Source organism: Somniosus microcephalus, chromosome 4 (assembly GCF_052327205.1).
Source record: "Somniosus microcephalus isolate GS21.2 chromosome 4, FLI_Smic_1.0, whole genome shotgun sequence".
NCBI lineage: Eukaryota > Metazoa > Chordata > Chondrichthyes > Squaliformes > Somniosidae > Somniosus > Somniosus microcephalus.
The window spans coordinates 90,426,520-90,714,877 of record NC_140990.1 but is presented as its reverse complement, the minus strand read 5'-3'; the positions used below and the strand labels follow the sequence as shown (position 1 = coordinate 90,714,877).

Sequence of the window (288,358 nt, the reverse complement as noted above, 5' to 3'; positions counted from 1 at the left end):
CGGGCGGGCCATCCTACAGTTGAGTGACGTGATGATTGACCAATCCTACAGTTCAGTGACCTGACGGTTGACCAATCAGTGCGTGTGTGGCCGGCCTTATCATTCTGAACCGAGGTGAGTGGCCGCCATCTTGATTCCAAACTGTTCATTTCTTTTTCCCACTTTCTGCGTGTTTCTTTTCAAATTTACATTTCCAGCAAAAAAAGAAGTTGCTTTTAAAACACAAATTGTTTTTAAAAAAAGTTAATTAATTTGTAAATCTTTTCTCTAACATCTAGAATTTTCCTATCTTTCACCGTTATTCCAGGCCTGTAAGCCTGGGCCTCTGTTGCTCAGCCACGCCCGAGCTAGGCACCTCCCGTTGCGCTCAACAAGCGGCTCGCCACCGCCGCCATCTCAGTAAAGGCGGGTGGGGCAGGAGTCAGCGAGCGCAACTTGAGTCAGGCTGGGCCTCACACGATAGGTTGCGCGGGCGGCGTCTCTCTCTCTGCTCTTGAAGCCGGCTCGGGTGGGGAGCGGGGCTCGGGAGATCGGGGTTTGGCAGATCGGGGCTGGGGGGCGATGCGGGGCTCGGGGGGGTGCGGGGCTCGGGAGATCAGGCCCTGGGAGATCGGGGGGGGGGGCGAACCTCGGGAGATCGGGGGGGCGGGGCTCGGGAGATCGGGGGCGGGGCTCGGGAGATCGTGGGGGCGGGGGCTCGGGAAATTGGGGGGGGCGGGGCTCGGGAGATCGGGGGCGGGGCTCGGGAGATCGGGCCTCGGGAGTTCGGGCCTCGGGAGGGTGGGGGGCGGGGCTCGGGAGACCGTGGCTCGGGAGATCGGGGGGCGGGGCTCGGGAGATCAGGGGGCGGGGCTCTCCCCCTTCTTCCCCCCTCTCCCCCCCTCCCCCCTCCCTCCCTCCCCCTCCCCCTTCTTCTCCCCTCACCCCCCTCCCCTCCCTCCCCCTTCTTCCCCCTCTTGCCCCCTCCCTCCCCCCCTCCCTCCCCCCTCCCCCTTCTTCCCCCCTCCCTTCCTCCCCCCTCTCCCCCTTCTTCCCCCCCTCCTCCTCCTTCTCCCCTTCTTCCCCCTCCTCCTCCCCCCTCTCCCCTCACCTTCCCCCTCCCCTTCTTCCCCCCTCCCCACCCCCTTCTTCCCCCCCTCCCCCTTCTTCCCCCCCTTCTTCCCCCTCCCCCGCCCCCTTCTTCCCCCTCCCCCCTCTTCCCCCCTCCCCCCTCTTCCCCCTCCCCCCTCTCTTCCCCCCCCTTCTTCAACCCTCCCCCTTCTTCCCCTCTCCCTTCTTCCCCCTCCCCTCCCCTTCTTTCCCCACTCCCCCTCCTCTTCTTCCCCCCTCCCCCCTTCTCCCTCTCCCCCTCCCCTTCCCCCTTCCCCCCTCCCCCCTCCCCTCCCCCCTTCTTCACCCCCTCCCCTCCCCTTCTTCCCCCCTCCCCCCCTTCTTCCCCCCTCCCCTCCCCCCTTCTCCCCCCTCCTTCCCCCTCCCCTCCCCCTCCCCCCTCCCCCCTTCCCCCTATCTTCCCCCCTCCCCCTCCCCCTCCCCTCCCCCCTTCCCCCCTTCCCCCATCCCCCTTCTTCCCCCTTTCCTCCCCCTCCCCCTTTCCTTTCCTCCCCCTTTCCTCCCCTTCCCCCTCCCCCTTTCCTCCCCCTCCCCCTTTCCTCCCCCTTCCCCTTTCCTCCCCTTTCCTCCCCCTCCACGTTTCCTCCCCCTCCCCCTTTCCTCCCCCTCCCCCTTTCCTCCCCCTCCCACATTCCCCCCTCCCCTCCCCCGCCCCCTTTCCTCCCCTCCTCCCCTCCCCCCCTTTCCTCCCCCCCCTTTCCTCCCCCTTTCCTCCCCCCTCCTCCTTTCCTCCCCCGCCTCCCCCTTCCCCCCTTCCCCCAGTCGCTCTCTCTCTTCCCCCCGTCGCTCTCTCGCTTCCCCCCAGTCGCTCTCTCTCTTCCCCCAGTCGCTCTCTCTCTTCCCCCAGTCGCTCTCTCTCTTCCCCCCAGTCGCTCTCTCTCTTCCCCCCAGTCTCTCTCTCTCTTCCCCCCAGTCGCTCTCTCTCTTCCCCCCAGTCACTCTCTCTCTTCCCCCGTCGCTCTCTCGCTTCCCCCCAGTCGCTCTCTCTCTTCCCCCCGTCGCTCTCTCGCTTCCCCCCAGTCGCTCTCTCTCTTCCCCCCAGTCGCTCTCTCTCTTCCCCCCAGTCGCTCTCTCTCTTCCCCCCAGTCACTCTCTCTCTTCCCCAGTCGCTCTCTCTCTTCCCCCAGTCTCTCGCTCTCTTCCCCCCAGTCTCTCGCTCTCTCTCTTCCCCCAGTCTCTCGCTCTCTCTCTTACCCCCATCGCTCGCTCTCTTCCCCCCAGTCGTTCTCTCTCTTCCCCCAGTCACTCTCTCTCTTCCCCCAGTCGCTCTCTCTTCCCCCAGTCGCTCTCACTCTTCCCCCCAGTCTCTCGCTCTCTCTCTTCCCCCCAGTCGCTCTCTCTCTTCCCCCAGTCGCTCTCTCTCTTCCCCCAGTCGCTCTCTCTCTTCCCCCCAGTCACTCTCTCTCTTCCCCCCAGTCACTCTCTCTCGCTCTTCCAACAACAACATGCCCTCAAAAGACCCTCGGCACCGCCGGGCACTTCAGCTAGTATATAATAAAAGGATCGATCTGTCTGTCTGTCTGTCTGTCCGGGCATCACTCAAAAGTTATAGAGCATACCTACACATATGTTATATCAAAAGAAAGGTTATGATTAGTGGAGTGTCCTAGGTATATTTACTTTTTGGTCAGACAAAAATTGTTCGGACAGTAGACAAAAAACTTTCAAAAAACGGAAAAGAATCCGCTCATTAGCAGTTGACCAATCCTACCGCTCATTAGCGTTGAGTGACGTGATGGTTGACCAATCCACATGCTGCATCACGGGGGGCATTTCATGGTGTTTGTGGGTGGGGCCTAATCCTTCATACTGCCGTTAGTGAGGTGAGTGGCGGCCATTACTGACCGGCCGGGCCTGAAGCTAAAAAAAATTCTCTCTCTCTCTCTCTCCTTCCCCCCCTCTCTCTCTCTCTCCCTCTCTCCTTCCCCCCTCTCTCTCTCTCTCTCCTTCCCCCCCCTCTCTCTCTCTCTCTCTCCTTCTCTCTCTCTCTCTCTCTCTCCTTCCCCCTCTCTCTCTTGCCATGAGTGCAGGACCGGCAAAACCGGGGCTTTCACACGAGCCATCCCCGACCGAAATCGGACACGGGAGTCCGCAGTGAAAGGCGTTCCACTGCCGCCCGGCCAACCGGGTCCAAAGGCCCACCGCGTTAACCATGAGGAACCCCGGGCTCGCTTCGGAGCGATGGCCACCCGGCCTCCCGGTGTCGGACAGACTCCGTTCTGGTACCGAGGTGAGTCGGGTCCGGGGCTCGGGCCGGAGCGGCAGCTCAGCAGAGGTGAGTCGGGCCTGGCCTCAAACGCTCCTTCCCCCCTCTCTCTCCAGGCTAATCCCGGCAGTCTCTCTCTCTCCCCCCCCGTCTCTCTCTTCTCCCCCCAGTCTCTCTCTCTCTCTCTTCCCCCCAGTCCCTCTCTCCCCCCCATCTCTCTCTTCTCCCCCCAGTCTCTCTCTCCATCCCCGGGCCTCTCTCCCCCCCAGTCTCTCTCTCTCTCTTCTCCCCCCAGTCTCTCTCTTTCTCTCTCCTTCCCTCCCTCTCTCTGTCTCTCTCTCGCTTCCCTCTCTCAGTTCAGTTCAGTTCAAATGCTTTATTGGCATGAAAGTTTACAGAGAACCATATTGCCAAAGCTTACATTGCAAAAAGGTACAGTTTTCCAACATTCTGTAGGTGTCAATTGATTTGACATTTGTTGGGTATATACAATATTACTTTTAAACAATATTAATTTTAAACAGTCTTTCTACTTCATTTGGTACGTTCAATATTAATTTTAAACAGTCTTACTTTTAAACAGTCCTCAGGTTGTGACATGTTGTTACATATTTAGCCCCAAGGTATGGTCTGTCTCCTTCTCCTAGGACTAATCTCAATTTTGACAGATCATCCAATTCCTTGAAATCTGGGGTTGTTTGGCTTAGCTTGTTGAATAATATGTTTCTTGATGTGTTGAATTTTTCGCATTTTAGGAGGAAATGCATTTCTGTTTCAACCTCGCCAGCCAGACATTGATCGCATATTCTATTCTCTCTAGGCTGCCAGGATTTCTTGTATCTGCCTTTTTCAATTTCCAGTTGGTGGTCGCTTAGTCTGTACCTGGTGAGGGTCTGTCTCTGTTTTGTGTCTCTGATGGTCGTGAGGTAGTCTGCCAGTTTATATTCTCTTTTTAGGGCCCGGTAACATTCTAATCTGCTTTGGCTTTCGGTTATTTTGTTCCAATGTTCCAGGTAGGTTTCTTTGCATTTTTTAATGATTTGGTTCACTCGGATTGGTGTTTGGACGGCTGTGTTGGTCTGGGGCTGGTCAGGGTCCGGCTGAGTACTTAGTTTCAGTAGCAGCTGACTCAGGGGACTCTTTTCTGGGTTTAGCTCTTGGGTCTGAAAGGCTTTGAAATGAAGGGTGTCTGGGGAGCTAGATTTGAGGTGATTTAGGAAGTTTAGTGCTCGTTTTTGGATGTTTATTATCAGTGGGTATCTGCCTAGTTCGGCTCTGCATGCATTTGTTGGCGTTTTTCTTTGGGTGCGAAGGATGCTTCGGCAGAATTCTGCATGTAGGGCTTCTATTGTGTGTTTTTCCCATTTAGTGTAGCTTTGGTGATTTAGCGGGCCCCATACTTCACTACCGTACAGTGCAATGGGCAGGATTATGCTGTCAAAAATTTTGAGCCAGATTTTGATTGGGATTTGGATGTTGTAGAATTTTCTTTTTATTGCATATAGGGCTCTTCGGGCTTTTTCTTTTAGTGCATTCACTGCTATGCTGAAGCTCCCTGATGCTGTAATAGTTAGACCAAGGTAGGTGTAGCTCATAGTGTGTCCTATAGTGGTATCACTGAGGGTAAACTGGTATTTGTTTTCCTGACATCTGGGTCTTTTCTGAAAAATCATGATGTTGGTTTTCTTTAGATTTACTGTTAGAGCCCAATTTTGGCAGTATTTGTCGAGTAGGTCTAGTTGTTGCTGTAATCCCTGTTCTGTGGGAGACAGCAGAACCAGGTCGTCTCTCTCTCTCTCCTTACCCCTCTCTCTCTCTCCTTCCCCGCAATGTCAATCAACAAGGCACAGGGGCGGACTTTGCACCGGCACCGCCGGGCACTCCAGCTAGTAATAATATATTTACAGGAGTGTTATGCCCAGTCACAAGCGTTGTGTTATTATAATATATTTACAGGAGTGTTATCCCCAGTCACACACGGTGTGTTATTATATAATATATATATAGGAGTGTTATCCGCAGTCACACAATGTGTGTTATTATATAATATTATTACTTGCCACGTGTCAGCCCAAGCCTGAATGTTGTCCAGTTCTTGCTGCAAGCAGGCATGGACTGCTTCATTATCAGAGGATTTGCAAATGGAACTGTGCAATCATCAGTGAACAACCCCACCTCTAATGTTATGATGGAGGGAAGGTCATTGATGAAGCAGGTGAAGATGGTTGGGACTAGGGCACTGTCCTGAGGAACGCCTGCAGCGATGTCCTGGGGCTTTGATGATTGACCTCCTACATCCACAACAACCTTCCTTGTGCTAGCCAGTGGAGAGATTGCCCCCAATTCGCATTGACTTCAATCTTACTCGGGCTCCTTGTTGCTACACTCTGTCAAATGCTGCCGGTAAAGTGATGTCAAGGGCAGTCACTCTCACCTCATCTCTGGAATGTTACTATATATAATATATATATACAGGCGGTTAGAGGGACCTCCCCAGATACAGGAGTGTGAGAGGGGGGTTAGAGGGACCTCCCCAGATACAGGAGTGTGAGAGAGGGGTTAGAGGGACCTCCCCAGATACAGGAGTGTGAGAGAGGGGTTAGAGGGACCTCCCCAGATACAGGAGTGTGAGAGGGGGGTTAGAGGGACCTCCCCAGATACAGGAGTGTGAGAGAGGGGTTAGAGGGACCTCCCCAGATACAGGAGTGTGAGAGGGGGGTTAGAGGGACCTCCCCAGATACAGGAGTGTGAGAGAGGGGTTAGAGGGACCTCCCCAGATACAGGAGTGTGAGAGAGGGGTTAGAGGGACCTCCCCAGATACAGGAGTGTGAGAGGGGGGTTAGAGGGACCTCCCCAGATACAGGAGTGTGAGAGAGGGGTTAGAGGGACCTCCCCAGATACAGGAGTGTGAGAGAGGGGTTAGAGGGACCTCCCCAGATACAGGAGTGTGAGAGAGGGGTTAGAGGGGCCTCCCCAGATACAGGAGTGTGAGAGAGGGGTTAGAGGGACCTCCCCAGATACAGGAGTGTGAGAGAGGGGTTAGAGGGGCCTCCCCAGATACAGGAGTGTGAGAGGGGGGTTAGAGGGACCTCCCCAGATACAGGAGTGTGAGAGAGGGGTTAGAGGGGCCTCCCCAGATACAGGAGTGTGAGAGAGGGGTTAGAGGGTCCTCCCCAGATACAGGAGTGTGAGAGAGGGGTTAGAGGGACATCCCCAGATACAGGAGTGTGAGAGAGGGGTTAGAGGGACATCCCCAGATACAGGAGTGTGAGAGGGGGGTTAGAGGGTCCTCCCCAGATACAGGAGTGTGAGAGAGGGGGTTAGAGGGACATCCCCAGATACAGGAGTGTGAGAGAGGGGTTAGAGGGTCCTCCCCAGATACAGGAGTGTGAGAGAGGGGTTAGAGGGACATCCCCAGATACAGGAGTGTGAGAGAGGGGTTAGAGGGACATCCCCAGATACAGGAGTGTGAGAGGGGGGTTAGAGGGTCCTCCCCAGATACAGGAGTGTGAGAGAGGGGGTTAGAGGGACATCCCCAGATACAGGAGTGTGAGAGGGGGGTTAGAGGGACCTCCCCAGATACAGGAGTGTGAGAGAAGGGTTAGAGGGACATCCCCAGATACAGGAGTGTGAGAGAGGGGTTAGAGGGGCCTCCCCAGACACAGGAGTGTGAGAGAGGGGTTAGAGGGACCTCCCCAGATACAGGAGTGTGAGCGAGGGGTTAGAGGGACCTCCCCAGATACAGGAGTGTGAGAGAGGGGTTAGAGGGACCTCCCCAGATACAGGAGCATGAGGGAGGGGTTAGAGGGACCTCCCCAGATACAGGAGTGTGAGAGGGGGGTTAGAGGGACCTCCCCAGATACAGGAGTGTGAGAGAGGGGTTAGAGGGACATCCCCAGATACAGGAGTGTGAGAGAGGGGTTAGAGGGACCTGCCCAAATACAGGAGTGTGAGAGAGGGGTTAGAGGGGCCTCCCCAGACACAGGAGTGTGAGAGAGGGGTTAGAGGGACCTCCCCAGATACAGGAGCGTGAGGGAGGGGTTAGAAGGACCTCCCCGACCAGGAGCATCTGAGCACTCTGAGAGAGGTACTACAGAGATTGGAGAGGGCAGGGTTCCGGCTCAAGAGAAGTAAGTGCACTTTCCTGGGCAATGAGGCAGTGTTCCTGGGACACAGAGTGGACACCACCGGGCTCCATCCACTCAAGGAGAAGGTACAAGCACTGCAGGACGCCCCTGCTCCAACAAATGTGGCTGAGTTAAAAGCTTACCTGGGACTGCTGAACTATTATAACAGGTTTTTACCAAACTTGTCAACTGTGTTAGCACCTCTTCACAAACTACTGCACAAGGAGACACAGTGGCAGTGGGGAGAGGAGCAGGGGGTTTCATTTGAACAGTCCAAGAAACTGATGCTGTCGTCGGATGTGCTGGTTCACTACAATGCAGAGAAAGACATCATTCTCTCTTGTGACGCTTCACCTTACGGGGTGGGGGCAGTTCTTTCACACTGCATGGAAGATGGAACTGAAAGGCCAATAGGGTTTATGTCCCGAACTCTAACACCAGCGGAAAAAAACTATTCCCAATTAGACAAAGAGGGGTTAGCGGTAATGTTTGGGTTACAGAGGTTCCACAAGTACATATATGGCAGGAAGTTCACCATATGCATCGATCATAAACCTCTTCTCTCTCTTTTCAACGAAATGAAAGCAGTTCCACAGATGGTGTCACCCCGGATCCAGAGGTGGGCAGTGATGTTGAGGGCATATGAGTATGTCATCGTCTACATGAGGGCAAGTACCATGGGAACGCAGATGCCTTGAGCCGTCTTCCACTGCCAGGCACACCTATCCGTGCAGCTCCAGAGGACAGAGTTTTGATGTTGGAGGACACTGACACGGCACTTGTGACTGCAGAGCAAGTAAGAACATGGACAGGTAAAGATCCAGTACTGTCTAGAGTTTGAGAATATGTGGTGAGGGGATGGCCACAGCATCCGGAAGGGGCTGACTTCACACCCTACAGTGTCAGGAAAACAGAGCTGAGTGTGCAGGATGGTTGCGTGTTGTGGGGAGCACGAGTGATTATTCCACAGCCAGCACGACAGTCTATCCTAGGGCAACTACATCAGTGTCATCCTGGGGTCTCACGTATGAAAGCCTTGGCTAGGAGTTACTTGTGGTGGCCAAAGCTAGATGAGGAGATAGAAAATCTAGTCAAGACATGCAGCACTTGTCAGGAACACCAGAAGGCACCAGCAGCGGCTCCTCTCCACCCCTGGGAGTGGCCGGATAAACCATGGAGAAGATTGCACTTAGATTATGCGGGTCCATTCATGGGGAAGATGTTCCTCATAATCATTGATGCGCATTCCAAATGGATGGATGTTTATCCTGTAAATTCTGCTTCCGCCACTACTGCTATAGACTGCCTGCATCAGAGCTTCAGTAATCAAGGGCTACCGGAGATCGTGGTAAGTGACAATGCCACTTGTTTTGTGAGTACAGAGACATAAGAGTTTTTGAGAAAAAATGGCATAGTGCAGGTGACCTTGGCTCCATATCATCCGTCCTCGAATGGACTTGCGGAGAGAGCCGTACAAACATTTAAGGAGATGATGAAAAAAAGTGCAGAAGGGAGTTTAGCAGCCAAAGTGTCACGGGTTCTCTTCAGCTCCAGAATAACACCTCAATCCACCACAGGACTCTCTCCTGCTGAGATGTTATTAGGTCGTAGACTACGCTCCACTCTTGACCTTGTCCACCCAGACCTAAAAAGGAAAATGGAAAACAGACAAAACAAACAAAAAGAGAACCATGATAAAAGAACAAAGAGTCGAAGTTTTGGAGAAGGAGATGCGGTCCTTACCAGGAATTTCAGTTATGGACCAAAGTGGATTCCTGGCTTCATAGACTCAATGACAGGTCCAGTATCGTACAAGATCTTGTTGGGAGATGGTAGGGTAGTACGCAGACATGTAGATCAGATACTTCCCAGACAAGGGGAAATTGAAATGAAGGTTCCAGATGCAATGACTGAAGACAGGGTTGCCCCCAGTTATCCAAGTGCATCTGTGGTGCCACCACCAGGGACAGAGATAATTCCACAGGAACCTATCCGTCAAGAGGAAACCATCGTTGCAGAGTCAGATACTCTGAGCACTGCTCAGGAGCAGCTGGTGGTTTCACCACAAACAAGCAGGGACTTTACTGTTAGACATTCACAAAGGCCTCGCAAGCCACCAGAGAGATTGATACTGAACTCTTAGATTCGTCAAGTAGGGAACATGATGAATGGAGACTCCTTATGTGACCCTCAGGAATGGTTGTTTGTTAAGAAATTCATACTGAAATCTTAATGGAGGAGGGATATAGTAATCTGAGATGTTGTGATTAAGGTTATCCACCAGGTGGTGCTGTAGCCAATGCTGCTACTAAGGTCAGAGGTTTGCTTCCTGTTAAGGTCAGAGGTTTGCTTCCTGTATAGGTCAGCACAAGGTGGAATGCCAGGATGCTGATGCAGGCTGTCTGTAAACGTATTTCCCAGTTGTTAATAAAGTACTCATGTTAATTCTGCGATATCGCATCTTTGAGTCGTTGTTCCACTTAATGGATTTATCACAGAGGGGTTAGAGGGACCTCCCCAGATATAGGAGTGAGAGAGAGGGGTTAGAGGGACCTCCCCAGATACAGGAGTGTGAGAGAGGGGTTAGAGGGACATCCCCAGATACAGGAGTGTGAGAGAGGGGTTAGAGGGACCTCCCCAGATACAGGAGTGAGAGAGAGGGGTTAGAGGGACCTCCCCAGATACAGGAGAGTGAGAGAGGGGTTAGAGGGGCTTCCCCAGATACAGGAGTGTGAGAGAGGGGTTAGAGGGACCTCCCCAGATACAGGAGTGAGAGCGAGGGGTTAGAGGGACCTCCCCAGATACAGGAGTGAGAGAGAGGGGTTAGAGGGACCTCCCCAGATTCAGAAGCGTGAGAGAGGGGTTAGAGGGGCCTCCCCAGATACGAGTGTGAGAGAAGGGTTAGAGGGGCCTCCCCAGACACAGGACTGTGAGAGAGAGGTTAGAGGGACCTCCCCAGATACAGGAGAGTGAGAGAGGGGTTAGAGGGGCCTCCCCAGATACAGGAGTGTGAGAGGGGGTTAGAGGGACCTCCCCAGATACAGGAGAGTGAGAGAGGGGTTAGAGGGGCCACCCCAGATACAGGAGTGTGAGAGAGGGGTTAGAGGGGCCTCCCCAGATACAGGAGTGAGAGAGAGGGGTTAGAAGGACCTCCCCAGATACAGGAGTGCATGAGAGAGAGCAGTTAGAGGGACTTCCCCAGATACAGGAGTGTGTGAGAGAGAGGGGTTGGAGGGACCTCCCCAGATACAGGAGTGTGAGAGAGGGGTTAGAGGGACCTCCCCAGATACAGGAGCGAGAGAGAGTGGTTAGAGGGATCTCCCCAGATACGAGTGTGAGAGAAGGGTTAGAGGGGCCTCCCCAGATACAGGAGTGAGGGAGAGGGGTTAGAAGGACCTCCCCGGATACAGGAGTGCATGAGAGAGAGCAGTTAGAGGGACTTCCCCAGATACAGGAGTGTGACAGAGGGGTTAGAGGGGCCACCCCAGATACAGGAGCGTGACAGAGGGGTTAGAGGGGCCTCCCCAGATACAGGAGTGTGAGAGAGGGTTTAGAGGGCCCCCCCAGATACAGGAGTGTGGGAGAGGGTTTGGAGGGACCTCCCCAGATACAGGAGTGTAAGAGAGGGGTTAGAGGGGCCATCCAGATACAGGAGTGCGTGACAGAGAGGGGTTAGAGGGACCTCTCTAGATACAGGAGTGTGAGAGAGGGGTTAGTAGGAACTCCCCAGATACAGGAGTGTGAGAGAGGGGTTAGATGGGCCTCCCCGGGTACAGGAGTGTGAGAGAGGGTTTGGAGGGTCCTCCCCAGATACAGGAGTGTGAGAGAGGGGTTAGACGGGCCTCCCTGGATACAGGAGAGTGAGAGTGAGGGTTTAGAGGGACCTCCTCAGATACAGGAGTGTGAGCGAGGGGTTAGAGGGGCCTCCCCAGATACAGGAGTGTGAGAGAGGGCCTAGAGGGACCTCCCCAGATGCAGAAGTGTGAGAGAGGTGTTAGAGGGAACTCCCCAATACAGGAGTGTGAGAGAGGGGTTAGAGGGGCCTCCACAGATACAGGAGTGTGCGAGAGAGGTTAGAGGGTGCTCTGCAGATACAGGAGTGTGCGAGGGAGGTTAGCGGGACCTCCCCAGATACAGGAGTGTGGGAGAGGGGTTAGAGGGGCCTCCCCAGGTACAGGAGTATAGGCGAGAGGGTTGGAGGGGCTTCCCCAGATACAGGAGCGTGATAGAGGGTTAAGAGGGACCTCCCCAGTTACAGCAGTGTGAGAGAGGGTTTAGAGGGACCTCCCCAGATACAGGAGTGTGAGAGAGGGGTTAGAGGGGCCTCCCCAGATACAGGAGTGTAAGAGAGGGGTTAGAGGGACCTCCCCAGATACAGGAGTGTGAGAGAGGGATTAGAGGGATCTCCCCAGATACAGGAGTGTGTGAGAGGGGGTAAGAGGGACCTCCCCAGATACAGGAGTGTGAGAGAGGGACCTCTCCAGATACAGGAGTGTGAGAGGGGTTAGAGGGGCATCCCCAGATACAGGAGTGTAAGAGAGGGGTTAGAGGGACCTCCCCAGATACAGGAGTGTGAGAGAGGGATTAGAGGGATATCCCCAGATACAGGAGTGTGTGAGAGGGGGTTAGAGGGATATCCCCAGATACAGGAGTGTGAGAGAGGGGTTAGAGGGGCCTCCCCAGATACAGGAGTGTAAGAGAGGGGTTAGAGGGACCTCCCCAGATACAGGAGTGTGAGAGAGGGACCTCCCCAGATACAGGAGTGTGAGAGAGGGATTAGAGGGATATCCCCAGATACAGGAGTGTGTGAGAGGGGGTTAGAGGGATATCCCCAGATACAGGAGTGTGAGAGAGGGATTAGAGGGGCCTCCCCAGATATAGGAGTGTGGGAGACGGGATAGAGGGACCTCCCCAGATACAGGAGAGTGAGAAAGGAGTTAGAGGGACCTCCCCAGATACAGGGGTGTGAGAGAGGTACCTCCCCAGATACAGGAGTGTGTGAGATGGGTTAGAGGGGCCTCCCGAGATACAGGAGTGTGTGAGAGGGGTTAGAGGGACCTCCCCAGATACAGGAGAGTGAGGGAGGGATTAGAGGGACCTCCCCAGATACAGGAGCGTGAGAGAGGAGTTAGAGGGGCCTCCCTGGATACAGGAGAGTGAGAGAGGGTTTAGAGGGGTCTCCCCAGATACAGGAGTGTGAGAGAGGAGTTAGAGGGGCCTCCCCAGATACAGGAGTGTGAGAGAGGGGTTAGAGGGGGCCTCCCCAGATACAGGAGTGTAAGAGAGGGGTTAGAGGGCCCTCCCCAGATACAGGAGTGTGAGAGAGGGATTAGAGGGATCTCCCCAGATACAGGAGTGTGTGAGAGGGGTTAGAGGGATATACCCAGATACAGGAGTGTGAGAGAGGGGTTAGAGGGACCTCCCCAGATACAGGAGTGTGAGAGAAGGGTTAGAGGGACCTCCCCAGATACAGGAGTGTGAGAGATGTGTTAGAGGGGCCTCCCCGGATACAGGAGTGAGAGAGAGAGGTTAGAGGGATCCCCCCAGATACAGCAGTGTGAGAGACAGTTGTAAGAGGGACCTCCCCAGATACAGGAGTGAGAGAGAGGGGTTAGAGGAACCTCGCCAGATACAGGAGTGAGAGAGAGGGGTTAGAAGGGCCTCCGCAGATACAGGAGTGTGAAAGAGGGACCTCCCCAGATACAGGAGTGTGTGAGAGGGGTTAGAGGGGCCTCCCCAGATACAGGAGTGTGAGAGGGGGGTTAGAGGGACCTTCCCGATACAGGAGTGTGAGAGAGGGGTTAGAGGGGCCTCCCCAGATACAGGAGAGTGAGAGAGGGGCTAGAGGGACCTCCCCAGATACAGGAGTGTGAGAGAGGGGTTAGAGGGACCTCCCCGATACAGGAGTGTGAGAGAGTGGTTCGAGGGACCTACCCAGATACAGGAGTGTGAGAGAGGGGTTGGAGAGACCTCACCAGATACAGTAGTGTGAGAGAGGGGTTAGAGGGAGCTCCCCAGATACAGGAGTGTGAGAGAGGGGTTAGAGGGGGCTCCCCAGATACAGGAGTGAGAGAGAGGGGTTAAAGGGACCTCCCCAGATACAGGCGTGTGAGAGAGGGGTTAGAGGGGCCTCCCCAGATACAGGAGTGTGTGAGAGGGGTTAGAGGGATCTCCCCAGATACAGGAGTGTGAGAGAGGGATTAGAGGGATCTCCCCAGATACAGGAGTGTGTGAGAGGGGTTAGAAGGATATTCCCAGATACAGGAGTGTGAGAGAGGGATTAGAGGGACCTCCCCAGATACAGGAGTGTGAGAGAGGGGTTAGAGGGACCTCCCCTGATACAGGAGTGTGAGAGAGGAGTTAGAGGGACCTCCCCAGATACAGGAGTGTGAGAGAGGGGTTAGAGTGACCTCCCCAGATACAGGAGTGTGAGAGAGGGGTTAGAGGGGCCTCCACAGATACAGGAGTGTGCGAGAGAGGTTAGAGGGTGCTCTGCAGATACAGGAGTGTGCGAGAGAGGTTAGCGGGACCTCCCCAGATACAGGAGTGTGGGAGAGGGGTTAGAGGGGCCTCCCCAGGTACAGGAGTATAGGCGAGAGGGTTGGAGGGGCTTCCCCAGATACAGGAGTGTGAGAGAGGGTTTAGAGGGACCTCCCCAGTTACAGCAGTGTGAGAGAGGGTTTAGAGGGACCTCCCCAGATACAGGAGTGTGAGAGAGGTGTTAGAGGGGCCTCCCCAGATACAGGAGTGTAAGAGAGGGGTTAGAGGGACCTCCCCAGATACAGGAGCGTGAGAGAGGGATTAGAGGGATCTCCCCAGATACAGGAGTGTGTGAGAGGGGGTAAGAGGGACCTCCCCAGATACAGGAGTGTGAGAGAGGGACCTCTCCAGATACAGGAGTGTGAGAGGGGTTAGAGGGGCATCCCCAGATACAGGAGTGTAAGAGAGGGGTTAGAGGGACCTCCCCAGATACAGGAGTGTGAGAGAGGGATTAGAGGGATATCCCCAGATACAGGAGTGTGTGAGAGGGCGTTAGAGGGATATCCCCAGATACAGGAGTGTGAGAGAGGGGTTAGAGGGGCCTCCCCAGATACAGGAGTGTAAGAGAGGGGTTAGAGGGACCTCCCCAGATACAGGAGTGTGAGAGAGGGATTAGAGGGATCTCCCCAGATACAGGAGTGTGTGAGAGGGGGTAAGAGGGACCTTCCCAGATACAGGAGTGTGAGAGAGGGACCTCCCCAGATACAGGAGTGTGAGAGAGGGATTAGAGGGATATCCCCAGATACAGGAGTGTGTGAGAGGGGGTTAGAGGGATATCCCCAGATACAGGAGTGTGAGAGAGGGATTAGAGGGGCCTCCCTAGATATAGGAGTGTGGGAGACGGGATAGAGGGACCTCCCCAGATACAGGAGAGTGAGAAAGGAGTTAGAGGGACCTCCCCAGATACAGGGGTGTGAGAGAGGGACCTCCCCAGATTCAGGAGTGTGAGAGAGGGACCTCCCCAGATACAGGAGTGTGTGAGATGGGTTAGAGGGGCCTCCCGAGATACAGGAGTGTGTGAGAGGGGTTAGAGGGACCTCCCCAGATACAGGAGAGTGAGGGAGGGATTAGAGGGACCTCCCCAGATACAGGAGCGTGAGAGAGGAGTTAGAGGGGCCTCCCTGGATACAGGAGAGTGAGAGAGGGTTTAGAGGGGTCTCCCCAGATACAGGAGTGTGAGAGAGGAGTTGGAGGGGCCTCCCCAGATACAGGAGTGTGAGAGAGGGGTTAGAGAGACCTCCCCAGATACAGGAGTGTGAGAGAGGGGTTAGAGGGGCCTCCCCAGATACAGGAGTGTAAGAGAGGGGTTAGAGGGACCTCCCCAGATACAGGAGTGTGAGAGAGGGATTAGAGGGATCTCCCCAGATACAGGAGTGTGTGAGAGGGGTTAGAGGGATATACCCAGATACAGGAGTGTGAGAGAGGGGTTAGAGGGACCTCCCCAGATACAGGAGTGTGAGAGAAGGGTTAGAGGGACCTCCCCAGATACAGGAGTGTGAGAGATGTGTTAGAGGGGCCTCCCCAGATACAGGAGTGAGAGAGAGAGGTTAGAGGGACCTCCCCAGATACAGCAGTGTGAGAGACAGTTGTAAGAGGGACCTCCCCAGATACAGGAGTGAGAGAGAGGGGTTAGAGGAACCTCGCCAGATACAGGAGTGAGAGAGAGGGGTTAGAAGGGCCTCCGCAGATACAGGAGTGTGAAAGAGGGACCTCCCCAGATACAGGAGTGTGTGAGAGGGGTTAGAGGGGCCTCCCCAGATACAGGAGTGTGAGAGGGGGGTTAGAGGGACCTTCCCGATACAGGAGTGTGAGAGAGGGGTTAGAGGGGCCTCCCCAGATACAGGAGAGTGAGAGAGGGGCTAGAGGGACCTCCCCAGATACAGGAGTGTGAGAGAGGGGTTAGAGGGACCTCCCCGATACAGGAGTGTGAGAGAGTGGTTAGAGGGACCTACCCAGATACAGGAGTGTGAGAGAGGGGTTGGAGAGACCTCCCCAGATACAGTAGTGTGAGAGAGGGGTTAGAGGGACCTCCCCAGATACAGGAGTGTGAGAGAGGGGTTAGAGGGGGCTCCCCAGATACAGGAGTGAGAGAGAGGGGTTAAAGGGACCTCCCCAGATACAGGAGTGTGAGAGAGGGGTTAGAGGGGCCTCCCCAGATACAGGAGTGTGTGAGAGGGGTTAGAGGGATCTCCCCAGATACAGGAGTGTGAGAGAGGGATTAGAGGGATCTCCCCAGATACAGGAGTGTGTGAGAGGGGTTAGAAGGATATTCCCAGATACAGGAGTGTGAGAGAGGAGTTAGAGGGACCTCCCCAGATACAGGAGTGTGAGAGAGGGGTTAGAGGGACCTCCCCAGATACAGGAGTGTGAGAGAGGGGTTAGAGGGGCTTCCCCAGATACAGGAGTGTGAGAGAGGGACCTCCCCAGATACAGGAGTGTGAGAGAGGGATTAGAGGGATATCCCCAGATACAGGAGTGTGTGAGTGGGGGTTAGAGGGATATCCCCAGATACAGGAGTGTGAGAGAGGGATTAGAGGGGCCTCCCCAGATATAGGAGTGTGGGAGACGGGATAGAGGGACCTCCCCAGATACAGGAGAGTGAGAAAGGAGTTAGAGGGACCTCCCCAGATACAGGGGTGTGAGAGAGGTACCTCCCCAGATACAGGAGTGTGTGAGATGGGTTAGAGGGGCCTCCCGAGATACAGGAGTGTGTGAGAGGGGTTAGAGGGACCTCCCCAGATACAGGAGAGTGAGGGAGGGATTAGAGGGACCTCCCCAGATACAGGAGCGTGAGAGAGGAGTTAGAGGGGCCTCCCTGGATACAGGAGAGTGAGAGAGGGTTTAGAGGGGTCTCCCCAGATACAGGAGTGTGAGAGAGGAGTTAGAGGGGCCTCCCCAGATACAGGAGTGTGAGAGAGGGGTTAGAGGGGGCCTCCCCAGATACAGGAGTGTGAGAGAGGGATTAGAGGGATCTCCCCAGATACAGGAGTGTGTGAGAGGGGTTAGAGGGATATACCCAGATACAGGAGTGTGAGAGAGGGGTTAGAGGGACCTCCCCAGATACAGGAGTGTGAGAGAAGGGTTAGAGGGACCTCCCCAGATACAGGAGTGTGAGAGATGTGTTAGAGGGGCCTCCCCAGATACAGGAGTGAGAGAGAGAGGTTAGAGGGATCCCCCCAGATACAGCAGTGTGAGAGACAGTTGTAAGAGGGACCTCCCCAGATACAGGAGTGAGAGAGAGGGGTTAGAGGAACCTCGCCAGATACAGGAGTGAGAGAGAGGGGTTAGAAGGGCCTCCGCAGATACAGGAGTGTGAAAGAGGGACCTCCCCAGATACAGGAGTGTGTGAGAGGGGTTAGAGGGGCCTCCCCAGATACAGGAGTGTGAGAGGGGGGTTAGAGGGACCTTCCCGATACAGGAGTGTGAGAGAGGGGTTAGAGGGGCCTCCCCAGATACAGGAGAGTGAGAGAGGGGCTAGAGGGACCTCCCCAGATACAGGAGTGTGAGAGAGGGGTTAGAGGGGTCTCCCCAGATACAGGAGTGTGTGAGAGGGGTTACAGGGATATACCCAGATACAGGAGTGTGAGAGAGGGGTTGGAGAGACCTCCCCAGATACAGTAGTGTGAGAGAGGGGTTAGAGGGACCTCCCCAGATACAGGAGTGTGAGAGAGGGGTTAGAGGGGGCTCCCCAGATACAGGAGTGAGAGAGAGGGGTTAAAGGGACCTCCCCAGATACAGGAGTGTGAGAGAGGGGTTAGAGGGGCCTCCCCAGATACAGGAGTGTGTGAGAGGGGTTAGAGGGATCTCCCCAGATACAGGAGTGTGAGAGAGGGATTAGAGGGATCTCCCCAGATACAGGAGTGTGTGAGAGGGGTTAGAAGGATATTCCCAGATACAGGAGTGTGAGAGAGGGATTAGAGGGACCTCCCCAGATACAGGAGTGTGAGAGAGGGGTTAGAGGGACCTCCCCTGATACAGGAGTGTGAGAGAGGAGTTAGAGGGACCTCCCCAGATACAGGAGTGTGAGAGAGGGGTTAGAGGGGCCACCCCAGTGATGCGCTATCAATTACTCAAAAGACTGAGGTTAAGCGAGTAACTAACAGGCTTTTATTAACAAGAGAATGAAGGTGTGCCTCGAGTGGTCGACCAGTCCAGAATACAGAGGGACTGTGGAGCAGTCACCTTTATACCTGGACTCGTGGGAGGAGTCAGCCGAGGCATGTACAGACATGTACACAGTGGAATACAAACACACACACAGGCAGGTATAACAGTGGTTTACCACATTCACCCCTTGTTTAAAAATGAGTCCGGCGGCGTGAAGTGTATTAAAAGTTTGTGTATTGGAGTCTCTCCGGAGGTCTTGTCTGCTGCTGTGGTCGACGTGGCGACAGCAGGTGTAGTGAAGCTTCCGGCGTCGAGTCCCGCGTACGCTGGTGCACTGGTGTGTAGTCCTCGTGGGTGTCGAGCGGGTCGCGGGGCCCAGGTGTACCGTCTGCTGGGGTTGGATATTGGATGGTGGGGGGGGTGTGGTAGTGGGTAGTGGGTTACTGGGGCCCCCGAGGGTGCGAGGTCTCGTATGGAGACTGTGTCCTCCCGCCCGTCCGGGTACGCAATGCAAGCATACTGGGGGTTGGCGTGGAGGAGGTCGACCCTCTCGACCAGGGGGTCCGTTTTATGGGTCCTCACGTGTCTTCTCAGTAGGACCGGCCCTGGGGACATCAGCCATGGCAGTAGCGATGTCCCCGATGTGGACTTCCTTGGGAAGACAAACATTTTCTCATGAGGGGTGGCATTAGTGGCAGTGCAGAGCAGTGACCGAATAGAGTGGAGCACATCGGGGAGCACATCCTGCCAGCGCGAGGTCGGAAGGCCCCTAGACTTTAAGGCTAGCAGGGCGGCCTTCCAAACTGTCGCATTCTCTCTTTCCACCTGTCGGTTCCCCCGGGGGTTGTAACTGGCGGTCCTGCTTGTGGCAATACCCCTAGCGAGCAGGTACTGACGGAGTTCGTCGCTCATAAACGATGAGCCCCAGTCGCTATGGGTATAGCTGGGGAAACCGAACAGGGTGAAGAGGTCGTTCAGACATTTAATGACCGTGGCACTGGTCATGTCCTGGCAGGGGATGGCGAACGGGAAACGGGAGTACTCATCAATAATGTTGAGGAAGTACACATTGCGGTCGGAGGAGGGGAGAGGCCCTTTAAAATCAATGCTCAGGCGCTCGAAGGGGCGAGTGGCTTTTATCAGGTGAGCCCTGTCTGGTCTATAAAAGTGCGGTTTGCACTCAGCGCAGACTTGGCAGTTCCTGGTCATGGTCCTGACCTCCTCAATGGAGTAAGGCAGGTTGCGGGCCTTGATGAAGTGGAAGAACCTGGTGACCCCCGGGTGGCAGAGGTCATTGTGGAGGGCCCGCAGTCTATCGATCTGCGCGCTGGCGCAGGTGCCACGCGATAGAGCATCCGGGGGTTCATTGAGCTTCCCGGGTCGGTACAAGATCTCGTAGTTGTAGGTGGAAAGTTCGATTCTCCACCTCAAGATCTTGTCATTTTTGATTTTGCCCCTCTGCTTGTTGTTAAACATAAAAGCAACTGAACGCTGGTCAGTGAGCAGGGTAAATCGTTTTCCGGCCAGGTAGTGCCTCCAATGACGCACAGCCTCCACAATAGCCTGGGCCTCCTTCTCAACAGCGGAGTGTCTGGTCTCCGGGCCCTGGAGGGTTCGTGAAAAGAAGGCCACGGGTCTCCCCGCCTGATTAAGGGTAGCGGCCAGGGCAAAGTCGGACGCGTCGCTTTCCACCTGGAAGGGGATGGATTCGTCCACTGCATGCATGGTGGCTTTGGCAATGTCTTCCTTGATACGGTGGAAGGCTAAGCGGGCCTCTGCCGTCAAGGGAAAAGAGGTGGACTTGATCAGCGGACGGGCCTTGTCCGCATAGTAGGGGACCCACTGGGCGTAATAGGAGAAAAACCCTAGGCACCTCTTCAGGGCCTTGAGGCAGTGGGGCAGTGGGAGTTCCATAAGGGGACGCATCCGGTCGGGGTCAGGGCCGATGACTCCGAGTTCCACAACACAGCCAAGGATGGCGAGGCGGGTTGTGCGGAATATGCACTTCTCCTTGTTATACGTCAGGTTCAGGAGTTGGGCGGTGCAGAGGAATTTTTCGAGGTTTGCGTCATGGTCCTGCAAGTCATGGTCACATTGTCCAGATATGGGAAAGTGGCCTGCAACGCATTTTGATCGACCATCCGGTCCATCTCCCTTTGGAAGACAGAGACCCCGTTGGTGACGCCAAAGGGAACCCTAAGGAAGTGGTAGAGGCGGCCGTTTGCCTCAAAGGCAGTATACTGGCGGTCCTCAGGGCGGATAGGGAGCTGGTGGTACGCTGATTTCAGGTCAATGGTTGAGAAGACGCGGTACTGCGCGATCTGGTTGACCATATCAGCTATGCGGGGGAGTGGGTAAGCATCCAGCAGGGTGTAGCGATTTATTGTCTGGCTGTAGTCGATGACCAGGCGCTGCTTCTCGCCGGTCTTAATGACTCGCCAGGGGCTGGTGCTGCCCTCAATAATCCCCTCCTTCAGGAGCCGCTCCACTTCGGTTTTAATGAAAACCCTGTCCCCGGCACTGTATCGCCTGCTCTTTGTGGCGATGGGCTTACAGTCGGGGGTGAGGTTAGCAAACAGTGGGGAGGGGGGGGTGACTCTGAGTGTGGAGAGGTTGCACCTGGTGCGCGGCGGGCAATTTGGAAGCTGCTGGCTGCGGACTGTGAGTGGGGGGAGGGGTCCACCGTACGCCATCGTAACACTTTTAAGGTGGCACTGAAAATCTAACCCCAGTAGAACGGCAGCGCAGAGGTGGGGCAGGACCAGAAGTTTAAAATTATCGTACACAGTCCCGTCTACTAAGAGTGTCACCACGCAGTAGCCGCCAATGTCCGCCGACTGAGACTCGGAGGCCATAGAAATCCGCTGGTGCACAGGCAGGACTGGGAGAGAGCAACGCCGCACCGTGTCGGGGTGGATGAAGCTCTCCGTGCTCCCAGAGTCAAAAAGGCAGGTTGTTTCGTGACCATTTACCTTACTGTCCATTGTGGACCGGGCCAGTTGGTGCGGTCTCGCTTGGTCCAGCGTAACGGAGGCCAGCGTAGCAGTCGGTGTGTCGCTGTGGGTATCAGATGAGGCGGTGTTGGGGGCCTGCTGCGTCCCGGCTGGCGTCCAAGATGGCGGCGTCCATGATCCCCATGTGGCTGGAGGCATCCAAAATGGCTGCTGTTCCGGTGGTTCGCACATGGCTGGGGAGGCCCAAGATGGCGGCCCGCACGGCCCACACGCGGCGCTGCTGGGGTTCGGGGTGGCTTTGGCCCTGCAGACGCTGGCGTAGTGTCCCTTCTTCCCGCAGCCCAAGCAGATTGCATTTTTTGCCGGGCAGCGCGCTCTGGGGTGTTTGGCCTGGCCACAGAAGTAGCATTTCTGGCCTTGGGACACTGCTGCGGTAATTGGGCCGTTGCTGGGATGTGGCTGGGGTGGCACGGCGCTATGAGATGGTCCTACCGTGTCCCAGGCTGTCGTTCCCCGCAGCATCCACGGTGCAGAGGAGTAGGCATCCATGCCCCGGTAGGCTGCATCCAATGATAGTGCGAGTTCAGAGGCCTTGTTGAGGTCGAGGTCACTCTGCTCCAACAGTCGCTGTCGGGTGTAATTGGACCTGTGGCCCGCAACAAAAGCGTCCCGGATAAGTTCCTCTGTGTACACGGCGGCCTTTACATCCTTGCAACCACAGGCCCGGTCAAGCACAGACAGTGCCTGAAGGTATTCCTCGGTCGATTCCCCAGGTTGTTGTTTACGACTCCCCAGGAGGTGCCTGGCGTACACCTCGTTCACTGGGCGCGTGTACTGGTCCTTGAGGAGCTTGAGAGCAGCCGTGTACGAGGTCGCGTCCTGGATGACCGAGTACGCTCGGTGGTTCACTTTGGAGGTCAGGACATCCAGTTTGTCCTCATCCGATTTGACCGTTGCAGCGGAGGCGATCAGGAATCTTTCAAAGCACTTAAGCCAGTGAGCAAACTTGCTGGATGCGTCCGCCTCCCGATGGTCTAAGTCCAGGCATACTGGTGTGAGCATTTTCTCCATTGTAAAAAATCTTGTTAATAAAATTGATGCGCTATCAATTACTCAAAAGACTGAGGTTAAGCGAGTAACTAACAGGCTTTTATTAACAAGAGAATGAAGGTGTGCCTCGAGTGGTCGAACAGTCCAGAATACAGAGGGACTGTGGAGCAGTCACCTTCATACCTGGACTCGTGGGAGGAGTCAGCCGAGGCATGTACAGACATGTACACAGTGGAGTACAAACACACACACAGGCAGGTATAACAGTGGTTTACCACACCCAGATACAGGAGTGAGAGAGAGGGGTTAGAGGGTCCTCCCCAGATACAGCAGTGTGAGAGAGAGGAGTAAGAGCGACCTCCCCAGATACAGGAGTGAGAGAGAGGGGTTAGAGGGACCTCCCCAGATACAGGAGTGAGAGAGAGGGGTTAGAAGAGCCTCCGCAGACACAGGAGTGTGAGAGAGAGGAGTTAGAGGGACCTCCCCAGATACAGGAGTGAGAGAGAGGGGTTAGAAGAGCCTCCGCAGACACAGGAGTGTGAGAGAGAGGAGTTAGAGGGACTTCCCCAGATACAGGAGTGTGTGAGAGAGAGGGGTTGGAGGGGCCTCCCAAGATAAAGGAGTGTGAGAGAGGGGTTAGAGGGACCTTCCCAGATACGAGTGTGAGGGGTTAGAGGGGCATCCCCAGACACAGGAGTGTGAGAGAGGGGTTAGAGGGACCTCCCCAGATACAGGAGTGTGAGAGAGGGTTTAGAGGGCCCCCCCCCAGATACAGGAGTGTAAGAGAGGGGTTAGAGGGCCCGGCCCAGATACAGGAGTGTGAGAGAGGGGTTAGAGGGGCCATCCAGATACAGGAGTGCGTGACAGAGAGGGGTTAGAGGGACCCCCCAGATACAGGAGTGTGAGGGAGGGGTTAGTAGAAACTCCCCAGATACAGGAGTGTGAGAGACGGGTTAGAGGGGCCTCCCCAAGTACAGGAGTGTGAGAGAGGGTTTGGAGGGTCCTCCCCAGATGCAGGAGTGTGAGAGAGGGGTTAGACGGGCCTCCCTGGACACAGGAGAGTGAGAGTGAGGGTTTAGAGGGACCTCCTCAGATACAGGAGTGTGAGCGAGGGGTTAGAGGGGCGTCCCCAGATACAGGAGTGCGAGCGAGGGGTTAGATGGACCACCCCACACGCAGGAGCATGAGAGAGAGGGGTTAGAGGGGCCTCCCCAGATACAGGAGTGTGAGCAAGGGGTTAGAGGGACCTCCCCAGATACAGGAGTGTGAGAGAGGTGTTAGAGGGACCTCCCCAATACAGGAGTGTGAGAGAGGGGTTAGAGGGGCCTCCCCAGATACAGGAGTGTGCGAGAGAGGTTAGAGGGACCTCCCCGATACAGGAGCCTGAGAGAGGGGTTAGAAGGGCCTCCCCAGATACAGGAGTGTGAGCAAGGGGTTAGAGGGACCTCCCCAGATACAGGAATGTGAGAGAGGTGTTAGAGGGACCTCCCCGATACAGGAGTCTGAGAGAGGGGTTAGAGGGACCTCCCCAGATACAGGAGTGTGAGAGAGGGGTTAGAGGGGCCTCCACAGATACAGGAGTGTGCGAGAGAGGTTAGAGGGTCCTCCCCAGATACAGGAGTGTGCGAGAGAGGTTAGCGGGACCTCCACAGATACAGGAGTGTGGGAGAGGGGTTAGAGGGGCCTCCCCAGGTACAGGAGTATAAGCAAGAGGGTTGGAGGGGCTTCCCCAGATACAGGAGTGTGAGAGAGGATTTAGAGGGACCTCCCCAGTTACAGCAGTGTGAGAGAGGGTTTAGAGGGACCTCCCCAGATACAGGAGTGAGAGAGAGGGGTTAGAGGGACCTCCACAGATACAGGACTGTGAGAGAGGGGTTAGAGGGGCCTCCCCAGATACAGGAGTGTAAGAGAGGGGTTAGAGGGACCTCCCCAGATACAGGAGTGTGAGAGAGGGATTAGAGGGATCTCCCCAGATACAGGAGTGTGAGAGAGGGATTAGAGGGGCCTCCCCAGATATAGGAGTGTGGGAGAGGGGTTTAAAGGGACCTCCCCAGATACAGGAGAGTGAGAGAGGGGTTTAGAGGGACCTCCCCAAATACAGGGGTGTGAGAGAGGGACCTCCCCAGATACAGGAGTGTGAGAGAGGGGTTAGAGGGACCTCCACAGATACAAGAGTGTGAGGGAGGGATTAGAGGGACCTCCCCAGATACAGGAGTGTGAGAGAGGAGTTAGAGGAGCCTCCCTGGATACAGGAGAGTGAGAGAGGGTTTAGAGGGGTCTCCCCAGATACAGGAGTGTGAGAGAGGAGTTAGAGGGGCCTCCCCAGATACAGGAGTGTGAGAGAGGGGTTAGAGAGACCTCCCCAGATACAGGAGTGTGAGAGAGGAGTTAGAGGGGCCTCCCTGGATACAGGAGAGTGAGAGAGGGTTTAGAGGGGTTTCCCCAGATACAGGAGTGTGAGAGAGGAGTTAGAGGGGCCTCCCTGGATACAGGAGAGTGAGAGAGGGTTTAGAGGGGTCTCCCCAGATACAGGAGTGTGAGAGAGGAGTTAGAGGGGCCTCCCCAGATACAGGAGTGTGAGAGAGGGGTTAGAGGGGCCTCCCCAGATACAGGAGTGTAAGAGAGGGGTTAGAGGGACCTCCCCAGATACAGGAGTGTGAGAGAGGGATTAGAGGGATCTCCCCAGATACAGGAGTGTGTGAGAGGGGTTAGAGGGATATCCCCAGGTACAGGAGTGTGAGAGAGGGGTTAGAGGGACCTCCCCAGATACAGGAGTGTGAGAGAGGATTAGAGGGACCTCCCCTGATACAGGAGTGTGAGAGAGGAGTTAGAGAGACCTCCCCAGATACAGGAGTGTGAGAGAGGGGTTAGAGAGACCTCCCCAGATACAGCAGTGTGAGAGACAGTTGTAAGAGGGACCTCCCCAGATACAGGAGTGAGAGAGAGGGGTTAGAAGGGCCTCTGCAGATACAGGAGTGTGAGAGAGGGACCTCCCAAGATACAGGAGTGTGTGAGCGGGATTAGAGCGGCCTCCCCAGATACAGGAGTGTGAGAGGGGAGTTTGAGGGACCTCCCCGATACAGGAGTATGAGAGAGGGGTTAGAGGGGCCTCCCCAGATACAGGAGAGTGAGAGAGGGGCTAGAGGGACCTCCCCAGACACAGGAGTGTGAGAGAGGGGTTAGAGGGACCTCCCTGATACAGGAGTGTGAGAGAGGGGTTAGAGGGACCTACCCAGATACAGGAGTGTGAGAGAGAGGTTAGAGGGACCTATCCAGATACAGGAGTGTGAGAGAGGGGTTAGCGGGACCTCCCCAGATACAGGAGTGTGAGAGAGGGGTTAGAGGGGGCTCCCCAGAATTGAGAGAGAGGGGTTAGAGGGACCTCCCCAGATACAGGAGTGTGAGAGAGGGGTTGAGGGGCCTCCCCATATACAGGAGTGTAAGAGAGGGGTTAGCGGGACCTCCCCAGATACAGGAGTGTGAGAGAGGGATTAGAGGGATCTCCCCAGATACAGGAGTGTGTGAGAGGGGTTAGAGGGATTTTCCCAGATACAGGAGTGTGAGAGCGGAGTTAGAGGGACCTCCCTGTATTGATTTCTTTGTGGGTTGAATGACGAGACATTTATGAAAGAGAATGACTTTTAATCTAAAGCTTGTTCAACTCTTTTATACAGCTTTTACAGGAGACACGATGCTTGTGATGCATCTAGAACGAAACTGAAACTAAAACTAACTGCCTTGCTTATCTCGGTCACATGCCCTCTGCTGGTCAGGCACAAGCAATCAATACATGCAAACATGCTATTAAGGCATCATAATCGAACAGGCAAATACCACCTCTATTTGCTGATATCATTACATCTCCTTTTCTTAAAACAAAAGTATTTTACTTTTAACTAACAACATGTTTTCTTTGTATTAATCTGCATTTTAACTGTAACACTTAATGAACTTACATTATCATTATCATGATCAAGGTTTTTTAACCTTGCTTTGTGTGTTCACATGAAATATGTCAATACACTAGAGCTTGAAGAAAGAATAAGATAACATTACTTCCTTCTATAAAAATATTCCTTAAATTTGCTCAATGAGTCTCTCAGGAGGCTTCACGTGTCTTGAGGATTTTCTGATTGATTGTCCTTGAATCTGAGTTGTTGCCTCAGATGATTGGTTCTCAGCTGTGTGATCAGGTTGTTCAACAGTATCAGTCTCTTGACCTGCTGTGTGATCAGGTTGTTCAACAGTATCAGTCTCTTGACCTGCTATGGCTGGTCCCATGAGAAGATCTCGACGATCTCTTCTCAGAACAGCACCCTCATCTGTCTGAATGGTGTATGATCTTGGTTGAACTTCACTCAGGACAGTTCCCTTCTGAGTCCATGTGTTTGTTTTGTCTTTGAACCTTACTTGGTCACCAGTGTGGAGTTCAGGTAGGTTTTGTGTTCCTCTGTCATAGTAGTACTTTTGCTTTTCTTTCTGTTGCTCTTTGAACTTCCTCACTTTCTCCCCCTCGTTCGTTTTCAAGAGGTTCTCCGGGATGGGTAGGTTTGACCTTAGCCGACGTCCCATCAGGAGTTGGGCTGGTGACATACCACACTCGAGCGGCGTTGTGCGGTATACAAGCATGCTCTGGTATAAGTCAGTTCCACTGTCTTTTGCCTTGTACATCAGTCTTTTCACTGTCTGGACCGATTTTTCCACTAGACCATTGGACTGTGGAAAGTGAGGACTTGACGTTGTGTGGACAAAGTCCCACCCTTTGGCAAAGTGTCGGAAACTTGCATTGTAAAACTGGGGTCCGTTGTCTGTGAAGACCTCGCTTGCCACGCCATGTCTGGAGAATATGGCTTTCATACATGTTATCACAGCATCTGCAGTGGTGGTGTACAGTCTACAAACCTCTGGATACAGGGAGTAATAGTCTGTGACTACAAGATAGTCCTTCCCTTGACATACGAATAGGTCAGCGCCTACCTTCTGGTAAGGTCTGTCTGGCGCTGGGTGTGGCTTTAGTGGTTCTACCGGATTGCTTGCTCGATATTTCAGGCATATTGTGCAGTTTGACACCTCATTTGTCACATCTTGGTTGATTCGTGGCCAGTACATCACCTCTCGTGCTCTTTTCTTACACTTTTTGATTCCCAGATGTCCTCCATGGATCTTTTTTAACATCTCTTTTCTCAGACTCTTTGGGATAACTATTTTACTTCCTTTGTAGATGATGGCCTAGAAATTCACTGGCCTTAGCGCCGCTTTTGAGGCGCTAGAAGGCCTAGCGCCGAAGTTATGGCCAGTTTAGAAATTGACAGGGGCCCTAAATCGGCGTTAGGCCGGTAGCGCTGCGCCGGCACCGATGACGTCATCGGTGTGCGCAGCGTCCCGGTTGCCATGGTAACCCGCCCGAACTCGGAAATTGAGTTGCGGCCGCCTCGCCCGTGGCAGCCGCAAGCAACGTTCTGGCAGAGGTGCCTTACAGAACTTTGCGCCGGCGCATTAAAGGCCCCGCGGCGGCCGGCCGCTTTCCCGCCGGCCGCCTGGCCGCAGCTCCCTCCCCGGACTTCCCCCGCTCCCCCCCCCCTGGAACAGAAGCAAGCCCGGCACTTGTCCGAGGTGCCGGGCTCATTTTTGAAAAGATTATCGCGGGCCGCGGCCGGGTGCAGGCAGCTCCTCCTTAACGGAAGGAGGAGGCCTGCACTTCCCGAGCCTGCCGCACCGCAGCGGGCGCCGCAGCGCCGGAATAGCGCCGCAATGCGGCGCGTGGCGCCAGTTTTGAGGCGCTGAGACCCCTCAGTAGCGCCGGCAGCCGTTTGGGCGCGGCGCTACTGAATTTTTGGCGCGCGCAGGGGGACTTAGCGCCGGCACTAACTTCCGGCGCTAAAGCCCTCGCTGCGCCAAAACCGAATTTCTAGGCCGATGTCTTCGACCACTGATAGTTCCGCCCTGCAGTTCCAGTACTCTGCCATGTCAGGTGAGCAGTCTTGCTTCATGTTGGGCCATCCATCCAAGATGCTTTTCCTCAGTCGTCTCATTGTTTCATCTTTGTTTGTCTCAGTCTTTATGAGCTTCATTTTTGCATCTGCTATGGGCAGTGCACTTGTGATCATGTCCACGTAGGCGTTCACTTTTTCATCCATTGTGGTGTTTGCGGGCTCACTTGGGTCAACAGCTCTGGACAACGTGTCTGCTGTATACATCAGCTTACCCGGTGTGTACGCAACATTCAGTGTATAGCGTTGCAGCCTGATCATCATTCTTTGTATTCTAAGCGGACAGCTATTTAGTGGCTTTTGGAACAATGCAATCAAGAGCTTATGGTCAGTCCCTATACTGATTGCTTGTCCTGCCACAAACTGGTGAAATCTTTCACAGGCGTATGTGATGCTGAGCAGCTCCTTTTCTATTTGAGCATATCGCGTCTCCGCGTCTGTCATTGAGCGCGATGCATATGCAATAGGTTGCCAGTAGTCATATTGTTGCAGAAGAATGGCACCGAGCCCACTCTGTGATGCATCTGATGATATCTTGATGGGTCTCGCTGGGACCTAAAACCTCAGAACTGGTTCCTCTGTGAGCAGTTTCTTTAGATCGCTCCATGACTTCTCATGCTCATGATTCCATTCCCATTCTATGTTCTTTTCAGTTAGTCTTCTCAGTGGCACCATCTTTTCTGAGAGGTTGGATATGAATTTACCCATGTAGTTGATGATTCCATTAAACCTCTGCACGTCCTTTTTGCATTGTGGCCTTGGCATATTCTCAATGGCGGACACCTTTCTGGGATCTGGTCTGGTGCCCTCACTGCTAAGGATATCTCCCACGAATGTCAGTTCTGTCACCCCGAGCTGGCATTTCTCTCTATTCAGCTTCAGGTTTGTTTTCCTTGTTGCTTCCAGCACTTTTTTCAGTCTCTCGTCATGCTCAGTTCTCGTGGTTCCCCACACTATGATGTCATCCATTGATGTATCAACTCCCTCCAGGTGCTCATAGATCATATGGATTGTTTTGTGATACACTTCAGGAGCTGAGGCAATGCCAAATGGTAACCTTAGGAATCTGTATCTGCCAAATGGACTGTTGAACGTGCACAGTCTTGAACTTGCTTCGTCCAGCTTCATCTGCCAAAATCCTGATGATGCATCTAACTTGCTGAAATATTTTGCGTTTGCAAACTGTGCCATGATTTCCTCACGTGTAGGAAGCTTGAAGTGCTCTCTCTTTATTGCTCTGTTTAGATCTCTTGGATCCAGGCAAATTCTGAGCTTTCCATTCTTTTTGTCCACTACGACGAGGGAACTCACCCACTCAGTTGGCTCATCTATCTTCTGAATCACGTTCAGGCTTTCCATCCTGTCCAACTCTGCCTTCAGTTGCTTTTGAAGAGCAAACGGAACTTTTCTGCATGGATGTATGACCGGTGTCATACTTTTATCTACTCTGATCGTGTGTTCTCCTGGAATGCAGCCTAGACCCTTAAATAGGTCTTTGTACTCTTTCATGAGTTCATCATAGATTGTCTCTCCTTCGCTTTCCACAACAAGGACTCTCTTTACCAGGTTAAGTCTCTCACAGGCTTTTAAACCTAGTATGGCTTGCACATCCTTTGGCACCACGATTAATGCTAGCGTGTGCTCTCTGTCCTTGTGTGTTACTTTGACAATGCATCTTCCTTTCACTGGTATATCAGTAACTGAGTATCCTGTCACTTTCACTTTGATTCCATGTATCTTTGGTCTGGGTCTAATTTTCTTAAAATCAGTCTCTGATATCACATTAACTTGTGCTCCAGTATCCAATTTAAATGGAATATGTATGTCATTCACTTTTAGTGTCAACATCCAGTCTCTTTCTTCTTTTTTGTTTTCAGACACAACATCTACATAGAACTCCTCTATCTCGCTTTCATCTACTGTATGGACCTTGCTTTGTTGCGCTTGGTTCTTACAGCAACGGGCATAATGGTTGTTTTTGTTGCAACTATTGCATGTTTTACCATATGCTGGACACTTTCTTGGTGGATGCTGTGTACCGCATCGAACACATGTCTTTCGATTGTCCCTTTCATTTTCGTTCGCTGGCCACGCCTCTTTTTTCACATTGGCGCTCTTTTTGTTAAACGGTTTATGTCCGTTCATTCTCACTGCATCCACGTTGCAGCTACTGTCACTGAACAGCTCCTTTGCCTGCAACTTCACAGTCTCTGTAGCCCTACACAGTGCTATGGCTTTTCCCAGGTCTAGATCTTGCTCTCTTAGCAGTCTTTCCCTTAGACCATTATTCGGAATACCACACACCAGTCTGTCTTTTATCAGCGAGTCTGTCAGTCCCCCAAATTCACACGATTTGCTTCTGTTTCTCAGTTCAGTCACATACTGGTCAATAGTCTCACCCGTTTTCTGAAGACATGTGAAAAATCTGTGCCTCTCAAACGTCACGTTACGTTTAGTTATGCAGTAGGCCTCAAACTGTTCCATTATATTATCTAGTTTCATTTTGTCTCCATTAGCAGCGAATGTGAAGTTATTATACACCTCCAGCGCTTCATCACCCACGACATGTAAGAACACTGACGATTTCTTATTATCACTTTTCTCGTCAGCTCCGATTGCTGATAAATACAACCCCAAATGTTGTTTGAACCTCCTCCAATTTTCAGCCACATTACCTGTCAACTGACGCGTCGCCGGTGAGAGTAAACCTTCCATTTTTCACTTCGTTAGCTATTCTCTAATGGGAAGCAACGATGTTCTCTTTTGGCTTGCTAATCTGTGGAGAGCTGATTTAACTTCAGATTTTTTCTCTTCATCTCTTTCAATCACTTCTGACACCATGTATTGATTTCTTTGTGGGTTCAATGACGAGACATTTATGAAAGAGAATGACTTTTAATCTAAAGCTTGTTCAACTCTTTTATACAGCTTTTATAGGAGACACGATGCTTGTGATGCATCTAGAACAAAACTGAAACTAAAACTAACTGCCTTGCTTCTCTCGGTCACATGCCCTCTGCTGGTCAGGCACAAGCAATCAATACATGCAAACATGCTATTAAGGCATCATAATCGAACAGGCAAATACCATCTCTATTTGCTGATATCATTACACTCCCCAGATACAGGAGTGTGAGAGAGGGGTTAGAGGGACCTCCCCTGATACAGGAGTGTGAGAGAGGAGTTAGAGGGAACTCCCCAGTTACAGGAGTGTGAGAGAGGGGTTAGAGGGGCCTCCCCAGATACAGGAGTGAGAGAGAGGGGTTAGAGGGACCTCCCCAGATACAGCAGTGTGAGAGAGAGGAGTAAGAGCGACCTGCCCAGATACAGGAGTGAGAGAGAGGGGTTAGAGGGACCTCCCCAGATACTGGAGTGAGAGAGAGGGGTTAGAAGGGCCTCCGCAGACACAGGAGTGTGAGAGAGAGGAGTTAGAGGGACCTCCCCAGATACAGGAGTGAGAGAGAGGGGTTAGAAGGACCTCCCCAGATACAGGAGTGCGTGAGAGAGAGCGGTTAGAGGGACTTCCCCAGATACAGGAGTGTGTGAGAGAGGAGTTAGAGAGACCTCCCCAGATACAGGAGCGAGAGAGAGGGGTTAGAGGGACCTCCCCAGATTCAGAAGCGTGAGAGAGGGGTTAGAGGGACCTCCCCAGATACAGGAGTGTGACAGAGGGGTTAGAGGGGCCTCCCCAGACACAGGAGTGTGAGAGAGGGGTTAGAGGGACCTCCCCAGAAACAGGAGTGTGAGAGAGGGGTTAGAGGGGCCTCCTCAGATACAGGAGTGTGAGAGAGGGTTTAGAGGGGCCCCCCAGATACAGGAGTGTAAGAGAGGGGTTAGAGGGGCCGGCCCAGATACAGGAGTGTGAGAGAGGGGTTAGAGGGGCCATCCAGATACAGGAGTGCGTGACAGAGAGGAGTTAGAGGGACCTCTCTAGATACAGGAGTGTGAGAGAGGGGTTAGTAGGAACTCCCCAGATACAGGAGTGTGAGAGAGGGGCTAGAAGGGCCTCCCCAGGTACAGGAGTGTGAGAGAGGGTTTGGAGGGTCCTCCCCAGATGCAGGAGTGTGAGAGAGGGGTTAGACGGGCCACCCTGGACACAGGAGAGTGAGAGTGAGGGTTTAGAGGGACCTCCCCAGATACAGGAGTGTGAGAGAGGGGTTTGACGGGCCTCCCTGGATACAGGAGAGTGAGAGTGAGGGTTTAGAGGGACCTCCTCAGATACAGGAGTGTGAGCGAGGGGTTAGAGGGGCCTCCCCAGACACAGGAGTATGAGCGAGGGGTTAGATGGACCACCCCAGACGCAGGAGCATGAGAAAGAGGGGTTAGAGGGGCCTCCCCAGATACAGGAGTGTGAGAGAGGTGTTAGAGGGACCACCCCGATACAGGAGTGTGAGAGAGGGGTTAGAGGGGCCTCCCCAGATACAGGAATGTGCGAGAGAGGTTAGAGAGACCTCCCCAGATACAGGAGTGTGAGAGAGGGGTTAGAGGGGCCTCCCCAGATACAGGAGTGTGAGAGAGGGGTTAGAGGGACCTCCCTAGATACAGGAGTGTGAGAGAGGCGTTAGGGGGGCCTCCACAGATACAGGAGTGTGCGAGAGATGTTAGAGGGTCCTCCCCAGACACAGGAGTGTGCGAGAGATGTTAGAGGGACCTCCCCAGATACAGGAGTGTGGGAGAGGGGTTAGAGGGGCCTCCCCAGATACAGGAGTGTGAGAGAGGGGTTAGAGGGACCTCCCTAGATACAGGAGTGTGAGAGAGGGGTTAGGGGGGCCTCCACAGATACAGGAGTGTGCGAGAGATGTTAGAGGGTCCTCCCCAGACACAGGAGTGTGCGAGAGATGTTAGAGGGACCTCCCCAGATACAGGAGTGTGGGAGAGGGGTTAGAGGGGCCTCCCCAGGTACAGGAGTATAAGCGAGAGGGTTGGAGGGGCTTCCCCAGATACAGGAGTGTGAGAGAGGATTTAGAGGGACCTCCCCAGTTACAGGAGTGTGAGAGAGGGTTTAGAGGGACCTCCCCAGATACAGGAGTGAGAGAGAGGGGTTAGGGGGACCTCCACCGATACAGGAGTGTGAGAGAGGGGTTAGAGGGACCTCCCCAGATACAGGAGTGTGGGAGAGGGGTTAGAGGGACCTCCCCAGATACAGGAGTGTGAGAGAGGGGTTAGAGGGACCTCCCCAGATACAGGAGTGTGAGAGAGGGGTTAGAGGGGGCTCCCCAGATACAGGAGTGAGAGAGAGGGGTTAGAGGGATCTTCCCAGATACAGGAGTGTGAGAGAGGGGTTAGAGGGATATCCCCAGATACAGGAGTGTGAGAGAGGGGTTAGAGGGATATCCCCAGATACAGGAGTGTGTGAGAGAGGGATTAGAGTGGCCTCCCCAGATATAGGAGTGTGGGAGAGGGTTTAGAGGGGCCTCCCGAGATACAGGAGTGTGAGAGAGGGGTTAGAGGGGCCTCCCGAGATACAGGAGTGTGTGAGAGGGGTTAGATGGACCTCCCCAGATACAGGAGTGTGAGAGAGGGGTTAGAGGGGGCTCCCCAGATACAGGAGTGAGAGAGAGGGGTTAGAGGGACCTCCCCAGATACAGGAGTGTGAGAGAGGGGTTAGAGGGACCTCCCCAGATGCAGGAGTGTGAGAGAGGGGTTAGAGGAGTCTCCCCAGATACAGGAGTGTGAGAGAGGGATTAGAGGGGCCTCCCCAGATGCAGGAGTGTGAGAGAGCGGTTAGAGGGACTTCCCCAGATACAGGAGTGTGTGAGAGAGAGGGGTTGGAGGGACCTCCCCAGATACAGGAGTGTGAGAGAGAGGAGTTAGAGGGACATCCCCAGATACAGGAGTGAGAGAGAGGGGTTAGAGGGACCTCACCAGATTCAGAAGCACGAGAGAGGGGTTAGAGGGGCCTCCCCACATACAGGAGTGTGAGAGAGGGTTTAGAGGGGCCCCCCAGATACAGGAGTGAGAGAGAGGGGTTAGAGGGGCCTCCCCAGATACAGGAGTGTGAGAGAGGGTTTGGAGGGACCCCCCCAGATACAGGAGTGTAAGAGAGCGGTTAGAGGGGCCGGCCCAGATACAGGAGTGTGAGAGAGGGGTTAGAGGGACCATCCAGGTACAGGAGTGCGTGAGAGAGAGGGCTTAGAGGGACCTCTCTAGATACAGGAGTGTGAGAGAGGGGTTAGTGGGAACTCCCCAGATACAGGAGTATGAGAGAGGGGTTAGAGGGACCTCCCCAGATACAGGAGTGTGAGAGAGGGGTTAGACGGGCCTCCCTGGATACAGGAGAGTGAGAGTGAGGGTTTAGAGGGACCTCCTCAGATACAGGAGTGTGAGAGAGGGGTTATAGGGGCCTCCCCAGATACAGGAGTGTGAGCGAGGCATTAGAGGGACCACCCCAGACGCAGGAGCATGAGAGAGAGGGGTTAGAGGGGCCTCCCCAGATACAGGAGTGTGAGCAAGGGGTTAGAGGGACCTCCCCAGATACAGGAGTGTGAGAGAGGTGTTAGAGGGACCTCCCCGATACAGGAGTGTGACAGAGGGGTTAGAGGGACCTCCCCAGATAGAGGAGTGTGAGAGAGGGGTTAGAGGGACCTCCCCAGATACAGGAGTGTGAGAGAGGGGTTAGAGGGACCTCCCCAGATACAGGAGTGTGCGAGAGAGGTTAGAGAGACCTCCCCAGATACAGGAGTGTGAGAGAGGGGTTAGAGGGGCCTCCCCAGATACAGGAGTGTGAGAGAGGGGTTAGAGGGACCTCCCCAGATACAGGAGTGTGAGAGAGGCGTTAGAGGTGCCTCCACAAATACAGGAGTGTGCGAGAGAGGTTAGAGGGTTATCCCCAGATACAGGAGTGTGCGAGAGAGGTTAGCGGGACCTCCCCAGATACAGGAGTGTGGGAGAGGGGTTAGAGGGGCCTCCCCAGGTACAGGAGTATAAGCGAGAGGGTTGGAGGTGCTTCCCCAAATGCAGGAGTGTGAGAGTGGATTTAGAGGGACCTCCCCAGTTACAGGAGTGTGAGAGAGGGTTTAGAGGGTCCTCCCCAGATACAGGAGTGAGAGAGAGTGGTTAGAGGGTCCTCCACAGATACAGGAGTGTGAGAGAGGGGTTAGAGGGGCCTCCCCAGATACAGGAGTGTAAGAGAGGGGTTAGAGGAACCTCCCCAGATACAGGAGTGTGAGAGAGGGGTTTGAGGGGCCATCCCAGATACAGGAGTGTGAGAGAGGGATTAGAGGGACCTCCCCAGATATAGGAGTGTGGAAGAGGAGTTAGAGGGACCTCCCCAGATACAGGAGAGAGAGAGAGGGGGTTAGAGGGACCTCCCCAGATACAGGAGTGTGAGAGAGGGACCTCCCCAGATACAGGAGTGTGAGAGAGGGGTTAGAGGGGCCTCCCGAGATACAGGAGTGTGTGAGAAGGGTTAGAGGGACCTCCCCAGATACAGGAGTGTGAGAGAGGGGTTAGAGGGGCCTCCCCAGATACAGGAGTGTGAGAGAGGAGTTAGAGGGGCCTCCCCAGATACAGGAGTGTGAGAGAGGAGTTAGAGGGACCTCCCCAGATACAGGAGTGTGAGGGAGGGATTAGAGGGACCTCCCCAGATATAGGAGTGTGAGAGAGGGTTAGAGGGGCCTCCCCAGATACAGGAGTGTGAGAGAGGGGTTAGAGGGACCTCCCCAGATACAGGAGTGTGAGAGAGGGGTTAGAGGGACCTCCCCAGATACAGGAGTGTGAGAGAGGAGTTAGAGGGGCCTCCCCAGATACAGGAGTGTGAGAGAAGGGTTAGAGGGACCTCCCCAGATACAGGAGTGTGAGAGAGGGGTTAGAGGGGCTTCCCCAGATACAGGAGTGTGAGAGAGGGATTAGAGGGGCTTCCCCAGATACAGGAGTGTGAGAGAGAGGTTAGAGGGACCTCCCCAGATACAGGAGTGTGAGAGAGGGGTTAGAGGGACCTCCCCAGATACAGGAGTGTGAGAGAGAGGTTAGAGGGACCTCCCCAGATAGAGGAGTGTGGGAGAGGGGTTAGAGGGGCCTCCCCAGGTACAGGAGTATAAGCGAGAGGGTTGGAGGTGCTTCCCCAAATACAGGAGTGTGAGAGTGGATTTAGAGGGACCTCCCCAGTTACAGGAGTGTGAGAGAGGGTTTAGAGGGTCCTCCCCAGATACAGGAGTGAGAGAGAGGGGTTAGAGGGACCTCCACAGATACAGGAGTGTGAGAGAGGGATTAGAGGGACCTCCCCAGATATAGGAGTGTGGGAGAGGAGTTAGAGGGACCTCCCCAGATACAGGAGAGAGAGAGAGGGGGTTAGAGGGACCTCCCCAGATACAGGAGTGTGAGAGAGGGACCTCCCCAGATACAGGAGTGTGAGAGAGGGGTTAGAGGGGCCTCCCGAGATACAGGAGTGTGTGAGAGGGGTTAGAGGGACCTCCCCAGATACAGGAGTGTGAGAGGGGGGTTAGAGGGACCTCCCCAGATACAGGAGTGTGAGAGAGGAGTTAGAGGGGCCTCCCCAGATACAGGAGTGTGAGAGAGGAGTTAGAGGGACCTCCCCAGATACAGGAGTGTGAGGGAGGGATTAGAGGGACCTCCCCAGATATAGGAGTGTGAGAGAGGGGTTAGAGGGGCCTCCCCAGATACAGGAGTGTGAGAGAGGGGTTAGAGGGACCTCCCCAGATACAGGAGTGTGAGAGAGGGGTTAGAGGGACCTCCCCAGATACAGGAGTGTGAGAGAGGAGTTAGAGGGGCCTCCCCAGATACAGGAGTGTGAGAGAAGGGTTAGAGGGACCTCCCCAGATACAGGAGTGTGAGAGAGGGGTTAGAGGGGCTTCCCCAGATACAGGAGTGTGAGAGAGGGATTAGAGGGGCTTCCCCAGATACAGGAGTGTGAGAGAGAGGTTAGAGGGACCTCCCCAGATACAGGAGTGTGAGAGAGGGGTTAGAGGGACCTCCCCAGATACAGGAGTGTGAGAGAGAGGTTAGAGGGACCTCCCCAGATACAGGAGTGTGAGAGAGGGGTTAGAGTGACCTCCCCAGATACAGGAGTGTGAGAGAGTGGTTAGAGGGACCTCCCCAGATACAGGAGTGTGAGAGAGAGGTTAGAGGGACCTCCCCAGATACAGGCGTGCGAGAGAGGGGCTAGAGGGACCTCCCCAGGTACAGGAGTGTGAGAGAGGGGTTAGAGGGACCTCCCCAGATACAGGAGTGTGAGAGAGGAGTTAGAGGGACCTCCCCAGATACAGGAGTGTGAGAGAGGGGTTAGAGGGACCTCCGCAGATACAGGAGTGTGAGAGAGGGTTTAGAGGGACCTCCCCAGATACAGGAGTGTGAGAGAGTGGTTAGCGGGACCTCCCCAGATACAGGAGTGTGAGAGAGAGGTTAGAGGGACCTCCCCAGATACAGGAGTGCGAGAGAGGGGTTAGAGGGACCTCCCCAGATACAGGAGTGTGAGAGAGGTGTTAGAGGGACCTCCCCAGATACAGGAGTGTGAGAGAGGGGTTCGAGGGACCTCCCCAGATACAGGAGTGCGAGAGAGGAGTTAGAGGGACCTCCCCAGATACAGGAGTGTGAGAGAGGGGTTCGAGGGACCTCCCCAGATACAGGAGTGTGAGAGAGGGGTTAGAGGGACCTCCCCGATACAGGAGTGTGAGAGAGGGGTTAGAGGGACCTCCCCAGATACAGGAGTGTGAGAGAGGGGTTAGAGGGACCTCCCCGATACAGGAGTGTGAGAGAGGGGTTAGAGGGGCCTCCCCAGATACAGGAGTGTGAGAGAGGGGTTAGAGGGACCTCCCCAGTTACAGGAGTGTGAGAGAGAGGTTAGAGGGACCTCCCCAGATACAGGAGTGTGAGAGAGGGGTTAGAGGGACCTCCCCAGATACAGGAGTGTGAGAGAGTGGTTAGAGGGACCTCCCCAGATACAGGAGTGTGAGAGAGAGGTTAGAGGGACCTCCCCAGATACAGGCGTGCGAGAGAGGGGCTAGAGGGACCTCCCCAGGTACAGGAGTGTGAGAGAGGGGTTAGAGGGACCTCCCCAGATACAGGAGTGTGAGAGAGGAGTTAGAGGGACCTCCCCAGATACAGGAGTGTGAGAGAGGGGTTAGAGGGACCTCCGCAGATACAGGAGTGTGAGAGAGGGTTTAGAGGGACCTCCCCAGATACAGGAGTGTGAGAGAGTGGTTAGCGGGACCTCCCCAGATACAGGAGTGTGAGAGAGAGGTTAGAGGGACCTCCCCAGATACAGGAGTGCGAGAGAGGGGTTAGAGGGACCTCCCCAGATACAGGAGTGTGAGAGAGGGGTTAGAGGGACCTCCCCAGATACAGGAGTGTGAGAGAGGTGTTAGAGGGACCTCCCCAGATACAGGAGTGCGAGAGAGGAGTTAGAGGGACCTCCCCAGATACAGGAGTGTGAGAGAGGGGTTCGAGGGACCTCCCCAGATACAGGAGTGTGAGAGAGGGGTTAGAGGGACCTCCCCGATACAGGAGTGTGAGAGAGGGGTTAGAGGGACCTCCCCAGATACAGGAGTGTGAGAGAGGGGTTAGAGGGACCTCCCCGATACAGGAGTGTGAGAGAGGGGTTAGAGGGGCCTCCCCAGATACAGGAGTGTGAGAGAGGGGTTAGAGGGAACTTCACAGATACAGGAGTGTGAGAGAGGGGTTAGAGGGGCCTCCCCAGGTACAGGAGTGTGAGAGAGGGGTTAGAGGGAACTTCACAGATACAGGAGTGTGAGAGAGGGGTTAGAGGGACCTCCCCAGATACAGGAGTGTGAGAGAGAGGTTAGAGGGACCTCCCCGATACAGGAGTGTGAGAGAGGGGTTAGAGGGACCTCCCCAGATACAGGAGTGAGAAAGAGGGGTTAGAATGACCTCCCCGATACAGGAGTGTGAGAGAGGGGCTAGAGGGACCTCCCCAGATACAGGAGTGCGTGAGAGGGGTTAGAGGGACCTCCCCAGATACAGGAGTGTGAGAGAGGGGTTAGAGGGACCTCCCCAGATACAGGAGTGTGAGAGAGGGGCTAGAGGGACCTCCCCAGATACAGGAGTGCGTGAGAGGGGTTAGAGGGACCTCTCCAGATACAGGAGTGTGAGAGAGGGGTTAGAGGGACCTCCCCAGATACAGGAGTGCGTGAGAGGCCCAAGGATGGTTTGAGGCCCTTGAGGATTTTGTGTTATTGTGAGGAGTTTTTCGGAGCATTCCAGAGCGCTTCATGCTCTGTTGGGTTTTTGTCTGTTATAATGAATTCTCTTAGGCGCTGTTGAACCGGAAAAAGGAAGGGCAAAAACCTGCCGCCCTCTTCATTATCCCTCTCGTCTTCCTTTGTAGCCTGCAGGGAGCTGGGGAGGCCTCGCTCACTGGAGTCGTAGGTCACCAGCTCCACCTGGGTCAGAAGTCACCATGCAGCTTGTTTCCTGTCGAGGGACGATGGAGGAAACAGCGTGCCGTCCGGGTCTTGGTGACTGCCCACGGTTTTGTCCTTGATTTACCTGACTGAGTCCGTTCCCCCTCATTTAAAGAGACACTGTCGATATACAAAACAAAACTCCACTTCAGGAGAACTGAAAGAAAGAACTTGCATTCAAATAAACTCAAGGGTTCAATCCTAAAAGGGTTGTAGGAACAGAGAGACCTGGGGGTATATGCACACAAATCATTGAAGGTGGCAGGGCATGTTGAGAAAGCTCGTTAAAAAAGCATACGGGATCCTGGGCTTCATAAATAGAGGCATAGAGTACGTAAGAACATCAGAACATAAGATGTAGGAGCAGGAGTCGGCCATTCGGCCCTTCGAGCCTGCTCCGCCATTCAATAAGATCATGGCTGATCTGATCTTGGCCTCAATTCCACTTTCCCGCCCCCTCCCCATAACCCTTCACTCACTTACCATTCAAAAATCTGTCTATCTCCACCTTAAATATATTCAATGACTCCAGCCTCCACAGCTCTCTGGGGAAGAGAATTCCAAAGATTCACGACCCTCTGAGAGAAGAAATTCCTCATCACCGTCTTAAATGGATGCCCCCTTATTCAGTTCTAGATTCCCCCACGAGGGGAAACATCTTCCCTGCATCTACCCTGTCAATCCCCCTCAGAATCTTATATGTTTCAATAAGATCCCCTCTCATTCTCCTAAACTCCAATGAGTAAAGGCCCAGCCTGCTCAACCTTTCCTCATAAGACAACCCCTTCATCCCAGGAACCAACCTCGTGAACCTTCTCTGAACTGCCTCCAATGCAAGTATATCCTTCCTTAAATGAGGAGACCAAAACTGTACGCAGTACTCCAGGTGTGGTCTCAGTGCAAAAGCAAGGAAGGTATGATGAACCTTTATAAAACACTGGTCCAGCCTCAACTGGAGTCTTGTGTCCAATTCTGATCAAAGAAAGACTTGCATTTATATAGCGCCTTTCACGGCCACCAGACATCTCAAAGAGCTTTACAGTGAAGTACTTTTGAAGTGGAGTCGCTGTTGTAATGTGGCAACCAATTTGCACACAGCAAGCTCCCACAAACAGCAATGTGATAATGACCAGATAATCTGGTTTTTGTTATGTTGGTTGAGGGATAAACATTGGCGATAACTCCCCCCTGCTCTTCTTCGAAAAAGTGCCATGGAATACTTTACATCCACCTGAGAGAGCAGACGGGGCTTCGGTTTAGCACCTCAACTGAAAGTCAGCATCTCCAACAGTGTAGAACTCCCTCAGCAGTGCACTGGAGTGTCAGCCTACCTTTATGTGTTCAAGTCCCTGGAGTGGGACTATGAACCCACAACCTTCTGACCAAGAAGGCGAGAGTACTACCAACTGAGCCACACCTGAGACCGCACTTTAGGAAGGATGTGAAGGCCTTAGAGAGGGTGCAGAGGAGATTGACCCGAATGGTTCCAGGGATGAGGGACTTCAGTTACGCGGATAGACTGGAGAAGCTGGAGTTGTTCTCCTTCAAGCAGAGAAGGTTGAGAGGAGATTTGATAGAGGTGTTCAAAATCATGAGAGGTCTAGACAGAGTAGATAGAGGGAAACTGTCCCCATTGGCGGAAGGGTCGAGAACCAGAGGACACAGATTCAAGGTGATTGGCAGAAGAACCAAAGGCCACATGAGGAAAAACCTTTTTACGCAGCGAGTGGTTAGGATCTGGAATGCATGGCCTGAAAGAGTGGTGGAGACAGACTCAATCATGGCTTTCAAAAGGGAATTGGATAAGTACCTGAAGGAAAAAATGTTCAGGGATACGGGGAAAGGGCGGGGGAGTGGGACTAGCTGAAGTGCTCTTGCAGAGAGCCAGCACAGGCTCAATGGGCCAAATGGCCTCCTTTGGTGCTGTAACCATTCTAAGAACATAAGAACATAAGAAATAGGAGCAGGAGGAGGCCATTCGGCCCCTCGAGCCTGCTCCGCCATTCAATGAGATCATGGCTGATCTTCTGCCTCAATTCCATACACCGGCCCTATCGCCATATCCCTTGATGCCCTTACCAGTCAGAAATCTATCGACTTCTGTTTTGAATATACCCAATGACTGAGCCTCCACAGCCCTCTGGGGTAGAGAATTCCAAAGATTCACCACCCTCTGTGTGAAGAAATTTCTTCTCATCTCAGTCCTGAATGGCCGACCCTTTATCCTGAGGCTGTGGCCCCTGGTTCTAGACTCCCCAGCCAAGGGAAACATTCTCCCAGCATCCACCCTATCAAGCCCTGTAATAATTTTGAATGCTTCAATGAGATCCCCTCTCATTCTTCTGAATTCAAGAGGATACAGGCCTAGTTTACTCAATCTCTCCTCATACGACAGTCCCGCCATCCCAGGAATCAATCTCGTGAACCTTCGTTGCACTCCCTCTATGGCAAGTATATCCTTCCTTAGGTAAGGAGACCAAAATTGTACACAGTACTCCAGGTGTGGTCTCACCAAGGCCCTATATAATTGGAGTAAGACTTCTTTACTCCTGTACTCAAATCCTCTTGTAATGAAGGCCAGCATACCATTTGCCTTCCTAATGGTTTGCTGCATCTGCATATTCTATGATTCTATACAGCGCCTTTCACGATCCAAAGATGCTTTACAGCCAATGCAGTACTTTTTTTTGTGACGTGTAGTCACTGCTGTAATGTAGGAAACGCGGCAGCAAAACTTGCGCACAGCATGATCCCAGAGACAGCAATGAGCGAAAGACCAGATCATCTGTTTTTTCATGATGTTGGTTGAGGGATAAATATTAGGCCCCAGGAGAGAACTCTGCTGGTCTTCTTCCAATAGTTGCTTACGGGATCACCCGAGAGGACAGACCAGGGGGGTGGTGCCCTCGGTTTAACCTCTTGTCTGAAAGACGGCACCTCCGACAGTGCAGCGCTCCCTCAGTACGGGCACCGGGAGTGTCGGCCCTGGATTGCGGGGCTCGAGTCTCCTCGGGTGGTGGCTTGAACCCACGGCCTTCTGATTCCGAGGCGAGAGTGTGAGGCCCACCGAGCCACAGCTGACACTTTGCCAAGCTAAGGAAGATAGGCGGGTAATCAGCATTCACATCCGTCCGAACTCACTGTTTTATCAACAACAACAGCTTGTATTTATATAGTGCCCTTTAACGTAGTAAAACATCCCAAGGTGCGTCACAGGAGGGATTATCAAACTAAATTTGACACCGAGTCACACATAAGGAGATATTAGGACAGGAGACCAAAAGCTTGGTCAGAGAGGTAGGTTTTAAGGAGCATCTTAAAGGAGGAGTCATAGACTCATACGGCACAGAAGGAGGCCATTCGGCCCATCGAGTCCGTGCCGGCTCTCTGTAGAGCAATCCAGTCAGTCCCATTCCCCCGCTCTATCCCCGTAGCCCTGCCAGTTTATTTCCCTCAAGTGCCTGTCCCGTCTTCCCTTGAAAACATTGAGGGCTGAAAATTCGGTGGCGCTGCGTTTGGGGCGCCAAGCTCGCCTGGGCGCCGGAAGTCCCGCCCCGGACAGAGCCGGGAGCGCCAGCCCAACATTCAGTTTGAGCGCCCCAAGAGGGACGCGGGGCGCTGCTCGAGGCACCCCGCGTCCCTCTTGGGGCGCTGAAACTGAATATCGCAGCGCAGCGCTGCGGCACGGCACGCTGCGGTACTGCAGGCCTTCCTCCCCTTCTTAAGGGGGAGGGGCCTGCACCAGTGCGATCACCGATCGCGAGTGCCGGCAAAAGAGCCCGGCACCGAGAAGTGCCGGGCTCTCAGGACACAGCCGGCACTGCCCAGGGGGGGGGATCAGGAGGCCGGGAAGGGCAGCGCGAGGAGATGCTGGCAGGCGGCCACTGAAAAAAATGGCCGCCCCGCACCTCCACCTTAATTTGCACCACTACCGCCACAGGTAGGCCCCCCTGAACCGGTCGCGATTTGCGACCAGCGCTACAGGGAGGGGCGCGACCCAATATCGCATTCGGGGTGGTAGCGGGGCGCTGCGCGCACCGATGACGTCATCGGTGGCGGTGCAGCGCTACAGGCTAATGCCGCCATTAGCGCCCCGCCAAATTTCGCGGGAGGCATGGCCAGTGGATCTAAAGCCACTGAGTGCCCTCTCTAGGCGCTAACTGGTGGTGCAGCCCACCGAATTTCTAGGCCTGAGTGTCTCCGCTTCCTTCTTCTTAGTTCTTCCCACGTCCGTTGGCAGCGAGTTCCAGGTCCTCACCACTTGCTGGGTAAAAAAGTTTTTCCTCCCATCCCCCCTGTATCTCTTGCCCAAAACCTTAAATCTGTGTCCCTTAGTCCTTGTACCATCAACTAGTGGGAACAGCCTTTCCCCGTCTAGCCTATCCAAACCCATCATAATCTTGTACACCTCTATCAAGTCACTCCTCGACCTCCTTTGCTCTAATGAAAAAGAGAGAGGTAGACAGGCGGAGAGGTTTAGGGAGGGAATTCCAGAGCTTGGGGCCCAAGCAGCTGAACCCACAGCCGCTGATCGGGGGATGCGCAAGAGGGCAGAATTGGAGGAGCGAGGTGGTAGGGCTGGAGGAGGTTACAGAGATGGGGAAGGCCGAGGCCACATAGGGATTTGAACATGAGGAAAATAATTTTAAATTAGAGGTGTTGCCGGACTGGGAGCGAGTGTTGGTCAGCGAGCACAGAAGTGATGGGTGAAGGCCCAGTCTGCCCTCTTGGGTGGACGTAAAAGATCACGCGACAACTCTTGGAAGAAGAGCAGTGGAGTCCCCCCGATGTCAAGGGCCTATTATTAATCCCTCAACCAACATCACTAAAAACAGATTATCTGGTCTTTACCTCATTGCTGTTGGTGGGATCTTGGGATGAGTTAGGATACGGGCAGCAAAGTTTCTTTTATTCGTTCACGGGGTGTGGGTGCCATTGGCAAGGCCTGCATTTATTGCCCATCCCTAATTGCCCTTGAGAAGGTGGTGGTGAGCCGCCTTCTTGAACCGCTGCAGTCTGTGTGGTGAAGGTACTCCCACAGTGCTGTTAGGGAGGGAGTTCCAGGATTTTGGCCCAGCGACGATGAAGGATCGGCAATATACTTCTAAGTCAGGATGGTGTGTGACTTGGAGGGGAACTTGGAGGTGGTGGTGTTCCCATGCGCCTGCTGCCCTTGTCCTTCTAGGTGGAAGAGGTCGCGGGTTTGGGAGGTGCTGCCGAAGAAGCCTTGATGAGTTGCTGCAGTGCATCTTGTAGATGGTACACACTGCAGCCACGGTACGCCGGTGGTGGAGGGAGTGAATGTTTAAGGTGGTGAATGGGGTGCCAATCAAGCGGGCTGCTTTGTCATGGATGGTGTCGAGCTTCTTGAGTGTTGTTGGAGCTGCACTCATCCAGGCAAGTGGAGAGTATTCCATCACACTCCTGACTTGTGCCTTGTAGATTGTGGAAAAGCTTTAAGCCCGGCACTAAGCTCATGGTCTACAGAGCAGCAGTGATACCCGCCCTGCTGTATGCCTCAGAGACATGGACCATGCACAGCAGGCACCGCAAAGCACTGGAGAGGTACCACCAACGCTGCCTCTGCAAGATCCTGCAAATCCATTGGCAGGATAGGCGCACCAACGTCAGTGTTCTCGCTCAGGCCAACATCCCCAGCATCGAAGCTCTGACCACGCTCGATCAGCTCCGATGGACGGGTCACATTGTCCGCATGCCCGATACGAGACTCCCAAAACAAGCGCTCTACTCGGAGCTCCGACACGGCAAGAGAGCCCCAGGTGGGCAGAGGAAACGCTTCAAGGACACCCTCAAAGCCTCCTTGAAAAAGTGTAACATCCCCACCGACACCTGGGAATCCCTGGCCCAAGACCGCACAAAGTGGAGGAGAAGCCTCCGGGAAGGCGTCGAACACCTGGAGTCTCTTCGCCGGGGGCAAGCGAAGCCAAGCACAAACAGTAGAAGGAGCGCACGTCAACCCAAGCACCCCACCCACCCACCCCTTCAACCACCGTCTGCTCCACCTGTGACAGAGACTGTAGGTCCCGCACTGGACTCATCAGTCACCCGAGAACTCATTGTTAGTGGAAGCAAGTCATCCTCGTTTCCCAGGGACTGCCTAAGAAGAAGGGAAGGCTTTGGGGAGTCAGGAAGTGAGACACTCAGTTTTGGATGAGCTCAAGTTCATGGAGAGTGGAAGACAGGAGGCCGGCCAGAAGTGCATTGGAATAGTCAAGTCTCAAGGTGACAAAGTGCATGGATGTGGGTTTCAGTAGCAGTATTACTGGAATACTGTGTGCAGTTCTGGTCACCACACTTTAGAAGGGATGTGATTGCATTGGAGAGGGTGCAGAGGAGATTCACCAGGATGTTACCTGGGCTGGAGCGCTTCAGCTATGAAGAGAGACTGGACAGGCTGGGGTTTTCCTTTAGAGCAGAGAAGGCTGAGGGGGGACCTGATTGAGGTGTACAAAATTATGAGGGGCATAGATAGAGTAGATAGAAAGGAACTTTTCCCCTTAGTAGAGGGGTCAATAACCAGGGGGCATAGTTTCAAGGTAAGGGGCAGGAGGTTTAGAGGGGATTTGAGGAAAAACTTTTTCATCCAGAGAGTGGTTGGAATCTGGAACTCACTGCCTGAAAGGGTGGTAGAGGCAGGAACCCTCACAACGTTCAAGAAGCATTTAGATGAGCACTTGAAACACCATAGCATACAAGGCTATGGACCAAGTGCTGGAAAATGGGATCAGAATAGACAGGGCTTGATGGCCGGCGTGGACATGATGGGCCGAAGGGCCTCTTTCTGTGCTGTATAACTCTGTGACTCTATGGGGGAAAAATTCAGTTGGTTGCGCCTCCCGTTAGCACCTTAAGAGGGCGCTAATGGGACGCAACGCAACTAGCGCCCAGGCATAGCACTGTCCACGCCTCCCGCAAAATTCAGCGGGAGGTTAGTGGTGGCGCTAACCGGTAGCGCCCTGTATTGGATCCGTGATTCTTAGCGTATGATGTTTTCCAATAACTACACGGAGGCTGTAACTTAACAATCAACAGGTGTTTACTGGAGTAGGGTAGTCTCAAGACTGGGGGTACAGAGGCATGCTCAAGGCTTATATACAAGGGTGGTCACTGCCGGTACTACAGTATACAGGAGCTGTAAAAGTAGTTCTCTCTTAAAGGTACATACACTACAATTCCTCCCCTTTTAGATTAGCAGTACCCGTAATATTCAAATAACAATTAACACTTTAACATGCACATTAAAACAGAAATAGTCCATTTATAGATTCAGTCTTTGGGGCGGCTTCCTGATCCTTTCTGGATAGCGCCTTTCCTAAGGTTCTTGTTCTTGGTGCGGAGGCGATTCTGGCCCCCTTTCGTCGGTTAGTTCATCAGTTTCCACTGCTACTGTTTCTGAGGTAGATGCTACCAGTATGTCGGGTTCATCCCCAGGTAGACGAGACATGGGGTTGACTCGTTCCTGTGACGCTAAGATCTGGTCGACGTGGCGTCTCACAATGTTCTCCCCGACATCCACTGTATACATTAATGGCCCCTGCCGTGTGCATATCGTTCCGGGTTGCCATTTCTCTGTTCGGTAGTCACGGGCCAAGACTGGTTGTCCTACATTGAAGTTCCTTGTCGGCTTCTCATTGATGTGCTGGAATTGTTTGTCCTCAACATTTCTTCGCACATTTGGTCTGAGCAAATCCAGACGTGATCTCAACCTTCGGTTAAAGAACATCATGGCCGAGGTCTGGTTGGTAACTGCATGTGTCGCATTTCTGTAGGCTAACAGGAAATTGTCCACCTTATGCTGCAGTGGAATTTCATCATCGCACATGGCCTTTATCGCCTTTTTAAAGGTTTGTACGAACCTCTCAGCCAATCCATTTGTGGCTGGATGATACGGGGCGGATGTGTAATGCCTTACCCCATTCCTTCTCATAAATTTCCGAAACTCTTCGGACACAAACTGTGGTCCATTATCAGAGCAAATCTGCTCTGGCAAGCTGTTCCTGGCAAATATGGTCCGTAGGACTGCAATCGTTTTCTCTGTAGTGGTTGAGGACATTTTTATCACCTCAGGCCATTTCGAGTGAGCATCCACTGCTATTAAGAACATTGAGTCCATGAATGGACCAGCAAAATCAATATGCACCCGTTGCCATGGAGAGGAGGGCCACTCCCATGGGTGTAGAGGGGCATGTGGTGGTGCATTTTGGACCTTCTGGCATCCTGAGCAGCTCTTGATTAGGTCCTCGATTTGTTGATCGATCCCCGGCCACCACACATAAGCCCTAGCAAGGCTTTTCATTTTCACTCCTCCCAGATGACCTTCGTGAAGCTCATTTAGCACTCTCTCCCTTAACTTGGGTGGAATTACCACTCGGGATCCACACATCACTGTCCCCTGGCATACTGACAGCTGTTCTCTTCTGGATGAGAATGCTGGCAACAGTGAGTCGCCATGTGTTGGCCATCCCCTCACCGTCAAATCATATAGCCGAGACAGTGTCGGATCATTGCAGGTCTCCTTCTCTATATCCGAGTTAGTTACTGGCAATCGTTCAATTATTGACGAATAAAATATCTTGATAGGGTCCACTGCTGGTGCTTCCTCCACAGTAGGCAGTGGCATGCGTGATAGCCCATCAGCGTTTCCGTGCTGTTTCGTGCCTTTATATTCTATTTCATATTGGTTCGCCCCTAGAAAAAGGGATCGTCTTTGTAACCGTTGTGCAGTCATCACCGGAACGTCCTTCTTTGGATTAAAGATGGAGACAAGTGGTTGGTGGTCAGTCAGCAAGGTGAACTTCTGCCCGTGCAGATAGTGGTTGAATTTTTTTACTCCCCATACTAGGCTGAGGGCCTCCCTGTCAATCTGGGCGTAGTTGCGCTCGGCTGAGGTTAGTGACCGAGACGCAAAAGCTACTGGCCTCTCCAACCCGTCTGGGAATTTGTGCGACAGCACCGCTCCAATACCATAGGGTGATGCATCACATGCCAAACGAATTGGTAGCGCTGGGTTGAAATGGGCCAACACCTCTTTTGATGTGATCAATTCTTTACGCTTCTGGAAAGCTCATTTACGTTCGTCATTCCACTTCCATGGTACCCCCGTTTGCAGTAGGGTGTTCAGTGGGTGTAGTACTGTAGACAAATTTGGTAAGAACTTATGGTAGTAGTTCACCAGCCCGAGGAACGACCTCAGTTGTGACACATTTTTCGGTGCTGGAGCCTTGACTACTGCCTCAATCTTTTCAGGGGACTTATGTAACCCCTCTTCATCAATAACATGGCCACAATACGAGATCTGCTTCTGGAAAAACTCGCACTTGTGGCGATTAGCTCGTAGCCCATATTCCTTTAATCTAATGAGCACCTTCTCCAGGCTGGCGAGGTGATCACTGTCATTTTTGCCCGTGACCAGGATGTCGTCCAAATAACACTGGGTCCCTGGAATCCCTTGCAGGACTTGATCCATCGCCCTTTGCCAAATAGCCGGAGCCGATGCTACCCCGAACACCAGCTGGTTGTGTTGGTAGAGACCTTTATGAGTGTTGATCGTGAGGTATTGTTTCGAGGCTTCTTCTACCTCCATTTGCAAGTACGCCTGGGCTAGATCAATTTTGGTGAAGCGTTTACCTCCAGATAGCGAGGCGAAAATATCCTCAATCCGTGGAAGCGGATATTGTACCGTGTGAAGGATTGGGTTCACTGTCACCTTAAAATCCCCACAGATGCGGACCTTCTTTGGTTCCCCAGGCGTATTACTCAACGACCTCTTCATTACAGGAACGATGGGTGTAGCCCACTCGCCCAGTCTACTTTGGACAGTACCCCTGAATGTTCCAACCCTTCCAGCTCTGCTTCGACGGCTGGTCGGATCGCATAAGGCACTGGTCTGGCCTTAAAAAACTTTGGGTTTGCATTTTCCTCTATTTTAATCGTTGCTGTTATGCCTTTTAGTGTTCCGAGTCCCTCCTGGAACACTTCTTTTGCATCAGTTAGCATTTTTGACAGTCGTCCAGGTGTGACATCGTCATCCTTTTTGGCCTCAACCTTCAGTGCCTGTATGGAATGCCAATCTAATTGTATCTTCTGGATCCATTCACGTCCTAGTAGTGGTGGTCCTCCATCTGGCAATACATATAGGTCCATTTTAGGTATTTCCAGGCCTTTGTATATCACTTTCACCCTTATTTTTCCTTTGGGGTAGACTTTTTGCCCCGTGTACGTCTTCAAGACAATCTCTGTAGCTTTCAAGGGTATATGTGAAAATAGCCGCTTGTAGTCCCTTTGGTTTATGACTGTTAGGGCTGATCCTGTGTCCAATTCCATTTTCACTTGGACTCCATCTATCTTGAGTGTGACCCAGATAGTCTGGTGATCCTCCATTTTGGTTACCTTATGTAGTTTCAGACAACCCAGCTCCTTGCTTCCGGAGTCTGTATCACTTTTCTGTTCGTCTGAACTACTGTCCATCACCTTATGTACCTTTTTGTACTTCCCCTGTGAAGATTTCTTGCTGTTGGCTTTCTTCCCTGACCTGCAGACTCTTGCTATGTGTCCTGCTTTTCCACACTGTCTGCACACTTGGTCCTTAAACCAACAATCCTTCTGGTCATGTGTTGTTCTGCCACAGCGATATCACTTCCCTGCTCCATATGACATTTCATTGGTGCCATATTCTTGCGGTCTCCATTGTATCTCTGCAGCGCCCCTTGCGGCTGCTTCATGTGATACTGCCATGCTGAAAGCCTTGTCCAGCGTAAGATCCTTTTCTGATAGAAGCCGTTTCTGGGTTCCTTCACTTTGAAGCCCACACACAAACTTGTCCCTTAACGTATCTGCTAGTCCCTCTCCAAACTGGCAGTGTTTCGATAGCTTGCGCAGTTCCGTTAAGTACTCAGCATTACTTTCGTCTTTATGCTGGTTCCTTTTGTGGAACTTAAATCTTTCTGCTATCAGCAGCGGTGTGGGGTTTAAGTGGTCCTGTAGGATTTCTACTTTGCTTCCGAAATTCTTATCCATGGGCTTCTCTGGGGTTATTAGGTTTCGCAGTAAGCCATAAGTTTTTGCACCCATGGAATTTAACAAAACCAGTGCTTTCCTAGCATCTGGCACTTCATTCGCCCTGCAGTACACCTCAATGCGCTCCACATATGTCGCCCAGTCTTCGACTTCATTGTCGAACGCAGAGATACTGCCACTCTTCAGCATCCCTGGGTGTGATTTAACTGTCAAAAATGGCGTCTCCCACGCTCTCCCTTCTTCTCCGCTGGCACGAAATGGCATCTCCCGCGCTTTCCTTTCTTCCCGCGCTCGCCCTTCTTCTCCGCTGCGGCTTCTAAAAATGGCGTCTCCCGTGCTCTCCCTTCTTCTCCGCGGCTCAATGGCGTCTCCCGCACTCTCCCTTCTTCTCCCCGCGGACGCTGTTCAGCCCTTGAGCCCTGGCTGTGCTCTGCGCATTCTCCTGTGCGCCTTTCCCGTTTCCGCCGCTCAGTCCTGAACCCGGCTGCTGCTTTACCCTCTCTCTCTCTGTTTTTGTTTTTCCTCGACGCCGCTCGGTTTTCAACCCCCGGCTGCGCCCTGTGCGCTTCACCCTCTCTCTTACCCCGTCGACGCTGCTCGGCTTTTTCTCTGCCGTTGGTCGGCTCCAGCCGCCGCTGTCCGGGAAGGGTCTGCGCTGTACCTGTTGCCAGTCTGTTGCTGGATCGTCGTGGCTGGGGAACCAAGCCCGGCTCTCAACAGCCTCCCCTGCGATGTTCACTCTCTGCCGGACGACTGGGCGGTTGCTCATGGTCGACGCCCGTGCTTCTGGCCTTGACTTTCTTCCACCGCCCTCCTGGAGCGAATCCTTGAAGGGAAATGCAGAGTTGCAGGTAGATTCGAATCGACCTCGTCGCCACTGTTGGGTCTGTGATTCTTAGAGTATGATGTTTTCCAATAACTACACGGAGGCTGTAACTTAACAATCAACAGGTGTTTACTGGAGTAGGGTAGTCTCAAGACTGGGGGTACAGAGGCATGCTCAAGGCTTATATACAGGTGTGGTCACTGCCGGTACTACAGTATACAGGAGCTGTAAAAGTAGTTCTCTCTTAAAGGTACATACACTACACCCTGTGGCGCTGTGCCGCTGGCGATGACGTCATTGGTGTGCGCAGTGCCCCGCTGACGCCCCAGCCATGATCTTTGGGAGCGCCCCCTGACTTACCGCCGGACGCTATGTTTGACGGGGTCAGGGGGGCGTACCTGCGGCCGGGGAGGTGCAATTTAAAGGCGAGGTGAGGGGCGGCCATTTTTGTTGCTGGCCGCCTGCCAGCACCTGCCCGCACTCCCGTCCCAGACCTCCTGAAATGCCCCCCCAGAAGTGCCAGATGCTAGGAAAGCACTGGTTTTGTTAAATTCCATGGGTGCAAAAACTTATGGCTTACTGCGAAACCTAATAACCCCAGAGAAGCCCATGGATAAGAATTTCGGAAGCATAGTAGAAATCCTACAGGACCACTTAAACCCCACACCGCTGCTGATAGCAGAAAGATTTAAGTTCCACAAAAGGAACGCGGAATGCCGGCTGCGCTCCAAGAGTCTTTTGCCTGCACTCCCAATCCCCGGGGGCCCAGCTGGGCCCGAGGTCGCGCTGCACAAGGCCCCTCCCCTTTAAGAAGGGGAGGAAGGTCTGCAATACCGTGGTGCGACGTGCCACAGTGTGTAGCGCTGTGGCACATAACGCCGCAATATTGACTCGCAGCACCCCAAGAGGGATGCAGAGCACTTCCAATAGCGCCCCGCTTCCCTCTTGGGATGCAACCACTCAATTTCCGGCGCGGGGGTGCTAATTTTTCTGGGGCGCCCCGGCGAAGTTAGCGCCCTCAATTTTTAGCCCTCTGACTCTATGAGGTGGAAACAGGCGGTCTTGGTAATGGAGTGGATATGTGGCCGGAAGCTCAACTCGGGTCAAATGGGATGCCAGGGTTGTGAACAGTCTGGTTCAGCCTCAGACAGTGGCCAGGGAGAGGGATGGAGTCGATGACTAGGGGCCGGAGGTTGTGGTGGTTTTGCTGGTGGAGAGTATATCAGGTTGGTTTACACACAGGCAGAGCAGCAACGCATCAGCCGTGTGTTCAGCCTCAACGACAGCAAGAGACTGGGTCCCGAATCCAACTGGAGCAGCCAAGCGATTACTCCCGAGCTATCAATGAACAGAGTGCATCGCATAGTGGGACAGAGAGGGACAGGGAAAAAAAGAGAGTGAGAGAGAGACAGAGAGGGTGTGTGTGTGAGAGAGGGACAAAGAGAGAGAGAGAGGGAGACAGAGAGAGAGAGACGCACACACAGAGAGTAAGAGAGAGTCGGAGTGAGAGAGACAAACAGAGAGAGAGACAAACAGAGAGGGAGAGAGAGACAGAGAAAAACAGTGTGAGAGAGACAGAGAAATTGAGAGAGACAGATTGAAAGAGAGACAGAGAGAGAGAGACAGATAGAGGGAGTGAGACAGAGAGACAGAGAGAGTGAGACAGAGAGAGAGAGTGTGAGAGAGACACAGAGATTGAGAGAGAGAGAGACAAATTGAGAGAGAGAGAGACAGATTGAGAGAGAGACAGATTGAGAGAGAGAGACAGAGGGAGTGAGAGACAGAGATACAGAGACAGAGAGAGATTGAGAGCGAGACAGAGAGAGAGATTGAGAGAGAGACAGATTGAGAGAGAGAGAGACAGATTGTGAGAGAGAGACAGAGAGAGAGATTGAGAGAGAGAGACAGATTGAGAGAGACAGAGACAGATTGAGAGAGAGAGACAGAGAGAGTGTGAGAGACAGACAGAGAGAAACATAGAAAATAGGAGCAGGAGTAGGCCATTCGGGCCCTCGAGCCTGCTGCGCCATTTAATGAGATCATAGCTGATCATCCAAATTCAGTACCCTGTCCCTGCCTTCTCTCCATATCCCTTGATCCCTTTAGCCTTAAGAAATATATCCAACTCCTTCTTGAATATACTAAATGAACTGGCCTCCACCGCCCTCTGTGGCAGAGAATTCCACAGGTTCACCACTCTCTGGGTGAAGAAATTCCTCCTCATCTCAGTCCAAATGGCTTACCCCTTATCCTTAGATTATGACCCCTAGTTCTGGACTCCACGGCCATCGGGAACATCCTTCCTGCATCTAGTCTGTCCAGGCCTGACAGAATTTTATAGGTTTCGATGAGATCCCCTCTCAATCTTCTAAACTCCAGGGAGTATAAGCCCAATCAACACAATCTCTCCTCATACATCATTCCTGCCATCCCAGGTATCAGCCTGGTGAATCTTCGCTGCACTCCTTCCATGGCAAGAACATCCTTCCTCAGATAAGGCAACCAAAACTGCACACAATACTCAAGGTGCGGTCTCACCAAGGCCCTGTACAACTGCAGCAAGACATCCTTGTTCCTGTATTCAAACCCTCTCGCTACGAAGGCCAACATACCATTTGCCTTCTTAACCGCCTGCTGCACCTGCATGCTTACCTTCAGCGACTGGTGCACAAGAACACCCAGGTCTCTTTGCACTTCCCCTTCTCCCAATCTATTGCCATTCAAATAATAATCTGCCTTCCTGTTTTTGCCACCAAAGTGGATAACCTCACATTTATCCACATTATAGTGCATTTGCCATGTTTCTGCCCAATCACCCAACCTGTCCAAATCGTACTGGAGTTTCACGACATCCTCCTCACAGCACACCCTCCCACCCAGCTTTGTGTCATCTGCAAATTTGGAGATATTACATCCAATTCCCTCGTCCAGATCATTAATATATATCGTGAACAGCTGGGGTCCGAGGACCGATCCCTGCCATACCCCACTAGTCACTGCCTGACACTCGGAAAACGGCCCGTTTATTCCAACTCTTTGCTTTCTATCTGCTAACCAGTTCTCTATCCAAGTCAATACCTTGCCCCCAATCCCATGTGCCTTAATTTTGCACGCTAATCTCTTATGCGGAACCTTATCGAAAGCCTTCTGAAAGTCCAAATACATCACATCCACTGGTTCTCCCTTATCTATTTTACCAGTTACATCCTCAAAAAATTCCAGTAGATTAGTCAAGCACGATTTACCTTTTGTAAATCCATGTTGACTTTGTCCGATCCTGTCACTGCTTTCCAAGTGCTCTGCTATTACATCGTTTATAATGGACTCTAGCATTTTCCCCACCACCGATGTCAGGCTTACCGGTCTATAATTCCCCGCTTTTTCTCTACCACCTTTTTTGAATAGTGGGGTAACATTAGCTACCCTCCAATCCATGGGTACTGTTCCAGAGTCTATTGAGTTCTGGAAGATGACCAGCAATGCATTTGCTATTTCTAGGGCCACTTCCTTAAGGACCCTAGGATGTAGATTATCAGGCCCTGGGGATTTATCGGCCTTCAATCCAGTCAACTTCCCCAACACCATTTCCTTACAAATACTGATTTCTTTCAATTCCTCCCTCTCATTAGTCCCTATGTTCCCCGACATCTCTGGGAGGTTATTTGTGTCCTCCTTTGTGAAGACAGAACCAAAATATGTATTTAATTGGTCTGCCATTTCTTTGTTCCCCATTATAAATTCCCCTGATTCTGACTGCAAGGGACCTACGCTTGACTTCACCAATCTTTTTCTCTTCACATATCTATAAAAGCTTTTACAGTCAGTTTTTATGTTCCCTGCCAGCTTACTTTCATAATCTATTTTCCCCCTCTTAATTAATCCCTTTGTCCTCCTTTGCTGAATCCTGAACTGCTCCCAATCCTCAGGTTTGCTGCTTTTTCTGGCCCATTTATATGTCCTCTCCTTGGATCTTATGTTATCCCTAATTTGCTTTGTTAGCCACGGTTGAGTCACCTTTTTTGATTTATTTTTATGCCAGACTGGGATAAACAAATTCTGTAGTTCATCCATGCGATCTTTGAATGTTTGCCATTGCCTGTCCACCATCAACCCTTTGAGTGCCATTCCCCAATCAATCCTACCCAACTCGCGTCTTATACCATCATAGGTCCCTTTATTTCAATTCAGGACCTTAGGCTCTGAGTCAACTACTTCACTTTCCATCTTAATGAAGAATTCGATCATATTATGATTGCTCCGACCCAAACGGCCTCGCACAACGAGATTGCTAATTAATCCTTTCTCATTGAATAATACCCAGTCTAAGATGGCCTGATCCCTAGTTGGTTCCTCAACATATTGGTCCAGGAAACCATCCCGTATACACTCCAGGTATTCCTCCTCCACAGTATTGTTACTAATTTGGTTAGCCCAATCTATATGTAGATTAAAGTCACCCATGATGACTGCTGTACCCTTATTGCACGCTTCTCTAATTTCCCTTTTAATGCCATCCCCAACCTCCGTATTACTGTTTGGGGGTCTATACACAACTCCCACTAATGTTTTCTGCCCCTTGGTATTTCTCAGTTCTACCCATACAGATTCCACATCATCAGAGCCAATATCTTTCCTTACAATTGTGTTAATCCCTTCTTTAACTAGCAATGCTACCCCACCTCCCTTTCCTTTTTGCCTATCTTTCCTGAATATTGAATACCCCTGTATGTTGAGTTCCCAGCCTTGGTTCCCCTGGAGCCATGTTTCCGTAATCCCAATCATATCATATTCATTTACCTCTATTTGCACTGCTAATTCATCCACCTTATTACGAATGCTCCTCGCATTAAGACACAAAGCCTTCAGGCTTGTTTTTTTAATGCTCTTAGACCTTTTAGAATTATTTACTGTGGCCATATTTGATTTAAACCTTTGATTTTGCTGACTGCCGCCTTTGTTTTTCTCCTTCCTGTCTTTTGCTTCTATCCCTGTTTCCCTTTCCTCTGTCTCCCTGCTCAGGTTCCCAACCCCCTGCCATTTTAGTTTAAACTCTCCCCCAGAGCTCTAGCAAACACTCCCCCAAGGACATCGGTCCTGGTCCTGCCCAGGTGCAGACCATCCTGTTTGTACTGGTCCCACCTCCCCCAGAACCGGTTCCAATGTCCCAGGAATTTGAATCCCTCCCCCTTGCACCAGAGAAAGAGAGAAATAGAGAGAGAGACAGAGAGAGAGACAGAGAAACAGAGAGTGCGAGAGAGACAGAGAAATTGAGAGACAGAGTGAAAGAGAGAGAGACAGAGAGATTGAGAGAGAAACAGAGAGTGAGAGAGAGACAGATTGAGAGAGAGAGACAGAGAGGGAAAGATTGAGAGAGACAGACAGAGACAGAGAGAGAGAGACAGACAAAGTGAGTGAGAGAAACACATACAGTGAGAGAGTGTGTGTGAGAGAGAAAGAGGGAGAAAGACAGAGAGAGACACATACAGATTGAGGGACAGAGAGAGAGACAGAGAGTGTTGTGTTGGTACCTTTCTACCTAGACACAATTTAGGACTCAGAACTCAGAGATTCAAACATGAAGTGCTTTATTGGAAGGTAACATCTGTGGTAGGTAAAATACTGGAGTCCATTATTAAGGAGACAGTAACAGGACATTTGGATAATCATAATTTAATAAGACAAAGTCAGCATGGTTTTATGAAGGGGAAGTCATGTTTGACAAATTTGCTGGAGTTCTTTGAGGAAGTAACATATAGGGTGGATAAAGGGGAACCAGTGGACGTAGTGTATTTAGACTTCCAAAAGGCATTTGACAAGGTGCCACACAAAAGATTATTGCTTAAGATAAAAAATCACGGGATTGGGGGTAATATTCTGGCATGGATAGAGGATTGGCTATCTAACAGAAGGCAGAGAGTTGGGATAAATGGTTCATTCTCAGGCTGGCAATCAGTAACTAGTGGTGTTCCACAGGGGTCGGTGCTGGGTTCCCAACTCTTTACAATCTATATTAACGATTTGGAGGAGGGGACCGAGTGTGACATATCAACGTTTGCAGATGATACTAAGATGGGAGGGAAAGTAGTGAGTGAGGAGGACATAAAAAACCTGCAATAGACAGGCTAAGTAAGTGGGCAGAGATTTGGCAGATGGAATACAATACTGGAAAGTGTGAGGTTATGCACTTTGGCAGGAAAAATCGTAGAGCAAGTTATTATCTTAATGGCAAGAAACTGGAAAGTACTGAAGTACAAAGGGATCTGGGGGTCCTGGTGCACGAAACTCAAAAGGTTAGTATGCAGGTGCAGCAAGTGATTAAGAAGGCCAATGGAATGTTGGCTTTCATTGCTAGGGGGATAGAATATAAAAATAGGGAGGTATTGCTTCAGTTGTACAAGGTATTGGTGAGACCGCACCTGGAATACTGCATACAGTTTTGGTGTCCATACTTAAGAAAAGACATACTTGCTCTCGAGTCAGTACAAAGAAGGTTCACTCGGTTAATCCCGGGGATGAGGGGATGGACATATGAGGAGAGGTTGAGTAGATTGGGACTCTACTCATTGGAGTTCAGAAGAATGAGAGGCGATCTTATTGAAACATATAAGATTATGAAGGGGTTGGATCGGGTGGATGTGGGGAAGATGTTCCCGATGATGGATGAAACTAGAACTAGGGGGCATAGTCTTAGAATAAGGGGCTGCTCTTTCAAAACTGAGATGAGGAGGAACTACTTCACTCAGAGGGTGGTAGGTCCATGGAATATGCTGCCCCAAAAAGCTGTAGAAGCTACATCATTACATAAATTTAAAACAGAAATAGACAGTTTCCTAGAAGTAAAGGAAATAAAGGGTTACGGGGAGCGGGCAGGAATTTGGACATGAGTCTAGGTTCGGATCGGACATGGCCCTGTGGGTAGCGGAGCGGGCCCAGGGGCCGTGTAGCCTGATCCTGCTCCTATTTCGTGTGTCTAATTCTGTTAGATTCAGGAGATGGTTCTGTGATAGTGGATTGGCGGTTAGGATCAGATCAGCCATGATCTTATTGAATGGCAGAGCAGGCTCGAGGGGCCGATTGGCCTACTCCTGCTCCTATTTCTTATGTTCTTAGGACATAAGGGGGAATTTCTACCCAAAATTCATAAAAATATACCCTGAATTCAAAAATTTGAATGAAGACCAAAAACTCCCATACCTACTAGGGGAACAGAGAAATTGCGTAACCTTAGCAGCAAACTATGTTACAGCTTGCCATAAGCAGAGGGACAACCACTAAACCTAAGAAAAGATTCTATGCAAATTATATGAGTGTATATTTATACACACAGGGATATATCTGTTTATACACTGTATGGATAGATCTGCGTTTATGTGTTCAACCATAAATGTTTTTTCGGTGCTTTGGCAACATAAGATGTACCTTGTCATGCCAATAAAGCAATTTGAATTGAATTGAATTGAATTGAGAGAGAAACAGAGAGAGACAGATTGAGAGAGAGAGACAGACAGAGAGAGAGAGAGAAACACACATAGATTGAGTGACAGAGAGAGAGACAGAGAGAGTCAGAGAGAGATGGAGAGAGAGAGAGTGAGAGAGACAGACAGAGAGAGAGAGAGACAGATAGAGGGTGTGAAACAGAGAGAGACAGAGAGAGAAACAAAGTGTGAGAGAGACAGACAGATTGAGAGAGAGACAGAGAGAGTCAGAGAGAGATGGAGAGAGAGTGAGAGACAGACAGAGAGAGAGAGAGACAGATAGAGGGTGTGAAACAGAGAGAGACAGAGAGAGAAACAAAGTGTGAGAGAGACAGACAGATTGAGAGAGAGACAGATTGAGAGAGAGACAGAGAGAGTTCAGAGGGGACTCCTTAGGGAGACTCACATATTCCTCAACTCTTGGGTCTAGTGTGGTGGATTATACAATCACTGACCTGGACCCCTGCGATATCAACGCATTCACTGTCAGGCAGCAATCCCCCCTCTCAGACCATAACCAAATAAATGTGTACCTTAAACTTTCTGCCCAAACTACAGACACAAAAAAGGAACCCAGTAAGCTACATAAAATAAACCAGACATACAGATGGGCCCCAGACAGTGGAGATAAATTCATCACAGCACTAAATTCACCTGATCTCACAAGTAAAATTTCAAAATTTAAAGAAAATCTATATGAGATCACCAGAGATGGGGTAAACATGGCCATAGAGGATATAAATATGATCTTTCATGAGGCAGCTGTAAAAGCCGACCTCGTGAAACAGAAGAGGAAGAGTCACAAAAGACAAAATAAAAATAAGAAATGGTTTGACCACGAATGCAAAAATGCCAGAAAAGACCTGAGAAAAATATCAAACCAAAAGCATCGCCAACCAAACAATCCGGACCTACGTACTAGATACAATGAAACCCTCAAAAGATATAAACACACCATTAGGAACAAAACACAAAACTATACCCACAAAATACTAGAAGAAATTGAAAACTCCACCAACCCAAAACAATTCTGGGAAATGTGGAATAACCTGAGTACAACACAATTGCAAGCATTACCAATCCAAGATGGCGACATCTGGAGAACACATTTTGAAAACCTCTACAAAGACATCCCAATAAACGAAACAAACCCAAGTCAACATCAGGTCACAGAAAAACTCCACACATTAGAAGCAACAATCAAAGACAACCAAAACCCTCTAGACTCCCCAATCACATGGAAAGAAATGGCCACAAAAACAAAATCTCTCCACCTAAAGAAAGCCTGTGGCCCAGACAACATCAAAAATGAAATGCTCAAGTTCAGCAATATGGAGATGCAGGGTGCGGTACTCAAATTATTCAACATCATATTACGTTCAGGCTGTTTTCCCGATATCTGGTGCCAAGGACTAATCTCCCCCATATATAAAAGCGGAAACAAATCAGACCCAAATAACTACCGCGGCATCTGTGTCAACAGTTGTCTAGGGAAGTTATTCTGCAGTATTCTAAATAGTAGATTACTTGATTTTCTTAACAAACATAATATCCTCAGAAAAAACCAAATAGGCTTTCTTCCAAAACACCGCACCGCCGACCATATCTATACCCTTCACACCCTCATTGAAAAACATATACACCAAACAAAAAATGGGAAAATATTCGCCTGTTTCATCGACTTCAAGAAAGCCTTTGACTCTATATGGCACGAAGGGCTCTATTATAAACTTCTTCAATGTGGAATAGGGGGCAAAGTCTATGACCTTATTAAATCAATGTATCTGAAAAACAAATGCGGGGTCAAAATTGGAGACAAACGCACCGATTTCTTCACCCAGAGAAGAGGCGTCCGGCAGGGCTGCAATTTGAGCCCGACCCTGTTCAACATATACATAAATGAATTAGCAGACATGCTGGAGCAAAGCGAGTCACCAGGTCTCCGTCTCCTAGATGGAGAAGTGAAATCCCTGTTCTATGCGGACGACCTGGTTCTGCTGTCTCCCACAGAACAGGGATTACAGCAACAACTAGACCTACTCGACAAATACTGCCAAAATTGGGCTCTAACAGTAAATCTAAAGAAAACCAACATCATGATTTTTCAAAAAAGGCCCAGATGTCAGGAAAACAAATACCAGTTTACCCTCAGTGATACCACTATAGGACACACTATGAGCTACACCTACCTTGGTCTAACTATTACAGCATCAGGGAGCTTCAGCATAGCAGTGAATGCACTAAAAGAAAAAGCCCGAAGAGCCCTATATGCAATAAAAAGAAAATTCTACAACATCCAAATCCCAATCAAAATCTGGCTCAAAATATTTGACAGCATAATCCTGCCCATTGCACTGTACGGTAGTGAAGTATGGGGCCCGCTAAATCACCAAAGCTACACTAAATGGGAAAAACATACAATAGAAGCCCTACATGCAGAATTCTGCCGAAGCATCCTTCGCACCCAAAGGAAAACGCCAACAAATGCATGCAGAGCCGAACTAGGCAGATACCCACTGATAATAAACATCCAAAAACGAGCACTAAACTTCCTAAATCACCTCAAATCTAGCTCCCCAGACACCCTTCATTTCAAAGCCTTTCAGACCCAAGAGCTAAACCCAGAAAAGAGTCCCCTGAGTCAGCTGCTACGGAAACTAAGTACTCAGCCGGACCCTGACCAGCCCCAGACCAACACAGCCGCCCAAACACCAATCCGAGTGAACCAAATCATTAAAAAATGCAAAGAAACCTACCTGGAACATTGGAACAAAATAACCGAAAGCCAAAGCAGATTAGAATGTTACCGGGCCCTAAAAAGAGAATATAAACTGGCAGACTACCTCACGACCATCAGAGACACAAAACAGAGACAGACCCTCACCAGGTACAGACTAAGCGACCACCAACTGGAAATTGAAAAAGGCAGATACAAGAAATCCTGGCAGCCTAGAGAGAATAGAATATGCGATCAATGTCTGGCTGGCGAGGTTGAAACAGAAATGCATTTCCTCCTAAAATGCGAAAAATTCAACACATCAAGAAACATATTATTCAACAAGCTAAGCCAAACAACCCCAGATTTCAAGGAATTGGATGATCTGTCAAAATTGAGATTAGTCCTAGGAGAAGGAGACAGACCATACCTTGGGGCCAAATATGTAACAACATGTCACAACCTGAGGACTGTTTAAAATTAAGACTGTTTAAAATTAATATTGAACGTACCAAATGAAGTACAAAGACTGTTTAAAATTAATATTGTTTAAAAGTAATATTGTATGTACCCAACAAATGTCAAATCGATTGACACCTACAGAATGTTGGAAAACTGTACCTTTTTGCTATGTAAGCTTTGGCAATATGGTTCTCTGTAAACTTTCATGCCAATAAAGCATTTTAATTGGAATTGGAATTGGAGTGAGAGAGACAGAGAGATTGAGAGAGACAGATTGGGAGAGAGTGAGAGACAGAGAGAGATTGAGAGAGAGAGTGTGAGAGAGAGACAGAGAAAGAGACTGAGAGAGAGAAACAGAGAGACAGATTGAGAGAGAGACAGACAGACAGGCAGAGAGAGAGAGTGAGAGTGTCTGAGAGAGAGGTAGAGGGGCTGAGACACACAGATTGAGAGACATATAGAGAGACGGAGAGAGACAGACAGACAGAGAGAGTGAGAGAGACATATAGAGTGAGAGAATGTGTGTGAGAGAGAAAGAGGGAGAGAAACAGAGACACACATAGATTGAGGGGCAGAGAGAGAAAGAGAGAGAGAGAAACAGAGAGAGAGAGATACAGAGACAGATTGAGAGACAGAGAGAGAGAGAGAAACATAGAGTGTGAGAGAGACAGAGATATTGAGAGAGAGACACAGATTGAGAGAGAGACAGAGAGACAGATTGAGAGAGAGACAGAGAGTGAGAGACAGAGAGAGAGTAAGATACAGAGAGAGATTGAGAGAGGAACAGAGAGTGAGAGAGACAGAGAGAGATTGAGAGAGAGTGAGACAGATTGAGAGAGAGACAGAGAGGCATACTGAGTGAGGGTGTGTGTGAGAGAGAAAGAGGGAGAGAGACAGAGCGAGACACACATAGATTGGGGGCAGAGAGACAGAGAGATTGAGAGAGGGAGAGAGAGAGACACAGAGATGAGAAAGACAGATAGAGTGAGAGAGACAGATAGAGGGAGTGAGACCCACAGAGAGGCAGAGAGAGAGAGACAGTCAGCGAGAGACAGAGGGAGTGAGAGAGACAGAGAGAGAGAGAGACAGAGAATTAGCGAGAGACAGAGAGAATGAGAGAGACGGAGAGAGACAGATTGAGAGAGAGAGACAGAGAATATAAACTGGCAGACTACCTCACGACCATCAGAGACACAAAACAGAGACAGACCCTCACCAGGTACAGACTAAGCGACCACCAACTGGAAATTGAAAAAGGCAGATACAAGAAATCCTGGCAGCCTAGAGAGAATAGAATATGCGATCAATGTCTGGCTGGCGAGGTTGAAACAGAAATGCATTTCCTCCTAAAATGCGAAAAATTCAACACATCAAGAAACATATTATTCAACAAGCTAAGCCAAACAACCCCAGATTTCAAGGAATTGGATGATCTGTCAAAATTGAGATTAGTCCTAGGAGAAGGAGACAGACCATACCTTGGGGCTAAATATGTAACAACATGTCACAACCTGAGGACTGTTTAAAAGTAAGACTGTTTAAAATTAATATTGAACGTACCAAATGAAGTAGAAAGACTGTTTAAAATTAATATTGTTTAAAAGAAATATTGTATATACCCAACAAATGTCAAATCGATTGACACCTACAGAATGTTGGAAAACTGTACCTTTTTGCTATGTAAGCTTTGGCAATATGGTTCTCTGTAAACTTTCATGCCAATAAAGCATTTGAACTGAACTGAACAGAGAGTCAGTGAGAGACAGAGAGAGTGAGAGAGACGGAGAGAGACAGATTGAGAGAGAGAGAGACTGAGAGACAGACACAGAGAGTAAGAGACAGAGAAAGTCAGAGTGAGAGAGACAAACAGAGAGAGACACAGAGACAGTCAGAGAGACAGAGAGAGACAGATAGGGAGAGAAACACAGAAAGAGAGAGAGAGACAGAGAAACAGAGTGTGAGAGATAGAGAGATTGAGGGAGAGAGAGAAACACATTGAGAGAGACATAGAGAGAAACAGGGAGAGAGACAGAGAGAGAACAGAGTGTGAGAGAGAGAATGTTTTTCGATGCTTTGGCAACATAAGATGTACCTTGTCATGCCAATAAAGCGATTTGAATTGAATTGAATTGAATTGATTGAGAGAGAGACACATTGAGAGACAGAGGCATAGACAGGGGAACCCGCTAATATATCATCCCTCCTTACAGCAGTAATTGATTCCTTAATTAATATTGCAACACCCCCTCCCCTTTTACACCCCCCTCTGTCTCGCCTGAAGGCAGCAGCAGCCAGCTTCCTGGCACTGGGGGTGCTCCTGCTGCCCAGGAGGGGAGGAAAAAGAGTGGGAGAGCAATAGTCGTAGGGGATTCTATAGTAAGGGGAACAGATAGGCGTTTCTGTGGCCGTAGACGTGAATCCAGGATGGTTTGTTGCCTCCCTGGTGCCAGGGTCAAGGATGTCACTGAGCGGCTGCAGGGCATTCTGGAGGGGGAGGGTGAACAGCCAGAGGTCGTGGTCCACATTGGTACCAACGACATAGGTAAAAAGAGGGATGAGGTCCTGCAGCAAGAATTTAGGGAGCTAGGGGCAAGATTAAGGAGCAGGACCTCAAAGGTTGTAATCTCTGGATTACTCCCGGTGCCACGTGCTAGTGAGTATAGGAAAAGGAGGATAGAGCAGGTGAATGCGTGGCTAAAGGGATGGTGCAGGAGGGAGGGCTTTAGTTTCCTGGATCACTGGGTCTGCTTCTGGGACAGGTGGGACTTGTACAAGTCGGACGGTTTACACCTGAACCAGAGGGGAACCAATATCCTTGCGGGGAGGTTTGCTAGCACTGCTGGGGGGGGTTTAAACTAATTCGGCAGGGGGATGGGATACAGAGTGGAGCTATAGTAGGGGGTGATGTACAGCCAAATAAGGAGGAAAAAACAAGTCAGCAGGGAAGGCAGAGCAAAGATGTGAAGGCAAAAGGGAATATGGCAGGGCTGGAAGGCATTTATTTTAATGCAAGGAGTCTTGCAAATAAGGTGGATGAACTGAAGTTGTTGTTGAACACATGGGAGTACGATATTGTTGCTATCACGGAGACATGGTTGAGGGAGGGTCAGGACTGGCAGCTAAATATTCCGGGGTATAGAATCTTCAGGCGAGACAGAGTGGGGTGTAAAAGGGGAGGGGGTGTTGCAATATTAATTAAGGAATCAATTACTGCTGTAAGGAGGGATGATATATTAGCGGGTTCCTCTAATGAGGCCATATGGGTAGAACTTAAAAACAAAAAGGGGTCAAGCACCTTGCTGGGAGTGTACTATAGGCCCCCAAACAGTCAGGGGGAGATAGAGGAACAGATATGCAGGCAGATATCAGAAAAGTGTGAAAATAATAGGGTAGTAATAGTGGGGGATTTCAACTTCCCCAATATAAATTGGGATAGTCAGAGTGTGAAAGGCTTGGAGGGAGCAGAATTCTTAAAGTGCATCCAGGAAAGCTTTTTGAGCCAACATGTAGAAAGTCCTACAAGAGAGGGGGTGGTACTGGACCTAATTCTAGGGAATGTAGCCGGGCAGGTGGTGGAAGTGTCAGTAGGAGAGCATTTTGGCGATAGTGACCACAATTCGGTGAGATTTAAGGTGGTCATGGAAAAAGACAAAGACGGCCCGGAAATCAGGGTTCTAAATTGGGGGAATCCCGATTTTAATAAGATAAGACAGGATCTGGCAAAAGTGGACTGGGAGCAGCTACTTGTAGGAAAATCCACATCAAAACAGTGGGAGGCTTTCAGAAGGGAAATAGAGAGAGTACAACACCAACATGTTCCTGTAAAGGTCAAGGGTGGGACCAACAAGCAAAGGGAACCTTGGATGACAAGGGATATACAAAAATGCATTAGGAAAAAAAGGGGGGCTTTTGGCAGTTACAAAAGACAAAAGACGGTGGAAGCCCTAGAGGAGTATAAGAGGTGCAGGAGCATACTTAAAAAGGAAATTAGGAGGGCGAGGAGGGGCCATGAAATAACACTGGCGAGCAAAATAAAGGAAAATCCTAAGATGTTTTATAAGTATATTAAGGGCAAGAGGATAACCAGGGAAAGGGTGGGGCCCATTAGGGACCAAAGTGGCAAGCTGTGTGTAGAGCCAGATGAAGTAGGTGGGGTTTTAAATGAATTTTTTGCCTCAGTGTTCACTATGGAGAAAGACGATGTAGACATAGAAGTCGGGCAAGGGGACTGTGACATACTTGAACATATTAGCATCGAGAGGGAGGAGGTACTAGCGGTTTTAGCAGGCCAAAAAGTGGATAAATCCCCAGGCCCGGACGAGATGTATCCCAGGCTGTTGTGTGAGGCAAAGGAGGAGATTGCAGGGGCTCTGACACAAATTTTCAGAACCTCTCTGGCCACAGGGGATGTACCAGAGGACTGGAGAACAGCTAACGTAGTACCATTATTCAAGAAGGGTAGCAGGGATAAACCAGGGAATTACAGGCCAGTGAGCCTAACATCTGTGGTAGGGAAATTATTGGAAAAAATTCTGAGGGACAAAATTAGTCTCCACTTGGAGAGGCAAGGATTAATCGGGGATAGTCAGCATGGCTTTGTCAAGGGTAAATCATGTCTGACCAATCTGATTGAATTTTTCGAGGGGGTGACTAGGTGTGTGGATGAGGGAAATGCTGTGGATGTGGTTTACATGGACTTCAGTAAAGCTTTTGACAAGGTCCCGCATAGGAGACTGGTCAAGAAGGTAAGAGCCCATGGGATCCAGGGGGCCTTGGCGCGTTGGATCCTAAACTGGCTGAGTGGCAGGAGGCAGAGGGTGATGGTCGAAGGTTGCTTTTGTGACTGGAAGCCTGTGTCCAGTGGGGTACCTCAGGGATCGGTGCTGGGTCCCTTGCTGTTTGTGATCTACATTAATGATTTGGATGAGAATGTAAAGGGTATGATCAGTAAGTTCGCGGATGACCCGAAAATTGGTGGGGTGGTAAATTGCGAGGAGGAAAGCCTCAGGCTACAGGACGATATTAACGGGTTGGTCAGATGGGCGGAAAAGTGGCAAATGGAATTTAACCTGGAAAAGTGCGAGGTGATGCATTTTGGACGGACAAATAAGGCAAGGGAATACACAATGAGTGGTAGGACCCTAGGAAGTACAGAGGGTCAGAGGGATCTTGGTGTACATGTACATAGATCTCTGAAGGCAGCAGAACAGGTAGATAAGGTGGTTAAAAAGGCTTATGGGATACTTGCCTTCATTAGCAGAGGCATAGAATATAAGAGCAGGGAGGTTATGATGGAGCTGTACAAAACGCTGGTGAGGCCACAGCTGGAATACTGTGTGCAGTTCTGGTCACCACACTATAGGAAGGATGTGATTGCTTTGGAGAGGGTGCAGAGAAGATTCACCAGGATGTTACCTGGGATGGAGCGTTTCAGCTATGAAGAGAGGCTGGACAGGCTGGGGTTGTTTTCCTTGGAGCAAAGGAGGCTGAGGGGGGACCTGATTGAGGTGTACAAAATGATGAGGGGCATAGATAGGGTAGATAAAGAGGAACTTTTCCCCTTAGTAGGGGGGTCAATAACAAGGGGGCACAGATTCAGGGTAAGAGGCAGGAGATTTAGAGGGGATTTGAGGAGGAACTTTTTCACCCAGAGGGTGGTTGGAAGCTGGAACTCACTGCCTGAAAGGGTGGTAGAGGCAGGAACCCTCACAACATTCAAGAAGCATTTGGATGAGCACTTGAAACGCCACAGCATACAAGGCTATGGACCAAATGCTGGAAAATGGGATTAGACTGGACAGGGAGGGATGGGCGGCGCGGACACGATGGGCCGAAGGGCCTCTTTCTGTGCTGTAAAAACTCTATGACTCTATGACAGAAAGAGAGAGAGAGATTGAGACAAATTGAGAGAGAGATTGAGAGAGAAACAGAGAGTGAGAGAGACAGATTGTGAGAGAGTTTGCAAATGGGACAAACACCCAATTGAGATCCTACATGCAGAATTCTGTAAAAGTATCCTCCGGACTCAAAGGAAAACAGTAAACAACGCATGCAGGGCAGAACTAGGCCAATATCCATTAATAATCACTATCCAAAAAAGAGCCACCAAATTTTGGAAACACCTAGAAATGAGCAACCCCCACTGCTATCATTACGAAGCCCTGAAATGCCAAGAGAGGACCATAAAGAAGAATACCCTCAGTCAACTAGTCCTGGGACTCAGTGAAGTAACTACTAACACTACTAACAATAACCAGCCCCAGGACAGTGACAGCGTAACACAAAGAATTCGACCCAACACAATCGTCGCTAAGCAAAAGGAAAAATATCTGTCATATTGGGCAGAAACAACAAAAACCCAAAGCAAACTCAATTGCTACTTGGCCCTAAACAGACAATACAACATGGCTGATTACCTGACCATGGTAAAGGATAGCAAACTGAGAAAAACTTTGACAATGTACAGACTTAGTGAACATAACCTGGCGATCGAAAAAGGTAGACACAGGCAGACCCGGCTACCAAGAGAGGACAGGATATGCTCTCACTGCAGTCAGGGAGTGGTGGAGACAGAGATGCACTTCCTCACAGCTTGTAGAAAATATCAGGGCATAAGGGAGAATTTCTACCCAAAATTCACAAAAATATGCCCAGAATTCAGAAATTTGAATGACGACTAAAAACTCCCATACCTACTAGGGGAAGAGAGAAATTGTATAACACTAGCGGCACACTATGTTACAGCTTGCCATAAACAGAGGGACAACCACTAGATATAAGAAAAGAGTATATATAAATTATATGAAAGTATATTTATACACTCAGGGATATATCTGTTTATACACTGTATGGATAGATCTGTATTTTTGTGAACAAACATGAATGTTTTTCGATGCTTTGGCAACATAAGATGTAACTTGTCATGCCAATAAAGCGATTTGAATTGAATTGAGATAGTGTGTGAGAGAGAGGTAGAGAGACAGAGACACACACAGATTGAGAGACAGAGAGAGAGAGATGGTAACAGAGAGAGAGAGACATACACCGATTGAGGGACAGAGAGACAGAGAGTGAGAGATGGAGAGAGAGAAACTGTACCTTTTTGCTATGTAAGCTTTGGCAATATGGTTCTCTGTAAACTTTCATGCCAATAAAGCATTTGAATTGGAATTGGAAAATTGGACAGAGATTGAGTGGCAGAGCCCTGTGTGATGGAGACCACTTCCTGTGGTGTGTTGTCTTTAAGTCAGTAACTATCCTGTCTCCGGTAGCGATCGATAGTGGGCCCCCCTCCCGAGTTGTGCTCCTGGAGCCGATCGATATGAGCTGGCCACATTAGCAGACTCCATTAGTGGCAGGAGTAAGTGGCAGGCGCCCAACAGGTCTGTGAAAGCTTGTTAATGGAGCAGCAACCGTGCAGGGTCAGCGCTCCACGCTGTCCTGTGTTAACGATGCCTGGTGCTCAGGCGAGGGGGAGGCGGAGGGGGCGAGGGGAGGCGAGGGGAGAGGAGAGGGGGGAGGGCGCACTGGAAGGCACTGAGGCCTGTTGAGGAAGCACCTGGGAGTACTTAACCGCCACTTGGAAAGCTTTACCGGGATATCGCTTCTGTGTCCTGGGGCCAATATTTATCCCTCAAATAAACATCACTTCCACAATAAACAAACCAGACGATCAGGTCGTTATCACATTGCCGTTTATCACTCTGGTCTCTGGACCAGATGGTTGTGGGTTTAAATCCAAGCCCAGAGACTTGAGCACAAGTGTCTCGGCTGAAGCTCCAGCGCAGTGCTGAGGGAGCGCCGCGCTCCCGGGAAGCGCCGTATTTTCGTCTGAGACGTTAAAAACCGAGGCCCCCGTCTACCCTCTCTCGGGTGGACGGAAAAGATTCCACGGCCACTATTGGAAGAAGAGCGGGGCGGGGGGTGGGGGGAGTGAGTTATGGGGCCTAATATTTATCCCTCAGCTCAACATCGCTAAAACAAAAACACCAGATTGCTGTTCGTGGGATCTTGCTGTGCGCAAATTGGCTGCCCGCGTTTCCCGCATCACAGCGGTGACTGGGCTGGGAAAATACTTCATTGGCCCGAAACCGCTGTGGAAATGCAGGTCTTTCTTTCGGTTTTTTTTTGTTGGAAAATTGCTCTTTTTTGGGATCTTGCTGTGCGCAAATCGGCTGCTACGTTTCTCCGCAAGGTTGACCACACTGCCAACAAAGCACTTTCGATTGGCTGCAAAAAAGAAAAAGCGCTCCGGGACGTCCTGAGGTTATGAAACGCGTTGCCCAAAGAAAAAGTCTCTCGATTCTGTTCGCTTCTTGCCTTTCTCCGCCTCTTCCACTCCACTCAATGTTTCCGCAGTCCCATTGATAGCATCGCCTGCTATTTCGAGCTCACTTCCTCAAATCATGCTTGCCTGACCAGAAAAACCAGCTTGGCAACTTTATTCTGACTGCAGGGAGTTTTCAATCAGAGACAGAGACTCACGCAATAGAAACACACACACACAAAGTCACAAGAGTCTTTATTCTTTTCAAGAACTCACCTGTCTCGACATCATATCAGACCGAGCCCCTCCCCACCCTCACTTGGTCAGACACCCGCTGGATCGGATTCTACACCTGACGTCCCCCCACCATCGTCCCGACTCCAGGATTTATCACAGCTCATTCGCAGAGGACTCGCTTGTCTCCTTCTGGTATGTAACTAATTGTTCCAGCAATTGTGAGTTGGTGGGCCAAGCCCTTCATTGGAGCTGATCGTGTGGTCACATTCAGTGCAACCCAGCGACTGCGACAGGTTAGTGCCAGAGAGAGAAACGAATGGGCACCCGGGAGTGAGTTACAGGCTGGAATCTAATCGAGGGGTTCAGGTGGTTTATATATAGAATAACAGATACCCGGGAGTGAGTTACAGGCTGGAATCTAATCGATGGGTTCAGGTGGTTTATATATAGAATAACAGATACCCGGGAGTGAGTTACAGGCTGGAATCTAATCGAGGGGTTCGGGGTGGTTTATATATAGAATAACAGATACCCGGGAGTGAGTTACAGGCTGGAATCTAATCGATGGGTTCAGGTGGTTTATATATAGAATAACAGATACCCGGGAGTGAGTTACAGGCTGGAATCTAATCGAGGGGTTCGGGTGGTTTATATATAGAATAACAGATACCCGGGAGTGAGTTACAGGCTGGAATCTAATCGATGGGTTCAGGTGGTTTATATATAGAATAACAGATACCCGGGAGTGAGTTACAGGCTGGAATCTAATCGAGGGGTTCGGGGTGGTTTATATATAGAATAACAGATACCCAGGAGTGAGTTACAGGCTGGAATCTAATCGAGGGGTTCGGGGTGGTTTATATATAGAATAACAGATACCCAGGAGTGAGTTACAGGCTGGAATCGAATCGAGGGGTTCGGGGTGGTTTATATATAGAATAACAGATACCCGGGAGTGAGTTACAGGCTGGAATCTAATCGAGGGGTTCGGGGTGGTTTATATATAGAATAACAGATACCCGGCAGTGAGTTACAGGCTGGAATCTAATCGAGGGGTTCGGGTGGTTTATATGTAGAATAACAGATACCCAGGAGTGAGTTACAGACTGGAATCTAATCGAGGGGTTTGGGGTGGTTTATATATAGAATAACAGATACCCGGGAGTGAGTTACAGGCTGGAATCTAATCGAGGGGTTCAGGTGGTTTATATATAGAATAACAGATACCCGGGAGTGAGTTACAGGCTGGAATCTAATCGAGGGGTTCGGGTGGTTTATATATAGAATAACTGATACCCAGGCGTGAGTTACAGGCTGGAATCTAATCGAGGGGTTCGGGGTGGTTTATATATAGAATAACAGATACCCGGGAGTGAGTTACAGGCTGGAATCTAATCGAAGGGTTCAGGTGGTTTATATATAGAATAACAGATACCCGGGAGTGAGTTACAGGCTGGAATCTAATCGAGGGGTTCGGGTGGTTTATATATAGAATAACTGATACCCGGGAGTGAGTTACAGACTGGAATCTAATCGAAGGGTTCACGTGGTTTATATATAGAATAACCGATGCCCGGGAGTGAGTTACAGGCTGGAATCTAATCGAGGGGTTCGGGTGGTTTATATATAGAATAACAGATACCCGGGCGTGAGTTACAGTCTGGAATCTAATCGAGGGGTTCGGGTGGTTTATATATAGAGTAACAGATACCCAGGAGTGAGTTACAGGCTGGAATCTAATCGAGGGGTTCGGATGGTTTATATATAGAATAACAGATACCCGGGATTGAGTTACAGCCTGGAATCTAATCGAGGGGCTCAGGTGGTTTTTATATAGAATAACAGATACCCGGCCGTGAGTTACAGGCTGGAATCTAATCGTGGGTTCAGGTGGTTTATATATAGAGTAACAGATACCCAGGAGTGAGTTACAGGCTGGAATCTAATCGAGGGGTTCGGATGGTTTATATATAGAATAACAGATACCCGGGAGTGAGTTACAGGCTGGAATCTAATCGTGGGTTCAGGTGGTTTATATATAGAATAACAGATACCCGGGAGTGAGTAACAGACTGCAATCTAATCGAGGGGTTCGGTTCGTTTATATATAGAATAACAGATACCAGGAGTGAGTTACAGGCTGGAATCTAATCGAGGGGTTCGGGGTGGTTTATATATAGAATAACAGATACCCGGGAGTGAGTTACAGGATGGAATCTAATCGAGGGGTTCGGGGTGGTTTATATATAGAATAACAGATACCCGGGAGTGAGTTACAGGCTGGAATCTAATCGAGGGGTTCGGGTGGTTTATATATAGAATAACAGATACCCAGGAGTGAGTTACAGGCTGGAATCTAATCGAGGGGTTCAGGTGATTTATATATAGAATAACAGATACCCGGGAGTGAGTTACAGGCTGGAATCTAATCGAGGGGTTCAGGGTGGTTTATATATAGAATAACAGATACCCGGGAGTGAGTTACAGGCTGGAATCTAATCGAGGGGTTCGGGTGGTTTATACGTAGAATAATAACAGATACCCGGGAGTGAGTTACAGGCTGGAATCTAATTGAGGGGTTCAGGGTGGTTTATATATAGAATAACAGATACCCGGGAGTGAGTTACAGGCTGGAATCTAATCGAGGGTTTCAGGTGGTTTATATATAGAATAACAGATACCCGGGAGTGAGTTACAGGCTGGAATCTAATCGAGGGGTTCAGGTGGTTTATGTTGTATCTGTGTGTTAATGAAGACCCGGAAAGCAGGAGTCGATTTAACAAGTGTTTACTGAACAAACTCTGGAGGTGAACTAAACTATACAAGACGCTATACAGGCTTATATACCCGAGTGGTCACTACCGGTACCACAGTACACAGGGGCCTCAAAAAAACATAGTTCCTCTTAAAGGCACATACACCACAATTCCTCCCCTTTTAGATAAACAGTACATAATATTTTAAGTAATCATTAATTAACATTTTTACCAGAACAATAATCTACACATTTGCTGAAGTTAATCAATTACAAATTCAGTCTCTCTGGAGGCTTCCTGACTTGGTACGGATAACGCCTCAGTGGTGTAGTAGGTTTCGGTGGTGTAGTAGGTTCTTTTGGCAAGGTCGATTCGGCTTGAATGCCAGTGTCGGGTTCATCTGGTTCCAGTATCACCGGATCGGAGGTAGATACTATGGGGATCTCTGCTTCATCATTAGGCGTATAGAGTTGTGGTGTAGGTTGTCCCTTTTCGGAGGACTCTATGATCTGGTCAGCATGGCGCCTTATTATGCTTTCTCCAATGTCCACGGTATACATCAGCGGTCCTAGTCGTGTGCAAATAGTTCCAGGCTGCCATTTCTCAGTACGGTAGTCCCGGGCCAAAACTTGTTGACCTATCTGGAAGGTTCTAGTTGGCCTTTCATTCATGCCTTGAAATTGCCGGTTCTCTACGTCCCTTCTGATGTTTGGCTTGATCAAATCCAGCCGGCATCTTCGTGTTCTATTGAAAAACATCATGGCGGGGGTTTGGTTTGTAACCACATGTGTTGCATTCCTGTACGCAAACAAGAAGTTATCTACCTTATGTTGTAGATTTATGTCTTCATTCCCCACGGCTTTTATGGCCTTCTTGAAGGTCTGGACAAACCTTTCAGCTAATCCATTGGTGGCGGGATGGTATGGGGTGGACGTGTAGTGCTTAACCCCATTGTTTTTTTAAGAACTTCCTGAATTCTTCGGATACAAATTGCGGTCCATTATCAGAACAGATCTGTTCAGGCAGCCCATTCCTGGCGAATATGGTCCTTAATACTGTGATGGTTTTTTCCGCGGTGGTGTAGGACATCTTTATTACCTCCGGCCACTTGGAGTGTGCATCAACCGAAATTAAGAACATTGAGTCCATAAATGGAAAGCAAAGTCGATATGTACCCTTTGCCAGGGAGATGAGGGCCACTCCCATGGATGTAGAGGGGCTTGTGGTGGGGCGTTTTGGACCTTCTGGCATCCTAGGCAGCTCTTGGTCATTTCTTCGATGTCTCCATCGATACCTGGCCACCACACAAATGCTCTGGCTAAGTTCTTCATTTTCACTCCACCCAGATGCCCCTCGTGAAGCTCCTTTAGCACTTTATCCTGGAGTTTGGGTGGAATCACCACTCTGGATCCACACATCAAGGTTCCTCGGCACACTGACAGCTGTTCTCTTCTTTGCGAGAATGCTGGTAACAGTTGTTCGCCATGTGCTGGCCACCCCTTCACCGTTAAATCGTAGACTCGTGAGAGAGTTGGGTCATTTCTCGTTTCCTTTTCAATGGTAGAATTTGTCACTGGTAGACATTCAACTATGGTTGAGTGGAACATCTCAACTGGGTCCACTGTAGGTGCCTCTTCTACCATTGGCAATGGTAGGCGCGATAAACCGTCAGCATTCCCATGTTGTTTTGTTCCTTTGTATTCTATGTCATGTTGGTGTGCCCCTAGGAAAAGGGACCACCTCTGTAGCCTTTGCGCTGTCATAATGGGAACGCCCTTTTTAGGGTTGAATATGGAGACGAGGGGTTGATGGTCAGTCAACAAGGTAAATTTTTGTCCGTGTAGGTAATGGTTGAATTTCTTCACCCCCCACACCAGGCTGAGTGCCTCCCTGTCGATCTGGGCATAGTTACGCTCAGCTGAGTTCAATGAGCGTGACGCAAAAGCTATCGGCCGCTCCGAGCCATCAGGGAATTTATGCGATAACACCGCTCCCACGCCGTAAGGGGATGCACCGCACGCCAGTCTGATTGGCAGTGATGGGTTGTAATGAGCCAACACTTCCTTGGACGTGATCAAGCCTTTGCATTTATGGAAGGCACGTTTACAGTCTTCGCTCCATTTCCAAATTATTCCCGTTTGTAGCAGTGCGTTAAGAGGGTGCAGAACCGTTGACAAGTTCAGTAAAAATTTATGATAGTAATTTATTAATCCCAGGAACGACCTTAATTGTGAGACATTTTCAGGCGCTGGGGCTTTTACGACCGCTTCAATTTTTTTTCAGGTGATTTATGCAACCCTTCTTCGTTAATGATATGGCCACAATATGATATTTGTTTCTGGAAAAATTCGCACTTGGGGTGATTTGCTCATAGGCCCCATTCTCTCAGCCTCGTGAGCACCTGCTCCAAATTGGCAAGGTGCTCGTTGTCATTTTCTCCTGTTACAAGGATGTCGTCTAGGTAGCATTGAGTCCCTGGAATCCCTTGCAGTACTTGCTCCATAGCTCTTTGCCAGATAGCTGGAGCGGATGCTACTCCGAAAACTAGCCGATTGTACTGGTACAGGCCTTTGTGTGTGTTTATCGTGAGATACTTTTTAGAGGTCTCCTCAACCTCCATCTGTAGATATGCCTGTGCCAAGTCAATTTTGGTGAAACATTTCCCTCCGGATAGTGAGGCGAAAATATCTTCTATCCTCGGAAGAGGATACTGTACCGTATGAAGAATCGGGTTTACAGTCACCTTGAAGTCCCCACAGATGCGAATTTTTCTTTGTTCTTATCATTATTCAATGTTTTCTTCATGACCGGGATGATGGGTGTTGCCCACTCGCTCCAATCTACCTTGGATAACACGCCTGCTTTTTCCAAATTCTCCAGCTCTGCCTCGACTGCTGGACGAATTGCATATGGCACCGGCCATGCCTTAAAAAACTTGGGAATTGCCGCATCTTCTACTTTTATTGAGGCGGTGGCGCCTTTCAGGGTTCCTAGTTCCTGTTGAAACACTTCTTTGGCGTTAGCCAAGATTTCTTTTAATCGTCCAGGGATGATGTCATCATCATTTTTTTTCTTACTGGTCACCGTCAGTGCCTGAATGGAGTGCCAGTCCAAACGTATCTTTCTGATCCATTCACGTCCCAACAATAGTGGACCACCATCTTGCAGAACGTATAAATACAACTTCTGTATTTCCTTGCCGTTGTATACAACAGGCACCCTTATTTTCCCTCTGGGGTATACTTTCTGCCCCGTATATGTCTTCAAGATAATGGATGTGTCTTTCAAAGGTATATGCGGAAATAGCCGCTCGTAATCCCGTCGACTTATGACGGTCAGAGCTGATCCTGTATCTAGCTCTATTTTAACTGGGGACCCCGCTATTGTGAGGGTAACCCAATCTTCTTTGGCAATTACATTATGTAATTTGAGACAGCTCTTCTGGTCTTTGGAGCTACTGTCTGTCATCATTTGTACCTTCCTGTACTTTTCCTTATTGACCTTTTTACTGTCAGCGGATTTTTTTTCAGATCGGCATACACGTGCAATGTGTCCCATCTTTCCGCATTGCCTGCATGCTTTGTCCTTGAACCAGCAGTCCCTCTGGTCATGGGTGGATCTGCCGCAGCGATAACATCTCTCGAAATCCCGTGTCATTTCATGGGTGCCGAAGTCCTGTGGCTTTTGCTGTATCTCTGCAGCTCCTCTTGCTGCTGCTTCGTATGATACAGCCACACTGAAAGCCTTGTCCAGTGTCAAATCTTTCTCAGAAAGTAGTCTTTTCTGTGTTCCTTCGCTTAGGAGACCACAGATGAATTTGTCTCATAGAGAATCTGCCAGTCCTGCCCCGAATTGGCAGTGCTTTGACAGCTTTCGTAATTCGGTGAGGTAATCAGCGTTACTTTCATTCTTGTGCTGATTCCTCCTGAAGAATTTGAATCGTTCCGCTATCAGCAGCGGTGTTGGGTTTAAGTGCTCCTGTAGGGTATCAACAATCTCCTTAAAATTCTTGTCCATTGGTTTGGCTGAAGTGATCAAGTTTCGTAACAGCCCGTATGTCCTTGCGCCCATCAGATTTAGAAGTACCGATGCCTTTTTATCATCCGCTACTTCATTCGCCTTGCAATATACCTCCACTCTTTCCACATATGTGGTCCAATCCTCTATACCACTATCGAAAGCAGTAATATTGCCAGTCTTAGGCATCCTGAAAATCAAAAATGGCGCCTCCCGCGCTTTCTCTTCTTCCCTGTCACGTCAAGATGGCGCCTCCCGCGCTTTCTGCCGCTGCTGCCAACGCTGTTCTCCGCGTTTTTTAAAATTACATATATATTTTTAAACAGTTTCTCCGTCACTCCGTCGGACTCTCTGGGACTTTCCCCTCCCTTTGCTTGGTCCGAACGTCGACCTGCTTTGCAGCGCCGGCCGTGTCCTGAGTGCTCCACCCTCTGTCTCTGTTTGCTTCTGCCTTATGACTCGCTGACCGGCCCCGCTGCAGAGCTACCCGATCGAGCCGCAGCCCACCGCCCAGGAAGGATTAGTGCAGTACCTGCCACCAGCCCGTTTAGCTGGTGAAACCACAGTTTTTTTTTTTCTTCGACCTTCGTCTGAGGAATTGATCTCCTTGAGGTGCTGCCGAATTGCAGGTAAGTTCGTTTCTAACTCGTCGCCACTGTTGTATCCGTGTGTTAATGAAGACCCGGAAAGCAGGAGTCGATTTAACAAGTGTTTACTGAACAAAGTCTGGAGGTGAACCAAACTATACAAGACGCTATACAGGCTTATATACCCGAGTGGTCACTACCGGTACCACAGTACACAGGGGCCTCAAAAAAACATAGTTCCTCTTAAAGGCACATACACCACAGTTTATATATAGAATAACAGATACCCAGGAGTGAGTTACAGGCTGGAATCTAATCGAGGGGTTCGGGGGGTTTATATATAGAATAACAGATACCCAGGAGTGAGTTACAGGCTGGAATCTAATCGAGGGGTTCGGGGGGTTTATATATAGAATAGCAGATACCCGGGAGTGTGTTACAGGCTGGAATCTAATCGAGGGGTTCTGGGGGTTTATATATAGAATAGCAGATACCCAGGAGTGTGTTACAGGCTGGAATCTAATCGAGCAGTTCGGGTGGTTTATCTATAGAATAACAGATACCCAGGAAACTAATTACAGGCTGGAATCTAATTGAGGGGTTTTGAATGCCAATATGTAAATGTTGGAACACATGGGAGTGTATCTGTCTCGAACTGGAGGTGCTGAAATTCTTAATAGCCTCAATGCAACTGGTGCCATGTGTCTGACTGTAACTTGGAAGATCCTGACAATTAATGGTCTGTCGGAAATGTCTAAACTCTCCCGTCCTTGTGTGTCTGGAGCTTAGAATCTGAGCAGTGAGGCGGAGTCAGGCAGATGTGGTTGGGGTCACATCTGGATGGGAGTATCGGGCGAACACTGACTGCCAAGGCTACCAGATGATGTGGGCATCCGGTTTGACACCTTGTCTTCCTCTCTCACTCCATTCCCACCCCCAGCCCTCTGCGTATGCCCTGCAATCAACCACACACAGGCATATTCCCTCCCGTCTGATACCGACTCCTCCCCTATCTCAACTCAGCTGCTGCTGAAACCCTCGTCTGTGCCTTTGTTACCTTTCGACTCGCCGATTCCTACGCACTCCTTTTTAAAAATTCATTCATGGGATGTGGGCGTCGCTGGCAAGGCCAGCATCTATTGCCCATCCCTAATTGCCCCTTGAGAAGGTGGTGGTGAACCACCTTCTTGAACCGCTGCAGTCCGTGTGGTGAAGGTGCTCCCACAGTGCTGTTAGGTAGGGAGTTCCAAGATTTTGACCCAGCGACGATGAAGGATCGGCGATATATTTCCAAGTCAGGATGGTGTGTGACTTGGAGGGGAAGTTGGAGGTGGTGGTGTTCCCATGCGCCTGCTGCCCTTGTCCTTCTAGGTGGAAGAGGTCGCGGGTTTGGGAGTTGCTGCCGAAGAAGCCTTGGCGAGTTGCTGCAGCGCATCTTGTAGATGGTACACACTGCAGCCACGGTACGCCGGTGGTGGAGGGAGTGAATGTTTAAGGTGGTGGATGGGGTGCCAATCAAGGGGGCTGCTTTGTCCTGGATGGTGTCGAGCTTCTTGAGTGTTGTTGGAGCTGCACTCATCCAGGCAAGTGGAGAGTATTCCATCACACTCCTGACTTGTGCCTTGTAGATAGTGGAAAGGCTTTGGGGAGTCAGGAGGTGAGACACTCACCGCAGAATACCCAGCCTCTGACCTGCTCTTGGAGCCACAGTATTTATGTGGCTGGTCCAGTTACGTTTCTGGTCAATGCATTCCAGGCCAGCCACTCATCTTCCACCCTCCATAAACCTGAGGTCATCCAAAACGCGACTGCCCGTGTCCTAACTCACACCAAGACCCGTTTACCCATCATCCCCTGTGCTCGCTGACCTACACTGGCTCCCGGTCCGGCAACACCTCGAATTTGAAATTCTCAGCCTTGTTTTCAAATCCCTCCCTGGCCTCGCCCCCTCCCTATCTCTGTAATCACCTTCAGCCCCACAACAACCCCCCACCCCCCCGAGTAATCTGCGCTCCTCTAATTCTGCCCTCTTGAGCATCCCCAATTAAAATCGCTCCACCATTGGCGGCCGTGCCTGGGCCCTGAGCTCTGGAATTCCCTCCCGAAACCTCTCCGCCTCTCTCCTCCTTTAAAATGTTCCTTAACACCTACCTCTTTGACAAGCTTTTGGTCACCTACCCTCATATCTCCTTATGGGGCTCGGTGTCAAAAGGTTCGGTGTCAAATTTTGTTTGATAACAGTCCTGTGCAGCGCATTAGGTCATTTTACTGCGTTAAATGTGCTATATAAATGCAAGTTGTTGTTGTTATACGGCCCGTGTGTGTCTCAGTGTCAGCTCCTGTACATGTACAGTACACAGCGGGTAAAAGGGAACGATTCACTCCCGTCTGGTACTGTACGGCCCGTGTGTGTCTCAGTGTCAGCTCCTGTACATGTACAGTACACAGTGGGTAAAAGGGAACGATTCACTCCCGTCTGGTACTGTACGGCCCGTGTGTGTCTCAGTGTCAGCTCCTGTACATGTACAGCACACAGTGGGTAAAAGGGAATGATTCACTCCCGTCTGGTACTGTACGGCCCGTGTGTGTCTCAGTGTCAGCTCCTGTACATGTACAGTACACAGTGGGTAAAAGGGAACGATTCACTCCTGTCTGGTACTGTACGGCCCGTGTGTGTCTCAGTGTCAGCTCCCGTACATGTACAGTACACAGCGGGTAAAAGGGAACGATTCACTCCCGTCTGGTACTGTACGGCCCGTGTGTGTCTCAGTGTCAGCTCCTGTACATGTACAGCGCACAGCGGGTAAAAGGGAACGATTCACTCCCGTCTGGTACTGTACGGCCCGTGTGTGTCTCAGTGTCAGCTCCTGTACATGTACAGCACACAGCGGGTAAAAGGGAATGATTCACTCCCGTCTGGTACTGTACGGCCCGTGTGTGTCTCAGTGTCAGCTCTTGTACATGTACAGTACACAGCGGGTAAAAGGGAATGATTCACTCCCGTCTGGCACTAAGACCTGTGTGTGTCTCAGTGTCAGCTTCTGTACATGTACAGCACACAGCGGGTAAAAGGGAACAATTCATTCCTGTCTGGTACTGTACGGCCCGTGTGTGTCTCAGTGTCATCTCCTGTACATGTACAGCACACAGCGGGTAAAAGGGAATGATTCACTCCCGTCTGGTACTGTACAGCCCGTGTGTGTCTCAGTGTCAGCTCCTGTACATGTACAGCACACAGCGGGTAAAAGGGAATGATTCACTCCCGTCTGGTGCTGTACAGCCCGTGTGTGTCTCAGTGTCAGCTCCTGTACATGTACAGCACACAGCGGGTAAAAGGGAATGATTCACTCCCGTCTGGTACTGTACAGCCCGTGTGTGTCTCAGTGTCAGCTCCTGTACATGTACAGCACACAGCGGGTAAAAGGGAACGATTCACTCCCGTCTGGTACTGTACGGCCCGTGTGTGTCTCAGTGTCAGCTCCTGTACATGTACAGCACACAGCGGGTAAAAGGGAACGATTCACTCCCGTCTGGTACTGTACGGCCCGTGTGTGTCTCAGTGTCAGCTCCTGTACATGTACAGCACACAGTGGGTAAAAGGGAATGATTCACTCCCGTCTGGTGCTGTACGGCCCGTGTGTGTCTCAGTGTCATCTCCTGTACATGTACAGAACACAGCGGGTAAAAGGGAACGATTCACTCCCGTCTGGTACTGTACGGCCCGTGTGTGTCTCAGTGTCAGCTCGGGTACATGTACAGCACACAGCGGGTAAAAGGGAACGATTCACTCCCGTCTGGTGCTGTACAGCCCGTGTGTGTCTCAGTGTCATCTCCTGTACATGTACAGCACACAGCGGGTAAAAGGGAATGATTCACTCCCGTCTGGTACTGTACGGCCTGTGTGTGTCTCAGTGTCAGCTCCTGTACATGTACAGCACACAGCGGGTAAAAGGGAATGATTCACTCCCGTCTGGTACTGTACGGCCTGTGTGTGTCTCAGTGTCAGCTCCTGTACATGTACAGTACACAGCGGGTAAAAGGGAATGATTCACTCCCATCTGGTACTGTACGGCCTGTGTGTGTCTCAGTGTCAGCTCCTGTACATGTACAGTACACAGTGGGTAAAAGGGAACGATTCACTCCCGTCTGGTACTGTACGGCCCCGTGTGTGTCTCAGTGTCAGCTCCTGTACATGTACAGCACACAGCGGGTAAAAGGGAACAATTCACTCCAGTCTGTATGGCTGCTGTGTATCTCAGTGGGTAGCACTCTCGCCTGTGAGTCAGAAGGTCGTGGGTTTGAGCCCCCACTCTGGAGACTCGAGCGCCACAATCCAGGGCTGACACTCCCAGTGCCAGTAATGAGGGAGTGCTGCACTGTCGGAGGTGCCGTCTTTCGGATGAGACATTAAACCGAGGCCCTGTCTGTCCTCTCGGGTGGACGTAAAAGATCCCAGGGCACTATTTTAATGAAGAGCAGAGGGAGTTATCCCCGGTATCCTGAGATCAAAATTCATCCCTCACCCAACATCACTAAAACAGATGATCTGGTCATTATCACATTGCTGTTCATGGGATCTCGCTGTGCAGAAATTGGCTGCCTGTTTCCTACATTGCAACAGTGACTACACTTCAAAAAAGTACTTCATTGACTGTACAGTGCTTTGGGACATCCTGAGGTCATGAAAGGCCCTGGATAAATGCAATTTATTTCTGTTTTTCTGTTTCTATCTGTTTATCCCTGTCTCCTCTTTCTCGCTCTCTCTGTTTCTGTTTCTCTATTTTGCTCTCTCTCTGCCTCTCGCTCTCCGTCTCTCTTTCTGTTTCTGTTTCTCTTTTGCTCTCTATGTCTCTTTCTCTCTCTGTCCCTGTCACTCTGTCTCTTTCTGTCTCTATTTCTGTCTCTCTCTCTGTCTGACTCTGTCTCTCTCATTGTTTCTCTCTCTGTCTCTCTCTGTTGCCCTGTCTCTCTCTGTCACTCTCTCAATCTCTCTCTGGCTCTCTCTCAATCTGTCTCTCTCTCAGTCAGTCTCTCAATCTGTCTCTCTCTCAATCAGTTTCTCTCTCAATTTGTCTCTCTCTCAATCAGTCTCTCTCTCAATCTGTCTCTCTCTGTCACTCTCTCAATCTGTCTCTCTCTCAATCTGTCTCTCTCTCAATCTGTCTCTCTCTGTTGCCCTGTCTCTCTCTGTCACTCTCTCAATCTCTCTCAATCAGTCTCTCTCTCAATCTGTCTCTCTCTCAATCAGTCTCTCTCTCAATCAGTCTCTCTCTCAAACAGTCTCTCTCTCTGTCTCGCTTTCTCTCTCTGTCTATGTCTCTCTCTGTCACTCGTTCTCTGTCTCTGTCTCTCCCTCTGTCTCTCCTCTCAATCTCTGTCTCTCTCAATCGCTTTCTCTCCCTCTCTCTCTCTCTCTCTCACCCCCAACCTCCCTCTGGCTCTCTCTTCCACTCTGTCTCTTTCTGTCTATCTCTCCTGCTCTCTCTCTCTCTCCCTCTGTCACTCATTCTCTCTGTCTGTCTCTTTCTCTCTCTGTCTCACCTCTCAATCTCTGTCTCACTCTCTCTCTCTCGCTCTCTGTCTCTCTCTCCCCCTCTGGTTCTCTCTGTTTCAGTTCAGTTCAGTTCAGTTCAGTTCAAATGCTTTATTGGCATGAAAGTTTACAGAGAACCATATTGCCAAAGCTTACATAGCAAAAAGGTACAGTTTTCCAACATTCTGTAGGTGTCAATCGATTTGACATTTGTTGGGTACATACAATATTACTTTTAAACAATATTAATTTTAAACAGTCTTTCTACTTCATTTGGTATGTTCAATATTAATTTTAAACAGTCTTACTTTTAAACAGTCCTCAGGTTGTGACATGTTGTTACATATTTAGCCCCAAGGTATGGTCTGTCTCCTTCTCCTAGGACTAATCTCAATTTTGACAGATCATCCAATTCCTTGAAATCTGGGGTTGTTTGGCTTAGCTTGTTGAATAATATGTTTCTTGATGTGTTGAATTTTTCGCATTTTAGGAGGAAATGCATTTCTGTTTCAACCTCGCCAGCCAGACATTGATCGCATATTCTATTCTCTCTAGGCTGCCAGGATTTCTTGTATCTGCCTTTTTCAATTTCCAGTTGGTGGTCGCTTAGTCTGTACCTGGTGAGGGTCTGTCTCTGTTTTGTGTCTCTGATGGTCGTGAGGTAGTCTGCCAGTTTATATTCTCTTTTTAGGGCCCGGTAACATTCTAATCTGCTTTGGCTTTCGGTTATTTTGTTCCAATGTTCCAGGTAGGTTTCTTTGCATTTTTTAATGATTTGGTTCACTCGGATTGGTGTTTGGACGGCTGTGTTGGTCTGGGGCTGGTCAGGGTCCGGCTGAGTACTTAGTTTCAGTAGCAGCTGACTCAGGGGACTCTTTTCTGGGTTTAGCTCTTGGGTCTGAAAGGCTTTGAAATGAAGGGTGTCTGGGGAGCTAGATTTGAGGTGATTTAGGAAGTTTAGTGCTCGTTTTTGGATGTTTATTATCAGTGGGTATCTGCCTAGTTCGGCTCTGCATGCATTTGTTGGCGTTTTTCTTTGGGTGCGAAGGATGCTTCGGCAGAATTCTGCATGTAGGGCTTCTATTGTGTGTTTTTCCCATTTAGTGTAGCTTTGGTGATTTAGCGGGCCCCATACTTCACTACCGTACAGTGCAATGGGCAGGATTATGCTGTCAAAAATTTTGAGCCAGATTTTGATTGGGATTTGGATGTTGTAGAATTTTCTTTTTATTGCATATAGGGCTCTTCGGGCTTTCTCTGTCTCTGTCTCGCTCTCTCTCTCTTTCTCTCTGTCTCTTGCTCTCTCACTCTCACTCTCTCTCTGTTTCTCTCTCCCCCTCTGGCTCTCTCTCTCTCGCTCTGTGTTTCTCTCTCCCCCTCTGCCTCTCTCTCTCTCTCTTTCTGTCTCTCAGTCACACTCAGTTCAGTTCAGTTCAGTTCAAATGCTTTATTGGCATGAAAGTTTACAGAGAACCATATTGCCAAAGCTTACATTGCAAAAAGGTACAGTTTTCCAACATTCTCTGTCTCTCTCTTTCAGTCTCTCTCTCTCTCTCTCTCTCTGTCTCTTTCTGTCTCTCTCAGTCTCACTCTCTCTCTCAGTCTCATTCTCTTTCTTTCTCTCAATCTCTTTCTCTGTCTGTCTCTCTCCCTCTGTCTCTCTCTCGCTCTCTGTCTCTTTCTCTCTCTCTGTCTCAGTCTCTCTCTCTCAATCTCTTTCTCTGTCTGTCTCTCTCTCTCCCTCTGTCTCTCTCTCTCTCTCTCTCTGTCTCTGTCTCTGTCTCTGTCTCAGTCTCACTCTCTCTGTCTCATTCTCTCTCTTTCTCTCTCTCAATCTCTTTCTCTGTCTGTATCTCTCTCTCTCCCCCTGTCTATCTCTCTCTCAGTCTCTCTCTCTCTTTCTCTTTCTCAATCTCTTTCTCTGTCTGTCTCTCTCTCTCCCTCTGTCTCTCTCTCTCTCTCTCTCTCTCTCTCCCTGTCTCTTTCTCTGTCTCTGTCTCAGTCTCACTCTCTCTGTCTCATTCTCTCTTTCTCTCTCTCAATCTCTTTCTCTGTCTGTATCTCTCTCTCTCTCTCTGTCTCTTTCTCTCTCTCTGTCTCAGACTCACTCTCTCTCTCTCTGTCTCATTCTCTCTCTTTCTCTCTCTCAATCTCTTTCTCTGTCTGCCTCTCTCTCTCTGTCTCATTCTCTCTCTTTGTCTGTATCTCTCTCCCCCCCTGTCTATCTCTCTCTCTCCGTCTCTCTCTCTGTCTTTATCTCTCTGTTTCCCTCTCTCTCAGTCTCCCTCCCTGTGTCTCTCTTTTTTCGTTGTGTGTCTTCCTTCCCTCCTCTCTCAGCCCCTCACGCAGCAGGCGTCTGCGAGCTTGCTCAGAGGCAGGAATTTGCTGGCCGTTGAACTGTGAAGCTGCTGGGTGGAGTCCTTCCTCCCTGCGGCCGGCTCCCCTCATCATTAGCCTCTTTTATTGACTTCTCTCCACACTTCGCCCTTCCTCTCCCATCCCTCGGGGAATGAGCCTGTACGCGCGGTGACCTGGAGGGTTCCCGTCCGGCACATCGCCTGCCCAGTGGTCCATCGCCACATCCCTGTCATAAATTCAAATTACGAAAAATCCCTCCGTTCATTTAATCGCGACCAGGTTCTCCATCGGTCACTGGTGTCAAAACCGAGCCCCAGATGAAGGTCTCCTCTCTCTGATGGGGGAACTGCGTGGAGTCAAACACTGACCTTTCACCCTCTGGGACCTGGGGTCAACTCCAGCACCAAACAGAGAGCATGAAGGTCTGATGGGGGAACTGAGTGGGAACAGTGGCAGGAATCTAATCGAGGGGTTCGGGGGTTTATATATAGAATAACAGATACCCGGGAGTGAGTTACAGTCAGGAATCTAATCGAGGGGTTCGGGTGGTTTATATATAGAATAACAGATACCCAGGAGTGAGTTACAGGCTGGAATCTAATCGAGGGGTTCGGGGGGTTTATATATAGAATAACAGATACCCAGGAGTGAGTTACAGGCTGGAATCTAATCGAGGGGTTCGGGGAGGTTTATATATAGAATAACAGATACCCGGCAGTGAGTTACAGGCTGGAATCTCACCGAGGAGTTCGGGTGGTTTATATATAGAATAACAGATACCCGGGAGTGAGTGACAGGCTGGAATCTAATCGAGCGGTTCGGGGGGTTTATATATAGAATAACAGATACCCGGGAGTGAGTTACAGGCTGGAATCTAATCGAGGGGTTCGGGTGGTTTATATATAGAATAACAGATACCCGGGAGTGAGTTACAGGCTGGAATCTAATCGAGGGGTTCGGGGGGTTTATATATAGAATAACAGATACCCGGGAGTGAGTTACAGGCTGGAATCTAATCGAGGGGTTCGGGTGGTTTATATATAGAATAACAGATACCCAGGAGCGAGTTACAGGCTGGAATCTAATCGAGGGGTTCGGGGGGTTTATATATAGAATAACAGATACCCAGGAATGAGTTACATGCTGGAATCTAATCGAGGGGTTCAGGTGGTTTATATATAGAATAACAGATACCCGGGAGTGAGTGACAGGCTGGAATCTAATCGAGCGGTTCGGGGGGTTTATATATAGAATAACAGATACCCGGGAGTGAGTTACAGGTTGGAATCTAATCGAGGGGTTCGGGTGGTTTATATATAGAGTAACAGATACCCGGGAGTGAGTTACAGACTGGAATCTAATCGAGGGGTTCGGGTGGTTTATATATAGAATAACAGATACCCGGGAGTGAGTTACAGGCTGGAATCTAATCGAGGGGTTCGGGTGGTTTATATATAGAATAACAGATACCCGGGAGTGAGTTACAGACTGGAATCTAATCGAGGGGTTCGGGGTGGTTTTTTGTAGATTAACTGCATTCCTTCCCAACACATCTCATACCTGCCCCTCCCACCTCACAAGCATTCCTTCACTCATGTCAATCCGCCCCCTCCCTTGATTGACAGTATTCCCCAGCCCCACCTTTCCGTAACACTTGGTTCAGTTTCCTGCCTCTCACTTCGGTAACCTTTGAGTCCAATAAAGATTTGCCTGGGACGCAATGACCCTTTCCTGTAGTTACTCCTCCACTTGACCTCTGCCCCCTGACAGATAATTTTCCAGGTCAGGTGGCAAATCGTCCAACCCTGAATGCTTTCTCAAGCCCAGGGGACCTTCGCAGAGATGCGGAGATTAACCCTTAAGACACCTCGATTGCAAAATTCTCATCATTGTTTTCAAATCTCTCCATGGCCTCGCCCCCTGCCTATCTCTGTAACCTCCTCCAGCCCCACAACCCCCCGAGATATCTGCGCTCCTCTAATTCTGCCCTCTTGAGCATCCCTGATTATAATCGCTCTGCCATTGGTGGCCGTGCCTTCTGTTGCCTAGGCCCTAAGCTCTGGAATTCCCTCCCTAAACCTCTCCGCCTCGCTACCTCTCTTTCCTCCTTTAAGACGCTCCATAAACCCTGCCTCGTCACCTGCCCTAATGTCTCCTTATGTGGCTCGGTGGCAAATTTGTTGTCTTATAATACTCCTGTGCAGCGCCCTGGGACGTTTTACTACGTTAAAGGCGTTATATAAAGACAAGTTGTTGTTGTTAGACTGCTGACATCCACTTTGTGCAGTTTGGCCTCACTCTGGGCTCTTGAGTCAGAAGGTCACGCCCCCTCACTCCGGAGACTCGAGCCCCCATAATCCGGGGCCGGCACTCCCGGCGCCAGTACTGAGGGAAGCGCTGCACTGTCGGAGGGGCCGTCTTTCAGATGAGACGTTAAAACTGAGGGCCCTGACTGCTCTCTCGGGTGGACGTAAAAGATCCCACGGCCGCTATTGGAAGAAAAGCAGAGTGGGGGAGATCTTTCCACTGTTCTGGGGCCAGTATCTATCCCTCAACCAACGTCACCAAAAATTAATCTCCTTCACTGAAATAAAGCTCGTAATTCAGCTCCCCACGCAGTGAAATGCTGAGCCCCATACAGAGCAGGAAAGGCCCAGGTTCCACCCCCCCCCCCCTGCACCGACCTGTGCTGTGTGAGTTGACCCCAGCCAGGGGGCGGGTGGTAGGGGCCTACAATTGATACTGAGCCCCACAGAGAACAGGAAGAGCCCAGGTTCCACCCCACCCCCCCAGTCTGTGCCGAGTTATCTGATCCCAGCCGGGGGCGGGCGGTAGTGGGGGGGGGGGCTATAATTGGGCCTCAGTGGCACACCCTCCCCATGGGTTTGGCGGGGGTGGGGGAGCATGAGGGATAAACACAGCCAGGATTCCAGCTCCCGATAACAATCTGGTGTCTCCCCCGCCCCGCCCTTGATCGACCTTCCGGCCACCGCTCGCTACCTGGGTTTGCACCTGAAGACGGGTGGCCGCTTTGGTGAGGTACCGGACGGCAGACTGTGCCCGTGAGGGAACCCGAACCCCAGCATACCAACAACAACAACAACTCACATTTATATAGCGCCTTTATCGTAGTAAAATGGCCCAAGACATTTCACAGGCGCAATTATCAAACAAAATTTGACACCGAGCCACATTTTTTTATTGTTCGTTTATGGGATGTGGGCGTCGCTGGCATGGCCATCATTTATTGCCCATCCCTAATTGCCCTTGAGAAGGTGGTGGTGAGCCACCTTCGTGAACCACTGCAGTCCGTGTGATGAAGGTACTTCCACAGTGCTGTTAGGGAGGGAGTTCCAGGATTTTGACCCAGTGACGATGAAGGATCGGCGATATACTTTTAAGTCAGGATGGTGTGTGACTTGGAGGGGAACTTGGAGGTGGTGGTGTTCCCATGCGCCTGCTGCCCTTGTCCTTCTAGGTGGAAGAGGTCGCGGGTTTGGGAGGTGCTGTCGAAGAAGCCTTGGCGAGTTGCTGCAGTGAATCTTGTAGATGGTACACACTGCAGCCACGGTGCGCCGGTGTGGAGGGAGTGAATGTTTAAGGTGGTGGATGGGGTGCCGATCAAGCGGGTTGCTTTGTCCTGGATGGTGTCGAGCTTCTTGAGTGTTGTTGGAGCTGCACTCATCCAGGCAAGTGGAGAGTATTCCATCACACTCCTGACTTGTGCCTTGTAGATGGTGGAAAGGCTTTGGGGAATCAGGAGGTGAGACACTCGCCGCAGAATACCCAGCCTCTGACCTGCTCTTGTAGCCACAGTTTTTATGTGGCTGGTTCAGTTAAGTTTCTGGTCAATGTCGACCCCCAGGATGTTGATGGTGGGGGATTCGGCGATGGTAATGCCATTGAATGTCAAGGGGAGGTGGTTAGACTCTCTCTTGTTGGAGGTGGTCATTGCCTGGCACTTCTGTGGCGCGAATGTTACCTGCCACTTATCAGCCAAAGCCTGAATGTCATCCAGGTCTTGCTGCATGTGGGCATGGACTGATTCATTATCTGAGGTGTTGTGAATGGCGCTGAACACTGTGCAATCGTCAGCGAATATCCCCATTTCTCACCCTATGATGGAGGGAAGGTCATTGATAAAGCAGCTGAAGATGGTTGGGCCTAGGACACTGCCCTGAGGAACTCCTGCAGCGATGTCCTGGGGCTGAGACAATTGACCTCCAACAACCACAACCACCTTCCTTTGTGCTAGGTATGACTCCAGCTAGTGGAGAGTTTTTCCCCTGATTCCCATTGACTTAAATTTTACTAGGGCTCCTTGATGTCACACTCGGTCAAATGCTGCCTTGATGTCAAGGGCAGTCACTCTCACCTCACCTCTGGAATTTAGCTCTTTTGTCCATGTTTGGACCAAGGCTGTAATGAGGTCGGGAGCTGAGCATCGGTGAGCAGGTTATTGGTGAGTAAGTGCCGCTTGATAGCACTGTCGATGACACCTTCCATCACTTTGCTGATGATTGAGAGTAGACTGATGGGGCGGTAATTGGCAGGTTGGATTTGTCCTGCTTTTTTGTGGACAGGACATACCTGGGCAGTTTTCCACATTGTCGAATAGATGCCAGTGTTGTAGTTGTACTGGAACAGCTTGGCTAGAGGCGCGGCTAGTTCTGGAGCACAAGTCTTCAGCACGATAGCCGGGATGTTGTCGGGGCCCATAGCCTTTGCTGTATCCAGTGCGCTCAGCCGTTTCTGGATATCATGTGGAGTGAATCAAATTGGCTGAAGACTGGCTTCTGTGATGGTGGGGACCACGGGAATAGGCCGATATGGATCATCCACTCGGCACTTCTGGCTGAAGATGGTTGCAAGCGCTTCAGCCTTGTCTTTTGCACTCCCGTGCTGGGCTCCACCATCATTGAGGATGGGGATGTTCACGGAGCCTCCTCCTCCCGTTAGTTGTTTAATGGTCCACCACCATTCACGACTGGATGTGACAGGACTGCAGAGCTTTGATCTGATCCGTTGATTGTGGGATCGCTTAGCCTTGTCTATAGCATGCTGCTTCTGCTTTTTAGCATGCATGTAGTCCTGTGTTGCAACTTCCCCAGGTTGGCACCTCATTTTTAGGTACTCCTGGTGCTGGTCCTGGCATGCTCTTGTAAGGGGTTTTCTCTGATACTGGTCCCCCGTTACACACAGTTCTTGAACGTCAGGATTTATAAGAACAAAATACACATGGCACAGGGTTTTGGCTCAACCTTTGATTCGTTCATTTATTGAACAAACACACTCACAATTACCTCCCCGGTATAAATCCCTGCGATTTACATTAGGCTAACAACCCCAAAATACAAACCCCTACGCAAGGGTCATTTGCATCGACACAATATGACACAGTTAAACCCGTCCGCGATTTGACTGTTACATATAAAGTTACCCAGACTCAATCACAAAGCCCTTATTGTGATCTGACTGAAACACACAAACTTACTCAGACTCAATCATAAAAGCCCCCTCTATGACTTGGCGGCAACATACAATCACCACTGCCGATCGGCTGTCTCTTGGAGTTGATTGTAGGCCCGAATCTTTCTGTTCGCTGTTCTACCATCGGCTTCCCCCCACACACTGTCTTCGAAGTGCTCTTACTTTAAACCAAAACCAACCTTCAGTATTTCCTGGCCCCCTTCTGAGCGTACGATTCGTTTCAAAATGTGTGAATTGTCCATCGATTTGAGATATCTTTCTGACAATGCAACCCTCCCAAAGTGACTGCATATGCGAGTTTGTTGGTTTCTGCTAGCATTCGTATTCAAAAGGTTCGAGGCCCGGCCCAGTGTCTAGGCCTGCACTGAAACTAGTTATTCGGGGGCCATGGTCTAAGGTGGGCAAGGTAACCCCTTAAGGTAAATGAATGTGCGTATTTTAGATTGTCTGTGACCCAGTCGTAGTTTCGGCTGCAATGTTTGAATTAACCCTTTATTGCCGAGCCCTTTTTGCTGGCTCTGCAGTTCTGGGTTTTTATATTTCATAGTCCGATTTTTACCATTGTGGGGGGTACGAATGGACCCTACACTCTTCTACACTCTTCATTGAACCAGGGTCGGTCCCCTGGCTTGATGGTAATGGTAGAGTGAGGGATATGTCGGGCCATGAGGCTACGGATTGTGGTGGAATACAATTCTGCTGCTGCTGATGGCCCACAGCGCCTCGTGGATGCCCAGTTTTGAGCTGCTAGATCTGTTCTGAATCTACCCCATTTAGCACGGTGGTAGTGCCACACAACACAATGGAGGGAGTCCTCAGTGTGAAGACAGGACTTTGTCTCCACAAGGACTGTACGGTGGTCACTGCTACCAATACTGTCATGGACAGATGCATCTGCGACAGGTAGATTGGTGAGGACGAGGTCAAGTAGGGTTTTCCCTCGTGTTGGTTCTCTCACCACCTGCCGCAGGCCCAGACTGACAGCTATGTCCTTCGGGACTCGGCCAGCTTGGTCAGTAGTGGTGCTGCCGAGCCACTCTTGGTGATGGACATTGAAATCCCCCACCCAGAGTACATTCTGTGCCCTTGCTACTCTCAGTGCTTCTTCCAAGTGGTGTTCAACATGGAGGAGTACTGATTCATCAGCTGAGGGAGGGCGGTAGGTGGTAATCAGCAGGAGGTTTCCTTGCCCATGCTTGACCTGAAGCTATGAGACTTCATGGGGTCCGGAGTCAATGTTGAGGACTCCCAGGGCCACTCCTTATTGACTGTATACCACTGTGCCACCACCCCTGGTGGGCCCGTCCTGCCGGTGGGACAGGACTTACCCTGGGATGGTGATGGAGGAGTCTGGGACATTGGCTGAAAGGTGTGATTCTGTGAGTATGACTAGTCTGTGGGACAGCTCTCCCAGTTTTGGCACAAGTCCCCAGATGTTGGTGAGGAGGGCTTGGATGGTCGACTGGGCTGGGTGTGCCGATGCCGTGTCCGTAGCTGGTGCTAAGGTCGATGCTGGGTGGTCCGTCCGGTTTTATTCTTATTATTGTGTTTCGTAGCGGTTTGTTACAACCGAGTGACTCGCTAGGCCATTTCAGAGGGCAGTTAAGAGTCACCCACATTGCTGTGGGTCTGGAGTCACATATCGGCCAGACCGGGTAAGGGTGGCAGATTTCCTTCCCTAAAGGACATTAGTGAACCAGGTGGGTTTTTACGACAATCCGATAGTTTCATGGTCACCATTACTGATACTGGCTTTTTATTCCAGATTTATTTAGTTAACTGAATTTAAATTCCCCAGCTGCCGTGGTGGGATTTGAACTCACGTCTCTGAATCATTAGTCCAGGCCTCTGGATCACTAGTCCAGTGACATAACAACCATGCTACCGTACCCATATAAGGAAATTTTAAGGCAGATGACCAAAAGCTTGGTCAAAGAGGTAGGTTTTATGGAGCGTCTTAAAGGAGGAGAGAGAGGTAGAGAGGCGGACAGGTCTAGGCAGGGGATTCCAGAGCTTAGGGCCTAGGCAACAGAAGGCACGGCCGCCAATGGTGGAGCGATTAAAATCGAGGATGCGCAAGAGGGCAGAATTGGAGGGGGCACAGAGATCTGGAAGGGTTGTAGGGCTGGAGGAGGTTATAGAAATAGGGAGGGGAGAGGAGGGATTTGAAAAAAGTTGCGACTCGAGTTAGCAAAGCCATAAAAAAAGCACACCAAGCACTAGGGTTTATTTCCAGAGGGATAGAATTGAAAAGTAGGAAAGTTATGCTAAACCTGTATCGAACCTTGGTTAGACCACTCTTGGAGTGCTGCGTACAGTTCTGGTCACCATATTATAAAAGGGATATAGAGGCACTGGAGAGGGTGGAGAGAAGATTTACAAGGATGATACCAGAAATGCGAGGGTATACATATCAGGAAAGGATGAACAGGCTGGGTCTCTTCTCTTGAAAGGGGTGACCTAATAGAGATCTTTAAAATTATGAAAGGTTTTGATAGAGTGGATACAGAGAGAATGTTTCCACTTGTGGGGAAGAGCATAACTAGAGGCCATCAATATAAGATAGTCACCAAGAAATCCGATAGGGAATTTAGGAGAAACTTCTTTACCCAGAGAGTGGTGAGTGTGTGGAACTCGCTACCACAGGGAGTGGTTGAAGCAAATAGTATCGATGCATTTAAAGGGAGGCTAGACAAACAGATGAGGGAGAAGGGAATAGAGGGTTATGCTGATAGATTTAGATGAGGAAAGACGGGAGGAGGCTCGAGTGGAGCATAAGCACTGTCATGGACTGGTTGGGCCGAATGGCCTGTTGCTGTGCCGTATATCCTGTGTAAAACAAGGATGAGAATTTTAAAATCGAGGCGTTGTTTAACCAGGAGCCAATGTAGGTCAGCGAGCACAGGGGTGATGGGTGAACAGGACTTGGTGTGAGTTAGGACACGGGACAGCCAAGTTTTGGATGACCTCAAGTTTATGCAGGGTAGAATGTGGGAGACCAGCCAGGAGTGCGTTGGAATAGTCAAGTCTAGAGGTGACAAAGTGCATGGATGAGGGTTTCAGCAGCGGGTGAGCTGAGATATGGGAGTGGGGGCGGAGTTGGGCGAAGATAAAGCAGCAGCCGTGGTGAGGGGCGGGGATGGGTGCGGAGAGGGTTAAGGGGGGGTGGAGGGGGGTGCTGGGGTGGGGGGGGGAAGAAATGAATGTGCTCGTTACGATGTGTTTTATTAGTTATTTCCCTTTACGTGTTTCAGGGACAGTTCCAGCTCGTGTTCCGCCCCACACCCCCGCCGCCTCCCAGAAACCGTCTGAAGGAATCGGGTGTTGGAAGAGTGGGAATCCCTTTCCCGGGAGCGAACAGGCCAATTAAATCAGGAACTCCGGCGGGATGGGCCTCGTCGAGGCGAGCAGCGCTGGTGGAACGTGAGAGGGCCCGGAGTGAAAGGCGGCGGGAAAAAGCGGGCGCCGAATGGGCGCCAGGGGGACTCTTGCGGCCGTGGCACCTGGTCCGCTGTCGTGATCGGCTCCTCCTGCAACCTGAGGCGGGACATTTTTGGTTCCCCCCACCCTCCACCACCCCGTGGTGACTTGAGACATCCCTTCCCCCCCCTTGCTCCCCACCCCTCCTTCCCCACCCCCCACCACCCCACCAGCACAAATGCCGGCCCACAAGAGACATTTCTCCGGCAAGAGGAAGAAGGCCGAGGATTGCCGAACAGGGGACTACCTGTACGAGACGTACTACTGCAACAGCCAGCAGTACCCCCTCATCCTCATGGTGCTGATCATCATCATTGGAATCTGCGTGGCACTTGCTGCCGTGTTCTTCATCCGCGGTATGGTAGGTGGACAACCCCCCACCCCCCAGCTGTTCCGACACGCTCTCCCGGCCTCCCGGCCTCCGTAAGCCTCCCAGCTCCTCCCGAAACGCCGCTGCCCCGGGTCCCGGGCTCGCTGACCTCCACTGGCTCCGTCCCTCTCTCCCCGGCCCCCCCCCATCTGAGGTCGAGCCAGACCTTGCGGCATCCCACCGCCCCCCCACCCCGAGGTGAGCTCCCCACTCCGCAGCCAAGACCGCCTACTTCCGCCTCCATAGCACCGCCCCCCGCCTCCTCTCCTCTGCTGCTGAAACCCTCAGCCACGCTCCCGTTACCTCCAGACCCGACAATTCCAACGCTCCAATCTTCCTCGACTTCTCTGTCTCCATTTCTGGGGATAGGCTGTCAACCGATGTCTACTATGAGTCCACCAACTCCCACAGCTACCTTGATTACACTCACCCCAGCCCGCTCCCTGTAAGGACTCGATTTCCATTCTCCCAGTTTCTCTGTCGCATCTGCTCTGACGATGCCACCTTCCATACTGGTGCTTCTGTGTCAGCTGTGGCTCAGTGGACCGCACACTCACCTCTGAGCCAGAAGGTCATGGGTTCAATTCCCACTCCAGGGACTTGAGCACATAAATCTCGGCTGACACGCCACTGCAGTGCTGAGGGAGTGCTGCACTGTCGGAGGTGCCGTCTTTCAGATGAGACGTCTGCTCTCTCAGGTGGACGTAAAAGATCCCATGGCACTATTTCGAAGAAGAGTAGGGGAAGTTCTCCCCGGTATCCTGGCCAATATTTATCCCCCAACCAACATAACAAAAAAAAAAGATTATCTGGCCATTATCAAATTGCTGTTTGTGGGAGCTTGCTGTGCGTAGATTGGCTGCCACATTACAACAGTGACTGCACTTCCAAAGTACTTCATTGGCTGTAAAGCGCTTTGAGATGTCCGGTGGTCGTGAAAGGCGCTATATAAGTGCAAGTCTTTCTGATATGTCTTCCCTTTTCCTCAATCGAGGGTTCCCCTCTACTGTGGTTGACAGGAACTTCGACTGTGTCCATCCCATCTCCCGCACTTCTGCTCACGCCCTTTCCCCTCCCTCCCAGAACCACGATAGGGTTCCCCTTGTCCTCACCTTTCACCCCATCAGCCTCCACATTCAACAGATCATCCTCCGCCATTTTCGCCACCTCCAATGTGATCCTGCCGCCAAAGATATCTTCCCCTCCCCTCCCCTTTCAGCATTCCAAAGGGACTGTTCCCTCTGAGACGCTCTGGTCCACTCCTCAATCAGCCCCAACACCCCTTCCCCTTCCCATGGCACCTTCCCGTGCAAGCGCAGGAGATGTAACACCTGCCCTTTTACCTCCTCCCTTCCCACCGTCCAGGGCCCCAAACACACCTTCCTGGTGAAACAGCGATTTACTTGTACTTCTATCAATTTAGTATACTGTATTCGCTGCTCACGATGTGGTCTCCTCTACATTGGGGAGACCAAAAGCAGATTGGGGACAGCCTCTGGCTCATCCCGTTGAAGTTGGCCATACCTAAATCTAGAATCTTAGTAGCCGTTTCTCGTCTCTCCCTTTCAAACAGTACGTTAAACTCGATCATGTTATTGGATAAATGTTCACGCACCGTTAGGCTGTTAACTAAATCTGGCTCATAACTCTTTACTAAATCTACTATGGCCTGCCCCCTTGTTGGTTCTAGGACATATTGTTGTAGACCACACCAGACAGGGTGGGCCCTCCAACACCTAATGGCGTCTTTCCTTTGACAGAAAGTATCAGAGAACCTGGCGTTCATCATCACGGTCTTTGTGGCTCTGGGCGTCTTCTTCTCCACCTTGGTCCTCGTCTGCATCGAGTCCATGTTCCACAAGTGCATGAGGGTCTTCTCGCTCTTCATCTGGGCCTGCCTCGTCGCCATGGGTTACGTCTTCATCTTTGAGGGCGGGGTGATCAGCGCCTGGGACCAGGTAATGGAGAGGCCACGTCGCGTGACTCTCGGAGCACAGGGCCCGCGGGAGACCGGCGGCTGGGAGAGTGTCCAGGACACAGCGGGATAGAGGACATGTCCAGGGCTGAGTGTGCGTGTCTGTCTGTATGTCTGTCACTCTCTGTCTCTACCTCACACTCTCTCCCACTCTGTCACCCGCTCTCTCCCTCTTTCACCCTCTGTCTCTCTCCTCTCTCTCTGTCTCTCTTCTCTCCCTCTCTGTCAATTTCTCTTACTCTCTCCCTGTCTATTTCTCTCTGTGTCTCTCTCTCTCTCTGTCTCTTGCTCTGTTTGTCTCTCACTCTCTCTCTCTCTCTCTCTCTTCTCTGTCTCTCTCTCTAGTTGTCTCTCTCATTCTCTCTGTCTCTTTCTCTTACTCTCTCCCTGTCTATCTCTCGCTCTGTCTCTCTTCTCTCTCTGTTTGTCTCTCTCACTCTCTCTCTTTCTGTCTCTCTTCTCTCTATCAATTTCTCTCACTCTCTCCTTGTCTATTCCTCTCTCTTCTCTCTCTCTCTTCTCTCTCTTCTCTGTCTCTCTCTCTCTGTCTCTTACGCTCTCCCTGTCTATTTCTCTCTCTGTCTCTCTCTCTCTCTCTCTCTGTCTCTTACGCTCTCCCTGTCTATTTCTCTCTCTCTCTCTCACGCTCTCCCTGTCTATTTCTCTCTCTCTATCTCTCTTCTCTCTCTCTCTCTGTCTCTCTCTCTCTCTCTCTCTCTCTCTCTGTCTCTTACGCTCTCCCTGTCTATTTCTCTCTCTGTCTCTGTCTCTCTCCCTGTCATAGAATCATACAATCATAGCCATTTACAGCACAGAAGGAGGCCATTCGGCCCATGATGTCTGTGCCGGCCGACAAAGAGCTATCCAGCCTAATCCCACTTTCCAGCTCTTGGCCTGTAGCCTAGTAGGTTACAGCACTTCAAGTAAACGTGATGAGTGTCTCTGCCTCGACCACCCTTTCAGGCAGTGAGATCCAGACCCCCACCACCCTCTTGGTGAAAAAAGTTCTCAAATCCCCTCTAATCCTTCTACCAATTACTTTAAATCTGTGCCCCCTGGTTATTGACCCCTTTGCTAGGAGAAATAGGTCCTTCCTATCTAGGCCCCTCATAATTTTATACACCTCAATTAAATCTCCCCTCAGCCTCCCCTGTTCCAAAGAAAACTACCCCAGCCTATCCAATCTTTCACACAGAATCACAACAGTGCAGATAGAGGCCATTTCGGCCCATCGAGCCTGCACCAACACATATCCCACCCTATCCCCGTAACCCCACGTATTTAATCCCCCTAACACTAAGGGTCAATTTATTAAAGCCAATCAACCTAACCCGCACATCTTTGGACTGTGGGAGGAAACCGGAGCACCCGGAGAAAACCCACGCAAACACGGGGAGAATGTGCAAACTCCACACAGACAGTCGCCCGAGGCCGGATTCGAACCCGGGTCTCTGGCGCTGTGAGGCAACAGTGCTAACCACTATGCCACCTCATAGCTAAAATTCTCCAGCCCAGGCAACATCCTTGTAAATCTCCTCTGCACCCTCTCTAGTGCAATCACATCCTTCCTGTAATGTGGTGACCAGAACTGCACGCAGTACTCTAGCTGAGGCCTACCTAGTGTTTTATACAGTTCAAACATAACCTCCCTGCTCTTATATTTTATGCCTCGGCTAATAAAGGAAAGCATTCCGTATGCCTTCTTAACCACCTTATCTACCTGTCCTGCTACCTTCAGGGATCTGTGGACATGCACTCCAAGATCCCTCTGATCTTCTGCACTTCCCTGTGTCCCACCATTTATAATGTATTCCCTTGCCTCATTAGCCCTCCCCAAATTCATTACCTCACACTTCTCCGGATTGAACTCGATTTGCCACTTTTCTGCCCACCTGACCAGTCCATTGATATCTTCCTGCAGTCTACAGCTTTCGTCCTCACTACCAACCACACGGTCAATTGTTGTATCATCTGAATACTTATTAATCATACCCCCTACATTAAAGTCTAAATCATTGATAGACACCACAAAAAGCAAGGGACCTAGTACTGAGTCCTGCAGAACCCTACTGGAAACAGCCTTCCAGTCAATTGTCTTTAAGGGAACATACTTGCTCTGAACCCTCATTATCTCATCCTTAAATGCCTCCCACTGCTCTGACAGTGATATACCTTCAAGTAGCTGTTTCCAGTCCACTTTGGTTAAATCACATCTCAGCTTAGTAAAATTGGCCTTTTCCCCAATCGAGAACTTTTACACCTGGTCTAAATTTGTCCTTTTCCATAACTATGCAAAATCTAACTGAATTATGATCACTACCTCCAAAATGCTCTCCCACTGATACCCCTTGCACCTGCCCAGCTTCATTCCCTAAAACGAAGTCCAGAACTGCCCCCTCTCTTGTTGGGCTTGCTACGTACTGGCTAACAAAATTCTCCTGAATGTATTTTAAGAACCCTGCACCCTCTATACCTTTCACACTGATTCTAACCCAGTTAATATTAGGATAGTTGAAATCCCCTACTATTACTGCTCTATTAGTTTTTGCACTTCTCAGAAATATGTCTACATATTTGTTCTTCTATCTCCCTCTGACTGTTTTGGGGTCTATAGTACACTCCCAGCAGTGTGATTGCCCCTTTTTTGTTCTTCAGTTCAACCCATATGGCCTCATTTGATGATCCTTCTAACATACCATCCCTCCTCACAACTGTAATTGTTTCTAAAACCAGTATTGCGACCCTTCCTCCTTTTTTATCCCTCTCTCTATCTTGTCTGAAAACCCTGTAACCAGGAATGTTGAGCTGCCATTCCTGCCCTACGTTAAGCCATGTTCCAGTAATAGCTATGATATCATACTCCCAAGTGTCTACCTGTGCTCTCAGCTCATCTGACTTGTTCACTAGACTCCTTGCTTTGAAGTATACACCATTAAGCACAGCCAAGCTCCTACTGTTGTCTACTTTCTAGCTTTTGTTTTCTCTGCCTTCCAAACTCACTCACTGGCCGCGATTTCGCCAGCGGTGGCGAGTCCAGAGCAGACAGCGGCTGCAAACTCTGCTCCCGTCTTCATCCCGCCTCCTCCGAGGGATTTGGCCCTGATTGGGCTTGTTAAGCCCCGCCCTGCGAGGTTCCCAACCAATTAAAAGGAAGCGGGTCTGATGACAATCATTTTGACAGTTCTGCTGTCAGTGTTCTGCAGCATTGAGATGCTGCAAACACTGACAAGCACTGCACAGAGGTGCACGGCTGCACCCAGGCTCTCCCATGACTCCCTCCATATGCTTACAGAGGGAGCCACAGCACGCAGGGAGGTTCTCTCCCCTGCCCATAAGCGGAAGAAACCTTCCCAGGTGATCAACGCAACCTGGTTGCACATTGCACAGGAGGGCAGAAGCAGAGATGTATGTGGTCAGGAGGACCAGGCTGCAGTGGCGCAAACCTTTCAATAATCTCAGTAGATCACGAAACGTTCCTGCCAAGCCACACTCAACTTCATCCTGCTGTGCCACTCATCACATCCCCATCACTCTGCCTTCCCTACCCTACTCCTGCACATCCTTACTCACACCAACTCACCTCGCACCTCCATCCATCCCTCTCTATCTGCATTATCACTTCCCCATCTCACTAGCCACCCCTCACACTCACCCTCAACCTACTGCAAGCATACAAACCAACAACACACAAGGTTGGGCACTTGGGTGTTTTAGCCAATGGTCGTGTAAGCTTTCTGTTAATGTGGTGTCAAACATTGAAATCCTTATTGTCATCACTTTGCCTGCTTGGACAGATTTGTGTGCACCTTTGGAAGTGTCTTAGTGAGTTGCAGTGAATGGTGAGACATAACGGCGATGAATGTGAAAGGAATGCCTTGGACATTGCAGGGATGCTTTATGGTGTTGGTGTGGGGTGGTGCCAACCTGGTGCATCATGTGGCAGCCAGGGTGTTCAGTGTTAAGTGAAGCAAATCAAAGCCATGGTGAGGCCATCCCTGGTGTCCCGGGCAGTAATCTGCACAGGTGATGATGTCCTGTGTCCAGTGCAGCATCAGTTGATTGCGGAGTAGGTTGGTGTGGATGTTGGTGCTGCTGGTGTTGGGGCTGATCGTGGTGGGATTCTGAGGACCAAGGTGAGATTTTTTCAAGGGCACCAGTGCTGACAGAATAGGTGGCAGAAGTAATCTGTCAATGTTGAGATAGGTTGTTCCAAGGAGGTGACAGTGGATAGAGAGATTGCTCCAAACACTTCAAAAGTGCATAAAGCTCAAAAGTGGTTTCTAAATCCTGAACATAAGAAATAGGAGCAGGAATAGGCCACTCGGCCCCTTGAGCCTGCTCCGCCATTCAATAAGATCATGGCTGATCTTGGGCTCATAGCCACTTCCCCGCCCGCTCCCCATAACCTTCACTCCCTTATCGTGCAAAACTCTGTCTCCACTTAAATGTATTTAATGACCCAGCCTCCACAGCTCTCTGGGGCAGAGAATTCCACAGATTTATGACCCTCTGAGAGAAGAAATTTCTCCTCATCTCAGTCCTGGGACTAGGGACAGGGTCACTGGTCAAGGCTTAGAAGCTAAGCAGCGTCAGGCCTGGTTAGTACCTGGAGGGGTGACCATCAGGGAGGACCAGGTGTAGAAGGTCACGGAAGGAGCCCCGAGGAGGGGCGGTTGGTGAGAAGGTCACGGAAGGAGCCCCGGGAGGAGCGGCTGGTGAGCAGGCCCGGGCGTTGGGCTGAAGATAGGAGGAATGGTGGAAATGGAATGGCGGCGCGCACCGACGCAGCGGCTTTGCTTCTCCCAGGACGGTGCTATTTACGTTTAATGTTAATGTTATTTGTACTGGACTCATGGGAGCTTGCAAGATCACATTTTGTTGTTTGTGCATTGTACAATGACAATAAAAGTTGAATTATTATTAATTATTATTATTATTATTATTATTCTAAAACTATGTCCCCGAGTTCTAGATTTCCCCACGAGGGGAAACATCCTCTCTGCATCTACCTTGTCGAGCCCCCTCAGTATCTTATATGTTTCAATAAGATCACCTCTCATTCTTCTAAACTCCAATGAGTATAGGCCCAACCTGCTCAACCTTTCCTCATAAGACAACCCCTTCACTCCGGAATTAACCTCGTGAACCTTCTCTGAACTGCTGAAGTTTCTGAGGCTGGTAACTGCCCAGCTGTAAGGTGGCAGGTTTTAAACCACTTTTGCAGCCATCACCTACTGCAAGAAATGGAGAGTTGTTCGAAACCCGACCTGCTTACCTGGTGTGATCCCCGAGCGATGGGAACCTCGTGGAAAACTTGGCAAAATGCTTTGGAGCTGGGAAAATGGGGCTTTAATGACTTTAAACACCCCTCCTAACAAGCACAATTGAATGACCTGCCGCTTAGTGCCGTGTCTGCAAGGCGCAGGCAGAACCGACACTTGGGAAACTGACAAGGAGGCGGGTCTGGAGCGGGACACCGGCCCACTGTCAATCTTTGTGATTTTGACAGCGGACCGGCCTCCAAACCCGCCCTCTGACCTCTGAGCACCGGCAAGATCCAGCCCACTAATTCTCTGCCTTCCATTTCCAGCTTTGCTTCTCGCCTTTCTGAATCTACGCTTAGGTTCCCATCCCCCTGCCAGGCTACTTTAAACCCCTCCCCCTCCGCCCCCCCAAAACAGCACTAGCAAACCCCCCAGCGAGGATATTGGTCTCGGCTCCGTTGAGGTGCAACCCGTCCAGCTTGTACAGGTCCCACCTTCCCCAGAAACGGTCCCAATGCCTCAGAAATCTAAAGCCCTCCCCCCCTGTGTTGTGTCTGTCAGTAGTAAGTGGTTCAGTGTAGAGGGAGCTTTACTCTGTATCTAACCCATGCTGTACCTGCCCTGGGAGTGTTTGATGGGACAGTGTAGAGGGAGCTTTACTCTGTATCTAACCCATGCTGTACCTGCCCTGGGAGTGTTTGATGGGACAGTGTAGAGGGAGCGTTACTCTGTATCTAACCCGTGCTGTACCTGCTCCACGTGTGACCGCGGCCGTTTCCTCCTAATGTCCATTACTTCCTCTTTCAGGTTTCCTTCTTCCTCTTCATCACCTTCATCGTGTACACCATGCTGCCGCTGTCTATGAGGGACGCCATCATTGCCAGCCTCCTTACCTCCGTGTCCCATATCGTGGCCTTGAGTGTTTACCTCTCACTGGCGGAGCGATCACAGGTGCAGCTGCCTCACCAGGTAAGGACAGGAGTGGGAAAGAGAGAAAGAAAGAAAATAAGAAAGAAAGTAAGATAGAAAGAAAGGTGGTCTTACTGTTAATGTTTACTTTTAAGTAACGTTGAGGAGTTAACTGTTTACATAGAATTACACAGGATATATGGCACAGAAACAGGCCATTCGGCCCAACCAGCCCATGCCGGCGTTTATGCTCCACTCGAGCCTCCTCCCTCTTTCCTCATCTAAATCTATCAGCGTAACCCTCTATTCCCTTCTCCCTCATCTGCTTGTCCAGCCTCCCCTTAAATGCATCTATACTATTCGCTTCAACCACTCCCTGTGGTAGCGAGTTCCACATTCTCACCACTCTCTGGGTAAAGACGTTTCTCCTGAATTCCCTGTTGGATTTCTTGGTGACTATCTTATATTGATGGCCTCTAGTTATGCTCTTCCCCACAAGTGGAAACATTCTCTCTGTATCCACTCTATCAAAACCTTTCATAATTTTAAAGACCTCTATTAGGTCACTGTGGTAAACCACTGTGTGATGAAATATTCCATTCACCACTGCCTGTGACTGAGATCGGTTTCAGTGTCATTTCCCTTCCCCCAGACCTCATTGTATTGTGTACTGGAATGTGCTGTATTGTATACTGGAATGTGCTGGAATGTGCTGTGTGTAGGGCTCCGCCCATACCTGGCCCCGTTTGTAAGCTAGCTTCAGTCTGGCCTCAGTCTCCAGAAGGAAGACATCTCTCTCTCTTACGTGTTACTTTCTAAGTTAATAAAATTGATGTGCCTCAATAATTCCGAGACTCGAAGTTAGCAGTACAAAAACAAGGCTTTTATTAACTTAGAAAGTAACACGTAAGAGAGAGAGAGGCACATCACACTGTTAACCTGTACATGCCTGTGTGGTAAACCACTGTTAACCCTGTACAAGTCCAGGCATGTCTCAGCCCCTGGCTCCACCCCTAAGCCCGGGTATAAAGGTGACTCACCACCCTTCCCCCGGGAGCTCTTAGGATGGATTCACTAGCAGAGGCATGCTCTAGTTCTTAGTCAATAAAAGCCTACTTCGTATAAGTCCATCTCGTAGTCTTTGGTATTGTTGATAACGCATCAGTCACCCCCTCGGCCTTCTTATTTCAAGAGAAAAGAGGCCCAGCCTGTTCATCCTTTCCTGATAGGTATACCCTCACATTTATGGTTTAGTGTCGTGTAGACTGTTATAAGTTTCCCTCTGAGCCACATCCTTTCGAGGGGCAGGAAAACTGGCCTTACTGATTCAACAGCAATCACACAACTTGTATTTATACAGCGCCTTTAATGTAGTAAAATGTTCCAAGGTGCTTCACAGGAGAATTATCAGACAAAATTTGACACCGAGCCACATAAGGAGATATTAGGATAGACCTCGGTCAAAGAGGTAGGTTTTAAGGAGCGTCTTAAAGGAGGAAAGATAGCTAGAGAGGCGGAGATGTTTAGGGAGGGAATTCCAGAGCTTGGGGCCTCGGCAGTTGAAGGCACGGCCGCCAATGGTGGAGCGATTAAAATCAGGGATGCTCAAGAGGCCAGAATTAGAGGAGCGCAGAGATCTCGGGGGGCTGTAAGGCTGGAGGAGGTTACAGAGAGAGGGAGGGGGGGGCGAGGCCAATTGAGGGATTTGAAGACAAGGGTGCGAATTTTAAAATCGAGGCGTTGCCAGACTGGGAGCCAATGTAGGTGAGCGAGCACAGGGGGGGTGATGGGTGAACGGGTCTTGGTGCGAGTCAGGACACGGGGCAACAGAGCTCCGGACACACCCTGGGAGTCGGGAATTCCGTAGTCCCAGAACACAATTGCAGGACCAATTAGTTAAACTCCAGCACTGCCCCACCCTGTCCTGTCACCACTTGGGAGGTACCTAACCCTTGGCACTGCCAGCCTCCGCCCAGACGCTCTGGTGAGTGGGGCGTGGCCCTACCGGGAGCAAGGGAGGGAAGAGCGAGTGCTCAGTATCGGGCAGTGCTCAGACTCTCCCTGTGAGGACCTCTCAGTTTGGAGACTTTTAAGCATTGTGGATTGGTTTCTGGGTGTGTCGAGTACCTGTCTGACTGCGGGAAACCATCGGTACCCTGTCACGACTCACAAGTGTCAAGGATCCTACTGGGCACCTCTCGTGATTTAGGCCAGCATTTATTGCCCATCCCTAATTGCCTTCGAGAGCTGCTACAGTCCCGTGTGGTGAAGGTTCTCCCACAGTGGTTTGCTTGGCCATTTCAGGGGGCAGTTAAGAGTCAACCACATCGCTGCGGGTCTTGGAGTCACAGATAGGCCAGACCGGGTAAGGACGGTAGATTTCCTTCCCTAAAGGACATTAGTGAACCAGTTGGGTTTATTACGACAATCCGATAGTTTCATGGTCACTGTTAACTGATACTTGTTTCTTCTTTCAGATTTTTATTGAATTAACTGAATGTTTTAATTCCCCAGCTGCCAGTGGTGGGATTTGAACTGGTGTCTCCAGCTAATTAGTCCAGGCCTATGGGATTAATAGTCCAGTAACATAACCACTATGCTATAGTACCCTGAAATAAGTAACATGATATATTGGCCCAGAAATTAGGTTCGGGGGCTTGCCGCCGTGCAAGCCCCCGATGTGCACTCACCCGGCGCGCCGACATCTGAAGCCTGGGCCTGCTTGGAATTCCTGTCACTGGCCCGGTTCAGATGTCGGCGCGCTGTGCTTACCTGATCCAGCGGCGTAGTTAGTGCGATGTGCCGGCTGGGATCAGGTGAGCATTGTGCAGCCAATCAGGGGAGGGGAAACTGCATTCATGAATTTGATAGTAAGAACTGTCAAACTCATGAAAAGTACGGGCGCCCAAAAGACTAGTTTAACTTTAAATAAAATTTAAAAAAAATCCCAATAATTAAATAAACTATAAATAACTTTAAAAAAAACTATTTTAAACAATTAATCAAATTTTTGAAAAAAATAATTTTTTTTAAAATCGGGTCTAAAACTACACTTACCTTACTGTAAAGTCCTTAAAAACAATAAAGCTGTGGACATTTTTTTTATAATTTTAAGTAATAGACCACTTACCTTAAAGAATGAAGTCCTTACATCTCCTTTTTACATTCGTAAAAAGGAGAGGCCCTTACACACGCGCAAACCTGTGGGAAAAAAAAGGAATTTCAGTGCGCACGCGCAGACTCCTGCGCGCATCCGTTCGTCCTCTGAACCAAGGGGTTCAGAGGACAGGAAATGCCGGTTTCCCGCGCATGTGCTGTGCATGCTGAAATCCGGTACTTCCAACGGGCCCACGCGTGAGTACCCCGTCCGTACTCACGCGTTGGGACCGGAATTACTGGCCCATTGTGTAACACTATTGTGTAACACTATTTAACATGTAGCATACTATTTAACAGTGGTAGGCATGGATACAAAATTGGCTAAGTGACAGGAAACAGAGAGTAGTGGTGAATGGTTGTTTTTCAGACTGGAGGAAGGTCCACAGTGGTGTTTCCCAGGGGTCAGTTCTAGGACCACTGCTTTTCTTGATGTATATTATTGACTTGGATGTGGGTGTACAGTGTACAGGGCACAATTTCAAAATCTGCAGATGACACAAAACTTGGAAGTATAGTGAACAGTGAGGAGGAGAATGATAGACTTCAGGAAGACATAGACAGGCTGGTGGAATGGGCGGACACGTGGCAGATGAAATTTAACGCAGAAAAGTGCGAAGTGATACATTTTGGTAGGAAGAATGAGGAGAGGCAATATAAACTAAAGGGTACAATCCTAAAGTGGGTGCAGGAACAGAGAGACCTGGGGGTATGTGTGCACAAATCATTCAAGGTGGCAGGGCAGGTTGAGATAACAGTTAAACAAGCTTATGGGTTCCTGGGCTTCATAAATAGAGGCATAGAGTACAAAAACGTGGAAATTATGATGAATCTTTATAAAACACTGGCTCGGTCTCAACTGGAGTATTGTTTCCAATTCTGGGCACCGCACTTTAGGAAGGATGTGAAGGCCTTAGAGAGGGTGCAGAAAAGATTTACAAGAATGGTTCCAGGGATGAGGGACTTCAGTTACGTGGATAGACTGGAGAAGCTGGGGTTGTTCTCCTTAGAGCAGAGAAGGTTGAGAGGAGATTTGATGGAGGTGTTCAAAATCAAGAGGGCTCTGGACAGAGTAGATAGAGAGAAACTGTTCCCATTGGCGGAAGGGTCAAGAACCAGAGGACACAGATTTAAGGTGATTGGCAGAAGAACCAAAGGCGACATGAGGAAAATCTGTTTTACTCAGCGAGTGGTTAGGATCTGGAATGCGCTGCCTGAAAGGATGGTGGAGGTAGACTCAATCGTGGCTTTCAAAAGGGAGTTGGATAAGTACCTGAAGGAAAGAAATTTGCAGGGTTACGGGGAAAGGGTGGGGGAGTGGGACTCGCTGCAGTGGTCTTGCAGAGAGCCGGCACGGGCTCGACGGGCCGAATGGCCTCCTTCTGTGCTGTAACCATTCTATGATTCTATGATAACCTCTCCTGATCTCTCTCTCTCTCCCCCCTGCAGTTAGTGGCCAATGCCATAGTCTTTATCTGTGGCAACCTGGTTGGGGCCTATCACAAGCACCTCATGGAGCGCGCGCTGCAGAAAACCTTCAAGGACTCGCTGAACTGCATCAAATCCCACATGAAGCTTGAGTCGGAGAAGAAACAGCAGGTATGTTAGTCGGCAGGGAGGGCCCGGGACTGATCAGTGCGTAGCGGGGGGGGGCAGTGGGTCAGACATTGACCTTTCACCCTCTGGGACCTGGGGTCAAATCCAGCCCCAGACAGAGGCTCTGATTGGGGGTGGAGGGGGGGAGGAATTGGATGGGAGGCAGTGAGTCAGATTCTGGGAGGGTGTAAACTCAACGAACAAAGGAAAGGGATGGTGGGTGGGGCAGGGAGTGGGGGAACGTTGGTTCGGTCGGTGGTTAACGGCCTGTTTTATGCTCCGGGTTTAGGACCACCTGTTGCTCTCCGTGCTGCCCCTCTACATCGCCCTGGAGATGAAGGCGGAGATCATTGAGAGGTTGACGGGCCCCAAGGACGGCCAGCCACAGCTGGAGAACAGCAATAACTTCCACAACCTGTATGTGAAACATCACAAGGACGTGAGGTACTCCAGACACGCCCTCGCACGAAGGGGAGGAGGGGGAACGAGGCAATGGAGGAACGGGAGATTGGGTGGCACGGGGGGGAAATGGGGGATAACGGAGGGAGGGGAACCCCGGGGCAAAGGTGGGATGAGGGAACAGCGGAACGGGCGATAGGCTAGCACGGGGGAAGTGGGGAAAGGGGAGGAGGGAACGGGGTAACGCAGGGAGGGGAACGGAGAGCAAAGGGGCAATGGGGAAATGAGAGATGGGTTTGAAGGAGGGGAAGAGGGAATGGAAGGGACAATGGGGGATCAGGGAGGGAGGGAAAGGTTCAGTGGGGGATGGGGAGGGGGGAGCAGGGCAATGGGGAAACGGGGAGGGGGAAACAGCGGATAGGGTGCCACAGGGGTCAGGGGGAAACCTGGGGTAATTGTAGAAGGGGCAATGGGGGAACAGGAGACAGGGTAACTTGGGGGTGGGGTGATGTTGGGGACATGGGTATGGGATGGAAATAAGGTGGACGTTTGAAAGCCCAGGGGACACCGGTTACAGAAGAGGACCTTGGGAGTGAGAAGGGACATCAGGGGAACTTCTTCATCCAAAGGGTAATCGGCCATGGGATGAGTCCCAGGGAGGGACATTGAAATGGGCAGAATAAATGGGGTCAAGGGGCAAGTACAGTAGATGGATTTGTGAAGAGACACACAGGATTGAAGGAGATGGCGAGAAGGTGGGATTGAGGGATATGATGAGGAGGTGGGATTGAGGGAGATGGTAAGTGTTGTGCCTGTGTATAATAAGACACAGACTGCAGGAGAAACGGTACAACAGGTGTTTACTCAACGTGGCTCACAGTGGAACTGACTGTACAGATTACTACTCAGTGCTATATACAGGTGTGGTCACTGTTGGTACTACAGTATACATGAGCTGTAAAAAGTAGTTCCCCCCTTAAAGGCATATACATTACAGTAAGAAGGTGGGATTGAGGGATATGATGAGAAGGTGGGATTGAGGGATATGGTGAGAAGGTGAGATTGAGGAAAATGGCGAGAAGGTGGGATTGAGGGATATGATGATGGTGGGATTGAGGGATATGTTGATGGTGGGATTGAGGGATATGTTGATGGTGGGATTGAGTGTTGTGGTGATGGTGGGATTGAGGGATGTGGTGAGAAGGTGGATCGGTGGGATTGGGAGAATGGGGTGAGAAGGTGGGATTGAGGGATATGATGAGAAGGTGGGATTGGGAGAATGGGGTGAGAAGGTGGGATTGAAGGATATGATGAGAAGGTGGGATTGGGAGAATGGGGTGAGAAGGTGGGATTGAGGGATATGATGAGAAGGTGGGATTGGGAGAATGGGGTGAGAAGGTGGGATTGAGGGATATGATGAGAAGGTGGGATTGGGAGAATGGGGTGAGAAGGTGGGATTGAAGGATATGATAAGAAGGTGGGTCAGTGGGATTGGGAGAATGGGGTGAGAAGGTGGGATTGAAGGATATGATAAGAAGGTGGGTCAGTGGGATTGGGAGAATGGGGTGAGAAGGTGGGATTGAAGGATATGATGAGAAGGTGGGTCGGTGGGATTGGGAGAATGGGGTGAGAAGGTGGGATTGAGGGATATGATGAGAAGGTGGGTCGGTGGGATTGGGAGAATGGGGTGAGAAGGTGAGATTGAAGGATATGATGAGAAGGTGGGATTGGGATAATGGGGTGAGAAGGTGGGATTGAGGGATATGGCGCTAAGGTTAATGTACCGCCGATGCCAATCTGCCGAGCTGCCTGGGGACAGACCGGGCCAGAGAAACAGCACACTAACTCTCACACTCGTTCCCACAGCATCCTGTACGCAGACATCGTGGGCTTCACCCAGCTGGCCAGCGAATGCTCGCCCAAGGAACTGGTCCTCATGTTGAACGAGCTCTTCGGGAAGTTCGACCAGATCGCCAAGGTGAGGGTCGATCGATTGCGGCCGACTGTGGGCATGGACCCCTCTCTCCTCGGGCACCAGAGTGTGGGGGGTGTAGGGGGTGGTGTGTGGGGTCAGCTTCACCTCTGACTTATGAGCGGTTCGAATCGCTCCCACTCACTTGGTTCTAGACCTTGGACTTATTTGGGGGCTGTGACAAAAGTGCAGCAGACAACTGGTTTTGGTTCAAGTAACTTTGATCTTTATTCAAGAGAGAAAATTTAACACAACAATCTTCACACTGTAATAAAATGGGGAACAATTCGATACACACGAGGGAAATTACAGTAGAAAAATACCTCACCCCTCCCAATCCCACTTTACTAGCTAAGTTGGGCTCCAGAGGACCAGGGATAATGCTCACCAAACAAATCCTTGACAGTTGAGCTGGTTCGCAGTTTCGGGGTTTGCTGGATGTGTTGGTTGTTGCCTACCGTACCCCGGATGCGGTAGAGGACTTCGACTGCGTGTCTGGTCAGTCTTCGCGAGTCCCCTGATGCGGTAGGGTGCGTATTGGATTTATCGGGTGAGTACCCACTTTTCTTCTGTTAGAGATAAGGTTTAGAGTCCTTTTAAGTAAAAATCTTACCCAGGGGTAAGTCAGGAATAGATTGCAGAGTGGAAAACTTGCGAATCTTCGGTTCTCTCCCGAGTTGGTTTTCTTTGGTCACGGTGGCCCAATATTACCCAGTTGGTTGGTGGTAATATTCGGTTGGTTGTTTCGTAAGGCCCTTGTTGCCGCGAGGTGTCTGATGGTCACTGGAACTGTTGCTCTGGTTTCTTCTTGTGTGTTGACCTGCTTCCGTATCTGTGAACTTCTTCGAACTCGAGGAACTCCTGAGAACTGCCGAGAACTGTAGAGCTTGTAGAGAACTTGTTGTAACTGTGTAACTGCCAAACCGTCTTCTTGAGAAAACAGGCCTTCAATTATACTAATTGGGGCCTCCTAATCTGTGCGCCAAATCAGTCCCGGTTTATTGTAAGATTTTGGCGGGCTCGTTAATAGTAACTTGTTTATGAATGTGTGAAGTGGTTTCGGGATGGTTCCATGAGCTGTTGAGCTCTTACTTGATTGTAGTCATTGTGCTCAGGTTTCGAGTTTCCTGACTGGGCCTGAGATTTCTATGGAGTTGGGCGAGGTGATTTGTTTTATGCATGTTTTGGATGGGTCCTGTAATTTGGGTGGGGACTGCTCTTCCGTGGGTCTATTGTTGGAATGTAAATTGTCTGATAGGGGCTGAGTGACATTAGACAGTTCCCCAGACAGTTTGATTAACTCCAATACTCAAACTGTCTAATACAGAGATTGATCCCATCTCCTGTTGCAGCCTTTTCCTTTACAAGCCCAAACATGCCTTTTTAAAATACCAAAACTTGGTTTTTGACCTTGACTCTCCCTCTGTTAGGCCCAATACATTTTATCACCCTGAAGTGGTTAGAATAGAGTCCAAAGTCCTTTTCTTTAAGGTTTTTCTCCGAGTTTTGGGGGATCTGTGAATTTTGAGAATCTTACAGTCCCCCCTGTGATACTTTACTTGCTAGAGTATCATACTGGGTGAGCAAAATTCTTGATCCTCGAGAGCCAACCTTCCCCTGTAGTTTACCTAAGACCCAAAACATACATTCCCCTTTAGATGTAGTGTTCAGATGCATACACAAGTAAGAATTCAGTTACATTCATATCCAAGCACAGAGGGGGTCCAACACCCCTGCACCACTTGGAAAATATGGTACATACATAGAAAAATAATACACGGTCACAAAACTTTATCTTACTAATGATTAAGGCTCATCCCATACCTGGTCATAGACTTTATTGTAATGCTCGTCCCATGCTCTCTCATGTCGGGATCGGAGCATTCTGTCTCTCCCCTTGCACTTTGTGCACAGTAAGTAGAAGACTATACCGAGCTGGCAGACCACTAAAATATGGGAAGCCATTCTGATCCAGGAAACGACCTCTATATTTTTGAAAATATCCCACCAGGGTGGAACTATGATATCTGAAATCTCGGCCCCTATCTCGACTGTCTTTTGTTCTAGAGTATATAGAAATGTTTTTGTGATACTTCTACGGCTTTGAGTAGGGCGGTAAGATGTTCGGGTAGAGGGGGAATTTTATAGCCAAAGAATGTGACATAGTCTTGCAGGTTGGTGATGTTTTCCCTGACAGTGAGGTGAACAGTGGAGGGTTCAGGAATGGGGACAATCCATTCCTGGGCCACTTGAACTTCTGCCTCGGGTTTAAAGCAGAAACTGCTGTCACTCACCAGACACCAGATGTGCTGTCCATGCTGGTAGTGGGGCGCAACATGTCCCACCTCCTATGAATGCTACCTGTGGGGGAACATGGCCTTGTGCCATTACCTCCATGGTACAGTTAATAGGTCGTGCGCCAGCAGCTTTAAACCCGCACTGTGGTCTAGAATAGGTGTTCAAGTGCTGGGAACACCACGGCTCCGGCACCCGGAGAGGTCAGTACCTGTCATAGCGTGCTCCCACTTTATGACATAAGGTGGGACCGCTGCGAAACGGACGGGTGCACCCACTTGAATGATCCCAATGTTCTCCACCCTGTATACCGGTGCGGGTCGGGCTGTCCCACCCATGACCGGCATCCTCACTGCTATCCCCATGATAGTGTGATTGGAACGCCCGCAATCTACTGGGACAGGGTAGGCTTCAGAGGCTAGGCGGAACTGACACGGGCTCAGCGAATTGCTAAACTGGTGGAGGGCTGCAAGGTGCTTGTTGCTAATCCAGGAGGGGATTAAACCTTGTTTTAAATCCTCCAGTTTTCTGCGGCCCTCGCCCAGCAACCATGCCCCGCATAGCACGCACACCTCATTCTGTGCAGCCTGATCCAAAGCATTCCTATCCTCCCGTATGAGTGCATTTACTGTTTTTGCGTGTCTTTCTAGCTTAGCAATGATCTCCTTTAAATGGACCATCATAGCTTGGTCCTCGTGTAGCTCTGTGCCTTCCACTGTGTTTTCTTCCATCAGGATCTTTCGTAGTTGGGTTTTTAGACCATTTATTTGTGTTTGCAGTTCTATATCATCCAGGCTATTTATTACCAAGGATCCTGTATTGTAGGTTGTGAAAATATCGTTCCAGGTTCCCCTTCTTTGTCTCCCTGCGCCCATAGTGTGCTCAGCGTGTAATGTGTACAGCTCTGCTTTGTCTATGTTGTCAAAGTCGAATTCGTAGAATTTCCTAAACATTTCTTTTAGCAGGGCCTGGTATAGCTGTTCTGTCTCCTTAGGGCACCATTCAGGTAAGTGTACTTCGGTAAGGTTTAGGATAACTGAAGCTACTGCATAGTGTACCCCCTGGTATGGTACCTTTTCGGTCGGCACTAGCACTAACCCATTCCCTGGTCCCTTGGTGGTGGTAGGACACCTCTCTATTACTACCTGCGTTGTCGGGGTCGTGGGCAGGGGCATTCGGATGCGTGCTACAAGTTCGGTGGCGTTGACTGGGATCGGGGAGTGTGGGAGCATGCACGCATGCAGGCTAGAATCCCACCCCATCCCCTTCTGATCCCCACATGCAGATAAGAACATAAGAACATAAGAAATAGGAGCAGGAGTAGGCCAATCGGCCCCTCGAGCCTGCTCCACCATTCAATAAGATCATGGCTGATCTGATCCTAACCTCAAATCTTCTATCACTGTGCATCCACCCAAACCCATGTGATCTCCCGGGAGAGGCGAAAAACCAGATAAAGACCCAATGGCCAATTTGGGAGAAAAAAATCTGGGAAATTCCTCTCCGACCCATCTAGGCGATCGAAATTCTTCCAGGAGATCACTCTGTCCCTATATTTTCTACAGCACTTACCTTCTGTAAAGGCGATCTCCACCCCAGCCAGGAACAGGAATAAAACCATCTCCTGAAATCTAACACAGAATTAGAACACAGTAGGAGCAGAACCAGGCTACACGGCCCCTGGGCCCGCTCCGCTACCCACAGGGCCATGACCATTCCGAACCTAGACTCATGTCCAATTTCCTGCCCGCTCCCCGTAACCCTTAATTCCCTTTACTTCTAGGAAACTATCTATTTCTGTTTTAAATTTATTTAATGATGTAGCTTCCACAGCTTTCTGGGGCAGCAAATTCCACAAACCTACCACCCTCTGAGTGAAGAAGTTTCTCCTCATCTCAGTTTTGAAAGAGCAGCCCCTTATTTTAAGATTATGCCCCCTAGTTCTAGTTTCACCCATCATTGGGAACATCCTCACCGCATCCACCCGATCAAGCCCCTTCACAATCTTATATGTTTCAATAAGATCGCCTCTCATTCTTCTGAACTCCAATGAGTAGAGTCCCAATCTACTCAACCTCTCCTCATATGACCACCCCCTCATCCCCGGGATTAACCGAGTGAACCTTCTTTGTACTGACTCGAGAGCAAGTATGTCTTTTCTTAAGTATGGACACCAAAACTGTATGCAGTATTCCAGGTGCGGTCTCACCAATACCTTGTACAACTGCAGCAATACCTCCCTGTTTTTATATTCCATTCCCCTAGCAATAAAAGCCAACATTCCATTGGCCTTCTTGATCACTTGCTGCACCTGCATACTAACTTTTTGAGTTTCGTGCACCAGGACCCCCAGATCCCTTTGCACTACAGTACTTTCCAGTTTCTTGCCATTAAGATAATAACTTGCTCTATGATTTTTCCTGCCAAAGTGCATAACCTCACACTTTCCAGTATTGTATTCCATCTGCCAAATCTCTGCCCACTTACTTAGCCTGTCTATGTCCCTTTGCAGGTTTTTTATGTCCTCCTCACTCACTACTTTCCGTCCCATCTTTGTATCATCTGCAAACTTTGATATGTTACACTCGGTCCCCTCCTCCAAATCATTAATATAGATTGTAAAGAGTTGGGGACCCAGCACTGACCCCTGCGGAACACCACTAGTTACTGGTTGCCAATCTGAGAATGAACCATTTATCCCAACTCTCTGCTTTCTGTTAGAGAGCCAATCCTCCACCCACGCCAGAATATTACCCCCAATCCCGTGATTTTTTATCTTGAGCAATAATCTTTTGTGTGGCACCTTGTCAAATGCCTTTTGGAAGTCTAAATACACTACGTCCACTGGTTCCCCTTTATCCACCCTGTATGTTACTTCCTCAAAAAACTCCAGCAAATTTGTCAAACATGACTTCCCCTTCATGAAACCATGCTGAGTTTGTCCTATTAAATTATGTTTATCCAAATGTCCTGTTACTGTCTCCTTAATAATGGACTCTAACATTTTACCAACCACAGATGTTAGGCTAACAGGTCTATAGTTTCCAGCCTTCTGCCTACTACCCTTTTTAAATAAGGGTGTTACATTAGCAGTTTTCCAATCTGCCGGGACCTTTGCTGAGTCCAGTGTGTTTTGAAAAATTATTACCAATGCATCCACAATCCCTACAGCTACTTCCCTCAAGACCCTAGGATGCAAGCCATCAGGTCCAGGGGATTTATCCGCCTTGAGTCCCATTATTTTACCAAGTACCACTTCCTTAGTGATTTTAATCGTATTTAGTTCCTCCCCCCCTAGAGCCCCCTGTTTGTCCAGTGTTGGGATGTTCTTAGTGTCCTCTACTGTAAAGACTGATACAAAATAATTGTTCAGTGTTTTTGCCATCTCCATGTTTCCCACCATTAATTTCCCAGTCTCATCCTCTAAGGGATCAACATTTACTTTAGCCACCTTTTTTCTTTTTATGTAACTATAGAAACTTTTACTGTCTGTTTTTATATTTTTTGCTAATTTACTTTCATAATCTATCTTCCCTTTCTTAATCAATCTTTTAGTTATTTTTTGCTGTCTTTTAAAGACTTCCCAATCTTCCATCCTCCCACTAGATTTGGCTACCTTATATGCCCTTGCTTTTAGTTGGATACTATCCTTAATTACTTTACTTAGCCACGGATGGCTATCTTTTCTTTTACACCCTTTTTTCCTCAGTGGAATATATATTTTTTGGAAGTTGTAAAATAACTCCTTAAATGTACACCACTGATCATGTACCGTCTTACCCTTTAATCTATTTTTCCAGTCCACTCTAATCAATTCCGCTCTCATACCTTCATAGTCTCCTTTATTCAAGCTCAGCACGCTTGTTTGAGATCCAACCTTCTCACCCTCTAATTGAATATGGAACTCAACCATGTTATGGTCACTCATTCCAAGGGGATCCTTTACTAGGACATTTTTAATTAATCCTGTCTCATTACACAGGACCAAATCTAAGGTTGCTTGCCCCCTGGTCGGTTCAGTTACATACTGCTCAAGAAACCCATCCCTAATACACTCAATGAACTCATCCTCAAGGCTGCTCTGCCCAATTTGATTTGTCCAGTTAATATGATAATTAAAATCCCCCATAATTATAGCTGTTCCCTTATTACAAGCCTCAACTATTTCCTGATTAATACTCCGTCCAACAGAGTTGCAACTGTTCGGAGGCCTATAGACTACACCCACTAGTGTTTTTTTCCCCTTATTATTCCTTATCTCCACCCAAACTGTTTCACTATCCTGCTCCTTTGACCCAATATCATTTCTCTGTATTATAGTGATTCCTTCCTTTATTAACATAGCCACCCCACCTCCTCTCCCTTCCTGCCTGTCCTTCCTGATTGTTAAATAACCTGGTATGTTTAATTCCCAGTCATGGTCACCCTGCAGCCATGTTTCTGTAATGGCCACAAGATCATACCCATATGTCGTTATTTGTGCCGTTAACTCATTCATTTTGTTATGAATGCTACGTGCATTCAGATAAAGAACTTTCAAATATGTTTTGTAACACTTAGTTCCTGTTTTTTCCCTTTTTAGTACTTTACCTTTTACTCCATACCTTCTGTCCCTTCCTGACACGCTCTGGTTTTTAATTTCCCCACTGCTACCTAAGTCTATGACCTTCTCTGTTGTCATTTCTATTATTTGCTCTCTAGAAACCTCCCCCCCACTAATTAGTTTAAAGCCCTCTCTACAGCCCTAGTTATATGATTCGCCAGGACTCCAGTCCCAGCACTGGCCAAGTGGAGTCCGTCCCAACAGAACAGCTCCCTCCTGTCCCAGTATTGGTGCCAGTGTCCCAGGAAGCAAAACCCATTTCTCCCACACCAGTCTTTGAGCCATGCATTTAACTCTTTAATTTTATTTATCCTAGCCATATTCGCTCGTGGCTCAGGTAATAACCCAGAGATTATTACCCTTGAGGTTCTGTTTTTTAATTTGACCCCTAGCTGCTCATACTCCTTTAACAGAACCGTCTTCCTTGTCCTATCTACGTCGTTTGTACCAACATGGACCACGACAACTGGATCCTCCCCCTCCCACTCCAAGTTTCTTTCCAGCCCAGAAGAGATGTCCTTAACCCTCGCACCGGGCAGGCAACACAGCCTTCAGGACTCACGCTCTTGACTGCAGAGAACCCTATCTATCCCCCTAATGATACTATCCCCTACCACTACAACATTTCTTTTTACTCCCTCCACTTGAATGGCCCCCTGTACCACGGTGCTGTGGCCAGGTTGCTCATCCTCCCTGCAGTCCCCGCTCCCGCCCTCACAGGGAGTAAGAACCTCGATCCTGCTGGACAAGAACAAGGGCTGCGTCTCCTTCAACACTACATCCTGGATCCCTGTACCTTCCTCGTAGTCACACCATCCTGTCCCTGACCACGGACTACATCTGCAGTAATTAACTTCATAGGTGTGACCACCTCCTGAAACATAGAGTCCAGGAACTTCTCCCCCTCCCTGATGTGTCGCAGTGTCTGAAGCTCGGTCTCAAGCTCCATAACATGGAACTTGAGTTCCTCTAGCAGCAAACACTTGTCGCAGATGTAATCACCGTGAGCCTCAATGGGGACCACCGGCTCCCACATCTCGCAACAGTAACACATCACCTGCTCCATTCTATATAATTAATTAAATTTCTTATTATTAGTTATGAAGACCCTGCCCGGATATAGATGATAATGTCACACCACTATTCAAAGGACTTACCAACTTAAAGGTATAAAAGAGAAGAGAAGGAAGAAAACCAACCAACCAGCTGATCACCAACCTCCTCCTTGAATACTGTCTGTGGGGCCTGTTTGGTTGACTCGTCTCACTGCTCCGCCTCCGCAGTGTTGTCCAAGCCTGGGAGTGGGGAACAAAACAGAGCAAAAAACACATCCTCACCTCCCACTTATCCGAACTCTCCCACTTAGCAAAATTCCAGCACCACTCAATGCACAAGGCACTCCGTGCACTGCACTAGCCCCTCCCCTTTTATACCCGGATTCTACTTCCGGTTTAAACTGCCCAAGAGTTTAAAAAACCCTTAAAAAATTAAACTTACTTCAAATAGATTCCCTGTTCCGGCTCCCACCACTTATCCCAACACACACTCACTCCCCCTTGTGCCCCAGTGATCGTCCGGTGGGTGTTGTTCCCCAGTCATTCCCAGTCGGCTGTACGGTCCCCTATCTCTGTAGTGTATGTGCTTTAAGTCAGAACTACTTTTTACAGCTCCTGTATACTGTAGTACCGGCAGTGACCACACCGGTATATAAGCTGTGCGCATGCCTCTGTACCCCAGTCTAGAGATTACCCTCCTCCAGTAAAGACCTGTTATTTGTTTATGTACAGCATCCGTGTAATTATTTATCCACTGAACCACGGATCTAACAGTGGCGACGAGTGTTGATGCGAATCTACCTGCAGCATAAAAAAAAAGTCAAGTCCAGGAACACGGGCGTCGACCGCGAGCAACCACCCAGCAGTCAGGCAGAGATCCAACTTCACTGGGGAGGCTGTGGAGAGCCGGGCTTGGTTCCCCAGCCACAACGAGCAGTAAGAGACCGACGACAGGTCCAGAGCAGACCCTTCCCGAGCAGCGGCGGCTGGAGCCGACCGACGGCAGAGAGAGAGCCGAGCAGCGTCGACGGGGTAAGAAAGAGGGTGAAGAGAGCAGGGCGCAGCCGGGGGTTGATCACCGAGCGGCGTCGAGGAAAAATACAGCAAACTGGAGAGAGAGAGAGGGTAAGAAACAGCCGGGTTCTAGACTGAGCGGCATCGACAAATATCAAGAGAAGAACCCGCAGAGCACAGCCAGGGATCACGGGCTGATCAGGGTCCACGGGGCGAAGCAAGGGGAGACGCCATTGAGCCGCGGAGAAGCAGGGAGAGCGCGGGAGACGCCACTGAGCCGCGGAGAAGCAGGGGGAGCGCGGGAGGCGCCATTGAGCCACGGAGAAGAAGGAAGAGCGCGGGAGACGCCATTTTGAGAAGCCGCAGCGGAGAAGGGGGGCGAGCGCGGGAAGGAAGGAAAGCGCGGGAGATGCAATTTTGTGCCAGCGGAGAAGAAGGGGAAGCGCGGGAGGCGCCATTGGTGATAGTTAACGCACAACCAAGGATGCCGAAGAGTGGCAGTATCTCTACATTCGACAATGAAGTCGAAGATTGGGCGACATATGTGGAACGTATTGAGGTGTACTGCAGGGCGAATGAAGTGCCAGATGCTAATAAAGCACTGGTTCTGTTAAATTCCATGGGTGCAAAAACTTATGGGTTACTGCGAAATCTAATAACCCCAGAGAAGCCGGGAAACAAGAATTTTGAAAGCATAGTAGAAATCCTACAGGACCACTTAAACCCCACATCGCTGCTGATAGCAGAACGATTTAAGTTCCATAAAAGGAACCAACACAAAGACGAAAGCAATGCTGAGTACCTAACGGAACTGCGCAAGCTATCGAAATACTGCCAGTTTGGAGCGGGACTAGCAGACACGTTAAGGGACAAGTTTCTGTGTGGGCTACAAAGTGAAGGAACCCAGAAACGGCTTCTATCAGAAAAGGACCTTACGCTGGACAAAGCTTTCAGTATGGCAGTATCACACGAAGCAGCCGCAAGGGGCGCTGCAGAGATACAACGGAGACCGCAAGAATATGGCACCAACGAAATGACCTATGGAACAGGGAAGTGCTATCGCTGCAGCAGAACAACACATGACCAGAAAGATTGTTGGTTCAAGGACCAAGTGTGCAGACAGTGTGGGAAAGCAGGACACATAGCAAGAGTCTGCAGGTCTGGGAAGAAAACCAACAGTAAGAAATCTCCACAGGAGAAGTACAAAAAGGTACACCAGGTGATGGACAGTGGTTCAGACGAACAGAAAAGTGACACAGACTCCGGAAGCAAGGAACTGGGTTGTCTGAAACTACATAATGTAACCGAAATGGAGGATCACCAGACTATCTGGGTTACACTCAAGATAGACGGAGTCCAAGTGGAAATGGAATTGGACACAGGGTCAGCTCTAACAGTCATAAATCAAAGAGACTACAAGCGGCTATTTTCACACATACCCTTGAAAGCTACAGAGATTGTCTTGAAGACGTATACGGGGCAAAAAGTCTACCCCAAAGGAAAAATAAGGGTGAAAGTGACATATAAAGGTCAGGAAATACCTAAAATGGATATATATGTATTGCCAAATGGAGGACCACCACTGCTAGGACGTGAATGGATCCGGAAGATACATTTAGATTGGCATTCCATACAGGCACTGAAGGTGGAGGCCAAAAAGGATGACGACGTCACACCTGGATGACTGTCAAAAATGCTAACTGACGCAAAAGAAGTGTTCCAGGAGGGACTAGGAACACTAAAAGGAATAACAGCAACAATTAAAATAGAGGATAATGCAAGCCCAAAGTTTCTGAAGGCCAGACCAGTGCCTTATGCGATCAGACAAGCGGTTGAAGCAGAGCTGGAAGGGTTGGAACGTTCAGGAGTACTGTCCAAAGTGGACTGGAGCGAGTGGGCTACACCCATCATTCCTGTAATGAAGAGGTCATTGAGTAATACGCCTGGGGAACCAAAGAAGGTCCGCATCTGTGGGAATTTTAAGGTGACAGTGAACCCAGTCCTTCACACGGTGCAATATCTGCTTCCACGAATTGAGGATATTTTCGCCTTGCTATCTGGTGGTAAACGCTTCACCAAAATTGATCTAGCCCAGGCGTACTTGCAAATGGAGGTAGAAGAAGCTTCGAAACATTACCTTACGATCAACACCCATAAAGGTCTCTATCAATACAACCGGCTGGTGTTTGGAGTAGCCTCGGCTCCGGCTATCTGGCAAAGGGCAATGGATCAGGTCCTGCAAGGGAGTCCAGGGACCCAGTGTTATTTGGATGACATCTTGGTCACGGGCGAAAATGACGGTGATCACCTCGCTAACTTGGAGAAGGTGCTCGCCAGATTAAAGGAATGTGGGCTACGAGCTAATCGCCACAAGTGCGAGTTTTTCCAGAAACAGATCTCGTATTGCGGCCACGTCATCGATGAAGAGGGGTTATATAAGTCCCCTGACAAGATAGAGGCAGTAGCCAAGGCTCCAGCACCGGAAAATGTGTCACAACTGAGGTCGTTCCTCGGGCTGGTAAACTATTACCACAAGTTCTTACCAAATTTGTCTACGGTATTAGACCCACTGAACACCCTACTGCAAACAGGAGTACCATGGAAGTGGGATGACGAACGTAGACAAGCTTTCCAGAAGTGTAAAGAATTGGTCACATCAAAAGAGGTGTTGGCCCATTTCAATCCAGCACTACCAATTCGTTTGGCATGTGATGCATCACCCTACGGCATTGGAGCGGTGCTGTCGCACAAATTCCCAGACGGGTTGGAGAGGCCAGTAGCCTTTGCGTCTCGGTCACTAACCTCAGCCGAGCGCAACTACGCCCAGATTGACAGGGAGGCCCTCAGCCTAGTATGGGGAGTAAAAAAATTCAACCACTATCTGCATGGACAGAAGTTTACCTTGCTGACTGACCACCAACCACTTGTCTCCATCTTTAATCCTAAGAAGGGCGTGCCAGTAATGACTGCACAGCAGTTACAAAGATGGTCCCTGTTTCTAGGGGCGAATCAATATGAAATAGAATATAAAGGCACAAGACAGCATGGGAACGCTGATGGGCTATCGCGCCTGCCACTGCCTACTGTGGAGGAAGCACCAGCAGTGGACCCTATCGAGATATTTTATTCATCGATAATTGAACGTTTGCCAGTAACAAACGCGGATATAGAGAAGGAGACCCGCAATGATCCGACGCTGTCATGGGTATATGAATTGACGGTGAGGGGATGGCCAGCACATGGCGACTCACTGTTGCCAGCATTCTCATCCAGAAGAGAACAGCTGTCAGTAGGCCAGGGGACAGTGATGTGTGGATCCAGAGTGGTGATTCCACCCAAGTTAAGGGAGAGAGTGCTAAATGAGCTACATGAAGGTCATCTGGGGGGAGTGAAAATGAAAAGCCTAGCTAGGGCTTATGTGTGGTGGCCGGGAATCGATCAACAAATCGAAGACCTAAGTAAGAGCTGCTTAGGATGCCAGAAGGTCCAAAATGCACCACCACATGCCCCTCTACACCCATGGGAGTGGCCCTCCTCTCCATGGCAACGGGTGCACATTGATATCGCTGGTCCAGTCATGGACTCAATGTTCTTAATAGCAGTGGATGCTCATTCAAAGTGGCCTGAGGTGATAAAGATGTCTTCAACCACTACAGAGAAAACGATTGCAGTCCTACGGACCATATTTGCCAGAAACGGGTTGCCAGAGCAGATCTGCTCTGATAATTGACCAGTTTGTGTCCGACGAGTTCCAAAAATTCATGAAAAGGAATGGGGTAAGGCATTACACATCCGCCCCGTATCATCCAGCCACCAATGGATTGGCTGAGAGGTTCGTACAAACCTTTAAGAAGGCGATAAAGGCCATGTGCGACGAGGAAATTCCACTACAACATAAGATGGACAATTTCTTATTAGCCTACCGAAACGCGACACATGCAGTTACCAACCAGACCCCGGCCATGATGTTCTTTAACCGAAGGTTGAGATCTCGTCTGGACTTGCTCAGACCAAATGTGCGAAGAAATGTTGAGGACAAACAATTCCAGCACATCAATGAGAAGCCGACAAGGAGCTTCAATGTAGGGCAACCAGTCTTGGCCCGGGACTATCGAACAGAGAAGTGGTAACCCGGAACGATATGTACAAGGCAGGGGCCATTAATGTACACAGTGGATGTCGGGGAGAACATTGTGAGACGCCACGTCGATCAGATCTTAGCATCACAGGAATGCGTCAACCCCATGTCTCGAGTACCTGGGGATGAACCCGACATACCGGTAGTATCTACTTCAGACCCAGTAGCAGTGGAACCCGATGAACTACCTGATGAAAGGGGGTCAGAATCGCCTCTGCACCAAGAACAAGAACCTTTGGAAAGGCGCTATCCCGAAAGGGTCAGGAAGCCGCCCCAAAGGCTGAATCTATAAATGGACTTTTGTTATTGAATGTACATGTAAAAATGTAATGGTTATTTGAATATTAAGGGGGTATTATTAATCTAAAAAGGGAGGAATTGTAGTGTATGTGCTTTAAGTCAGATCTACTTTTTACAGCTCCTGTATACTGTAGTACCGGCAGTGACCACACCGGTATATAAGCTGTGCGCATGCCTCTGTACCCCAGTCTAGAGATTACCCTCCTCCAGTAAAGACCTGTTATTTGTTTATGTACAGCATCCGTGTAATTATTTATCCACTGAACCACAGATCTAACAATGCCCCTGTTCAGCTTCCTGAGCCACCACCACCTATCCAGGGGAATCCGTCCCTTGCATGTAAGACACACACATTTCCCCTCAGTGACACTGATCCTTGTAGCAATGACCTGTACCCTGGGGCACTGGATGGAGGCCTCCCCGTAGGTGAACCCGGTCTGGCTGGAGTATTGTGTGGAGTTAGACCCCAGCCACCCTGGCCACCTTCCCTCATAGAAGTAAATAGCAAGCTCCTCCACACCCGGTTTGCCACCCCCAGCGGTAACGATTGGTGCTCTCTCTCCCGAGCACCCATTATTGTGGGAGTCCTCCACGTCACCTCGGACACCGATGCTCACCCCTACCAGGGCGAGCAGGAGCAGAACCTTTCTCATGCCAATTTCCTCTCTGTGGAGACACACAAAACAGATAGCCATGTCCCGAGAAGGTTCTCTGGCTTGACAAGTGATCGAGTCTCGAAAATAAACTTACTTATTGTAAAATAATTAAATAATAATAAACCTAAAACTACCAAAACTGTAAAAACGCCTAACATTCATCAGAAAAGCTCTGTACATCCGCCGCCTGTCTCCGGGCGGCCAGGCTAATTCCTGTTCGGCCTCTGTCTTCTGTGGCTTCTGGGCAGCTTGTACGCCTGGGCGTAAGGTGGCCTGTACCGCAGGACCCGGAGAGTCCTTAAAACAACTGGGGGTTTCCCTGAATCCCAGATGATCGGGGGAGTGTCCCCTCCTGTACTACAGCACACTACCCCCTTCGGTGTGGCTGCTGATTCCCTGTCCTGTCCTGTGGGTTCCTCGCAGCCTGAGGCCATAGGCTGGGGACCCCTCTCGTTCTCTTTGCCCACCGCTACCTCTCCTGTGAGTCCCTCACCGTTGGAGGCTGCAGGCTGGGGATCCCTATCTCTAGACTGATCCCTGACCTTGGGCATTCTTTTTCGGGTTTAAACTGATATGCTGGTGACCACGGTAATTTCGGCTGTGGCATGCGAGGAGACCTTCTTAAGGCTCCGGCTACCGGGGCTGTGTCCGAGTCCCAAATAATAGGTGGGATGGCCCCTCCAGTGACACAAGCCACTGCCCCCACCGGTGCGGTCTGTGAGCCTGCCACAGCTGCTGGCTGGGGCTCTCTAGCTTTAGTGCGGTTAACCCTTGCTGGCCGTTCCCCTTTCTCGGGTTAGTACAGTTTACACTGGTTAATGTGGAACCACTTCGTACGGCGGGGCATCTTTATGGCGAAGACCATGGGGCTTGCCTTGTCCACAATGCTGTACGGCTGTATATACAATGATTCGAAACTTCCCAACCGGGCAAAGTTCCTCACCATGACCTGATCCCCTATCTCCCACTCGTGGTGCCTGTTTGGTTCTAGCAGCAATCAGTTACTCCGGTGCTGTTTTCCCATGTTGCTAGCAGCCTGCCAGTGAATCTGTTTAAGGTGTTCAAACAGATTCCTGACGAAGCTGTCCCAGTTCACCTCTCTGCGCTGGCCTTCCGTGAACACCGGGGCTAGCACATGGGTGGGGGTCCGCATAACCCTACCAGTCATGAGCTCGTGTGGAGAATACCCCGTGCTTTTTGACTGGCTGGCTCGGATCCCCATTAGGACCAACGGTAAGACTTCTACCCACTTCTTGGGTGAGTCTCCCGTCTCCTTGCGCAGCCTTTCTTTAATGGTACGGTTTAAACGCTCCACAGGACCCGATGACTGTGGGTTCACAGAATCACAGAAACCCCACAGTGCAGATAGAGGCCATTTCAGCCCATCGAGCCTGCACCGACACATATCCCACCCGATCCCCGAACCCCTACACCAACACATATCCCACCCTATCCCCGTAACCCCACGTATTTAATCCCCCTAACACTAAGGGTCAATTTATCAGAGCCAATCAACCTAACCCGCACATCTTTGGACTGTGGGAGGAAACCGGAGCACCCGGAGAAAACCCATGCAAACACGGGGAGAATGTGCAAACTCCACACAGACAGTCGCCCGAGGCCGGATTCGAACCCGGGTCCCTGGCGCTGTGAGGCAACAGTGCTAACCACTATGCCACCGTGCTGCATGCCATTTCCCTTCAATGCCGAGTACCATGAGGGTCTCTTGCATGACCTGCCCGGTAAAGTGACTCCCTTGGTCGGACTCCACATACTGTGGGAGTCCCCATCATGAGAACACTTCCCTGACCAGGATCTTAGCTGTACCCAATGCTGTAGCAGTTCGGCAGGGAAAAGCTTTCACTCACTTTGTAAACACATCTACCAGGACTAGGCAGTACTTGTAGCCTCCCTGGGCGGTGGGTAGGGGCCCGATGTAATCGACCTGGATCGACTGCCATGGTCCCTCTACCCTCCTGGTGTGTCCCGAAGATACCTTCCTTTTCTGGGGGTCAGGGTTATTGGCAGCACACACCAGACAGCCGGCGCAGAACTCGCAGACATCTTCCCTGAGTCCTGGCCACCATCCTGCCTGTTCCACCCGTTGCCAGGTGGCCTCAGGCCCGGGATGCCCCGCTCCTGGACCCTCATGGGTCAGTTGGAGGAATTCCCTTCTGTGCTGCTGCGGCACTACCCATCGCTCCCCCCTGAACAGCATGCCTTCCTTGACGGTGATGGCTGCTGTACCGTACGGGCCCTCTACCTTTTCCCCTTTTGTAAGCGCGTTCAGGACGGCTCTGAGGACGGTATCCTGGGCTTGGGCCTGCTTTACGTCCGGGGCCAAAGTTACCCCCTGTGTGCCTCCCTTGTCCCGGATTGTGGCTACCGAACCTGCTTGGTACGGATCCCAGAATACCCCTTCCCTGGCCCCCTGTTTGGCCAGCTCGTCTGCCTTTCGGTTGCTCTCCCACTTGGGCTCTGTCTTTGAATGGGCTTTGACTTTATGGATATAGACCTTCCCTTCCTCCCCCATGGCCGCCATGATTTTCTCCAGTAGAGGCTTAATTGTGAGGGGTCTCCCGTCAGCGGAGGTGTATCCGCGACGGGACCAGATGGCCAGGTATTCCGTACACGAATTGCATGTGAACATACTGTCTGAGCAAATCGTGTACGAGGTAGGGAATTTCTCGGGGTGTGTGTGACCACGTACACTACTGCGGACAGTTCAGCCTGCTGGGCGCTCATGGTGCTGGGGAGTTTAATTGTCAGGGCAATGTCTGCCTCTGGGTCATAAACTCCACACCCGGTAAGTCACTCGCCAGCCGATACTGATACTGTGCTCGAACCGTCCACATAGATTTCGCGGCCTGTGGGGTGTATCCCGGCCCGAAAACCTATGTTGACTTCCCATGCCCCTTCAATGGAACACCGGTGGGCAATCCCTGGGTAAATCATGTTGGCTGCGAGCTTTGGCTCGCAGAGACCTTTCACCTTTAGGTCCATCTGGGAGAGAAGTCGGGTCCAGCGAGCAATGCGGGTCCCGTCTTTGATTCACCCATCCAGGAGCACCTGGGTGGGCGTGTGATGGGAGATGTGCCTGTGAAGATCAGCGATCTTTTCACAGCCCAGTGAGTGGTGAGGAGGTGCCTCACACAGTTGGAATAGCCCTTTTCCACATCCGTGAGTACCCTGGAGGAGTAAACCACCGGCCTCAGCTGACTGTGCCGCTCCTGGAGCAGCACGGCACTCAGACTGTCCCCGCTGGCTGCCACCTCCAGGAAAAACTCATTTCCCCCATCAATAGCCCCTAGAGCCGGCGCGGTCTGCAGATCTTTCTTTAATTTTACAAATGCTGCCTCACAACCCTCGTCCCAGACCCACTCCACACCCTTGTGTAGGAGTCGGAGCAGAGGGGCTGCTGTGGTGGCGTAATCTTCAATAAAATCTCGGCAGTACCCGGTTAGCCCTAGAAAAGATCTCACTCCTGTCACTGTATTGGGGGCTGGTGACTCCTGCACTGCTTCCTGCCTAGCTTTATCGATGGCCCTTTCCCCAGCGCGCACAGCCAGCCCTAGGAATTTTACTTCCTGTTGGCCGATCTGTGCTTTCTTCGGGTTTACTTTAAAACCTTAGTGCCTGAGCAGCTCCAGCAGTTCAGCCAGTAGTGGACCGTGTTCCCCTCCCTCGTCGGTGAATAGGAGCAGGTCATCCACATACTGTACCAACTGCTGGGGCTGGCTGAAGCCCTTCAAACAATTAGCCATGCATTGATGGAAAATGCTAGTGCTGTTGTGGAAACCTTGAGGTAGGCAGTTCCAGGTGTATTGTTGGCCTTTAAAAGTGAAGGTGAACTTGTACTGGTCCTCTCTCCGTAAAGGGATGGACCAAATCCCGTTGGAAATATCCAGCACTGTGAAGGTGGTCGCGGATGCTGGGATGCTTCCAATGAGGTTGGCGATGACTGCGACCGTGGGTGCACAGGCGGGGATGTTACGGTTGAGTACCCGATAGTCCACTGTGGCTCTCCAGGAGTTGTCCGGTTTTCTAACCGGCCACAGTGGAGAGTTTACGTGGGTGGCTATCAGTCTCAATACCCCCTGTTTTACTAAAGAAGCCATGGCCGTTTCCATGTCTGCCTCTGCCTCTTTGGGGAAATTATACTGCTTTTGTGGTCGTCATGGGGTCCCCACTCACACTAACCTCGACCCCGTTCACCCTCCCACAATCGTGCTTGTGAGTGGCAAATGCGGCGAGGTGTGCTCGCACAAATGCCTGGTAGGTCACCGGAGTGTTACTGACCATTTGTTCGAGGTCGTAACCCTCCTTTGGTTTCAGGGTGCACAAGGTCCCCTTGCCCTGTTTCTCTGGGATGACTGTCACTTCACTTTCTTTGCCGGTGTATGCGCCCCACAGACAGTAGTTCCTAAGAGCCACTAGAATCCTGTGGCCTATGATAAAATCGGCCCCCAGGATCCCCTTCCCTTCCTGCTCCCATTTCATTAAGACACAGGTCCACTTGGTGTGGAGTGCTCCTAAATGAAAGGACAGTGGGATGGATAACGAGCCTTACCTGTAATCCCCACTAAGCTGTATGGGACCCCGTTAGACAGAGGTGAGGTGGCGGGGTTAGCTGAATAGACGATGGTGCTCGATGCTCCAATATCTAACAGATAAGTCCCTTTCACCTTCTCCACTTCCATCTTAACAAGCGGTCTTTTCCATACATCGTACTCAAGGGGACACAGATAGACAGGCTGCGCTGGTTCTAGTCATAGGTCTGTGTTGAGTTAAAGCACCAGTGGCGGTGGCTACCTTCCCTGGGCCGTTTAATAAAGCTCGGATCGCAGCTACGACTGAGTCTAACGTGGGGGGAGAGGTCGGTGTTTCGGTCCTTGGGGCAGGAGCTGGGGAGTTCTTTCCTATGTTATCCTTCCACAGATTCCTACAGTCCCTTCTCCAATGCCCATTCTTCCCGCACCCGAAGCAGTTATGCTTCATGTCGGAAGGGTTACCCCCTTCCTGGTGCCACTCTTTCTTATTACTAGGTTTCATTTCATGTACTTTTCCTTTTGGTGGGTGCTCTTCTGTCCCTCTACCGTTGCGGTGAGCCAGGGTCAGTTGTCTGACCACTGTCTCCTCGGTGACCCGGGGGTCTTTCGGGTCAAACCACAGCTCAGCCTTGGCTCTGAACCGTGGCAAGCTGTTTGTCACCAGGCTTTGGAGCCAGTGGGTCAGCTCGTCCTGATTCAGGTGAGCCCGGTCGAGAACCCCATTACAGGCACTCTTGTACACAGGCCACAGTCGGTCTGCGAAAGCCTGTGGGGTCTCCCCTGCTAGCTGTGTTGTCCTCTCCACCCGGGAGAAGGGACTACCATCATTCATACCCATGGCCTCCAGAACTTCCTCCCGGATAGCAGTGTATCTGCCCTGCCTTTTTTTACTCTCCGCAGAGAGGGACTGGTAGAGTTTGCCATTCAGGGAGAAAAGGAGCATTTTTGCCATCTCGGAGTCATCGCAGTCGTTGATGCCCGCTGCCTGTTCCACTTCCATGAAGTGGACTGAGGGGTCCCCCTTTTGGGTGAGCTTACTCAGGTGGCTTATCATAGCCCTAAGCTGTTGGGTGCCATGGGGAGCCACAAATTGGCTTTCAAGGGGTCCTTGACCCCCACCACCACCGGGCAGGCCAAACTCTTGCTGCCGGACCGGGCACATCAGCCGCAGCTCTGACCTTTCCTGCATTGGTTTGCCCACCCCTCCCTGCTGCCAAACCGAGTTAAAACCCGGTGCCACAGGTGGTGGTGGTGTGCACTCCCTGCCGGCCTCACAGATCGTCCGTCCCTCCTGCTGCCAAACCGGGTCGTTCCCTGGCGCCACAGGTGGCGTCCGAACAGTTTTCCCTTGCCCTTCCAGGGCCACCCGGGCCGCACCCGGGCATATTAGGCATACCATGCCTTTGGCCCTGGACAGAGCAAGGTTCAAACTCTTGATTTGTTTCTGGCAGGGGCCGTGATCTCCCGCCTCATGCCGCCTAATGCTTGCTATCTTGTAAGCTGCCTGGACGTCTCTCAACCTCTCCTCCTGCTCTCTAACTTGCTTGGCAAGGTGGGCGTTCTCTTCTCGTAACACCAGTTCACTGTTTTTAGCTTCGGTGACCTGACACCGAAAGTATTCCTGTCTGTTTCTATGTTTCTCTACTATCTGCTTTTTTCCTGGTTTTGGGCGGTTAGTTCTGCCAATAATTTTTCCCCTGCTAGAGCCCTTGCGTGAGACAGTTGAGCTGATTCCCGCAGCTCTTCTGCCAGTGCCTCAACGCATTTGTCTAAAAGCTGGATCTGTCGCTGGGAGCATACCAACTAGATGGCTTTCTCCACAGATTTCTTCTGGTCCTTGCTCTCAGTCCACTTGGCTGCAGTGTCCATTGGGCGCTCAGCGCGCAACAGACTGAGCACCCATTTCTTCGTTATATTTACTTTCTCGAACACATAAGAGGAAATCCTCTCTTCCATCTTAGTTCTTTATTCAAAAACAGTGTCCACTACATCACATCCCTTTTGTCAAGGTCCTGCCGTGGTCGCCATTATGTAGGGGGTGGTGGCGTGTGTCAGCTTCACCTCTGACTTATGAGTGGTTTGAATCGCTCCCACTCCCTTGGTTCTAGACCTTGGACTTATTTGGGGGTTGTGACAAAAGTGCAGCAGACAACTGGTTTTGGTGCAAGAAACTTTGATCTTTATTCAAGAGAGAAAATATGCGAGTCATCAAAGAGTGCTGTGAGTTTGGGTAAGTGTGAGAGTTCTTTCATTGTTATTTCTCTTTAAATCATTCTTGATAAGATTACTTAAGCAGTTTAAGTAAAGGGGAAAAGTTAAATATTTGGGATTCTGTTGGTTTAAGAAGAGTAAAACAAGGTTACACTGCAGTAGGAGTAAATTGGCACAGCAGGCAGTGGAAACCATTTTTCTAACCAATCAGCAGGGGTGACTCATTTGGCTGTAAACAAACAAACAGTATAAAAAGACCAGTCCTAGTGCGAGCAAGCACTGAGTGTGAGTCATCAAAGAGTGCTGTGAGTTTGGGTAAGTGTGAGTTAGGTGCTCTTTTCAAACTTTAACTCTGTGGGTTGTAGTTAATAAGGCCTTTCTGGTGCAGAGTGATTGTTGGTAAACCATTTAACTGGTGTAACTAGAGGGATTGATTTAATTTAAATCCAATTAATTAAAGGGGATACTAGCATCTAAAATCGGGCAGAGGGTGTCCATAACTAACAATAAAAAATGTAATTAATTACATAGAATGGAGCAGGTGACGTGTTACTGTTGCAAGATGTGGGAGCCGGTGAACCCCATTGAGGCTCATGGTGATTACGTCTGTGACAAGTGCCTGCTGCTACAGGAACTCCAGCTCCGTGTTGATGAGCTGGAGTCTGAGCTTCAGACACTGCGACACATCAGGGAGGGGGAGAAGTACCTGGACTCTGTGTATCAGGAGGTGGTCACACATATGAAGTTAATTAATTCAGATGTAGCCCATGGTCAGGGACAGGACGGTGTGACTATGAGTGAGGCAGGTACGGGGATCCAGGAGGTAGAGCTGGAGGAGCCGCAGCCCTTGCTCTTGTCCAACAGGTTCGAGGTTCTTACTCCCTGTGGGGACAGGAGCAGGGACTGCAGGGAGGATGAGCTACCTGGCCACAGCACTGTGGAACGGGGGGCCATTCAAGAGGGGGGAGTAAATAGAAATGTTGTAGTGGTAGGGGATAGTATTATTAGGGGGATAGATAGAGTTCTCTGCAGCCGAGAGTGAGAGTCCCGAAGGCTGTGTTGCCTACCCGGTGCCAGGGTTAAGGACATCTCCTCTGGGCTGGAAACAAACTTGCAGTGGGAGGGGGTGGATCCAGTTGTCATGGTCCATGTTGGTACAAACAACGTAGATAGGACCAGGAAGCCGGTTTTGTTAAAGGAGTATGAGCAGCTAGGGGTCAAATTAAAAAACAGAACCTCAGGATAATAATCTCTGGATTATTACCTGAGCCACGAGCGAATTTGGCTAGGACAAATAAAATTAGAGAGTTAAATGCGTGGCTCAAAGACTGGTGTGGGAGAAATGGGTTTTGCTTCCTGGGACACTGGCACCAGTACTGGGGCAGGAGGGAGCTGTTCCGTTGGGACGGGCTTCACTTGGCCAGTGCTGGGACTAGAGTCCTGGCGGATCATATAACTAGGGCTGTAGAGAGGGCTTTAAACTAACTAGTGGGGGGGAGGTTCCTAGAGAGCAAATAATAAAAATGACAACAGAGAAGGTCATAGACTTAGGTAGCAGTGGGGAAATTAAAAACCAGAGCATGTCAGGAAGGGGCAGAAGGTATGGAGTAAAAGGTAAAGTAATAAAAAGGGAAAAAGCAGGAACTAAGTGTCACAAAACATATTTGAAAGTTCTCTATCTGAATGCACGTAGCATTCGTAACAAAATAGACGAGTTATGGCACAAATAACTACATATGGATATGATCTTGTGGCCATTACAGAAACATGGCTGCAGGGTGACCATGCCTGGGAATTAAACATACCAGGTTATTTAACGATCAGGAAGGACAGGCAGGAAGGAAGGGGAGGTGGGGTGGCTATGTTAATAAAGGAAGGAATCACTGTAATACAGAGAAATGATATTGGGTCAAAAGATCAGGACAATGAAACAGTTTGGGTGGAGGTAAGGAATAATAAGGGGAAAAAAACACTAGTGGGCGTAGTCTATAGGCCTCCGAACAGTTGCAACTCTGTTGGACGGAGTATCAATCAGGAAATAGTTGAGGCTTGTAATAAGGGAACATCTATAATTATGGGGGATTTTAACTATCATATTAATTGGACAAATCAAATTGGGCAGGGCTGCCTTGAGGATGAGTTCATTGAGTGTATTAGGGATGGGTTTCTTGAGCAGTATGTAACTGAACCGACCAGGGGGCAAGCAACCTTAGATCTGGTCCTGTGTAACGAGACAGGATTAATTAAAAATGTCCTAGTAAAGGATCCCCTTCAAATGAGTGACCATAACATGGTTGAATTCCATATTCAATTAGAGGGTGAGAAGGTTGGATCTCAAACAAGCGTGCTAAGCTTGAATAAAGGAGACTATGAAGGTATGAGAGCGGAATTGAGTTGAGTGGATTGGGAAAATAGATTAAAGGGTAAGACGATACATGATCAGTGGTGTACATTTAAGGAGTTATTTTACAACTTCCAAAAAATATATATTCCACTGAGAAGAAAAGGGTGTAAAAGAAAAGACAGCCATCCGTGGCTAAGTAAAGAAATTAAGGATAGTATTCGACTAAAAACAAGGGCATATAAGGTAGCCAAATCTAGTGGGAGGATAGAGGATTGGGAAAACTTTAAAAGACAGCAAAAAATAACAAAAAGATTGATTAAGAAAGGGAAGATAGATTATGAAAGTAAATTAGCAAAAAATATAAAAACAGATAGTAAGACTTTTTATAGTTATATAAAAAGAAAAAGGGTGGCTAAAGTAAATGTTGGTCCCTTAGAGGATGAGACCGGGAAATTAATGGTGGGAAATATGGAGATGGCAAAAACACTGAATGAATATTTTGTATCAGTCTTTACAGTAGAGGACACTAAGAACATCCCAACACTGGACAAACAGGGGGCTATAGGGGGGGGAGGAGCTAAACACGATCAAAATCACTAAGGAAGTGGTACTCGGTAAAATAATGGGACTCAAGGCCGATAAATCACCTGGACCTGATGGCTTACATCCTAGGGTCTTGAGGGAAGTGGCGGTAGGGATTGTGGATGCATTGTGGCATAGTGGTTAGCACTGTTGCCTCACAGCGCCAGGGACCCGGGTTCAAATCCGGCCTCGGGTGACTGTCTGTGTGGAGTTTGCACATTCTCCCCGTGTTTGCATGGGTTTCCTCCGGGTGCTCCGGTTTCCTCCCACAGTCCAAAGATGTGCGGGTTAGGTTGATTGGCCATGATAAAAATTGGCCCTTAGTGTTAGGGGGGATTAAATACGTGGGGTTACGGGGATAGGGCTTGGGTGGGATGGCTGTCGGTGTAGGGACCGGGTGCTAGGGTTTGGATGATCAGCCATGATCTCGTTGAATGGCGGAGCAGGCTTGAAGGGCTGAATGGCCTACTCCTGCTTCTATGTTTCTATGTATTGGTAATAATTTTCCAAAACTCCCTGGACTCAGCAAAGGTCCCGGCAGACTGGAAAACTGCTAATGTAACACCCTTATTTAAAAAGGGCAGTAGACAGAAGGCTGGAAACTATAGACCGGTTAGCCTAACATCTGTGGTAGGTAAAATTTTGGAGTCCATTATTAAGGAGACAGTAACAGGACATTTGGATAATCATAATTTAATAGGACAAAGTCAGCATGGCTTTATGAAGGGGACGTCATGTTTGACAAATTTGCTGGAGTTCTTTGAGGAAGTAACATATAGGGTGGATAAAGGGGAACCAGTGGACGTAGTGTATTTAGACTTCCAAAAGGCATTTGACAAGGTGCCACACAAAAGATTATTGCTTAAGATAAAAAATCACAGGATTGGGGGTAATATTCTGGCATGGATAGAGGATTGGCTATCTAACAGAAGGCAGAGAGTTGGGATAAATGGTTCATTCTCAGACTGGCAATCAGTAACTCGTGGTGTTCCGCAGGGGTCAGTGCTGGGTTCCCAACTCTTTACAATCTATATTAACGATTTGGAGGAGGGGACCGAGTGTAACATATCAAAGTTTGTAGATGATACAAAGATGGGAGGGAAAGTAGTGAGTGAGGAGGACATAAAAAACGTGCAAGGGGACATAGACAGGCTAAGTAAGTGGGCAGAGATTTGGCAGATGGAATACAATACTGGAAAGTGTGAGGTTATGCACTTTGGCAGGAAAAATCGTAGAGCAAGTTATTATCTTAATGGCAAGAAACTGGAAAGTACTGAAGTACAAAGGGATCTGGGGGTCCTGGTGCACGAAACTCAAAAGGTTAGTATGCAGGTGCAGCAAGTGATTAAGAAGGCCAATGGAATGTTGGCTTTCATTGCTAGGGGGATAGAATATAAAAATAGGGAGGTATTGCTTCAGTTGTACAAGGTATTGGTGAGACCGCACCTGGAATACTGCATACAGTTTTGGTGACCATACTTAAGAAAAGACATACTTGCTCTCGAGTCAGTACAAAGAAGGTTCACTCAGTTAATCCTGGGGATGAGGGGATGGACATATGAGGAGAGGTTGAGTAGATTGGGACTCTACTCATTGGAGTTCAGAAGAATGAGAGGCGATCTTATTGAAACATATAAGATTGTGAAGGGGTTGGATCGGGTGGATGCGGGGAGGATGTTCCCGATGATGGGTGAAACTAGAACTAGGGGGCATAGTCTTAGAATAAGGGGCTGCTCTTTCAAAACTGAGATGAGGTGGAACTACTTCACTCAGAGGGTGGTAGGCCCATGGAATATGCTGCCCCAAAAAGCTGTAGAAGCTACATCATTACATAAATTTAAAACAGAAATAGACAGTGAAATGAAAAGTAAGTTGCCTTTCAAAAGCTAGGCTTTATTAACCTTAAAAACCAGCAGTACATCTTAAGCTCCCAGTCTCAACCAGACTGTAGAGAACTGAATTTAAGATGGCCACCACAGGTCACATGACATCAACTAACCAATAGGTTTACAGCATATATCTCAAGGCAGGAAAACAGGCAACCAATTACAATGCTTCTTATAAAACAAGAATAATCACCACAGACAGTTTCCTAGAAGTAAAGGGAATTAAGGATTACGGGGAGCGGGCAGGAATTTGGACATGAGTCTAGGTTCGGATCGGACATGGCCCTGTGGGTAGCGGAGCGGGCCCAGGGGCCGTGTAGCCTGATCCTGCTCCTGTTTCGTGTGTCTAATTCTGTTAGATTCAGGAGATGGTTCTGTGATAGTAGATTGGCGGTTAGGATCAGATCAGCCATGATCTTATTGAATGGCGGAGCAGGCTCGATGGGCCGATTGGCCTACTCCTGCTCCTATTTCTTATGTTCTTATCTTCTTATAACACAACAATCTTAACACTAATAAAATGGGGAACACTCCGATACACACGAGGGAAATTACATTATAAAAATACCTCACCAGGGATAATGCTCACCAAACAAATCCTTGACAGTTGAGCTGGTTCGCGGTTTCGGGGTTCGCGGGATGTGTTGGTTGTTGCCTGCCGCACCCCGGATGCGGTAGAGGACTTCGACTGCGTGTCTGGTCAGTCTTCGTGAGTCCGCTGATGCGGTCGGATGCGTTTTGGATTTATCGGGTGAGTACCCACTTTTCTTCTGTTAGAGATAGGGTTTAGAGTCTTTTTAAGTAAAAATCTTACCCAGGGGTAAGTCAGGAATAGATTGCAGAGTGGAAAACTTGCGAATCTTCGGTTTTCTCCCGAGTTGGTTTTCTTTGGTCACGGTGGCCCAATATTACCCGGTTGGTTTGTTGGAATATTCGGTTGCTTGTTTCGTAAGGCCCTTGTTGCCGCGAGGTGTCTGATGGTCACTGGAACTGTTGCTCTGGTTTCTTCTTGTGTGTTGACCTGCTTCCAGAACTTCTTCGAACTCGAGGAACTCCTGAGAACTGCCGAGAACTGTAGAGCTTGTCGAGAACTTGTTGTAACTGTGTAACTGCCGAACCATCTTCTTGAGAAAACAGGCCTTCAATTATACTAATTGGGGCCTCCTAATCTGTGCGCCAAATCAGTCCCGGTTTATTGTAAGATTTTGGCGGGCTCGTTAATAGTAACTTGTTTATGAATGTGTGAAGTGGTTTAGGATGGTTCCATGAGCTGTTGAGCTCTTACTTGATTGTAGTCATTGTGCTCAGGTTTCGAGTTTCCTGACTGGGCCTGAGATTTCTATGGAGTTGGGCGAGGTGATTTGTTTTATGCATGTTTTGGATGGGGACTGCTCGTCCGTGGGTCTATTGTTAGAATGTAAATTGTCTGATAAGGGCTGAGTGACGTTAGACAGTTCCCCAGACAGTTTGATTAACTCCAATACTCAAACTGTCTAATACAGAGATTGATCCCATCTCCTGTTGCAGCCTTTTCCTTTACAAGCCCAAACATGCCTTTTTAAAATACCAAAACTTGGTTTTTGACCTTGACTCTCCCTCTGTTAGGCCATTTTATCACCCTGAAGTGGTTAGAAAAGAGTCCAAAGTCCTTTTTTTTAGGGTTTTTCTCTGAGTTTTGGGGGATCTGTGAATTTTGAGAATTTTGAGCGGCTGCAGGGCATTCTGGAGGGGGAGGGTGAACAGGCAGAGGTCGTGGTCCACATTGGTACCAACGACATAGGTAAAAAGAGGGATGAGGTCCTGCAGCAAGAATTTAGGGAGCTAGGTGGAAGATTAAAGAGCAGGACCTCAAATGTTGTAATCTCTGGATTACTCCCGGTGCCACGTGCTAGTGAGTATAGGAATAGGAAGATAGAACAGATGAATGCGTGGCTAAAGGGATGGTGCAGCGGGGAGGGCTTTAGTTTCCTGGATCACTGGGTCTGCTTCTGGGACAGGTGGGACTTGTACAAGTCGGACGGTCTACACCTGAACCAGAGGGGGACCAATATCCTTGCGGGGAGGTTTGCTAGCACTGCTGGGGGGGGTTTAAACTAACTTGGCAGGGGGTTGGGGTACAGAGTGGAGCTATAGTAGGGGGTGATTTACAGCCAAATACAGAGGAAAAAACAAGTCAGCTGGGAAGGCAGAGAAAATATGTGAGGGCAAAAGGGAATATGGCAGGGCTGGAAGGCATTTATTTTAATGCAAGGAGTCTTGCAAATAAGGTGGATGAACTGAAGTTGTTGTTGAACACATGGGAGTACGATATTGTTGCTATCACGGAGACATGGTTGAGGGAGGGTCAGGACTGGCAGCTCAATATTCCGGGGTATAGAATCTTCAGGAGAGACAGAGGGGGGTGTAAAAGGGGAGGGGGTGTTGCAATATTAATTAAGGAGTCGATTACTGCTGTAAGGAGGGATGATATATTAGCGGGTTCCTCTAATGAGGCCATATGGGTAGAACTTAAAAACAAAAAGGGGGCAAGCACCTTGCTGGGAGTGTACTATAGGCCCCCAAACAGTCAGGGGGAGATAGAGGAACAGATATGTAGGCAAATCTCAGAGAAGTGCGAAAATAATAGGGTAATAATAGTGGGGGATTTCAACTTCCCCAATATTAATTGGGATAGTCAGAGTGTGAAAGGCTTAGAGGGTGCAGAATTCTTAAAGTGCATCCAGGAGAGCTTTTTGAGCCAACATGTAGAAAGTCCTACAAGAGAGGGGGCGGTACTGGACCTAATTCTAGGGAATGTAGCCAGGCAAGTGGTGGAAGTGTCAGTAGGAGAGCATTTTGGCGACAGTGACCATAATTCGGTGAGATTTAAGGTGGTCATGGAAAAAGACAATGACGGCCCGGAAATAAGGGTTCTAAATTGGGGGATGGCCGATTTTAATATGATAAGGCAGGATCTGGCCAAAGTGGACTGGGAGCAGCTACTTATAGGAAAATCCACATCAAAGCAGTGGGAGGCTTTCAGAAGGGAAATAGAGAGAGTACAACGCCAACATGTTCCTGTAAAGGTCAAGGGTGGGACCAACAAGCAAAGGGAACCTTGGATGACAAGGGATATACAAAAATGCATTAGGAAAAAAAGGGGGGCTTTTGGCAGTTACAAAAGACTAAAGACGGAGGAAGCCCTAGAGGAGTATAAAAAGTGCAGGGGCATACTTAAAAAAGAAATTAGGAGGGCGAGGAGGGGCCATGAAATAACACTGGCGAGCAAAATAAAGGAAAATCCTAAGATGTTTTATAAGTATATTAAGGGCAAGAGGATAACCAGGGAAAGGGTAGGGCCCATTAGGGACCAAAGTGGCAATCTGTGTGTAGAGCCAGATGATGTAGGCGGGGTTTTAAATGAATTTTTTGCATCTGTGTTCACTATGGAGAAAGATGATGTAGACATAGAAATCGGGCAAGGGGACTGTGACATACTTGAACATATTAGCATCGAGAGGGAGGAGGTACTAGCGGTTTTAGCAGGCCAAAAAGTGGATAAATCCCCAGGCCCGGACGAGATGTATCCCAGGCTGTTGTGTGAGGCAAGGGAGGAGATTGCAGGGGCTCTGACACAAATTTTCAGAACCTCTCTGGCCACAGGGGATGTACCAGAGGACTGGAGAACAGCTAACATAGTACCATTATTCAAGAAGGGTAGCAGAGATAAACCAGGGAATTACAGGCCAGTGAGCCTAACATCTGTGGTAGGGAAATTATTGGAAAAAATTCTGAGGGACAAAATTAGTCTCCACTTGGAGAGGCAAGGATTAATCGGGGATAGTCAGCATGGCTTTGTCAAGGGTAAATCATGTCTGACAAATCTGATTGAATTTTTCGAGGGGGTGACTAGGTGTGTGGATGAGGGAAATGCTGTGGATGTGGTTTACATGGACTTCAGTAAAGCTTTTGACAAAGTCCCACATAGGAGACTGGTCAAGAAGGTAAGAGCCCATGGGATCCAGGGTGCCTTGGCGCGTTGGATCCTAAACTGGCTGAGTGGCAGGAGGCAGAGGGTGATGGTCGAAGGGTGCTTTTGTGACTGGAAGCCTGTGTCTAGTGGGGTACCTCAGGGATCGGTGCTGGGTCCCTTGCTGTTTGTGATCTACATAAATGACTTGGATGAGAATGTAAAAGGTATGATCAGTAAGTTCGCAGATGACACGAAAATTGGTGGGGTGGTAAATTGTGAGGAGGAAAGCCTCAGGCTACAGGAAGATATAAACGAGTTGGTCAGATGGGCGGAAAAGTGGCAAATGGAATTTAACCCTGAAAAGTGCGAGGTGATGCACTTTCGACGGACAAATAAGGCAAGGGAGTACACAATGAGTGGTAGGACCCTAGGGAGTACAGAGGGTCAGAGGGACCTTGGTGTGCATGTACATAGATCCCTGAAGGCAGCGGAACAGGTAGATAAGGTGGTTAAAAAGGCATATGGGATACTTGCCTTCATTAGCCGAGGCATAGAATATAAGAGCAGGGAGGTGGAGCTGTACAAAACGCTGGTGAGGCCACAGCTGGAGTACTGTGTGCAGTTCTGGTCGCCTCACTATAGGAAGGATGTGATTGCTTTAGAGAGGGTGCAGAGAAGATTCAGCAGGATGTTACCTGGGATGGAGTGCCTCAGCTATGAAGAAAGACTAAACAGGCTGGGGTTGTTTTCATTGAAGCAAAGAAGGCTGAGGGGGGACCTGATTGAGGTGTACAAAATGATGAGGGGCATAGATAGGGTAGATAAAGAGGAACTTTTCCCCTTAGTAGGGGGGTCAATAACAAGGGGGCATAGATTCAGGGTAAGGGGCAGGAGATTTAGAGGGGATTTGAGGAGGAACTTTTTCACCCAGAGGGTGGTTGGAATCTGGAACTCACTGCCTGAAAGGGTGGTAGAGGCAGGAACCCTCACAACATTCAAGAAGCATTTGGATGAGCACTTGAAACGCCATAGCATACAAGGCTATGGACCAAATGCTGGAAAATGGGATTAGAATAGACAGGGATTGATGGACGGCGCAGACACGATGGGCCGAAGGGCCTCTTTCTGTGCTGTAAAACTCTATGACTCTATGACTTGCAGTGGGTGGGCCTGGTGGGGGATGGTGACCAGTTGGAGATTCATACGAATCTGATGGGCAGGAAAAGACCAGCTGGTCCATCAAGCCTGCTCTCGACCTCGTGATGGCTGGAGCATCAAGACCAGGCACTTCCTACCCCCAACAACCGTACCCCGTGAAGGGATAATTACTAGTCCTAGCCCCTTTGGGGCTATCCCGGATCAGGCGCATTCCTCAGATGTTCACTTTCAACTAAAGTTTGAGGTAGTCGAATCCTAAAGACGCTTAATTGGGTCTAAAGGTCTGGACTGTCTCTCCCTAAAAGAAAGGAACAACCTGAAAATGTTACCGTCCTCCAGATAGCACTTTTAATAAGTTTAGCTAGATTGTAATGTTCCGGATATTACGAGGGTCCGGTAAACTCCCCCAGAATTCTGCAGCTCCTCACCAAAGCGTGTACAGAGATTGAGTATGCGAGTTTGATACAGAAGCCTTATGTGAGACAATTCTAAAAATATATAGATTTATTAAAGAACCGACATGTAATTTACAGTTGGTGAGTCAATCGCAACATTAACAGTTCCAAAAAGTGAAAGCTTACAATTCTATTATCAGGGAACCTTACTCTTAAATCTTAACTTCGCTACTTAACTAAGTTTTACAGTTCTTAGTTTTCTACAGGATATCCACCAAAATCAAATACCTTTGATCCTCGAGGTACAAAGAGTTGGAGACTTACAGAGCTGCCTCTGAAGCTGAGAATCGCTTTGCCCCTTTAAAGCGAGTCTACTACCCCATTTGAGAGTTCAATATTTATACCCTTTTCCATTGGTATTTCCTTTAAGGTTTTCTGCTGATGTAAGCTAATTATCTCTAGTCATTTTTCTGCTGACCCCTGCAATTCTTACAGCCACCTCAGCTGGTAGCATTACAGAATTATGTCTCCTCTCCAGGCGTTCTAAGTTTACCATAAAAAACGGTGTAACGGCAGGTGCGTTTTACTTGATGTCATTTTTATGAAGGCAGATGTTTGTGCTTCTTTACGAAGTGTAAATTAGAACACCTTAACCAGAGTGAACCATTGTCTTGTTCCCAAAGGTTCAGCCTGCCGGAGCCTTTAACCTTCTGTTTCAATAAGGTTATTGATTCAGTGTCAACAATTATCTTATCTCTATAGCCAGAATGCTTTCACAGCTTTTTCATCGTTAGGTTTCTAGATTTCCAGACCCAGTTTGTCATCTTTTGATAAGGCCAAAATTCTTTCATCGAATGGTGTCTTTTTCTGAATAGGTTATATGGTTAATTCCTTCACACCCACACCCATGTAATCTCCTGGGAGAGGCGATAAAAAACAGACAAAGAAACCCTAGGGCAGAAAGGGGTAAAGATACACTAGCCAATTTATCTCCCACCCACCCACCCCAACCCCGCCCTCCTCTTCAGGCAATGAAACTAGTTCGGGAGACGACATTCACCATATCACAGAAATCACAGAAACCCCACAGTGCAGATAGAGGCCATCGAGCCTGCACCGACACATCTCCCACCCAATCCCCGTAACCCCTACACCAACACATATCCCACCCTATCCCCGTAACCCCACGTATTTAACCCCCCTAACACTAAGGGTCAATTTATCATAGCCAATCAACCTAACCCGCACATCTTTGGACTGTGGGAGGAAACCGGAGCACCCGGAGGAAACCCACGCAAACACGGGGAGAATGTGCAAACTCCACACAGACACCCGAGGCCGGATTCGAACCCGGGTCCCTGGCGCTGTGAGGCAACAGTGCTAACCACTATGCCACCGTGCTGCCCATATTGGGGGTGATTTTGCCAATGGGGGGCGTGTTGAAGGCGGGACTGCTGCTTGGCAGGTCGATGTCCCGCCTCCATCGATTTGTGGCCAACCCACGCTATTTTCCCTTGATTGACCTTGTTAAGCCCGCCCAGCGGGCATAGCAAGCCAATTAAGGGAAAGCCGGTTGCAGAGCACATCAACGTACAACGTTTCATCTGTCAAAATTTTTGACAAGATGAATTGTCATCGTTTGACAGCTCTGTGAAGCTGTCAAACAGTGACATTCTCTGCAGTTTGATGAGGTCTTGCGTACAGAAATGAGGTGGTTGTTGCATCTGAGAATCCAACGGCCATCTCTCATCTGCAACACGGAGGTGCGAGACTCTTCGCATACAAACTGACTGAAGCCTGCAGGAAGAAACAAAGGTAAGTACACTTTTAAAAACAGTTTCCACTTACCTCAGATACTCACCTCTACACTCTTGTACCCATCACTTACCTTCACAGCACTCTTTTGCACACCCCACCGATCCCCGCAGACCCACTACTCGCCTCGCTGAGCTGGCGGGTTTTGGAGCCTTCAGGAAGCCGGCACTTGTGAGGGCAAAAAGGGGATGATCCTATTTTCTGTCTGTTAGTTACCTGTTAACATGCAGTTAATAGACTTTAATCCCTTCCCGCCTCCATGGGAACACCACCACCTCCAAGTTCCCCTCCAAGTCACACACCATCCTGATTTAGAAGTATATCGATGTTCCTTCATCGTCGCTGGGTCAAAATCCTGGAACTCCCTCCCTAACAGCATTGTGGGAGTACCTTCACCACACGGACTGCAGCGGTTCAAGAAGGCGGCTCACCACCACCTTCTCAAGGGCAATTAGGGATGGGCAATAATTGCTGGCATTGCCAGCGACGCTCACTTCCCATAAACAAATAAAAAAAATATCCTTGTTTTCAAATCCCTCCATGGCCTCACCCCTTCCTATCTCTGTAATCTCCTTCAGCCCCACAACCCCCCCACCGAGATATCTGCGCTCCTCAAATTCTGCCCACTTGAGTATCCCAGATTTTAATCACTCAACCATTGGTGGCCGTGCCTTCAACTGCCTGGGCCCTAAGCTCTGGAATTCCCTCCCCGCCTCGCTACCTCTCTCTCCTCCTTTAAAATGCTCCTTAAAACCTACCTGTTTGACCAAGCTTTTGGTCACTGTTAGATCCGTGATTCTGAGAGTATGATGTTTTTCAATAACCACACGGATGCTGTAACTGAACAATCAACAGGTATTTACTGGAGTAGGGTAGTCTCAAGGCTGGGGTACAGAGGCATGCTCAAGGCTTATATACAGGTGTGGTCACTGCCGGTACTACAGTATACAGGAGCTGTAAAAGTAGTTCTCTCTTAAAGGTACATACACTACAATTCCTCCCCTTTTAGATTAGTAGTACCCATAATATTCAAATAACAATTAACACTTTAACATGTACATTAAACAACAATAGTCCATTTATAGATTCAGTCTTTGGGGCGGCTTCCTGATCCTTTCGGGATAGCGCCTTTCCTGAGGTTCTTGTTCTTGGTGCGGAGGCGATTCTGGCCCCTTTTCATCGGTTAGTTCATCGGGTTCCACTGCTACTCGTTCGGAGGTAGATGCTACCGGTATGTCGGGTTCATCCCCAGGTACGCAAGACATGGGGTTGACTCGTTCCTGTGACGCTAAGATCTGATCAACGTGGCGTCTCACAATGTTCTCCCCGACATCCACTGTGTACATTAATGGCCCCTGCCGTGTGCATATCGTTCCGGGTTGCCATTTCTCTGTTCGGTAGTCACGGACCAAGACTGGTTGTCCTACATTGAAGCTCCTTGTCGGCTTCTCATTGATGTGCTGGAATTGTTTATCCTCAACATTTCTTCGCACATTTGGTCTAAGCAAGTCCAGACGAGATCGCAACCTTCGGTTAAAGAACATCATGGCCGGGGTCTGGTTGGTAACTGCATGTGTCGCATTTCGGTAGGCTAATAAGAAATTGTCCACCTTATGCTGTAGTGGAATTTCATCGTCGCACATGGCCTTTATCGCCTTCTTAAAGGTTTGTACGAACCTCTCAGCCAATCCATTTGTGGCTGGATGATACGGGGCGGATGTGTAATGCCTTACCCCATTCCTTCTCATAAATTTTTGAAACTCTTCGGACACAAACTGTGGTCCATTATCAGAGCAAATCTGCTCTGGCAAGCCGTTTCTGGCAAATATGGTCCGTAGGACTGCAATCATTTTCTCTGTAGTGGTTGAGGACATTTTTATCACCTCAGGTCACTTCGAATGAGCATCAACTGCTATTAAGAACATTGAGTCCATGAATGGACCAGCAAAATCAATATGCACACGTTGCCATGGAGAGGAGGGCCACTCCCATGGGTGTAGAGGGGCATGTGATGGTGCATGTGATGAAATATGCCATTCATCAGACTCTGTATTTAGCTACATATATTGTATTGCCTGCTCCTGTGTTTGTATTGCCTGCTCCTGTGTTTTACCTTGTATTGTATATAGTGCACCGCCCCCTATCTCCCCATTGGGTGTGTCGGCTCCGCCCATACCTGGCCCTACTTAAGACAAGCCCAGGCTTGTCTTGCAGCAGAACAGCAGAATGCTAGGTGAAGCTAGGTGAAGACACAGGCATCTTTCTTTGCTAATAAAAGCCTTGTTTTATCCAGTTAACTTTGAGCCTTGAAGTTATTGAGGCGCATCAGTGCATTTTGGACCTTCTGGCATCCTGAGCAGCTCTTGGTTAGGTCTTCAATTTGTTGATCGATTCCCGGCCACCACACATAAGCCCTCGCAAGGCTTTTCATTTTCACTCCCCCCAGATGACCTTCATGTAGCTCATTTAGCACTCTCTCCCTTAACTTGGGTGGAATCACCACTCTAGATCCACACATCACTGTCCCCTGGCATACTGACGGCTGTTCTCTTCTGGATGAGAATGCTGGCAACAGTGAGTCGCCATGTGTTGGCCATCCCCTCACCATCAAATCATATACCCGAGACAGTGTCGGATCATTGCGGGTCTCCTTCTCTATATCCGCGTTCGTTACTGGCAATCGTTCAATTATTGACGAATAAAATATCTCGATAGGGTCCACTGCTGGTGCTTCCTCCACAGTAGGCAGTGGCAGGCGCGATAGCCCATCAGCGTTTCCATGCTGGTTCATGCCTTTAGTTTCTATTTCATATTGATTCGCCCCTAGAAACAGGGACCATCTTTGTAACCGTTGCGCAGTCATCACTGGAACGCCCTTCTTAGGATTAAAGATGGAGACAAGTGGTTGGTGGTCAGTCAGCAAGGTGAACTTCTGCCCATGCAGATAGTGGTTGAATTTTTTTACTCCCCATACTAGGCTGAGGGCCTCCCTGTCAATCTGGGCGTAGTTGCGCTCGGCTGAGGTTAGTGACCGAAATGCAAAGGCTACTGGCCTCTCCAACCCGTCTGGGAATTTGTGCGACAGCACCGCTCCAATACCATAGGGTGATGCATCACGTGCCAAACGAATTGGTAGTGCTGGGTTGAAATGGGCCAACACCTCTTTTGATGTGATCAATTCTTTACACTTCTGGAAAGCTCGTCTACGTTCGTCATTCCACTTCCATGGTACCCCTGTTTGCAGTAGGGTGTTCATTGGGTGTAATACCGTGGACAAATTTGGTAAGAACTTATGGTAGTAGTTTACCAGCCCGAGGAACGACCTCAGCTGTGACACATTTTCCGGTGCTGGAGCCTTGACTACTGCCTCAATCTTTTCAGGGGACTTATGTAACCCCTCTTCATCGATAACGTGGGCACAATACGAGATCTGCTCCTGGAAAAACTCGCACTTGTGGCGATTAGCTCGTAGCCCATATTCCTTTAATCTGGTGAGCACCTCCTCCAGGTTGGCGAGGTGATCACTGTCATTTTCGCCCGTGACCAGGATGTCGTCCAAATAACACTGGGTCCCTGGAATCCCTTGCAGGACTTGATCCATCGCCCTTTGCCAAATAGCCGGAGCCGATGCTACCCCGAACACCAGCCGGTTTTATTGATCGAGACCTTTGAGTGTTGATCGTGAGGTATTGTTTCGAGGCTTCTTCTACCTCCATTTGCAAGTACGCCTGGGCGAGATCAATTTTGGTGAAGCGTTTACCTCCAGATAGAGAGGCGAAAATATCCTCAATTCGTGGAAGCGGATATTGTACCGTGTGAAGGACTGGGTTCACTGTCACCTTAAAATCCCCACAGATGCGGACCTTCTTTGGTTCCCCAGGCGTATTACTCAACGACCTCTTCATTACAGGAACAATGGGTGTAGCCCACTCGCTCCAGTCTACTTTGGACAGTACTCCTGAACGTTCCAACCCTTCCAGCTCTGCTTCGACGGCTGGTCTGATCGCATAAGGCACTGGTCTGGCCTTAAGAAACTTTGGGCTTGCATTTTCCTCTATTTTAATCATTGCTGTTATGCCTTTTAGTGTTCCGAGTCCCTCCTGGAACACTTCTTTTGCGTCAGTTAGCATTTTTGACAGTCGTCCAGGTGTGACATCGTCATCCTTTTTGGCCTCAACCTTCAGTGCCTGTATGGAATGCCAATCTAATTGTATCTTCCGGATCCATTCACGTCCTAGCAGTGGTGGTCCTCCATCTGGCAATACATATAAGTCCATTTTAGGTATTTCCTGGCCTTTGTATATCACTTTCACCCTTATTTTTCCTTTGGGGTAGACTTTTTGCCCCGTGTACGCCTTCAAGACAATCTCTGTAGCTTTCAAGGGTATATGTGAAAATAGCCGCTTGTAGTCCCTTTGGTTTATGACTGTTAGGGCTGATCCTGTGTCCAATTCCATTTTCACTTGGACTCCGTCTATCTTGAGTGTAACCCAGATAGTCTGGTGATCCTCCATTTTGGTTACCTTATGTAGTTTCAGACAACCCAGCTCCTTGACAGGGACAACAGGGAGCCGGCTACCAAAGCCTTGCCACCCCCGGAAGACCAGGTGCTCACTCTGTCGACCTCCAACGTAAGGGGTGTTCTACGCGGAGTGAACACACTTAAGGCTGCTGGACCTGACAGCATCCCTGGACGGGTACTCAAAGAATGCGCTGATCAGCTGGCTGATGTCTTCACCGCCATCTTCAATCTGTCATTGGCCCAGGCAGTAGTCCCTACATGCTTCAAGACCGTAGAGCTACCATTATTCCTGTGCCAAAGCAAACGGCTGTGATGTGTCTGAATGACTATCGACCTGTCGCACTCACACCCATCATAATGAAGTGTTTCGAGAGACTGGTCCTGGCTCACATCAAAGCCAGTGTTCCCGCCTCTCTTGACCAACAACAGTTTGCCTATCGTGCAAACAGATCAACGGAGGATGCAATCACAACTGCTCTACACTCTGCACTGAATCACTTAGATGGTAAAGAGACCTACATCAGAATGCTGTTCATAGACTACAGCTCAGCATTCAACACTATCGTCCCCAACAAGCTGGCCACCAAACTCCACACTCTTGGCCTGAACACTTCCCTTTGCAACTGGACCCTGGACTTCCTAACTAACAGACCCCAGTCTGTCAAATTAGGTAACCACACCTCCCCCCCCCGACCCTGAACACGGGGGCCCCACAAGGTTGTGTGCTGAGCCCCCTCCTCTACTCCCTCTTCACCCACGACTGTGTGGCTGTTCATGGTTCCAACACCATCATCAAGTTTGCGGATGATACCACAGTGGTAGGCCAGATCACCAACAACGATGAGTCAGCCTACAGGGAGGAGGTCCAGTACCTCGTGAAGTGGTGCGCCGATAACAACCTGGCCCTTAACATCAAGAAAACCAAGGAAATCATTGTGGACTTCAGGAAGTCTAAAGGCGGAAGTCACACCCCCATCCACATCCATGGGGCTGTGGTGGAAAGGGTGGACAGCTTTAAGTTCCTCGGAGTCCACATCACGGAAAACCTCTCCTGGTCCCTCAATACCTCCTCTTTGGTGAAGAAGGCCCAGCAGCGCCTATATTTCCTAAGGAGGCTGAAGGGATGTAACCTGTCACCCCTGATCCTCTCTAACTTTTACCGCTGCACAATAGAGAGCATCCTGACGAACTGTATCACAGTGTGGTATGGCAGCTGTAGCTCCTATGACCGGAAAGCCCTGCAGCGGGTAGTCAAAACTGCCCAACGCATTACCGGCACCCGGCTACCGACCATAGAGCACATCTACCAGAAACGCTGTCTACGGAGGTCACTGACCATCATCAAAGACCCTACCCACCCCAGCCACAGTCTGTTCGCCCCCCTGCCATCTGGGAGACGCTACAGATGCATTCGCACCCGAACGACCAGATTTAGGAACAGCTTCTTTCCCAGGGCTGTCATCCTACTGAACTCTACAAATAAAGTCTAAAGCCTGCACATCTGCCAATGCACTTTATTATGTTTATGTTTATGTATTACAAGCCAAATGAATGTTGAATGTTAAATGTCTTAATCAAAATGTACACTCTCGGGAGCCGCAAGCCTACATTTCGTTGTACTGCACTTGTGCACTAACAATGACAATAAAGTTGATTATTATTATTATTGCTTCTGGAGTCTGTGTCACTTTTCTGTTCATCTGAACTACTGTCCATCACCTTATGTACCTTTTTGTACTTCTCCTGTGGAGATTTCTTGCTGTTGGTTTTCTTCCCAGATCTGCAGACTCTTGCTATGTGTCCTGCTTTTCAACACTGTCTGCACACTTGGTCCTTGAACCAACAATCCTTCTGGTCGTGTGTTGTTCTGCCGCAGCGATAACACTTCCCTGTTCCATAGGACATTTCATTGGTGCCATATTCTTGCGGTCTCCGTTGTATCTCTGCAGCGCCCCTTGCGGCTGCTTCGTGTGATACTGCCATGCTGAAAGCCTTGTCCAGCGTAAGATCCTTTTCTGATAGAAGCCGTTTCTGGGTTCCTTCACTTTGAAGCCCACACACAAACTTGTCCCTTAACGTATCTGCTAGTCCCACTCCAAACTGGCAGTGTTTCGATAGCTTGCGCAGTTCCGTTAAGTACTCAGCATTGCTTTCGTCTTTATGTTGGTTCCTTTTATGGAACTTAAATCTTTCTGCTATCAGCAGCGGTGTGGGGTTTAAGTGGTCCTGTAGGATTTCTACTATGCTTTTGAAATTCTTATTCACGGGCTTCTCTGGGGTTATCAGGTTTCGCAGTAACCCATAAGTTTTTGCACCCATGGAATTTAACAAAACCAGTGCTTTCCTAGCATCTGGCACTTCATTCGCCCTGCAGTACACCTCAATACGTTCCACATATGTCACCCAATCTTCGACTTCATTGTCGAACGTAGAGATACTGCCACTCTTCGGCATCCCTGGGTGTGATTTAACTGTCAAAAATGGCGTCTCCCGCGCTCTCCCTTCTTCTCCACTGGCACAAAATGGCGTCTCCCGCGCTTTCCTTTCTTCCTGCGCTCGCCCTTCTTCTCCGCTGCGGCTTCTAAAAATGGCGTCTCCCGCACTCTTCCTTCTTCTCCGCGGCTCAATGGCGTCTCCCGCGCTCTCCCTTCTTCTCCCTGCGGACACTGTTCAGCCCTTGAGCCCTGGCTGTGCTCTGCGCGTTTTTTTCTGTGCGCCTTTCCCGTTTCCGCCGCTCGGTCCTGAACCCGGCTGCTGCTTTACCCTCTCTCCGTTTTGTTTTTCCTCGACGCCGCTCGGTTTTCAACCCCCGGCTGCGCCCTGTGTGCTTCACCCTCTATCTTACCCCGTCGACGCTGCTCGGTTTTTTCTCTGCCGTCGGTCGGCTCCAGCCGCCGCTGTCCGGGAAGGGTCTGCGCTGTACCTGTCGTCAGTCTGTTGCTGATCGTCGTGGCTGGGGAACCAAGCCCGGCTCTCCACAGCCTCCCCTGCGATGTTCACTCTCTGCCGGACGACTGGGCGGTTGCTCGTGGTCGACGCCCGTGTTTCTGGCCTCGACTTTCTTCCACCGCCCTCCCGGAGCGAATCCTCGAAGGGAAATGCAGAGTTGCAGGTAGATTCGAATCGACACTCGTCGCCACTGTTAGATCCGTGATTCTGAGAGTAGGATGTTTTTCAATAACCACACGGATGCTGTAACTTAACAATCAACAGGTATTTACTGGAGTAGGGTAGTCTCAAGACTGGGGGGTACAGAGGCATGCTCAAGGCTTATATACAGGTGTGGTCACTGCCGGTACTACAGTATACAGGAGCTGTAAAAGTAGTTCTCTCTTAAATGTACATACACTACACTAGGGGGCATAGTCTCAGGATAAGGGGTCGGCCATTCAGGACTGAGATGAGAAATTTCTTCACTCAGAGGGTGGTGAATCTTTGGAATTCTCTACCCCAGAGGGCTGTGGAGGCTCAGTCATTGGGTATATTCAAGGCTGAGATCGATAGATTTTTGGACTCTAGTGGAATCAAGGGATATGGGGATCGGGCGGGAAGGTGGAGATGAGGTCAAAGATCAACCATGATCTCATTGAATGGCGGAGCAGGTTCAAAGGCCAAATGGCCTACTCCTGCTCCTATTTCTTATGTTCTCTTCTCTCTCTCTCTCTTTCAGGACAATGAGTGCATGAGGATCAAGATTCTGGGCGACTGCTATTACTGTGTGTCTGGGCTGCCCGTCTCACTGCCGACACACGCCAGAAGCTGCGTCAAAATGGGCCTTGACATGTGCGAAGCCATCAAGTGAGTCATGGTTAACTTCTATGATAGGACAGTCACATCTAGCCCCTCAGACAGAGTGGAGATGATGGTCTCCTCTCTCTCTGATAGGGTCAGTGGGTCAGACTCTGACCTTTCACACTCTGGGTACCCGGGGTCAAATCCAGCCCCAGACAGAGGGGATGAAGGTCTCCCCTCTCGCTCTGATAGGGGGCTCGGTGTGGCCGTGGGTTAATGAGAGGGGATGAAAGGTCGCCTCGCTCTCTGGTGGGGGGACTGGGAGGGGTCGTGCGATGTGGTCTCCTTGATCGATCTCCTTCTCTCTCCCACAGGAAGCTGCGTGATGCCACAGGGGTCGACATCAATATGCGAGTGGGGGTTCACTCGGGGAATGTGCTGTGTGGGGTCATCGGGCTCCAAAAGTGGCAATATGATGTCTGGTCACATGATGTCACACTGGCCAATCACATGGAGGCTGGTGGTGTCCCCGGGTAAGTCTCTGTCTCTATCTCTCTCTCTATCATTCTCACTTTCTGTCCATCTCTGGCTACATCATTCTCTCTCTGTCTCTCTCTCTCTCTCTCTCCCTGTCTCTCTCTCTCTGTCTCTTTCTCACTCTCTCTCTTTATCTCTCTGTCTCTCACTCTGTCTCTCTGTCTCTTTCTCACTCTCTCTCTCTCTGTCTTTCTCACTCTCTCTCTTTATCTCTCTGTCTGTCTGTCTCTCTCTTCCTCCCCCCACCCCGCCTTTTTCACTCCCTCACTCTTTCCACACCCCTCTCTGTTTACAGAGGATATACGGCACAGAAACAGGCCATTCGGCCCAACCAGTCCATGCCGGCGTTTATGCTCCATTCGAGCCTCCTCCCGTCTTTCCTCATCTAACCCTATCAGCGTAACCCTCTATTCCCTTCTCCCTCATCTGCTTGTCCAGCCTCCCCTTAAATGTATCGATACTATTCGCTTTAACCACTCCCTGTGGTAGCGAGTTCCACATTCTCACCACTCTCTGGGTAAAGAAGTTTCTCCTGAATTCCCTATTTGATTTCTTGGTGACTATCTTATATTGATGGCCTCTAGTTATGCTCTTCCCCACAAGTGGAAACATTCTCTCTGTATCCACTCTATCAAAATTTTTCATAATTTTAAAGACCTCTATTAGGTCGCCCCTCAGCCTTCTTTTTTCAAGAGAAAAGAGACCCAGCCTGTCCATCCTTTCCTGATATGTATACCCTCGCATTTCTGGTATCATCCTTGTAAATCTTCTCTGCACCCTCTCCAGTGCCTCTATATCCTATTTATAATATGGTGACCAGAACTGTACGCAGTACTCCAAGTGTGGTCTAACCAAGGTTCGATACAGGTTTAACATAACTTCCCTACTTTTCAATTCTATCCCTCTAGAAATAAACCCTAGTGCTTGGTTTACTTTTTTTATGGCCTTGTTAACCTGTGTCGCTACTTTTAGTGATTTGTGTATTTGTACTCCGATCCCTTTGTTCCTCTACCCCACCCAGACTCGCACCCTCCAGGTGATAAGTGACCTCCATATTCTTCCGACCAAAATGTAAAACCTCACATTTATCTGTGTTGAATTTAATTTGCCAATTATAGGCCCACTCTGCAAGTTTATTAATGTCTTCCTGTAATTTGTTGCAGTCCTCCTCAGTATTGACTATTCCCCCCAATTTGGTGTTGTCCGCAAATTTAGAAATTGTGTTTTTGATTCCTAAGTCTAAATCGTTAATATAAATTGTGAACAGCAGTGGTCCCGGCACTGATCCTTGTGGAACACCACTACCCACCTTCTGCCACTGTGAATAGCTCCCCTTTACTCCCACTCTCTGCTTTCTGTCCTGAAGCCAGCCAGCAATCCATTCTGCTACTTGTCCCCTGACTCCACATTCTCTAATCTTGTTCATCAGTCTATTATGGGGTACCTTATCGAAGGCCTTTTGAAAATCTTGATAAATTACCTATCCCTTTATCATTTTTCTGGTTCTGTTCCCCCTCTCCCTTTCCAACTCTCTCCTTTCTCTTTCTCCCTCCCTCTTTCTCCCTCCCTCTTTCCATCTCTCTCTCTCCCCCCTCTCTCTCTCTGCCTCCTTGTCTCACTTTCTATCGCTCCTGCCCTCCCTCTCTCTCTCTCCTGTTGCATTCAGGGTTAGCATGGCCTTGTTCTGGAATGTTCTCCTGGCTGTGATCTACTTGTCCTTCCCTTTGGCAGGCGGGTGCATATCACGGACTCCACGCTGGGCCACCTGGACGGTGGGTACAAGGTGGAAGATGGCAACGGGCACCTGAGGGACCCGTACCTGAAGGAGCACCAGATCACCACCTACCTGGTCATCGACCCTCGAGTGAGTCATGCACAAGGAGCTCACTAAAACACCAGGGGGCTGGAGAAGAGAGGGAGGGAGGGGCCCACACACCAGGGCAGGGGGAGCATAGAGCATACTGGGAGACCCAGGAGAAGGGCCTCAGGCCCACATGGTGCAGGACCACCAGCAAGGATTTCCATCTGAAGGGTAATCAAGCCATGGATCAAGGTCCCAGGAGCTATTCGATGCGTTTGCCAAGACGTAAGGAATTGTGGGCTATGATGAGAAAATGGGATTGAGGGTTATGGAGATGGTGGTAAGTAGGATTGAGGGAGATGTTGAAATCGTGGGGTTGAGGGACGAGGCGGGGGTTGAGGGACGAGGCGGGGGTTGAGGGACGAGGCGGGGGCTGAGGGACGAGGCGGGGGCTGAGGGACGAGGCGGGGGCTGAGGGACGAGGCGGGGGCTGAGGGACGAGGCGGGGGCTGAGGGACGAGGCGGGGGCTGAGGGACGAGGCGGGGGCTGAGGGACGAGGCGGGGGCTGAGGGACGAGGCGGGGGCTGAGGGACGAGGCGGGGGCTGAGGGACGAGGCGGGGGCTGAGGGACGAGGCGGGGGCTGAGGGACGAGGCGGGGGCTGAGGGACGAGGCGGGGGCTGAGGGACGAGGCGGGGGCTGAGGGACGAGGCGGGGGCTGAGGGACGAGGCGGGGGCTGAGGGACGAGGCGGGGGCTGAGGGACGAGGCGGGGGCTGAGGGACGAGGCGGGGGCTGAGGGACGAGGCGGGGGCTGAGGGACGAGGCGGGGGCTGAGGGACGAGGCGGGGGCTGAGGGACGAGGCGGAGGTTGAGGGACGAGGTGAGGTTGAGGGACGAGGTGGTGTTGAGGGACGAGATAGGGTTGAGGGATGAGGAGTTTGTGATGAGAGTCAAGGGTCTTGGTTCTAATGGTCTCTCTTCCTAAGACGCTGTTGTGATAAAACCGAGTGACAATCTGAAGACCGGGCGAAATCCAAGATGACGGGCATCGCCACCGTAATGAGGGTGACCGCCTGCTCGGTTTCGATTAAAGGGGCCCCCCCTATTAACGCACGCTCTTTCTCTCCCGTTCCCCCTCCCGCTACAGGCCAAGGAACATTACAGCGAGGAGTCCCTGGCCCCGGACACCAACGAGGGCGCCAAGATCAGAGCCTCGGTCCGCATGACCCGTTACCTGGAGTCGTGGGGCGCCGCCAAGCCCTTCGCCCACCTCAACCACCGGGACAGCCTGCCCGTCGAGACCCCCACTATCAACCGGATCATCAACAGCGTGAGTTGGCCGAACGCATCCACTTTCCACCCTTTGTAGGGGTCTACCCAGTTCCCACCCTCCCTCCCCAGAGAGTGTTGACATAAGGAAAGAGGTTGGCATTTCGACAGCACTTTTCACCACCTCAGGACGTCCCAAAACGCTTTACAACCAACGACATCCTTTGAGTAGTCACTGTTGTAATGTGGGAAACACGGGAGAGAATTTGTGCACAGCAAGCTCCCACAAACAGCAATGTGATAAATGAACAGGTCCTCTTTTTTTTTTAGTGATGTTGGTTGAGGGATAAATATTGGGCGCAGGAGACCGGGGATAACTCCCCCCTGCTCTTCTTCACAATTGTGCCACGGGATCTTTTACGTCCACCCGAGGGGGCAGACGGGGCCCTCGGTTTGACATCTCATCCGAAAGATGGCACCTTCGGCAGTGCAGCACTCCCTCAGTATGGGCACAGGGCGTGTCGGCCCTGGGTTATGGGGCTCAAGTCTCTGGATTGGGGACCCGAACCCATGACCTTCTGACTCAGAGGCGAGAGTGTGAGACCCACTCAGCCACGGTTGACACCTTGTGCTGAGGGTTGTTGGGGGGGCGGGGGGGCCGAGGTGTGGGGCGGTTGTCCTCTGGCACCTTAATCCGTGCACCCGTTCACTCGCGGCCAAGCCGGTGTGGGCTATTCCGCCACGGGAGGCATTGCATGCTGCTCTCTCCCCTTCAGCCAGCTGTGTCCCCTGTTCTCTCCCCTTCAGTCAGTTGCGATTCAGTTGGTAGCACACTCGCCTCTGAATCAGAAGGTTGTGGGTTCAAGTCCCGCTCCTGGCAGGACTGTCGGATGAGAAGAGATTGAGTAAACTAGGCCTGTATTCTCTTGAATTCAGAAGAATGAGAGAGGATCTCATTGAAGCATACAAAATTATTACAGGGCTTGATAGGGTGGATGCTGGGAGAATGTTTCCCTTGGCTGGGGAGTCTAGAACCAGGGGCCACAGCCTCAGGATAAAGGGTCGGCCATTCAGGACTGAGACGAGAAGAAATTTCTTCACACAGAGGGTGGTGAATCTTTGGAATTCTCTACCCCAGAGGGCTGTGGAGGCTCAGTCATTGGGTAAATTCAAAACAGAAGTTGATAGATTTCTGACCAGTGAGGGCATCAAGGGATATGGCGATAGGGCCGGTGAATGGAGTTGAGGCAGAAGATCAGCCATGATCTCATTGAATGGCGGAGCAGGCTCGAGGGGCCGAATGGCCCACTCCTGCTCCTATTTCTTATGTTCTTTGAAGTTTTGAAATGAAGACTACAACGTAACTCATGAACCTAATCAAGTGGTTTTCTGCCACCTTTGTAAACTTTAGGAGTGAATGAACAATTTTGGGTTGTAATAAGGACAAACTAATGGATAGCCACACAGGATGTGCGAGTGTGAAAGTTTGACAGCTCAAACCAACATTAGTAGAAGGTTCGCGAGATTAATTCCTGGGATGGCGGGACTGTCGTATGAGAAGAGATTAAGTAAACTAGGCCTGTATTCTCTTGAATTCAGAAGAATGAGAGAGGATCTCATTGAAGCATACAAAATTATTACAGGGCTTGATAAGGTGGATGCTGGGAGAATGTTTCCCTTGGCTGGGGAGTCTAGAACCAGGGGCCACAGCCTCAGGATAAAGGGTCGGCCATTCAGGACTGAGACGAGAAGAAATTTCTTCACACAGAGGGTGGTGAATCTTTGGAATTCTCTACCCCAGAGGGCTGTGGAATCTCAGTCATTGGGTAAATTCAAAACAGAAGTCGATAGATTTCTGACTAGTAAGGGCATCAAGGGATATGGCGATAGGGCCGGTGAATGGAATTGAGGCAGAAGATCAGCCATGATCTCATTGAATGGCGGAGCAGGCTCAAAGGGCCGAATGGCCACTCCTGCTCCTATTTCTTATGTTCCAGACACTTGAGCACATAAAGCTGGGCTGACACTCCCAGTGCAGTGCTGAGGGAGCACCGCACTGTCGGAGGTGCTGTCTTTCGGATGAGACGTTAAACCTAGGCCCCATCTGCTCTCTCAGGTGGACGTAAAAGATCCCATGGCACTATTTTGAAGAAGAGCAGGGGAGTTATCCCCGGTGTCCTGGGGCCAACATCAATAAAAACAGATTATCTGGTCATTATCACACTGCTGTTTGTGGGAGCTTGCTGTGCGCAAATTGGCTGCCGCATTTCCTACATTACAACAGTGACTACACTCCAAAACAAAGAGTACCTCATTGACTGTAAAGCGCTTTGGGACGTCCGGTGGTCGTGAAAGGCGCTATATAAATGCAAGTCTTTCTTCCTTCAGGAATCTGTAACCCTGGATCATTTCTCCTGCCTAGCCAAGGGGGCACTGAGTAAAATTGTAAACCCTCCGCCCTTGCCTCACTACCCACCATCAGCTTACTCAGCACTTCCTGCTCTGTGTGTGGGGCTCAGTACCAATTGTAGCCCCCTGCCCACCAGCTGGGATCAGCTCACCCAGCGCACACCACATTCAAACCCCTGTAGCTCCCACCTAACAAACTCTGGAGCGGGGCGAAGTCACCACACGTTACTGGACCAATAACTAGATTGACTCCTGGGATGAGAGGGCTGTCCTATGAGGAGAGATGGAATAGATCGGGCCTATACTCTCTGGAGTTCAGAAAAATGAGAGGTGATCTCATTGAAATACATACAATTCTTAAGACAGTTAAGACGCTGTTTCTCCTGCTTGGAGAGTCTAGATCTAGAGTTCATAGAGTCATAGTCATAGAGGTATACAGCACAGAAAGAGGCCCTTTGGCCCATCGTGTCCGCGCCGGCCATCGAGCCCTGTCTATTCTAATCCCATTTTCCAGCACTTGGTCCGTAGCCTTGTATGCTATGGCATTTCAAGTGCTCATCTAAATGCTTCTTGAATGTTGTGAGGGTTCCTGCCTCTACCACCCTTTCAGGCAGTGAGTTCCAGATTCCAACCACCCTCTGGGTGAAAAAGTTTTTCCTCCAATCCCCTCTAAACCTCCTGCCCCTTACCTTGAAACTATGCCCCCTGGTTATTGACCCCTCTACTAAGGGGAAAAGTTCCTTTCTATCTACCCTATCTATTTCCCTCATCATTTTGTACACCTCAATCAGGTCCCCCCTCAGCCTTCTCTGCTCTAAGGAAAACAACCCCAGCCTGTCCAGTCTCTCTTCATAGCTGAAGCACTCCAGCCCAGGTGAACATCCTGGTGAATCTCCTCTGCACCCTCTCCAATGTAATCACATCCTTCCTATAGTGTGGCGACCAGAACTGCACACAGTATTCCAGCTGTGGCCTAACCAGTGTTTTGTACAGCTCCATCATAACCTCCCTGCTCTTATATTCTATGCCTCGGCTAATGAAGGCAAGTATCCCATATACCTTTTTAACCACCTTATCTACCTAACACTTTTCAGGGTTAAATTCCATTTGCCACTCTTCTGCCCATCTGACCAACCCGTCTATATCGTCCTGTAGCCTGAGGCTTCCCTCCTCGCTATTTACCACTCCACCAATTTTTGTGTCATCTGCGAACTTACTGATCATACCTCCTACATTCATATCTAAATCATTAATGTCTCATAGTCTCAGGATAAGGGCTCGGCCATTTAGGACTGAGATGAGGAGAAATTTCTCCACTCAGAGGGTGGTGAATCTTTGGAATTCTCTGCCCCAGGGGGCTGTGGAGGCTCAGTCGTTGAGTATATTCAAGACAGAGATCGATAGATATGGGGAATCAAGGGATATGGGGAATCGGGCGGTGTTGTAGGAAAAATGATTCCTCGGAAACTAGACTTTGAGTAAGAGAGACAACTTTATTAAATGACAGAGCTCTGGGAGAAGCGTCTGCAACCACGCGGTCTGCGAGAGCACCTTCTCCTCGATTGTAGTATGTGCCGAGCTTATATACAATTCCAAGAAGCTGGTTTTAGATCATTTACATTCATCCAATCAATTCGTTTATTAGCACATATCGTTATTTTCCTCCAGTCAGGAGTTTACACACTCGTGTTGCCAATTCTGCCTCTTCAGTGATTGCGAAAGGTCTTTGTTCCGTCTTGTTCCGTCCGCGTCACCGGCAGAATGTGATTAGTTCGATAATAGGATACCAGTGAACCTTGTTAGTCCTCAGTGATTGCGAAGGGTCTTCGTTTCGTCTTGTTCCGTCCGCGCCACCGGCGGAATGTGATTAGTTCGATAATAGGATACCAGTGAACCTTGTTAGTTCTTGGGACTGTGATAACAGGACACGAGATGAACTTTGTTCCAGCCATGCGTAAGCATGGCATGTCTCATTGTGCAGTGATTCAATTAGTCCCAGTCAGCGAATTTGTTGTTTGTGTCTTTCCCAGCAAAATTTTATTCCAACAGTCCCTCCTCTTGGTCCTGGAGCACGATTCATTTGCTCCCAGATGACCATCCTCGGTCCCCCTTTCGTCGGTGCTTACAGCCACTGGATTATGTCCGGGGGTTCGGTTGCTCCTTCAACAGTGTCGTATTGGTGTTCTTCGTCCCTTGGTAGCAGGTTGGTGTGTTCCTCCTCGATAGAGGCGATCGGCATCACGGTTTTCATAGCAGTTTGGCAACACAACTTTATAAGGCTCAGCGCACAACACATCAACATACAAATTACAACTATTATTATTATCCCTTGCATCATCCACGCTCCCCACCCGGTTTTCCCTAGCAACCAATCAAGCCACCCTGTGCTTGTGGGTTGATGGGGCTTCTTTATTTCTTCTTGGATATGATTTGCTAGGCTCGTGATATTCTCGGAGCTATCTGGGACATATGTACAGCAGTCTGCCCCGATCAGGGCACAGGTGCCTCCTTGCGCCACCAACAGATAACCTAGGGCTATCCTATTCTGTAAGGCGGTGGTCCGGATCGCCACCATTTCGGCACTCATTTCTCTCAGGGACTCAGCCGTATCGTTGGCTATTTGTTCGAGCACTGCTGCCATGTTTATGGATTCCCTTGCTATTTTTCCTGTTCCGTACCAGGAGAATGCTATAGCCCAGAATCTTTCGGTTTCCGTAATAGCTCTCTTAACACGCTTGGCTGGTTGCCATAACGACTGGTACCCGTAGTGGTGGGTTAGGGAGGATAAATAATGGATGTATGGTACTACGTATCCTATATAGCATGACCCAGTCCAGGTTCGTGGAAGTCATGGATACGCCTTATATCCGCAAATGAAATAGGTATTATTATAGGCCTCAAATTTGTTCCAAAGTTGGTACATGATCCCAGGTATTCCTCTCCAGGGTAGATTGCTAGTCCGGTTTAGCACTTGGGATAAATTAAACGTTCCCACGTAGGGCCATTCTAGGGCACCTGGTGGTTTAGTACTGGTTTTGGTTAAAGTGTAATTATACTTGCACTTACTCCATCCAACCACTAACCCTGTCTCGTCATAGTTTACCAAGCAGACTTCCCCCTCTGCATTGTTTAGTTTTCCCCCTGTGCTGACTAATAGCTCTTCTGGATACCTTCAATTATCGTATTGGGGATGAAACCATCCTTTAAAGTTCGTGGGGTTATACCCTGCCTGTTTCCACTCATGTTCCAGCTGACCTGGATTCAAGCTATTTTGGGTTTGTATGGTATCCTCCTTATTCCAGGTGGTATTAGAGTATAATAACCACCCTACCATCTCCTCTACCTTAAAGGGGATAGGCCTTAATGGGATTCCTCCCCCCGTATGGGTGGGCACATGGGCGCACACCCAGCAGGAGCTTTGGCCCATTTTTTTCGCATAGACATATGACATATACAGAAAGGTATTTACATGCAATCCTCTCTCTTTACGTAACTGGGGTACCGCGCTTCCCGTGACAATATAAAATAACGCCATTACCCATAACACTCTAAACATGATTAATATATCACTACAGTCCAGTCTTTACAGGAATTTTATGACAAAGGGTATGCAGATCACCTGTAAAACAGATTCAGAAGGTAGCCAGTCAGTCGTCTTTATATACTTTCAATTGTGTCCAATGCTTCCATACTCCTTTACCCCTTATGTCTAGACAGGCACAGGTATCCCCACTGATTATGATTTCATATGGCCCACTCCATTTTGGGGCGAACCCTGGTTTGCTGGGCAGAGTTTTCACCATGACTTTACTACCCACTGAGGGAACATAAGCCGTCATTGTGAGCTCTTGTGCCCGATCCTTGTCCTCCTGATTATCACGGACATTCTTTCGCATCTCCTTTAATTGAGTGCTAAGTTCCAGAACGTATCGTTTTAGTCTATCTTTTAAAGGGCCTACATCGGCCCCACCTGTTATGATGCCTTCTGGCAATTGCATCGCCCTTCCTGTCATCAATTCATAAGGGGTCAAACCTGTCGTTCGGTTTTCAGTGGCTCGCAGCTTCATTAGGATAATGGGCAATACTTCAGTCCAGGTTTTCCCCGACGTCTGCATTGCCTTTGCCAATGCATTTTTAAGGGTTCGGTTCATTCGTTCCACCATGCCCGAACTTTGAGGGTGGTATGGGATGTGGAATTTTTGTTTAATTCCCATTAATTGGCATACCGTTTTTATGACACTCCCGGTAAAGTGGGTACCTTGATCAGAGTCCATTTGAATTGGTATTCCCCACCTGGGGATTACTTCTTCAGCTAAGACTCTGGCAACCGTCAAAGCGGTGCAATTTCACGTGGGGAAAGCCTCTACCCAGCGGGTGAATTGGTCTATGACCACGAGGCAGTATGTTTTGCCGTGTGACGGTGGAAGGGGACCTGTGAAGTCTATTTGTATGTGCTCCCAGGGCCCTCGCGGCCTTGGTTGATGTCCCATTTTGACCTTTATGGGTCGCCCGGGGTTATACTGCGCACAGGTGATACATCGATGGCAGTATCTCGCGATATCTTTTCCCATCCCCTTCCACCACCATTCTTTGCTGAGGCTTCCCATCATCGCTTCTCTCCCTGAGTGTACAAGCCCATGGTGGAGTTCTAATAGCGTATTTTGAATGCACTTGGGGGCCATTACCCTGTTATCCTTTCGCCAAACATTATCGCTTCCCCGCTTTGCGCCTTGTTCTTCCCACGTACCTTTTTCGACGTCGGGGGTGTCCTTATGGAGTTCGTCAATACTTATCTCGTCCTCGGAGCTGCTCACAGCGGCTATTGGTGCTTCTTCGATCCTTTCTTGCTCTAGCGCCCTTTGTGCTGCTTGGTCCGCAGCCTGGTTCCCCTGGTGATTTAACCAGTCCGGGCTAGTCCTGTCCGGTTCCCTCTGATGTGCCTTAATCTTAATTACTGCTACCTGTTGGGGTTTGTCGCTAGCTTCTAGGAGGGCTTCTATCCTCAGCTGGTGTTTTATGGGATTGCCTCCCGTAGTAATGAATCCCCTCCTACCCCATGCAGTCATATAATCGTGGACCACCCCAAAGGCATACCTACTATCTGTGTAAATGTTCACGATTTTATTCTCTGACAACTCTAGTGCCCTGGTGAGAGCCACTAGCTCTGCCACTTGGGCCGATAGGCCTCCATCAATCCGTCCTGACTCTACGGTTTTTAATTCGCCATTAACCACTGCCCACCCCGTTCGGGGCAGCCCATCTATATACTTGCGTGAACCATCTACGTACAACGTCTCTTCCGCTGTCGCTAAAGGGGTGTCTTTTATCCTATCTTCTTCCAGGTTCATATCTACGTCCCCACAGTTGTGGGGCTCCCCAGTTCCCAGTATTCCTTCTGCCGGGTTCTCCCCTGTGTCTCTAACAATGGTTACTGCTTTACTCGGAGGGAGGAGGACGGCCTCCCACTTGGCACGTCTCATGTTCGAGACGGATCTTAATTTCCCGGTATTCAGCATCTCTACCAGAGTGTGTTTAGTGTGCAATATAATGTTTCCTCTCATTACTATCGGCTCACTAACCTTTACTGCCCAAGCCGCACAATCCAATGCAGCTATGCACCGGGAGAGCCCTGTGACTACCGGTCCCTCCGCTGTGGAATAGTAGGCGACGGGCCTTCTTTTATCCCCATGATCCTGTGTAACTACTGCTGTGTAAAATCCTTCTTCATTGTTGCAATGTATGTGGAAGTCCTTACTCATATCTGGCAGTCCTAGCCCTGGGGCTGATACTAGCTCAGACTTTAGTTGAGTATAAGCTTCCTCTTGTTCCGGTCCCCAATCTATCGGTTCCAACGCGGGTTTACCCCCTTTCACTAATCTTTGTATAGGTTCTGCTAATTTAGCGAACCCCGGGATAAAATTTCTACTGTAATTAAAGAGCCCCAGTACCTTCCTGACTCCGCATACTGTTACGGGTCTCAGCATGCCCTGGACGGCGTGTTTCCTGTCCTGTGGCATTTCTTTAAGTCCTTGGGAGATTAGATGTCCCAGGTATAGGACCTGAGTTTTTCCTATCTGTGCTTTTTTAGGGCTTACCTTGAGGCCAGCCATCTCTAGGGCCCTTAGTACTAAATATAGGGTTGCCAGATGGTCTGCCTTCGTTTCCGAGGCTATTAGTATGTCGTCGACGTACTGCAAAATAGTGCTTCCTTTAGGTACTTCTATCTGTTTTAGGATATCACTCATGACGCGGTGAAAAATAGCTGGGCTATTATGGAATCCCTGTGGCAATCGGGTCCACGTATATTGTTTATCCCCTACTGTGAATGCAAATTTCTCTTGTGATTCCGGATCTAATGGGAGTGCCCAGAATCCGTTAGCTATGTCTAAAACAGTGAATATCTTCTGTTCAGGGGATAGCCCATTCAAAATTGTTGAGGGGCTGGCAACGATGGGGTGTAATTTAGGAGTGACCTTGTTGAGGGCCGTATAGTCTATAGTCAACCTATAGCTCCCATCAGGTTTCTCTACGGCCATGTGGGGGAATTAGTAGTGCTCGTGGTTTCCCTCAGGATACCCCTTTCTACTAGCCCCTTCACTATGTCCATGACTGCCTTCCTGGCCTCCGCCTTTATTGGGTACTGACGGTGGGATTAGCCAATGTCCCGCCCCGACTCACAGGAGCCATCTCGACTATTTCAACGTCCCCCTCGCCTGCAGGGGCTGTTGGTTCTGTACTGTAATATGGGGGAAGGGAGGTGGTGTCTGGACAGGTCCCCATTCGCCCCCCCTCGTATACCTTACACTCTAATTCCTTTATAATCTTTGCTTGGCATTTCGCCTTTGTCTCTAGTTCCGTAACCATCTGTACTTTGTCTTGTGCAACTTTCTTTATTACGTTTACTTGTTCAATGAGTCCTGCTAGTTGGTGTACTAATAACACTCCTGCCTTCTTGGTTTTATCCTTTGTCTGTTTAGTCAACCAGCTTCTCTGGAGTTCTAAAGTCTGTGACACATCCCAACCGTCTTTCTGCATCTTCTTAATTAACGACTGTCGGTTTGTCATATAAGAATATGTGAGGGAGCCCGAAGGTCCCCTCTTAACTTCCTCACCTGACATCGCCGCTGCTTCACCGATCGTTCGTGTCTGGAGATCTGTTCCTTAGAGAGCCCCCCTATTCTTTCCTTCCGAGAATACCCGAGCTTCTTGTCGCACTCTATGCCAGCGTTCTCAGAGGTCCGGGTTTGTCTTTCTCTCAAAACTGCCCGGACGTGTAACGCTTGCTTGTTGGACGGGGTTTCTACCCCTCCCCGGTGTCTGTTTACCTGATCAGGGTCCTACAACACCGACACTAATAATCTCCTAGTTCACTTAGCAACATGATATAATGCAGAAAAATGTTAACCATACTCGACTAGTATCACGACTTTAGAACACCTTGGAGTCTCGGCACCTACTTCATGGTCCTGGCCTTCGCGTGGGGCATTTGCCCTCTTAACAACTGGCCTGAGGCTAGGTGTCTGAGACAAGTGTCCGCCTGGTCCGAGGTTTTTCTTAGTTACTATTACACAAATACAAATACACAAATACAAATACACACATACAAATCAAGTAGTGTCTCTTACCCACTCAGTCTGTGTTCCAGATTCGTTTTGGTGCCGCTTGCCGTTCAGTCGCCTTGTCGAGTGTCTCTGATTTATGGGCGGTCAAAAATCTGACTACTCACCCTGGTCACTGATTTGAACGACTGTTCAGCTCCGTGGCACCCTGCTCGCAGCGCCAATTTTTTGTAGGAAAAATGATTCCTCGGAAACTAGACTTTGAGTAAGAGAGACAACTTTATTAAATGACAGAGCTCTGGGAGAAGAGTCTGCAACCACGCGGTCTGCAAGAGCACCTTCTCCCCGATTGTAGTACATGCCGAGCTTATATACAATTCCAAGAAGCTGGTTTTAGATCATTTACATTCATCTAATCAATTCGTTTATCAGCGCATATCGTTATTTTCCTCCAGTCAGGAGTTTACACACTCGTGTTGCCAATTCTGCCTCTTCAGTGATTGCGAAAGGTCTTTGTTCCATCTTGTTCCGTCCGCGTCACCGGCGGAATGTGATTAGTTCGATAATAGGATACCAGTGAACCTTGTTAGTCCTCAGTGATTGCGAAGGGTCTTCGTTTCGTCTTGTTCCGTCCGCGTCACCAGCGGAATGTGATTAGTTCGATAATAGGATACCAGTGAACCTTGTTAGTTCTTGGGACTGTGATAACAGGACACGAGATGAACTTTGTTCCAGCCATGCATAAGCGTGGCATGTCTCATTGTGCAGTGATTCAATTAGTCCCAGTCAGCGAATTTGTTGTTTGTGTCTTTCCCAGCAAAATTTTATTCCAACAGGCGGGAAAGTGGAGTTGAGGCCGAAGATCTTATTGAATGGCGGAGCAGGCCCGAGGGACCGAATGGCCAACTCCTGCTCCTATTTCTTATGTTCTAATCCCAAGGCCGTGAGTTCAAATTCCACGATGGGCAGTTTGGGAATTGGAATTTAGTTGAAGCTGGCATCAGTAATGGTGACCAGGAAGCTGTTGGATTGTCGTGACAAACACAACTAGTTCACTCATGTCCCATTAGGGAAGGAAGCTGGCCATCCTTAACTGGTCTGGGCCTGTGTGTGACTCCAGTCCCACAAGAACCTGGTTGACTCTTAACTACCCTGTGTTGTGGCCTTAAAACCTTCTTGTAGCGCTACAAAGAGAGACAATGGTTCAAGAAGGCCCACCACCACCTTCTCCAGGCCACTAGGGGCGGGCGATAAACACCGGACTTGCCAGCGAGGCACACATCCCGAGGATAAATAGTATAAGTGCCATTTTATCTTGACTCAAAGGTGAATCATTTCGCCTTTCCCTTTCAGAACAATCTGACCTCCTCTCAACCCAACATCACAGGGCTAACATTCTGCAAGCCCTAGGACATAGGCTCGAGGTACTCTCAGAGCCTGGGACACAGGCCGGATATACTGTCAGAGCCTGGGACACAGGCCGGATACACCGTCAGAGCCTGGGACACAGGCCGGATATACTGTCAGAGCCTGGGACACAGGCCTGATATACTGTCAGAGCCTGGGACACAGGCCCGATATACTGTCAGAGCCTGGGGCACAGGCCGGATATACTGTCAGAGCCTGGGACACAGGCCTGATATACTGTCAGAGCCTGGGACACAGGCCCGATATACTGTCAGAGCCTGGGGCACAGGCCCGATATACTGTCAGAGCCTGGGACACAGGCCCGATATACTGTCAGAGCCTGGGGCACAGGCCGGATATACTGTCAGAGCCTGGGGCACAGGCCGGATATACTGTCAGAGCCTGGGACACAGGCCGGATATACTGACAGAGCCTGGGACACAGGCCGGATACACCGTCAGAGCCTGGGACACAGGCCCGATATACTGTCAGAGCCTGGGACACAGGCCCGATATACTGTCAGAGCCTGGGACACAGGCCGGATATACTGTCAGAGCCTGGGACACAGGCCGGATACACCGTCAGAGCCTGGGACACAGGCCGGATATACTGACAGAGCCTGGGACACAGGCCGGATATACTGTCAGAGCCTGGGACACAGGCCGGATACACCGTCAGAGCCTGGGACACAGGCCAGATACACCGTCAGAGCCTGGGACACAGGCCGGATATACTGACAGAGCCTGGGGCACAGGCCAGATACACCGTCAGAGCCTGGGACACAGGCCGGATATACTGACAGAGCCTGAGGCACAGACCGGATATACTGACAGAGCCTGGGACACAGACCGGATATACTGACAGAGCCTGGGACACAGGCCAGATACACCGTCAGAGCCTGGGACACAGGCCCGATATACTGACAGAGCCTGGGACACAGGCCGGATATACTGACAGAGCCTGGGGCACAGGCCGGACATACTCTCAGAGCCTGGGACACAGGCCCGATATACTGACAGAGCCTGGGGCACAGGCCGGATACACCGTCAGAGCCTGGGACACAGGCCAGATACACCGTCAGAGCCTGGGACACAGGCCCGATATACTGACAGAGCCTGGGACACAGACCGGATATACTGACAGAGCCTGGGACACAGACCGGATATACTGACAGAGCCTGGGACACAGGCCAGATATACTGTCAGAGCCTGGGACACAGGCCCGATATACTGTCAGAGCCTGGGACACAGACCCGATATACTGACAGAGCCTGGGACACAGGCCGGATATACTGACAGAGCCTGGGGCACAGGCCGGATATACTGACAGAGCCTGGGGCACAGGCCGGATATACTGACAGAGCCTGGGACACAGGCCGGATATACTGACAGAGCCTGGGACACAGGCCGGATATACTCTCAGAGCCTGGGACACAGGCCGGATATACTGTCAGAGCCTGGGACACAGGCCGGATATACTGTCAGAGCCTGGGACACAGGCCGGATATACTCTCAGAGCCTGGGACACAGGCCGGATATACTGACAGAGCCTGGGACACAGGCCGGATATACTGTCAGAGCCTGGGACACAGGCCGGATATACTGTCAGAGCCTGGGGCACAGGCCGGATATACTCTCAGAGCCTGGAACACAGGCCGGATATACTGCCAGAGCCTGGGACACAGGCCGGATATACTGTCAGAGCCTGGGACACAGGCCGGATATACTGACAGAGCCTGGGACACAGGCCGGATATACTGACAGAGCCTGGGACACAGGCCGGATATACTGTCAGAGCCTGGGACACAGGCCGGATATACTCTCAGAGCCTGGAACACAGGCCAGATATACTGACAGAGCCTGGGGCACAGGCTGGATATACTCTCAGAGCCTGGAACACAGGCCAGATATACTGACAGAGCCTGGGACACAGGCCGGATATACTCTCAGAGCCTGGAACACAGGCCAGATATACTGACAGAGCCTGGGGCACAGGCTGGATATACTCTCAGAGCCTGGAACACAGGCCAGATATACTGTCAGTGCCTGGGACACAGGCCGGATATACTGACAGAGCCTGGGACCAGGCCCGATATACTGACAGAGCCTGGGACACCGGCTGGATATACTGTCAGAGCCTGGAACACAGGCCCGATGTACTCTCAGAGCCTGGAACACTGGCCCAATATACTCTCAGAGCCTGGGACACAGGCCCGATGTACTGACAGAGCCTGGTGTTGTGTATGTACCTTTAAGGGAATAACTGGTCTTAGACTGCAGTACCGGCAGTGACCACCCCTGTAAAAAAGGCCCTAGCAGGCTTCTGTAGTTTCAGTTTCAAGCTGCCTCTTGTTCAGTAAAGTACCTCTTAAACTGTTCTCCCGAAGTCCGTGTATTATTGAGGCGTGGACTTTACAGTGGCGACGAGTAAGTTCGAACTCACCTGCAGTGTGGCATCATCTCACGGGGATCTCGCCTGAAAGGAAGGTCGTAGTCTGAGCAACGAGCGTCGACCGAGGGCAACCGCCCAAAGAATCCATCGGTGTTTGGAGAATTGCGGGAGAGACTGTGGTTCCAGCGAATCGTGCTGGTAGCAGGTAGCGCGCTGACCTTTCCGGACTGCGGCGGGCTCAAGCTCGATCGAGCGGCTCTACAAATCGGGCCGCGCAGCGTCGCCGGGAAAAGAAAACAAGAGAGAGAGGGTGGAGCGCACAGGGCGCGGTCGGTGCTCGAGAACAGGACAGCGGAGAGAAACCAAACGGGGGGGGGAAAGGAAAGCGAGACGCGCCGAAGCTGCGGGTCGCCACCATTACCCTGTAGAATGCTAGGAGCAGCGTGGCAGTAAGAGGAAGAAGCAAAAGCGCAGGAGGCGCCATTTTATTCCATTGGGGAAGAAGCAAAAGCGCGGGAGGCGCCATTTTAAATCGCCCACGGTGCCGAAAAGTGGCAGTATCACTGCTTTCGACAACGAGGTAGAAGACTGGACCACGTATGTAGAAAGAATCGAAGTGTACTGCAAGGCAAGTGAGGTGGCCGATGGAAAGAGGGCGTCGGTATTATTAAATCTGATGGGTGCGAATACGTACGGCCTATTGCGGAATTTAATTACCCCAGCTAAACCAATGGAGAAAACTTTTGAGGAGATTGTTCGTATCTTACAGGAACACCTAAGCCCTACACCACTGCTGATAACAGAAAGATTCAAGTTCCATAAAAGAAACCAGCACAAAGATGAGAGCAATGCTGACTATCTTACGGAACTACGCAAGTTATCGAAGCACTGCCAGTTCGGAGCAGGACTGGCAGACACCTTACGGGATAAGTTTGTCTGCGGGCTCCAGAGTGAAGGAACCCAGAAACGACTACTTTCAAAAAAGGACCTGACGCTAGAACAGGCTTTCAGCGTGGCAGTATCCTACGAAGCAGCAGCTTGGGGAGCTGCGGAAATACAACAGAAACCACAAGAATACAGCGCTAACGAAATGGCGTATGGAGCCGAAAAGTGCTATTGCTGCGGCAGAACAACCCATGAGCAGAAGGACTGCTGGTTTAAAGACAAAATATGCAGGCAATGTGGAAAAATGGGACATCTAGCAAGAGTCTGCAGGTCGGGAAAGAAGACCAACACGACAAGAACTACTAAGGAACAGTACAGGAAAGTAAAGAAACTGACAGATAGTAGTTCCGAAGATCAGGAGAGTGATAAGGACTCCGGGAGCAGGCGACTAAGTTGTTTAAAATTACACAACGTGATCGCAAAAGAAGATCACCGAACCATTTGGGTCACCCTCATGATAGCAGGGTCCCCAGTGAAGATGGAATTGGACACAGGATCAGCCCTAATTATCATGAATCGACGAGACTATGAGCGGCTATTCTCACACCTACCCTTAAAGGACACGTCCATTGTATTGAAGACATACACGGGGCAAAAGGTCTACCCCAGCGGAAAAATAAGGGTGCCAGTTGAATATAATGGAAAGGAAACACAGAAACTATACTTGTATATACTACGAGATGGAGGACCACCATTATTGGGACGTGAATGGATCCGAAGACTACAATTGGATTGGCATTCCATTCTGGCACTAACTGCGACTGACAAAAAAGATGACGACGTCGCACCTCCACCTCAAGATCTTGTCATTTTTGATTTTGCCCCTCTGCTTGTTGTTAAACATGAAAGCAACTGAACGCTGGTCAGTGAGCAGGGTAAATCGTTTTCCGGCCAGGTAGTGCCTCCAATGACGCACAGCCTCCACAATCGCCTGGGCCTCCTTCTCAACAGCGGAGTGTCTGGTCTCCGGGCCTTGGAGGGTTCGTGAAAAGAAGGCCACGGGTCTCCCCGCCTGATTGAAGGTAGCGGCCAGGGCAAAGTCGGACGCGTCGCTTTCCACCTGGAAGGGGATGGATTCGTCCACTGCGTGCATGGTGGCTTTGGCAATGTCCTCCTTGATACGGTGGAAGGCTAAGCGGGCCTCTGCCATCAAGGGAAAAGAGGTGGACTTGATCAGCGGACGGGCCTTGTCCGCATAGTAGGGGACCCACTGGGCGTAATAGGAGAAAAACCCTCGGCACCTCTTCAGGGCCTTGAGGCAGTGGGGCAGTGGGAGTTCCATAAGGGGACGCATCCGGTCGGGGTCGGGGCCGATGACTCCGTGTTCCACAACACAGCCAAGGATGGCGAGGCGGTTTGTGCGGAATATGCACTTCTCCTTGTTATATGTCAGGTTCAGGAGTTGGGCGGTGCGGAGGAATTTTTCGAGGTTTGCGTCATGGTCCTGCAAGTCACGGCCGCAGATGGTAACATTGTCCAGATATGGGAAAGTGGCCTGCAACGCATTTTGATCTACCATCCGGTCCATCTCCCTTTGGAAGACGGACACCCCGTTGGTGACGCCAAAGGGAACCCTAAGGAAGTGATAGAGGCGGCCGTTTGCCTCAAAGGCAGTATACTGGCGGTCCTCAGGGCAGATAGGGAGCTGGTGGTACGCTGATTTCAGGTCAATGGTCGAGAAGACGCGGTACTGCGCGATCTGGTTGACCATATCAGCTATGCGGGGGAGTGGGTAGGCATCCAGCAGGGTGTAGCGATTTATTGTCTGGCTGTAGTCGATGACCAGGCGCTGCTTCTCGCCGGTCTTAACGACCACAACCTGGGCTCGCCAGGGGCTGGTGCTGCCCTCAATAATCCCTTCCTTCAGGAGCCGCTCCACTTCGGTTTTAATGAAAACCCTGTCCCCGGCACTGTATCGCCTGCTCTTTGTGGCGATGGGCTTACAGTCGGGGGTGAGGTTAGCAAACAGTGGGGAGGGGGTGACTTTGAGTGTGGAGAGGTTGCACCTGGTGCGCGGCGGGCAATTTGGAAGCTGCTGGCTGCGGACTGTGAGTGGGGGTAGGGGTCCACCGTACGCCATCGTAACACTTTTAAGGTGGCACTGAAAATCTAACCCCAGCAGGACGGCGGGGCAGAGGTCAGGCAGGACCAGAAGTTTAAAATGATCGTACACAGTCCCGTCTACTACGAGTGTCACCACGCAGTAGCCGCCGATGTCCGCCGACTGGGACTCGGAGGCCATAGAAATCCGCTGGTGCGCAGGCAGGACTGGGAGAGAGCAACGCCGCACCGTGTCGGGGTGGATGAAGCTCTCCGTGCTCCCAGAGTCAAAAAGGCAGATTGTATCGTGACCATTTACCTTAATGTCCATTGTGGAACTGGCCAGCTGGTGCGGTCTCGCTTGGTCCAGTGTGACGGATGCCAGCGTAGGGGTCGGTGTGTCGCTGCGGGTATCAGATGAGGCGGTGTTGGGGGCCTGCTGCGTTCCGGCTGTCGTCCAAGATGGCGGCATCCATGATCCCCATGTGGCTGGAGGCGTCCAAAATGGCTGCTGTACCGGTGGTTCGCACATGGCCGGGGAGGCCCAAGATGGCGGTCCGCATGGCCCACACGCGGCGCTGCTGGGGTTCGGGGTGGCTTTGGCCTTGCAGACGCTAGCGTAGTGTCCCTTCTTCCCGCAGCCCGAGCAGATCGCGTTTTTCGCCGGGCAGCGCGCTCTGGGGTGTTTTGCCTGGCCACAGAAGTAGCATTTCTGGCCTTGGGGCACTGCTGTCTGGCCTTGGGACACGGCTGCGGTAGTTGGGCCGTGGCTGGGGTGGCACGGCGCTATGAGGCGGTCCTACCGTGTCCCAGGCTGTCATTCCCCGCGGCGTCCACGGTGCAGAGGAGTAGGCATCCATGCCCCGGTAGGCTGCATCCAATGATAATGCGAGTTCAGAGGCCTTGTTGAGGTCGAGGTCACTCTGCTCCAACAGTCGCTGTCGGGTGTAATTGGATCTGTGGCCCGCTACAAAAGCGTCCCGGATAAGTTCCTCTGTGTACACGGCGGCCTTTACATCCTTACAACCACAGGCCCGGCCAAGCACAGACAGTGCCTGAAGGTATTCCACGGTCGATTCCCCAGGTTGTTGTTTACGACTCCCCAGAAGGTGCCTGGCGTACACTTCGTTCACTGGGCGCGTGTACTGGTCCTTGAGGAGCTTGATAGCGTCCGCGTACGAGGTCGCGTCTTGGATGACCGAGTACACTCGGTGGTTCACTTTGGAGGTCAGGACATCCAGTTTGTCCTCGTCCGATTTGATTGCTGCGGAGGCGGTCAGGAATTTTTCGAAACACTTAAGCCAGTGAGTAAACTTAGTGGATGAGTCCGCCTCCCGATGATCTAAGTCCAGGCATGCTGGTGTGAGGATCTTCTCCATTATAAAAATTTTGTTAATAAAATTGATGCGCTATCAATTACTCATAAAAGACAGAGTTAAGAGAGTAACTAACGGCTTTTATTAACAAAAGAATGAAGGTCTGCCTCGAGTGGTCGACCGGTCCAGAATACAAAGGGCTGGGGAGCAGTCACCTTTATACTAGGACTTGTGGGAGGAGTCAGCCGAGGCATGTCCAGGCATGTACACAGTGGAATACAAACAGTGGTTTACCACAAACATCTAGGAAATACCTCACGATAAACACTCACAAAGGCCTTTACCAGTACAATCGACTGGTATTTGGGGTAGCATCGGCCCTGGCTATGTGGCAGAGGGCAATGGAACAAGTCCTGCAAGGGATCCCGGGGACCCAGTGTTATTTGGACGACATCCTGGTTACGGGTGAAAATGACAATGAACACCTTGCCAACCTGGAACAGGTGCTCACGAGATTGCAGGAATATGGGCTACGAGCCAACCGTCCCAAATGCGAGTTCTTCAGGAGACAAATCTCGCATTGTGGCCACATGATTGATGAGGAAGGGTTGCATAAGTCGCCGGACAAGATTGAGGCTGTAGTCAAGGCTCCAGCACCAGAAAATGTGTCGCAACTGAGGTCGTTCCTCGGGTTGGTGAACTACTACCATAAGTTCTTGCCGAATTTATCTACAATTCTGCACCCACTGAACGCCCTGCTTCAAACTGGTGTAACATGGAAATGGAGTGATGAGTGTAAGCGTGCCTTTCAGGAATGTAAATGCCAAATCACTTCAAAAGAAGTATTGGCCCACTACAACCCAACACTACCAATTCGGTTGGCATGTGATGCGTCGCCTTACGGCATTGGAGCGGTGCTGTCACACAAATTCCGTGACGGTTCAGAGAGGCCAATAGCCTTTGCATCGCGCTCGCTAACCTCAGCCGAGCGTAACTACGCCCAGATTGACAGGGAGGCCCTCAGCCTGGTGCGGGGGGTGAAGAAGTTCAATCACTATCTGCACGGGCAGAAATTCACCCTACTGACTGATCATCAACCCCTGGTCTCAATTTTTAACCCAAAGAAGAGCGTTCCGGTGATGACGGCACAACGGCTGCAGAGATGGTCACTTTTTCGAGGGGCACATCAGTATGACATAGAGTACAAAGGTACGAAACAACATGGAAACGCTGATGGGCTGTCACGCCTACCGTTGCCTACGGCGGAAGAAGCATCTGCAGTGGACCCTGTGGAGATATTCCATGCGACCATAGTCGAATGTTTGCCTGTTACAAACGCAAGTATTGAGAAGGAAACCCGAAGTGACCCGACACTCTCTCAGGTCTATGATTTGACGGTGAAGGGATGGCCAGCACATGGCGACTCACTGTTGCCAGCATTCTCGCCAAGGAGGGAACAGCTGTCAGTGTGCCGGGGAACCTTGATGTGTGGATCCCGAGTGGTAATTCCGCCCAAGTTGAGAGATAGAGTACTCAATGAGCTTCACGAGGGTCATCTGGGAGGGGTAAAAATGAAGAGCCTAGCCAGGGCGTTTGTGTGGTGGCCGGGAATCGACAAAGAAATCGAGGATATGACCAAGAGATGCACAGGATGCCAGAAGGTCCAAAACGCTCCACCACAGGCCCCGCTACATCCATGGGAGTGGCCCTCATCTCCATGGCAACGGGTACACATTGATTTCGCTGGTCCATTTATGGACTCAATGTTTCTAATCGCTGTGGACGCCCATTCAAAATGGCCAGAGGTCATTAAAATGTCCTCCACCACCACGGAGAAAACTATTGCAGTCCTAAGGACCATCTTAGCCAGGAATGGGTTACCAGAACAGATCTGTTCCGACAATGGCCCACAGTTTGTGTCTGAGGATTTCCGGAGGTTCCTGAAGAATAATGGGGTGAAACATTACACATCTGCCCCATATCATCCAGCCACAAATGGATTGGCTGAGAGGTTTGTTCAGACCTTTAAAAAGGCCATAAAGGCAATGTATAATGACGACATACCACTGCAACACAAGGTGGATAACTTCCTGTTTGCTTACCGGAATGCGACACATGCAGTAACCAACCAAACTCCAGCCGTACTGTTTTTCAACCGGAGACTAAGATGTCGCTTGGATTTGTTCAAACCAAACATAAGACGAGATGTGGAGGATAAGCAGTTCCAGCACATAAATGAGAAGCCAACCAGGAGCTTCAAGATAGGGCAACCAGTCTTGGCCCGCGACTATCGAACAGAAAAATGGCAGCCAGGCACGATATGCACACAGCAGGGACCACTAATGTACACAGTGGACGTTGGAGAGAGCATCGTGAGACGCCATGCTGACCAGATTCTAGAGTCACAGGAACAAGCCAAACCTGTACCACAAGCATGTGCACCTGGTAATGAGCCCGAAGTACAGATTGCGTCTACCTCAGAAGCAGGGGTATTGGAAGCTGACGAACCAACCAATGACAATGAGCCAGAATTGACTCCACCGCCAGAACAGGATACTCGAGAAAGGCGCTATCCAGTCAGGATCAGGAAGCCTCCTCAAAGACTGAACTTATAAATGACTATTTCAGTTGATGTATATATTACTGAGGAAATTGTAATTAGTTATTATTTAGTTGTTAAATGAATGTTATGTACTGTTTATCTAAAAGGGGAGGAATTGCTGTGTATGTGCCTTTAAGGGAATAACTGATTCTATACTGCAGTACCGGCAGTGACCACCCCTGTATAAAAGGCCCTAGCAGGCTTCTGTAGTTTCAGTTTCAAGCTGCCTCTTGTTCAGTAAAGTACCTGTTAAACTGTTCTCCCGAAGTCCGTGTATTATTGAGGCGCGGACTTTACACCTGGGACACAGGCTGGATATACTGACAGAGCCTGGGACACAGGCTGGATATACTGACAGAGCCTGGGACACAGGCTGGATATACTGACAGAGCCTGGGACACAGGCTGGATATACTGACAGAGCCTGGGACACAGGCTGGATATACTGACAGAGCCTGGGACACAGGCTGGATATACTGACAGAGCCTGGGACACAGGCTGGATATACTGACAGAGCCTGGGACACAGGCTGGATATACTGACAGAGCCTGGAACACAGGCCCGATGTACTCTCAGAGCCTGGGGCACAGGCCGGATATAAAGTCAAACAAATTCAAATCAATTCTCATTCTTCCTTTCCCTTTCTCAGGACATCCCCATGGGAAATCTCGGCTCGCACCGAAACCTGGACAGGTACAGAAAACGTTGTTGTGAATGAGAGTGCGTTGCAGTTGTTGTTGTCTCACTGATGTTGCCCATTGCTGAAGCCCTGTGATTGGTTGGCAGGGGCCGGAATCAGAGGGGCCTGGACGATGAAGTGCGCGAGAAGATAAGCGAAGTGATCGATGGCCTGAACTCCCAGAGGTAAGCGGGCAGCTCGAGCACGCAGTGCTTCCACCCTCGCGCCCTTGACCTCCAACCAGTGGCGTTGGAGTCAGGCGCGGAGATCGCGAGGCAGGGTCAAGCGGGGGGTGTGAGGCTGGTGGGACAAAGGCCACCTGCCGAGTGAGAGGGACGCGCGACCCTTCAACTCAAGGCCGTAGAATGATGCAGCACAGAAAGAGGCCATTCGGCCCATCGCGCCTGTGCCTGCTCTTTGAAAGAGCCATCCAATGACTCCCACACCCCCGCTCTTTTCCCCTAGGCCTGCAAATTTTTCCCCTTCAAGGATTTATCCAATTTGAAAGTCACCATTGAATCTGCTTCCGCCGGCCTTTCAGCGCATTCCAGATCACAACAACTCGCTGCGTGAAAAAAGATCTCCTCCCCTTGTTCTTTTGCCAGTTATCGTAAGTCCGTGTCCTCTGGTTACCGACCCTCCTGCCAGGCTTTGATCTGTCACAAAACATGGCAGAGTCTCCTCACAAAAAGTGGAATGGAATCCCTTAAGGTTTGTGCGTTTTTTTTTTAAGTCAGCTCTACTGTCTGCTGATCCCAAAATCCCACCCCCCATATCGGAGGGTCTCCAAACTGGGAGACCCTCACAGGGAGAGTCTCTGTTTACATGGTCTCTCTCTCTCTCTGCCTTCCTCTCTCTGTCTCTCTCTCTGCCTTTCTCTCTCTCTCTGTCTCTGCCTCTCTCTCTGCCTCTCTCTCTCTGTCACTCTGTCTCTCTCTCTGTCTCTGTCTCTCTGTCATTCTTTCTCTCTCTCTCTCTCCCTCTCTGTCTCTCTCTCGTTCTTTCTCTCTCTCTCCCTCTCTCTGTCTCTCTCTGTCTGTCTCTCTCTCGTTCTTTCTTTCTCTCCGCCTTTCTCTCTGTCACTCTGTCTCTCTCTGTCTGACTCTTGTTCTTTCTCTCTATCTCTCTGTCTGCCTGTCTCTCTGCCTCTCTCTCTCTGTCTCTCTCTTGTTCTTTCACCCTGTCTCTCTCTCTTTGTCTCACTCTCTCTGTCTCTGTCTCTCTCTCGCTGTCTCTGTCTGTCTCACTCTCTGTCTGTCTGTCTCTCTTCTCACTCTCTCTCTCTCTCTCTCTTTCATTCTGTTTCTCTCTTCCTCTGTCTCTCTCTCCACTCTCCCTGTCTGTCGCTATCTTTCTCATCACTTTCTCTCCTATCTCTCCTCTCACTCTCTCTCCATGCTCTCTCTCTCCTCTCTCTCTCCTTTTCTCTCTATCTCCTCTCTTTCTTCCAGCTCTCTCTCTCCTTTTTCTCCCTCTCACTTTCCTTCTCACTCTCCTCTCTCTCTCTATCTCCTCTCTCCTCTATCTCACTTTGTCTCTCTCCTTCTCTCTCTCCTCTCTTCTCGCTTTCCTCTCTCTCTATCTCCTTTCTTCTTGCTCTCCTCTCTCTCTATCTCCTCACAGAAATCACAGAAATCACAGAAACCCCACAGTGCAGATAGAGGCCATTTCGGCCCATCGAGCCTGCACCGACACATATCCCACCCGATCCCCGTAACCCCACGTATTTAATCCCCCTAACACTAAGGGTCAATTTATCATAGCCAATCAACCTAGCCCGCACATCTTTGGACTGTGGGAGGAAACCGGAGCACCCGGAGGAAACCCACGCAAACACGGGGAGAATGTGCAAACTCCACACAGACAGTCACCCGAGGCCAGATTCGAACCCGGGTCTCTGGCGCTGTGAGGCAACAGTGCTAACCACTATGCCACCGTGCTGCCTCTCTCTCTTCTCTCTCTCCTCGCTCTGTCTCTCTTCTGTCTCTCTCTATCTCCTCTCCTTGCTCTGTCTCTCGCTCTCTCTCTCTATCTCCTCTCTCCTCTATCTCACTTTGTCTCTCTCCTTCTCTCTCTCCTCTCTTCTCGCTTTCCTCTCTATCTCCTCTCTTCTCGCTTTCCTCTCTCTCTATCTCCTTTCTTCTTGCTCTCCTCTCTCTCTATCTCCTCTCTCTTTTCTCTCCTGGCTCTGTCTCTCCTCTTTCTCTCTCTTCCTCTCTCCTCTCTCTTCTCTCTCTCTCGCCATCTCTCTCCCTACCCCACCCCCACCTTCAGGCCACACCGCACTCACCCAAGCCCAGAGGATTCAGTCGTCGATGGTCAGAGCTGAGGATTGGGGGACCCCTGAATGCGGGCAGAAGGGTCACTGCGTAGTTTAACCAGCTAAATCCGCCCAGCTCTGCTTCTCCAGCCAGGAATCAGCTCTACCACCCCCTGCCCCCTCCCCGCCCACCCAACCAGTAACAGATCTCCCTCTCCAAGTCCCCGTCAGGGTTGGTGGTCCCCCTCCACCCTCCACCGCCACCCCCGTGTATGTACTGTGGGCCCTGCTTGGGGTCAGGTAACCCAACACAAATGGGGGACTTGGCCTGATCTACCACCATGCCCTCTTGGGCCCATCTTGACCCCTGGGTTACAGGCAGTGGCAGGAAGCGGGTTTGCCCGGTGCGGCAATGCCACCTGCTGGTCGAGGGGCCCAGCTGCCTCTCGCTCGTCGCCAACTGGTGTTTAACATTCCAGTGGTAAGCTGTCAGGGGAAGGAGTGGTAAATCGGGGAGTGGCGGGCATGTTTGGGTTTTCAAAAGCCTGCGGGCTGTAGAAGGAAGGGCTGAAGAGAGGCTGAGGGCGTGACGGAGGCAGATACTCTCCAGACCTTCAGAAAGCACGGAGAGACTCCCTCTTTAAAATGGGTCCTGATGGAGAGACTCCCTCTTTAAATGGGGTCCCTGATGGAGAGACTCTCTCTTTAAAAGGGGTCCCTGATGGAGAGACTCCCTCTTTAAAAGGGGTCCCTGATGGAGAGACTCCCTCTTTAAAATGGGTCCTGATGGAGAGACTCCCTCTTTAAATGGGGTCCGTGATGGAGAGACTCTCTCTTTAAAAGGGGTCCCTGATGGAGAGACTCCCTCTTTAAAAGGGGTCCCTGATGGAGAGACTCCCTCTTTAAAAGGGGTCCCTGATGGAGAGACTCCCTCTTTAAAAGGGGTCCCTGATGGAGAGACTCCCTCTTTAAAAGGGGTCCCTGATGGAGAGACTCCCTCTTTAAAAGGGGTCCCTGATGGAGAGACTCCCTCTTTAAAAGGGGTCCCTGATGGAGAGACTCCCTCTTTAAAAGGGGTCCCTGATGGAGAGACTCCCTCTTTAAAAGGGGTCCCTGATGGAGAGACTCCCTCTTTAAAAGGGGTCCCTGATGGAGAGACTCCCTCTTTAAAAGGGGTCCCTGTTGGAGAGACTCCCTCTTTAAAAGGGGTCCCTGATGGAGAGACTCCCTCTTTAAAAGGGGTCCCTGATGGAGAGACTCCCTCTTTAAAAGGGGTCCCTGATGGAGAGACTCCCTCTTTAAAAGGGGTCCCTGATGGAGAGACTCCCTCTTTAAAAGGGGTCCCTGATGGAGAGACTCCCTCTTTAAAAGGGGTCCCTGATGGAGAGACTCCCTCTTTAAAAGGGGTCCCTGATGGAGAGACTCCCTCTTTAAAAGGGGTCCCTGATGGAGAGACTCCCTCTTTAAAAGGGGTCCCTGATGGAGAGACTCCCTCTTTAAAAGGGGTCCCTGATGGAGAGACTCCCTCTTTAAAAGGGGTCCCTGATGGAGAGACTCCCTCTTTAAAAGGGGTCCCTGATGGAGAGACTCCCTCTTTAAAAGGGGTCCCTGATGGAGAGACTCCCTCTTTAAAAGGGGTCCCTGATGGAGAGACTCCCTCTTTAAAAGGGGTCCCCGACGGAGAGACTCCCTCTTTAAAAGGGGTCCCTGATGGAGAGACTCCCTCTTTAAAAGGGGTCTCTGATGGAGAGACTCCCTCTTTAAACGGGGCCTCTGACGGAGAGACTCCCTCTTTAAAAGGGGTCCCTGATGGAGAGACTCCCTCTTTAAAAGGGGTCCCTGATGGAGAGACTCCCTCTTTAAAAGGGGTCCCTGATGGAGAGACTCCCTCTTTAAAAGGGGTCCCTGATGGAGAGACTCCCTCTTTAAAAGGGGTCCCCGACAGAGAGACTCCCTCTTTAAAAGGGGTCCCCGACGGAGAGACTCCCTCTTTAAAAGGGGTCCCCGACGGAGAGACTCCCTCTTTAAAAGGGGTCCCCGACGGAGAGACTCCCTCTTTAAACGGGGCCTCTGACGGAGAGACTCCGGAGGAAAAATTCGGTATCGCCCCTTCAGGGGCACAATTATCGGCCGTGCGCAAAGTTTAGCGCCTGGCGCTAATTATCACCTCCGACGGCAAACTTGGCTTTTATCGCCCTGAAGGAGATTGGAGCGCTAAATCAGGCGCTTCACACCTGTCTTAAGGCGCAAAGGCCGAGGAGCGAGACGCTACCTCAGAGCACTGGTGAGGCAAGGAAGGGCAAATCAAAATGAACCTGCAAAGTGCTGCTCAGTACCCAAAACTCCTTCACACAGCGTTGAATCTCTCCAGAAGTCTCTCTCTCTCTCTCTCTCTCTCTCAGAATGCGTGGTGCAAAAATGTCACCAACAAAAAATGGCAGGAAGCGGTCGCCTTTAAATAGCGCTCCCCCAGTTCCTCTCTGACTGCAAAACGCTCCCTTCAATCTGTCATTGCTAGCGGCAGGCGGTATGGCAGGGGACGCCACTCAATATCCGGTCCGGGGCGCTACCGGTGCGTTGCGCACTCGACTGACATCACAATCTGCCGGCGCAGGAGATCGTGGCAGTAGTGTTTGGTGCCGCTGCAAAATATCTAGTTAATTTCGCGAGTGGTGCAAACATCACCGTGCCCGGGCGCTAGTTGCTTTGCGCCCCATTAGCGCCCTCTTAAGGCACTAACGGGAGGCACAAACAACTGAATTTTTCCCCCCTCTTTAAAACCTCGCTGTACGAGCTGGATCGGAAGGTGGGGAATTTAATGTCTACCCTCTGTGTTGTTTTCCCCACAGGCATTGGGTTAAATCGGAGCATTTAAACCGGATCACTTTGTACTTCAGCACAAAGTCAGTGGAGAAAGAGGTGAGCAGGAAGCCCCGGTCCCAGATTGTAACGGTCAGGTATCGCGTTATGTGTATCCTCTGGGCACGTCTCCCCCAATCCCCTTGCTCATTCCCGCCGGGGTCAGGGGTCGAAGGGCACCGGCCGCCCTCCGGGACCTCACTCTGAGGGGGCCTCGGTCTTGAAGCGTCAGCCCCGACAGTGAGTCTTGACAAGAGTATTCGCCCAGTGGAGATTGCAGCCGAGCTCCGGTCCTCGGAGAATAACCCAGCACAGAAGGAGGCCATTCGGCCCACCGTGTCTCTTTGAAGGAGCTCTCCAATTAGTCCCACTCCCCCCTGCTCATTCCCCTAGCCCTGCAAATCTTTCCTTTTCAAATATTAATTTCTCTTGTATTCAGGCCACAGCTGGAATACTGTGTGCAGTTCTGGTTGCCACACTATAGGAGGGATGTGATTGCATTGGAGAGGGTGCAGAGCAGATTCACCAGGATGTTACCTGGGCTGGAGCGCTTCAGATATGAAGAGAGACTGGACAGGCTGGGGTTGTTTTCCTTAGAGCAGAGAAGGCTGAGGGGGGACCTGATTGAGGTGTACAAAATTATGAGAGGCATAGATAGGGTAGATAGAAAGGAACTTTTCCCCTTAGTAGAGGGGTCAATAACCAGGGGGCATAGTTTCACGTTAAGGGGCAGGAGGTTTAGAGGGGATTTGAAGAAAAACTTTTTCACCCAGAGGGTGGTTGGAATCTAGAACTCACTGCCTGAAAGGGTGGTAGAGGCAGGAACCCTCACAACATTCAAGAAGTATTTAGATGAGCACTTGAAACACCATAGCCTACAAGGCTACGGACCAAGTGCTGGAAAATGGGATTAGAATAGACAGGGCTTGATGGCCGGCGCGGACACGATGGGCCGAAGGGCCTCTTTCTGTGCTGTATGACTCTATGACGCTATGACCTTCACCAATCCCGAGAGGGGAAACAATCCCAGTCGTAAACTTGAGGTCATCGAAAACTCAGCTGCCCGTGTCCTAACTCGCACCAAGTCCCGTTCGCCCATCACCCTGTGCTCACTGACCTACATTGGCTCCCAGTTAAGCAGCGCCTCGATTTCAAAATTCTCATCCTTGTTTTCAAATCCCTCCCTGGCCTCGCCCCTCCCTATCTCTGTAATCTCCTTCAACCCCACAACCCCCTGAGATATCTGCGCTCCTCTAATTCTGCCCTCTTGAGCATCCCCGATTGTAATCACTCAACCATTGGTGTCCGTGCCTTCTGTTGCCTGGGCCCGAAGCTCTGGAATTCCCTCCCTAAACCTCTCCGCCTTTCTCCTCCTTTAAGACGCTCCTTAAAACCTACCTCTTCCTGTCCTAATATCTCCTTATGTGGCTCGGAGTCCAATTATGTTTGTTAAGGCTCCTGTGAAGCGGCCTTGGGACGTTTTACCACGTTAAAGGCCGCAGTATAAAAGCAAGTTGTTGTTGCTGTTGTCCCGACCGGTCTGCCCATTATTAAGAGAGGAGCTGCAATGACTCTTGTTGAGAAGGCAAGGGGAGAGAGGGCGTGTGACTCGGTGTCTCCGGTGTGACTCCTGTGTGACTCGGTGTCTCCGGTGTGACTCCTGTGTGACTCGGTATCTCCGGTGTGACTCGGTGTCTCCGGTGTGACTCCAGTGTGACTCGGTGTCTCCGGTGTGACTCGGTGTCTCCGGTGTGACTCCAGTGTGACTCGGTGTCTCCGGTGTGACTCCAGTGTGACTCGGTGTCTCCGGTGTGACTCCTGTGTGACTCGGTGTCTCCGGTGTGACCCCTGTGTGACTCGGTGTCTCCGGTGTGACTCCTGTGTGACTCGGTATCTCCGGTGTGACTCGGTGTCTCCGGTGTGACTCCAGTGTGACTCGGTGTCTCCGGTGTGACTCGGTGTCTCCGGTGTGACTCCAGTGTGACTCGGTGTCTCCGGTGTGACTCCAGTGTGACTCGGAGTCTCCGGTGTGACTCCTGTGTGACTCGGTGTCTCCGGTGTGACCCCTGTGTGACTCGGTGTCTCCGGTGTGACTCCTGTGTGAATCTGTGCCTCCGGTGTCTCCGGTGTGACTCCGGTGTGACTCGGTGTCTCCGGTGTGACTCCTGTGTGACTCGGTGTCTCCGGTGTGACTCCTGTGTGACTCGGTGTCTCCGGTGTGACTCCGGTGTGACTCGGTGCCTCCGGTGTGACTCCTGTGTGACTCGGTGTCTCCGGTGTGAGTCCTGTGTAACTCGGTTTCTCCGGTGTGACTCCTGTGTGAGTCGGTGTCTCCGGTGTGACTCCTGTGTGACTCGGTGTCTCCAGTGTGACTCCTGTCTGACTCGGTGTCTCCGGTGTGACTCCTGTGTGACTCGGTGTCTCCGGTGTGACTCCGGTGTGACTCGGTGCCTCCGGTGTGACTCCTGTGTGACTCGGTGTCTCCGGTGTGAGTCCTGTGTGACTCGGTTTCTCCGGTGTGACTCCTGTGTGAGTCGGTGTCTCCGGTGTGACTCGGTGTCTCCGGTGTGACTCCTGTGTGACTCGGTGTCCCTGGTGTGACTCCTGTGTGACTCGGTGTCTCCGGTGTGACTCCTGTGTGACTCGGTGTCTCCGGTGTGACTCCTGTGTGAGTCGGTGACTCCTGTGTGACTCGGTGTCTCCGGTGTGACTCTGGTGTGACTCGGTGTCTCCGGTGTGACTCCGGTGTGACTCGGTGTCCCTGGTGTGACTCCTGTGTGACTCGGTGCCTCTGGTGTGACTCCTGTGTGACTCGGTGTCTCCGGTGTGACTCCGGTGTGACTCGGTGTCCCTGGCGTGACTCCTGTGTGACTCGGTGTCTCCGGTGTGACTCCTGTGTGACTCGGTGTCTCCGGTGTGACTCTGGTGTGACTCGGTGTCTCCGGTGTGACTCCGGTGTGATTCGGTGTCTCAGGTGTGAGTCCTGTGTGACTCGGTGTCTCAGGTGTGAGTCCTGTGTGACTCGGTGTCTCCGGTGTGACTCCTGTGTGACTCGGTGCCTCTGGTGTGACTCCTGTGTGACTCGGTGTCTCCGGTGTGACTCCTGTGTGACTCGGTGTCTCCGGTGTGACTCCTGTGTGAGTCGGTGTCTCCGGTGTGACTCCTGTGTGACTCGGTGTCTCCGGTGTGACTCCGGTGTGACTCGGTGTCTCCGGTGTGACTCCTGTGTGACTCGGTGTCTCTCTCTAACTGCGTTTACCCTGTTTATTTTTGTTTCCCTCAGTATCGCTCGACCTCTGTCCCGGCCTTCAAGTACTACACGGCCTGTGCCTGTCTGATCTTCACCAGTAACTTCATCATTCAGATCCTGGTGTCTCAGAAGTAAGTGGGAGTGGGGGAGGCGAGCAGGGGAGGGGAGTGGGGGAGGGGAGCGGGGGAGGAGAGCGGGGACGGTGGGGGAGGGGAGCGGGGATGGCGGGGGGGCAGGGGAGGGGAGTGGGGGAGGGGGACGGCGGGTGGGCGAGCGGGGCGGGGGAGGGGAGTGGGGGAGGGGAGCGGGGCGGGGGAGGGGAGTGGGGGAGGGGAGCGGGGACGGCGGGTGGGGGAGGGAAGCGGGGGAGGGGAGCGGGGGAGGGGACAGCGGGTGCGGGAGGGGAGCAGAGGAGGGGAGCGGGGACGGTGGGGGAGGGGAGCGAGCGAGGGGCGGGGGTTGGGAGCGAGGGGAGCGGGGGATGGGAGCGGGTGAGGGGACGGGGGATGGGAGCGGGTGAGGGGAGGGGGGATGGGAGCGAGCGAGGGGACGGGGGATGGGAGCGAGCGAGGGGACGGGGGATGGGAGCGGGTGAGGGGATGGGAGCGGGTGAGGGGAGGGGGGATGGGAGCGAGCGAGGGGAGGGGGGATGGAAGCGAGCGAGGGGACGGGGGATGGGAGCGAGGGGATGGGGGATGGGAGCGAGCGAGGGGACGGGGGATGGGAGCGAGCGAGGGGATGGGGGATGTGAGCGGGTGAGGGGACGGGGATGGGAGCGAGCGAGGGGAGGGGGGATGGGAGCGAGGGGATGGGGGATGGGAGCGGGCGAGGGGACGGGGGATGGGAGCGAGCGAGGGGACGGGGGATGGGAGCGGGTGAGGGGAGGGGGGATGGGAGCGAGCGAGGGGACGGGGATGGGAGCGAGCGAGGGGACGGGGGATGGGAGCGAGGGGATGGGAGCGGGCGAGGGGACGGGGGATGGGAGCGAGCGAGGGGAGGGGGGATGGGAGCGAGCGAGGGGACGGGGGATGGGAGCGAGGGGATGGGAGCGAGCGAGGGGACGGGGGATGGGAGCGAGGGGATGGGAGCGAGCGAGGGGACGGGGGATGGGAGCGAGGGGATGGGAGCGAGCGAGGGGACGGGGGATGGGAGCGAGCGAGGGGACGGGGATGGGAGCGGGCGAGGGGATGGGGGATGGGAGCGGGCGAGGGGACGGGGGGTGGGAGCGAGCGAGGGGATGGGGGATGGGAGCGGGCGAGGGGACGGGGGATGGGAGCGAGCGAGGGGACGGGTTTTGGGAGCGAGTGAGGGGACGGGGGATGGGAGCGAGCGAGGGGACGGGGGATGGGAGCGGGCGAGGGGACGGGGGATGGGAGCGGGCGAGGGGATGGGGGATGGGAGCGGGCGAGGGGACGGGGGATGGGAGAGGGCGAGGGGACGGGGGATGGGAGCGAGCGAGGGGACGGGGGATGGGAGCGAGGGGACGGGGGATGGGAGCGGGCGAGGGGATGGGAGCGGGCGAGGGGACGGGGGATGGGAGCGGGCGAGGGGAGGGGGGATGGGAGCGAGCGAGGGGACGGGGGATGGGAGCGGGCGAGGGGACAGGGGATGGGAGCGAGCGAGGGGACGGGGGATGGGAGCGAGCGAGGGGACAGGGGATGGGAGCGGGCGAGGGGAGGGGGGATGGGAGCGAGCGAGGGGACGGGGGATGGGAGCGGGCGAGGGGACGGGGGATGGGAGCGGGCGAGGGGACGGGGGATGGGAGCGAGCGAGGGGAGCGAGGGGACGGGGGATGGGAGCGAGCGAGGGGACGGGGGATGGGAGCGAGCGAGGGGACGGGGGATGGGAGCGGGCGAGGGGACGGTGGATGGGAGCGAGCGAGGGGACGGGGGATGGGAGCGAGCGAGGGGACGGGGGATGGGAGCAAGGGAGGGGGCGGGGGATGGGAGCGAGCGAGGGGACGGGGATGGGAGCGGGCGAGGGGACGGGGGATGGGAGCAGGCGAGGGAGGGGGATGGGAGCAAGCGAGGGGAGCGAGGGGACGGGGGATGGGAGCGAGCGAGGGGATGGGAGCGGGCGAGGGGACGGGGGATGGGAGCGAGCGAGGGGACGGGGGATGGGAGCGGGTGAGGGGACGGGGGATGGGAGCGGGCGAGGGGACGGGGGATGGGAGCGGGTGAGGGGACGGGGGAGGGGAGCGAGCGAGGGGACGGGGGTTGCCAGCGGGCGAGGGGACGGGGGAAGGGAGGGGACGGGGGATGGGAGCGGGCGAGGGGACGGGGGATGGGAGCGAGCGAGGGGACGGGGGATGGGAGCGAGCGAGGGGACGGGGGTTGGGAGCGAGCGAGGGGACGGGGGATGGGAGCGAGCGAGGGGACGGGGGATGGGAGCGAGCGAGGGGACGGGGGATGGGAGCGAGCGAGGGGACGGGGGATGGGAGCGGGCGAGGGGACGGGGGATGGGAGCGGGCGAGGGGACGGGGGATGGGAGCGGGCGAGGGGACGGGGGATGGGAGAGGGCGAGGGGACGGGGGATGGGAGCGGGCGAGGGGACGGGGGGTGGGAGCGGGCGAGGGGACGGGGATGGGAGGGGACGGGGGATGGGAGCGGGCGAGGGGACGGGGGATGGGAGCGGGCGAGGGGACGGGGGATGGGAGCGGGCGAGGGGACGGGGGTTGGGAGTGGGCGAGGGGACGGGGGATGGGAGCGGGCGAGGGGACGGGGGATGGGAGCCGGCGAGGGGACGGGGGATGGGAGCGGGCGAGGGGACGGGGATGGGAGCGAGCGAGGGGACTGGGTATGGGAGCGAGGGAGGGGAGCGAGGGGACGGGGGATGGGAGCGGGCGAGGGGACGGGGGATGGGAGCGGGCGAGGATGCGGGGGATGGGAGCGGGCGAGGGGACGGGGGATGGGAGCGGGCGAGGGGGCGGGGGATGGGAGCGAGCGAGGGGACGGGGGATGGGAGCGAGCGAGGGGAGGGGGGATGGGAGCGGGCGAGGGGACGGGGGATGGGAGCGGGCGAGGGGACGGGGGATGGGAGCGGGCGAGGGGACGGGGGATGGGAGCGGGCGAGGGGACGGGGGATGGGAGCGAGGGGACGGGGGATGGGAGCGAGGGAGGGGACGGGGGATGGGAGCGGGCGAGGGGACGGGGGATGGGAGCGGGCGAGGGGACGGGGGATGGGAGCGGGCGAGGGGACGGGGGCGGGCGAGGGGACGGGGGATGGGAGCGAGCGAAGGGACGGGGGATGGGAGCGGGCGAGGGGGCGGGGGATGGGAGCGAGCGAGGGGACGGGGGATGGGAGCGGGCGAGGGGGCGGGGGATGGGAGCGAGCGAGGGGACGGGGGATGGGAGCGGGCGAGGGGGCGGGGGATGGGAGCGAGCGAGGGGGCGGGGGATGGGAGCGAGCGAGGGGACGGGGGATGGGAGCGTGCGAGGGGGCGGGGGATGGGAGCGAGCGAGGGGACGCGGGATGGGAGCGGGCGAGGGGATGGGAGCAGGTGAGGGGACGGGGGATGGGAGCGGGCGAGGGGACGGGGGATGGGAGCGGGCGAGGGAACGGGGGATGGGAGCGGGCGAGGGGAGCGGGGGATGGGAGCGAGGGGACGGGGGATGGGAGTGGGCGAGGGGACGGGGGATGGGAGCGGGCGAGGGGACGGGGGATGGGAGCGAGCGAGGGGACGGGGGATGGGAGCGAGAGGACGGGGGATGGGAGCAAGCGAGGGGACGGGGGATGGGAGCGAGAGGACGGGGGATGGGAGCGGGTGAGGGGACGGGGGATGGGAGCGGGCGAGGGGACGGGGATGGGAGCGGGCGAGGGGACGGGGGATGGGAGCGGGCGAGGGGACGGGAGCGAGAGGACGGGGGATGGGAGCGGGTGAGGGGACGGGGGATGGGAGCGGGGGATGGGCGGGATGGGAGCGGGCGAGGGGAGCGGGGGATGGGCGGGATGGGAGCGGGCGAGGGGAGCGGGGGATGGGAGCGAGGGGACGGGGGTGGGAGCGGGCGAGGGGAGCGGGGGATGGGAGCGAGGGGACGGGGATGGGAGCGGGTGAGGGGACGGGGGCGGGCGAGGGGACGGGGGATGGGAGCGAGCGAGGGGACGCGAATGGGAGCGGGTGAGGGGACGGGGGAGGGGAGCGAGCGAGGGGACGGGGGTTGGGAGCGGGCGAGGGGACGGGGGATGGGAGCGGGCGAGGGGACGGGGGATGGGAGGGGACGGGGATGGGAGCGAGCGAGGGGACGGGGGATGGGAGCGTGCGAGGGGGCGGGGGATGGGAGCGAGCGAGGGGGCGGGGAATGGGAGCGGGCGAGGGGATGGGAGCGGGTGAGGGGAGCGGGGGATGGGAGCGAGGGGACGGGGGATAGGAGCGGGCGAGGGGACGAGGGATGGGAGCGGGCGAGGGGACGGGGGATGGGAGCGGGCGAGGGGACGGGGGATGGGAGCGGGCGAGGGGATGGGAGCGGGTGAGGGGAGCGGGGGATGGGAGCGAGGGGACGGGGGATGGGAGCGGGCGAGGGGACGGGGGATGGGAGCGGGCGAGGGGACGGGGATGGGAGCGAGCGAGGGGACGGGGTATGGGAGCGAGGGAGGGGAGCGAGGGGACGGGGATGGGAGCGGGCGAGGGGACGGGGGATGGGAGCAGGCGAGGGGACGGGGGATGGGAGCGGGCGAGGGGGCGGGGGATGGGAGCGGGCGAGGGGGCGGGGGATGGGAGCGGGCGAGGGGGCGGGGGATGGGAGCGGGCGAGGGGACGGGGGATGGGAGCGGGCGAGGGGACGGGCGAGGGGACGGGGGATGGGAGCGAGCGAGGGGACGGGGGATGGGAGCGAGCGAGGGGACGGGATGGGAGCGAGGGAGGGGAGCAAGGGGACGGGGGATGGGAGCGGGCGAGGGGACTGGGATGGGAGCAAGCGAGGGGACGGGATGGGAGCGGGCGAGGGGACGGGGGATGGGAGCGGGCGAGGGGACGGGGGATGGGAGCGGGCGAGGGGATGGGAGCGGGTGAGGGGAGCGGGGGATGGGAGCGAGGGGACGGGGGATGGGAGCGGGCGAGGGGACGGGGGATGGGAGCGGGCGAGGGGACGGGGGATGGGAGCGGGCGAGGGGACGGGGATGGGAGCGAGCGAGGGGACGGGGGATGGGAGCGGGCGAGGGGACGGGGGATGGGAGCGGGCGAGGGGACGGGGATGGGAGCAAGCGAGGGGACGGGGTATGGGAGCGAGGGAGGGGAGCGAGGGGATGGGGGATGGGAGCGGGCGAGGGGACGGGGGATGGGAGCAGGCGAGGGGACGGGGGATGGGAGCGGGCGAGGGGGCGGGGAATGGGAGCGGGCGAGGGGACGGGGGATGGGAGCGGGCGACGGGGCGGGGGATGGGAGCGGGCGAGGGGACGGGGGATGGGAGCGGGCGAGGGGACGGGGGATGGGAGCGAGCGAGGGGACGGGGGATGGGTGCGAGCGAGGGGACGGGGGATGGGAGCGAGCGAGGGGACGGGGGATGGGAGCGAGCGAGGGGACGGGGGATGGGAGCGAGCGAGGGGACGGGGGATGGGAGCGAGGGAGGGGAGCAGGGGGACGGGGGATGGGAGCGGGCGAGGGGACGGGGATGGGAGCGAGCGAGGGGACGGGGGATGGGAGCGAGCGAGGGGACGGGGGATGGGAGCGAGCGAGGGAGCGGGGGATGGGAGCGGGCGAGGGGACGGGGGATGGGAGCGAGCGAGGGGACGGGGGTGGGAGCGGGCGAGGGGACGGGGGATGGGAGCGGGCGAGGGGACGGGGGATGGGAGCAAGCGAGCGGAGCGAGGGGACGCGGGATGGGAGCGGGCGAGGGGACGGGGGATGGGAGCGAGGGAGGGGAGCGAGGGGACGGGGGATGGGAGCGAGGGAGGGGACGGGGGATGGGAGCGGGCGAGGGGACGGGGGATGGGAGCGGGCGAGGGGACGGGGGCGGGCGAGGGGACGGGGGATGGGAGCGAGCGAGGGGACGGGGGATGGGAGCGAGCGAGGGGACGGGGGATGGGAGCGAGCGAGGGGATGGGGGATGGGAGCGAGCGAGGGGATGGGGGATGGGAGCGGGCGAGGGGGCGGGGGATGGGAGCGAGAGGACGGGGGATGGGAGCCGGTGAGGGGACGGGGGATGGGAGCGGGCGAGGGGACGGGGGATGGGAGCGAGAGGACGGGGGATGGGAGCGGGTGAGGGGATGGGGGATGGGAGCGGGCGATGGGAGCGGGGGATGGGCGGGATGGGAGCGGGCGAGGGGAGCGGGGGATGGGCGGGATGGGAGCGGGCGAGGGGAGCGGGGGATGGGAGCGAGGGGACGGGGATGGGAGCGGGTGAGGGGAGCGGGGGATGGGAGCGAGGGGACGGGGATGGGAGCGGGTGAGGGGACGGGGGATGGGAGCGGGCGAGGGGACAGGGGATGGGAGCGAGAGGACGGGGGATGGGAGCGGGTGAGGGGACGGGGGATGGGAGCGGGCGATGGGAGCGGGGGATGGGCGGGATGGGAGCGGGCGAGGGGAGCGGGGGATGGGCGGGATGGGAGCGGGCGAGGGGAGCGGGGGATGGGAGCGAGGGGACGGGGATGGGAGCGGGCGAGGGGAGCGGGGGATTGGAGCGAGGGGACGGGGATGGGAGCGGGTGAGGGGAGCGGGGGATGGGAGCGAGGGGACGGGGGATGGGAGCGGGTGAGAGGAGCACTCCAGGGGTGGTCCCTCTATTTTTTTGTTTTCCCGTACAGCGTCTCCCCTGGACCCCACCCATTCCGTTTCCCCCTCAAGCCTCCTCCACGTTCTAACCCTTCTCCCCTTGTCTCTGCAGGAACGTGACGCTGGGCATCTCGTACGGTGTGTCCTTCTTCCTCTTCCTGCTCATCCTCTTCACCTGCTTTGCTGGTCACTTCTCGGTAAGGACTTGGAGGGTGGGTGGGCGGGGGGGAGGCGGTGGCGAAGGAGCCCGCAGGTATTGCCCGCATCCAGCGGGTGCTGTCTCCTCACACCCCAGCCAGAAGGTTGGGGGCGGTGGAGCAGTGGTGAAGGCCGCCTCTCTCTGACGTCAGTGGGGCAGCGCAGGTCAGACACTGACCTTTCACCCTCGGGAACAGGAGTCAAATGCAGTCCTAGACAGAGGGGGATGGTGAAGGCCTCCTCTCTGTTGGGGCGGTGGGGGACAGGGTTCAGACACTGACCTTTGACCTTTGGGGGTCAAATCTTTTTCCCTTCCTGAAGTGTGTAAATGAGGAGTGGTGGGGCGGGTGGGGTGGGGAGGCGGTGAGGGGGCAAGGCGAGGTCAGCACCTTTAACCCTCACTTGCAGGTTGTGGTAATAATAATAACTTCCGGGAAGTTATGTGCACATCACTTCCTGTGAACTGTGAACTCTGTGCATACATCACTTCCTGTGCATACGTCACTTCCTGTGTTTGGACTAGTATAAATACTGAACTGCTCAGTATGGTAAAAGGGCTTCACCTAGAGGCATGGTGAAGACCGCTCTTGTATATAGTTTAATTATAAGTTGCTTAAAGCTTACTTTAAAGTTCCTTGATGTGTGAGACTCTTTTGTTACATCACAGGTCATTTGGGTTTATAAATAGAGAAGTAGAATATAAAAGCAAAGAGATCATGCTCGAACTTTATAAATTACTGGTTAGACCTCAGCAAGAGTATTGTGGACAATTCTGGGCACCACACCTCAGGAAAGACGAAAAGGCCTGAGAAAGGGTGATTCGATCGAAGTTTTCAAGATATTAAGGGGAACTGGTAGGATAGAGAGAGAGAGAAACGACAGTATTTCCGTTGGCCATGCCTGTCAGGAGTCAGTGTTTACATAGCATTACAGAGGATATAAGGCAGAGAAACTGGCCATTCGGCCCAACCAGTCCATGCCGGCGTTTATGCTCCACTCGAGCCTCCTCCCGTCTTTCCTCATCTAAACCTATCAGCATAACCCTCTATTCCCTTCTCCCTCATCTGGTTGTCCAGCCTCCCCTTAAATGCATCGATACTATTCACTTCAACCACTCCCTGTGGTAGCGAGTTCCACATTCTCACCACTCTCTGGGTAAAGAAGTTTCTCCTGAATTCCCTATTGGATTTCTTGGTGACTATCTTATATTGATGGCCTCTAGTTATGCTCTTCCCCACAAGTGGAAACATTCTCTCTGTATCCACTCTATCAAAACCTTTCATAATTTTAAAGACCTCTATTAGTTCGCCCCTCAGCCTTCTTTTGTCAAGAGAAAAGAGACCCAGCCTGTCCATCCTATGTATACTCTCGTATTTCTGGTATCATCCTTGTAAATCTTCTCTGCACCCTCTCCAGTGCCTCTATATCCTTTTTATAATATGGCGACCAGAACTGTAAGTTAAGAAACACTTCTACACATAAAGGATGGTCGAAGTTTGGAACTCTCTTCCGCAAAGGGCAATTGGTGCTGGATCAATTGTTAATTTTAAGTCTGAGATTGATAGCTTTCTGTTGTTGGGAGGTATTAAGGGACATGGGCCAAAGGCTGGGGTGTGGAGTTAGGTTGCAGATCGGCCCTGATCTCATTGAATGTCGGAGCAGGGTCGAGGGGCTGAACGGCCTCCTCCTGTTCCCGTGTTCCTATGTTACCAGGGATGAGAGGCTTCAGTTATGAGGTGAGGATGGAAAAGTTCGGACTGTTCTCCTGGGAAACAGAGAAGGTTAAGAAGTGAGGAAGGATGTTCTTGCCATGGAGGGAGTGCAGCGAAGATTCACCAGACTGATACCTGGGATGGCAGGAATGACGTATGGAGAGAGATTGGGTCGATTGGGCTTATATTCGTTAGAGTTTAGAAGAATGAGAGGGGATCTCATTGAAACTTATAAAATTCTAACAGGACTAGACAGACTAGACGCAGGAAGGCTGTTCCCGATGGTCGGGGAGTCCAGAACCAGGGGTCACAGTCTAAGGATAAGGGGTAAGCCATTTAGGACAGAGATGAGGAGGAATTTCTTCACCCAAAGAGTGGTGAACCTGTGGAATTCTCTACCACAGAAGGCAGTAGAGGCCAATTCATTAAATATATTCAAGAAGGAGTTAGATATATTTCTTAAGGCTAAGGGGATCACGGGGTATGGGGAGAAAGCAGGGACAGGGTACTGAATCTGGATGATCAGCCATGATCGCATTGAATGGCGGAGCAGGCTCGAGGGGCCAAATGGCCCACTCCTGCTCCTATCTTCTATGTTTCTATGACCCGGCAGAGGTTTTCAAGATAATGAGAGGTTTCAATAGAGTAAGTAGGGGGAAAAAATTCCCTCTTTTCTTCTTAGGCAGTCCCTGGGAACCGAGGATGATTTGCTTCCACACTAACAATGAGTTCTCAGGTGACTGATGAGTCCAGTGCGGGACCTACCGTCTCTGTCACAGGTGGGGCAGACGGTATTTGAAGGGGCGGGTGGGTGGGGTGCTTGGGTTGACGTGCGCTCCTTGCGCTGCCTGCGCTTGGCTTCCGCTTGCTCCCGGCGAAGAGACTCGAGGTGTTCGGCGCCTTCCCCAGATGCTTCTCCTCCACTTTGTGCGGTCTTGGGCCAGGGATTCCCAGGTGTCGGTGGGGATGTTGCACTTTTTCAAGGAGGCTTTGAGGGTGTCCTTGAAGCGTTTCCTCTGCCCGCCTGGCGAGTGGGTCAATAACCAAAGGCCATAGGTTCAAAAATCATTGGCCAAAGGATGTAGAGGGGAGCTGAGGAGAAATGTTTTCATTCAGAGTGTTGTCGGGATCTGGAACGCTCTCCCTGAAAAGGGGGTGGGAGCTGATTCCACAAATAAGCTTCAAAGGGAGTTGGACGGGCACTTGAGGATAAGGAACTGACAGGGTCACGGACACAAAGCGGGGGGCGCGGGACGAAGCACGACTGCTCTTTCAAAGAGCCAGCACAGGCCCTACGGGCCGAATGGCCTCCTTCTGTGTTGTGTGATTCTATGAAAAGTAACGCCTCTGTGTTTTCCTTTTGTCCTCTGGCAGAAATGCACCGAGAAGGGTCCCATGGGCCTACAGTGGATCTCCTCCATCTCGGTCTCCGTCAGCAGCAAGCCCTGGCTGTGCATCATATTGGCCATCAGCACCATCCTGCTCGTGCTGGCCATGGCGCTCTTCAATTTCGTGAGTAGTCTCCGGGTTTTGCCCCCTCCCCCTTTCCCTTTTGCTCCTCCCCCCCCACCCCATGCCTCTATAGGTCGGTACCAGCTGTGGCTCAGTCCGTCTCACACTCTCGCCCCTGAGTCAGCAGGTCGTGGGTTCGAACCCCCCCCCCCCCCCAACTCCAGAGCCCCCATCATCCAAGGCCTACATTCCCCAGTGCCAGTACTGAGGGAGTGCTGCACTGTCGGAGGTGCCGACTTTCGAAGGAGACGTTAAACCGAGGGCCCTGTCTGCCCGCTCAGCTGGACGTAAAAGATCAGGGGAGTGTCCGGGGGCGGGGGGGGGTGTCGATGTTTATCCCTCAATCATCTTCATTGATTATCGGGTCACTATCGCATTAACCAGTTGTGGGGCCGTGCTGTGTGTAATTTGGGTGAGTGGGTGTGACCGTACAGAGAGAGGGAGACAGAAAGAGAGAGAGAGACAGACAGACAGAAGACGTGACAGAGAGAGAGAGACCTTGGGCGAGAAATTTGGAGGTTTAGCGGCGGCCGATGAGGCCTGTTTTGAAGAAAAAAATGGCGGCTGCCTCGCTTCCACCAGCAGGTCTCGCAGCCGCCGCCATTGGGTCCCGCGGCGGCCGCCGTTTTGGCCCGTTCGGCAGCACTGCCGGTGCCTGCACTGGCTGCAGAACTGGAAATGAGGCAGATCGTGACGTCAGTGAGTGTGCAACGCTCACTTGACGCACGACCTGCCATTTCCACCGACGCCGCTCCACTTACCAGCCTCTCTTAATCACGACCACTGACCAAGCATTCAGCTGCAGGAAGGAGCCTCCAGCAGCGCTATTGAAAGGGATCATCATCAACAACTTGCAGCTGACATGGTTTCTCAGTTTTGACAGGCTCTGTGTAACTTTCTATAACTCCGGTAGCTTTCTAAACTTGTTTCAAGTTCCTGCGGTCACGACGGGTGTTGCTGCAAGTGGAGAACACCTTCATTCTCATTTAAAGGCTTCTGCTCACAACACCTGCTCACAGTCACGGGGGGCTCTACTGGGAGTCCCCCTCGTGCTTGAGTATCTGCGGAAGAGGGAGTGGAGGCAGCGAAGAAGAGGAGAAGAGGGAGGAGGAGGGCTCTCAGCAGGAGGACTTACCCACCTAGCGTCTTCCGAGAGCACTTCCCTTACCTCCACTTAAGCGAGGAGCAGTGTATCAGGAGACTAAATGTAACATTTCCAAATTTGCTGATGATACAAAGCTAGGTGGCAGTGTCAGTTGCGAAGAGGATGTGAAGAGGCTTCAAGGGGATCTCGACAGGCTCAGTGAGTGGGCGAGAACATGGCAGATGGAACATAATGTGGATAAATGTGAAGTTATCCACTTTGGTAGAAAAAACAGAAAGGCAGAGTATTTCCTAAATGGTGAAAGATTGGGGAATGCAGATGCTCAAAGAGACCTGGGTGTCCTTGTACATGAGTCACTGAAAGTGAATGTGCAGCTGCAGCAAACCATTAGGAAGGCAAATTATATGCTGGCCTTCATTACAAGAGGATTTGAGTACAGGAGTAAAGAAGTCTTACTCCAATTATATAGGGCCTTGGTGAGATCACACCTGGAGTACTGTGTACAATTTTGGTCTCCTTACCTAAGGAAGGATATACTTGCCATAGAGGGAGTGCAACGAAGGTTCACGAGATTGATTCCTGGGATGGCGGGACTGTTGTGTGAGAAGAGATTGAGTAAACTAGGCCTGTATTCTCTTGAATTCAGAAGAATGAGAGGGGATCTCATTGAAGCATACAAAATTATTACAGGGCTTGATAGGGTGGATGCTGGGAGAATGTTTCCCTTGGCTGGGGAGTCTAGAACCAGGGGCCACAGCCTCAGGATAAAGGGTCGGCCATTCAGGACTGAGATGAGAAGAAATTTCTTCACACAGAGGGTGGTGAATCTTTGGAATTCTCTACCCCAGAGGGCTGTGGAGGCTCAGTCATTGGGTATATTCAAAACAGAAGTCGATAGATTTCTGACTAGTAAGGGCATCAAGGGATATGGCGATAGGGCCGGTGAATGGAGTTGAGGCAGAAGATGAGCCATGATCTCATTAAATGGCGGAGCAGGCTCGGAGGGCCAAATGGCCCACTCCTGCTCCTATTTCTTATGTTCTTATGCTCTGCTTCACCAAGGAGGTGGTCCACAGAACTCTGCCACCTCCTGCAGCCTGAGAGCAGGGCGACCATGGCTCTCCCAGTGGCCATCGAGGTCACCGTGGGCCTCAATTTCTTCACTAGGGGATCCTTCCAGTCTGCAGCAGGAGACATAGCTAACATAGAATGGAATCATAGAGGTTGACACCACGGAAGGAGGCCATTTCAACCCACTTTCCAGCACTTGGTCCGTAGCCCTGCAGGTTACGGCACTTCAAGTGCATAACCAACTCCTTTTTAAATGAGATGAGGGTTCCTGCCTCTACCATCCTTTCAGGCAGTGAGTTCCAGACCCCACCACCCTCTGGGTGAAGAAATTTCCCCTGAAAACCCCTCTAAACCTCCTACCAATTACCTTAATCTATGCCCCCCTGGTTATCAACCCTTTGGCTAAGGGAAATAGGTCCTTCCTATCCACTCTATCTAGGCCCCTCATAATTTTATACACCTCAATAAGGTCTCCCCCCAGCCTCCTCTGTTCCAAAGAAAACAACCCCAGCCTATCCAATCTTTCCCCATAGCTAAAATTCTCCAGCACAGGCAACATCCTCGTAAATCTCCTCTGTACCCTCTCTAGTGCAATCATATCCTTCCTGTAGTGTGGTGACCAGAACTGCACGCAGTACTCTAGCTGAGGCCTAACTAGTGTTTTATACAGTTCAAGCATAACCTCCCAGTTCGCCGTCCATCGCTGCATCCGGGAGGTCACAGAGGCTCTCTACTCCAGGAGAAGGGACTTCATCGTCTTCTTTCTGAACAGAGAGAAGAAGGCCGAGCGCGCATGCGGCTTTGGCAGGATAGCGGGCTTCCCCGTGGGGCAAGGCGCCATCGACTGCACCCACGTGGCTTTGCGGGCGCCGTGCACCAATCCTAAGATCTTCCGTAAGCGCAAGGGCTACCGCTTATTTAACGTGCAGCCGTTGTGCGACCACACAAAGCGCATCGTGCTGGTGATTGCCCGCTATCCTGGCGCTGGTCATGATGCCTTCATCCTGCGCCAGTCCGGTGTGCCAGCACTCGCCCAGCCACCACGTCGAACCCGAGGGCGGCTGCTCGGAGGCAAGGGCTTTCCGCTCCGCGCCTGGCCCACGACTCCCCTCCACAGCCCCACAACTCCTGCCTGCCTGGGTGTCCGTGTACATGAATCACTGAAAGTTAACATGCAGGTACAGCAAGAAATTCGGAAAGCAAATGATATGTTGGCCTTTATTACAAGAGGATTTGAGTATGAGTAAAGACTCTATGGTTATCACTGTTCACACTGTTGTATCACTATACGAGGTCGCCTCTTGTCACGCTGTTATACCTGGGCTGACCACTGCTGACTCCGCCCATGGCTCCACCTACCTGCCCAGGTATAAAGGTGGTCGACTGGCTGGTATTCCTCCTTGTTGGATCCGATCACCCACGAGGGTGGGCTCTGTTATTTAGCCAATAAAAACCTATAGTTACTTTCTTAACTCGTCGCTTTTCATTGGATGAATTGATAGGTATATCAATTTTATTGGCTAAATTTTAAAATGTCGACACTTGAGCAGTCAAACGACCAGCCAAGCGACCAGCCAGACGCCCAGCTACAACAGCCACAGCAGCCAGCCTGGCTGCGAGCCCTCCGACCACCGTACCTGGATCTAAACCCACAGGCAGCAAACTCAGCCCTCGACTTCGAACACTGGCTGAGCTGTTTCGAATCCTACCTGGGAGAATCCGGCGTGCCTCAGAAATCCATGCTAAGAGTTCTGACCGCCCAAGTGAGCCCTAAAGTATTCGCACTCATCCGGGACCTTAAAACATACGAAGCCACCATCAACCTGCTGAAACAACAGTACCGGAGCCCGGTAAACTCCATGTATGCCAGACACCTCCTAAGATCCCGCCCGCAACAGCCAGGAGAGTCGGTAGATGAATTTTTACGGGCGCTACAAGCACTCGGCAGGGACTGTGACTTTAAAGCGGTATCAGCGGCAGAAAATACAGAAGATAATGTCCGCGATGCCTTCGTGAAAGGCCTGCGGTCCGACTACGCACGGCAAAGACTTCTTGAAGCAAAGGACCTTGACCTGAACACAGCTGCAGCCCTCGCTCGCTCCCTAGAAGTGGCCCATCGGGACCTCGAGGCGTACTCCAGGTACAGTAATTTGCGACCCTGGGACTCGGGACCGACCCCGACCGCGATACCCCTCGCAGCGCCGCCCCTGGGACCTACCTCTGCGTCGGCGTCCCGGACCCGATCGGGACCGCCACCCCCGGTACCGGCTGCGACTTTGGACCCCCGCGATCGGGCCGCCGGCTGCTTCTTCTGCGGCCAGGCGAAACATCCTAGGGCGCGCTGCCCAGCGAGAAACGCGACGTGCTCAAGCTGCCTGAAGAAAGGCCACTTTGCTAAGGCCTGCAGAGGCCAACAGAGATCAACAGAGGCCAGCAGTGCCTCATGCGAGTTGTGGGGGCGGCCATCTTCCATCAAGGCCACAGATGCCAGCATCCCCACGTGTGAGTCATGGGGGCGGCCATCTTTGATCCAGGCAACCGACACCAGCAGTGCCTCATGTGAGTTGTGGGGGCAGCCATCTTCTCCGCCATTTTGTCCAACCTCGTGGGCGCCGCCATTTTACCCTCCACGCTCGACCGCCACCTCGCCTCCGGACTCGACCACCACCTCACCCGCAGACTACGGCAGCTCGCTGAGCCACACACTAGCCTCCGTCACACTGGACCAAGCCCGCCCGCACCACCTGTCCAAGTCCATGATGGACATCAAAGTAAACGGCCGCGCCACGACCTGCCTGTTCGACAGCGGAAGCACGGAGAGTTTCATCCACCCAGACACGGTGAGCCACTACTCCCTCACTGTCCGGCCAACGCGCAACCGGATCTTGATGGCATCGAGGTCCCACGCCACAGACATCAGCGGCTACTGTGCCGTGACCCTGTCGGTTAAGGGCACGGAGTATAAACATTTTAAACTCCTCGTCCTCCCCCAGCTCTGCGCTGCCGTCCTACTAGGGCTGGACTTCCAATCCCACCTCCAAAGCGTCACTCTAGCATACGGCGGACCCCTCCCCCCACTCACAGTCGACAACCAGCAGCCTTTAAACCGCCCACCGCGTAACACCTGCGGCCTATCCACCCTCAAGGTCCCGCCACCTTCCCTGTTCGCTAACCTCACCCCCGACTGCAAACCCGTCGCTACCAAGAGCAGGCGGTACAGCGCCGGGGACAGAGCCTTCATTAGCTCTGAGGTGCAGCGTCTCCTGAAGGAGGGCATCATCGAGGGGAGCAGCAGCCCCTGGCGTGCCCAGGTCATGGTCGTTAAGACCGGCAATAAAAACCGCCTGGTCATCGACTACAGCCACACCATAAACCGGTACACCCAGCTGGACGCATACCCCCTTCCCCGCATATCCGATATGGTCAATCAGATTGCACAATACCGAGTATTCTCTACCATCGACCTTAAGTCGGCCTACCACCAACTCCCTATCCGCCCTGAGGACCGCCAGTATACCGCCTTCGAGGCGAATGGCCGCCTCTACCACTTCCTTAGGGTTCCCTTCAGCGTCACCAACGGGGTTTCGGTCTTCCAAAGGGAGATGGACCGGATGGTTGACCAGAACGGGCTGCACGCCACGTTCCCCTATCTAGATAACGTCACCATCTGCGGCCACGACCGGCAGGACCATGATGTTAATCTGGAGAGATTCCTCCATACGGCCCAACGGCTGAACCTCACCTACAATAAGGAGAAATGTGTCATTAACACCTCACGCCTTGCCATCCTCGGCTGCGTAGTAGAGGACGGACTCATCGGCCCCGACCCCGAAAGAATGCGCCCCCCTCATGGAGTTACCCCTCCCCCACTGCCCAAAGGCGCTGAAGAGAACCCTGGGGCTCTTCGCCTACTATGCCCAATGGGTGCCCAATTATGCGGACAAAGCCAGACCCCTCATGAAGTCCACATCCTTCCCCCTTACGGAGGAAGCGTGCGCTGCCTTCTCCCTCATTAAGGGAGACATTGCTAAGGCCACAATGCACGCGGTGGATGAGTCCATCCCCTTCCAAGTGGAGAGCGATGCATCCGACTTCGCCCTAGCCGCTACCCTTAACCAGGAGGGGAGACCGGTGGCCTTCTTCTCAAGGACCCTACAGGGCCCTGAGATCCGACACTCGTCGGTCGAGAAGGAGGCCCAGGCGATTGTGGAGGCTGTACAACGCTGGAGGCACTACCTGGCAGGCAAACGATTTACCCTCCTCACCGACCAGCGTTCGGTCGCTTTTATGTTTAATAACAAGCTGAGGGGTAAAATCAAGAACGACAAGATCTTGAGGTGGAGAATCGAACTCTCCACCTATGATTATGATATCTTGTACCGGCCAGGTAAGCTGAACGAACCCCCTGATGCTCTATCACGAATTACATGCGCCAACGCGCAAATTGATAGACTTCAGACCCTCCACAACGACCTCTGCCACCCCGGAGTCACCAGACTTTACCACTTCATTAAGGCCCGCAACCTGCCCTACTCCATCGAGGAGGTCAGGACCATGACCAGGAACTGCCAGACCTGTGCCGAGTGCAAACCGCATTTCTTTAGGCCGGACAGAGCAAGCCTGATCAAGGCCACCCGCCCCTTCGAGCGCTTGAGCATCGATTTTAAGGGGCCCCTCCCGTCCTCTGACCGTAATGTGTACTTCCTCAACATTGTTGATGAGTACTCCCATTTCCCCTTCGCCTTCCCCTGCCCAGACATGACCAGTACCACGGTCATTAAATGCCTGAACGACCTCTTCGCCTTGTTCGGGTTCCCAAACTATATACATAGTGACCGGGGCTCCTCCTTCATGAGCGAGGAACTCCGCCAGTTCCTACTAGCAAGAGGTATTGCTGCAAGCAGGACCACCAGCTACAACCCTCGAGGGAACGGCCAGGTGGAAAGAGAGAACGCGACTGTATGGAAGGCCGCCCTCTTAGCCTTAAAGTCTAAGGGCCTCCCAACCTCCTGCTGGCAGGAAGTCCTCCCGGCAGCGCTGCATTCCATCCGGTCACTACTTTGCACTGCCATTAACGCCACCCCCCATGAACGAATGTTTGTTTTCCCCAGGAAGTCGACTACGGGAACCACACTACCAACCTGGCTGACCTCTCCGGGGCCCGTCCTGCTGCGAAAGCACGTGAGGGCCCATAAAACGGACCCCCTGGTCGAGAGGGTGAACGTCCTGCACGCCAACTCTCAGTACGCCTATGTGGCATACCCAGACGGGCGGGAGGACACAGTCTCCTTGCGAGACCTCGCACCCTCGGGCATTCCGGAGACACCACCTTCACCCCCCCCCCCCCCCGATTCCAGCTCAGGTAGACGGCATGCCGGAACCCCACGAGCCCTCGCCGACCCCGCAGACACCAGCATCACCACCGGAGAATGCAACACCGCCGCTGCGACGATCGGAAAGGCTTACGAGGCCCCCGGACAGACTGACATACCAGAACTGGTAGTACACATCACCCCGCCGGACTCAAATCTAAACAAGGGGTGAATGTGGTAAACCACTTTTGTCGTTCACTATCGTTACACTATAGTTATCACTGTCATATCGTTACTCTATGGTTATCACTGTTCACACTGTTGTATCACTATACGAGGTCGCCTCTTGTCACGCTGTTATACCTGGGCTGACCACTGCTGACTCCGCCCATGGCTCCACCTACCTGCCCAGGTATAAAGGTGGTCGACTGGCTGGTATTCCTCCTTGTTGGATCCAATCACCCACGAGGGTGGGCTCTGTTATTTAGCCAATAAAAACCTATAGTTACTTTCCTAACTCGTCGCTTTTCATTGGATGAATTGATAGGTATATCAGTCTTACTGCAATTATATAGGGCTCTGGTGAGACCACACCTGGAGCATTGTGTACAGTTTTGGTCTCCTTACCTAAGGAAGGATATACTTGCCATAGAGGGAGTGCAACGAAGGTTCACCAGACTGGTTCCTGGGATGAGGAGAGATTGAGTAGACTAGGCCTATATTCTCTAGAGTTTAGAAGAATGAGAGGTGATCTCATTAAAACGTAACAAAATTCTTACAGGGCTTGATAGGGTAGATGCAGGGAGGATGTTTCCCCTGGCTGGGGGATCTAGAGCCAGGGGTCACAATCTCAGAATAAGGGGTCGGCCATTTAGGACTGAGATGAGGGGAAATTTCTTCACTCAGAGGGTGGTGAATCTTTGGAATTCTCTGCCCCAGAGGGCTCTGGAGGCTGTCGTTGAGTATATTCAAGACAGAGATCGATAGATTTTTGAATATTAAGGGAACCAAGGGATATGGGGATAGTGCAGGAAAGTGGAGATGAGGAAGAAGATCAACCATGATCTTACTGAATGGCGGAGCAGGCTCGAGGGCCCGAATGGCCCACTCCTGCTCCTAATTCTTATGTTCTCATATAATGACAGCCATGCTGCCACCAGGAACATCATCGAGCAGACCATCGGGGTGCTCAAGTAATGGCTCTGCTGCCTTGGACCACTCGGGAGGGGCCCTCCAGTATTCGGCGGAGCGGGTGTCCCATTCCGTGGTGGTCTGCTGCATGCTCCACAACTTGGCCATCATGAGGGTGCATCTCGCCACCAGGGATTGCGGGACCGCCTCAGGAGGAGGAGGAGGAGGAAGAGGAGGGAGGGAGGAGGCAGGCAGCAAATCCCCATTCCGGATGGATTGTCTGAGAACGCCTCCTCAGACTCCGATTCCAGTGACTGAAACCCCCAGATCCCCGTTGTTTGCCATTTCCCCATCATGCAGTCAGCCAGTGGCTCAGTGGGTCGCATCCTCGCCTCTGAGTCAGAAGGTTGTGGGTTCAAATCCCACTCCAGGGACTCGAGCATGAAAAACCTAGTGCAGCACTGAGGGAGCGCTGCACTGTCGGAGGTGCCGTCTTTCAGATGAGACATTAAACCGAGGCCCCATCTGCTCTCTTCGGTGGACATAGAAGATCCCATGGACGCTATTTCGAAGAAGAGCAGGGGCAGGTGTCCTGGGGCCAATATTTATCCCTCAATCAACATCACTAAAACAGACGATCTGGTCATTAACCACATTGCTGTTTGTGGAATCTTGCTGTGTGCAAATTGGCTGCCACATTACAACAGTGACTCCACTTCAAAAAAAAATACTTCATTGGCTGTAAAGTGCTTTGGGACATCCGGTGGTCGTGAAAGGCGCTATATAAATGTAAGTCTTTTTCTTTTTACCATCCCTCTGTCACAGAACATCACGGCGTCTTCCTGGGCACGAAGGTGAACGAGAGCCAGCACAAAACACACACACTCCGAACGCAAATCATAAATTTAGCGCAATCCAATCAGCATTACAATATCGCCGAATCACTCTTGTGCTTTCCCTCAGTGCCTGTCGTTCGCGTGCCTTGACCTACTCTAGCGCTCCTGCGCAGCGCTCCCCCGAGCTACCCTTTCCCCACCCACCCCCGGCCGGGCCTGGCTGCAGCCCGCTCATGCCCGTTGCCTCACCCTAGAGACATAGAGTCACAGAGTTATACAGCACAGAAAGAGGCCCTTCGGCCCATCGTGTCCGCGCCGGCCATCAAGCCCTGTCTATTCTAATCCCATTTTCCAGCACTTGGTCCGTAGCCTTGTATGCTATGGCATTTCAAGTGCTCATCTATATGCTTCTTGAATGTTGTGAGGGTTCCTGCCTCTACCACCCTTTCAGGCAGTGAGTTCCAGATTCCAACCACCCTCTGGGTGAAAAAGTTCTCCCTCTAAACCTCCTGCCCCTTACCTTGAAACTATGCCCCCTTGTTATTGACCCCTCTACTAAGGGGAAAAGTTCCTTTCTATCTATCCTATCTATGCCCCTCATAATTTTGTACACCTCAATCAGGTCCCCCCTCAGCCTTCTCTGCTCCAAGGAAAACAACCCCAGCCTGTCCAGTCTCTCTTCATAGCTGAAACGCTCCAGCCCAGGTAACATCCTGGTGAATCTCCTCTGCACCCTCTCCAATGCAATCACATCCTTCCTATAGTGTGGCGACCAGAACTGCACACAGTATTCCAGCTGTGGCCTAACTAGCATTTTGTACAGCTCCATCATAACCTCCCTGCTCTCATATTCTATGCCTCGGCTAATGAAGGCCAATGCACCCTGTGCAGATCCCGCCTCTGCACTCCCCTCTCAATCCAGAGAAATGCAAGAAGTCACACAACACCAGGTTATAGTCCAACAGCTTTATTTGAAATCACAAGCTTTCGGAGCGCTGCTCCTTCGTCAGGTGAAGATGATGTCTTTTATGTCTAGAAATCTATCTATCTCCTTCTTAAATATATTCAGTGACTTGGCCTCCACAGCCTTCTGTGGTAGAGAATCCCACAGGTTCACCACCCTCTGAGTGAAGAAATTTCTCCTCATTTCAGTCCTAAATGTTCTACCCCATATCCTGAGACTGTGACCCCTCGTTCTAGAGCCCCCAGCCAGGGGAAACATCCTCCCTGCATCCAGTCTGTTTAGCCCTGTCAGAATTTTATACATTTCCACGAGATCCCCTCTCATTCTTCTAAACTCTAGTGAATACAGGCCTAGTCAACCCAATCTCTCCTCATACGACAGTCCTGCCATCCCAGGAATCAGTCTGGTGAACCTTCGCTGCTCTCCCTCTATGGCAAGTATATCCTTTCTTAGGTAAGGCGACCAAAACTGCACACGGTACTCCACAACTTCAGGGGCGGGCTGTGCTGGTGGCAACTCTTGGGTATCCACAAGCAGAAAGGCACAAGGGTCGGGTTGTGGTGAGGGGTTGGGGGGCGGGGGGTGGAGGAAGCAAGATATCCAGGCATACGCTGTCAGCAGCTTGTAAGTGAGAAGAGATTGTGGATGAGGGGGGTGAGAAGTGGGATGTGAGAAGAAGGATCAGATACGACCATACCGTCATTGTCAGCAAGGGCTTCAGCTTCTCCTGTTGCCGTGACCTTCATCACTGCCGCTGCAGTTATGTCAAGGACAGATACGAACATACGAATGAGGAGCAGGAGTAGGCCACTCGGCCCCTCGAGCCTGCTCCGCCATTCAATGAGATCATGGCTGATCCGATTACTCCACATACCCGCCTACCCCCCGATAACCTTTCACCCCCTCGCTTATCAACAATCTATCTGCCTCTGCCTTAAAAATATTCAAAGACTCTGCTTCCACCGCCGTCTGAGGAAGAGAGTTCCAAAGACTCACGGCCCTCTGTGAGAAAAAATTTCTCCTCCTCTCTGTCTCAAATGGGCGACCCCTTATCCCTCCGGGTCGCTGAGGTTCTGTATTAGGGCTTGGCCACCTCCTGCCTACCGCTGCTCCCTCCAGTTAGAACATAAGAACATAAGAAATAGGAGCAGGAGTAGGCCATTCGGCCCTTCGAGCCTGCTCCGCCATTCAATGAGATCATGGCTGATCTTCTGCCTCAACTCCATTCACCGGCCCTATCGCCATATCCCTTGATGCCCTTACTGGTCAGAAATCTATCGACTTCTGTCTTGAATATACCCAATGACTGAGCCTCCACAGCCCTCTGGGGTAGAGAATTCCAAAGATTCACCACCCTCTGTGTGAAGAAGTTTCTTCTCATCTCAGTCCTGAATGGCCGACCCTTTATCCTGAGGCTGTGGCCCCTGGTTCTAGACTCCCCAGCCAAGGGAAACATTCTCCCAGCATCCACCCTATCAAGCCCTGTAATAATTTTGTATGCTTCAATGAGATCCCCAATCATTCTTCTGAATTCAAGAGAATACAGGAAACTTTCGATTTACCGGCACCTAAATAACTGGAAATCTCGGTTAACCGGCAAAATTCAGGAGTAGGTTCAGGTAAGTTTTACTTCTGCCTTCCTCGATCTGTTGCTGTGCAAGGGTGTGGCTGCAGCTGTTGCTAAGCTACAGAGATGCTTGGAACTTGTGGCCATTGTTCTGAACCTGTTGCTAAGCAACAGGGTTTGTTGCTTTATACGGAGCTGTCAGCTCTCGTATCTTTTACTATAGCTTCCGGAATTTTTGATGAACCGGCACCACGTCGGTCCCGTCGGTGCCGGATAAAAAAAAGTTTCCTGTGCAGGCCTAGTTTACTCAATCTCTTGTCATACGACAGTCCCGCCATCCCAGGAATCAATCTCGTGAACCTTCGTTGCACTCGCTCTATGGCAAGTATATCCTTCCTTAGGTAAGGAGACCAAAATTGTACACAGTACTCCAGGTGTGGTCTCACCAAGGCCCTATATAATTAGAGTATGACTTCTTTACTCCTGTACTCAAATCCTCTTGTAATGAAGGCCAGCATACCATTTGCCTTCATAATGGTTTGCTGCACCTGCACATTCACTTTCAGTGACTCATGTGCAAAGACACCCAGGTCCCTTTGAGTATCTGCATTCCCCAATCTTTCACCATTTAGGAAATACTCTGCCTTTCTGTTTTTTCTACCAAAGTGGATAACCTCACATTTATCCACATTATATTCCATCTGCCATGTTCTTGCCCACTCACTGAGCCTGTCGAGATCCCCTTGAAGCCTCTTCACATCCTCTTCGCAACTGACACTGCCACCTAGTTTTGTGTCATCAGCAAATTTGGAAATGTTACAATTAGTCCCCTCATCCAAATCATTGATATAGATTGTGAATAGCTGGGGCCCAAGCACCGATCCTTGCGGTACCCCACTAGTCACAGCCTGCCATCCTGAAAAAGACCTGTTTATCCCTACTCTTTGTTTTCTGTCTTTTAACCAATTCTCAATCCATGCTAGTATATTACCCCCAATTCCATGTGCCCTAATTTTGTTCACCAGTCTCTTGTGTGGGACCTTATCGAAGGCCTTCTGAAAATCCAGATACACCACATCTACCGGTTCCCCTTTGTCTACTCCACTAGTTACATCCTCAAAGAACTCCAATAGGTTTGTCAAACAGGATTTCCCTTTCATAAATCCATGTTGACTCTGCCCAATCTTACTACAGGTAGACTACCTTTTATCCGAACTTCCGAAAACCGAAACCCTCTAAAAACCGAAGGTTTTTTCGTTCAGCATAAGTCGTGCGCACGACATGACCAGAGTGGCGCACGACCCCGACCCCCGCTGACGGACCCCCCCCGCGGACCCCCGCCGACCCCGACTCCTGCCGACCCCCCCGCCGACCCCCGCGGACCCCGACTCCCGTCGACCCCGACCGACCCCCACCGCCGACCCCGACGACCCCCACCCCTGACCCCCCGACGACCCCCCCGCGGACCCCTGCCGAACCACCCCCGACAAATTTCCCAGTCTTATAAAATACCTTCCGAAATCCGAAATTTTCCGAAAACTGAAACACGGCTGGTCCCGAGGTTTTCGGATAAAGGATAGTCTACCTGTATTAGTTTCTAAGTGCCCAGTTATTGCATCCTTTATAATAGATTCCAGCATTTTCCCAACTACTGATGTGAGGCTAACAGGTCTGTAGTTCCCCGTTTTCTCTCTCCCTCTGGTTCCATGCTGCCTTTGCCTGCAGGAGGAAGGCAAGTGAGTCAGCGAGTGTGGTGCGGTGTGTTTGGGTGATGTGCCTGCCATGGTTTGAACAGCTGTCAGTGTAAGTGCAAGGTGTGAGATGTTGGTGTGAGTGTTGAGTGTAGAGATAGAGGATCAGCCATGATCACATTGAATGGCGGAGCAGGCCCAAAGGGCCGAATGGCCTACTCCTACTCCTATTTTTCTATGTTTCTATGTGTTGCAGCAGTGGTAATCCCACGGTGGGATGGGCAGTGGTAACAGCAAGTAATTAGGAAGCTAGTGGAATGTTGGCCTTTATTGCAAGGGGTATGGAGTATAAAAGTAGGGAAGCTTTGATGCAACTTTACAGGGCGCTGGTGAGGCCACACCTGGAGTACTGCGTACAGTTTTGGTCTCCATATTTAAGGAAGGATATACTTGCATTGGAGGCAGTACAGGGAAGGTTCACGAGGTTGATTCCTGGGATGAAGGGGTTGTCTTATGAGGAAAGGTTGAGCAGGTTGGGCCTTTACTCATTGGAGTTTAGAAGAATGAGAGGTGATCTTATTGAAACATATAGGGGGAAAATTTCGGTTGCTTTGCGCCTCCCGTTAGCGTCCTAAGAAGACGCTAACCGGGTGCAAAGCAACTAGCGCCCGGCCTCCCGCGAAATTCAGCGGGAAGTTAGTGGCGGCGGTAACCATTAGCGATGATGTCATCGCCGTGCGCAGCGCCCCACTCGCGCCCGGCCACGATCTGCGGTAGTGCCCTCTGACATACCGCCGGACACTATGTCCGACAGGGTCGGGGGGGCCTACCTGCGGCCAGGGTGGCGTTAATTAAAGGCGAGGTGCCAGGCAGCCATTTTTGTTGCTGGCCGCCTGCCAGCACCTGCCCCCTCTGCCGTCCCCGGCTTCCTCTGCAGCCCTCCCCCGCCCCCCGTGGAGTTCCGGCTGCGGTCTGTGAGCCCGACACTTCTCTTGAGTGCCGGGATCGTTTGCCGGCACCCCAATCCCTGGTGGCCCAGCTGGGCCCCGGGTCGTGCTGCACGGTCGGGCCTTAAGAAGGGGAGGAAGGCCTGCAGTACCGCGGCGCAATGTGCTGCGATATTCCCCCGCAGCGCCCCAAGAGGGAGGCGGGGCTCTTCCAGTAGCGCCCTGCTTTCCTTTTGGGGCGCTACCGATGAATTTCGGCCACGGGGGCGCTAAAAGTAGCTAAATTAGCGCCCCAAAGGGGGCGAGACTCAATTTTTCCCCCTAAATCTTTGTCCCCTAGTCCTTGTACCATCAACTAGTGGGAGCAGCCTTTCCCCGTCTAGCCTATCCAAACCCGTCATAATCTTGTACACCTCTATCAAATCACCCCTCAACCTCCTTTGCTCTAATGAAAACAAATCCAGCTTCTCCAACCTGTCCTTGTAGCTAAGATCCCCCATCCCCAGAACCATTCTGGTAAATCTCCTCTGCACCCTCTCAAGGGCCTTCACATCCTTCCTAAACTGTGGTGACCGGAACTGGACGCGATACTCCAGTTGTGGCCTAACCAGCGCTGGGCTGTTCCCACTAGGTCATTAAACTTTTTAACCGGCACTGGCTCTAGGTCCTTGGGACCACACGGGTGGCCGTGACAGTGTTGGCTATCTCCTCCCAGAGCCGTCTGCCACGCGCCGGGAACAGGACAGCCCGCCGCCTTTAAACGGCTGCGGTCAAGGCCTCCAGTGCAGCATCCGAGGACCTTTGAGCTCGCTCCTCTTGGTTGCTGAGCCACGTCCTCAGCCAGACGAAGCAACTTCTCCTCCTCAGGCAGTCCCTGGGAACCGAGGATGACTTGCTTCCACTAACAATGAGTTCTCAGGTGACTGATGAGCCCAATGTGGGACCTACAGTCTCTGTCACAGGTGGGGCAGACGGTGGTTGAAGGGGTGGGTGGGCGGGGTGCTTGGGTCGACGTGCGCTCCTTGCGCTGCCTGCGCTTGGCTTGCGCTTGCTCCCGGCGAAGAGAGTTGAGGTGTTCAACGCCTTCCCGGATGCTTCTCCTCCACTTTGTGCGGTCTTGGGCCAGGGATTCCCAGGTGTCAGTGGGGATGTTGCACTTTTTCAAGGAGGCTTTGAGGGTGTCCTTGAAGCGTTTCCTCTGCCCACCTGGGGCTCCCTTGCCGTGTCGGAGCTCCGAGTAGAGCGCTTGTTTTGGGAGTCTCGTATCGGGCATGCGGACGATGTGACCCGTCCATCGGAGCTGATCGAGCGTAGTCAAAGCTTCGATGCTGGGGATGTTGGCCTGAGCGAGAACACTGACGTTGGTGCACCTATCCTGCCAAGGAAGCATCTACCCTTTCAGTAGCACTGAGAGTCTAAGCCAAACATTACTGGCCATCAGACTGCACCTGATATTGCCCCCTGCCCCCCGCACCCTGCCCCATTGAGCGCTAAGCCAATCAGCAGAGTGTTTAGTGCAGAGATCAGCATTCCAATCATTATAACGAGCTTTCAACGGGTGTAGGCAAATAGCGCTGGCCCTTGGCACCGCCCGTTTTCATGCCTAATCCAATTGCTAGGCTGAGAGACAGAGAGAGAGACAGAGAGAGAGTGAGTGAGAGAGAGAGCCTCTCTGTAGTGTGTGTATATATTGGGGAAGAGGGTCAGGTGAGCCCGGGATTAACTGTGGCGGCCCCCCCCCCCACCCCACCCCCTCCATGTACGAACATCCCATCCGCACGCCCCGTCAGGGTTCGTGGTCGACTAACGTGCTGCCAGGCTGAGGAACCACAGGGGGCTCCTGGGCTCTGTGCCAGAGTCTGAGCCGGCGCCTTCAGGGGAGGGAAGGAAGGACGGGGGAAGGTGGGCTGTAATTCCGATCAGATTGATTGAGATCTGGCCCAACTCATCCGTCTGCTTCTCTCTCTCTCCTGTCGCCAGTTTTTCCTTCCGAAACCATCTGGCCCCGTACCGTGCGACAACGGGACAGTTCTTTCCGTGGCACTCAACGAGACAGAGGGGACCTCCGAGGCTCAGCTTCTCTTCACCATCCCTGTGAGTAATGACGCCAATATCTGTGGCCTGTGCTTCTTCATATGTCCGTAACCAGGGCCCAGGCCCCGTGAGAGTCTGACTAGGCCCCTGGTGTCAGATCTAACCAGGCCACTGGCCCCATGGTAGTCTGACTAGGCCCCTGGTCTCAGATTGAATAGGTCCCAGGCTTATGGGAGTCTGACTAGGCCCCTGGTCTCAGAACTAATCAAGCCCCAGGCTCTGTGGGGGTCTGACTAGGCCCCTGGTCTCAGATCTAACCAGGCCCCAGGCTCCGTGGGGGTCTGACTAGGCCCCTGGTCTCAGACCTAACCAGGCCTCAGGCTCCGTGGGAGTCTGACTCAGCCTCTGGTCTCAGATCTAACCAGGCCCCAGGCTCTGTGGGAGTCTGACTAGGCCCCGAGTCTCAGGTTGAATAGGTCCCAGGCTTATGGGAGTCTGACTAGGCCCCTGGTCTCAGAACTAATCAAGCCCCAGGCTCTGTGGGGGTCTGACTAGGCCCCTGGTCTCAGATCTAACCAGGCCTCAGGCTCTGTGGGAGTCTGACTCAGCCTCTGGTCTCAGAACTAATCAAGCCCCAGGCTCTGTGGGAGTCTGACTAGGCCCCTGGTCTCAGATCTAACCAGCCCTCAGGCTCTGTGGGAGTCTGACTAGGCCCCTGGTCTCAGATCTAACCAGGTCTCAGGCTCTGTGGGAGTCTGACTCAGCCTCTGGTCTCAGATCTAACCAGGTCCCAGGCTCTGTGGGAGTCTGACTAGGCCCCTGGTCTCAGATCTAACCAGGCCTCAGGCTCTGTGGGAGTCTGACTAGGCCCCTGGTCTCAGATCTAACCAGGCCCCAGGCTCTGTGGGAGTCTGACTCGGCCTCTGGTCTCAGATCTAACCAGGCCCCAGGCTCTGTGGGAGTCTGACTCAGCCTCTGGTCTCAGATCTAACCAGGTCCCAGGCTCTGTGGGAGTCTGACTAGGCCCCTGGTTTCATTAATTTTGCCAACTCTGGCTTGACGTATTCCTTGATGTTTCATGGCATGGCCTCTTGCCTCTAATCACCCTGTCCCCACACTCCCGCCATTGTTTGCCGGACAAGTCCATCCTGGTAGTGCCCCGCCTTCCCACGACCAATTGGAAAGTGAACAGACTCTCCATTACTACATTGGATGATTCTTGACTGCCTAGTCAAACAGCTTTTCCCTGCCCCCATGCCCCGCCCGATCTCCAATATTTTTTATAACTAATAATCAAAAGTGTCCAAAGAAAATTTTTTTAAAACACAAATTTTTTATTGCCCTAATATTTCTCTCCTGGGTTTTTGCTCACAGCAGTGTCCTGAAAATTAGTCTTTTATTCCTGGAGACTCCAGGGCAATCCTGGAGGGTTGGCAACCCCAGGCCTCAGGTATAACAGGACCCAGGCTTATGGGAGTCTGACTGGGCCTCTGGTTTCAGATATAACAGAACACAGCCCTGTGGGAGTCTGACTAGGCCTCTGGCCTCAGATATAACAGAACGCAGGCTCGTGGGCGTCTGACTAGGCCTCTGGCCTCAGATCTAACCAGGCCCCAGCCCTGTGGGAGTCTGACTAGTAGGCCTCTGGCCTCAGATCTAACAGGACCCAGGCTCATGGGAGTCTGACTAGGCCTCTGGTCTCAGATCTAACCAGGCCCCAGGCCTGAGGTAGCCTGACTAGGTCTCTACCCTCTGGTCTAACAGGACCGAGGCTCATGGGAGTCTGACTAGGCTCCTAGCCTCAGACCTGACTAGGCTCCTAGCCTCAGATCTAACCAGGCCCCAGCCCTGTGGGAGTTTGGCTAGGCCTCTGGCCTCAGATATAACAGAACGCAGGCTCGTGGGCGTCTGACTAGGCCTCTGGCCTCAGATCTAACCAGGCCCCAGCCCTGTGGGAGTCTGACTAGTAGGCCTCTGGTCTCAGATCTAACCAGGCCCCAGCCCTGTGGGAGTCTGACTAGTAGGCCTCTGGTCTCAGATCTAACCAGGCCCCAGCCCTGTGGGAGTCTGACTAGTAGGCCTCTGGTCTCAGATCTAACCAGGCCCCAGCCCTGTGGGAGTCTGACTAGTAGGCCTCTGGTCTCAGATCTAACCAGGCCCCAGCCCTGTGGGAGTCTGACTAGGCCTCTGGCCTCAGATCTAACTGGGCCTCTGGTTTTGGAGTTTGAACCATGAACTCACGATTCCTTGCTTCCTCTTCCCTCAGTATTACATGTACTGCTGCCTGCTGGGCCTGCTGTCCTGCTCCCTGTTTTTTCGTATGAACTTTGAACTGAAGATGATCTTGCTGGTCCTGGCACTGGTGATCTACAACGTCATCTTCCTCTACGTCCACTCCAGGATGTCCGACTACTACACATGTTACCTCTACCCCAATGCGACCCTGGACGGGTAAGGAACCGTTCATCATTCATTGGCTTGGATCGTTGATATTCGATGCTAGAGGGGACCCAGGTGGTGGATTGGGCCTACTAAGTGGGACAGCCCCAGGGTGGGCAAGGGCAAGCGGGCCAACAATAGGAACTTGCGATTGTACGGCCCCACCCTCCCTTTAATGTCACAAAACCGCCATGAGATACTTTGCAGCAAATAATAGTACAAGGATTCGGGGAGTTGAGGGGGCGGTGGATCCACAACCTGACCTTTCACCCTCTGGGGCCAGAGGTTCACTCTGTATCTAACCTGTGCTATACCTGCACATGAGTGTGAACGACGGGTTAGAGGGACCTCCCCAGATACAGGAGTGTGAGAGAGGGGTTAGAGGGGCCTCCCCAGATACAGGAGTGTGAGAGGGGGGTTAGAGGGACCTCCCCAGATACAGGAGTGTGAGAGAGTGGTTAGAGGGGTCTCCCCAGATACAGGAGTGTGAGAGATGGGTTAGAGGGACCTCCCCAGATACAGGAGTGTGAGAGAGGGGTTAGAGGGACCTCCCCAGATACAGGAGTGTGAGAGAGGGGTTAGAGGGACCTCCCCAGATACAGGAGTGTGAGAGAGGGGTTTGAGGGACCTCCCCAGGTACAGGAGTGTGAGAGAGGGGGCTCCCCAGATACAGGTGCAACATTCAAGTCTAGGACAGTCTTGGGACTTTGTAGAGACTGAGGGGGAAAAATTTGGTTGCTTTGCGCCTCCTGTTAACGCCCTAAGAGGGCGCTAATGGGGCGCAAAGCAACTAGCGCCCGGGTGCGGCGATGTTTGCGCCGCTCGCGAAATTGAGCAGACATTTTGCGGCGGCGCTAAACACTACCGCCACGATCTCCTGCGCCCGCAGATCGTGACGTCAGTCGAGCGTGCAATGCCCCGGTAGCGCCCCAGACCAGATATTGAGTGGCGCCCCCTGTCTTACCGCCTGCCGCTAGCAACGACAGGGTGAGGGGAACGTTTTGCAGTCGGGAAGGGACTGGGGGAGCGCTATTTAAAGGCGACCACTTCCTGTTTTATTTTGTCAGCGACATTTTTGCACCACGCATTCTGAGAGAGAGAGAGAGACTTCTGGAGAGATTCAACGCTGTGTGAAGGAGTTTTGGGTAGTGAGCAGCACTTTGCAGGTTCATTTTGATTTGACCTTCCTTGCATCGATTTAGAAGAGACTGTGGGGGCTGCACTCTGAGCTCTTTCCCAAGGGCCTCCATTGTTCTTTCCAGCAGATTTGATGTACAGGTCTCTCCAGGCCGAGATTCAAGGCTGCAATGAGCAGGGTGTGGATGGAGAGCAAGATCGACCCTCCCCTTTAAGAACTGGCCGGCGCCAGTGTGTCTGTGTTCCATTGCTGACTGACATTGTGATGAAATATTCCATTCATCACTGCCTGTGACTGTGGTCGGTTTCAGTGTCATTTCCCTTCCCCCAGTCCTCATTGTATTGTTTATTGGAATGTGCTGGAATGTGCTGTGTGTGTAGGGCTCCGCCCATACCTGGCCCCTTTTGTAAGCTAGCTCAGTCTGGCCTCAGTCTCCAGAAGGAAGATACCTCTCTCTCTTACGTGTTACTTTCTAAGTTAATAAAAGCCTTGTTTTGTTTCGCTAACATCGAGTCTCGGAATCATTGAGGCACATCAGACATCACATGAGCTTCGCCAGCGCTCTGAGGTAGCGCCTCGCTCCTCGGCCTTTGCACCTTAAGACAGGTGTGTAGTGCCTGATTTAGCGCTCCAATCACCTCCAGGGGCGATAGAAGCCAAGTTTGCAGTGGGAGGCAATAATTTGCGCCAGGCGCTAAACTTTCCGCCCGGCCGATAATTGCACCCCAAACAGGGCGATACCAAATTTCTCCCCCTGAAGGTTTGTTGAGGGTAAAGGGAGCATTGATGGAGAGTTTTAGCAGTGGAGGAGATGGGGGAGCGCCATCGTGAGAAGATAGAAGGGTCAATGTTGACGGCTGATGTACTTCCTGTTTCCTGCTGATGTGTTTCCTGTCAGCCATTGCCCTTTGTTTTCCAGTGGTCATCAGCCAGGAGTGTGGAAGGATCCTAAGCTAATGGGGAGCATCTCATTCTTCATCTTTTTCTTCACCCTCCTCGTTCTGGCGAGACAGGTACGGAGACACAACGAGAACTGGGTGGGGAATGGACGGTGGGTGGGCGGGGTTGTGGTGTTGATATCCGTGTGGGGAATGGGTGATTACATATTACATAGGATTGCATCGGATATACGGCACAGAAACAGGCCATTCGGCCCAACCAGTCCATGCCGGCGTTTATGCTCCACTCGAGCCTCCTCCCGTCTTTCCCCATCTAAATCTATCAGCATAACCCTCTATTCCCTTCTCCCGCATATGCTTGTCCAGCCTCCCCTTAAATGTATCGATACTATTCGCTTCAACCACTCCCTGTGGTAGCGAGTTCCACATTCTCACCACTCTCTGGGTGAAGAAGTTTCTCCTGAATTCCTTATTTGATTTCTTGGTGACTATCTTATATTGATGGCCTCTGGTTATGCTCTTCCCCACCAGTGGAAACATTCTCTCTGTATCCACTCTATCAAAACTGTTCATGATTTTAAAGACCTCTATTAGGTCACCCCTCAGCCTTTTTTCAAAAGAAAAAAGACCCAGGCTGTCCATCCTTTCCTGATATGTATACCCTCACATTTCTGGTATCATCCTTGTAAATCTTCTCTGCACCCTCTCCAGTGCCTCTATATCCTTTTTATAATATGGTGACCAGAACTGTATGCAGTTCTCTAAGTGTGGTCTAACCAAGGTTCGATACAGGTTTAACATAACTTCCCTACTTTTCAATTCTATCCCTCTGGAAATAAACCCTAGTGCTTGGTTTGCTTTTTTTATGGCCTTGTTAACCTGTGTCGCTACTTTTAGTGATTTGTGTATTTGTACTTCAAGATCCCTTTGTTCCTCTACCCCACCCAGACTCGCACCCTCCAAGTGACAAGTGACCTCCCTATTTTTCCTACCAATATGGAATACCTCACACTTATCTGTGTTGAATTTAATTTGCCAATTATAGGCCCACTCTGCAAGTTTATTAATGTCTTCCTGTAACTTGTTGCAGTCCTCCTCAGTATTGACTGCCACTGTGAATAGTTACCCTTTACTCCTACTCTTTGCTTTCTGTCCTGAAGCCAGCCAGCAATCCATTCTGCTATGTGTCCTCTGACTCCGCATTCTCAGTCAGTTCGTCAGTCTTACCTTATCGAAGGCCTTATCAGGGGGAACTGAACGCTCACCGAAACGATCGCTGCAATGTGCAGGGAGGCAAAGCAAGATCTCAGGGGTGGGGGAGGTGGCTGGGGCGAGGGGGAACAGAGTAGGATCATTGCCCCTCCCCACCTCACCTCACCACCCCAACCCTGCCTGAACTCACCTGAAGTGTATCAGGCCTCAACCAGCCCTGAGCACTTCCGGGGTCCGAGTTGGTTGAAGTGTGTCAGTGGGTCTCACACTCTCGCCTCTGAGTCAGAAGGGCGTGAGTTCGAGCTCCCTCTCCAGAGACTCGAGCCTCATAATCCAGGGCCGACACTTGCGGTGCCAGTACTGAGGGAGTGCTGCACCGTCAGAGGGGCCATCTTCTGGGTGAGACGTTAAACCGAGGGCCCCCCGTCTGCCCTCTCGGGTGGACGTAAAAGATCCCACGGCCGCTATTGGAAATAGAGCAGGGAGAGTTCTCCCGGGAGTCTTGGCCCAATATTTATCCCTCAACCAACATCACTAAAAACAGATGATCTGCTCCATTTATCACTTTACTGTTTGTGGGAGCTTGCTGTGTACAAATCGGCTGAGCATTTCCTACATTACAACAGCAACTACACTTCAAAAAGTACTTCATTGGCTGGAAAGTGTTTGGGACATCTTGAGGTCGTGAAAGGCATGAAACAAAGGTCTTTCTTTGTTTTGATGGAGAGACTCCCTCTTTAAAAGGGGTCCCTGATGGAGAGACTCCCTCTTTAAAAGGGGTCCCTGAAGGAGAGACTCCCTCTTTAAAAGGGGTCCCTGATGGAGAGACTCCCTCTTTAAAAGGGGTCCCTGAAGGAGAGACTCCCTCTTTAAAAGGGGTCCCTGATGGAGAGACTCCCTCTTTAAAAGGGGCCCCTGACGGAGGGACTCCCTCTTTAAAAGGGGTCCCTGATGGAGAGACTCCCTCTTTAAAAGGGGTCCCTGATGGAGAGACTCCCTCTTTAAAAGGGGTCCCCGATGGAGAGACTCCCTCTTTAAAAGGGGTCCTGATGGAGAGACTCCCTCTTTAAAAGGGGTCCCTGATGGAGAGACTCCCTCTTTAAAAGGGGTCCCTGATGGAGAGACTCCCTCTTTAAAAGGGGTCCTGATGGAGAGACTCCCTCTTTAAAAGGGGTCCCTGATGGAGAGACTCCCTCTTTAAAAGGGGTCCCTGATGGAGAGACTCCCTCTTTAAAAGGGGTCCCTGATGGAGAGACTCCCTCTTTAAAAGGGTCCCTGATGGAGAGACTCCCTCTTTAAAAGGGTCCCTGATGGAGAGACTCCCTCTTTAAAAGGGGTCCCTGATGGAGAGACTCCCTCTTTAAAAGGGTCCCTGATGGAGAGACTCCCTCTTTAAAAGGGGTCCCTGATGGAGAGACTCCCTCTTTAAAAGGGTCCCTGATGGAGAGACTCCCTCTTTAAAAGGGGTCCCTGATGGAGAGACTCCCTCTTTAAAAGGGGTCCTGATGGAGAGACTCCCTCTTTAAAAGGGGTCCCTGATGGAGAGACTCCCTCTTTAAAAGGGGTCCCTGATGGAGAGACTCCCTCTTTAAAAGGGGTCCCTGACGGAGAGACTCCCTCTTTAAAAGGGGTCCCTGATGGAGAGACATCGAGGGAAAAGTTCAGTATTGCCCCGTTTGGGGCGCGATTATCGGCCGGGCGTAAAGTTTAGCGCCTGGCACTAATGATTGCCTCCGACTGCAAACTTGGCTTCTATCGCCCCTGGAGGTGATTGGAGCGCTAAATCAGGTGCTACACACCTGTCTTAAGAGTTAAATAGCACTTCCCCAGTCCCTTCCTGAGTGCAAAACGCTCCTCTCAACCTGTCATTGCTAGCGGTAGGCGGTAAAGCAGGGGACGCCACTCAATATCCGGTCCGGGGCACTACCGGGGCGTTGCACGCTCGACTGACGTCACGATCTGCCGGTGCGTTAATTCCGTGTCTAGTTAATTCCGTCTAGTTTATTCCGTGAACGGCGCAAACATCGCCGCGCCCGGGCGCTAGTTGCTTTGCGCCCCGTTAGCGCCCTCTTAAGGCGCTAATGGGAGGCGCAAACCAACTGAATTTTCCCCCATTGTGTTTAATCAGAGTTTAAGATGGAATATATCACACTGGTAATACAGCAAAAACATACGACCGTGACAAGCAGCTGGTACCGGTGCCGATCGGACAGAAGGCTGGCATGCACGAACAGTTCTCTGGTTTGTGGCCTCTCTTCCTCTCATCCAGAACCTCCGGGTTGGTGAGCATGGGATCACTCTCGCTGTGCTCGCTGACCTACACTGGCTCCCGGCTAAGCAACGCCTCGATTTCAAAATTCTCATCCTTGTTTTCAAATCCCTCCATGGCCTCGCCCCTCCCTATCTCTGTAATCTCCTCCAGCCCCACAAACCCCCGAGATATCTGTGCTCCTCTAATTCTGCCCTCTTGAGCCCTGATTATAATCGCTCAACCTTTGGTGGCCGTGCCTTCTGTTGCCGAGGTCCTGAGCTCTGGAATTCCCTCTCTAAACCTCTCCATCTCTCTACCTCGCCTCCTTTAAGACGCTCCTTAAAACCTACCTCTTTGACCAAGCTTTTGGTCACCTGCCCTAATTTATCCTTATGTGGCTCGGTGTCAATTTTTTGTCTTATAATACTTCTGTGCCGCGCCCTGGGATGTTTTACTGTGTTTTAAGGTGCAATTTAAATACAAGTTGTTGTTGTTGTAGTAGTCTGAAGAGACTTTGGGGGAAAAATTCAGTTGGTGAGTGCCTCCCGTTAGTGCCTCCGGGCGGGGGGGGGCTGCGAGGAACTTAGTGTCCGAGCGCGGAGATCGTGGCGGCAGTGTTTAGCAAAATTGACCTGTCGCTTTGCGCTGGCACTAAACACTGCCGCCACGATCTCCTGCGCCCGCAGATTGTGACGTCATGCGAGCGTGCAACGCCCTGGTCGCGCCCCGGACTGGAAATTGAGTTGCGCCGCTAGGAACGACAGGTAGAGGGGGACGTTTTCAAGTCGGGAAGGGGCTGGGTTGGGGGGGTGGGGGAGCGCTATTTAAAGGCGGGCGCCTCCTGCCTTTTCTTGTCGGCAAAATCTTTGGAACACGCAGGTTGAGAGGGAGAGAGATGTCTGGAGAGATTTAACGCTGTCCGAAGGAGTTTTGGTCCTCGGCACCGTTTTGAGGTTCCCAAGCGCCGAGCTCTTTCTCCGGGCCCATTCAGGAGTGCTTCCAACACAACTGCTTTCGAGGTCTCTCCAGGCCCAAATTCAAGGCTGCAATGAGCTGGGTGCGGCTGGCCAGCAAGATGGCCGCCCTCCCCTTTCAGAACTTGACGGCGCCAGTCTGTCTGGCTTCCATGGTAGCTGACATCGCCTGAGCTTTGGTAGCGTTCTGAGGTAGCGCCTCGCTCCCCGATGTCAGTGCCTAGAGAGAGAGAGAGAGAGAGAGAGAGAGAGAGAGAGAGTGAGCAAGATGTGTAGCACCTGATTTAGCGCTCAAATCACCTCCGGGGGGGGCGATAGAGACGAATTTTGCAGTCGGAGGCAATAATTAGTGCTGGGCACTAAACTTTGCGCCCGGCCGATATTAGCGCCCCAGAATGGCCGGTTGACTTGCGCCTCCCGCTAGCGCAATTCAGTTGGAGGTTAGCGGCGGTGGTGACCCTTAGCGCCTCCGGAGATGACGTCATCGACGTGCGCAGCGCCCCCTGACTTACCACCGGACGCTATGTCCGACAGGGTCGGGGTTGCGGGGGGGTGGGCGTACCTTCGGCGCAAATTAAACGGGAGGTGCTGATCGGCCATTTTTGTTGCTGTCCCCGGCCTCCTGTGCAGCCCCCACCCCCCGTCCCGGTCTATCGCTGGCACTCCGATCCCTGGTGGCTGGGCCCCGGCGGGTCGCGCTGCGCTAGGCCCCTCTCCTTTACTAAGGGGAGGAAAGCCTGCAGCCCCTCTTGGGGTCGCTACCAGTGAATTTCTAAAAGTAACGCCCCAGGTGAAGTTAATGCCCCTAACAGGGGCACGACCCAATCTTGCCCCCGCCCTGATTTCGAACAGCTCCTTTTGTCCGTGCCCGGACCAAGGCTGTAATGAGGACTGGAGCCGAGTGGGCCGACCCTGAGGTATGACTCCAGCCAAGCCCGAACACGGGCCCCCGCTCTAACCGTCTGTTTCTCCTCCCACAACCCCCTATCCCCCGCCCCCGCAGAACGAGTACAGCTGCCGGCTGGACTTCCTTTGGAAGAAGAAGTTCCGACAGGAGCGGGAGAAGATTGAGACGATGGAGAACCTGAACCGGGTGCTGCTGGAGAACGTGCTGCCGGCCCACGTCGCTGTGCAGTTCATCGGGCAGAACCTCAAGAACGAGGTCAGCGCCCTTGGGTGGGGCGGGGTTTGGGGTGGTGTCGAAGCGGTAGCAGCCTCGGGTCCGTCCGGCTGATCCATCCGGGGTCGTGTCGGCGGGAATGCGAGGAGATCGTGATTAGCGTGAAATTGAGACTGGAGAGAGCGGGGGGGAAGGGGGATGTTGGTGTGGAGCTGGGAGCACGGAGAGGAGCTGTCAGAGTAGAGATCGGTGGAAGAGGGGGAGGTGAGAAGGTGAAGGGGTTGTCCCTGTGGGGCGGGGAAGGGGAAGGAGGAGTGGGTGTGACGGAGCGGGGATCGGAGGGTCAGGGTGTGTGGGAGCGGGGATCAGAGGGTCAGGGTGTGAGGGAGCGGCGATCGGAGGGTCAGGGTGTGTGGGAGTGGGGATCGGAGGGTCAGGGTGTGTGGGAGCGGGGATCGGAGGGTCAGGGTGTGGGAGCGGGGATCGGAGGGTCAGGGTGTGACGGAGCGGGGATCGGAGGGTCAGGGTGTGACGGAGCGGGGATCGGAGGGTCAGGGTGTGTGGGAGCGGGGATCGGAGGGTCAGGGTGTGACGCAGCGGGGATCGGAGGGTCAGGGTGTGTGGGAGCGGGGATCGGAGGGTCAGGGTGTGTGGGAGCGGCGATCGGAGGGTCAGGGTGTGTGGGAGCGGGGATCGGAGGGTCAGGGTGTGACGCAGCGGGGATCGGAGGGTCAGGGTGTGTGGGAGCAGGGATCGGAGGGTCAGGGTGTGTGGGAGCGGGTATCGGAGGGTCAGAGTGTGTGGGAGCGGCGATCGGAGGGTCAGGGTGTGTGGGAGCGGGGATCGGAGGGTCAGGGTGTGTGGGAGCGGGGATCGGAGGGTCAGGGTGTGTGGGAGCGGGGATCGGAGGGTCAGGGTGTGACGGAGCGGGGATCGGAGGGTCAGGGTGTTGGGAGCGGGGATCGGAGGGTCAGGGTGTGTGGGAGCGGGGATCGGAGGGTCAGGGTGTGTGGGAGCGGGGATCGGAGGGTCAGGGTGTGTGGGAGCGAGGATCGGAGGGTCAGGGTGTGACGGAGCGGGGATCGGAGGGTCAGGGTGTGTGGGAGCGGGGATCGGAGTGTCAGGGTGTGTGGGAGCGGGGATCGGAGGGTCAGGGTGTGTGGGAGCGGGGATCGGAGGGTCAGGGTGTGTGGGAGCGGCGATCGGAGGGTCAGGGTGTGTGGGAGCGGGGATCGGAGGGTCAGGGTGTGTGGGAGCGGGGATCGGAGGGTCAGGGTGTGTGGGAGCGGGGATCGGGGGGTCAGGGTGTGACGGAGCGGGGATCGGAGGGTCAGGGTGTGTGGGAGCGGGGATCGGAGGGTCAGGGTGTGTGTGAGCGGGGATCGGGGGGTCAGGGTGTGACGGAGCGGGGATCGGAGGGTCAGGGTGTGTGGGAGCGGGGATCGGAGGGTCAGGGTGTGACGGAGCGGGGATCGGAGGGTCAGGGTGTGTGGGAGCGGGGATCGGAGGGCCAGGGTGTGACGGAGCGGGGATCGGAGGGTCAGGGTGTGTGGGAGCGGGGATCGGTGGGTCAGCGTGTGTGGGAGCGGGGATCGGAGGGTCAGGGTGTGTGGGAGCGGGGATCGGAGGGTCAGGGTGTGTGGGAGCAGGGATCGGAGGGTCAGGGTGTGTGGGAGCGGGGATCGGAGGGTCAGGGTGTGTGGGAGCGGAGATCGGAGGGTCAGGGTGTGACGGACCGGGGATCGGAGGGTCAGTGTGTGTGGGAGCGGGGTTCAGAGGGTCAGGGTGTGTGGGAGCCGGGATCGGTGGGTCAGCGTGTGTGGGAGCGGGGATCGGAGGGTCAGGGTGTGACGGAGCGGGGATCGGAGGGTCAGGGTGTTGGGAGCGGGGATCGGAGGGTCAGGGTGTGTGGGAGCGGGGATCGGAGGGTCAGGGTGTGTGGGAGCGGGGATCGGAGGGTCAGGGTGTGTGGGAGCGGGGATCGGAGGGTCAGGGTGTGTGGGAGCGGGGATCGGAGGGTCAGGGTGTGTGGGAGCGGGGATCGGAGCGTCAGGGTGTGTGGGAGCGAGGATCGGAGGGTCAGGGTGTGACGGAGCGGGGATCGGAGGGTCAGGGTGTGTGGGAGCGGGGATCGGAGGGTCAGGGTGTGTGGGAGCGGGGATCGGAGGGTCAGGGTGTGTGGGAGCGGGGATCAGAGGGTCAGGGTGTGTGGGAGCGGGGATCGGAGGGTCAGGGTGTGTGGGAGCGGGGATCGGAGGGTCAGGGTGTGTGGGAGCGGGTATCGGAGGGTCAGAGTGTGTGGGAGCGGCGATCGGAGGGTCAGGGTGTGTGGGAGCGGGGATCGGAGGGTCAGGGTGTGTGGGAGCGGGGATCGGAGGGTCAGGGTGTGTGGGAGCGGGGATCGGAGGGTCAGGGTGTGACGGAGCGGGGATCGGAGGGTCAGGGTGTTGGGAGCGGGGATCGGAGGGTCAGGGTGTGTGGGAGCGGGGATCGGAGGGTCAGGGTGTGTGGGAGCGGGGATCGGAGGGTCAGGGTGTGTGGGAGCGAGTATCGGAGGGTCAGGGTGTGACGGAGCGGGGATCGGAGGGTCAGGGTGTGTGGGAGCGAGGATCGGAGGGTCAGGGTGTGTGGGAGCGGGGATCGGAGGGTCAGGGTGTGTGGGAGCGGGGATCGGAGGGTCAGGGTGTGTGGGAGCGGGGATCGGAGGGTCAGGGTGTGTGGGAGCGGGGATCGGAGGGTCAGGCTGTGTGGGAGTGGGGATCGGAGTGTCAGGGTGTGTGGGAGTGGGGATCGGAGGGTCAGGGTGTGTGGGAGCGGGGATCGGAGGGTCAGGGTGTGTGGGAGCGGGGATCGGAGGGTCAGGGTGTGTGGGAGCGGGGATCGGTGGGTCAGCGTGTGTGGGAGCGGGGATCGGAGGGTCAGGGTGTGTGGGAGCGGGGATCGGAGGGTCAGGGTGTGACGGACCGGGGATCGGAGGGTCAGGGTGTGTGGGAGCGGGGATCGGTGGGTCAGGGTGTGTGGGAGCGGGGATCGGAGGGTCAGGGTGTGTGGGAGCGGGGATCGGAGGGTCAGGGTGTGACGGAGCGGGGATCGGAGGGTCAGGGTGTGTGGGAGCGGGGATCGGAGGGTCAGGGTGTGTGGGAGCGGGGATCGGAGGGTCAGGGTGTGTGGGAGCGGGGATCGGAGGGTCAGGGTGTGTGGGAGCGGGGATCGGAGGGTCAGGGTGTGTGGGAGCGGGGATCGGGGGGTCAGGGTGTGACGGAGCGGGGATCGGAGGGTCAGGGTGTGTGGGAGCGGGGATCGGAGGGTCAGGGTGTGTGTGAGCGGGGATCGGAGGGTCAGGGTGTGTGGGAGCGGGGATCGGAGGGTCAGGCTGTGTGGGAGTGGGGATCGGAGTGTCAGGGTGTGTGGGAGTGGGGATCGGAGGGTCAGGGTGTGTGGGAACGGGGATCGGAGGGTCAGGGTGTGTGGGAGCGGGGATCGGAGGGTCAGGGTGTGTGGGAGCGGGGATCGGAGGGTCAGGGTGTGTGGGAGCGGGGATCGGAGGGCCAGGGTGTGACGGAGCGGGGATCGTTGGGTCAGCGTGTGTGGGAGCGGGGATCGGAGGGTCAGGGTGTGTGGGAGCGGGGATCGGAGGGTCAGGGTGTGACGGACCGGGGATCGGAGGGTCAGGGTGTGTGGGAGCGGGGATCGGTGGGTCAGGGTGTGTGGGAGCGGGGATCGGAGGGTCAGGGTGTGTGGGAGCGGGGATCAGAGGGTCAGGGTGTGACGGAGCGGGGATCGGAGGGTCAGGGTGTGTGGGAGCGGGGATGGGAGGGTCAGGGTGTGTGGGAGCGGGGATCGGAGGGTCAGGGTGTGTGGGAGCGGGGATCGGAGGGTCAGGGTGTGTGGGAGCGGGGATCGGAGGGTCAGGGTGTGTGGGAGCGGGGATCGGAGGGTCAGGGTGTGTGGGAGCGGGGATCGGAGGGTCAGGGTGTGTGGGAGCGAGGATCGGAGGGTCAGGGTGTGTGGGAGCGGGGATCGGAGGGTCAGGGTGTGTGGGAGCGGGGATCGGAGGGTCAGGGTGTGTGGGAGCGGGGATCGGGGGGTCAGGGTGTGTGGGAGCGGGGATCGGAGCGTCAGGGTGTGTGGGAGCGAGGATCGGAGGGTCAGGGTGTGACGGAGCGGGGATCGGAGGGTCAGGGTGTGTGGGAGCGGGGATCGGAGGGTCAGGGTGTGTGGGAGCGGGGATCGGAGCGTCAGGGTGTGTGGGAGCGGGGAGCGGAGGTTCAGGGTGTGTGGGAGCGGGGATCGGAGGGTCAGGGTGTGTGGGAGCGGGGATCGGAGGGTCAGGGTGTGACGGAGCGGGGATCGGAGGGTCAAGGTGTGTGGGAGCGGGGATCGGAGGGTCAGGGTGTGTGGGAGCGGGGATCGAGGTCAGGGTGTGTGGGGGCGGGGATCGGAGGGTCAGGGTGTGACGGAGCGGGGATCGGAGGGTCAGGGTGTGTGGGAGCGGCGATCGGAGGGTCAGGGTGTGTGGGAGCGGGGATCGGTGGGTCAGGGTGTGTGGGATCGGCGGGTCAGGGTGTGTGGGGGCGGGGATCGGAGGGTCAGGGTGTGTGGGAGCGGGGATCGGAGGGTCAGGGTGTGTGGGGGCGGGGATCGGAGGGTCAGGGTGTGTGGGAGCGGGGATCGGAGGGTCAGGGTGTGACGGAGCGGGGATCGGAGGGTCAGGGTGTGTGGTTGCGGGGATCGGAGGGTCAGGGTGTGTGGGTGCGGGGATCGGAGCGGGAGGGAGGGAGCGGGTGGTGGGAAGGTATGTCGGAGCGGAGATCGGGTGGATTAGGAGCAGGGCGGGGGGGTGGGGCGGTCAGGCACTGAACTTTCACCCTCTGGTGACCTGGGATCAAATTCAGCCCCAGCCAAAGGGGATGAAGGTGCCCTCTAATGTGATGAAGGGGACTGGGGATGGGTCAGACACTCTCCTCCTTCTCCGCCTGCCTCACCTCCTGCGATCTCGCCCTCAGGACCTCTACCACCAGTCCTACGACTGCGTCTGTGTCATGTTTGCCTCCATCCCGGATTTCAAGGAGTTTTACTCGGAAACGGACGTCAACAGAGAAGGTCTGGAGTGCCTGCGGCTGCTGAACGAGATCATCGCCGATTTCGATGAGGTAAGGGAGGGATGTCCTGCATTACCACCGGGACTACACCGCAAAAGCACCTCATTGGCTGTAAAGCGCTTTGGGACGTCCTGAGGTCGTGAAAGGCAAGCTCGTTCTTTTTTTCTGCCCCTAATCTGGTCTCACTTCCCCTGGGTTGGGGGAGAGGGCAGGCCTGCATTTAAATATCTTCGGCCTCAGTTAACAGCAACAACTAATTGCATTTATATAGCGCCTTTAACGTAGCAAAACATCCCAAGGTGTTTCACGGGAGCAATCATCAAACAAAATCTGACATTGAGCCACATAAGGAGGTATTGAGTACAAAGGTAGAGAAGCTATGCTGAATCTTTATAAAGCACTGGTTCAGCCACAACTGGAGTATTGCGTCCAGTTCTGGTCACCACACTTTAGGAAGGATGTGAAGGCCCTTGAGAGGGTGCGGCGGAGATTTACCAGAATGGTTCCGGGAATGGGGGATCTTAGCTACAAGGACAGGTTGGAGAAGCTGGATTTGTTTTCCTGAGAGCAAAGGAGGTTGAGGGGTGATTTGACAGAGGTGTACAAGATTATGATGGGTTTGGATAGGCTAGACAGGGAAAGGCTGTTCCCACTAGTTGATGGTACAAGGACTAGGGGACACAGATTTAAGGTTCTGGGCAAGAGATACAGGGGGATGTGAGGGAAAACTTTTTTACGCAGCGAGTGGTGAGGACCTGGAACTCACTGCCGACGGAAGTGGTGGAAGTGGAGACACTGAATGTTTTCAAGGGGAGACTGGATAGGCACTAAAGGGAAATAAACTTGCAGAGCTACGGGGATAGAGCGGGGGAATGGGACTGACTGGATTGCTCTACAGAGCCGGCACGGACTCGACGGGCTGAATGGCCTCCTTCTGTGCCATTATGACTCTATACTTTTAACGCCTCGAACAAATTAGCGCCCCCGCGGCCAAAATTGAATGGTAGCACCCCAAGAGGGAAGCGGGGTGTTACTGGAAGCTCCCTGCCTCCCTCTTCGGGCGCTGTGAGGGAATTTCGTAACACTACGTGCTGCGGTACTGCAGACCTTCCTCCCCTTCTTAAAGGGGTGGGGCCTTGCACAGCGCGACCCGGGGTCCAGCTGGGCCACCGGGATCGGAGTGCCGGCAAAGGAGCCCGGCACTCGCGAAGTGCCAGGCTCATGGAGCGCAGCTGGCACTCTGCGGGGGGTGGGGGGGGCTTCACAGGAGGCCAGGGATGGCAACGGGGGCAGGTGCTGGCAGGCGGCCAGCAACAAAAATGGCCGCCCGGCACCTCGCCTTTAATTAGTGCCATCCCGGCCGCAGGTAGGCCCCCCTGACCCCGTCGGACATAGCGTCCGGCGGTAAATCAGGGGGCGCTCCCGAAGATGACAGCCGGGGCGCTGTGCACGGTGATGACGTCATCGCCGGCGCTGCAGGGCGCTAACGGGTACCGCCGCCGCCGTGGGCAGCACGGTGGCATAGTGGTTAGCACTGTTGCCTCACAGCGCCAGGGACCCGGGTTCGAATCCGGCCTCGGGTGACTGTGTGGAGTTTGCACATTCTCCCCGTGTTTGCATGGGTTTTCTCCGGGTGCTCCGGTTTCCTCCCACAGTCCAAAGATGTGCGGGTTAGGTTGATTGGCCATGATAAAAATTGGCCCTTAGTGTTAGGGGGGATTAAATACATGGGGATAGGGCTTGGGTGGGATGGCTGTCGGTGTAGGGACCGGGTGCTAGGGTTTGGATGATCAGCCATGATCTCGTTGAATGGCGGAGCAGGCTCGAAGGGCCGAATGGCCTACTCCTGCTCCTATCTTCTATGTTTCTATGTAACCTCCCGCTGAATTTCGCGGGAGGCATTGGCGGCGCCGTGCCCGGGCGCTAGTTGCTTTGCGCCCTCTTAGGGCGCTAACGGGAGGAGCTAAGCAACCGAATTTGTCCCCTATGATTCTATATTCCAACAGGCTTGGTCAAAGAGGTAGGTTTTAAGGAGCGTCTTAAATGAGAGGAGAGAGAGGCGGAGAGGTTTAGGGAGGGAATTCCAGAGCTTAGGGCCCAGGCAGCTGAAGGCACGGCCGCCAATGGTGGAGCGATTAAAATCAGGGATGCGCAAGAGGGCAGAATTAGAGGAACGCAGGGACCTCGAGGTGGGGGGGCGGGTGTGGGGCTGGAGGAGATTACAGAGACAGGGAGGGATTTGAAAACAAGAATGAGAATCTTAAAATCAAGGCATTGCTTAACTGGGAGCCAATGTGGGTCAGCGCGCACGGAGGGGAGATGGGCGAATGGGACTTGGTGCGAGTTAGGAGGTGGGCATTAGCGGAGGAGGAGGGAGATGAAAGGAGGAATGTATCTGAGGTGCCCTGATCGTTAGTTTTTCAAATTTACATCTTCCCTGAGGCCCGGAGTCATGTTTGTTACCAGGACAATGCATGTAGCCTTTTTTTAACGTTAAAATCTATGATTGGTGACTGATGTTCAGAGGTAATCAGTGCCCCCTTTCTTAAAGGGGCGCAACCAAGAAACGAAATTATACAAATTTTTTGAAATGAAACTTAACAAGTCAAATAAAAATTTGGCCTCGGGTTGATGAAGCACTCCAGTCCCTCTGGAGCCCACTGGTCGCGGGAGGCCTCAAGCATACCGGTGGACACCGGGTGCTCCCTCTCCAGGGACACCCGGGTGCAAACCAACCCACGGATGCCAGGCCGAACGACCCTTCCTCGACCGCTGCGCTGCCTGGACCTGCGGTTGGCCACCGTGGCCAATGCCCAGGAGCTCTCCTACGAGGAGGTCCTCCAACGCCCCCTCCTCCCCGCCGGCTGACCAAAGATCAGGAGCGCGGGACTGAAGTGCAGCCACGAATCGAGGAGCAGCCCCTTCAGATAGCTGAAGAGGAGCTGCAACCTCACACACTCAGCCTCTACGTGAAACACGTACTCCTCCGGGCCGCAGGAAATGGCAGGCAGCCTGGGAGGAGTCCGTGAATCTGCTGTGTGCGACACTCCCCACCCCAGATCCCCAACGGAAAAGGGGAGGGCTCCCTCGTAGAGACTGGGGACCACCCACCCCCCCACCCCCACCCCGGTCTCCTCCGGACAGCAGGATAGTACGCCAGGGCACGTCCGGACGGCGGACGGGGACGATGAAGTGGAGCAGCCCGTACAGGAAAAGCCCTCCGCGCGGAATGGAAAGGCAATGGAAGGGATTTTCTTGAGACGGCTCAAGTTGTGAGGCGCCGGCTCCCGAGGGAGGTTTCAGGGCCAAGCGTTGATGAGAAATTCCATCCAAGCGGTGGGGGGGGGGGGGGGAGTGGGGGCAGTTCAGACAGGATCGCCCCACACGCTTCGGATAACGTTTGTAGCCCTTTTCAAATTTACATACACCCAAAGGGCCTGAGCCATGTTGGTTACCAGGGCAGCGCAAGTAGGCCTTCTAAAATTTACACCCTCCCTGAGGCCCAGTGCCATGTTGGTTACCAGGGCAACACAGGCCAGGGTGCCAATAGCAGGACATGGGTTGCATGAGATATAAAAACTCTCATTTAAATAGGTTCAGAACAGACCCTCCCACTTAAGGGTGGGCATAATGTGTACCTGTCCCTACTTCCCTCAGCATATTTTTTACCGACAGGAAAGATATGGCAGAGTTGGGCCTTGACATTCAACGGCATTACCATCTCCGAATCCCCCACCATCAACATCCTGGGGGTCACCATTGGCCAGAAACTTAACTGGACCAGCCACATAAATACTGTGGCAACAAGAGCAGGTCAGAGGCTGGGTATTCTGCGGTGAGTGTCTCACCTCCTGACTCCCCAAAGCCTTTCCACCATCTACAAGGCACAAGTCAGGAGTGTGATGGAATAGTCTCCACTTGCCTGGATGAGTGCAGCTCCAACAACACTCAAGAAGCTCGACACCATCCAGGACAAAGCGGCCCATTGATTGGCACCCCATCCACCACCTTAAACATTCACTCCCTCCACCACCGGCGTACCGTGGCTGCAGTGTGTACCATCTACAAGATGCGCTGCAGCAACTCGCCAAGGCTTCTTCGGCAGCACCTCCCAAACCTGCGACCTCTTCCACCTAGAAGGACAGGGGCAGCAGGGAAGACCACCACCCCCAAGTTCCCCTCTGAGTCACACACCATCCCGACTTGGAAATATATCGGCCGATCCTTCATCGTGGTTGGGTCAAAATCCTGGAACTCCCTCCCTAACAGCATTGTGGGAGTACCTTCAGGGATGGGCAATAAATGCCGGCCTTGCCAGCGACGCCCACATCCCGTGAACGAATAAATAATTAAATAAATCCCGCCCAATTTTGCCCACACAACTGCACCCGCACCGCCTCTCCCCCTCCCCCACCCATTGACTTAACAGAGGAGAGGACGAGTTAAAGTACGTGTGGAAAGAAAATGCACTTTTTTTTTAATGTAATCCGTTCCTCTTCTCTGCAGCTCCTCTCGAAGCCCAAATTCAGCGGAGTGGAGAAGATCAAGACGATCGGCAGCACTTACATGGCAGCGTCAGGGCTGAATGCTGCTCTGGGACAGGAGGGCCCACAGGTAATGTGGAGAGGGGCCGAAGGGGCTTTTCATGATGGTTGAGATTTATCCGTTTCCCCTTCCTCTAACAGGGCAGGGTTCGGGGGGTGAGGGGGGGTGCGATGGGTCAGGTATGGTCCTCTCACTCTCTGGGACCTGGGATTGGGGGGGGTCAGAGGGTCAGACATTGACCTTTCACCCTCTGGGGACCCTGGGGTCAAATCACAGCCTCAGACAGAGGGGGATGAAGGTCTCCACTCTCTCTGACGTGAAGGATTGGGTGGGGTCAGAGTTTACACCAGTTCTTTGGCACTAACTTCACCTCAATGTGATGTGCAGCACCTTTTTTTTATTCGTTTATGGGATGTGGGCGTCGCTGGCAATGCCAGTATTTATTGCCCATCCCTAATTGCCCTTGAGAAGGTGGTGGTGAGCCGCCTTCTTGAACCGCTGCAGTCCGTGTGGTGAAGGTTCTCCCGCGGTGCTGTTAGGGAGGGAGTTCCAGGATTTTGACCCAGTGAAGGATCGGCGATATATTTCTAAGTCAGGATGGTGTGTGACCTGGCGGGGAACTTGGAGGTGGTGGTGTTCCCATGCACCTGCTGCCCTTGTCCTTCTAGGTGGAAGAGGTCGCGGGTTTGGGAGGTGCTGCCGAAGAAGCCTTGGTGTGTTGCTGCAGTGCATCTTGTAGATGGTACACACAACAGCCACGGTACGCCGGTGGTGGAGGGAGTGAATGTTTAAGGTGGTGGTTGGGGTGCCAATCAAGCGGGCTGCTTTGTCCTGGATGGTGTTGAGCTTCTTGAGTGTTGTTGGAGCTGCACTCATCCAGGCAAGTGGAGAGTATTCCATCACACTCCTGACTTGTGCCTTGTAGATGGTGGAAACATAGAAACATAGAAGATAGGAGCAGGAGTAGGCCATTTGGCCCCTCGAGCCTGCTCCGCCATTCAATGAGATCATGGCTGATCATCCAAATTCAGTACCCGGTCCCTGCCTTCTCCCCATATCCCTTGATCCCTTTAGCCTTAAGAAATATATCCAACTCCTTCTTGAATATATTTAATGAATTGGCCTCTACTGCCTTCTGTGGTAGAGAATTCCACAGGTTCACCACTCTCTGGGTGAAGAAATTCCTCCTCATCTCTGCCCTAAATGGCTTACCCCTTATCCTTAGACTGTGACCCCCTGGTTCTGGACTCCCTGGCCATCGGGAACATCCTTCCTGCATCTAGTCTGTCTAGTCCTGTTAGAATTTTATAAGTTTCAATGAGATCCCCTCTCATTCTTCTAAACTCCAGCGAGTGCAAGCCCAATCGACCCAATCTCTCCTCATACGTCATTCCTGCCATCCCAGGTATCAGTCTGGTGAATCTTCGCTGCACTCCCTCCATGGCAAGAAAAGCTTTGGAGAATTGCTGGTTACGTGATTGACCCGGTTTCTGTCTCCTTGCTGCCCCCCCCCCAGGACTCCGAGCGGAATTGCATGCACATTGGGGTGATGGTAGAGTTTGCGGTGGCAATGATGGGGAAGCTGGACTTCATCAACAAGCATTCGTTCAACAACTTCAAGCTCCGGATCGGTGAGTGACCCCTGACTGAGAGCGCGTTGACTTTCTGATTCCGACACCCACCACCCCTTGATATTCCTCAACTTAGCAGTTGTTTTTTTCAATGGAAGAAGGCATTCTATCCACACAAGGATGGTTGTGATGAGCTTCCGACCACATATCCGCAGCATAACAAAGACCGCCTATTTCCACCTCTGTAACATCGCCCGTCTCCGCCCCTGCCTCAGCTCATCCGCTGCTGAAACCCTCATCCATACCTTTGTTACCTCTAGACTTGACTATTCCAACACTCTCCTGGCCGGCCTCCCACATTCCACCCTACGTAAACTTGAGGTCATCCAAAACTCTGCTGCCCGTGTCCTAACTCATACCAGGTCCCATTCACCCATCACCCCTGTGCTCACTGACCTACACTGGCTCCCGGTCCAGCAACTCCTCGAATTCAAAATTCTCATCCTTGTTTTCAAATCCCTCCATGGCCTCGCCCCTCCCCATCTCTGTAACCTCCTTCAGGCCCCACAACCCCCCGAGATAGCTGCGCTCCTCTAATTCTGCCCTCTTGAGCCCTGATTATAATCGCTCTACCATTGGTGGCCGTGCCTTCTGTTGCCGAGGCCCTAAGCTCTGGAATTCCCTCCCTAAATCTCTCCGCCTCTCTATCTCTCTCTCTACTTTAAGACGCTCCTTAAAACCGACCTCTTTGACCAAGGTTTTGGTCACCTGCCCTAAATTATCCTTATGTGGCTCGGTGTCAAATTTTGTCTGATAATCGCTCCTGTGAAGCGGCCTGGGACGTTGTACTACGTTAAAGGCGCTATATAAATGCAAATTGTTGTTCTTGTTGTTGTTGTTGTCACCCTCGCGGTTAATGGCTCACCCTTTCTTTGGTGCCAGGAATTAACCATGGGCCTGTCGTTGCCGGAGTGATTGGGGCACGGAAGCCGCAATATGATATTTGGGGCAACAGTGTTAACGTGGCCAGCAGAATGGACAGCACCGGGGTCCTGGGCAGAATACAGGTATGGTGCAACCAGATACCACCAGAGACACACTCAGTGACCATTCACCGGCAATGGGCCCAACCCCTTCCCATTCACTCACACTGTACACAATCCCAGTGGACCCAAACCCTTCCCATTCACTCCCATTGTACGCAATCCCAATGGATCCAAACCCTTCCCATTCACTCCCACTGTACAGAATCCCAGTGGACCCAAACCCTTCCCATTCACTCCCACTGTACACAATCCCAATGGATCCAACCGCTTCCCATTCACTCCCATTATGCACAATCCCACTGGACCCAATCCCTTCCCATTCACTCCCATTATACACAATCCCAATGGATCCAACCCCTTCCCATTCACTCCCACTGTACACAATCCCAATGGATCCAACCGCTTCCCATTCACTCCCATTATGCACAATCCCAATGGACCGAATCCCTTCCCATTCACTCCCATTATACACAATCCCAGTGGACCCAATCCCTTCCCATTCACTCCCATTATACACAATCCCAATGGATCCAACCCCTTCCCATTCACTCCCACCGTACACAATCCCAATGGATCCAACCGCTTCCCATTCACTCCCATTATGCACAATCCCAATGGACCCAATCCCAATGGATCCAACCGCTTCCCATTCACTCCCATTATGCACAATCCCAATGGACCCAGTCCCTTCCCATTCACTCCCATTATACACAATCCCAGTGGACCCAAACCCTTCCCATTCACTTCCATTGTACACAATCCCAATGGATCCAACCCATTCACTCCCATTGTACACAATCCCAATGGATCCAGCCACTTCCCATTCACTCCCATTGTACACAATCCCAATGGATCCAAACGCTTCCCATTCACTCCCATTGTACACAATCCCAATGGACCCAACCGCTTCCCATTCACTCCCATTGTACACAATCCCAATGGACCCAACCCCTTCTCATTCACTCCCATTGTACACAATCCCAATGGATCCAGTCCTTCCCATTCACTCCCATTATACACAATCCCAGTGGACCCAAACCCTTCCCATTCACTTCCATTGTACACAATCCCAATGGATCCAACCCATTCACTCCCATTGTACACAATCCCAATGGATCCAGCCGCTTCCCATTCACTCCCATTGTACACAATCCCAATGGATCCAAACGCTTCCCATTCACTCCCATTGTACACAATCCCAATGGACCCAACCGCTTCCCATTCACTCCCATTGTACACAATCCCAATGGACCCAACCCCTTCCCATTCACTCCCATTGTACACAAACCCAATGGACCTAATTCCTTCCCATTTGCTCCCAGTGTACAAAATCCCAATGGACCCAACCCCCTCCCATTCACTCCCATTGTACACAATCCCAATGGACCTAATTCCTTCCCATTCGCTCCCAGTGTACAAAATCCCAATGGACCCAACCCCTTCCCATTCACTGCTGTTTTTTGTTGCTGATCGACTATAACCCAGTGCCCTCAATCGCTCTCTTGCCTGATACGTTAGGAGGAGGCCATTCAGCCCCTCGAGCCTGCTCCCACCATTCCATTTGATCATGGCTGATCTGTATCTGTATCTTAATTCCATTGACACACCTTGGTTCCGTATCCCTTAACACCCTTACCCAACAAAATGATATCGTGCTCAGTACTGAAAGCTCGAATTGAGCCCTCAAACACCAACAGCCTTTTGAGGGAGAGAGTTCCAGATTTCCATGACCCTTCTCATCCTTGTTTTCAAATCCCTCCGTGGTCTCGCCCCCTTCCTATCTCTGCAACATCCTCCAGCCCTACAACCCCCTGAGATATCTGCGCTCCTCCTAATTCTGGCCTCTTGAGCATCCCTGATTATAATCGCTCAACCATTGGTGGCCGTACCTTCAGCTGCCGAGGTCCCAAGCTCTGGAATTCCCTCCCTAAACTTCTCCGCCTCTCTCTCCTCCTTTAAGATGCTCCTTAAAACCAAGCTCCTTCACCAAGCTTTCGTTAGTCATAGGGGGCGAAATTCGGTATCGCCCCGTCTGGGGCGTAAGTATCGGCCGGGCGCGAAATTTAGCGCCCGCCGCAAATTATCGCCACCTACTGGTAAATTGGCCTCCTTCGCCCCAGGAGGTGCTTGGAGCGCTAAAACAGGCGCTGCACGACTGTCTTAAGGCGCTAAGCCGGAGGAGCGAGGCGCTACCTCCGAGGGCGGGCGCAGCGCAGGTGCTGTCAGTTAACGATTGCACACAGACACGCTGGCGCCGGTCAGCTCTTAAAGGGGAGGGTCGATCTTGAATTGCAGCCACACCCTGCGCATCGGAGCCCTGATTCTCGGCCTGGACAGACCTGCTGCCACATTCTTAAGCCAAGGACCATGGAGAGGGCCAGGGAGCGAGCGCAGCGGTTCAGTGAGGGGGCCTTGGAGGTTCTGGTTGGCGCGGTGGAGCGCAGGCGATCTCTCCTGTTCCCGGACAGTGGCAGGAGGCCACTGCCCAATGACTATCGCAAAGCTTGGAGGGAGGTGGCTCACAGAGTGACCTCCAGCAGCATGGTGCCTAGGACCCCTGTGCAATGCAGGAAGAAGTTCAACGACCTCACTCGGGTCGTCGGGGTGAGTGCCCTTTTCAGAATCCTCTTCATCCCTGCATGTCGACCTCACTTTATGGCCAAAGGGTCCTGAAAGCCCCAATGCCCAGCCCTCATCCAACACCTATGGCCCTTTCAGGAAACTCACACGCACATTCAGCACTTTACACACTGTAAGGGCTATTCGACCATGGGAGGCATTGCAGCCAAGATCAGGGCTGCACACTCTGCTCAGAGCCCGTCCTTTCTCTTGCAAGTTGGCGCATAACAGGAGGCAGCAGCAACGGACCGGGGGAGGCCGGCCTCACCTTCAAGCCCTGACCGATCTGGAGCAGCGAGTCCAACGGATTATGGCAGGCCAGATGATTGGCCCCATCGCCACTGGAGATGCCGACCCCGTTATGGACAGCAATGGTAAGGTCATCACCTTTTTGACCTCTCTCCTTCCACTTGTTCCTCACACCAGCATCCTTTGCCACTTTCGAGCCAAATCAGTACATTGCAGCACTCATGCCTCCCTCGCTGCCACCCTGTCCTCACGCTAAAGCCACTCTTGTACCTTCCTGCTTTCAGATGCTGATTCGCCAGGTGAGGAGGCAGGCCCTCAAGCTGCCACTGGGAGTGAATCTGAAGGCGACGACGAGGAGGAAGCCGGACCATCAGTGCCACCCTCAGCCGAGGCAGCCCATGGCCATAATGGGGACACATCTTCCCTGGAGGGGAGCAGGGGGGAATGGTCTGAGGAGGGTGAAGCTCCGGGGCCCAGCGGGCTGCAGCAACGCGAAGGGGGTAGGGAAGCTCGGCGGCCTTCTCCCCGGAGGGAGAGTCTGGCCTCGAGTCCTGCTACAGTGAGCACAGAAGAGGTGCGGCTCCTCGCTGAAATGAGCGCCCAGGTGGAACACAGGCATGGCTGCAGTGGCAAGGATGCCCGAATCCATTGAGTCACTGGCAAGGAGTGTCCAGGACTTCGGCGCAGCACAGGCGAGGATTGTCCAGGACATCGGCGCAGCACAGGCGGCTGCTACGCAAGTGCTTAGTGCTGCAATGCAGTCAGTGGCTGGTCTCATGCAGACGCAGATTGAGGCCACACGAGCACTGACTGCTGCCACCCTCGCTGGATCGGGCAGGATTCGCCGGGGCCCTCGCCGTGCCACAGCAGGCTAGCAGTCTGTGCTTCAGCAGATTGCTCCGCATGCTGCAGTGCTGCCCCGTGGGAGTGCCAGTGTGTCGGCCGAACAGGGAGTTGCTGTCCTCTCTCAGGAGGACAGCATTCCTGCTGCCAGCACTGTCACTTCTCCACTGCAGCTGCCACCACCTGTAGGACAGACTGGTGCCGCCCATGCAGAGTTGGAGCAGTCAGCAGCCGGGCCCTCCAGGCCCAGAGCTGGTCCAGGCCGTACCTCAAGGGCATCTGCAGTCTCAGTTTCTGACACTCAGCAGCCTTCCCCCAGCCTTGCTGCAGCCACTGGGGTCCCATTGCGGAGGAGCTGCAGGGTGGGAAGGGGCCAATCTCGCAAGCAAAGCAGATCACCCTCGAAGGGCAAAAAGTAGGAGGTGTGGCAAAATGTTGTTAAATGTTTTATTGAAGGCCGAGGATCGTGGTCATATTTTTGTTACTGTTTCGTTCATTGTCCCCAGGTTGTGAGAGCCAGTTATGTGACTGACTGACTGCTTTTTTGGGGTTTCTCTCTATCGCTTTGTCATGCGGGAAGGGCACACAGTTTGTTCAATAAAGAAGTGCCTTTATTCAGATTGTGCATGTTTGCTCTTTGAACTAATTGTTGCCTTGACCGGCTTAGGGGTTGCGGCACGGTTCCATTCATGTTCTTTCAATGGCAGAAGCCATTCCCTCAGAGGGGGCCTAGAACCGACTTGCTATAAGCCACTGACGGACGGCCCTTGCACTTTGTGCCTCCCTCCCGTCTTGGTGCTCCTCCTCCTCCTCCTCTGCTGGTGCTCCAATGTCTGGTGGCAGTGGCTGAGTCCTGAGGATTGCCAGGTTATGCAGCATGCAGCACACAACGAAATGGGAGACTCGCTCAGGTGAGTACTGAGGGGCTCCCCCGGAATGGTCCAGACAGTGGAACCGTAGCTTTAGCACGCCGATTGTGTGCTCAATGATGTTCCTGGTCGCTTGATGGCTCTCATTGTATTGTTCTTCAGCAGGGGTGCTGGACGAACGGAGCGGGGTCATCAGCCAGGTGCACAGAGGATAGCCCTTGTTCCCGAGAAGCCAGCCTCCTGGGTGAGCCGGGCCTCGAAAAGGTCTGCCACGGAAGTCTGGCGCAGGATGAAGGCGTCGTGGCTGCTGCCTGGAAAGCGGGCATTGACAGCGAGTATCAGCTGTCTGTGGTCACAGACCAACTGGACGTTCAATGAATGGAACCCTTTTCGGTTGCGGAAATCCTCGGCATTCTCTTGCGGCGCCCACAAAGCCACATGCGTGCAGTCAATGGCGCCCTGGACCATGGGGAAGCCGGCTATTCTTCCAAAGCCTATTGCGCGCTCTTGCTGCTTGTCCGGGGTCATGGGGAAGGAGATGTACTGTCATCTCCTTTTAAAGAGGGCATTCGTGACTTGACGGATGCAGCAATGCACCGCGAACTGGGAGATATTGGCAATGTCCCCAGTAGCAGATTGAAAGGAGCCGGTGGCATAGAAGTTGAAAGCCACTGTTACCTTCACTGCCACCGACAGAGACGTCCTGCTCCTCAGTTGAGGCTGCAGATCTGGCTGAAGCAGGTGGCAGAGCTCAATGACCACCTCCCTGCTGAATCGAAGCCTCCGAAAACACTGCTCCTCAGACATGTTGATGTATGAGAACTGTTGGCGGAAAACCCTGGGACGGTAAGGTCTCGTGTACCGACGCCTGCTGGCCCTCCTCCGTCTGACCATAATTGGCACTCTCTCTCTGTGCCCTCTCAATGTAATGGAGAAGCCCAACGTTCCCACCCATTGCAGCCCCCATAGTATGTGGCCACTCAAAGTTATGCCGGTGAAAAAGCAAAGCAACTACAAAGTTCTGGGCCGAAGCCAGAAGTACCTGTGCGAGTGCTGACTCAATGCAGAAAGCTCTCTCCCTTTGTCTCTCTCTCTCTCTCTCTCTCTCTCTCAGAAGGAGTGGTCCAAAAATGGCTACCACAAAGAAGCCAGGAAGAGCCCCTTTAAATAGTGGCCCCCCCAGCCCCACAGCGACTGGGAACCGTTCCAGTCAACCAGTCGCTGGGAGCGACAGGCGGAAAGGAGGGGGGCGCCACTGAATTTCCGGTCCGAGGCGCCCCAAGGGTGTTGCACTCTGAAATGACATCAGGATCTGCGTGCGCAGCTGAGCGGGCATTGCGGTTTAGCGCTGCCGCTAAATGTCCGCTCAATTTCGCGAGAGGCGCAGGTATCGCCGCGCCCAGGCGCGAGCTGGCTCGCGCCCCACTTATCACCCTCTTAAGGCGCTAACGGGAGGCGCAACCAACTGAATTTCTCCCCCATAGAGTCACAGAGTTATACAACACATAAAGAGGCCCTTCGGCCCATCGTGTCCGCGCCAGCCATCAAGCCCTGTCTATTCTAATCCCATTTTCCAGCACTTGGTCCGTAGCCTTGTATGCTATGGCGTTTCAAGTGCTCATCTCAATGCTTCTTGAATGTTGTGAGGGTTCCTGCCTCTACCACCCTTTCAGGCAGTGAGTTCCAGATTCCAACCACCCTCTGGATGAAAAAGTTTTTCCTCAAATCCCCTCGAAACCTCCTGCCCCTTACCTTGAAACTATGCCCCCTGGTTATTGACCCCTCTACTAAGGGGAAAAGTTCCTTTCTATCTACCCTATCTATTATGTCCGTGTATGATTGAGACACGGACAGCAGGAGTTGAACAAAACAAGTCTTTACTGAAAGGAGTCAATCGGGAAACTGAAAACACAGAGGCTTACTAGCGCCTTTTATACAGGGGTGGTCACTGCCGGTACTGCAGTCTGAGACCAGTTATTCTCTTAAAGGTACATACACAACACTATCTATGCCCCTCATAATTTTGTACACCTCAATCAGGTCCCCCCTCAGCCTTCTCTGCTCCAAGGAAAACAACCCCAGCCTGTCCAGTCTCTCTTCATAGCTGAAGCGCTCCAGCCCAGGTAACGTCCTGGTGAATCTCCTCTGCACCCTCTCCAATGCAATCACATCGTTCCTATAGTGTGGCGACCAGAACTCCACACAGTATTCCAGCTGTGGCCTAACTAGCATTTTGTACAGCTCCATCATAACCTCCCTGCTCTTATATTCTATGCCTCGGCTAATGAAGGTAAGTATCCCATATGCCTTTTTAACCACCTTATCTACCTGTCCTGCTGCCTTAAGGGATCTGTGGACATGCACCCCAAGGCCCCTCGTTTGCAGACGACACAAAGCTGGGTGGGCGTGCGTGCTGTGAGGAGGATGCCGAGAAACTCCAGTATGATTTGGACAGGTTGGGTGATTGGGCAGATGCATGGCAGATGCAATATAACGTGGATAAATGCGAGGTTATCCACTTTGGTGGCAAAAACAGGAAGGCAGATTATTATCTGAACGGCAATAGATTGGGAAAAGGGGAAGTGCAATGAGACATGGGTGTCCTTGTGCACCAGTCGCTGAAGGTAAGCATGCAGGTGCAGCAGGCGGTTAAGAAGGCAAATGGTATGTTGGCCTTGGTAGCGAGAGGATTTGAGTACAGGAGCAAGGGTGTCTTGCTGCAGTTGTACAGGGCCTTGGTGAGACCACACCTGGAGTATTGTGTGCAGTTTTGGTCGCCTTATCTGTGGAAGGATGTTCTTGCCATGGAGGGAGTGCAGCGAAGATTCACCAGGCTGATACCTGGGATGGCAGGAATGACGTATGAGGAGAGATTGGGTCGATTGGGCTTATACTCGCTGGAGTTTAGAAGAATGAGAGGGGATCTCATTGAAACTGATAAAATTCTAACAGGACTAGACAGACTAGATGCAGGAAGGATGTTCCCAATGGCCGGGGAGTCCAGAACCAGGGGTCACAGTCTAAGGATAAGGGGTAAGCCATTTAGGACTGAGATGAGGAGGAATTTTTTCACCCAGAGAGTGGTGAACCTGTGGAATTTTCTACCACAGAAGGCAGTTGAGGCCAATTCATTAAATATATTCAAGAAGGAGTTAGATATATTTCTTAAGGCTAAAGGGATCAAGGGATATGGGGAGAAAGCAGGGACCGGGTACTGAAATTGGATGATCAGCCATGATTGCATTGAATGGCGGAGCAGGCTCGAGGGGCCGAATGGCCTACTCCTGCTCCTATCTTCTATGTTTCGATGTTGTTGTGCACTCGCTCCAGCCTAGGTTCTGTACTCTTTTTGTAGGTGACGGAAGAGACCAGCAAGATCCTACGCAGGCTGGGCTACACCTGCCACCACCGTGGCGTGATCCAAGTGAAGGGGAAGGGAGAGCTGAGCACCTACTTTGTCTCCAACGACCTGGCGCGTTCCAGCTCCCAGGGGAACATGTTGAGCTGACAATGAGCGGCATCCCACCGGGCCTGGGCCCGATGTCGAAGGACCAAAAACATTCCCCCCCACCCCACCCCGCTGTGGCTGGAAGGGTTCAGAGAAGGAGGAGTACATTCTACCTCCGGGACTCCACTTTGCCAACGTCCTATCCGACCGGCGGGACAATCCACAACAGGCGGAAAGGAATTCACTTCAGCGAAGAGACTGCCGGGTGCTAATAGTCTCCTTCTCCAGACAGTATACAGCAAGGCGTCTCGACAAGTGTTTTTTTTTAATCACTGACTATCCGCCCTGTGTTCACTGAATCTTGTGTATTTAACATTCGATATCGATCCCTGATCCTCAGTTCTCTGCCCACTCAATTAGCAATTGGGACAGTGTAGAGTGAGCTTTACTCTGTATCTAACCCGTGCTGTACCTGGCCTGGGAGTGTTTGATGGGACAGTGTAGAAGGAGCTTTACTCTGTATCTAACCCATGCTGTACCTGCCCTGGGAGTGTTTGATGGGACAGTGTAGAGGGAGCTTTACTCTGTATCTAACCCGTACTGTACCTGCCCCGGGAGTGTTTGATGGGACAGTGTAGAGGGAGCTTTACTCTGTATCTAACCCGTGCTGTACCTGCCCTGGGAGTGTTTGATGGGACAGTGTAGAGGGAGCTTTACTCTGTATCTAACCCGTGCTGTACCTGCCCTGGGAGTGTTTGATGGGACAGTGTAGAGGGAGCTTTACTCTGTATCTAACCCGTGCTGTACCTGCCCCGGGAGTGTTTGATGGGACAGTGTAGAGGGAGCTTTACTCTGTATCTAACCAGTGCTGTACCTGCCCCGGGAGTGTTTGATGGGACAGTGTAGAGGGAGCTTTACTCTGTTTCTAACCCGTGCTGTACCTGCCCTGGGAGTGTTTGATGGGACAGTGTAGAGGGAGCTTTACTCTGTATCTAACCTGTGTTGTACCTGCCCTGGGAGTGTTTGATGGGACAGTGTAGAGGGAGCTTTACTCTGCATCTAACCCGTTCTGTACCTGCCCTGGAAGCGTTTGATGGGACAGTGTAGAGGGAGCTTTACTCTGTATCTAACCCGTGCTGTACCTGCCCTGGGAGTGTTTGATGGGACAGTGTAGAGGGAGCTTTACTCTGTATCTAACCAGTGCTGTACCTGCCCTGGGAGTGTTTGATGGGGCAGTGTAGAGGGAGCTTTACTCTGTATCTAACCCGTGCTGTACCTGCCCTGGGAGTGTTTGATGGGACAGTGTAGAGGGAGCTTTGAGCTTTACTCTATATCTAACCTGTGCTGTAGCTGCCCGGGGAGTGTTTGATGGGACAGTGTAGAGGGAGCTTTACTCTGTATCTAACCCGTGCTGTACCTGCCCTGGGAGTGTTTGATGGGACAGTGTAGAGGTAGCTTTACTCTGTATCTAACCCGTACTGTACCTGCCCTGGGAGTGTTTGATGGGACAGTGTAGAGGGAGCTTTACTCTGTATCTAACCCGTGCTGTACCTGCCCTGGGAGTGTTTGATGGGAGCATTAAAAATGACGAATTTCCAATTTAATTCTGACTGACATTATGATCACGTGCACGTTGTAGGTCACAGTTTTGCTTAGTTTTCCCACCGCCCCTGCTTACACGAGGCACTGCAGGCTGTCTCCCGTGCTCTAAGCCAGATTACTGATAGTTTTAGATTGCCACTGTGTATTATGGTTGAATAAAATAATTCCGTTTTGTTGACTTGCTGTTCCTGTTTTGTCCTCGGCTACCCTCCCCAATCCTGTAGACTCTGGGCGGGCTCGGGTACCACGGAAGGGATCTCCCTGCCATCTCTTACTCAAGGTGATATTTAGAGTCATAGGGTCATAGAGTTATACAGTACAGAAAGAGGCCCTTCGGCCCATCGTGTCTGCGCCGGCCATCAATCCCTGTCTATTCTAATCCCATTTTCCAGCACTTGGTCCGTAGCCTTGTATGCTGTGGTGTTTCAAGTGCTCATCTAAATGCTTCTTGAATGTTGTGAGGGTTCCTGCCTCTACCACCCTTTCAGGCAGTGAGTTCCAGATTCCAACCACCCTCTGGGTGAAAAAGATTTTCCTCAAATCCCCTCTAAACCTCCTGCCCCTTACCTTGAATCTATGCCCCCTTGTTATTGACCCCTCTACTAAGGGGAAAAGTTCTTTTCTATCTACCCTATCTATGCCCCTCATAATTTTGTACACCTCAATCAGGTCCCCCCTCAGCCTTCTCTGCTCTAAGGAAATCAACCCCAGCCTGTCCAGTCTCTCTTCATAGCTGAAACGCTCCAGCCCAGGTAACATCCTGGTGAATCTCCTCTACACCCTCTCCAATGCAATCACATCCTTCCTATAGTGTGGCGACCAGAACTGCACACAGTATTCCAGCTGTGGCCTAACTAGCGTTTTGTACAGCTCCATCACAACCTCCCTGCTCTTATATTCTATGCCTCGGCTAATGAAGGCAAGTATCCCATATGCCTTTTTAACCACCTCATCTACCTGTCCTGCTGCCTTCAGGGATCTATGTACATGCACACCAAGGTCCCTCTGATCCTCTGTCCTTCCTAGGGTCCTACCATTCATTGTGTATTCCCTTGCCTTGTTAGTCCTCCCAAAATGCGTCACCTCACACTTTTCAGGGTTAAATTCCATTTGCATTTAGATCGGGTGAGGCGAACTATAAAATTATTCAAGGGCATGTCAGGCTAGATGCTGAGAGCCTGTTTTGCCTGGTTGGAGAGACTGGTGCCAGAGGGGTCATAGTCTCAGAATAAGGGGTTGGCCGTTTTGGGACTGAGATGAGGAGAAATTTCTTTCCTCAGAGGGTGGTGAATCTTCGGAATTCTCTACCCCAGAGGGCTGTGGAGGCTCACTCGTGGTGTCAGCCAGTGGCTCAGTGGGTAGCACTCTCGCCTCTCAGTCAGAAGGTTGTGGGTTCAAGTCCCACTCCAGAGACTCGAGTACAAAAAGCTAGGCTGACACTCCAGTGCAGTGCTGAGGGAGTGCGGCACTGTCAGAAGTGCCGTCTTTCGGATGAGATGTTAAACCGAAGGTCCTCTTATGTTCATTAATAAATAGACATTCTTATTATGAACACAGCTAGCTTTTGCTAGACCTTTTATTGAGCACATGTGGACTAGGTACAGTATCTGTAGAGGCTTCCATCTTGACTGCTGCCTTGTGGGTAGCCTAGTGCCTCATGGGTAATGTAGTCTTAATATACATACAGCTGGGTAGTGTAGTCTTATACATACAGCTATATACAGCTCTACGGCTCCACCTAGTGTCCACTATAGAATGACATGTTGATCATTACATCCCCCTTTGAGGTTTAACAAAATCAATATCAATCAACTTTCAAGAAAACAATAAAGATAATATCAGTAACACTTTTGTTAGTGCTCTATAAACATAAACATTTTCAAAACAGTCAACACATTTTCAAAGCTTTACATTTTACTCAAAGATTAAGTCTATCAGGCTTGTTTACTTCACGTGTGGATCTTCTCAACACGGGTAAGTCTGATGTGTCTTCATGAGATTGTTCTGGCGGTGAATGACAAGATGCAGTTGCGGCATTGTCATCAATCTGGTCTTGAATAGTCTCTTGTGTTTTTAGGAGGGAACGGCGGTTCCTCCTGAGAATCTGTCCTTCCTCAGTTCTAACAGTGTATGACCTTGGTCCTACTTCCTCAAGAACTGTAGCTTTCCTGTTCCATGCATCTGGATCCTCAATCCTGACAATATCATCCCTTGTCAATGGTTTTAGAGTTTTGGATGACTTGTCATAGTATGATTTCTGTTTCAGCTTTAACAGTTGAAGTCTCTGTCTCAGTTCCTCACTCTGCTGTTCTTTTACACAGCAGGGTAGCGTGGTGCGCAACTTGCGACCCATTAGTAGTTCAGCAGGTGAAGAACCAGAGTCTAAAGGTGAGGTTCGGTAGCTCAGCAGGGCGAGATAAGGATCAGACTTGCTTTCTGTCGCTTTCTTCAGTAGCTGCTTGAGAACTTGAACACCTTTCTCTGCCTTACCATTTGACTGAGCATACAAAGGACTAGATGTGATGTGCTGAAAGTCATAATGTGCTGCAAACTGTTGCCACTCCTTACAGTTGAAGCACGGACCATTGTCGCTAACGGCAATCCTGGGAATTCCATGTCTGGCGAAGATGGATTTCACATGCATTATGACACTGCTTGCTGTGGTGCTTGAGAGCAGCGCCATCTCAGGATCATTAGAATAGTAGTCAATCACTATTAGATAGTCTTTACCATTTAAATGAAAAAGGTCCATACCAACCTTTTGCCATGGTGCTGTTGGTATGTCAGCTACTATCATTGGTTCCTTTGCTTGTTTGTTTTGGTGTTTCTGACATCTCTCACGTTTGCCTATCATGTTCTCAATGTCCTTATTTATGCCAGGCCAATAAACAGTGTCTCTTGCTCTCCTTTTGCATTTTTCAATTCCAAGGTGTCCCTCATGAATCCTTTTGAGCATGTCTTGACGTAGAGCCTGTGGAATGACTATTCTGTTCTGTTTTAGTAATAGTCCACTTGCGACACTCAATTCTGACCTTATGTGAAAATATTTTGGACAGGAACCTTTTGGCCAACCATGATGGATGTTCTCTATTACTGTTTGTAATACTGTATCTTTTACTGTTTCTTCTGCTATCTGCTTTGATTTTGTGTCTGACACGGGCAGCGCAGCAGTGACCATACACACATGAACATCCACGTCTTCCTCAGTAGAGCTCACATGACTCATTGTGGGTGCTCGGGATAGTGCATCTGCTAACACTATGTATTTGCCTGGTGTGTAGATCAGTTCAAAGTCATATCTTTGCAGCTTCATCATGAGTCGTTGAATCCTTGGAGACATCTCATTCAGGTTTTTTTTTATGATGGCAACCAGAGGGCTGTGGTCTGTCTCAACTGTGAAGGTGGGAAGTCCATATATGTAGCCATGAAACTTTTCTAGTCCAACTACCAAGCCTAGACATTCCTTTTCAATCTGGCGTATCAACACTCAGTATCAGTCATAGACCTGGAGGCATAGGCAACAGGCTTCCAATCTTCACCCTCTGCTTGTAGCAAGACCGCACCTAGGCCATCTTTTGATGCATCCGTTGACACTTTGATTCTTTTTGTTGGGTCAAAGAAGGTGAGTACAGGTGTGGTTGTCAGCACTGTTTTGAGGTTTATCCACTCTTGTTCATGTCTTTCTGTCCATGCGAACTCATTTGTTTTATGTAGCAGGTCTCACAGACAGGCTGTCTTGGCTGACAAGTTAGGAATGAACTTTCCAATGAAGTTTATCATCCCCATGATGCGTAGCACTCCTTTTTTGTCAGTGGGTCGGGGCATTTTGAGTATGGCGTTTACTTTTTCCATATCTGGCTCTATTCCTTTACCAGATAGATTATCTCCTAGGAAAGTGACTTCCTGGACGTCAAACTGACACTTGGCTTTGTTGAGCTTCAGTCCATTCCGGCGTATGCTCTGTAGCACTTTAGTCAGTCGCTCATTGTGTTCTTTCAGTGTGGAGCCCCAGATGATGATGTCATCAACATAGACCCGGACTCCTTCCAGGCCTTCAATTATGTGTTCCATCGCTCTATGAAAGATTTCAGATGCAGATATTATCCCGAAAGGCATTCTGAGGAAACAATACCTGCCAAATGGTGTGTTGAAGGTACAGTATTTGGTGCTCTCTTCATCCAGTTTTAGTTGCCAAAATCCTTGTGAGGCATCGAGCTTTGTAAAGTATCTGGCACCTGACATTTCACTGGTGATTTCTTCTCGCTTGGGAATCTGGTAGTGTTCACGTTTTATGTTTGCATTTAAGTCCTTTGGATCCATGCATATTCTTAGATCATTGTTCTTTTTCTTTACACATACCATGGAGTTAACCCAGTCTGTTGCCTCTTCAACTTTCCTGATGACTCCTAGTGTGGTCATTCTGTCCAGTTCATTCTTGAGCCGGTCACGCAGGGGTGCTGGAACTCTTCGTGGAGCATGTACCACTGGCTGAGCATCCTCCTTTAGCTGGATCTTGTAAGTGAATGGTAGAATTCCAAATCCTTTGAACACATCCTGGAAATTATTCACTACAGAATCCACCGAGTCATCTGGTCTGCTTATGGCACAGTTTATACGGTAGACTCTCTTGACCAGTTCTAAGTCCTCACAAACGTTGTCACCTAATAGTGAATCAAGTCTTTCAGCCACAACAGAAAACATGAGATGATGCACTTTGTCTTTGACTGTCACTTTACGTCTGCATACACCTAAGCTATCTATTTTCTGTCCATTATAGTCCTTCAGTAGTACTGACTTTTTCTGTATTTGGGGCTTTTCTTTCATATTGTTAATGTCACTCATACTGATTAAGTTTGCTTTTGCCCCAGTGTCTAGTTTCAAGGTAACTAATGCTCCACTTACCTGCAGTGGGATCATCCATTTGTCCTCTTTTACTGCATTAACTTTATGTTCAGCATTGTCCATTTCTGAGGGCTGCACATTTTCTGTATCCTTTTTGATATTGTCACATGACACCATTCCTACAAAAAATGTCTCACTTAAATCAATGTCCTCAATTACATTAACTCATTGCCCTTTCTTAGTTTTTACTTTTGAAAAGCATTGTTTGGCAAAGTGATTCTTTCCATTACACTTTGTGCACATTTTTCCAAACGCTGGGCATTGTCTTAACTGGTGTTTGTAACCACAGCGTTTACAATTTAAAATTTCATCCTCCGATTGCTTTTCATTTCTGTTCTGCCCACGTTTCTTCCCCTTGTAGGACACAGCACCGACAGCAGCATTATCACTCATTACATTCGCATCATTATTGATTTCACTGAAAGTCTTCGCGTGCTTTCGAGCTAGCTCGCTGGCTTGGCATATTTTCACCGCATTTTCCAAATTTAGTTCGGTTTCTCTCAACAGACGTTCCCTGACTTTTTTATCATGAATACCAAACACAATCTGGTCACGAATCATGGATGCTTTGAGCTCAGAGAAATTACATGTCTGTGCTTTCAGTTTCAGATCAGTTATAAAGCTATCAAAAGTCTCATTTTGCTGCTGTGTCCGAGAACAGAAGATGTATCTTTCATAGGTCTCATTCTTTTTGGGAGAGCAATGTGCATCAAATTTTTTTAGCACATCTTCTAATTTTTCTCTGCTCTCCTCTGGATTAAATACAAATGTATTAAATACCTCTATCACCTGTGGGCCTGCAACCGTAAGCAGCAACGCTATCTTCCTTGCGTCTGGCTTCGTACCGAATCCGATGGCTGCAATGTAGAGTTCGAATTGTTGTTTAAGAGTCTGCCAATTGTAGTCGATGTTTCCTGTGAGTTTCAAACGCTCTGGTGGCTTCAAATTCTCCATTTCGCTTTTCACAATTTTCAGCAGATCTTCACCATCCTGGTACCATCTTATGTTCATTAATAAATAGACATTCTTATTATGAACACAGCTAGCTTTTGCTAGACCTTTTATTGAGCACATGTGGACTAGGTACAGTATCTGTAGAGGCTTCCATCTTGACTGCTGCCTTGTGGGTAGCCTAGTGCCTCATGGGTAATGTAGTCTTAATATACATACAGCTGGGTAGTGTAGTCTTATACATACAGCTATATACAGCTCTACACAGCTCTACGGCTCCACCTAGTGTCCACTATAGAATGACATGTTATTGATCATTACAGGTCCCGTCTGCTCTTTCAGGTGGATGTAAAAGATCCCGTGGCCACTATTTCGAAGAAGAGCAGGGGAGTTATCCCCAGTGTCCTGCCCAATATTTATCCCTCAATCAACATAACAAAAACAGATTATCTGGTCATTATCACATTGCTGTTTGTGGGATCTTGCTGTGCACAAATTGGCTGCCGTGTTTTCTACATTACAACAGTGACTACACTCCAAAAGTACTTCATTGGCTGTAAAGTGCTTTGGGACAGCCTGAGGTTGTGAAATACGCTGTATAAATCCAAGTCTTTCTTATATTCGCGATCAATAGATTCTTGGGCACCAAGGGATATGAGGATAGTGCGTGAATGTGGAATTGAGGTAGAAGATCAGCCATGATCTCATTGAATGGCGGAGAAGGCTCAAGGGGTCGTATCGCCTACCCCTGCTCCTATTTCTTATGTTCTTAAGTGGTGTTGGGAGGAGGCTCGTGTGGAGAATAAACACCGACACAGACCAGTTGGGCCGGCGGGTATGTTTCTATGCTGTCAGATTCTATGTAAATTCTTCTTTTCTGAGTGCTGACAGTGAGTGTCGCCGAGCTATTCGGCCTTGGGAGGAGTCATCGCCCTCTGATCCCACCCTCTCCCAATTCCACCCCGCCCCCGACACACTAATCAGGGGGGAGTCACTGGATGGCGATCAGGAGCAGGCACCCTGGCTGATTTCTTTCTGCTCCTCAGTAAGCCCGGGGAGGCTGAGGAGCAGAGTTGTAGCCCCCTACCGCGCCCTCCCCCCCACTTCGGCTGGGATCAGACCAGGATGACAAATTGGGCCCTTCCTGCTCTGTGTGGGGCTCAGTACCAATTGGAGGTCCCCTACTGCCCTCCCCCAGGCTGGGATCAGCTCACTCAGCACAGACTGGGGGTGGGGGTGGAACCTGGGCTCTTCCTGCTCTGTGTGGGGCTCAGTACTGTACAAGGGACAGAGAGGGCCAAGAAAAATGATCCCAATTTTAACGGATTAGTAATGAGGAAGGATTGGGGAACAAGGTTCCAGATAGTGAAAGGTCAGTGTCTCACCCACATCGAGTCATAGAGTTATACAGCACAGAAAGAGGCCCTTCGGCCCATCGTGTCCGCACCGGCCATCAAGCTCTGTCTATTCTAATCCCATTTTCCAGCACTTGGTCCGTAGCCTTGTATGCTATGGTGTTTCAAGTGCTCACCTAAATGCTTCTTGAATGTTGTGAGGGTTCCTGCCTCTACCACCCTTTCAGGCAGTGAGTTCCAGATTCCAACCACCCTCTGGGTGAAAAAGTTTTTCCTCAAATCCCCTCTAAACCTCCTGCCCCTTACCTTGAAACTATGCCCCCTGGTTATTGACCCCTCTACTAAGGGGAAAAGTTCCTTTCTATCTACCCTATCTATGCCCCTCATAATTTTGTACACCTCAATCAGGTCCCCCCTCAGCCTTCTCTGCTCTAAGGAAAACAACCCCAGCTTGTCCAGTTTCTCCTCATAGCTGAAGTGCTCCAGCCCAGGTAACATCCTGGTGATTCTCCTCTACACGCTCTCCAATGCAATCACATTCTTCCTATAGTGTGGCGACCAGAACTGCACACAGTATTCAGCTGTGGCCTAACTAGCGTTTTGTACAGCTCCATCATAACCTCCCTGCTCTTATATTCTATGCCTCGGCTAATGAAGGCAAGTATCCCATATGCCTTTTTAACCACCTTATCTACCTGTCCTGCTGCCTTCAGGGATCTATATACATGCACACCAAGGTCCCTCTGATCCTCTGCCCTTCCTAGGGTCCTACCATTCATTGCCAACACCAAGTCCCCCATCAGAGAGAGAGGAGGCCTTCACCCCCTCTGGGGCTGGATTTGACCCCAGGTCCCAGAGGATGAAAGGTCAGTGTCTGACCCCTCTGATCCCCACCCAGCCCCCGCTCTCCCCCCCCCCCCACCCCACCCCCACAATCAGAGAGAGCAGGCCTTCATCCCCTCTGGGCTAAATTTGACCATAGTTCCTAGAATTTAAGGGACGGGAAGGGGAAAAGGTGATTAGCGGCTGAAGGTGGTTGAGGGATGAAGCAGATTAGGAAAAAGGAAAGAAAGACTTGCATTTATATAGCGCCTTTCACGACCAGCAGTGTTGAGTCTGTGTTTTCAAATGTAGTTATGCTGAATAACTGGACACAGACTACAGAAATAATTAAACAGGTCTTTAGTAATTGAGGGTCAGGGCTGAACTGGAATACACTTTGCTCCACAGGTTTTATATACCGGTGTGGTCACCACTGGTACTACAATGTACAGGAGCCATCAAAAAGTAGTCCATCACCTTAAGGTATCCTCTTAAGGTGGTACAGGTTACATACACTACAATTCCTCCTCTTTTAGCTTAACAGTGTACACCCCAATTTAAATATTACATGGATAACATATATACAACTTTCACACAAAACTGTTCAAAGATTCAGTCTCTGAGGAGGCCTCCTGATCCGGGCCGGATAACGCCTTTCAGGGGTCTCTGGTTCTCGTTGCTGGGGTGACTCATCCATTTGATCTCCTATGGATTGAACATCATCATGTACGTTCGAGTCTGAGGTAGATGCTACAGGCTCAATAACTTCTTCAACTGGTGTCTCTGCCGTAGACATGGGGTCGACCCTTGTTCTCGATTCCACAAGTTGGTCAGCATGACGTCGTATTACGTTCTCTCCAACGTCTACCGTGTACATCAAGGGTCCTTGTCGGGCACGAATTGTTCCGGATTGCCATTTATCATTCCTATAGTCCCTGGCCAACACTGGTTGTCCTATTTCGAAACTCCGAGTGGCCTTGTTATTTACGTGCTGGAATTGCTTGTTTTCGACTTCCCTACGCACATTGGGTTTTAACAAATCCACCGGGACCGCAACCTCCTGTTATAGAACATTATGGCAGGGCTTTGATTTGTCACTGCATGCGTGGCGTTTCGATATGCCATCAGGAAATTGTCCACCTTGTGTTGTAGTGGAATATGGTCTTCGCTCATGGCCTTTATCGCCTTTTTGAACGTTTGTACAAATCTCTTGGCCAACCCATTTGTAGCCGGATGATATGGGGCAGATGTATAGTGTTTCACCCCATTCTTTTTCATGAATTTCTGGAATTCTTCTGACACGAACTGTGGTCCGTTGTCTGAACATATTTGTTCCGGCAACCCATTCCTTGCAAATATGGTTCTTAGAACTGCGATCGTCTTCTCCGAGGTGGTGGTCGACATCTTAATCACTTCTGGCCATTTAGAATGTGCGTCTACTGCTATCAAAAACATGGAATCCATGAATGGACCTGCAAAGTCGATATGCACACGTTGCCATGGGGTTGAAGGCCATTCCCACGGATGCAGCGGTGCAATTGGAGGTGCGTTTTGAACTTTTTGGCACCCTGAGCAGCTTTTAGTCAGATCCTCTATTTGTTTGTCGATACCTGGCCACCACACATAAGCCCTAGCAAGGCTTTTCATCTTGACTCCCCCCAGATGACCTTCATGCAATTCCTTCAGAACTCTCTCCCTTAATTTAGGAGGAATAATCACCCTTGTTCCATACATCAATGTTCCTTGACATACGGACAGCTGTTCTCGTCTGGCTGAGAATGCTGGTAACAGTGGGTCGCCATGTGCTGGCCATCCCTTCACTGTCAAATCGTAGACCCGAGACAGTGTCGGGTCATTTCGGGTCTCTCTCTCAATACCCGCATTGGTGACTGGTAAGCATTCGATGATGGTCGAGTGAAATATCTCGACAGGGTCAACTGCCAGTGCCTCTTCCGCTGTAGGTAGTGGCAGGCGTGACAGCCCATCAGCATTACCATGTTGCTTTGTACCTTTGAATTCGATATCATATTGATGTGCCCCTAGGAAAAGGGACCATCTCTGAAGCCTCTGTGCCGTCATAACCGGAACACCCTTCTTAGGGTTAAAAATGGAAACCAACGGCTGGTGATCTGTCAGCAGCGTAAACTTTTGGCCTTGCAGGTAATGGTTAAATTTCTTAACTCCCCACACGAGGCTGAGAGCCTCCCTATCTATCTGAGCATAGTTGCGCTCTGCGGAGGTCAATGATCTGGATGCGAACGCTGATGCGCTATCAATTACTGAGAAAGACTGGAAGTTAAGAGAGTAACAAACAGGCTTTTATTAGCTAAAGAACGAAGGCATGCCTCTAGTGGTCGACCGGTCCTGAATGCCTGGGGAACTGCAGAGCAGCCGCCTTTATACCAGGGCATATGGGTGGAGCCAGGGGCGGAGCAAGCTGAGGCATGCACAGACAGGTACAACAATGGGCAAGAGTGAACAACAGTGAAGTGAACAACAGTGAACAACAGTGGAGTGAACAACAGTGAACAACAGTGGTTTACCACATTCACCCCTTGCTTAAAAAATGAGTCCGACGGGGTGAAGTGTATTAAAAGTTCGTATAATTAAGTCTTTCTGGGGGTCTTGTATGCCGTCGTGATCGTCGTGGCGACGGCTGAGGTGGTGCAGCTTCCGACGCCGAGTCCCGCGTGGGCCGGAGCACTGGCGTGTCGTCCTCATGGGTGTTGAGTTGGTTGGTGATCAATGACGGGTCACGGGGCCACGGCGTGCCGTCTACAGGGGTTGGGTATGGGTCCGTTGCCGCTGGTGCATTGTGGGTAGCGGTGAAGGGCAATGGTAGTGGGTAGTGGGTGATGTTGGTTTCAGGGGCCCCCGAGGGTGCGAGGTCTCATATGGAGACTGTGTCCTCCCGCCCGTCCGGGTACGCAACGTAGGCATACTGAGGGTTGGTGTGGAGGAGGTTGACCCTCTCAACCAGGGGGGCCATTTTATGGGTCCTCACGTGCTCCCGAAGTAGGACGGGCCCTGGATACATCAGCCATGGTGGTAGCGAGGTCCCCGATGTGGACTTCCTAGGGAAGACGAACATTTTTTCGTGAGGGGTGGCGTTAGTGGTACAGGTAGACTATCCTTTATCCGAAAACCTCGGGACCAGCCGTGTTTCGGTTTTCGGAGAATTTCGGATTTTGGAAGGTGGGTCGGCAGGGGGTCGTGCGCATGACCCCCCGCCGACACCCCCGCGGACCCCCCCGCGGACCCCTGCCGACCCCCCCCGCCGACCCCCCCGCGGACCCCCGCCGGCCCCGACCCCCGCCGACCCCCCCGCGGACCCCCGCCAACCCCGATGACTTACGGTCGGGGTCGGCGGGGGTCCGCGGGGGGGTCGGGGCCGGCGGGGGTCCGCGGGGGGGTTGGCGGGGGAGTCGGCGGGGGGTCGTGCGCACGACTTACGCTGACGCTCAGCGTAAGTCGGCGGGGGTCGGGGTCGGCGGGGGTCCGCGGGGGGGTCGGCGGGGGTCGGGGTCGGCGGGGGTCGGGCCAGCGGGGGTCCGCGGGGGGGTCCACAGGGGGTCGCGCGCACGACTTACGCTGACCCTCTGCTCAGCGTAAGTCGTGCGCACGACTTACGCTGAACGAAAAAACTTTCGGTTTTTAGAGGGTTTCGGTTTTCGGAAGTTCGGATAAAGGGTAGTCTACCTTTAGTACAGAGCAGTGACCGAATGGAGTGGAGCGCATCGGGGAGGACATCCTGCCAGCGGGAGGTTGGAAGGCCCTTAGATTTTAAGGCTAGCAGGGCGGCCTTCCAAACTGTCGTGTTCTCTCTTTCTACCTGTCCGTTCCCCCGGGGGTTGTAGCTGGTGGTCCTGCTCGTGGCAATACCTCTCACGAGCAGGTACTGGCGGAGTTCGTCGCTCATAAACGATGAGCCCCGGTCGCTATGGATATAGCTGGGGAAACCGAACAAGGCGAAGAGGTCGTTCAGGCATTTAATGACCGTAGCACTGGTCATGTCTGGGCAGGGGATGGCAAACGGAAAACGGGAGTACTCGTCGAGGATAGTGAGGAAGTACGCGTTGCGGTCAGAGGAGGGGAGGGGCCCTTTAAAATCGATGCTCAGGCGCTCAAAGGGGCGAGTGGCTTTTATCAGGTGTGCTCTGTCTGGCCTATAAAAGTGCGGTTTGCACTCGGCACAGACTTGGCAGGTCATGGTCATGGTCCTGACCTCCTCGATGGAGTAAGGCAGGTTGCGGGCCTTGATGAAATGGAAGAACCTGGTGACCCCCGGGTGGCAGAGGTCATTGTGAAGGGCCCGCAGTCTATCAACCTGTGTGTTGGCACATGTACCTCGCGATAGAGCGTCCGGGGGCTCATTGAGTTTCCCGGGCTGGTACAAGATATCGTAATTGTAGGTGGAAAGTTCAATTCTCCACCTCAAAATCTTGTCATTTTTGATTTTGCCCCTCTGCTTGTTATTAAACATAAAAGCAACTGAACGCTGGTCAGTGAGTAGGGTGAATTGTTTTCCGGCCAGGTAATGCCTCCAATGTCGCACAGCTTCCACAATGGCCTGGGCCTCCTTTTCGACAGAGGAGTGTCTGATTTCGGAGCCTTGGAGGGTTCGTGAAAAGAAGGCCCTTCCCGCCTGGTTAAGGGTAGCGGCCAGGGCAAAGTCGGACGCATCGCTCTCCACCTGGAAGGGGATGGACTCGTCCACCGCGTGCATGGTGGCTTTAGCAATGTCCTCTTTGATACGGTGGAAGGCTAAGCAGGCCTCTGCCGCCAGGGGAAAAGAGGTGGACTTGACAAGTGGATGGGCTTTGTCCGCATAATTAGGGACCCACTGGGCGTAGTAGGAGAAAAACCCCAGGCATCTCTTCAGGGCCTTGAGGCAGTGGGGCAGGGGAAGGTCCATAAGGGGACGCATCCGGTCAGGGTCGGGGCCGATGACTCCGTGTTCCACAACACAGCCAAGGATAGCGAGGCGGGTTGTGCGGAATATGCACTTCTCCTTGTTATACGTAAGGTTTAGGAGTTGGGCAGTGCGGAGGAATTTGTCGAGGTTGGCGTCATAGTCCTGCAGGTCATGGCCGCAGATGGTCACATTGTCCAGGTAGGGAAAAGTGGCCTGCAACGCATTCTGGTCGACCATCCGGTCCATCTCCCTTTGGAAAACGGAGACCCCATTGGTGACGCCGAAGGGAACCCGAAGGAAGTGGTAGAGGCGGCCGTTTGCATCGAAGGCAGTATACTGGCGGTCCTCATAGCGGATAGGGAGTTGGTGATATGCTGACTTAAGGTCAATGGTGGAGAATATGCGGTATTGTGCGATCTGATTGACCATATCAGATATGCGGGGAGGGGGTATGCATCCAGTTGGGTATATCGATTAATTGTTTGGCTGTAGTCAATGACCAGGCGCTGCTTCTCGCCGGTCTTGACGACCACAACCTGGGCTCGCCAGGGGCTGGTGCTAGCTTCAATAATCCCCTCCTTCAGGAGCCGCTCCACCTCAGATTTAATAAAAACTCTGTCACCAGCGCTGTATCGCCTGCTTTTGGTGGCGATGGGCTTACAGTCGTGGGCGAGGTTAGCGAACAACGGGGGGGGGAGGTGACTTTAAGCGTGGAGAGGCTGCAAAAGGTGCGCGGCGGGCAATTTGAAAACTGCTGGTTGCAGACTGTGAGTGGGGGAAGGGGTCCACCGTACGCCATCGTGACACTCTTAAGGTGGCACTGAAAATCCAACCCCAGTAGAACGGCAGCGCAGAGATGGGGCAGGACAAGCAGTTTAAAGTTTCTGTACTCTGTGCCCCTCACCGAAAGGGTCACCACGCAGTAGCCGCCGACGTCCGCTGAATGGGACTTGGAGGCCATAGAGACCCGGTGGCGCGCTGGCAGGACTGGGAGAGAGTAACGCCGCACCGTGTTGGGGTGGATAAAGCTCTCCGTGCTCCCGCAGTCGAAAAGGCAGGTCGTGGCGCGGCCGTTTACTTTAATGTCCATCATGGACCTGGCGAGTTGGTGAGGTCTAGATTGGTCCAGTGTAAGAGAGGCCAGCGTAGGGTCAGGCGTGTCGCTGCAGTCATCAGGTGAGGCGGTGGGTGAGTCGGGGGCCTGTTGCAGAAATGGCGCCCGGAACGGATCACCCATGGTCGAAGGCGTCCAAGATGGCGTCCAAGACGGCGGCGCCCATGATCCACACGTGGCTGGAGGCGTACAAGATGGCATCCAAGATGGCGGCGTCCAAGATGGCGGCCCGCTCGGCCCACACGCGGCACTGCTGGAGTTTGGGGTAGGTTTAGCCTTGCAGACGCTGGCGTAGTGCCCTTTCTTCCCACAACCAGAGCAAGTAGCATTTTTCGCCGGGCAGCGCGCTCTGGGGTGTTTGGCTTGGCCACAGAAGTAACACTTCGGGCCCCGGGACATCGCTGCAGAAGTTGGGCTGTTGGCGGGATGTGACGGGGGTGGCGCGGAGCAGGGTGGCGGTCCTACCGTGTCCCAGGATGGCGGCACCCGCGCCATCCACGATGCGGCCGCGCGGTCAGGGGAGTAGGCGTCCATATTCCGGTGGGCCACGTCTAGCGAGAGTGCGAGGGCCGTGGCCTTCAGGTCGAGTTCGCCCTGCTCCAACAGTCTCTGCCGGGTGTAGTTGGACCTGAGGCGCGTGACGAAGGCGTCCCGGACAAGTTCCTCCGTGTACACCGCGGCCGACACCTCTTTACATTTGCAGGCCCGGCCGAGCACCTTCAGCGCCCGTAGGTATACCTCCATCGATTCCCCGGGTTGCTGTTTGCGGGACCCTAGGAGGTGTCTGGCGTAAACCTCATTTACCGGGCGTGCGTACTGTTCTTTAAGGAGGTCGAGAGCACCCTTGTAGGTAGTCGCATCTTGGATGAGCGAATAAGCTTGGTGGTTCACCTTGGAGGTCAGAATTTTTAGTTTGTCGCCATCGTTTTGAACAGTTTCGACGGAGGCTTCTATGTAAAATTCAAAGCATCGCAGCCAGTGTGCGAACTTGGTAGATGAATCCGCCTCTTGAGGGTCTAGTTCCAGGCGTGCTGGTTTGAGGATTTGCTCCATCGAAAAAAAGTTTAGCTAATAAAATTGATGCGCTATCAATTACTGAGAAAGACTGGAAGTTAAGAGAGTAACAAACAGGCTTTTATTAGCTAAAGAACGAAGGCATGCCTCTAGTGGTCGACCGGTCCTGAATGCCTGGGGAACTGCAGAGCAGCCGCCTTTATACCAGGGCATATGGGTGGAGCCAGGGGCGGAGCCAGCTGAGGCATGCACAGACAGGTACAACAATGGGCAAGAGTGAACAACAGTGAAGTGAACAACAGTGAACAACAGTGGAGTGAACAACAGTGGTTTACCACAAACGTGACTGGCCTTTCAAGCCATTTGGAAACTTATGTGAGAGCACGGCCCCGATACCATATGGAGAAGCATCACAAGCTAAGCGAATAGGCAGCGTTGGGTTAAAGTGAGCCAACACTTCCTTAGAGGTGATCAGTGCCTTGCTTTTTTGAAAAGCCCGCTTACAATCATCGCTCCACTTCCATGGTATTCCCATTTGCAAAAGAGTGTTCAGCGGGTGTAACACCGTGGATAAATTTGGAAGAAACTTGTGGCAATAGTTAACCAACCCAAGGAACGACCTCAACTGGGATACATTTTCCGGAGCGGGAGCTTTCACAACAGCTTTGATCTTGTCTGTGTGATGAAATATATGCCTTCATCAGCCCATGTGTTTTACCTGCTTATATTGTGTGAACCGCCCCCTTTTGTTCCTATTGTGTGTATTGGCTACGCCCCTGACTTTTGCCATATAAAGGTCTCAAAAGCTGTATGAGTCATTCCTACCAGACGAACCCGATGTGGGAAGACCTGTAATGCTGCAATGTTCTTAGTGAATAAATCCTTCAGTTGAATCCTTGTCTTTGAGTCATTGATGGCATATCAGTCAGGTGACTTATGGAGCCCCTCCTGGTCAATGACGTGGCCGCAGTACGAGATTCGCTTTTGAAAGAACTCACATTTCTGGCGATTAACTCTGAGCCCATATTCTTTCAATCTGGTGAGCACCTGCTCCAAATTCGCGAGGTGATCCTTATCATCATCTCCTGTAATCAGGATGTCGTCCAGGTAGCATTGTGTGCCTGGAATTCCCTGCAATACCTGCTCCATGGCTCTTTGCCAAATCGCTGGAGCCGATGCCCCTCCAAAAACCAGTCTATTATATCGATATAAGCCCTTATGTGTGTTGATCGTGAGATACTGGCGTGACGCTTCATCCACTTCCATCTGTAGGTACGCCTGCGCCAGGTCTATCTTGGTGAAGTGTTTCCCGCCAGACAGCGAAGCGAAGATATTTTCAATCTGCGGAAGCGGATATTGCACCGTGTGAAGAACCGGATTAACAGTGATCTTGAAATCGCCACAGATGCGAACCTTCCCAGGTTCCCCCGGCGTGTTGCTCAACGAACGCTTCATGACAGGAACAATGGGTGTGGCCCATTCGCTCCAGTCCACCTTTGACAGTACTCCTGAACGTTCTAGCCCTTCCAGCTCTGCTTCCACAGCAGGTCGTATCGCATAAGGTACCGGTCTGGCTTTGAAAAATGTTGGGATTGCATGTTCTTCAACCTTGATGTTTGCCGTAATTCCTTTTAGTGTTCCCAGTCCCTGTTGGAACACCTCCTTAGCATCGTCCAATATTTTGGACAGTCGTTTAGGTTTGACGTCGTCCTCTTTACAGGAATCTACAGTCAGTGCTTGTATGGAATGCCAGTCCACATTTATTCTCCGGATCCATTCCCGTCCCAGTAGTGGCGGACCTCCATCAGGTAACAATTGTAGACCACATTTACTTTTATCCTTCCGATGGGGTATACTATTTGCCCCGTGTATGTTTTCAACACAATCTCTGTATCCCTCAGGGGAATGTGCGAGAATAACCTTTTGTAATCTTGCTTATTCATGACCGTCAATGCCGATCCAGTGTCCAATTCCATCTTCACTTGGACTCCTGCTATCCGAAGCATGACCCAGATAGTTTGGTGGTCTGCTGTGTTACCCACATTATGTATTTTTAGACAACCCAGTTCCTTACTGCTGGAGTCTGAGTCCATCTTCTGTTCATCCGAACTGTTCTCTGTCACCTTGTGTACTTTTTTGTACTTCTCCTGCGGCGATTTTTTGCTGCTGGTCTTCTTTCCTGACCGGCATACTCTCGCTATGTGACCAAGTTTGCCACATTGCCTGCATTCTTTATCTTTGAACCAGCACTGGTTCTGGTCATGCGTTGTCCTTCCGCAACGATAGCACTTTACTGCGCCCAATGCCATTTCATTGGTGCTGAATTCCAATGGCCTTTGCTGTATCTCTGCAGCACCTCGTGCTGCTGCCTCGTGCGATGCTGCAATGCTGAAAGCTTTGTCCAGCATAAGATCCTTTTCCTCTAGCAGTCGCTTCTGGGTTCCTTCCCCTAGGAGCCCACACACAAACTTATCTCTCAGTGCGTCTGCTAGTCCTGTACCGAACTGACAGTACTTTGATAACTTGCGCAGTTCGGTTAAGAATTCAGCGTTGCTTTCCTCTAAGTTGAATTCTTTTGTAGAATTTAAATCGTTCCGCTATCAGCAGCGGCGTGGGGTTTAAATGCTCTTGCAGGATAGTAACAATATCCGCAAAACTCTTTCCTACCGGTTTATCTGGTGTTACAAGGTTCCTTAATAACCCATACGTCTTCGCACCCATCGAGTTTAATAGGGCTAGTGCTTTCTTATCCTCCGGTACCTCATTCGTTGTACAGTAAACTTCGACGCGTTCCACATAAGTGGCCCAATCTTCCACATCGCTATCAAAAGCAGTGATGTTACCCGTTTTTGGCATCCTTGTTGAGTTTCCTTTCCTTCGGATATGATTATTATTTTATTTTATTTTATTTATTTATTTATTTATTTATTTCAAAATGGCGGCTTCCCGCGCTTGGCGGCTTTTCCCGCGCTTGGCAGCTTTTCCCGCGCTTGTCTTCTTCCACCGCCGACTCAAAATGGCGATTACCGCGCTGTTGCCGTTCTCGTCTCCCAGCGGTCCTTTATTTTCCCCTACGCTGCTGCTCTTGTTCCCCGCCGCTCCCACGGTCCTTGTGGACATAAACGCTTTTCTGGCTGCTGCGCGTCTCTGCCCCGATTGCAGTCCGGCCCCTGACACCGGCTGCGGTCGTGTTCTCCGCCCTTTCGTCGTTTCCCTCCCCTTCTCTTACTGACAACTCGGCCGACTTCCCCCCCATGCCGCTCGATCGGGCTTACCCGCCGCTGTCGTCGAAGGGATGTTCACTGATGTTTGACTTCGTGGCCAGAAACCAACCCGGGTTCCCGATGGCCTCCCGTGCTATGCAGTGCCCAGCAGGATGTTGAGGGTGGATGTCCTTGTTCGACGCCCGTTTCAGAGGCGAAGCTCCCTTTGATGCAACTGCCGCTAGGTAAGATCAGACCCGTCGCCACTGTTGAGTCTGTGTTTTCAAATGTAGTTATGCTGAATAACTGGACACAGACTACAGAAATAATTAAACAGGTCTTTAGTAATTGAGGGTCAGGGCTGAACTGGAATACACTTTGCTCCACAGGGTTTATATACCGGTGTGGTCACCACCGGTACTACAATGTACAGGAGCCATCAAAAAGTAGTCCATCACCTTAAGGTATCCTCTTAAGGTGGTACAGGTTACATACACTACAAGCAGAGTCCCAAATCACTTTACAGCCAATGAAGTACTTTTTGAAGTGTAGTCGCCGTTGTAAAGTGGGAAACGTGGCAGCCAATCTGCGCACAGCAAGCTCCCTCAAATAGCAATGTGATAATGGTCAGATAATCTGTTTTAGATGTTGATTGAGGGATAAATATTGGCCCCAGGATCTTTTACGTCCACTTGAGAGAGCAGACGGGGTCTCGGTTTAATGTCTCATCCGAAAGATGGCACCCCAGACAGTGCAGCTCTCCCTCAGTACGGGCACCGTGAGTGTCAGCCTAGATTTTTGTGCTCAAGTCTCGGGAGTGGGACTTTGAACCAACAACCGTCTGACTCAGAAGCAAGGGTGTTACCAACTGAGCCAAGGCTGACCCCACAGGAAGTGAAGGTGGTTATGGGGTGAAGGGTTATGGGATGCAGATGTTTATGGGTGAAGATGTTATGGGGTGGAAAAATGCCTTAAACATTCACTCACTCCATCACAAGATGGTACACACTGCAGCAACTCGCCAAGGCTTCTTCGGCAGCACCTCCCAAACCCGTGACCTCTTCCACCTAGAAGGACAAGGGCAGCAGGCGCATGGGAACACCACCACCTCCAAGTTCCCCTCCAAGTCACACACCATCCTGACTTGGAAATATACCGGCCGCTCCTTCATCGTCGCTGGGTCAAAATCCTGGAACTCCCTCCCTAACAGCACTGTGGGAGTACCTTCACCACACGGACTCAAGAAGGCAGCTCGCCACCACCTTCTCGACGGCAACTAGGGATGGGCAATAAATGCCGGCCTTGCCAGTGATGTCCACATCCCACGAACAAATACATTTAAAAACCAGGTGCTGGGGTGAAAATGTTTAGGGGTAAAGTTGGTTAGGGGGTGAAGGGGATTCGGGGGGGAAGGTGTTTAGGGGTGAAGGTGATGAAGGCACACAGTCTGAGGTTTATGAACTATTCAATGTTAATGGGAGGGAGGCTCAGGGGGCACACATCCAAACCAGTGGAAGGGGAAGCTAACACAAACTGAAGAAAGAATGTCCTCCCTTTAAGGAGGGCAAGGGAATGCACAATAAATGGTAGGACACTGAGAAATGCAGAGGATCAGAGGGACCTTGGAGTGCATGTCCACAGATCCCTGAAGGTAGCAGGACAGGTAGATAAGGTGGTTAAGAAGGCTTACGGGACACTTGCCTTTATTAGCCGAGGCACAGAATACAAGAGCAGGGAGGTTATGCTTCAACTGTATAAAACACTAGTTAGGCCGCAGCTAGAGTACTGCGTGCAGTTCTGGTCACATTACAGGAAGGATGTGATTGCACTGGAGAGGGTGCAGAGGAGATTTACGAGGATGTTGCCTGGGCTGGAGAATTTTAGCTGTGAGGAAAGACTGGATAGGCTGGGTCTGATTTCTTTAGAACAGAGGAGGCTGAGGGGAGACTTATTGAGGTGTATAAAATTATGAGGGGCCCAGATAAAGTGGATAGGCAGGACCTATTTCCCTTAGCAGGGAGGTCAATAACCAGGGGGCAAAGATTTAAAGTAATTGGTCGGAGGGTTAGAGGGGATTTGAGGAGAAATTTCTTCACCCAGAGGGTGGTGGGGGTCTGTAACTCACTGCCTGAAAGGGTGGTAGAGGCAGAAACCCTCACTGCATTTAAAGAGTACTTGGATGTGCACTTGAAGTGCCGTAACCTGCAGGGCTACGGACCAAGAGCTGGAAAGTGGGATTAGGCCGGATAGCTCTTTGTCGGCCGGCATACAACATGGAATCCATTGCCATAGGGAGTGCTTGAGGCAGAGGCCATTGCATCTCCTAAGGGAAAATTGGACAAATATTTGGATCAGATACAGGGCTATCGGGTTAGAACGGGGCAGTGGAATTCGTTTGGGATTGATACAGGATCTGTAACTCACTCCCGGGTATCTGTCAATCTATGTATAAACCACCCGAACCACTTGATTAGATTCCAGCCTGTAACTCACTCCCGGGTATCTGTTATTCTATATATAAACCACCCGAACCCCTCGATTAGATTCCAGCCTGCAACACACTCCCAGATATCTGTTATTCTATATATAAACCACCCTGAAACCCTCGATTAGATTCCAGCCTGTAACTCACTCCCGGATATCTGTTATTCTATATATAAACCACCCGAACCCCTCGATTAGATTCCAGCCTGTAACTCACTCCCGGGTATCTGTTATTCTATATATAAACCCCTCGAACCCCTCGATTAGATTCCAGCCTGTAACTCACTCCCTTGTATCTGTTTTTCTACATATAAACCACCCGAACCCCTCGATTAGATTCCAGCCTGTAACTCACTCCCGGGTATCTGTTATTCTATATATAAACCACCCGAACCCCTCGATTAGATTCCAGCCTGCAACACACTCCCGGATATCTGTTATTCTACATATAAACCCTCCGAACCCCTAGATTAGATTCCAGCCTGTAACTCACTCCCGGGTATCTGTTATTCTATATATAAACCACCCCGAACCCCTCGATTAGATTCCAGCCTGTCACTCACTCCCGGGTATCTGTTATTCTATATATAAACCCCCCGAACCCCTCGATTAGATTCCAGCCTGTAACTCACGCCCGGGTATCTGTTATTCTATATATAAACCACCTGAACCCCTCGATTAGATTCCAGCCTGTAACTCACTCCCGGGTATCTGTTATTCTATATATAAACCCCCCGAACCCCTCGATTAGATTCCAGCCTGTAACTCACTCCCGGGTATCTGTTATTCTATATATAAACCACCCGAACCCCTCGATTAGATTCCAGCCTGTAACTCACTCCCGGGTATCTGTTATTCTATATATAAACCACCTGAACCCCTCGATTAGTTTCCAGCCTCGAACACACTCGCTCGCAATTTCTGTTCGATTTACAATAAATTTTACATTGGAACATAAACCTAACTCAGAAATTCTGCAGAGTTGATAAGCAAGACATTGCTAAGTGAAATGTACAGTCTGAGTGATAAACTCTGTGTACCTTTAATAGTCATTTTATAGTTTGGCCGACAGTAAATGCCTGCCCCTTTAAGGTATTTCCCCTGACCAGGGCCGGGGGGTTTCCAGTTCCAACATGACGGGTGGAAAAGGCCCCGCCCACCGCGCTGCCATTGGCCGGCGCGGGCGGGAAGCCGGTCGCTGATTGGTGGCGGCCGCGTCAATCGCGATGTGGGGCGGGAGCCGGCCTCTTCCGGGTTGCCGCCTAGACCACGCCCCCCCCCCTTTCTGGCTGTGAAGTTGGGTTCGAAGTTTCTCCCTTGCTGTTTGTGCTTCCCTAGTGAGAGATGTCTGTGGATCAGAGTGGGGAGTAGGCAGCTGGGCTGGACAAGCATCCCAGGGTAAGCGGGTAAAGGCGAAGAGGGTACCAGGCTACCCAGCCCGCTCTGAAGTCCAGGGACCCAGGCACCCAGGAGGGACAGGGTTCAGGGCGAGGGATTGGGCCGACAGACTCACAGTCCCCCCACCTCCTCGTCCCCCCTACATCAGCTAACAGAGGCCTGAGCAGGTAATGTTTACAGTCTCCAGTTCTCCTTCTCTTCCTCCTCCTCTCCTATCTCTTGCTGGGTTGGTGCTGGTGGTGCGGGAAGTGTAAGAGATCTGTTGGACTCACCCTTGGGTGGCGTGATGTGTGTGTTGGGGGGTGGCAGTGAAAGGGGGCAGGGTGGATTGGGCTGAGGGTATCTAAACAGGGGGCTCGTCCTGATTCCGTGGTTCCTAATCCAGCCAGGGTTACGCAGATCAGGGAGAGCGCAGGTTCCATCGCTTCCCCCGCCGCCCCCCGCTCTCTGTGCTGAGTGAGCTGATCCCAGCCGGGGGGCGGTCGGTCGGTCGGGGAGGGCTACAATTGGCCTCAGAAGCCCTTGGGTTGGAGAGGGGGGTAAAATCAAGGATCATTCTCCCCGTGTTTGCGTGGGTTTCCTCCGGGTGCTCCGGTTTCCTCCCACAGTCCAAAGATGTGCGGGTTAGGTTGATTGGCCATGAAAAAAAAATTGACCCTTAGTGTTAGGGGGGATTAAATACGTGGGGTTACGGGGTTACGGGGATAGGGCTTGGGTGGGATGGCTGTCGGTGTAGGGACCGGGTGCTAGGGTTTGGATGATCAGCCATGATCTCGTTGAATGGCGGAGCAGGCTCGAAGGGCCGAATGGCCTACTCCTGCTCCTATCTTCTATGTTTCTATGTTTCTATAGTAAAACATCTCGAGGCGCTTCACAGGCGCGTTATGAAACAAAATTTGACACCGAGCTACATAAGGAGAAATTAGGACAGGTGACCAAAAGCTTGGTCAAAGAGATAGGTTTTAAGGAGAGTCTTAAAGGAGGAGAGGTAGAGAGGCGGAGAGGTTTAGGGAGGGAATTCCAGAGCTTAGGGTCCAGGCAGCTGAAGCCACGGCCGCTGATGGTGGAGTGATTATAACCGGGGATGCGCAAGAGGCCAGAATTGGAGGAGTGCAGAGATCTCGGGCGGGGGGTGGTGGGGGGGGCGGTTGTTGGGGCTGGAGGAGGTTACAGAGATAGGGAGGGGGCGAGGCCATGGTGGGATTGAGGATGAGAATTTTAAAATCGAGGCACTGCTTAACCGGGAGCCAATGTAAAGTCGATACCAGAATTGAGAGGTTATACCTATCAGTAAAGATTGAACAGGCTTCTCTAGAAAAGAGAAGACTGAGGGGTGACCTGATAGAGGTCTTCAAGATTATGAAGGGATTTGCTGGGATAGCTGTAGAGAAAATGTTTCCACTTGTGAGGGAGACCAGAACGAGGGGCTGTAAACATAAGATAGTCACTAATAAATCCAATAGGGAATTAGGAGAAACCTCTTTACCCAGAGAGTGGTGAGAATGTGGAACTCGCTACCACAGGGAGTGGTTGAGGCGAATATCGTAGAGGCATTTAAGGAGAAGCTAGATAATTACAAGAGGGAGAAAGGTATAGGAGGTTATGTTGATGGGGTGAGATGAAGGGGTGGGGAGGAGCCTCATGTGGAGCATAAACACCAGCACGGCGGGGGGTCAGGTGAGACCAGCATCTACATCCTCTTCACGATCCAATATCTTCCCCGCACTCACTGTCTGGGTTGGGACGCGAGGAAAGGGGCCGGTTGGGCGAGGTACTGGAGGGAGGCGGCGGAGCAAGAGTGGGAGGAGTGGAGGAGGGTTGTAGGGCTGGAGAAGGTTACAGAGATAGGGAGGAGACGAGGGAAGGGGCAGAGGGGAGTGGAGGGGGCAGAGGAGAGGGAGGGAGGGAAGGGGGCAGAGGGAGGGGAGGAAGGGGGCAGAGGGAGGGGAGGGGGCAGAGGAAGGGAGGGAAGGGGCAGAGGGAGGGAGAGAAGGAGGGAGGGAAGGGGCAGAGGGAGGGAAGGGGCGGAGGGAGGGAGGGAAGGGGCGGGTGGAGGGAGGGAGGGAAGGGGCAGAGGGAAGGGAGAGAAGGAGGGAGGGAAGGGGCAGAGGGAGGGAGGGAGGGAAGGGGCGGGTGGAGGGAGGGAGGGAAGGGGCGGAGGGAGGGAGGGAAGGGGCGGGTGGAGGGAGGGAGGGAGGGAAGGGGCAGAGGGAAGGGAGGGAGGGAGGGAAGGGGCAGAGGGAGGGAAGGGGGCAGAGGGAGGGAGGGAGGGAAGGGGCAGAGGGAGGGAGGGAAGGGGGCAGAGGGAGGGAAGGGTGGAGGAGAGGGAAGAGGGCAGAGGGAGGGAGGGAAGGGGGCAGAGGGAGGGAAGGGTGGAGGAGAGGGAAGAGGGCAGAGGGAGGGAGAGAGGGCAGAGGGAGGGATGGGGCCAGAGGAATGGACGACAAAACCGGGTGCCGTTTTGAAATGAACTTGTTGTCCAGAACCTTCTGACCGTTGTTTTCCCATTTAAGATGGAGGCCCCAGGGAGGGGCGTGAGACCAGCGGATGCCTTGTACATCTTGACAAAGCACAACGTCAAGTCAAAGGTCGCCAGGGGCAGCCTGCTGACGGCGGCTGGGGACCAGGCCCGACACGCCCGTGAAGTGACGAGGAAGGGTCCGCTACGGGTCAGGGCGCTCGAGTCGGGCGAGGCCCTGGTGGTGGAGGAGAGGCACCTCAGAGAGCTGGACCGGGCGACCTTCGACCTGCTGGAGGCGGTGACCGACCCGGAGGAGAGGCTTGCTCTGTCTGGGAGTGGCCCGAGGCTGGCCTGGCTCGCCGCGCTCCAGGCGGGGTCGAGGGTCCGTGTCCAGATCACCTCGTCCTCCGAGGAGAAGGCCCTGGGAGTCGTCCGTTACCGAGGGCCCAGCGGAATGAACAAGCTCCCTTCCGCGATCTACTTTGGCATCGAGCTTCTGGTAATTCCTTCTCCATCAATTAGGTCTCCTTCGCCTAGAGAGGTGGACTGAGAGACACCAGTCAGTGTACAGATATCTCCCTGAGGGAGAGGGGACTGAGAGACACCAGTCAGTGTACAGATATCTATCTCCCTGAGAGAGAGGGGACTGAGAGACACCAGTCAGTGTACAGATATCTCCCTGAGGGAGAGGGACTGAGAGACACCCGTCAGTGTACAGAGATCTCCCTGAGGGAGAGGGACTGAGAGACACCAGTCAGTGTACAGATATCTCCCTGAGGGAGAGGGACTGAGAGACACCAGTCAGTGTACAGATATCTCCCTGAGGGTGAGGGGACTGAGAGACACCAGTCAGTGTACAGATATCTCCCTGAGGGAGAGGGACTGAGAGACACCAGTCAGTGTACAGATATCTCCCTGAGGGAGAGGGGACTGAGAGACACCAGTCAGTGTACAGATATCTCCCTGAGGGTGAGGGGACTGAGAGACACCAGTCAGTGTGCAGATATCTCCCTGAGGGAGAGGGGACTGAGAGACACCAGTCAGTGTACAGATATCTCCCTGAGGGAGAGGGACTGAGAGACACCAGTCAGTGTACTGATATCTCCCTGAGGGAGAGGGACTGAGAGACACCAGTCAGTGTACAGATATCTCCCTGAGAGAGAGGGACTGAGAGACACCAGTCAGTGTACAGATATCTCCGTGAGGGAGAGGGACTGAGAGACATCAGTCAGCGTACAGATATCTCCCTGAGGGAGAGGGACTGAGAGACACCAGTCAGTGTACAGATATCTCCCTGAGAGAGAGGGACTGAGAGACACCAGTCAGTGTACAGATATCTCCGTGAGGGAGAGGGACTGAGAGACATCAGTCAGCGTACAGATATCTCCCTGAGGGAGAGGGACTGAGAGACACCAGTCAGTGTACAGATATCTCCCTGAGGGAGAGGGACTGAGAGACACCAGTCAGTGTACAGATATCTCCCTGAGGGATGGGGGACTGAGACACAGGCGTCCTTCAGAGGGATCTACATTTACCTCTACAACACGCCAGCGTAAAGTCCTGTGGCGATCAGTAAGTGGTGATGGGGGCAGTGGGTGTCTGATTCAGTCGTAGGGCTCCTGGATCGAGGCAGGGGAGCCCCCCCGGCAGCTACATCCACGACTGAGCAGCCCTATTTAGGATCCGCTCTGCTCACCCTGAACAGGGAGGGGGCTAGAAAAGGTGCCCCAAAAATAGCCTGCCACAATAACACCCTGTCTGGAATACCTCATCCAGAGGGGTCACCAAAATGCGGTCCTAAAGACAGAAAATTGAACTTCGGAGCATGGAATGTGCGGACACTATTAGACAGTGCAACAAGTGATCGACCGGAGAGAAGGACGGCCATCGTATGCAGAGAGCTGAAACGATGCAACATTGATATAGCGGCCCTATCTGAAACTCGACTAGCAGAAGAAGGTCAACTGAAGCAGGAGAAGGGGGGTTACACATTCTACTGGAAAGGGAAGCCAACGGAAAACCCCCGGATCCATGGAGTTGGATTTGCCATCAAAAATGAACTTGTTAGCCAACTCTCCGAATTTCCTGTGGGAATCAATGAACGCCTCATAAAAATGCGTCTAACCCTATCCAACAATCAGACGGCAACAGTTGCGAGTGCTTACGCTCCCACCCTGGATTCGCTAGATGAAGTAAAGGAGATCTTCTATGCTGACCTGGATAAAACCTTGTCTGGTATCCCAAAAGACGATAAAGTCATTCTTCTTGGGGACTTCAATGCCAGGGTCGGTCGGGATTACCAACTATGGAAAGGCATCATAGGAAAAGAGGGCATCGGAAAGTCCAACTCAAACGGACTACTTCTTCTCACTAAATGTGCTGAGCACAGCCTCATAATCACAAACACTTTCTTCCGACAAAAAAACAAGTACAAAACCTCCTGGAGGCACCCCTGCTCAAAATTGTGGCATCTCATTGACTATGTCATTGTACGGGCAAGGGATCATCGTGATGTTCTGGTCACTAGGGCCACGTTCAGCACTGATGACTGCTGGAGAGATCATCGCCTTATCCGAGCAACTATGTCCCTCAAACTAAAGCCCAAGATACGTGCTCAGAAGAAGGAGTTCCGGCCAAAATTAAACATTGAATGTCTTGAGGACACTGCCATACAGCAGTGCTTTCAGGATTCCATCAGGCAAAGTCTTCCAAAGGAATACCCACATGATACTGGAGAACATTGGGAACTGCTGAAAGCCACTATCCTCAACACCTCCCAGAACATACTCGGTTTCAAGTCCAGAAAACATCAGGACTGGTGTGGTAAACCACTGTTATTGTTGTTCACCGTTGTTGTTGTTGTTGCACACTGTTGTATCTATGCATGCCTCAGCTGGCTCCGCCCCTGGCTCCACCCACATGCCCAGGTATAAAGGTGACTGCTCTGCAGCCCCCTGCCTTCTTGGAAACCAGTCAACCACGAGAGGCATGCTCTGTTCTTTGTTAATAAAAGCCTTTTAGTTACTCTCCTAACTCTCCGTCTTTTATGAGTAATTAATAGCGCATCAACTGGTTTGATGAGAACGACTCAGAAACTGAACAGCTCATAGAAAGGAAAAGGAAAGCTTTCTGCGCCTGGCAAAACAACATCAGCAGCAAGGCCAAAAGAGAGGCTCATGCTAGAGTTAAGGCAGATGTCCAGCAGAGAATAAGGGAGATGAAGAACAACTGGTGGCCTCAAAAGTCCCTAGAAATACAACGTATGGCTGATACTGGGGACTCCAGAGGCTTCTTCAGTGCCACCAAGGCAGTTTTCGGACCAAGCTACCGTGGCTTCAACCCCTTACGCTCTAAGGACGGTTTAACTCTGCTCAAGGACAAGGAGGCAATTGACATAAGAACATAAGAACATAAGAAATAGGAGCAGGAGTAGGCCAATCGGCCCCTCGAGCCTGCTCCACCATTCAATAAGATCATGGCTGATCTGATCCTAACCTCAAATCTTCTATCACTCTGCATCCACCCGAACCCATGTGATCTCCCGGGAGAGGCGAAAAACCAGATAAAGACCCAATGGCCAATTTGGGAGAAAAAAATCTGGGAAATTCCTCTCCGACCCATCTAGGCGATCGAAATTCTTCCAGGAGATCACTCTGTCCCTATATTTTCTACAGTACTTACCTTCTGTAAAGGCGATCTCCACCCCAGCCAGGAACAGGAATAAAACCATCTCCTGAAATCTAACAGAATTAGAACACAGTAGGAGCAGAACAAGGCTACACGGCCCCTGGACATAAGATGGAGGGAGCATTTTCAAGAACTGCTCAACCGACACAGTAGCGCAGATCTGGAGTCCATCAATCAATTACCGCAGAGACCAGAAAGGAAGGAAATGGGGGCACCCCTAAGCATTGTAGAAGTGCAGAATGCCATCAGGTCCATTAAAAACAACAAAGCTGCCGGCTCAGATGGGATTCCAGCAGAAATCCTTAAAAAAGGTGGCCCTGAGCTCCTGACACACATACATGCCTTCCTCCTAAAAATATGGCAGCAGGAAGAAATTCCACAAGATTACAGAGACGCTTTGATTGTTACTATCTTTAAAAAGGGGGGAAAGTCGGTGTGTTGTAACTACCGAGGTATCTCCCTTCTTTCTTCCACAGGAAAAGTGCTTGCCCGTGTCCTTGCTAACAGACTTTTGCCGTTATCTGAGGAGGTGCTTCCGGAGTCGCAGTGTGGTTTCCGACCATCCAGAGGAACAGCTGATATGATCTTCACAGCACGTCAATTACAGGAGAAATGCCGTGAACAAAAGCAACCACTGTTCATAGCTTTCATAGACTTAACTAAAGCTTTTGACACCGTCCACCGCCAGACTTTATGGCATATCTTGCCTAAGCTTGGTTGCCCCGATAAATTCAACTTAGTTCTGAGGCTGCTACATGACAACATGTCCGCAGCAGTTCTCAGCAGCAGCGGTTCTATTTCAGAGCCCTTTACAGTTGAGACAGGAGTAAAACAGGGCTGCATCATTGCTCCAACCCTTTTTGCAGTGTTCATCTCAGTTATCCTCCATCTTATCGGCAATGACCTGCCCACCGGAATTCAAATCCTTTACTGTACTGATGGCCGACTTTTCAATCTCAACAGGCTTAAGGCCAAGAGCAAAGTCTCCATCACTACCATTATGGAGTTACAGTATGCAGATGATAACGCCATCACAGCTCTTTCCGAGCATGATCTACAAAACACCTTGAATGCTTTTTCCAGAGCCTGCAAAATTCTGGGCCTCACCATGAATATAAAGAAAACCCAGGTGCTCCACCAGCCATCACCTAATCAGCTTGCAACTCCTCCCTCTATAAAGATCGATAATAACACCCTTGAAAATGTCAACACCTTTCCATATCTTGGTAGCCATTTATCCCCCAAAGCTGACATTGATTCTGAAATCCATCACCGCCTGAGTTGTGCAAGTGCAGCCTGTTCTAAACTGAGGAGGAGAGGCTTTGAAAATCATGACCTCCAAGTCCAAACTAAAATCCTTGTATACAAAGCCATCATCCTTCCCACCCTTTTATATGGAGCTGAAACCTGGACTACGTACAGTAGACATCTCAAAGCCTTAGAGCAATACCACCAACGCTCTCTACGCAAAATCTTGAGGGTCAGCTGGGAGGACAAGCGTACCAACTGGAGTACACTTGAAGAGGCCAATATCTACAGCATCACTACGCTCATCATGCAGCATCAACTCCGATGGATTGGACATGTCATTCGCATGTCAGACTCACGTCTCCCAAAACAGGTTCTGTACTCCCAGTTGAAGGAAGGGCAGAGGTCTCCTGGTGGTCAAAAGAAGCATTACAAAGATAACATCAAAGTAATCCTTAAAAAGTTCCATATCGATATTAATAACTGGGAGGAAATCGCACTGGAGAGAGACAATTGGAGAAAATGCATCCACGACGGTGCCGCACTACATGAAAAGAATCTCCAGCGTGCCGCTGAGGATAAACGCCAGCGCCGTAAGGAGAGACAACAACTTAAGAAAACCCATACTCCAGTTACTACCAATAGTCTTACATGCCCACACTGTAGTAGAGTCTGTGGATCTCGGATTGGCCTCCACAGCCACCTGAACACCCACAAGTAGATGACTGATGAAGGACATACCATACTCGAATTCAAGTGGTCGCCGATGATGATGATCTCCCTGAGGTAGAGGGACTGAGAGACACCAGTCAGTGTACAGATATCTCCCTGAGGGAGAGGGACTGAGAGACACCAGTCAGTGTACAGATATCTCCCTGAGGGAGAGGGACTGAGAGACACCAGTCAGTGTATAGATATCCCCCTGAGGGAGAGGGATTGAGAGACACCAGTCAGTGTACAGATATCTCCCTGAGGGAGAGGGACTGAGAGACACCAGTCAGTGTACAGATATCTCCCTGAGGGAGAGGGACTGAGAGACACCAGTCAGTGTACAGATATCTCCCTGAGGGTGAGGGACTGAGAGACATCAGTCAGTGTACAGATATCTCCCTGAGGGAGAGGGGACTGAGAGACACCAGTCAGTGTACAGATATCTCCCTGAGGGAGAGGGACTGAGAGACACCAGTCAGTGTACAGATATCGCCCTGAGGGTGAGGGACTGAGAGACATCAGTCAGTGTACAGATATCTCCCTGAGGGAGAGGGGACTGAGAGACACCAGTCAGTGTACAGATATCTCCCTGAGGGAGAGGGGACTGAGAGACACCAGTCAGTGTACAGATATCTCCCTGAGGGAGAGGGACTGAGAGATACCAGTCAGTGTACAGATATCTCCCTGAGGGAGAGGGGACTGAGAGACACCAGTCAGTGTACAGATATCTCCCTGAGGGAGAGGGACTGAGAGATACCAGTCAGTGTACAGATATCTCCCTGAGGGAGAGGGGACTGAGAGACACCAGTCCGGTAGTGGAATACGGCTCTTGCTGGTAAACTGGAAGTTAGTTTTTTTTCCACATTCGGGCCCGGGACTAAATTAATCCCCGCTCTCTTACAGGGAGCGGCCTCAAGGAAGGGCTTCACGGATGGAAGCCTGCAGGGGAAACGTCTCTTCCACTGCAGTGAGAACGGAGGCGTCTTCGTCCCTGCCTCCAGGCTCGAGCCGGCGGATGAGGCCGGAGCGATGGGGCGGGCCGAGGAGGCTCACCCGCGAGGCGAGCGGGAGGCCCGTGGGCCTGCCCTGGAGGTCGGCAGACGGGTGGTCTTCAAGATGGGCGACAGCACCCTGCAGTTCGGGAACGTCCGGGTCTGCGAGGCCGGTCCGGGGAAGGCTGAGGACGACGTCCTTGTGGGTATCCAGCTGGTGAGTGACGGACGCCTTGCCTCGGGGGCTCCTGGGTTCGCGTGCAGGCCCAGACCGCCAGGGTCTCCCAGTTCACCAATTGTGTAGAATTGCTTCGAATTTACAGCACAGGATCAGGCCATTCGGCCCAACTGGCCCTTGCCGGTGTTAATGCTCCACAGGAGCCTCCTCCCCATCCATCCTCATCTAATCCTATCAGCGTATCCTTCTATTCAGCCATGATCTCATTGAATGGCGGAGCAGGCTCGAGGGGCCAAATGTTCTACTCCTGTTCCTATCTTCTATGTTTCTATTCCTTTCTCCCTCATCTGCTTGTCTGGCCTCCCCTTAAATGCATCGATACTATTCGCTTCAACCACTCCCTGTGGTAGCGAGTTCCACATTCTCACCACTCTCTGGGTAAAGACGTTTCTCCTGAATTCCCTATTTCCCTTTGTAAGGATAATACCAGAAATGCGAGGGTATATATATCAGGAAAGGATGGACAGGCTGGGTCTCGTTTCTCTTGAGAGGAGAAGGCTGAGGGATGACCAAATAGAGGTCTTTAAAATCATGAACGGTTTTGATAAGAGTGGCTACAGAGAGAATGGGCCAGAAATTCGGGTCGGAGGCTTCCCGTGGGTGCAAGCCCCCGACCTGCACTTACCTTGCGCGCCGGCCGTTGAGCTGTGGGCCCGCGTGGGATTCCGATCCTGGGCCTGCTCCAGCTGCCGCTGTGCAGTGTTTGTGTATCCCAGGGGCGCAGTTAGTTCGCAGCGTCCCCTGGGATCACGTGGGCCATGGAGAGCCAATCGGAGCAGGGAATCTGTATTCATAGATTTGACAGGAAGACCTGTCAAATCTATTAATAGAAATCGGCCCGAAAACCTAACTAAAACTTCAAATTAATTTTTTTTTAAATCACATTTTTAAAATAACTATAAATTACATAAATTTAAATTATTGTTTAAAAGTTATTTTTTGAAAAATTAATTACAGTTTTTAACGGGGCTAAAAATAAACTTACCTTTCTTTAAAGTATTTAAAAATAATAAACCTGTGGAAAAAATGTTTTAATTTTAATTAATTCACCACTTACCTTGTTAAAAGCAGGCTTTGTGACTGCTTTTTAGAAGTGTAGCTCCTGGAGACTTACCCTCCCGGAGAAACCTGTAAAAAAAAAAACACCTTAGTTCCAGGCGTACGCGCTGCCTCTCTGGCGCACGCGTTCGACCTCTGAACCCCTTCCTTCAAGGGAACGGAAGTTTCGGTTTCCCGCGCATGCGCAGTGCATGCACGAAACCGGCACTTTCGTTGGCCCTACACGTTAGTACCCTGTGCGTACTCACCCGTGGGGGACCCGAATTTCTGGCCCATTGTTTCCACTTGTGGGGAAGAGCAAAACTAGAGGCCATCAATATAAGATAGTCACTAAGAAATCCAATAGGGAATTCAGGAGAAACTTCTTTACCCAGAGAGTGGTGAGAATGTGGAACTCGCTACCACAGGGAGTGGTTGAAGCGAATAGTATCGATGCATTTAAGGGGAGGCTGGACAAGCATAGGAGGGAGAAGGGAATAGAGGGTTACGCTGATAGATTAAATGAGGAAAGACGGGAGGAGGCTCGAATGGAGCATAAACGCCGGCATGGACTGGTTGGGCCGAATGGCCTGTTTCTTCTACGTAATCCTATGTAACCACTCTCTGGGTAAAGAAGTTTCTCCTGAGTTCCCTATTGGATTTATTAGTGCCTATCTTATATTGATGGCCCCTCGTTTTGGTCTCGCTGACAGTGGAAACATCTTCTCCACGTCTACCCTATCAAACCGTTTCATAATCTTAAAGACTTCTACTACCCTTCAGTCTTTTTTTGTCGAGAAAAGAACCCCAATCTGTTCAGTCTTTTCCTGAAAGGTATAACCTCTCAGTTCTGGTATCATCCTTGGCAATCTTTTTTTTTTGCACCTTCTCCAATAATTCAACTTTATTGTCATTGCACAAGTACATGAACAACGAAATGTGATCTTGCAAGCTCCCATGACTGGGAGAAGCAAAGCCGCTGCGTCGGTGCGCGCCGCCATTCCATTTCCACCATTCCTCCTGTCCGACAATCTTCAGCCCAACGCCCGGGCCTGCTCACCAGCCGCTCCTCCTTCCGTGACCTTCTCACCAACCGCCCCTTCTCGGGGCTCCTTCCGTGACCCTCTGCACCTGGTCTTTCCTGATGGTCACCCCTCCAGGTACTAACCAGGCCTGGCTCTGCTTAGCTTCCAAGCCTTGACCAGTGACCCTGTCCCTAGTCCCAGGAACTCCAGCGCCTCTATCCTTTATTTGTAATCCGGAGCCCAGAACAGTGCACAGTACTCCAAGTGTGGTCTAACCAAGGTTCAATACAGGCTGAACATAATTTCTCTGCTTGTCAATTCTGTTCCTCTAGAAATCAACCTCCAGGCTTCGTTTACTTTTTTTTCATGGTCTTATTAACCTGCGTCGCTACTGTTAGTAAATTGTGAATCTGTACCCCCCAGATCACTCTCTTCCTCTGTCCCATTTAGTTTCTGATTTCCCAAGGAATAAGTGGCCTCCTTATTTTTCCTACCAAAGTGCACCACCTCACACTTCTCTATGTTGAAATTCATTTTCCATTTAGACATCCATTTAGAACTGAGATGAGGAGGAATTTCTTCTCTCAGAGGGTCGTAAATCTGTGGAATTCTCTGCCCCAGAGAGCCGTGGAGGCTGGGTCATTAAATACATTTATGGTGGAGAGAGACAGATTTTTGCGAGATAGGGGAGTGAAGGGTTATGGGGAGCGGGCGGGGAAGTGGCTTTGAGCCCAAGATTAGCCATGATCTTATTGAATGGCAGAGCAGGCTCGAGGGGCCAAGTGGCCTAATCCTGCTCCTATCTTCTATGTTTCTATGTTTCAATCATAAATGTTTTTCGATGCTTTGGCAACATAAGATGTACCTTATCATGCCAATAAAGCGATTTCAATTGAATTGAATTGATATTACTCCCAGTGAGAGGGAGTCGGAGAGTGATATTACTCCCAGTGAGTGGGAGAGCGATATTACACACACGGTGAGTCGGAGAGCGATATTACACACACGGTGAGTCGGAGAGTGATATTACACACAGGGTGAGTCGGAGAGTGATATTACACACAGGGTGAGTCGGAGAGTGATATTACACACACGGTGAGTCGGAGAGTGATATTACACACAGGGTGAGTCGGAGAGTGATATTACACACAGGGTGAGTCGGAGAGTGATATTACACACAGGGCGAGTCGGAGAGTGATATTACACACAGGGTGAGTCGGAGAGTGATATTACACACAGGGTGAGTCGGAGAGTGATATTACACACACGGTGAGTCGGAGAGTGATATTACACACAGGGTGAGTCGGAGAGTGATATTACACACAGGGTGAGTCGGAGAGCGATATTACACACAGGGCGAGTCGGAGAGTGATATTACACACAGGGTGAGTCGGAGAGTGATATTACACACAGGGCGAGTCGGAGAGTGATATTACACACAGGGTGAGTCGGAGAGTGATATTACACACAGGGTGAGTCGGAGAGTGATATTACACACACAGGGTGAGTCGGAGAGTGATATTACACACAGGGTGAGTCGGAGAGTGATATTACACACACAGGGTGAGTCGGAGAGTGATATTACACACAGGGTGAGTCGGAGAGTGATATTACACACACGGTGAGTCGGAGAGTGATATTACACACACGGTGAGTCGGAGAGTGATATTACACACAGGGTGAGTCGGAGAGTGATATTACACACACGGTGAGTCGGAGAGTGATATTACACACAGGGTGAGCCGGGAGAGCGATATTACACACAGGGTGAGTCGGAGAGTGATATTACACACAGGGTGAGTCGGAGAGTGATATTACACACACGGTGAGTCGGAGAGTGATATTACACACAGGGTGAGTCGGAGAGTGATATTACACACACGGTGAGTCGGAGAGTGATATTACACACAGGGTGAGTCGGAGAGTGATATTACACACACGGTGAGTCGGAGAGTGATATTACACACACGGTGAGTCGGAGAGTGATATTACACACAGGGTGAGTCGGAGAGTGATATTACACACACGGTGAGTCGGAGAGTGATATTACACACACGGTGAGTCGGAGAGTGATATTACACACAGGGTGAGTCGGAGAGCGATATTACACACAGGGTGAGTCGGAGAGTGATATTACACACACGGTGAGTCAGAGAGTGATATTACACACACGGTGAGTCGGAGAGTGATATTACACACAGGGTGAGTCGGAGAGTGATATTACACACAGGGTGAGTCGGAGAGTGATATTACACACACGGTGAGTCGGAGAGTGATATTACACACACGGTGAGTCGGAGAGTGATATTACACACAGGGTGAGTCGGAGAGTGATATTACACACAGGGTGAGTCGGAGAGTGATATTACACACAGGGTGAGTCGGAGAGTGATATTACACACACGGTGAGTCGGAGAGTGATATTACACACACGGTGAGTCAGAGAGTGATATTACACACAGGGTGAGTCGGAGAGTGATATTACACACAGGGTGAGTCGGAGAGTGATATTACACACAGGGTGAGTCGGAGAGTGATATTACACACGGTGAGTCGGAGAGCGATATTACACACAGGGTGAGTCGGAGAGTGATATTACACACAGGGTGAGTCGGAGAGTGATATTACACACACGGTGAGTCGGAGAGTGATATTACACACACGGTGAGTCGGAGAGTGATATTACACACAGGGTGAGTCGGAGAGTGATATTACACACGGTGAGTCGGAGAGTGATATTACACACAGGGTGAGTCGGAGAGTGATATTACACACAGGGTGAGTCGGAGAGTGATATTACACACAGGGTGAGTCGGAGAGTGATATTACACACAGGGTGAGTCGGAGAGTGATATTACACACAGGGTGAGTCGGAGAGCGATATTACACACACGGTGAGTCGGAGAGTGATATTACACACAGGGTGAGTCGGAGAGCGATATTACACACACGGTGAGTCAGAGAGTGATATTACACACAGGGCGAGTCGGAGAGTGATATTACACACAGGGTGAGTCGGAGAGTGATATTACACACAGGGTGAGTCGGAGAGTGATATTACACACAGGGCGAGTCGGAGAGTGATATTACACACAGGGCGAGTCGGAGAGTGATATTACACACAGGGTGAGTCGGAGAGTGATATTACACACAGGGCGAGTCGGAGAGTGATATTACACACAGGGTGAGTCGGAGAGTGATATTACACACAGGGTGAGTCGGAGAGTGATATTACACACACGGTGAGTCGGAGAGTGATATTACACACACGGTGAGTCGGAGAGTGATATTACACACAGGGTGAGTCGGAGAGCGATATTACACACAGGGTGAGTCGGAGAGCGATATTACACACAGGGTGAGTCGGAGAGTGATATTACACACAGGGTGAGTCGGAGAGTGATATTACACACAGGGTGAGTCGGAGAGCGATATTACACACAGGGTGAGTCGGAGAGTGATATTACACACAGGGTGAGTCGGAGAGTGATATTACACACAGGGTGAGTCGGAGAGTGATATTACACACACGGTGAGTCGGAGAGTGATATTACACACAGGGTGAGTCGGAGAGTGATATTACACACAGGGTGAGTCGGAGAGTGATATTACACACAGGGTGAGTCGGGAGAGCGATATTACACACAGGGTGAGTCGGAGAGTGATATTACACACACGGTGAGTCGGAGAGTGATATTACACACAGGGTGAGTCGGAGAGTGATATTACACACAGGGTGAGTCGGAGAGTGATATTACACACAGGGTGAGTCGGAGAGTGATATTACACACAGGGTGAGTCGGAGAGTGATATTACACACAGGGTGAGTCGGAGAGTGATATTACACACAGGGTGAGTCGGAGAGTGATATTACACACACGGTGAGTCGGAGAGTGATATTACACACAGGGTGAGTCGGAGAGTGATATTACACACAGGGTGAGTCGGAGAGTGATATTACACACAGGGTGAGTCGGAGAGTGATATTACACACACGGTGAGTCGGAGAGTGATATTACACACACGGTGAGTCGGAGAGTGATATTACACACAGGGTGAGTCGGAGAGTGATATTACACACAGGGTGAGTCGGAGAGTGATATTACACACACGGTGAGTCGGAGAGTGATATTACACACAGGGTGAGTCGGAGAGTGATATTACACACAGGGTGAGTCGGAGAGTGATATTACACACAGGGTGAGTCGGAGAGTGATATTACACACAGGGTGAGTCGGAGAGTGATATTACACACACGGTGAGTCGGAGAGTGATATTACACACAGGGTGAGTCGGAGAGTGATATTACACACACGGTGAGTCGGAGAGTGATATTACACACACGGTGAGTCGGAGAGTGATATTACACACACGGTGAGTCGGAGAGTGATATTACACACAGGGTGAGTCGGAGAGTGATATTACACACACGGTGAGTCGGAGAGTGATATTACACACACGGTGAGTCGGAGAGTGATATTACACACACGGTGAGTCGGAGAGTGATATTACACACACGGTGAGTCGGAGAGCGATATTACACACAGGGTGAGTCGGAGAGTGATATTACACACAGGGTGAGTCGGAGAGTGATATTACACACAGGGTGAGTCGGAGAGTGATATTACACACAGGGTGAGTCGGAGAGTGATATTACACACAGGGTGAGTCGGAGAGTGATATTACACACAGGGTGAGTCGGAGAGTGATATTACACACAGGGTGAGTCGGAGAGTGATATTACACACAGGGTGAGTCGGAGAGTGATATTACACACACGGTGAGTCGGAGAGTGATATTACACACAGGGTGAGTCGGAGAGTGATATTACACACACGGTGAGTCGGAGAGTGATATTACACACAGGGTGAGTCGGAGAGTGATATTACACACGGTGAGTCGGAGAGTGATATTACACACAGGGTGAGTCGGAGAGTGATATTACACACAGGGTGAGTCGGAGAGTGATATTACACACAGGGTGAGTCGGAGAGTGATATTACACACAGGGTGAGTCGGAGAGTGATATTACACACAGGGTGAGTCGGAGAGTGATATTACACACAGGGTGAGTCGGAGAGTGATATTACACACAGGGCGAGTCGGAGAGTGATATTACACACACGGTGAGTCGGAGAGTGATATTACACACAGGGTGAGTCAGAGAGTGATATTACACACACGGTGAGTCGGAGAGTGATATTACACACAGGGTGAGTCAGAGAGTGATATTACACACACGGTGAGTCGGAGAGCGATATTACACACAGGGTGAGTCGGAGAGTGATATTACACACAGGGTGAGTCGGAGAGCGATATTACACACAGGGCGAGTCGGAGAGTGATATTACACACAGGGTGAGTCGGAGAGCGATATTACACACAGGGTGAGTCGGAGAGTGATATTACACACAGGGTGAGTCGGAGAGTGATATTACACACACGGTGAGTCGGAGAGTGATATTACACACAGGGTGAGTCGGAGAGTGATATTACACACAGGGTGAGTCGGAGAGTGATATTACACACAGGGTGAGTCGGAGAGTGATATTACACACAGGGTGAGTCGGAGAGCGATATTACACACACGGTGAGTCGGAGAGTGATATTACACACAGGGTGAGTCGGAGAGTGATATTACACACAGGGTGAGTCGGAGAGCGATATTACACACAGGGTGAGTCGGAGAGCGATATTACACACAGGGTGAGTCGGAGAGTGATATTACACACAGGGTGAGTCGGAGAGTGATATTACACACAGGGTGAGTCGGAGAGTGATATTACACACAGGGCGAGTCGGAGAGTGATATTACACACAGGGTGAGTCGGAGAGTGATATTACACACAGGGCGAGTCGGAGAGTGATATTACACACACGGTGAGTCGGAGAGTGATATTACACACACGGTGAGTCGGAGAGTGATATTACACACAGGGTGAGTCGGAGAGTGATATTACACACAGGGTGAGTCGGAGAGTGATATTACACACAGGGTGAGTCGGAGAGTGATATTACACACAGGGTGAGTCGGAGAGTGATATTACACACAGGGTGAGTCGGAGAGTGATATTACACACAGGGCGAGTCGGAGAGTGATATTACACACACGGTGAGTCGGAGAGTGATATTACACACACGGTGAGTCGGAGAGTGATATTACACACAGGGTGAGTCGGAGAGTGATATTACACACAGGGTGAGTCGGAGAGTGATATTACACACACGGTGAGTCGGAGAGTGATATTACACACAGGGTGAGTCGGAGAGTGATATTACACACAGGGTGAGTCGGAGAGTGATATTACACACAGGGCGAGTCGGAGAGTGATATTACACACAGGGCGAGTCGGAGAGTGATATTACACACAGGGTGAGTCGGAGAGCGATATTACACACAGGGTGAGTCGGAGAGCGATATTACACACAGGGTGAGTCGGAGAGTGATATTACACACAGGGTGAGTCGGAGAGTGATATTACACACAGGGTGAGTCGGAGAGTGATATTACACACAGGGTGAGTCGGAGAGTGATATTACACACAGGGTGAGTCGGAGAGCGATATTACACACAGGGCGAGTCGGAGAGTGATATTACACACACGGTGAGTCGGAGAGTGATATTACACACAGGGTGAGTCGGAGAGTGATATTACACACAGGGTGAGTCGGAGAGTGATATTACACACACGGTGAGTCGGAGAGTGATATTACACACAGGGTGAGTCGGAGAGTGATATTACACACGGTGAGTCGGAGAGTGATATTACACACAGGGTGAGTCGGAGAGTGATATTACACACACGGTGAGTCGGAGAGTGATATTACACACAGGGTGAGTCGGAGAGTGATATTACACACAGGGTGAGTCGGAGAGTGATATTACACACAGGGTGAGTCGGAGAGTGATATTACACACAGGGTGAGTCGGAGAGTGATATTACACACAGGGTGAGTCGGAGAGTGATATTACACACAGGGCGAGTCGGAGAGTGATATTACACACAGGGTGAGTCGGAGAGTGATATTACACACAGGGTGAGTCGGAGAGTGATATTACACACAGGGTGAGTCGGAGAGTGATATTACACACAGGGTGAGTCGGAGAGTGATATTACACACAGGGTGAGTCGGAGAGCGATATTACACACAGGGTGAGTCGGAGAGTGATATTACACACAGGGTGAGTCGGAGAGTGATATTACACACGGTGAGTCGGAGAGTGATATTACACACAGGGTGAGTCGGAGAGTGATATTACACACACGGTGAGTCGGAGAGTGATATTACACACAGGGTGAGTCGGAGAGTGATATTACACACAGGGTGAGTCGGAGAGTGATATTACACACAGGGTGAGTCGGAGAGTGATATTACACACAGGGTGAGTCGGAGAGTGATATTACACACAGGGTGAGTCGGAGAGCGATATTACACACAGGGTGAGTCGGAGAGTGATATTACACACAGGGTGAGTCGGAGAGTGATATTACACACACGGTGAGTCGGAGAGTGATATTACACACAGGGTGAGTCGGAGAGTGATATTACACACACGGTGAGTCGGAGAGTGATATTACACACAGGGTGAGTCGGAGAGTGATATTACACACAGGGTGAGTCGGAGAGTGATATTACACACAGGGTGAGTCGGAGAGTGATATTACACACAGGGTGAGTCGGAGAGTGATATTACACACAGGGTGAGTCGGAGAGTGATATTACACACAGGGTGAGTCGGAGAGTGATATTACACACACGGTGAGTCGGAGAGTGATATTACACACAGGGTGAGTCGGAGAGTGATATTACACACAGGGTGAGTCGGAGAGTGATATTACACACAGGGTGAGTCGGAGAGTGATATTACACACAGGGTGAGTCGGAGAGTGATATTACACACAGGGTGAGTCGGAGAGTGATATTACACACAGGGTGAGTCGGAGAGTGATATTACACACAGGGTGAGTCGGAGAGTGATATTACACACAGGGTGAGTCGGAGAGTGATATTACACACAGGGTGAGTCGGAGAGTGATATTACACACAGGGTGAGTCGGAGAGTGATATTACACACAGGGTGAGTCGGAGAGTGATATTACACACAGGGTGAGTCGGAGAGTGATATTACACACACGGTGAGTCGGAGAGCGATATTACACACAGGGTGAGTCGGAGAGTGATATTACACACAGGGTGAGTCGGAGAGTGATATTACACACAGGGTGAGTCGGAGAGTGATATTACACACAGGGTGAGTCGGAGAGTGATATTACACACAGGGTGAGTCGGAGAGTGATATTACACACAGGGTGAGTCGGAGAGTGATATTACACACAGGGTGAGTCGGAGAGTGATATTACACACAGGGTGAGTCGGAGAGTGATATTACACACAGGGTGAGTCGGAGAGTGATATTACACACACGGTGAGTCGGAGAGTGATATTACACACAGGTGAGTCGGAGAGTGATATTACACACAGGGTGAGTCGGAGAGTGATATTACACACAGGGTGAGTCGGAGAGTGATATTACACACACGGTGAGTCGGAGAGTGATATTACACACAGGGTGAGTCGGAGAGTGATATTACACACAGGGTGAGTCGGAGAGTGATATTACACACAGGGTGAGTCGGAGAGTGATATTACACACAGGGTGAGTCGGAGAGTGATATTACACACGGTGAGTCGGAGAGTGATATTACACACACGGTGAGTCGGAGAGTGATATTACACACAGGGTGAGTCGGAGAGTGATATTACACACAGGGTGAGTCGGAGAGTGATATTACACACAGGGTGAGTCGGAGAGTGATATTACACACAGGGTGAGTCGGAGAGTGATATTACACACACGGTGAGTCGGAGAGTGATATTACACACAGGGTGAGTCGGAGAGTGATATTACACACACGGTGAGTCGGAGAGTGATATTACACACACGGTGAGTCGGAGAGTGATATTACACACAGGGTGAGTCGGAGAGTGATATTACACACAGGGTGAGTCGGAGAGTGATATTACACACAGGGTGAGTCGGAGAGTGATATTACACACAGGGTGAGTCGGAGAGTGATATTACACACAGGGTGAGTCGGAGAGTGATATTACACACACGGTGAGTCGGAGAGTGATATTACACACAGGGTGAGTCGGAGAGTGATATTACACACAGGGTGAGTCGGAGAGTGATATTACACACAGGGTGAGTCGGAGAGTGATATTACACACAGGGTGAGTCGGAGAGTGATATTACACACAGGGTGAGTCGGAGAGTGATATTACACACAGGGTGAGTCGGAGAGTGATATTACACACACGGTGAGTCGGAGAGTGATATTACACACAGGGCGAGTCGGAGAGTGATATTACACACAGGGTGAGTCGGAGAGTGATATTACACACAGGGTGAGTCGGAGAGTGATATTACACACAGGGTGAGTCGGAGAGTGATATTACACACAGGGTGAGTCGGAGAGTGATATTACACACACGGTGAGTCGGAGAGTGATATTACACACAGCGTGAGTCGGAGAGTGATATTACACACAGGGTGAGTCGGAGAGTGATATTACACACACGGTGAGTCGGAGAGTGATATTACACACACGGTGAGTCGGAGAGTGATATTACACACAGGGTGAGTCGGAGAGTGATATTACACACACGGTGAGTCGGAGAGTGATATTACACACAGGGTGAGTCGGAGAGTGATATTACACACACGGGTGAGTCGGAGAGTGATATTACACACAGGGTGAGTCGGAGAGTGATATTACACACACGGTGAGTCGGAGAGTGATATTACACACAGGTGAGTCGGAGAGTGATATTACACACACGGTGAGTCGGAGAGTGATATTACACACAGGGTGAGTCGGAGAGTGATATTACACACAGGGTGAGTCGGAGAGTGATATTACACACAGGGTGAGTCGGAGAGTGATATTACACACACGGTGAGTCGGAGAGTGATATTACACACACGGTGAGTCGGAGAGTGATATTACACACAGGGTGAGTCGGAGAGTGATATTACACACACGGTGAGTCGGAGAGTGATATTACACACACGGTGAGTCGGAGAGTGATATTACACACACGGTGAGTCGGAGAGTGATATTACACACAGGGTGAGTCGGAGAGTGATATTACACACACGGTGAGTCGGAGAGTGATATTACACACACGGTGAGTCGGAGAGTGATATTACACACACGGTGAGTCGGAGAGTGATATTACACACAGGGTGAGTCGGAGAGTGATATTACACACACGGGTGAGTCGGAGAGTGATATTACACACACGGTGAGTCGGAGAGTGATATTACACACACGGTGAGTCGGAGAGTGATATTACACACAGGGTGAGTCGGAGAGTGATATTACACACACGGTGAGTCGGAGAGTGATATTACACACAGGGTGAGTCGGAGAGTGATATTACACACACGGTGAGTCGGAGAGTGATATTACACACAGGGTGAGTCGGAGAGTGATATTACACACAGGGTGAGTCGGAGAGTGATATTACACACAGGGTGAGTCGGAGAGTGATATTACACACACGGTGAGTCGGAGAGTGATATTACACACAGGGTGAGTCGGAGAGTGATATTACACACAGGGTGAGTCGGAGAGTGATATTACACACACGGTGAGTCGGAGAGTGATATTACACACAGGGTGAGTCGGAGAGTGATATTACACACAGGGTGAGTCGGAGAGTGATATTACACACAGGGTGAGTCGGAGAGTGATATTACACACACGGTGAGTCGGAGAGTGATATTACACACAGGGTGAGTCGGAGAGTGATATTACACACACGGTGAGTCGGAGAGTGATATTACACACACGGGTGAGTCGGAGAGTGATATTACACACACGGTGAGTCGGAGAGTGATATTACACACACGGGTGAGTCGGAGAGTGATATTACACACAGGGTGAGTCGGAGAGTGATATTACACACACGGGTGAGTCGGAGAGTGATATTACACACACGGTGAGTCGGAGAGTGATATTACACACACGGGTGAGTCGGAGAGTGATATTACACACAGGGTGAGTCGGAGAGTGATATTACACACACGGTGAGTCGGAGAGTGATATTACACACAGGGTGAGTCGGAGAGTGATATTACACACACGGTGAGTCGGAGAGTGATATTACACACAGGGTGAGTCGGAGAGTGATATTACACAC

General features: G+C 51.6%; 2 protein-coding genes across 3 annotated transcripts in view; both read left to right on the top strand.

Annotated features, from left to right (window-relative positions):
- Positions 1-69,943: 69,943 nt before the first annotated feature.
- On the top strand, positions 69,944-242,686 carry LOC147119505 (adenylate cyclase type 2-like). Of its 2 annotated transcripts, XM_085985056.1 has the most exons (26): positions 69,944-70,673; positions 94,477-95,063; positions 96,833-97,030; positions 103,119-103,280; positions 107,826-107,975; positions 108,262-108,416; positions 110,238-110,349; positions 151,490-151,617; positions 151,926-152,084; positions 153,820-153,952; positions 155,039-155,221; positions 176,478-176,521; positions 176,615-176,692; positions 181,617-181,686; positions 184,910-185,007; positions 191,695-191,779; positions 194,867-195,004; positions 211,609-211,722; positions 213,929-214,113; positions 216,159-216,252; positions 221,579-221,737; positions 226,702-226,848; positions 231,304-231,411; positions 232,859-232,973; positions 233,856-233,980; positions 241,895-242,686. In XM_085985056.1, exons 2-26 carry the CDS (start codon positions 94,881-94,883, stop codon positions 242,045-242,047), a joined length of 3,276 nt encoding a protein of 1,091 aa, XP_085841182.1. In that variant the 5' UTR covers positions 69,944-70,673; positions 94,477-94,880; the 3' UTR covers positions 242,048-242,686. The 2 variants fall into 2 exon arrangements, with proteins under 2 accessions (XP_085841182.1, XP_085841183.1); XM_085985057.1 differs by lacking the exons at positions 69,944-70,673; positions 94,477-95,063; positions 96,833-97,030 and adding an exon at positions 102,612-102,774.
- A 22,941-nt stretch (positions 242,687-265,627) lies between these two features.
- Positions 265,628-288,358, top strand: part of LOC147119501 (ubiquitin carboxyl-terminal hydrolase CYLD-like) — a 388,802-nt gene continuing 366,071 nt past the window's right edge. The window contains exons 1-3 of the mRNA XM_085984105.1: positions 265,628-265,914; positions 268,261-268,707; positions 274,758-275,063. Coding sequence (XP_085840231.1) covers positions 268,261-268,707; positions 274,758-275,063 — 753 coding nt within the window. The 5' untranslated portion in view covers positions 265,628-265,914. The remainder of the gene's footprint in view (positions 265,915-268,260; positions 268,708-274,757; positions 275,064-288,358) is intronic.

What these genes read in the sequence shown, in the direction of transcription:
- LOC147119505 (XM_085985056.1), top strand. Translation starts at nt 94,881, where the DNA reads ATGCCGGCCCACAAGAGACATTTCTCCGGCAAGAGGAAGAAGGCCGAG. An exon ending in ACCTGGTCATCGACCCTCGA is followed by an intron (nt 153,953 to 155,038) that starts GTGAGTCATGCA and finishes CTCCCGCTACAG; the next exon opens with GCCAAGGAACATTACAGCGA. An exon ending in TCAACCGGATCATCAACAGC is followed by an intron (nt 155,222 to 176,477) that starts GTGAGTTGGCCG and finishes TCCCTTTCTCAG; the next exon opens with GACATCCCCATGGGAAATCT.